Consider the following 276336-nt stretch of genomic DNA (forward strand, 5'->3'; position numbering starts at 1 on the left):
GTGGGTAGGAGAGATCTATTCTGCAAGTTGCTTCTTCTTTTTAAAGTCTTGGTTTTTGAAAGGTTCCTTTTGGGAACCAGGTGGCCCAACCAAAGGTTGATTCCAGTAGCTTTTCGACTAAAACACACACAAACAAAACCATAGATTTTTATTTACACAGCGAGAAGAAATATCTGTAGACAAGATTGGCAGGGTGGACTCAAGTTTTTGGAGTTTTAAAACAAAACGTGGACTCTTGAGAAGTCTGGGAGAAGAAAGAAGGGAGAAAGAAGAAAGAAAGGAAGAGGAGGGGGAAAGATGGAAGGGAGGGAGGGAAGGAAGGAAGGAAGAAAGAAAGAAAGAAAGAAAGGAAGGAAGGAAGGAAGGAAGGAAGGAAGGAAGAAAGAAAGAAAGAAAGAAAGAAAGAAAGAAAGAAAGAAAGAAAGAAAGAAAGAAAGAAAGAAAGAGGAGGCAGAAGAGGAAGAAGGAGGGGAGAAATCCAGGCAGGCAGGAAGGAAAGAAGGATGGAAGGTGGAGGAGAGAGAACAGGAAAGAAACAAAAAAGAAGGAAAAAGGAAGAAAAAGGAAAGAAATAAAGAAAGAAGAGAAGGAAAGAAAGAAAAAAAAGGAAAAGCAGAGAGAGAAAGAAGAGAAGGAAAAGAAAGAACTGAATGGAAGGAAGAAGGGACAGAAAGAAAAAAGAGAGGGGAAGGAAGAAAGAGAAAGAAAGAAAGAAAGAAAGAAAGAAAGAAAGAAAGAAAGAAAGAAAGAAAGAAAGAAAGAAAGAAAGAGGAGGCAGAAGAGGAAGAAGGAGGGGAGAAATACAGGCAGGCAGGAAGGAAAGAAGGATGGAAGGTGGAGGAGAGAGAACAGGAAAGAAAGAAAAAAGGGAGAAGGAAGAAGGAAGAAAAAGGAAAAAAATAAAGAAAGAAGAGAAGGAAAGAAAGAAAAGAAAGAAAAAAAGCAGAGAGAGAAAGAAGAGAAGGAAAAGAAAGAACTGAAAGAAAGGAAGAAGGGAAAGAAAGAAAAAAGAAAGGGGAAGGAAGGAAAGAAAGAAAAGAAAGCCATTATAAATACTTCTCCGTTCAGAATGGATGGAATTAGCAAGAAGGGGAGCCAGGAAGCCGCAGTCTCAACAGTTTCCGGGAAAGAGAAAAGCGTCCCAAATCTCCCTTCCATCCAAGGCTGCCTCGTTTTTTCCAGTGTTTTTCTTTCCAACCCAGACTTAAAGCTGAGCAGCGCCTGGACCGGCACCTTGCTGGCTTCTGGCTGCTGAAAGGGAAGAGGAGACACATTCAAGGGGAACTTTCTGCCGCCCCCCCCCCACAAAAGTCGGGGAGCCAACAGGACGTTGCAGGAACCAACAGTGCTTCTTTACACCGTCGTCATGACTTTGAGCGAGCCGGACCGGACGCGCATAATTTTCTTCTTGAGTGCGTGAGAAGCCTTGATCTTGACGAACACTTTGGGCTGCCCGCTGGCAGCCTTTCCCGGGCCGGATGCCGACACCAGCTGCGGGGAGAGCTGCTGCGGCCACACGAGACCCCCACTCTCGTCCGTATCACTGGATGCGCCGCTGCTGTACGGTGGGGGTGAGTCCCTGTCGCTCAGGCTGGAGTCGCTGTCTCCACCAACGAGGCTCTCCTCCAGGCGGCACACGGGGGCCCTCCTGGCTGGCTCGCCAGAATACTCGGAGTCACTGCCTGGGTAGGTGTACCCTGCAGGGCCTGGCCCCTGTTGGCCCCGTGGTGGCTCCACGGTGCTCCCGGGAGACAGCTCCTCTTGAGAGAGCTCAGCTGTTGAACTCCACTTGCGGTAGCCACTGCCCGTGTTCCTGTGCAACCGACGTTGCCGGGACGGTTTCTGTGCTGATTCCTCCCGGTCCACAGTCCCGTATTTCAGCCGGGACCTGTTCAGAAGGCTGTTCTCCGATTGAGATCTAGCCGCTTTCTTGGATTTGGGGGAACTTTTCCTCCCGCCCCCCTTTCTCGCAGCCCCGTCACTCCCCTCTTCTGTAAAGCGGCACTTCTTGGCAGGGGCCACAACCCGCGGACGTTCCCTCACCAGCAGAGGGACCTGCTCGGGCGACAGCTCCACCGAGCGGCCTTTGCTCAGGGGTGGGGGCTTCTTCCTGCCCGCCCGGTGAGCCTGCTGGGCCCAAGGGGGCTGCTGGGCAGGGATGTACTGGGCTTTGACCATCAGGCAACCTCCTTCCTCAGACTCGTAGGAGACTGGCTCCTGGACGCTTCCCCGTGAGGACCGTTCCTCCCTGTCCAACAGAGGGGATGAGGGATAGAGAGTGTCGTAGGGGTCTAGGGAGGGAGACCTCCCCTGGGCCAACGCCTGCAGCTTGGGGGGTTTCCGGAGACTGGACGGAGGTGGGTGAAAGTCCTCCGCCACCGTCTTGGCGGCCAAAGTCCTCTCGGCTGCAGCGTCCCATGAAGACCAGACACGGGTGGTGGTGACAGCAGCGCCCCCCTCGTGGCCGCAGGGCGAGGGGGTGCTGCTGCCCCTCTCCATGGCCGGAGGGTGCCTGCGCTCGGCCTGCAGGGATAGCAGCTCGGTGGGTCGCTTGCAGAGGCTGCTCTGCCGGACCACGCCGCCTTTGGCCGACGGCTCCGAGCTGAGGCTCGTCCGGGGCTTGCTGCCTCTGACCAGCTGGCTGCGGCGGCGGAGGAGACGGGAGATGTAGCCCTCCACCCGCTGGCCCTGCGAGGCAGCCTCCGTGTAGAGCTGGAAGTCGTTCCCGTAGGCCTCAATGTTGCCATCGGAGTCCTCCGGGTAGGACAAGGCCCGGGAGGCGGCTGAGGAGAAGGTGGGGTCCTCGTACAGGGGGCTCTGGAAGAAGGGGCTCTGCAGGGCCACTGCATGCAGGGGGCTGGGGTACAAGAAAGGGTCTGGGGGGAAGCAGGTGGGCAGCGGCTCAGCAGACGGATCTTGGGACGAGGCGTAGGGGGCTGAGAAAGAGCGTGGCATGGTGCTCCTTTGGGCTCTCTCCTTGCTGTTGTTGGCTACGTCCCCTGTGGAAGGAGAGAGAGAGAGAGAGAGAGAGAGAGAGAGCGCTCAGATGGGGAGTTGAACCCCCTGAAGCTCTGAATGCTGAAGCTGTTTCAGGGAATCGTCCACACTGAATCCAAGTCTACCTGTCAGGAGTCCTTAGTGCTCTCTGGGCTTGGTGGTTTTCTTGAAGACATTTCATTACTCGGACTAGGTAACGCTATCGGCACTGATGATGTTACCTAGTTGGGTCATGAAATGTCTGCACAAAGACCACTAAGCCCAGAGAGCACCAAGGACCCCTCAGTTGTCGTTCTCCTCCTCCTCCTCCTCCTCCTCCTCCTCCTCCTCCTCCTCCTGCTGTAACATCTGCAAGAACACCACAAAGCTCAGAGAGCACCAGGGACCCCACAGTCCTCCTCTTCCTCTCTCTCCCCCTCCAATCCCACTCTCTTCTAGCACTGATGATGTCTCTACTCAGGTAATGAAAGGTCTGCAAGAAAAAAACCCCAAACTCAGAGAACACCAAGGATCCCTCATTTCAACCTGAGCTCCAAATATTCCCCTTTATCAGGTTGACCTCTCTCCACCCAGGACTAGCCAGCTGCCAATCAAGCCACCTTCTTCCTCTTACCCACCTACAGAGTTGGGGCGCTCGTTGGAATATCCAAGGCGGGATTCCAGATGGCTGATTCGGGAATAGGACCCAGATGCTGATGGGATGCTGGAGGAAGAATCTTCAAATCCAGAAGCTGGTGAATCGGAGGCCACTGCCGATTGTTGACCCTCGTAGAAACCTGGTGAAGAAGGGGTATCTATGTTACCAGCCTCCTGTGACCCCCCAGATTTCCAGCCAAGCAAAGAAGGCCAGATTGCCCGTGATCCCACTTCTGACACCAGCCATAGAAGGAGGGAAAACGCAAGAGGAGACAAGATTCAAACAAATGCCATGTTTTCTTCTCCCCATACCTGAACTAGGCCAGCTGTCTGTCTCAACTGCCTCCCCGCACGTCTTCTCATTGCCGTATAGTCGTAATAAGCCCAGCTGCTGTTCCATTTCCCACATCAACTCAGGAAGGGCATCCTAAAAAAAACCCAGAAAATCATCAGTTGGTCTCATAAGAGGAGCGGATATTACTGCCTCTTTGGTATCTATAGCAGTAGGTGTAGTAGTATCTATATAGTAGTCTATATAGTAGTATCCATAGTAGTATCATAGCAGGTAATAGTAGATATCTATTGAGCAGGCATCATATATTATATACTCAATGATATGAGCAGGCATCATATATTAAGTATATACTCAATGATTCACCAAAGCACCAGAAGGAAGGACGAGAAACAATGGTTGGAAATTGATCAAAGAGAGAAGCAACCTGGAATTAAGGAGAAACTTCCTGACAAGGAGGACAATCAACCAGTGGAACAGCTGGCCACCAGAAATCGTGGGCGCTCCATCACTGGAGGTTTTTAAGAAGAGGCTAGTCACTTGTCTGAGATGGTATAGGCTCTCCTGCTTGACAACCCTCCCCCCAGATGTAGATGAGGTCAGAAGTCCCCACGTTTTATCATCGTGGTAGCCAGATGGAACAGGGAGCTGCAGAAGAGTGTGTATTTGTATTTGGTGTCTGTCTAGGGTGGATGTGTGGATGTGAAAGAGAGAAAAGAGACTGGGAAAAGAAGGAAGTGGGGGGAGAGCTATGGGGCAGCTTTTGACCTTCAGACAGATGGTGGCCCCAGGGACAAAAACGACTCGTTTGGAAGCATCAGTCAAACTCCGGACAGGAAAACAATGGGGCAAAGAGCAAAGAGCAAAGCTCTTCAGATGTCCCCATCCAGACAATCTAAGCAGAGATTGCAAAGATTGGAAGGTAACAACACAAAATCTTGGAGAATGTTTGGTGATCAGCACAGCAAAATAAAGCAAAAAAGCATTCTGGGAGTTGAAGTCCACACAACTTAAAGCAGCAAAGCTGGCTGGGGGATTCTGGGAGTTGAAGTCCTCCCATTCTTTCAAGTGGCCAAGGTTGAGACACATTACGTCAGGTCATTAAGGAAGGAAGCAGACCGGAGAAGAATTTGGAGCATTCTTAAGCCAGTCTGTGGTCACGGGTTCAGCAGATTCCTTCAAGTGAATTCCGGTCTGTTCCTCCCTATCAGCTGTTAGGCCCAGCAGGGGTTTTGCTTCCAAACTGTCTGGATGAGGTCATGGAAGAAAAACGTCTCCCGGCTTTTATCCGTAGCTGCTTGTTTTTGTCTCAACCTAACCCAGGGGTAGGCAACCTTGGCTCTTTTATGACTGGTGGACTCCAACTCCCAGAATTCCTGAGCCAGCCATGCTGAGGGGAAAGGGAGAGGTTTCTAAGCTGAACCATGCTGGGAGTTGAAGTCCCCCAGTCATGAAGGGGCCATAGTTCCCCCATGCTGGCTTAGGAATTCTGGGAGTTGAAGTCCACAAGTCATGAGGGGGCCATAGTTCCCCCATGCTGGCTCAGGAATTCTGGGAGTTGAAGTCCACAAGTCATGAGGGGGCCATAATTCCCCCATGCTGGCTCAGAAATTCTGGGAGTTGAAGTCCACCCATCTCCAAGTGGCCAAGATTGAGAAACACAGGTCAACGCCAGGGGTAGGCAACTCGTGGACTTCAACTTCCAGAATTCCTGAGCCAGCATGGCTCAGCTTGGAAACCTCTCCCTTTCCCCTCAGCGTGGCTGGCTCAGGAATTCTGGGAGTTGAAGTCCACAAGTCATAAAAGAGCCAAGGTGGCCTACCCCTGACCTAACCCATGGATTTCTACTGACGGAAAATACATTTTTTTTCCTCCTGATTATTTCTTGCACAACTCTCAGCCCTGCACACAGAATTCCCTGACACGCCACAAAAGCTTTAGCCAAGATATGCCAGTACAGGTAGTCCTCAATTTATGACCATAATTGAGCCCAACGTTTTTGGTTGCTAAGTGGGACGTGGATTAATTTTGCCCCGTTTGATCCCCTCTTCTCTTTGGCAGCCCCTCAAACATTAGAAGGCTGTGATCATGTCACCCCTGGCCCTTCTCTTCCTTAAATTAGACATACCCAATGCCTGCAGCGTGTATTTTAGCCTCCAGTCCCCTAATCATTTTGGTTGCTCTGCTAAGGCTATGGAACCTCCCAGATTTTGCATTTCCACCTTGCAAAACTGCCTGCCTTTGTCTAAGAAGGAAGAGCTCTCAAATTGTCTCCCTCACCTGTCAAAATTTCCATCTAACCTACTTTTTACCTGGCGCAGTTGAATCGATTCCAGTTACAGGATCTAGGAAGAAATCCCTTAAAGGAAGAGGAAGGCGATCTTCAAAGCTTTTTAAGAAAATAATCTACACTGGGGTGACTTTATTCCGTCTGCAAGACAGGCTCCGAAGAGGAGATATATTCTTTATCTCCGACCTTCCTGGAATCTCTTCTCTCCCTCCCTCTGGGGGATTAGGTGGATTGTCTAAGGAATCAAGAAAGCAACTCTGGAATGGATAGATTATATTCAGTTGACTCATGACGGTCTCCGTGTCTCCTTTCTGAATTTCTCCGCATTTCCTGTGAGCAACCCAGGATTCAGATGTAGCTGCAGTTTTAAACTGGCCCTACAGATCCCCTGTTGCTCACTAGCTTAGGAGCTGGATCTACCTTGAAATCACTCGAAAGAGAGGATCAAAAGCCCAAAAGGAAAGACCAAAAAACAGCTTCCTCAGCAGCAATCAACACCCCAGATGAGCAGAGATTAACACCAAGATTAACACCAAGACCGACAATCAAGAAGTACACAATGCCCCAATTCAAGGAACTACCAGCACAGACGAACAAGCTAATAGTAAACAACAGCATAATCAAGGAAAAATACTGACAACGCTGATAGGGCAGGCCACTAGTATATAAAAATAAGGACAAACCCTACTCCCTTCTAACACGGATGATGTTACCTAGTTTGGTAATGAAATGTCTAAAAGAAAACTGCCAAGCTAAGAGAGTACCAAGGACCCCACAATTGTTGTCATTGTTATTGTCGTCCTCCTCCTCCTCCTCCTCCTCCTCCTCCTCCTCCTCCTCCTCCTCCTCCTCCTCCTTTCCACAACCTCCCTCCTTTTAGCATTGATGATGTTACCTAGTTCGGTAATGAAAGGTCTGCAAGAAAATTGTCAAACTCAGAGAGCATCAATTGTTGTAATTGTCCTCCACCTCCTCCTTTCCACAACACCTCCTTCTTTCTAGCACTGATGATGTTACCTAGTTGGGTAATAAAACATCTGCAAGGAAGCCACGACACTCAGAGAGCGTTTCATATATACAGTTCTGTGGAGTCAGGAATATCTCAAACACAAGCATGGTTCCATTAGCACACTATATGCTTACTGTGCATAGTATATGCACATAGTATATGCTTGCTGTGCAAACACAAAAACACACACTTTGAAACGGCCAGAGAAATATAGCGGTGAAGTAGATCACCTGTTTGTTTATAACCCAGTTACAGCACAAACAGGTTTATAGTTCTTCACTTGTGCTTACTTGCTCTAGATATTTTATTTTCAAGCGCCATCCTTGGTGCTTCAACCACGTGCTAGTCAATTTCACAACCCCAGCTTGTCAATTTCATCATTCTGGACAGCTTTTCCTAAGGGCTCCACTTGCCTTTATTCTAATTCCCATCTTTCCTTGGGCATTTCCCACAATAAAACTCTGATGAAACCAGAGTTATAAAACATATAGTCCTTGGAATTGCAGCTAAGATATAATTACCTTGAAAAACCCTTGCATAAAACCCATAAAGTCAGAACAGCCAGATTGTTTCGCTTTTAAGTGGGGTGGGAGGGGGAGAGAAGGAATAACATCAGGAAGCTATTAGGAGAGAAACTTTGAAGAGTGATTGCAAGGTGATATGATTTCCTTGCAACAGAAAAGTCAAGGTGGAAATAGAAATGGAACTGTACAGTATTTGCAATGTTCGTTTATTTTTGCTGCATTTGTGGATGCTGCATTTGGACTGACTTTTAAAGGGGGGGGGGAATTGAAAATTCCAAGGAAAAAAGCTGCCTACTTATTTTTCAGATATGCTGAGCGGTTTAAGGCAAAATATCTCAAACTGTGTATCACGAATCCCTGGAGAAATTTGGAAAAGCACACTTTATTGAGGGGGCTTGCACAAACAAACCAGGATTGCAACCAGGACTTGCTTTGAATCCACCGTCACTGTGGCCATCTTGACTTTTTTTGACCCCTTCCCAGATCTCCCTATTATGAAAATGAAGGAAACCAGCCCTGAAGGAATTGAGCTTTTTATCTCCTTGCTTGGAACTGGCTAATATATTTAATTAGCATTCATTAAACCTACTTTGTAGTGAAAACTGAACCACAGATATAGCTTGGCTTCGAGATCTGAGCAGCTCTTGCCAAACTGAAGCCTCCTTCCTCACTTGAGGTCCTGCAGGTGTGCTGGATTCTGACCCCAATGGGGCAGCGCTGGCTGATAACCATGGACTTTGTAGTGAAACGCAGCTCAGAGGCACCAGCAGAGTTTAGCAAGGCCTGCCTGCTTGCTTCATCGGGGCTTACTTTGATATTTCTTAGTGCAATATTTCCAGTTGTGTATTTCCAGGCTCTGGTTTTGCAATCTACGGACTAGGAGAGGAATGTGCTTTGATGAAAGAAAAATTTGCAAAAGCTCAGAGCTTTTGCTCAAAAAAAACCCCAATAATGTGGCTGACTTTCAGCTCAGGCAGCCAGAACTGTTCCAGCTTCACTTTTTTTTTCTCCGGAAAACAGCTTGAGAAGACTTTGTGGCCTCCCCACAGCCCACAAATCCTTGCAAAAGGAGAAGGGTCTTCCTAGTAGCCAAGACGTGCCAATGACCTCTTTGGTTAATTAGGAAACTGCTTCGGACAGGAAGGCGGTGCAGAGGGTGGTGCGGAGAGTGGTGAGGACGGCAGAAAAGATCATTGGCAGTTCCCTCCCTTCCACCCAGGACATAGTACAGAAGTGTTGCTTGAGCAGGGTCCGCAAGATTGTCTGGGATGCTACATGTCCTCTTCACGACCTGTTCTCCTTGTTACCTTCTGTGGAGGAGGGGGCTCCGTGGTATCCGAAGCAGAACATCCAGATTCAGTCACAGTTTTGTTCCATACAGTGTTAACCATGTGAACTCTCAAGCTTCCTCCTTCCGTTATGTATTCAAGATGGACAGTGAATAATGTTTATATGGTACTTAAATGTAAGGGTGCAGTAGGTCTATACATGTGTTGTATATACTATGTTTAGTTACGTATGTGTACACTTTGAGAGCCAGCAACTAAATTTCATTTTTAATATGTGCCATTGTGCCCACAGTAAAAAATGACAATAAAGGTTATCTATCTATCTATCTATCTATCTATCTATCTATCTATCTATCTATCTATCTATCTATCTATCATCATTATCTATCTTTCTATTTATCTTTCTATCTATCTATTGTCATTTTCTATCTGACTATCTATCTATCTATATCTATCTATCTATCATTATCTATCTGTTTGTCTATCTGTCTATCTATCTATCTATCTATCTATCTATCTATCGTCATTATCTATATCTGACTATCTATCTATCTATCACCTGTTTATCTATCTATCTATCTATCTATCTATCTATCTATCTATCTATCTATCACCTGTTTATCTATCTATCTATCTATCATCATTATGTCTGTCTGTCTGTCTGTCTGTCTGTCTATCTATCTATCTATCTATCTATCTATCTATCTATCTATCTATCTATCTATCATCTGTTTATCATTATCTATCTATCATCTATCTATTTACCTTCTGAAGCACACCCGTTCCTAATGGGCTAGACTCCGAGTTCCATCATCCTTTGACTAGGCTTCTAGGGAGTTATGGGAATTGAAGTCTAGCCCATCTGCAAGAGACTCAGGTTGGGGAAGGCGAGCTTAGTCCATTCTCGTTTTACCGAATGGTAAATTCCCTTGAAAAACCCAGCAAAGCCTCTCCATTGTTACAGGATCTTTCCTGCCAACCTTATCTTATCTCCTTTGCCCTGAGTATATTTAGAAAACCTTCCCCACCCCTCTGCTTAAAGCAGCTTCTGCAAAGCTTCCCACCCCCTCCTCTTTTGCATTTTGCACTTAATTACAGAGGAAATTTGCATTTTCCCCTTTTGTTCTTCCTCTTCTGTTTTCCTGCTGGAAGCAGTCACGGATTAGATTTAGGACGATGGGTTAATATCCTGGAAATCAAATAAGGTGGTTTCTTTTTGCCAAGTGTTATTGCCTAAGAACACACTTGTCTGATGAAGGAGGTGAGCGCAGACACATCCCTTGGATAGAACAGAGAAAAATAAGAGTGGAAGGGACTCTGGAGGTCGTCTAGTCCAACCCCCTGCTCATGCGGGAGACTCCATACCAGGAGCGTCCAACCTTGGCAACTTTAAGACTTGTGGACTTCAACTCCCAGAATTCCCCAGCCAACCATGCTGAATTCTGGGAATTGAAGTCCAGTAGGTCTTCAAGGTGCCAAGGTTGCACATCCCTGCTTTATCATCTTTGTTGCTCTTCTGAGTACATATTCTAAGGTCTGTAAGTACACAACACCATGTTCCCTACCTGTGTGTCCTCCTATGGGACTACAACTCCAATGGACCAAACTAGCAATAGGCTGAGGATTATGAAAGGTATCAGGACTTTCAGAAAGACCTTTGAGGAGAAGGCTTTGATCTGAGTCCCATCATCTTGATCAGCAAGAAGCTTTTATTATTATTGGCAAAATTCTCTCCCAGCTACAGAGATCCAGCTGACGGTTTATGGAGATTCTCCATCATCCCGCTGACAAATCCAAGATCCTCCTTACCATATTCTTTCTTTCTTTCTTTCTTTCTTTCTTTCTTTCTTTCTTTCTTTCTCTTCCTCTTTCTTCCTCTTCCTTCCTCTTTCTTTTTTCTTTCTTTCTTTCCTTCCTTCCTTCCTCCCTCCCTCCCTTCCTTCCTTTTTTTCTTCTCTCTCTCTCTTCCTTTCTTTTATTGCCTTATTTTTAAGGTTTATTAGCTGCCCAACCTTCAGCCAATTCTCAGGACAACATGCGATAGGTGCCAACTAAAATCCTTGCCAAGTGTAGGAAAGTCACACAACAATTGGTAAAAAGCAGAAACTCGAAAACTTACTTAAAAAAAAAAAACTCAAGATACCGTGGAGACAGATATACACAGGAATAAAAACATAGCAAAATGAAAGGGGGAAACCATATCACTTAACAACCATGTTACTAACTTAAGCAATTCACTTAACAAGAAAGGTCATAAAAGGGGGCAAAACTCAGCCACAACAATTTGGAGCTCAATTGTGATTGTAAGTCAAGGACCATTCGTACAGCTAAAAGCTTCCAATTTTTGTCTTTAAAAGAAAAACACTAGATACTCCGAAATTTCCTAACTAAAAATGGCTTTTAGGGCAAGGCAGGAAAAAATATGAAGCCTCAAGCAAAGTCAAATGTGTCTTCCTTCTGCTCTGGGTCTCTATGAGTGAGATGAGGAATTAATGCATTGACAGTTGGGGGCTACGTAATTACTGCCAACAGTGCAATTACACACAGAGGAGATTTGCAAAGCTCGAGGGGGTGTCGCCAATTATCCTGTGTTTGCTTATCTCAGTGGTGCATCCAATTCATTGGAACTTGTTTCTGAGAAAAAATATATTATATTTGAGTGGCGGTTCTTGCAAAACTTCCTGGATGCTCTCTGAGCTGGGTTGTTTTCTTGCAGACCTTTCATGACCCAACGAGGTAACATCATCAGTGTTAAAAGGGAGTGGGGTTTGGGAGGAGGAGGAGACGGGGGGGGGAAGACTATGGGGTCCTTGATGCTCTCCACTTGGCGCTCTCTTCTCACCCTTCCTTGCAGACGGGTAACATCATCAATGCAAACTCATTTTTTTTCTAGCCCTGATGATATTACCTAGCTGGGTCATGAAATGTCTGCAAGGAAGGGCGAGAAGAGAGCGCCAAGCCCAGAGAGTCCAGAGGATCCCCCACAGTCTCCCCCTCCCTCCCTCCTCCTCCTCTGCAAATCCCACTTCTGGCACTGATGACAGTTACCTAATTTGGGTCATGAAACATCTGCAAGGAAAGGGAACCACCCAGCCCAGAGAGCACCAAGGAGCCCTCATTGCAACCCTGAGCTTGTATCGATACTTTCAAGTTTCAATCAGGAGCAGCAGTTCTCAACCTGTGGGTCGGGACCCCATTTGGGGTCGAACGACCATTTCACGGGGGTCGCCAAACAACGCAGTCCGCCATTTTTTCCCCCTTTTCCTTAGCTGTGCTCCTCCCTTTTATTCGATTGGCTTTTGAAAGCCAATAGAAGAGACTCTCTTGAATAGAGTCTAATTCTATTGGCTTTCCAAAGCCAATAGGAATTGTCCAGGCTGTCTCTGCCCTGCTGAGCCCGCCCAAAGTCCCATTCTGCAAACGGTGCTGCACCAGTTGAGTAGTCCTCGACTTACGACCGGTTGAGTAGTCCTCGACTTACGACCGGTTTGGGGTCGCGGCATTAAAAAGGTTGAGAACCACTGCCCTAGAGGCTGGTCTTTGAAGCTGTAATGTAGGAAGCTAAAATGAGCTTTTTCCCCTTCCCATCCAGTACCCTCTCTCTCTCTCTTTTTTTCTTGCTAATTTCCTGGAAATGATAAGCCATCCACAAAGAACTTTTAAGAACAGATGCCGGGATTGTGAATATTTTCTGGCTGGATTTCACGTCTGCAACGTCCAAATTCAAACAATTTATAAACACACGTTCAAAGCTGAACTTCAAAACATTTCAGCCCGCCTAAGTTTATGCTTAGGGAGAGAGAGGGGGGGGGGTCTGGACTTTTATCCTTCCTTCTTGAAAGATCTGAATCACTCACTGCACCATCTGTAAGTAGTGACTCAAAGGAGACGAGGCAGACCCCCAAGCAGAGTTGCCCTAGATGGGGGGGAACGCAGGAAAGAGCTTGCCAAAAGCTCCTTCAGCCTCTCCGGAACAGCAGCCAAAGGACCTCGTCAATCCCTGGCATGGCAGAACCAACTGGAACATTTTGTATTTTAGATCACCTTTTGGAAGGCTTCACTACATTAGAAAAAACAAACCAAGCACAAAGATAAATGTCGGCAAGGAGGAAGAGGAGGGTGGAGTTTTCCTGCCTTATTTAGTTAATGAAACAGAATCTAGAAGGATGGATGGATAGATAGATAGAGGATAGATAGATGAGATAGATGATAGATAGTAGACAGACAGACACACAGAGAGAGATACCAGTAGATAAAGAGATAAATGATTGACAGACAGACACAGAGATAGAGAGATGATAGAGAATAGAGAAAAATGATTGACAGACAGAGAGATAATAAAGAGAAAAATGAGAGAGAGAGAGAGAGAGTGAGGAAGTCTACACCTCCTAGTTCAGATGGGGTTGTTGAGATAATCAACCATTTCTCCATGAGGAAGGCATTTGGAAGTCCTGGCCCAACCCTCTTCCTCCCCAACCATCATAAATTCCAAGATAAGACTTCAGACAAGAGGGGGACATGGGGGGGGAGGGAAGGGGGGGAGGCCAACTCTCCCTCTGCAGATTATCCAAGCTGAGCAAACACAGCCTGTGGGATGGTTTGGGAAAGAGACTCAGGTCAGGAGGAGTGGATTCCCTCCCACCTCCTTTCCCCGGGAATTCTTACCTTCCCCCCTCCTCTCCCATGGGCTCCTCTATGGTTTACCCCTCCTTTCCCATGGGCTCCTCTATGGTTTACCCCTCCTCTCCCATGGGCTCCTCTATGGTTTACGACCACAAGGGGTCCCAGAATGATATGACTCACTTAACAACCGCAGGGGAAATTCTGATCCCGCTTGTGGTCATATGTCAAGAGCTACCCAACTGCAGAGGTTTGAACCCATCACAGTCACCACCTTGGAAGTTTCACACACACACACACAGACACACACACAACAGCAACCTCCTCCAGGGCAAAGTCCAGGTGTCCTTCCAGCTGCAGTTTTTTGGGGGTCCTTAAAGTGAGCACAGCTAATCCAACGTTTGTTACTAGTACTCTGACCTTCGCTCTCATTACCTGCCCTGCCCTAAATTGTCCGATGGCCCTTCACCCCCTGTCCCTTTACGGCCTGTTTGTCTATCTTGGGTCCTCCCCACCCCCCACCCAGGGCCATTTTGCCCACCCCTCAGGGCTGACCTTATCCCAACCTTCTGCAGAGTCCTCCTTATCCCATTTCTCCCTCCATCCTAGCAAAGTGCCGCCTGCTTTATGGTGTTGACATGGCTTTCCTGGTGCCTGGTTGACCTGACACACACACACACACACACACACACACACACACACACACACACACGAAGTGGGGCCATTTCCACAGTCCCCCTAAAAAATCCAGCCTGTTGGAAGAAATGAACAATAAGCTTGCTTGAGTTTACAACCGCAAGTTTCAGCTCGTGGTCCAGGACGCTCCCCTTGGATATGACGGACTTTAAAAGGTGGCCCTTTAAGAACCATCACCGGGGCTGGGGAAGATAGGAGTTGTAGTCCAATGGCTCGGAGGTTGGTTGCTGCAGAGGATGCTCTGAAGGAACTGTGCAAAATGAGGACGGTGGGGTGAATGAAGATCAGTTTTGCTTTAGAAAAACCTGACAACAGTCACTGAGTCATGGGGGGGGAACTGAGGGGGGGGGTTCAGATTCAGGAAGATAAACACAGATCTCTTACCCCTCCAGGGACGGGGGTAGGTAGGGGGGGAAGGAGGGAGGAAGGAGATTAAGGAAGGAAGAAAGGAAGGGAAGGAGGGAGGGAGGGAGGGAGGAAGGAAGGAAGGAAGGAAGGAAGGGGGGGAGGGAGGGAGGGAGGAGATGGGGAAGGAAGAAAGGAGAAAAGTCAATGTAAAGAAGGTTATTTTCATCTAAAAATGGAGAAAGGGAAGAGTACACGGTATTGGGGGGTCTGTACCACTATCAACTTCCCAAATTCTCATCTCAACCCAGCACATCTGGAGCTGGCAAAGGGGTGGTTCAAGGTAATGTTCATCAACCTTGGGCACTTAAAGATGAGTGGACTTCAATTCCCAGAATTCCCCAGCCAGCTTTGCCTCAGAAAACCAGGCCAGCCCAAGAGGCAGGAGACGACTCCTCTCTCCCCCAAACCCCTGAGTTCATTGGTTGGCCAAAGAGGTCTAGGCAACTGCATGCAACCAGACACCTCAGAGCTCCTTCTATGACTCCAGTTCACCTTTCCATTGTAAGGAACTCAAAGTGAAGTCCTTAGCCTACTGATTCCCAGGAGGAGGCCCTGTTGGACTGCAATTCCCATCACCTTCAGCTGTGGAGTAACAAAGATGGTAATGCAACACATTTCAAAGCATCATGCAGAAAACCAGCCCTGGGAATTTTGCTAAAAAATTCAGAGATCCTTCAATGCTTCAGTCCACTCAGGGCATGCTTGCCTGATCCTGCTTTGTGCTAGAACTAGGTGGGTTCCAGATATCTCCAGCATGGCTCTTAAGTCCCCAACAAAGGACTTGTCCATCTCTATCATCTCCAACCAGGACAGGAAAGAGCCAATTCAACCCAGGAGACCATAAATTCAAAGTTGCATGACTTTGAGCCTCTCTCAATGAAGGAATTATCTGTTGGAACAGTCAGTCCTGGTGCTTAACACTATTCAGCAGGCTGAGAATACAAGCTTTCATTGTGCCCAACATAGAATTGCTAGCTAAATACTGCAATATCTATTCACAAGCCACCATCTGGACGTTATGGGCTGGGTCACCTGTTAATTTTCCATCTGGCAGCGATGGCCACTGCGTGCCAACCTCACAAAGTGTGCCTGGCTGGTCCCACAATGTTGACCAGCAGCTCAGAGAATTGCAGAGTTGGAAGGGAACTAAGAGGTCATCAAGTCCAACCCGCTGCACACTGCAGGATTCATGACACCATCCCCTTTGATAACTACCCAGCCTCTGTTTGAAAATCTCCAGGAAAGAGGCGAAAAAAAAACCGCTGGATGTGATAACCTATTCCACTGATTGGTAGCTCCAAAAGTCAATATAATTCTTCCCAATATTTAATTGGCACCTTAAGTTTCATCCCATGAGTTCTAGTCTTGCCTTCTGGAGCATCTGAGAAGAAATTCGAACTCTCTACAATGCAACAGCCCTCCAAAGATATGATGGCAGCTGTCGTGCCCTCTTTGCCAGCTAAATGTTTCTAAGTCTTCTCGTCTAGGACAGTCTCTCTCTCAATCTTAGCCACTGTACGATATGTAGACTTCAACTCCCAGAATCCCTTGGCCAGCATGCTAGCGAACTTTAAGACTGAGGACTTCAACTCCCAGAATTCCCTGGCCAGCCATGTCTTGAGAAACCCTCTCCCCGATAAAAGCGCCAGCGCATCCAGTTCCAACCGGTAGGAACTCATGAACCAGAACTGGAAAAGGGAGGAACTCATGAACCAGAACCTGAAAAAGGGATGGTTCAGAGGGAAAAGGAAAGGATCTACTGGCTCCTTCTTTAAACTTCCAGGGATCGCCCCGCATTTCAGCAAACACTTTCCCTTTCTGAAGAGCCATCCCCTCCCTCCCCCCCAAAAAATGTCAAACGGGCAATCCAGCTGCCCCCGCTCCGAATGCCACAATCAAGCCTCGCTTTAATCCGGAGTCGTCTCGATTCCCCTTCGGCTCGCCTTTGCCGGGGAATCGCTTCCCTCTTCAGCAGCCGGTATTCCCGGAGCAGGAAAAAGGGAGCTGGCGGACCGTTTTTCCACCCAGCCAAGGGTGGATTCCGCCTTCCCAGTCCCGCTCGACCCCTTCACCCCAGCTAAGCTCGCCTGGGAATCATGGGAGGTGTAGTCCTGCAGACCTGGGAGGAACCTGCCTAGGGAGAGGAGGGGGGCCCGCCTGCCCAGAAAAGACCCCGCCGAGCAAAGCGGCGTTGCGCTCCCGGAGTTAGCCGCAGCGGCGGATGGATCGGCGAGCCCGGCTGCCGCGGTCCTGGCGCAAGCCGGAGACCCAGCCTGGCGTCGGGCGAGCGAAGGAGGGGAGGGGAGAGGGCTCTGCTGCTTTCTTCCAACGGAGCCCAACCAAGCGCGGAAGGGAGGCGACGGGGCGCAGCTGCCCGCTGCCCCCCAAGCCTCCCCAGGGCCGGAGGACGCGGGGTGGGAGGGGAGGAAAGGGGGCGGAAAGGGGGAGAGCGCCTCTCTTCCATCCCCATCCCGCCAGCGCGCGCATGCTCCTGCTCCATCCTTGCCGCCCCCAGACCCCTTAATCCGACTGCGGAGAAAGGAGCCCGCGCAGGGGACCCGGGATCGTCCGCCTCCACCGTCTCGGCCGGTTCAGGCCGCCGCGGACGTCGGGCAAGGAGCAGGCCACCCACCCACCCGGAGCCCGGGCTCTTCCGACGCCCCTTCCCCGCGGGACAGCCCGAGGACCCCCCTCCCCCACCGGAGCATGTCAAGGACCCCTCCCCCAGGCAGAAAAGGGGGAGGGCGGGCTGCGGCGACCCCTCCCCTCGCCTCACCTGCCGCCCCACCTCCCTCCCCCTCCGGGGGTCCCAATCCGGCGCGCCCCCTCCCCGCCTGGGTCCGCTGCCTCCTGCCCCCCCCCCGGCTCACCAGCTGCTCCTCCGGCGAAGGCTCCCCGCCTCCCCCGGGCTCGCTGCTCCCGGGCTTGGCGGCCGAGGGCTCGGCGGCGATGCGCAGCGCCTGCCGGACGCGCCGCTCCTGGCGCTCCCGCAGCAAGTGCAGCTCGCACAAGCCGGCCAGGGTGCCTTCCAGCCAGGCGCGCAGCCGGCTCCGCTCCGGGCTGGCCGGGAAGGAGAAGGCGCGGATCATGGTGCCCCCAGCCGGTTGCAGCGCTCGGCGGGCGGGCGGGCAGGGGACGGGCGGCGGCTCCGGCGCCGGGAAAGCGCAGCGGCGGCGCAAGTGCTGCGCTTCGGCGGCGGCAGCTGCAGCTCCGGCGCTGTCACCGCCTCATTTGCATGTGGGCGCCGATTGGCTCGCCCGCCCGAAACGGATTGGGAGACTCGGCTTCTGATTAGCCCGCCCGGCCCAGCGCCACGCCTCCCATTCAAACAATTGGGCCCCGGCCGCGCGTCGCTTTGGCCCAATCGAGCCGCGCCATTGGTTCCCTCGGCTCCGCTTTATTTACAAAGCCCCTTTCGCGGTGGAGATCCGGCATTGGCTCAGCTGGGAGACTCAATTTGCATGGCGTCAACCTCGAGTCCAGCCATTGGCTCTTCCGCGGGAACTTCACCCGTTGGGACCCGCCCTCGCAGCGAGCTATTGGGCGGTGGCCCAATATATCTGCATACTCCCGCCGCCGAGCCGCCTGACTCATCTGCATAAAACTCCCCCCTCCGAAAGTGCGCCCTTGATTTGCATAATCGAGTCGTTGATTCAAGCCATTGGTTCTTTCCCCTCCCTGCCTCCTAGCCACGCCCTGCGATTCGTCTATTGGTCCGCTCAGCTCAATTTACCTGGCTGGCCACGCCCTGCGGTGGGAGCCACCGAGCGCCCTGGGCATGAAATCATTTTAAACCGTTAATCAAATTATTAAATCATAACAAATAGTCATAAATTCCCCGCTCCCTGATGTTCCCGACACGCCTGGACGCCAGGAGCGTCATTTGCCAATACATTTGCATGTCTCCGCCTTCTGCTGGCCCAACCCCTCTATCGTCTCATTCATAAAAAAATCTGGCCCCGCCCACCGAAGTGAAACAGTTTCTGGCCGCCCGTCTGAATGTCTTGTTTTCTGAATGAATGAATGAAGCTTCGGGGATCCCTCCCCCGCCCTTTCAGGGCCCCCGCCTTCCCTCCCAGCATGTCCCCCTAGTTTCTTATGTCCCAAAGTGTGCCGAGGGTGACTTTTCTCAAGGGGGCGTCCGGCCAAAGGCAGCTTCGGGGGGGATCCTCTCGACTTTCCCCTAAATGCCGGGGGGGGGGGCTGGGCGGTTTGGGGCCTGGGGTCCCCGAAAGGTTTGGGGGAACGCACCCGCCGACCGTGCCCCCGCCTCCTGGTTCCAGAGGCCAGCTCAGCTGCTGCCTTGCTGGAAAGGCGGACTTGATCTCCAGGCCAGGCCGAAGAGGGGCTTCTGTTAGGCGGTCAGCAAGCCTGGAAAATGTCCCTGGGCAGTTCAGACAACCGTCATTCGTGGAGTTATGAATGGGGAGACGACCGGAGAGCCCCAAGGTTGGAGAAGGTAAGTTGGCTGACTTGGGGATTCAGAGGCGGCTTCGGACACGGAGCTTTCCCCCCCCCCCCGCGCTTGAAAAAAAGCAGGGGACCAGGTCAAAACGTTGGACGTGGGGATGCCCCCCTCCCCATTCTGCATCTTCCCATTAGTGTAAAAATGTTTTTTTAAGGGAGGGAGGGAGGGAGGGAGGAAGGAAGGAAGGAAGGAAGGAAGGAAGGAAGGAAGGAAGGAAGGAAGGAAGGAAGGAAGGAAGGAAGGAAGGACAGAGGGAGGGAAGGAAGGAGCAAAGGAAGGAAATCTCCTCCCTAACCACACACACACACACACACACACACACACACACACACACACACACAGCTGCGAATAAGTCACCCTGGCTGAAGACCAGAAACTGGGTGCTTTCTGGAACATGTGGGGGTACATCTTCGTCAGGAGCCTTTTGAGGAGTTCTGCACATCCTTTTTTGGGATGGGGGTGAGAAAGCCTCAAACTGACTAGATTCCTCCTTTCCCAAACCCCAGAAGGGCTGTGGGACTCCAACTTCCATCACCCTCAACAGCGTGGGTATTGGGTGGGGAGGTCTGCCACACCTTGGGAACCCCAGCTGGTCGTGAAGGGGCTTTGTTTTAAGAGATCCACTACAGAGGAACCCATGAGAGGAGACAGCGGGGTTCCTGGTAACCGATCCCCCCTGATTCAAAAGGGGAAAGAAACGTCGGACTGATCCAGGGATGGTTCTTACACGCGAGAAAACTGGAGGAGAGGCTGGCTCAGCTTCCAGGGAACAGCCATGCGCGATGCTTCGGCCGCCAGGAGGAAGGGGCTGGCAGCAGTGACAGTGACTAGGATGGGTAGCAACAGTGGTTTATAAATGGTGGTGATAATAATAGTGTGAGCAGGTAGCCATGGTGATGGAGAAGCAGGTAGCCATGGCAATGGCAGTGGGGGGGGGGAGGATGCTGGCAGCTTTTGCTAAGGACAGGGAGAAATAGCAATATTGGGGGGGGGCGGGAAAGGAAGGAAATGGGAAGAGCGAGTCTCTTTGAAGCTGCTGGCAAGTTGTGGTGAGGAGCATCTGTGCTTCCTCCTCACCGTCATGCTGGCTGCTCAAGTGCCAAGGAGCCTCGCACGGTGGGTTGATGCACGGGGGAGGCAGTTTGAGCCCCAAAGGCTTGGGGACCTAAGACAGGGGCCCAGACTTCCACAGCTGGAAATTCAAAATAAAACCTCACAATGCCCCCCAAAAGGGGCACCAGCATAGCAGGACGAACAGCCACTTTTAAGCAGCTGCGGTGACCTCTCTAGCTCTCAGGAGTGCCTCTGAGCCAGTGCAAAGTGCATCCCTTCCTCTCCATTGAGAATCCATGTCAATTCCACACCTGGAATGAACGTCAATTCCACACCTGGAATCCACGTCAACTCCTCACCTGGCATGCATGCTGATTCCACACCTGCCAGGCATGTCAACGCCACGCCTGGAATACATGTCGATTCCCCATCTAGGACCCTTGTCAATTCCCCACCTGGAAAACACATCTGTTCCACACCTGAGAGTGTGGCCAACCTAGAGGCTGTTAGCAGTTGGCTTTTTAGCAGATCTGAGCGCCCCTCTCCGAGAAGGAACGCGCTCCGCCTTGCTAGAGCCAGCCACCGCCGAATCTGTTGCAGGCGTTCCAGATTTTCTAAGCATAAGCAGAGCGAGAGGGGCCGCGTGCCAAGGCATGTGCGGCAGAGTCGTGTTCTGGAAAAAGTGATTGGAAAGAGGAAAAAAACGTATTGTCTGTGTTCCATTGTTGCTATAGCCACAGCCTGTGTGGAAAGTCCTTCTGCCTCCCTCTACTTCAAAGTAACCTCCTCACCAGGCATGGCTGAATTCCAGACTGTAGGAAATCTCGCCGGGGATCAGATCCTTCAAGGCACTGTTTCTCAACTGGGTCAATTTTAAGACGTGTGGACTTCAACTCCCAGAATTTCCCAGCCAGCTGTGTCTTCAGATTGCCAAGGTTGAGAAACATTGCTTTAAAGTCCAGTTAAGTTAAACCAGTGTTTCTCAACCTTGACAATTTTAAGGCATGTGGACTTCAACTCCCAGAATTCCACAGCCAGCAACGCTGTGGAATTCTGGGAGTTGAAGTCCACATGCCTTAAAATTGTCAAGGTTGAGAAACACTGAGTTAAACCTTTTGCTACCCCCCCCCCATTTCCTTTGGCCCATAGCATCCGTCAGCCTCTGTCATTGTCCCTTCACCGCTTCCTTATGATCTCCGCAAACCCATCTCAGAGTTGAGCTTCCCTTTCAAAGTTGACCACCCTCAATTCATCCCAAAATCTCCAGCTTATTATTATTTTTTTTGGCATGGTCTTCCCTCCATGCGGCACGGTTTTCAAATGCCCACCTTGCCCAAAGGCCACACAAACCAGCTTTCCAAGCGAGGGCAAATGACCAGGCCAGGCCTGGGCCAAGGCAGCTGAGCACCCCTGCAAAAATGATGGAAGGGGGGGGGGTGTCTGCCCAGCAAGTGTCCCCGACAGCAACACCATGCAAGGTGCAAACTTTAAGAAAAGAATCTTTCCAGAGACTGGAAAGTAGAATGAGAACCAAACAAGAAGCCCAGAGTCACTCGACAGGAGATGAGTGGCATATAAATTTGATAAACAGATCAATAAATAGAAGGGTAAGTAAAAAAGAAAGAAAGAAAGAAAGAAAGAAAGAAAGAAAGAAAGAAAGAAAGAAAGAAAGAAAGAAAGAAAGAAAGAAAGAAAAGAACCGGGTGGGCATTCTCCCCAGAGACCCGCTCAGTAGCAAAAGAAACAAAAGTTCTCCTGACTTCTTCAGCCAAATCTACATGCAACTCAAAGACGCTTTTTAAAATCTAGGATTTAAATGTATTTTTATATACAACACAACGTTCAGGCTATTTAAAAAAAAAAAATAGACATTTCAGGGTATAAACAATTGTCCGGGGTAAGCTGCCTCTTCAAAGCAAGCCCAGTTGCTAGGAAGTGGCCACATCAGAGACCGCCCCATATCAAAACCGACTCTTTCCCATTGACCAATCAATGGTGGTTTATTCCACAAACTCTAATGAGCAAACCAGAAATTTGGTGGTAGTTGTGAATCCAGTTAAGTGCCGGGTGGGGAGTGGGGGGGTTGGAATCAGTAAGCTTCAGCAGAAGGATGTTGGCCAAATTTAATAGCAGAAGAGGAGAGACGGACCTTTAATCTAATAAACGCCAATAGGGAGGGGCTGAAATCTTGGTGGGAAGAGGGGGGGAAATCCCATCTTGGTTTGCGTTATGCAAACAACCTCAAACCCACATATTTCTCCTTCCCAGAGAAACCCAGAGGCCTGCAAACTGCTACTGTTCTTCCAGCGAGGTGAGACTACCATTCCCATCAGCCTGGCTGGGGGCAAAAATATTTCTAGCTGACCATCATGGAAAGCTTTAGATCAGTGGTTCTCAACCTTTCTAATGCTGTGACCCCATAATACAGTTCCCCATATTGTGGTGACCCCCAAGTGGGTGTGGCCACCAATAAGAGGGAGTAGGACAGCTAGGGAAAAGGGAAAAAAATGGAGGACAGCATGGTTTGGCGACCCCCGTGAAATGGTCGTTCGACCCCAAATGGGGTCCCGACCCACAGGTTGAGAACCCCTGCTTTAGACGGAGAATTCCTGTCCCGTCAAAAAAAAATTATGGGGTTAATCCTTCACCGGATGTGCAGAGTGGGATTTGAATCTTTCAAAGAGAAATGAACCACACAGCATCTCTTCCCCCCACCTCCCCTGGGCTTTCTTCCTCTCCCTTCCGGCGCATGGATTTTGGCCAGCCCATGTGGTTTGGAGGCAAAGACGTTGGCCCACTCCACGCTGGAAGAGAAGGTAGCTTTGTCTGGTGCACAAGGAGCCAGTCTTTGGTGGCGCTGGCCTGTTTCAAACGGTCCACTTTGGAAAGCCGACGTGCCCTTGGGAGGCATAGAGGAAGGAGCAGGGATTTTGGAGGGGGGGGCTATACGAGGGGGGTCGATTTCTGTTTCTGCCTCCCTCAACGTTGAGTCCTACTTTGAAGGCTGCCTGCATGAATTTTTGCCCGCTTGACAATTCCCTCTCTGCCAGTCCGTTAAAAGCAAGATTTCTAAAGCTGGACCATTTTAAGAGGGGTGGGCTTCAACTCCCAGAATTCAGCTGGCTGGGGAATTCTGGGAGTTGAAGTCCATCCTGCTTAAAGCAGCCAAGTTTGAGGAAACACCGATTCAGCGATCAAAGAGAGCAATTCCCACTCAGATTGATTCGATCAGGGGTCTCCAAATGGGGCCACTTTAAGACTCGTGGACTTCAACTCCCAGCATTCCTCAGCCGTCGTGTTTCTGCCTGCTGCATGTTTCCGGCTGAGGAACGCTGGGAGTTGAAGTCCACGAGTCTTAAAGTGGCCCCGTTTGGAGACCCCTGGATTAGACCCCCTCTCCCCCAAAGAAACCTTCATTCAACCAGGAATCTTCATCAAAGAGAGCACCGCCATCGGTTTTGAGGCTGTTTCCACTGTGAAACAGTCCCGATTCCTCTTCCTCAACCTCCATACCTCCCCAAAGCTTCCTCTGCATCCCTGGGTGGGAGGGGACACAACCTGTAGCCCCCATCGGTCCTAGCTCAAGAAAACTGGCTACTTTTGCATGAACCTTTTTTAGCCAAACACTCAAAATGGGCTAATAAGCAACCTCGGCTCTTTTATCACTCATGGACTTCAACTCCCAGAATTCCTGAGTCAGCATAGATGACTCAGGAATTCTGGGAGTTGGAATCCATGAGTCATAAAAGAGCCAAGGTTGCCTACCCTTGGGCTAATGCAACGTGCAAAGCAAGTCCCCCATCCCAGCCCTGAAAAAGGGGAGGAGACAACGGAAGCAGGGCTCCGTCCAAGGGCCAGGTTGACTCTACCCATTGTGCACGATTACCTTGCCCCTTGTGGGTCTCCTTTAACGTGGCTCTTAGCGATGCCGACCTTCGAGCAGCCAAAACTCTCCTTGCAAAGATCTGACAGGTTCCGTTTCTTGTTTTTCCAACCTCCCGGAAAAGAGACGATGGGGGAGGTGGCGAGTGCGAATTCAGTGAGCGGCCAGGGTTGCTCCAGTCAAGGTCCTCGTCCAGTTGCGTTGCCCTTCGTCCTGCCCGCCCGGTCACAGGCCTTCAGAGGACGCTGACCCGCTCGGCTAAGCCCTGCACCTCCATCTCCTCCTCTTCTTGCTCTCTGGACTCTTCCTCCTCCCGCAGCCGGCGAACGCGCAGATGCTCCGGGTACTGCAGGCGGTGCTCCGCGGCAAACTGCTCCCAACGGGCGTCGTCGCTCTCGTGGGTTATGTAGCGCTCGAACATCCGGCTCTCCAGCTCCCGGAGGTCCAGCCAGGTCTGGTAATCCTGAACAGGAGAGGGATGGGGCGAGGGGCAGATGGAAAGAAGGCAGCAGGTTTGTGGTGGTCTTAGGGACCAGCTGGTGTCAGGCCCAGAGAACCAAGAATGACGGGTGGGTGGCCACACCGACACTCCCAGCCACATGGAGAGGGCAGAATAGGAGAGCAATCCCCACTCATTTCTAGCACTGAGGATATTGCCCAGTTGGGTAATGAAACGTCTGCAAGAAAACCAGCCAGTTCAGAGAGCACCCAGGACCCCACAGATCTCTTCCTCCTCCTCCTCCTCCTCCATCATTCCTTTCTAGCACTGATAGCTTGGTAATGAAACATCTGCAAGAAAATCACCAAGCTCAGAGAGCACCAAGGACCCTATAGTCCTCAGACCCCTCCTCCTGCCCATCTCCTCCTCTATTTTGAAAACCTTCCTCCCTTCTAGCACTGATGATGTTACCCAGTTGGGTGATAAAATGTCTGCAAGAAAACCATCAGGTTCTGAGAGCATCCAGGGCCCCACAGTTGTTGTTGTTCTTCTTCTTCTTCTTCTTCTTCTTCTTCTTCTTCTTCTTCTTCTTCTTCTTCTTCTTCTTCTTCTTCTTCTTCTTCTTCTTCTTCTTCTTCTTCTTCTTCTTCTTCTTCTTATTCTTCTTCTTCTTCTTATTCTTCTTCTTCTTATTCTTCTTCTTCTTCTTCTTCTTCTTCTTCTTCTTCTTCTTCTTCTTCTTCTTCTTCTTCTTCTTCTTCTTCTTCTTCTTCTTCTTCTTCTTCTTCTTCTTCTTCTTCTTCTCTTCTTCTTCTTCTTCTTCCTCCTCCTCCCTTCTAACACTGATGATATTGCCTACTCTGGTAATGAAACATCTGCAATAAGCCCACCCAGCACCAAAGCGCCCTCAATTCAAGACCTTTATAGTCCAAATGTACAGCGGAGATCATGGTGGGGAAAACCTGACCTAGAGTGACCCATTTGGGTCAGGAGCGATTCAACGCAGCACAGCCCCCACCTCTTCAACCGACCTGTAGCCAACTGTGGCTGAGTGATTTATCCACACTGTAACGTTTCCTCATCTTCACCTGGAGCAGGTTGTTGATCAGATCGATGGCTGAAAGGGGGCGAAAGGAGAGCCAAGCCTTAAAACCAGGATTGTTTATTAATGTCCTCAGCCATTAAATTTCTGTTGCCGCCCAACTCAACCCAGGTGAGGCTAGGTGGGGATGGGATGGATGGATGGATGGACGGAAGGAATGGAGAGAGGAAGGAAGGAAGGAAAAAAGAAAAAGAAGGAAGGAAGGAATGGAGAGGAGAGAGAAAAGGAAGGAACAGAGAGAAGGAACAGTGAAAAAAGGAATAGAGAAAGAAGGATGTAAGGAATAGTGAGGAGGAAGGAAGGAAGAGGAAAGGAAGGAATAGAGAGAGAAAGTAGGAAGGAAGGAATAGAGAGATAGAAAGGGAAGAAATAGGGAAGGAGGGAGGGAGGGAGGAAGGAAGGAAGGATCCCCAATTGGCTTTCAATCAATGCATCCTCCAATAATCCAAATCACCAGGATGAAGAAAGACATCAGACATAAATAAGACACAGCCACACAGGGCTCCATTCACGCTAGACGTTCTATTTGTGAGTCAGAATCTAACACACACACACCCCAAACTAGAAACCCAAACGTTGTGGGGGGTGTAGTTCTATTCTCTGAGCCAATATTTTTCAACCTCGGCTGCTTTAAGACGGGTGGACTTCAACGCCCAGAATTCCCCAGCCAGCTCTGCTGGCTGGGGAATTCTGGGCGTTGAAGTCCACCCGTCTTAAAGCGGCCGAGGCTGACAATCAACCCGCTGATCCTTCCACCCGCCTTTCGCCCTCTTTCCCAGGAGAGTCACCTCCAACCGAAATCTTCCGCCAGGGGTTGTGCGGATACATGAAGTCGGCGTTCTGGATCTGGTCGTTGATGTCCTCGTCCTCGTTGAACGGGAAGGTGCCGCTCAGGCTGACGTACATGATGACGCCCACCGACCACATGTCCAGAGAGCGGTTGTAGCCCTGGTTGAGCAGGACCTCGGGGGCCAGGTAGGCCGGCGTGCCCACTACCGAACGGCGGAAGGATTTCTCGCCAATGATGCGGGCGAAGCCAAAGTCACACAGCTTCACCTGCGGAGCGGAGATCAGAGGGAGGGAGGTTTAGCCGACGGGCGTGGCTGTCCAGGTGGTCCTCGACTTATGACAGCCCGTTTAGTGACCCTTACAAAGGCGCTGGAAAAAAGGGACGCAGGACCGGTTCTCACAGTTTCGACCGTGGTCACGTGATCCAAATCCAGAAAGCTTGGCAACTGGTTCACATTGAACGACGGTCGCAGCCTCCCGGGGTCACGTGATCCCCTTTTTGCAACCTTCTGACAAGCCAAGTCAATGGGGGAAGCCAGATTCACTTAACGAACAGGTGACTAATAGCAACCGCAGTGATTCACTTAACAATGGTGGCCAGAAAGGTCGTAAATTGGGGCCAAACTCACTTAAACGTCTCACTTGACGCTGTAAGTTTTGGGCTCCGTTGTCGTTAAGTCAGGCATGTCAAATTTGCGACGTATCGCGACTTTTTCCCCATTTCCGGCAATGGGGTGGGCGCGGTTTCAGCGTGACGCATCCGGCCCGGGGACCGGCAGTTTGACACGCCTGTCATAAGTCAAGGACTGCCTGTAAATCAATCAAGCTGGATTTTCACACATAAAGCTTATTTTTTACGCTTGGCACTGAAAGGCAAGGTATGATCCTGAGATTTTGGTATACAAAGGTAATAATAATAATAATAATAATAATAATACCACCTGGGGGAAAGGCTCGGCTGATGCCAGGAGGACGTTTTCAGGCTTCAGGTCGCAGTGAACGATGTTCTTGAAATGCAGATGTCGGAGGGCAACCAGGACCTTAAGGGAGAGGAAACATCCAGAAGAAACAACTTAACAAATAGAAGAAAATATTTTGTCGCTCAGGGCTGAACTGAGGGGTCCTTGGTGCTCTCTGAGCTTGGAGGTTTCCTTGCAGACGTTTCATGACCCAACTAGATTACATCTTCAGTGTTGGGTAATGAATGTTGAATTACCTAGTGCCCAGGACCCCATAGTCCTTCTCCTTCTCCTCCTCCACTCTGCAAACTCCTCTCCCTTCTAGCACTGATGATGTTACTTATGGAATGGGATAAAATGATCAGAAGCAAAGTACAGAAATTACATTTGACAGATTGGTAACTTAGAAATGGGACCAAGAAAGTGCTGTCTTTCTTTTGAGATTGCTGGAGTCGTTCTGACTCTAGAAGAGACTTGACAGGTTCCAGGTTGATCCCATTTTCCTCCCAGAGAGCCCCAAAGGGGATTTTTGCTCTTTGTTTTAAGGAACCTATAACATTCCCCTGGGAACAATCTGTAATCAAGTCATTGTTTTGAGATCAAGGCAGAAGCAATATTTTTAGTTAGGACTCTGGAGCCCTCTAGTGACAGATCCGTGCATTACATCCTTCAAGATTTGGGTGGCAGGAAGTTTAGAAAGAAAGAAAGAAAGAAAGAAAGAAAGAAAGAAAGAAAGAAAGAAAGAAAGAAAGAAAGAAAGAAAGAAAGAAAGAAAGAAAGAAAGAAAGAAAGAAAGAAAGAAAGAAAGAAAAGATCTGGAGAAGCCTTTCTACCTGGGTGATCAGGAACTTGGTCAGTCTCTCTGGGAGCCGACCCTTCTCCGAAGACAGGATCATCTCCAACATATCCCCGTGGAGCTTCTCCATCACGACAAAGACTTTCTCCGGGGTCTCAAACATGCATTCCAGGTTTACAATCCCAGGGTGCCTCAAACTCTAGGACGGGGTCAGAATGAAAAACAGGAGGCTTAACCTTAAGGCAAAGGGGCTCCCCAGCCCACCCTGCAGAGAGGATGATGGCAGGCTGGGTGCCACAAGGGAGTCAGTCGGTCGTTTCATTTTGGCGTTGACCCGCACAGCCAATATCTGTGCAGCCTGTATCAGGAGAGAACTTGGCTAGAAGAAAAACCAGCTAAAATCTCCTATCGCGATACGCCTGAAATTACAAGTTTAAGATCTTATATAGTTAAGAAACATTAATATAGTTAAGGCATCAAGGCCATCTGAATAAGGCAATCATGTCACTTAGAAGAACAGTAAAATTACCAATAGTATAGTACTATTGTAATACTAAAAAAAATAAGAGATCAACCCCGACTGCTCTTTAGAAGGCCAGATCCTGAAGTTGAAACTCAAGTCCTTTGGCCACCTAATGAGAAGGAAGGACTCACTGGAGAAGAGCCTAATGCTGGGAAAGATGGAGGGCAAGAGAAGAAGGGGACGACAGAGAATGAGATGGCTGGATGGAGTCCCTGAAGCAGGAGGTGTGAACTTAAATGGACTCCAGAATATGGTAGAGGACAGGAAGACCTGGAGGAACGTTGTCCATGGGGTCACGATGGGTCAGACACAACTTCGCAATTAACAAATACGACAAATACTAAAATCATGGGGGGGAAGTGTAATTAATAAAAATATTACGTCTAGAGAAAATGCCCTGCTTTGGTGGAGTGCTTCTCAATCTTGGTCATGTTAAGATATGTGGACTTCAACTCCCAGAATTCCTTCCTGGTTGAGGCATTCTGGGAGTTGAAGTCCACCAGTCTTAAAGAGGTCAGGTTTGGAGACCTCTGGTTTAAAACCGAAAGGTGAGAGTTCAATCACAATGTGTTTATCTATCTTGCCCACTGACTCTGGCCGCTTAATGATTAAAAACGAAATGAAATAGAAAGGAAAAGTGAGAATCCCCCAACAGGGGCGTCACCAGACTGGGTGGGACCTCTCACCTGCAGGATGGCGACCTCGTTGCGCAGTTGACTCTCCTGCTTTGTGGGGAAACGAAGCTTGTCGATGACCTTCACCGCCACATCCCGACCTGTCTTGCGGTGCTTCCCTGGCAGGGCAAGAGAGACGTTGCGGAGTCAGCTGGTTCCCACCCACCCCCTCCAGACCAGCCCCGAGTCTCCCCAGAGATGATGCTTCCTCTTGCAGGGCGTGAATCCTTGGACAAAAGGGTTGGGAGATGCCTTCAAGACTTCATCTTCCCTACGGTTGCCCTGATTGGGCTCATCCCTTGTTTTGAAGAATTGCCAAGCTTTTGATTGAGGTTAAAGGTTAGTTGTCTGGAAAGGGGGGAGGGAGAGGGAGGAGGGAGAAGGGAGGGAGAGGGCTCTCCTTCAGTTGTTGAACTTAAGTTCTCAGCACAGCAATGACAGAGACAACGAAACATGGAACGTTGCAAGATTTGAAGACCACAATTGGTCCTTTCGGAGATCTACTTCCAGGGACATTCCCACAAGCTTCGGGGTGTGCATCACAACATTGCAAGACTGGCACGGTGTAGGCTTGTGAAATGGGAACAAATCCACCCTCCATCCTCTTTTTGACCTCTGTGGCAGCTGCCATCTCGACTTTTGGACACCATTGTTCTATGACAAAACCTGGGAAAAGGAATGAGGGTTACCTCCGTAGACCACGCCAAACTGCCCGGAGCCCAGGACCTCATCGGGGAATATCTGGTAGACGGTGGCAATATCCTGCAGTTGGACAAAGAAGTCACCTATTAAGGTCACCTTCAGTGGGTGACGAGACCGAAGAACGAGACTCGGAGGAAGAAGAATGGCAGCTGGTAGGACACTCACCACGTTCTCCTGGATTTGGCTGTTGGACACAGAGATCCGCAAAGACGCTTGTCCTAGATGAGACAAGACGAAAAGATTTAACTTCCTCCATGTCTTGACTCCATCTTTGGCTCACCCGGAACTGGGCCCCCGGAAGCCACTTTGTAGGCCACGATCTATCTCCGAGGACCCCAAACCAACGAGAAGAGGCAAGGTAATACCCTTTCCCGTCAGTAGAGGGCAGTGTTGCACAAGGAGCACGCTCAGAAGGGAAACTTTGATTCACCCAGAATTGATTTCTTGGCAAGGAAACGACGAGTAGTCCTCGCTTACTGACTATTCGTTCAGCAACCGTTTGAAATGATGCTGAAAAAGGAGACTCATGACTGGTCCTCAAAGTTACGGCCACTGCAGTGTGCCCACGGTCACGTTATCGTGATCTGGGCACTTGGAAACCAATGCACCTTTATGAGGATTGCAGCATCACAAAGACACCTGGCAGAACCTCACACCCTCACAACTTCACACCCCTACAAGAAAACTCAATGGGGACGCCGGCAGGGAAGTTTGCAAGCCACAGTCCTGTGACTTTGTGCGTCATGACCTCAGGGGATCCGCTTAATGACCACACTGACATCATAAGTCAGGGCCGTTGTGAGACGTTCCACTTCACAACGGCCTCCCTTGCGGCAGTCAGTAAGTGAGGATTACCTACGCAAGCGTCACCCAGGCGCAGGTCTGTGCGTGCCGCACTTACTGTGGGGGGGCTGTCCCTGGGCCGCTGGCACCCCCTGCAGGACGACCGGCATGAAGGCTTGGCGGAGGGCCATCTCCCAGGCCTTGGCGTGTTCCAGGCTGTCTCCGCCGTGCTGCGGGTTGCTGGGGGCGCCATTCTCGCCCACGTAGTAGGTGGCGTTGGCGGTAATGATTTCGAAGCAGTGAGGATTGGCACCGGACGGCATGAGGGAAAAATCCTGAGCCGGCTCCACGGCCAGAATCTCCGACAACGGGATCTCCTGGCGGAGGTGGAAAGGCGGAAAGAAAGGAAAAAAGGAAATAATTAGCTCTTTTCCAGAGAAAGGTAGTCCTCGTTTTACGACGGGTGGCTTAGCAACCGTTCAAAGTTACGACAGAGCCCCTCCCCAAAAGCTGCTTCTGGCCTGGTTCCGAAGTTCTGACATCTGTCCAGCCCTCCCTGTGGTTGTGACCATATTTGGGGGCACTCAGCAAACGGACCTCATTTATGGCTGTTTGGGGTATCCAGTGAGATTTACAACATTTTTTTTTTTTTTGCAAAAACTGCCGTTTCTTTCCAATTCGGGGCAAAAATACCCATAGCGAACCGGGCGGGGGGGGGTTTCCGAGTGGAGGCTGTGGGAGATACTTCAGTCTGGCTCTGAGCTGGGGATGGAGTAGATGACCTCAAGCCTGCCCCTCCGCACTCTGGAATCCTCTGGTGGTTTGCTTCCTGGGCTGTGAAAGGCCAGCCCCTTCCCCTAGTCCAGGGGTAGACAGTCTCGGCTGTTTTATGACTCATGGACTTCAACTCCCAGAATTCCTGAGTCAGCATAGCATAGCATAGCATAGCATAGCATAGCATAGCATAGCATAGCATAGCATAGCATAGCATAGCATAGCATAGCATAGCTGACTCAGGAATTCTGGGAGTTGAAGTCCATGAGTTATAAAACAGCCGAGGTTGCCTACCCCTGCCCTAGTCTTCTGCTCCCTTTTTCTACCAAAAAGTTTCAGCTGAGAGAAGACACCCCCGCCTGCCCCCCAGCGAAGGGCAGAAGCTTGCTAGGACAAGGGGGTCCGGCTCCCCACTTTTGTCCCTGTCCTGGAGACCCTGAGAAGAGGAGACTCACCTTGTAATAGCGGTTGCTACTCTTGTTCTGGAAGAGGGTGAGGCACTTGCTGTCCAGCCGCCAGTAGTGGCGTTTCCGCTGCAAAGGAGGAAAAAGCAAAAAGGGTTGGGGGATCAGGAGGAGGAAGGGGCTTCTCTGGCGATGAAAGACCCCCCACTCTTGGCACAGCCTGCTATTGAAATTGAAGGTGGGTGGGCTTCAACTCCCAGAATTCCCCAGCCAGCACATGCAACAGAGTTGCCGATCACATGAGCTGGCTGGAGAATTCTGAGAGTTGAAGTCCACAAGTCTTACAAGTGGCCAAGCCTGGAGACTCCTGCTCTGAGTGGGGAATTCTGGGAGTTGAAGTCCACAAGTCTTAAAGCGGTCAAGCCTGGAGACCTCTGTTCTGAGTGGGGAATTCTGGGAGTTGAAGTCCACAAGTCTTACAAGTGGCCAAGCGTGGAGACCCCTGCTCCAGGCATTGGGGCATTCGGTCCAGCAAAGAGACCAGCCATGGTGAAGCCCTGGTGGGACACCCTCTTGCAAAGAATCCTGAACGCAGCGCTACGAAGCCTCCAAGAGATCCCTCTGCAGCGCCTCTGCTGATCCGTTCTGAGCCCCGCAGCCCCTTCCCCTCGCTCACCAGGGTGTCCTTGTTGCTGAAATGCACCATCCAGCCTTCCTTCAGGGCCGTGCTGGACTTGCGGGTGGTCTGGCGGACGGACTGGACGACTCGCATCAGGGGGATGTACCCCACGGAGCTAGGTGGACAGAGGGGGAGGGGCACAGGTCAGAGGGGTGACGGAAAAGCCCCCCCCCATGGGAAAAGGAGACCCCAATGATGGGGAGGGCTTCACTGGAAGTGCTGAAAAATCAAAATTATCAACGGCCTGGGGGGAGAGGAGGAGTCGTAATACAGGCCGTCCTGGACTTAACACTTATGCGGCAAAGTGAGGCATTCGCTAAGTGAGTTTCACCCCGTTTTATGACCTTCCTCGTCACAGTTGTTCAGTGAAGCACGGCAGTGGTTAAGTTAGTTACAGGCAATCCTCAACTTATAACAGTTTGTTTAGTGACCGTTCAAAGTTACAATGGCACTGAAAAAAAATGACACAGGGGATCCCGTGACCCTGGGGACACTGCAACCGTCGTAAATGTGAGTCGGTTGCTAAGCGCCTGAATTCCGATCCCGTGACCGCGGGGACGCTGCAACGTTCCTAAGTGTGAAAAACGGTCCTTTTTTCAGCGCCCTTGTAACTTCAAATGGTCACTAAACGAAGATTGAGTGTGTTGCAAAGCCAGACCTCCCACCTGGCCCCTGGAGCCGTGAGGAAGGAGCACCTGGGTTCCCCCCCCTCACCTCTGGGACTTCTGGAGGCTGTCCGCGTCCTCGTCCATGCGCAGCTCACTCTCCGAGTGGGATCCCGGGATGATCCCCGAATCGTCGGACTCGTCCATGAGCGAGTTCTTATCCGCCTCGCTGAGATCACTCGATTCTTCCACAGAAACATCTGGGGGAGGAAGAGGGGAGGAATCCAGGGATCCAAATCCGGCATGGGAAATCTGGTCACCCTGATTCCAACCGTGGGGATCTCCCCGCTGGATGGGATCAAAACAGTTAAAGAAGGGGCCACAGCCCTACTGGTAGTCCTCGCCTGACGACCACAAGGGGGCCGGAATTTCCTGGGCTAAGCAAGGCAGTTAAATACATCGTGCTCAACTTTATGACCTTTCTGCCACGGTCGTTAAGTGAATCGCTGCTGTTGTTAAGTAAATCACATGGTCAGAAACTGCTGGAAGGTCAGCTCTGCATTCTTTCATGCCAGTCCGGCATCCGGCGTCGCTCCTGCCCCAGCCAGCGTAAAATCACACACACATATACACACACCCTGGCCAGAGTCTCTTCCATCTTGTCCCGCCTGCAATATGAGACGTCTTTGGAACTCACCACCACCGTTAAAGGAGGTCTCTCCCAGACAGTCATTGGGCACTCGGGTCGCGCAGCGCTTGTGGCAGTTGAATTTGCAGTCTGGAGGGAGTTGGGGGGGAGGAGAGAAAGAAAAGGGGGGGCCACTTTTCAGTGACTCCAAAAAGTCCCTCACTCGCCTTCCGTCCAGGAAAAGGGCTGGCCTTTGGGGGATGTAATGCCATCAGCCGCCAGCAGAGGGAGACCAGAAATAAAACGGATTCTAGCCGGGCATTGCACCTGCAGCTGTCAGACTGCAAATATCTGGTAGCGGGGAGTTCCCCATTCGCCCTCCCATACATGTTACGGAAATGAGCCCACTCACCTTTGCACTGAAGGCCCTGGCGGAAGAGGCCTTTGAGGAGTTTCTTGCAGTACTGGCAGACGGTGGGGCGGGTGTAGGAGTGGATGAGGAAGGTGTGGGGCACCTTCACCTTGGAGAGGAAGAGCTTGTCCAGCTCAAGGGGGCGGCCGATGTAGGTGGAGGAGGTCAGGCGGCGGGGAAAGAGCTCCGTGGAACACCGACTCTGGGCCAGGAACGGGGCGGAGAAGAGGACAGGATCAGGGCAAGGACAGGACACAGAGAATGGCCAGGGAGGGAGGGAGGGAGGGAGGGAGGGAGGGAGGAAGGAAGGAAGGAAGGAAGGAAGGAAGGAAGGAAGGAAGGAAGGAAGAAGAGAAGGGAGGGAGGGAGGAAGGAAAGGAAGGGAGGGAGGAAGGAAGGGAGGGAGGGAGGGAGGGAGGGAAGGAAGGAGGGAAGGGAGGGAGGGAGGAAGGAAGGAGGGAAGGAAGAAAGGAAGAAGGGAAGGAAAAAAGGAGGGAAGGGAGGGAGGGAGGGAAGGAGGAAGGAAGGAAGAAAGATAGGAAGGAAGGAAGGAGGGAAGGGAGGGAGGGAGGGAGGGATGAGGGAGGGAGGGAGGAACAAAGGAAGGAAGGAGGAAAGGAAGGAAGGAAGGAAGGAAAAGAGGGGACTTACCCCTGGCCAAGAAAGTACATGTAGTCCTCAACTTACAACAGTTCACTTAGTGGCCATTCAAAATTACAACCGCACTGAAAAAAGTGACTTACAACTATTTTTCACACTTACGAAGGTTGCAGCATTCCCCCCCCCAGTCACGTGATCAAAATTCTAGTCCTCAAGACTCAGAAGAAACCAAGCAGAGGCCAAGCGGAGCTGCCTCAGGCCCGGTGGGGGGAGGCAGGGCTGACTCACCAGTTCGTCCGGGGCGCAGGGCAAGGATTCGGTGATTGACAGCCGCAAGGACTGTGAGTTGGCCAGCGAGGTGGACGAGAGGCGGCGTTTCCTAGCGCTGCTGCAATTGTTGGGGATGCTGAAGGCGCAGCGTTTGTGGTAGTTCAGGCCGCAACCTGTGGGGCAGGAGAGGCCACGGGGCCGGGAGGTTAGAAGAAGGCAAGGGTAATTAAAGTATTTCTTTAATAATCATTTTAAATCCTTTGCCAGTGAAATTATATTACTGTATACTGTTCACTTTGCAGGCTGAGAGGGAATTTACAACAGCTCTGCAGGGTAGGTCAATGCTCCGTTTTAGTGTTTCTTGACCTTGGCAACTTTAAGTTGTGTGGACTTAAACTCCCAGAATTCCCCAGCCAGCAATGAATTCTGGGAGTTGAAGTCCACACATTTCTTAAAATTCATTAGCTTGCCAGCTGGGGAATTCTGGGAGTTGCAGTCCACACAATTTAAAGTTGCTAAGGTTGACAAACGTTACTCCATTTCATGCATATCTTTCAAGCCTCCCTTTCTGATGTGCAGACTCTGGACATGTCCAGATGTTTCAGATCATGAAAAGACATTTCTTTTTCCCACAAGGAAAATAAAAATAAAGATTTCTACGAGGAAAGGATTGCTTGTTCTTACTACTACGGTTTCTTTCCGCCAAGGAAAATAGGAGATATAGGCGGCCATCTGATGGCCATCATGAAAAGGGGGAAAAAATCCATCTTTTAGCAACCCCAGTTCTCTACTGCGGCTTTCCCTTCACCCCTTCCCCAAATAAACCCCATTCTTCAAGCCGGTCCTGAGTGCAAATCTAGCATTCTTAGAAGTAGATAACTGCCTTTAGTTTTCTGCAGGTGTTTTTTTTTTTTCTTACCGTCACATTTGAGGCCTTGGCGGACCAAACCGAAAAGCATCTCTCCACAGTGGTCGCAGAAGGCCGGGGCCCGGTACGAGTGGACATTGAGAGCGTGCGGACGGATCTGGAAGTCCTCAAAAGTAGCCGAGGCTGCAGAAAGAAAGAGAGAGAGAGAGAGAGAGAAACAGGAGGAAAATCCAAATAACGATTGTTCTTTTCTGCACTTCACGTCAAGCACTTTGATTCCCATTTTCATGCAGGTAGCAAAACTTTTGGGTGACCCTCTTAACTGGCTGATCTCCAAACCTCAAAGTCTTTTAAATGTGTTTTTAGTTAGCAGGAGATGAGATAAGTAGCTGCCTTAACTTATCTTTTAATTTATCATTGTTTTTCCAACAATGGTTGGAAACTGAACAAAGAGAGAAGCAACCTGGAATTAAGGAGAAACTTCCTGACAGCGAGGACAATTAACCAGTGGAACAGCTGGACACCAGAAATTGTGGGCGTTCTTATCACTGAAGGTTTTTAAGAAGAGGCTGGACAGTCACTTGTCTGAAATGGTACAGGGTCTCCTGCTTAAGCAGGGGGGCTGGACTAGAAGACCTCCAAGGTCCCTTCCAGCTCTACTCTTTTATTATATCTAGCTATCTACTTGTATATATTTAACCCGTTGCTTAAATTTAGCTACTCTGGTGCAAATGATCCGATCTAAAACTAAAGGAAGGGGCTGGATTCACAAAGAAGAAGAAGGAGGAGAAGAAAGAAGAAGAGGAAGAGGAAGAGGAAGAGGAAGAAGAAGAAGAAGAAGAAGAAGAAGAAGAAGAAGAAGAAGAAGAAGAAGAAGAAGAAGAAGAAGAAGAAGAAGAAGAAGAAGAAGAAGAATTGTGGAGTCCTCTCTGAGCTGGGTGGTTTTCTTGCAGACGTTTCATGACCCAACTAGGTAACATCATCAGGAGACTGCTTTCCCTAACCGAGGCCCTTTACCTGAGAGAACCACCTCCACCAGGTCCCCCTCCTGAATGTCAGAGGCGGCTCGGACCAGTTGCAGGATGTTGGCTGTTGAGGAGTCATGTTTGAACAGCAGGATTTTATCGTAGAGGCCGTAGAATCCGCACTCGGGAAACTGCAAAAGAGAAAGATCAGCACGGATCAGATAAGTAATGGGGGGGGGGAAGGGGAAAGCCTTATAAAAACCAGGATTTTGGTACCAGGGAAAGGCAAGCCCAGGGCTTGAATGCTTCAGCGTTTGAGGGGACCCAGCCTTGCACTCTCTGACTGTACAGGTGGTCCTCATTGAACAATCACCACCGGCCATTCAGTCGTTAAGTGAACCGGTTACCAAGGCAGTTTACAAAGCAACTTCAGATTTCCTTCGCTTTGCGGACCTGTGGAGGTGTGTAAATGAGGCAGCACTTGTTGGGTAGGGAACTTTTGGCTACGAGCCTCGTTTTGGGGAACCCCGTGAAAATCCAGGATTGTATTGGTTCTGGGGGGGGGGTCCCCAAAGTATTAGCAACTAGAAGCCAATAATCAATACTTCCAGCAAATAATCCATCCTCATCAGTAAAGGCCAGTGGCCTGCCTAGATCAGGACTGGATCAGGAATCCTGGGAATTGAAGCCCACAGGGTTGTGAAATTGCCGTACAGAGAGTCCTCTGCTTACAACAGTTCACTTAGTGACCAAAGTTTATAACGACACGGAAAAAAGTAACTTATGACCAATTTGTTGCAGCATCCCCACGGTCACGTGATCAAAATTTGGACGCTTGGCCACAGTCTCATATTTATGACGGTTGCAGCCTCCCGGGGGCCACGTGATCCCCTACTGACAAGCAAAGTCAAGGGGAAAGAAGCCAGATTCGCTTAACAATGTAACAACGGCGGCAAGGAAGGTCGTAAAACGGGTCAAAATCACGTAACAACTCTCTGGCTTAGCAATGGACATTTTGGACTCAGTTGTGGTCGTAAGCCGAGGACAAGCAGTTGTTGCCCACCCCGGCTCTATAAGGCATCCTGGAAGCTCCTGGTGTGTTTTTGGGAAAACGCAAGCGGAATTTTAAAAAAAAACACCTGTCGTCCATGTAGATGGGATGTTGTTGTTGTTGTTTTTGAACCTCTCTTTTCCCACCATCACCCGGGGCTCACCCTTGGAGGCTGTGCCAGGAAGGGTGCCCGGTCAGACTCCAAACTGCACGGCTGGGGAAGGAAAGAGCTTCTTGCTTGGGGCATCCCAAAAGGCAGGGGGGCCTTCGCTGGGCTGCTTGCCAACATGGCAGGTATTTTGCACGAGGCTGTTCAAAAATGCAGGCAGGCAACCTTGGGGCTGGGGGGAGGGAGGGAGGGGAGGGGAGGCTGAGAGCTCTGCAAGGGAGGCAGGCAGGCAGGCGGAGGCCCAGGGCTGCACAGGAAGCAGGCGTGGGCCACGCAGGTAGGCGAGGCAGCCATGCGAGGCCTCTTGGCACCCGGGACGGTTATGCAAATCTCGCCTCTGATTTTGGTCCAGCTGATTTGCGACATTCCTTTGCAGGACAGATTGGCTTCCCCCAAGTCTTCCTCTTTTTTCTTCCTCTTCCTTCCTCTCTCCCTCCTTCTTTCCTGCCAGCCATCTTCTTTTCTCTTTTCTTTTCTCTCTTTCTCTCTTTTCTTTCTTTTCCTCCTTCCTTCCTTTCTTTCTGCCAGCCATCTTTTTTCTTTTCTTTCTTTTCTGCCTTTTTCCCTTCCTTCCTTCCTTCCTGCCAGCCATCTTTTCTTTTCTATTCTTTCTTTCTTTCTTTCTTTCTTTCTTTCTTTCTTTCTTTCTTTCTTTCTTTCTTTCTTTCTTTCTCTCCTTCCTTCCTGCCAGCCATCTTTTCTTTTCTATTCTTTCTTTCTTTCTTTTCCTCCTTCCTTCCTGCCAGCCATCTTTCTTTCTTTTCTTTCTTTTCTGCCTTTTTTCCTTCCCTTCCTTCCTTCCTTCCTTCCTTCCTTCCTTCCTTCCTTCCTTCCTTCCTTCCTTCCTTCCTTCCTTCTTGCCAGCCAGCCAGCCAGCTTTTCTTTTCTTTTCTTTTCTTTTAACCATCTTAGTTGTTCTTTTTTACGCTTTTTCCAACGTCTCAACATCTTTCTTGTAATGTGGTGGTGACCAAAACGGGATGCCGTATTCCAAGTGTGGCCTTATTAAGGCTTTATAATTAAGCAGTATTAATACTTTATGTGATTTTGACTGAGTTCCAGGGAAGACGACGAAAACTTTGTTTTCACCCAGAGATCAAATTTCCTCTTTCTGCACTGCACATCCAGGACCCTGCAGTGGAAGGAACGTTTTCTGCCAGGGCTGGCAGAACCACCAGCAAGGCACCCTGGGAGTTGAAGTCCCACACATCTGGGCAAGGAGATGGGCCCGCCTCGCCTCTGTCTCCAAGTGCTCCGAAATCCACCACCCCCCTCCTTAAAAATGCTACAACATCCCAGCTGGGGTGGGCAGGGGGGACGGCTTCAGGGTCTCCTATCCTATTGCACCAGCCCACTTCCCTCCACCACTGCCAGCTGCCCAGCATTCAAACATGGGTCACCCCCCCAAAAAAAAACCTATAAAAATCGAGAATAAATTTAAGGGCAGCCAAAAGCAGGCTGAGTTAAGGAAGGGGGGGGGATAAAATGCCAGTGATTCACCCAGTTGGCATCAGTTCGGCTAGACTGCATGGAGGAGGCAGACTGGAAAAACACCAAGAGGTTGCACAAATGCACAAATCATGGGATGGGGGCTGCTCCCTCGGAGCGTGGGATTGCATCAGGGTTGGGGGGGGCAGCCAGACCCCTTGCCTGCTTTTGTCCCCTTCCTAAAGGGCTATTACGGGCTTCAGAGAGGGTATATAGCAAGGGACTCCCCTCCACAGTTTGTAGTTGGAAGACACCCCATTGGAAAAACAACAACGGTGTTTCCTATCTGGTCCAGTGTTTCCAAAGGCAACAGCTGGCAGGCAGATGTGCAGCCAGGAAAACCACCAAGAACACAGGCGTTGGTCGGTTGGTTCCCTGCCTTTAGAATGGGGTGTTTCCAAGGTAGACTGCCTCTGGACGTGGAGGATCGATGGCGTTAAACAAGAGCTTCGCCCCAAGCAAAGTTGACAGCTTGACATTTGCAAGCAGCTGGCAGAGTTTGAATTTTTAGGGATGTGTTTTTCACGTTTATAAAGCAAATTTACCCGCTTCACCAATGATCATGAAAGCAGAAGCGGGGTTAGCCTTCCGAAGAAGCAATTCCCCAAAGATAAAACCTACATCTTACTCATGACACGGGGGGGGGGGCTGCTCACACTTTATCTAAACTTTTAGCGCATTGTACCACAGTGGTACCCAGTTCACCTTGCCTGCTTGAGCAGGGGGCTGGATTAGAAGACCTCCAAGGTCCCTTCCAACTCTGTTATTCGGTTGTTTTCAACCCGAGATTAGATTCCACGTCGTCCCTACGTGAAGGCACCACCTCCAAAGGAATTTGCTTGACCGCTTAAGTCCGAAAAAAAACCCCGGATTTCCTGTCTCCTGCTCAGCCACAATAAGGACTCAAGGTCATGTGGAAAATGGATGCCCAGGTGGCCGTTTCTCAGCTAAATCGGTCGTTTTGCAGGAGGCCCTTGGCTTAGGACCACAATTGGGACAGCATTTCCGTCACTAAGTAAGACGGTCATTTAGTGAGGCCCATCCGATTTTAGGACTTTTGCTGCAGTCACTAAGCAAATTGCTGCCGTTGTTAAATAAGTTGCCAAGCTTCCAAATTTTGATCACATGACCACAGGGAGGCTGCGACAGTCCTAAGTGTGAAGAACGGTCATAAGTCATTTTTTTCAGGTGGCCTTGTAACTTCGGTCACTAAACAAAAGGGTTGTAAGCCGAGGACTACCTGCAAATAACCATATTTATTGAACATCGCCCAGATTCCCACTGCGAGGGAATAACAGAGCAACAGAATTGGAAGGGATCTTGGAGGTCATTTAGTCCAACCCCCTGCTCAAGCAGGAGACCCTTACAGAATCATAGAATAATCGAGTTGGAGGGGACCTTGGAGGTCATCTAGTCCAACCCCCTGCTCAAGCAGGAGACCCTATCCCAGTTCAGACAAATGGCAGTCCAGTCTCTTCTTAAAAACCTCCGGTGATGAAGCACCCACAACTTCTGGAAGCAAGTAGTTCCACTGGTTAATTGTTCCAACTGTCAGGAAGTTCCTTTTTTAGTTCTAGCTTGATCCATTGCTGGGCGCTCTTTGAGTATGATCAACGAATAAAGCAAAATCCTTTGGGCTACTCGGAAGCAAAGCGGGCAGGGGGGGAAAAGCTGGGTGTCAGGCTGACCAAGGACATACGTGTTGCTCTTAAGAGCCGCGGCCACTCTCTCCTTGAGCCCGGAGGCATCCAAGTTTCCTCCTGACCGTTGCAGCAGCAACATCAACGGATGCAACCAGGGCGGCTTCCATCCGGGAGAAGCCCCAAAGATTATCACCCTCCAAAACGGGGGGACCATTTCCCTTTCCTGCACAGCAAGCAGCCAGGCGGGCAGGTCCCGTCTGCCGTTTCCGCTGCTTTGCTGTCACATAAAAAGCTCGCTCAGCACCGCCACCGAGGCCCCACATCACTTGTGCAGGGGAGAGGAGACAAGATGTTGCCGCCAACGACTCCAGCCACGTCTCTCTTTCTCTCACTCTCTCCCCTCCCCCCCCAGCTCTGAGTTCAGGTTCAGCATCCATCAGGGCGGTTTCTGCTCTGGCTTCTACCTGCCCTAACAATATGGATCTAACACACCTCCCCCTGGACCGGATCGAAAGCACCACCTGCAAAATGCAAGCTTCAAAGCACACAACGAACTCTGCAAGCAGCCTCTGCGACACAACGTGGCAGCCCTGGAACTTTTTTCTTTTTCTAAGTCAGCGTTGCCACTCTTTGTGTTTTTTCCCCGTTTTCATTTCGGGGTTTTCCCCAGCCCCCGATTTTATTTTCCCTTGTGGTTTCCTGAAGTCTAGGCTGTCTCCTCACTGCCATTCAGGAGGTGGCATTCGTATAGGCCCTGCCACCCTATAAACTAACACTTTAATACCACTTTACAAGGCCTTGGTAAGGCCACACTTGGAATACGGCATCCAGTTTTGGTCACCACAATGTAAAAAAGATGTTGACACTCTAGAAAGAGTGCAGAGAAGAGCAACAAAGATAATTAGGGGACTGGAGGCTAAAACATATAAGGAACAGTTGCTGGAATTGGGTATGTCTAGTTTAACGAAGGACGAGGGGGGGACATGATAGCAGTATTCCAATATCTCAGGGGCTGCCACAAAGAAGAGGGGGGGGGTCAATCTATTCTCCATAGTGCCTGAAGGCAGGACAAGAAGCAACGGGTAGAAACTAAACAAGGAAAGAAGCAGCCTAGAACTAAGGAGGAATTTCCTGACAGTTAGAACAATTAACCAGTGGAACAACCTGCCTCCAGAAGCGGTGAATGCACCAACACTGGAAGTTTTTAAGAAGAGATTGGACAGCCATTTGTCCAAAATGGTATAGGGTTTTCTGCCTGAGCAGGAGGTTGGACTATATGACCTCCAAGGTCCCTTCCAACTTTATAATTATTATTGTTGTTGTTGTTTTTGTTATTATTATTATTATTTTCAAACTTGGCGACTTGAAGTCCACCCAAGTTTGAAAAACAGCGGCATGAACTATTGTCCCCAACAGCAGCTGAATCGGGGTTCACACATTCCTTTGGGCACCTCTGCTTAAAAACTGAAGATTTTTAAGAAGAGACTGGACAGTCATTTGTCTGCAATGGCATAAGGTCTCCTGCTTGAGCAGGGGGCTGGACTAGAAGACCTCCAAAGTCCCGTCCAACTCTGTTATTCTGTGTGTGAAATCTAAACCACTGTACAGCCAGGAGGAAGACCCTTTGTCCAGCACGACAAACCTTAAGCCCCCCTCCTCTTTCTTTTGGCAAACAGACAGACCTTAAGAAGCGTTTGGAGGATTATGGGTGCTGAAGTTCCACATTTTTTGAGGCTATTTGATACTGAGAGCCAGTTTGGTCCAGTGGTTAAGGCGCCAGGCTAGAAAGTGGGGGGCCTTGAGTTCTAGTCCTGCCTTAGCCATGAAAACCAATGGAGTGACTTTGGGCCAATCACCAGGAGACGGGGAGTTCTAGTCCCGCCTTAGCCATTAAAGCTATCTGGGTGACTTTGAGCCAGTCACTCTCTCTCTTAGCCCAACCCACCTCACAGGGTTGTTGCTGTGGGGAAAACAGGAAGGTGTGTTGGATAGGTTCACCACCGTCAGTTATTTGTGAAAACAATACAGTTGAGATACAAATAAATAGGTATTTGCAGAAAGGTAGCTATGGAGGAGCCAGGAAGCAGGAACGGGTCCACCTGCCCAGCTCTCTCACCTGGTCACTCACTCAACTCTGCAGCTCTCTCTCCCAATTTCTGGTTTATTTTGCTTTTCCCTCTGCTTTTCCCTCCCCCCCCCTCCAGCCAAATCACTGACCCGGAGACCTTCGCAGCATTCCTGCCCCTTTGATCTGCCCCACACCTGCTCAGTGAGCCGAGATGGGCTTGCAAGGGAACAGAACCGGTTTTCCTGCCCAGGGCTCCACACACACACACACACACACACACACACACACACACCCGCTGCTCTTCGCCAGGCTGACCAGAGTCCCTACCAAAGAGTTGCCTGTCCAGCTCAGTGAGGGCAGGTTGTGCATGAGGCTGCCGCAACAGCCACACACCCACCTGTCTAAAAGGTGCTCCTTTTTATTATTATTATTATTTCTTGGGGTCTTTTTTTTCCTTTGCAAAGAAAAAGAGTGAGAAGTGAAACCTTTTCAAAGAAAAACAAATAGCGAGGAAGTCCATTGGCCTTTTGGAGAGAAAAAAAAGAGAGAGAGGCACCTTTGCCACAACCATCACCTGGAAACGCTCCGTAGACTCACCTGCACACCGGCCCCAAACACACCCAGGCCGGGCAAAGGGCAGCGGCTCAACCCGAGGCTCCCCGGACGGGTCTCCAGCCTCCACCGCCCGGCCCGTCTTAGGCAAAGCGCTCCGGAGCCCGGGAGCCGCCAGGAGCAGAAGCCGCCGGGCGTCCCGAGGCGAGAGGGCGGCCCGTGGGCTTCTGGGCGGCCGGCCCAGCCCGGAGGTCGCCTCCTGGAAAAAGCTACCCGCTTCCCGGGCTTCTCCGGACAGGAGCGCGGCGGTCGCGCCTGCCCGCCGCTGCCCCGCGCGGAGGGACCCCGCAGCGACCGCGGAGTCAGGGATGCTGCGCGTTCCTCTCCTGGTGGTCCCCTTTCCCCTCGGGCTGCGGGCGCTCCAGGCAGGCGCCCCTTCCCCTCCCCTCCCTCCCCTCCCGGTCCCCGCGCGGCGCCCACCTTCTGGTCCACGATGGAGCAGGCCAGCTGCTTGACGTGGGCGAGGTCGCAGGCGGCGGGCAGCAGGACGTACTCGCGGGTCAGACCGATCTGCAGCTGGAAGGAGACCCCGGCGGGGGGCGCGGCCGGCGGGATCGACTCGGGGGCGGCCGCGGAGGTGGCAGCGCCCGCGGGGGCGGCGGGCAGGGAGGCCATCCAGGCGCCCGCGGGCCCAGCTGCCTTCCCCGCCCTCTCTCCGTCTCCTTCTCTCTCTCTCTCTCTCCTTCTCTCTCTCTTTCTCTCCCTCTCTCTCTCTCCTTCTCCTTCTCTCTCTTCCTCTCCTTCTCTCTTCCTCTCCTTCTCTCTCTCTCCCTCTCCTTCTCTCTCTTCCTCTCCTTCTCTGTCTCTCTCTCTCTCTCGCTCGCTCCCTCTTTCTCTCCCTCTCCCTCCGTCCCTCTCTCCTTCTCTCTCCCTCCCTCTCTCTCCCCCTCTTTCTTTCTTTCTCTCTCCTTCCCTCTCTTTATCTCCCTGTCTCTCTCTCCCCCCCCCACCCAGGGAGAGTCTGGCTGGGGCCCTCCGGCCTCTCCAGCGACCGGGACGCGACTCCGAGGAAACGGCAGCAGCGCCCGGCCCGCCGGACAAACTTTTGTCGCTCCTCCGCTGCCGCCCCCCCCCCCGCGCGCCTTCTTTCCCCCGAGGAGGAAGTGCGTGGAGTGACAGGCGGCGCGGCCAATGGCGAGCCGCGAGGATGAAGTCACGGAGCCCGCCCCGTCTCTCCGGAGGGGAGCCGGAACGAGCCGCGCGCGCCCGCGGGGAGGAAGCGCCGCCCTGGGGCCGCGCGGGGGTCCCTTTGCACCGGCCGGGGTGGAATGGGGGACCAGGAGAGGCTGACCACCACCCCACCACCCGCTCACCAGGGTCTAGGACCTGGACTTGGAGCTGGTGGTGCCCGCGAGCATGTGCAGAGTGCAATTTCTCGCGGCCAAGCCCAATCCCGTCCCGCACCCGCGGCTGATGAAGGGATGGGTGGCGCCGTCGAGGAATTTCAATCTTCTGCTTGCTTTAGCGGGACTGGGCTCATTTTGGAAACGCACAACACAACAATAAAAGGTTATCTTATCTTATCAATTGCTCAAGTCTAACTTGCCCGCGTTAGGCACAGATCGGATGGCCGGGTTGCGAACTGAACTCGGAAACTGATTCACACGTTCCTGATTGTTTTCGTTTCCTCCCGCCCTGGCGAGAAATTCCGGTTTTGTTTTTTTTTTTTAAACTCTTGACATCTGGAGCCAAAATAACCCTGGGGGTACTCCACCTTGACTTCGGCGACCCCTCCCCAAGTCTTGGCTTCTGAGTCTCCCCTCTTTTTAAAGGGAGGGGGGCATTTGGTCCGGGTCAGACCCGGGAAGGGATCCGGTCCAGAATAGCCCCTGTCCACCGCCTGCCAGTTGGCCAAAGATTGCCTTAACACCCCACTTGGCGGGGGAGCAACGGAGAAATGCATGGGGGATGTTTGGGGGGGCAAGATTCCCTTCCCCCATCTCATCTGGACCCCCTCTCCCATAGCCCTGTTAGCAAAGGACTATAGGATTTGTAGTAAGAACCCATCTATACCCAAATACGTGAAGGAAAGTGGTACGACAGTGAGCTAGGGGAGGCGTATAAATTTAATTGGTTGATCGATCGATCGATGGATTCCTGGCTCTTGTTTAGACGCTGTAATGCCTCTACCGATGACTTGGGGCGTTTGAGACACAAAAGTCTTCCCACCAAGACTCAAAGGGAAGATGTGATCATAAGAAATCGCTCTCCAGCTCTTCTTCCCGGAATGGAAGACTTGAGTCATCCGAACGGGAACAGGTGTGGGAACTCAGGTGTGGCCTTTTAGTAGCCAGGAGACCCAGCTCCCCCTTGTCAAAAACGCCTTGGGAGACTTTGGAGACCACCCTGCTTCAGAGGGTGGAACACAGAACATAGAATCCTAGCGCTGGAAGGGGACCTCGGAGGTCTTCTAGTCCAGCCCCGGCTCAAGATAGAGGATCTTATACATTCCCTGTCAAATGGATGCCTGGTCTATTGTTACATTCTATGTTCTACACCAATTCTGTAAATGTCTTTCAAATAGATGTTTACTACATTTACAGAACACCGAAAAAAAAAGGGCTGGAAGGGACCTAGAGGTCTTCTAGTCCACCCCCCCCCCACTCATGGCAGGAGATCCTTGTGCTTGCTTTTTGGGGAAAACAAGGTGGGAGGGGTGTGTGTGTGTGTTAGAGAATGACCACACCTTCTGCTCCTGAACAAAAAGGTGGGATGAAAATGCAACCCAAGGATCAATGAAACTAATGTCATGTTTTGAACTCATGACTTCAGAGCGATGGAAAGAAGCTTCTGAGAATAGTTGGCATGTTCTCAGGCCTCCTCTGTCCTCACAGCCTGGCAGGTTTTCTAACCAGGCAGAAGAATGCTTGCTTTCCATAAGCCAAGATCTAGTTCCTTATAGCTTGCTTTACGGTTCGTCTAGGACAGTGTAGGTAGGTCAAGCTCAGCGCCTTTAAGATGGCTGGACTGCCGGAGGAATTCTGGGAGTTGGAGTCCATCCATCTTAATCTTTCATTTAAACTGGCGGCATCTTCTGTTAAAAAAAGGTTTGGTTCAAAAAATCCAGTCAGTTTGGTCTAGTCCAGGGGTAGGCAGCCTTGGCTCTTTTATGACTCGTGGACTTCAACTCCCAGAATTCCTGAGCCAGCTGGAATTCTGGGAGTTGAAGTCCACGAGTCATAAATGAGCCAAGGTTGACTACCCCCGGTCTAGTCCTTAGGGCACCAGGCAAGAAACCAGGAGACGGTGAGTTGTAATCCCACATTAGCAATGAAAGCTGGCTGGGTGACTTTAGGCCAATCACCAGGAGACGGTGAGTTCTAGTCCAGTGTTTCTCAACCTTGATAATTTTAAGGCATGTGGACTTCAACTCCCAGAATTCCACAGCCAGCATTGCTGGCTGTGGAATTCTGGAAGTTGAAGTCCACATGCTTGAAAATTGTCAAGGTTGAGAAACACTGGACTAGTCCAACCTTAGCGATAAAAACATGCTGGGTGCCAATTACCAGGAGGCTGGGAGTTCTAGTCCCGTCTTAGGCAGGAAAGCTGGCTAGGTGACACTGGGCCAATACAAAAGTCGACTGGGTAACTTTGGGCCAATCCCCAGATGGTGAGTTCTAGTCCCGCCTTAGGCACAAAAGCCAGCTGAGTGAGTGACTCTGGGCCAGCCCCTCTCTCTCAACCCAACCTACCTCACAAGGTTGTTGTGGTGGGGAAAACAGGAGAAGGAAGATGTCTTGGATTATCTTCGCTGCCTAATTTGTCAAAATAGTAAAAGCGAGATACGACCCAATCGATTCGGACCGCCTTTCTTGGCAGACCTTCGCTTGGGGCCTCTTCCGATGCAGCCAGTCCTCTTGAAGGAGGCCCGAAGGCTGCAGCTGCCAGATATCCGAGAGCTGTTCCTGGAAGCTAAGGAGGGGCGGTTTGGCTCCGTCTTCCTGTCTGCCTTGGAAGAAACATCCTGCTGGAGAGGCTACCCAGATTACGCCCCTGGGCAGCGTGGTTCCCACAGCCTGGAATGGGGCTCTCCCTGCATGCCAGCCCTGGGTGTGAAGCCTCTTGGGCTCTCCTTCCCAGTAGCTTTTTCGAAACAAAGACAAAAAGCGATCGATAAATATAAACTGCCTTGACTGCACGCGGTCCTCGACTTACGACAATTTCTGCTGCTAAGCGAGACACTCTTTAAGTGAGCCTTGCCCCGTTTTATGACATTCCTAGCCACAGTTGCTAAGTGAATCACTGCAGTTGTTCAATTAGCCACCCGCTGGTCGAGTGGTTCCGGCTTCCCTCGTTAACTTTGCTCGTCAGAAAATCGCAGAAGGGGATCAGGTGTTCCCCGGGACCCTGCAGCATCCCCCTGGTCACGTGATCAAAATTCACAGGCTTGGCAGCTGACTCGTATTTATGGCGATTGCAGGGTTCAGGATCCCCTCTTCTCACCCTGATGAGGTTACCCACTCGGGTCGTGAAATGTCTGCAAAAAAAAAAAAAAAAGAAAAAGCCCAGAGAGCACCAAGGACCCCCGAGTCTCCTTCCACAATCTGCACTCTCTTCTGGCGCAGAGGGTGCTCCTTAATTGGGTAAAACAACCCTCCAGCTCAGAGCCCACCGAAGACCCCCCCCCCAGTTCAGCCCTGAGCCACAATGACTCCCCTCCTCTCCTGCTGCTGCTGAAAAACAAGGCGGGCAGCCGAGGGAGGATGAAGCAGTCAAACCAGCCGAAGCAGCAGCTCCACCTGCCCAAAGACACCCAAAGGGCCCTGGCAGCCAAAGCAGGTCCGACAGGGTGCCACCCTGAGGGCACCGCTCGCTTGTTGGATGCCCCAGCCCAGGAAGCCTTCCTGAGCCAGGTGCAGCGCCTGGCAGGCCGTGCCACGCTTCATTTCCTAAAGCCAAAACCGATGAGCGCTCCAGAGAGCCATGCCCAGGGTGGGGTGGGGTGGCAGGGGAGCAGTTGCACGCCAAGCTGGCTCAGGGCATGCCCCCTCCTGCTTCTCAGGGCCTGAATTTCAGCAGAATGGGAGAACAGAACGGGAAATCCTTTCCCCGCGCATGGCAGGGTGTTTGTTTGTTTGAAAAAAATAGGGTTGCTATTTCAACCACAAGAGGAAACAGGCGGCAGGGTGATAACTAACCATGTGCAATTCAGAGAGTTGGGTTCCTATTTATCTTAAGGCAGGGGGGTCTGCAAACTTGGCCACTTTTAAGACTGGTGAACTTCAACTCCCAGAATTCCTCAGCCAGCCAAGCCAGAAGATAGAAAATTAGGATGGTGAATTCTAGTCCCGCCTGAGGCGTGAAAGCCATCTAGGTGACTTTGGGCCCATCACCAGGAGACGGTGAGTTCTAGTCCTACCTTGGGCATGAAAGCCGGCTGGGTGACTTTGGGCCAGTCTGTCTCTCTCTCTCTGAGCCTCACCCACCTCACAGGGTTGTTGTTGGGAAAACAGGAACGTGTGTTGGAATGCTTCCCCTCCCCCAAAACGGCACCATCCTTTTTAAAGGAAGAGAAGTGGATGGAAAAGTATTCCCAGGGTTGTGGGGGAGGGCTGCCTGCCCCTCCCCCAGAAGGAAAGAGCAGCCTGGCTCCCACCCATCTCCAAAGAAGTACCCTGTTTAGTTAAGCGAAACTGGTTTCCCCCCATTGACTTTGCTTGTCAGGTCGCAAACGGGGATCACATGACCCCCCCATGCAACCGCCATAAGTACAAGTCAGTTGCCAAGTGTCTGAGTTTTGATCACGTGACCACAGGGATGCTGCAATGGTTGTTAAGTGTGAAAAACAGTCGTCACTTTTTTCAGTGACCGATCAATTGTAACTTTGAACGGCCACCAAATTGTTGTAATTTCAATTGACTCCCTGTACAGAAAAATCCAACCCTTGAAACAGCCCTTGTGAATGGGTGTGCAACGGGCCTTGAACGTTGCAGAAAACCAGAAAAAAAAAAAGAGTTGCATATTCCGGCTCTTATTGCAAAACAATGACATGTTTTTTTTAATTACTTTTATTATTAATATTATTATTACCGAGGCAGTTTTTCCCTTTTTTTTTTTTTTTTGTGCCACATACAGTTCAGTTTTCGGATTAAAACAAGGCCCCAAATTATAAAGACAAGAAAGTTCAAATAAATATAGGAGAAAGCTAAATTGGCATTTAAAAAAAAAAAAAAAAAGCAAGCAGGCGTGCTCGGTTCATATCGATGAGCCCCACGGGGAGGAGGGGTGAATGGGAGAAAAAGGGGCGTGGGGGGAGAGGCCAGTAGTGAGTCTCGGGGGGGGGTGGATTTGGGGTGTGCATGACACGGCTGCTTCTTGCCTCTGAAGTCAGCCCCTCCCTCTCCCACCCCCGGGCCCGAGTTCAAATGGGACGTTTTTTCCTTTTAAAAAAAGACCGGGTTGGTGCGTAGAAACTATCACACAGTGATAATGAGGTTGTGGTTATTTCAGGATCAGCCCTTCGGAGTGCTGGGGGGGGGGCATTTTTTCTTTTCAAACCTTATTTTTCTCAACTGTACAGAATATATAAAAAACAAACCAGGAAGACCCAAATACCCACCCCGAACGAAAAGAGATAAAACATCTAAAAAGTGAAACCCAAACTGGCGTGGTTTTTTTCTTTTCTTTCTAAAACTTACTTCCAACTGCAGGGAGGGGGGGTGTCTTTCCAAACAGCTTGGGTGATATTTATAGGGAGGGAGGGGTGGGGCTTATAAGGGCAAGACGGAGGTCAGAGTTGGGAAATCAAAGCCCATTGATGTGCATTTAAAAAAAGGGACAGGGTTTTGATTCCTGGTGGTGCTCGCTCCCTTGACTTTTGGGACCCCTCGCTGCAGATATGACCAAAATTGCGTAGATGTATGCCAGCGCTTTGAAGAACCGCCTGGGTCTCTTTTCATAGGTTTCCCAGGCCAGGAAAAAGGGTAGAGGCTCTTAGCTGCCTACCCCAGCTTAGTGTGTGGCTGATTTGGGGCAACAGAGCAGATGTGCTACAGAAAATGGGGGGCGCCCCTTCCCCATCCTTGAATCTACAAGCTGCCTTCGTTTCTTTCCGAACCTTGGATTAAACCTGGTTGCCAAACTGACATATTTAGCGACCAGGTGAGAAAATAAACCTATCTCCAACCTGGAGTCTTTCCCGACAGCCCCAGGTTTAAAGAAAGTCATCTTATAGTGTATGGATCGGCCCCCCAAATAATGCCCCCTCTCTAATAAAGTCTCCCATGGGGGGAAACGTGCATCTTGCTTTAAACGGTCACCAGGCCTGCCAGTTTCCTTGCTTGGAGCAAAAACTTGCCCCCCCTCCGACCGAGTTAGACAGAGGACAGCAGAAGCAAGAATCTTAAGAGGGAGGGAGGGGGGCTTTATTGCTAGAAAGGACCCTCCAGGCAAGCTGGGCAACTGAAGGGGGGCCCTGGACGTCAGTGGCTTTGAAAGAAGAGGCAATGGGAACATTATTACATAGTTTCTCAAGCTTACCAACGTTAACACACGTGGACTTCGACTCCCAGAATTCCCCAGCCAGTGGGACTCCAAGTCCACGTGTGTGAAAGTGGCCAAAACTGAGAAACACCGTGGATTGCTGGCTTCCAGGCGTCAAATCTGGTGGCTGCCAGACCTTCTGCAGGCATGCAGCCCACCCACCCGCTTAGAAGCAAGCACCCCTTCCTCTTAGCCCAGGACGAGGCCATCCAGCCACTTTTACAATCCCCTCCCCTCCCTCTCAATGTTCTTTCCCCAAACTTTTCACCCTCCTCATCACCCCCTTATTCATCACATGCTCAGAGCCCCCTTCTCCTGCCCACAAAGCCCACCGCCAGCAAGGAGGGGAAGAAGCCGGGATGTTTCGTCACTAGCAGGGGAGACCAGCATGGGCTGGTTGGCTGGTCAATCCTGCTCCCCTCCTTCTGGACCCCTTCTCTTACCTGCCCCCTTCAGAACGGGGGTCTCCAAACGTGGCCCCTTTTTAAGACTTGTGGACTTCAACTCCCAGAATTCTTCGGTGGCTGGGGAATTCTGGGAGTTGAAGTCTACCAGTCTGAAAGGGGCCAGGTTTGCAGACCCCTGCTTTAGAATAACGGCAAAAGCAGAGGAGACCCCCGCCCAGATCTTCAGCCTCTTGCAGGATGCCTGCCTGGGAAATGGGGGTGCAGGGGGTTGGAAGAGAATGACACCCCGTCTCCTCTTCCCAAGATCGCTGCCGCTGAGCGAGGCGTTCCCCAGGGGTGCAAATCCGGAGGGGCTGAAGAGGTGGAGGAGAGGCAGAACGAGGGGATCCCCGTGGCTCAGAAGGAGCAAACGTTGGCACTTGATTTCCTTCCGGCTCTTGAGCCCCGAAGCCCCCGCTGTGGGGCCGGAGGACGAGTCAACGGCCTGTTCGCATTTTGTCCACCTTCGGGAAAGAGTCTGTGCGGCATCAAACCGGCTCAAAACCTTTGAAAAAAATGTCCTTGGCCAACTGAGCTGAGAAGGGGAGAGACTGAAATGCCCCTCCCTTTCCCAAGGAGGCAGAGGTTTCGTGTGTGGGGAAGTCCAGATGCCCCTCCTCAAGCTACTGGAATGGGGGGGGGGGAGGAAATGTTTTTTTTTTCCACTCCCTGAGCTGGGAAATAAAAACCACAGGGGCCATGAAATGAGTGGAAAAACAGAGATTTCAGTGCTGGTGAAGAAGGTGAGCTCTGAGTTCGAGGAAGGAGCCGTGGCTGGCCCCTCGTGCTGTCCAGCAGGCATTGGTCCCGAGCTCAGGGGAGACAGGGAGGGGTCCCGGCAGGTGAGGGACGCGCCGTCGTAGCACCGCTACCGGGCCGGAGAAAGAAGGCAGCGGAAGAGCCAGGAATCCTGGGAAGAGGAGAAAGAAAGAGGCTTGTGAAGAAGCCCGGAGGGGGCGAGGGGGGGGTGTTTCCTAACAGCCTGAGAGAATACAGGTAGACCTTGACTTACAACAGTTCATTTAGCGACCACTCAAAGTTATAACGGCATTAAAGAAAAGGGACTTATGACCGCTTTTCGCACTTACGACCGGTGCAGCTTCGCGACGGTCACGGGATCAAAATTCGGACGGGGCAAAATTCACTTAACTGGCTCACTTAGCAACAGACATTTGGTCGTTAAGTCAAGGACTACCTGTAACTGAGTCGGAAGGGACCTCAGAGGTCCTCTAGTCTGACCCTCCTGCCCAGATGCTGCCTGTCTCCTCTCCCCCCCCCCCACCGAGACAGGGCCTACCTGCCGGCCTGCCTCCCCTTCAGATGAAGACCTTGGCCAGGGCATCGGCGCCCGCGCTGGCGATCAGGGCCTTGCTGGGGTGGAAGGCCACGTCGTGAATGGCTTCCTCGTGCTTCTTGCGGTGAGCCGTGATCTCCTGCGTGCAGGTCTTGTTATCCAGGTTCCACAGCCGCAGCGAACAGTCGTGGCCTGTGGGAGGAGAGCAGCTGGAAGCACCCACAACCACACCCAGAGTTGCGCACCCACGCAATGCAAGACCCTCCTGGGCTCCCAGGGTCTTCCTCCTTTCCTGGCACGGCCACTCGGGCAAAAACCAAGAGCAGGGCTGGCCCTCTGAAGGCCAAACGGCTCCTTCTTAAGGGAGGACTCAGACGGGGCTGTCAGCATTTGAATCCAAGACTTGGGACTTGTCCAACACAGGGGGGAGGGGCAATTGATTTATCCAAGAGGCCACACGAGAAACCAGGATGGTTCCAGAGGATGGAACCAACAGGGATGTGAAGGTGTGTAGGCACACACAGACAGGTGTCCTTGACTTACAACTGTTTTATGTAGTGAGTGTTTCAACTTACAACAGCGCTGGAAAGAAAAGTGACTTATGACCGTTTTTCAGGCTTACGACCGTTGCAGCATCCCTCTGATCACTGGATCAAAATTCAGATGCTTGGCAACTGACTCCCATTTACGACGGTCGCAGTGCCCTAAGGTCACGTGGTCCCCTTTGGCCACCTTCGGACAAGCTGAGTCAACGAGGGAAGCCCGATTCACTTAACCGCCGTGTGGCTAACTTAAAAAAACTGCAGTGATTCACTTAACCGCTGTGGCAAGGCAGGCCGTAAAATGGGAGAAAACCCACCTAATGACGGTCTCGCCTAGCAACAGAAATTTTGAACTCTGTTGTGGGTGTAAGTCGAGGAGTGCCTGGATATCAACGGGAAAAAGGAGCCGTCGCCTTCAGAATAAATCCGTGTGCGCGGAGTGCCCTTGCTGACCCCTGGTTTCCAACTCCTTAGGCCAGCTGGACAAGGGCAGCCAAAGGGGCCTTCAAATGCCCCGGCCGGCTCCGACAGAAGCCGAGGACCTGCAGACCTTACAGCTTCATCCCTCCCGTTTGTTGTTCTGAACGGCACTTGCGAAGTCGGCTGCGAGGCTCGTTTCTCTGCCCAGGAGAGAAAGGAAGCGAGCAGGTACCTACTTCCTGACATGAGGAAGACTCCGTTGGGATCCACGGCGAGGCAGGTAACCGCATCCAGGTGGGCCACCATAGAGTGCACGACTTTTCCTGGGCAGAGAGGGAGGGGAAGAGTGATCAGGGCTAGACCGGATCCTGAAGGCTTTCTTTTCCAGCCCTGAATGGGGGTCGCTGCTTGTTCTTGTGAAGGAACCAGATAAAGGAGGATATCTGAATCTCAGGCTTGAAATTCAGCTCATTCCTTACTAACACTGATGATGTTGCCTAGTTGGGTCATGAAACGTCTGCAAGAAAACCACCCAGCTCAGAGAGCACCCAGGAGCCCTTGAAGGAACCGGAGGGCCCAAGCCCCCCCTTACCTGTCCGATTGTCTAGGAAACGGATCCCTCGGTCGTCGTGCGCGGTGATCGTGATGGACTGGGTGGGGTGGCTCACCACCTGGTTGATCTGACTGGCGCCTGGCCGAGGGCAAGAGAAGGGCGTGAGCTCTGCTTCCAGAACTAAAGACACTTCCTTCATTTTAGAACGCAACCCGCCCGGCTAAAATTCACACAACAGCCCACAACTCCCCCCACCACACCACCGAAAGCCCTTCCCTCGGGAAACCAGCCTCCCCCTCGTCATCCACCCGCCCCAACTCACCAGGGGCAGGTCTGCTCTCGAACGCCAGGACAGGGCAGGAAGCCTCCACGTCGTAGAGCAGCGCCCTGCCCGTCTGGAAAGCCGCCACCACCCGCGTGGCATCGGTGCTGGAGAAGGCGACGGAGGTGGGGCTCCCATTTTCTGCAGAGGAGGAGCAGCAGGACCGGGGGGAGGTCAGCCCCCGAATGTAATAATAATAAAAGTAGTATTCTGATTTTTAACTTATTGGTAGTCCTTGACTTACAACCATTTATTTATTGACCATCTGACATTACAACAGATTTGTAACTTATATTCAAGGATGTTTCAACCTTGTTAACTCTCAGGACTCTTTTTTTCCACTATGTATTCTAAACGGTCTGTGATTATTCTATCCATCCATCCATCCATCCATCCATCCATCCATCCATCCATCCATCTATCTATCTATCTATCTATCTATCTATCTATCTACATTTATATCTGTCTGTCTCCTATCTATCTATCTATCTATCTATCTATCTATCTATCTATCTATCTATCTATCTATCTATCTACATTTATATCTGTCTGTCTCCTATCTATCTATCTATCTATCTATCTATCTATCTATCTATCTATCTATCTATCTATCTATCTATCTATCTACCTAAGAGCCGAGGTGGCGCAGCAGTTAGAGTGCAGTACTGCAGGCCACTTTAGCTGACTGTGTTCAGCAGGCCAGCGGTTCAAATCTCACCGGCTCAAGGTTGACTCAGCCTTCCAGCCTTCCAGGGTAGGTAAAATGAGGACCCAGATTGTTGGGGGAAATGTATATATATATACATTGCTTACTGGTGTACACCGCTTAGAGAGTGCTTGCGGTGTATAAGTCTCATAAATAATAAATAATATCTATCTATCTATCTATCTATCTATCTATCTATCTATCTATCTATCTATCTATCTATCTATCTATCTATCTACCTACCTACCTACCTACCTACCTATCTGTATTGTGTATATGACACAGAGAAACATCACAGTCTAGTTCGAATGCATACATGTGCATGGTGAAATACACACATCTTGTCTTATCTCAAAGGATGGAGTTTGCATCACCCCCTTATGGTGCCTGCAGAGCCCCGTGCGCCCCTCTGCAGAACCCGCACCCAGACCAGCTCACCGCTCTCCGCATTGTAGGTGCTGAGACAGGAGCCGCTGCAGGGGTCCCATATCCTCACAGTGCCGTCCGCCGAGCAGGAGGCCAAGCGGTTCCTGGAGAGACTGAACGCCAGGCTCCAGACGGCATCCGTGTGGCCGTCCAGGACAGTGTGGAGCACACTCGGATCTAGGCCACAAGGAGGGAGAGAGAGAGAGAGAGAGACGGTGTCTGCCACTCTTCGCTTGTGCAGACGCCTCGCAGCAAACGAGGGGGGACCAAGGAGAACACCAGGCCCTTCGGGTGGGAACGTGAATTCAGAAGCAGGGAAAGACGGTTCTGCCTGCCAGCTGCTCAGATGTGTTCAGACCGAACTAGCATAAAAGCCCGTTTGGTCTAGTGCTGAAGGAAGGAGGCTGGAAACCAGGAAGCAGTGAGTTCTAGTCTCGCCTTAGGCATGAAAGCCGGCTGGGTGACTTTGGGCCAATCGCCAGGAGACAATAAATTCACTCTTTCTCAGCCCAACCCACCTCATAGGGTTGTGGCTGTTGTGTGGCAAATAGGAGGAAGAAGGAATATTAGTTCGCTGCCCTATTTATAAAAATAACAAAGGCGGGATAAAAATAAAGTAAATAAATCTTAGTAATCAATAAACCATATTGACGAAGACAACTGCCGAACAACTGAACACGTAAAAAGGAACATTTAACTCAGTGGTTCTCAACCTTTTTAATGCCGTGACCCCCAACCGGTCGTAAGTCGAGGACTACTCAACCGGTCATAAGTCGAGGACTACTCAACTGGTCAGCACCGTTTGCAGAATGGGGCTTTTGGCGGGCTCAGCAGGGCAGAGACAGCCTGGACCATTCCTATTGGCCTTTGAAAGCCAATAGAATTAGACTCTGTTCAAGAGAGTCTATTCTATTGGCTTTCAAAAGCCAATAGAATAAAAGGGAGGAGCACAGCTAAGGAAAAGGGGGAAAAATGGCGGACTGCGTTGTTTGGCGACCCCCGTGAAATGGTCGTTCGACCCCAAATGGGGTCCCGACCCACAGGTGGAGAACCACTGGTTTAACTAAATGACGCAACAAACGGTTCCCCGTCTCCGAACCATCAACCCGACTCTGCATCCGACGTTTCCTTTCGGGATTCGACTCTGCAAGCCAGGAGGCGGGGGGGCAGGGGGGCTGCTGAAGCCGGGGAGTTTCCTACCGTAGCCGTCGTAAGGATCCATGCCCAAATCGGGGATCTTCCAGCAGCGGATCCTCGCATCCGATCCACCGCTGTAGCAGGATTCGCTGTTGCAACCCATGGCCACAGAGAGCACCGGGCCCCTTGGGAAGGAACCAAGGGGAAGCGTCAGGGAAGGACTCGGAAGAGGCGAGGAGGAAGCGCGTGTCCGAACGGCCTTCCGAAGCCCGATTCTCAGGAATCTCCAGGTTTCTTGGGAAGATGGTTCTGTTGCCTTCTGAGGTTCTGTTCCCCGTTTCCCCCCTCCCCCCCGTTAGTCAGGGCATGGGCTTTGCTTGTCAGGTCGCCAAATGGGATCCTGTGATCCCGGGATGCTGCGACCGTCATAAATACGAGTCAGTTGCCAAGCGTCCGAATTTGGGTCACGTGACGTGGGGAGGCTGCAAAGGTCGTAAGTGGGAAAAACAGCCCTAAGTCCCTTTTTTCAGTGTCGCTGTAACTCCGAACGGTCACTAAATGAATTGTTGTAAGTCAGGGATGCCTGCATTTTCCTGCATCCTAGAAAAAGCCCCCCCCCCACCTCAGCCGAAGAGCTGAAGAGCCGAGGTGGCGCAGCAGTCAGAGTGCAGTACTGCAGGCCACTTTAGCTGACTGTGTTCAGCAGGTCAGCGGTTCAAATCTCACCGGCTCAAGGTTGACTCAGCCTTCCATCCTTCCGGGGTAGGTAAAATGAGGACCCAGATTGTTGGGGGGCAATGTAAATATATATATACATTGCTTACTGGTGTACACCGCTTAGAGAGTGCTTGTACTTAAAGTGGTATATAAGTCTCATAAATAAAATAAATAAATCTGCGCACCTGTGTCCTCTGAATGCGTAGACCGGTTCCACATCCAAAGCGGCGTTCCTGTAACCGGAAGAGGAGAGAGAGGACCAAACAATATCAGAGGGGTCATCTCGATTTGGTCTTTTTTCCCCTGGCCATCCTGTCGGTTTCCGGGGGCTCCAAGGGGTCTCCCCGCCTGGCCTGCAGCAGCCTAACGTCAGCAGAGTGGAATCAAGCGGGGCCAGTGGATCGAGGGCTCAGCTAACCCGTCCTTCCCCAACCTGGCGCCCTCCAGACCTCCTGTGGCTCCTGTCCTGTCAAAAAGCCTCGCGGGGTTTAACCGGCTGGCGCTCGGCCTGTAACACATCTCGACAGTAGAAATCCTTCGGCAGAAGTCATGGCATCCCCACAGAGGGGCCCAGGGCCCTGCTCCAGTGAAAAGGCAGGGGGAGACCCTTCTCTGCCTCCACCCTATGGAACATCTTGACCCCGCAGGTGATGTGGGGCCCCACGCGCCTGGTCTTCCAGAAGAGCATGAAAACCTGGCTCTGCCAACTGGCCTGGGGTGCGAAGGGTGCCCTCCAATCCCTGGGGGTGGTTGGTGGGCTGAAGGTGCTTCCTCTGCCTTTGGACTCTGCCGTTTTTTTAAACTTTGTTTTAATCTGGGTTCTAATTGTGATTTTAACTATAGATTTTACACAATTTTACTGATGTAAAACTGCCCAGAGACACAGAAGTGTGGTGGGTGGTACAGAAATTTGATAGATAGATAGATAGATAGATAGATAGATAGATAGATAGATAGATAGATAGATAGACGGACAGTCAGACAGACAGGATAGTGATGATAGATAGATAGATAGATAGACAGACAGATGGACGGACAGACAGACAGACAGGATAGTGATGATAGATATAGATAGATAGATAGATAGATAGATAGATAGATAGATAGATAGATAGATAGATAGATAGATAGACAGATGGACAGACAGACAGACAGACAGGATAGTGATGATAGATAGATAGATAGATAGATAGATAGATAGATAGATAGATAGATAGAGCTAGACAGACAGACAGATGGATGGAGAGACAGAGAGAAAGAGAAGAGATAGATAGTATCTTTATTTTTTATTTTATTTATTAAATTTTTATGCTGCCCATCTTCCCAATAAGGGGACTCAGACAGAGAGACAGACAGGATAGATATAGACAGACAGAACGGAGGGAAGTAAGTAAGTTAGTTTCCCTCGGGGCTCACTTTTTGGCAGCCACGGTCTTCTGAAGGTTCCACAGCTTCAGAGTGCCATCTTCCGAGGCCGTGACCAAAGCCGACTCCCGGTGGTGGAAGACCAGGGCTCGAATGCCATCGTAGTGACTCCTCAGGGTGAATTTGGGGTTCCACGTCTTCTTAAAAGCATCTTTGCTGTCCGAGAGCTGGGAAAGGGGGAGAGAAAAGACTCAACACCCGGGGCTTCCCGCAGGCAACCTTCCCCCCGCCCTGCAGACCCCTCTCTTTTGGCCCACCCAACAGCACAGGGGGGCTGAAGTGAAATGTGCAAGAGGACAAGTCAGGCAAAGGGGAGTGTCAAGAATACCAGATGCCCCTCCAAGGCTACTCACATCGCAGCTCAGCTCATTGTCGTTGGTGACGGTCAGGTCGGCAAGGTCGCCCAAGCTGACCTCCCCCCCTCCGATGGTGTCCATGATAAAGACGTCTGAGGAGAAGCCCAGCGACCCTGATTTGGGGAGAGGAAAGGACAGCGTTCGGACGGGGCTGGGTGGAGGAAGAGATGCCTTGGGCAGAACGACGGAAAAGGGAAATCGGAGGCCGTAAAGCGTGGGGTCTTCCAACTTGGCCACTTTAAGACTTGTGGACTTGAAGTCCACAAGTCTTAAAGTGGCCAAGTTGGAAGACCCCTGCCGTAAAGTGTGGGGGTCTAGCCAAGCCGTCACCTTCGTGGGATCTGGGCTGGGAAGTCATGGCTGACGGGATGGAAGGCTTAGGAGAGAGTCCATCCACGTTGCGGAGATCAGCCAGCATCCCTTGCAGCTTCACCCGGCGGGGCCCTGGAAGACAGGCAGGGAAGGGAAACTGAGTCAGCCTCTACGGTTGCCAATCAGGCACTCTTTTGAAATTCAGGGAGCACAAAGGGGTCACCAGAGACAACGCAGGCAGGCCTCGGCTTGTGACAGCTGAGCCCAAAGTTTCTGCTGCTAAGCAAGACAATGGCTGAGTTTTGCCTCGTTTTACAACCTCTCTCTCTCTCTCTCTCTCTTTTTCTTTCTTTCTCTTTCTTTCTTTCTTTCTTTCTGAATCACTGCCGTTGTTGTTGTTAAGTCAGTAACAGGGTAGTTAAGGGAAGAATCTGACTTCCCCGTTGACTTTTGCTTGTCAGGCAACTGCAAAAGGGGATCACGTGATCTCGGGACCTTCCAACCATCATAAATATGAGTCAATTGCCAAGCATCCGGATTTTGATCACGTGACTCTTTGGATGCTGCAACGGTTCTAAGTGTGAAAAACAGTCATAACTCACTTCTTCCAGGGCTGCTATAACTTTAATAACAATAAAGTTGGAAGAGACCTTGGAGGTCATCTAGTCCAACCCCCAGCTCAGGCAGGAAACCCTATACCAGTGTTTCTCAACCTTGACAATTTTAAGGCATGTGGACTTCAACTCCCAGAATCCCAAAGCCAGCATTGCTGGCTGTGGAATTCTGGGAGTTGGAGTCCACATGCCTTAAAATTGTCAAGGTTGAGAAACACTGCCCTATACCATTTCAGACAAATGGCTGTCCAGTTTCTTCTTAAAAACTTCCAGTGTTGGGAGCATTCACCGCTTCTGGAGGCAAGGAGTTGATTAATTTTCCTAACTGTCAGGAAGTTTCTCCTTAGTTCCAGGTTGCTTCTCTCCTTGATTAGTTTCCATCCGCTGCTTCCTCTCCTGCCTTTGAATGACTGAACTTTAATGACTTTGAACGGTCATTAAATGAACTGTTGTAAGTCAAGGACTACCTGCAGCCTGAAATGATATAGGGTCTCCTGCTTGAGCAGGGGGTTGGACTAGAAGACCTCCGAGGTCCCGTCCGACTCTGTTATTCTGTTAATTTGGGTCTGGCGTCTCAGGCAGCCTCTCCTGTTCCCGATCTTCGGGCTCCCAGCAGCTTCAGTGGCGACGCAACAAGGCATCTGATGCAGCCCCCCCCCAGCCCCCCATTTAACTGCCTTCTCACCTTCCTACTTCCCGATGCCCTTCACGGAAAAAGAAGCAAGGAGACCATCTGCCGACTCCACAGAGAACTTACCCAGCTCATTGCCATCTCCAGCACACCGGCTGTCACCAGACCCTTCCCCGTTTTCCCCGGAGCCCAAGAAGTGAAACTCGCTCAGGGCATCCTCCGAATCTTCATCGTCATCTTCGTCCTCCACTTCGGGCATGGGGGGCTTGCTGGCGAGCTGCCAAGAAAAGCATGGCCAGCAGAGCTGGGTTAGAGCTGCTTCCCTAATCCACGTCTAGGGGATTCCACCAATTTGGCCACAGAAAAGCAGTTTGGGGTCTGGCACACGAGGGGAGGTGACGAGGCTGTAAAATATGCCTTGTGCCCCAAATCGAACGGAAGGGGAAAATGTCCCTGATAAGGCCTCCTAATTCTCAGGATTCCCCTGTTGTGAAGCTGCAGTGCTTCTTCAGTGAACGAGGGCTACCTCGGTGGCAACAGGCTGATATTTTGCCTTTTACACTTGAAAACTAAAGGAATAAATTAAAACATCGCACAAACAGCAAAAGGCGTGACTAACTGGACCCACGCCGTGATTGATATCCCATGCTTTAAAGCGGGAGGGTCCAGCCTTGGCAATTTTTAAGACTTGTGGGCTTCCACTGCCAGAAGTCCCCAGCCAGCATGAGCTGGCTGGGGAATTCTGGGAGTTGGAAGTCCACAAGTCATCAAGTTGCCCAGGTTGGACACCCCTGTTTTAAAGGAAAAACTCTTGATTAATAAACCAAACTAGGAACAGGCAAAACTTTCACGCCCTTGAACTGCTTCCAAAATGTGTCCAAAATGGCTGCTGTGGGCTGCACACTTCTCGCTCCAGGGGCAGCTTTGCTTTAGAAATTTGATTGCAATAGCCCAAATCCGGTTTCCATCCTTAACATGACAAGGTTCTAGTCCTCACCGGAGACTGGGCACCACTCAGCAGCATAGTCTCCTGCCTGCCTGCCTCCTGGTGCCTGCTTAAGCCCAGCAACCTCACAAAGAGCGAAGGGGATACCTTTACGCGCTGCTTCTTGTGCTGGCGCTGTGTTTCCAGGGACAGGCCTTCCAAATCTTCCTCTTCGTCGCTGTCGTCGTCCTCGCAGCCCCTCAAAAAGGGGATCTTCTCCATGACGGTGTGGCTGATCCGGTCCGTCGCCTCCTTCCCAGCGTTTCTGTCGGAAGGAAGAGAATATCTGTAGCTCAGGGTTTGACTGTGGGGTCCTCAGTGCTCTCTGAGCTTGGGGGCTTTCTAGCAGACGTTTCAGGACCCAACTAGGCGACCTCATCAGTGCTAGAAGGGGGTGTGTGTGGTGGTGGTGGTGGTGGAGTAGGAAGAGGAGGACTGTGTGATCCTTGGTGCGCTCTACGCTCATTGGTTTTCTTGCAGACATTTCATGACCCAACTAGGTAACATCATCAGTGCTAGAAGGGAGGGAATTTGCTGGAAGGAGGAGGAGGACTGTGGGGTCCTGGTGCTCTCTGAGCTTGGTGGTGTTCTTGCAGACGTTTCATGATCCTACTAGGTAACATCATCAGTGCTAAAAGGGAGAGTTGTGGAGAAGGACTGTGGGGTGTGCAGATATTTCATTACCAAGCTAGGTAACATCATCAGTGCTAGAAAGGAATAGTGAGGAGGAGGAGAAGGAGGACTGTGGGATTGTTAGTGCTAGCTGAGCTTGGTGGTTTTCCAGCAGACATTTCATTACCAAACTAGGTACAATCATCACTGCTACCACGAGCTCCTTAATGTCAGCATCAAACAGGAAGTACGAAGACAGACTGCGCGTACCCCACTTCCTTGTTCCAGGAAATCTAACAAAAGCAGCAGTGATGAGCACCCACAAAACAAGCGTCCCAGCGAGGTCATTCTAACCCAGACAGACGCCCCAAGCCGCTCACCTTTTGATCTGCTCCTCAATCTGCTTGACCAGAAGCGATTCGCCTCCGTTCAGGCTGGTGGCCCCCAGGGCTGGTCCGGTCCCCAGGCCGCTGGCTTTGGGGGCTCCGTTCAGCTCCACGGAGCAGCGACCCAGCAACGAGCGAACCCGCTTGGAGCGCATGTCCAGGATGGTGTCCGTGTAGCCCACTTCTTCCAAATACCTGGAGGGACCCCGGGGGTCCGAAGGAAAGGCGGCCCTTAGTCAACGGGCAGGTTGGCAACTGGTGGCCTCGAGGTCACCGAGGTAGTCCTCATTTTGCAGCCGTTCAAAGTTATGACAGGCCTCTCTGGAGGCACTGATGACCTGGTTCTGAACTTACGACAGCCGCATGCCCCCCCAATCAAGTGACCGCACCCTGGGTGCTCGGCAACCGGCCTGCGTTTACGTCCATTTGCAGCATCTCAGGGTTACCTGACTGTGTTTTGCCAAAGTTTTGCTGAAAACCTGCATTTACTTCCTCTTTTGGGTGACGTGGCCCGTAGCAAACCACTGGTTCGTTTAATGACTGCCACGAAAAAAGAAGTCTTAAAAATCAGATTGGACACGTGACTGGCCCGTTTTACGGCCATCCCGACTTTATTTATTTAGAAAGTTTATATTTAGTTATTTACATGACTTATGACCATGACAGGGCAGGCTCCATTCCAGTCGTAAGTGGAGGATTACCTGTGTTGGGCAAACCCTTGGAAAGAGCCCAGTTTTGATTCAGAGGGGCCTCGCTGAAGCTCAGAAGACACCCAGAAAAGGACTGGGGCCCTTCCAGAAAGGATGGGATCCCCCGTGTCAAATGCACACTTCATCAGGATGAAAAAGAACCTGGCACACTCCTTGTTAACGCTGACCCAAAAACAGCTGCCAAGGAGGCTGGGAGCCCAAAAACCCCCAGTGGGGAGGGCCGGTGCACTTCCCCTGCCTTTGCAGACACCCCCCCCCTTGAAATCCCCTCTACTCACTGGCGGAGGAGTTGGCGTCCTTCTTTCCAGATGAACGGGCTGTTTTCCAGGGAAAGGAGCTCGGCTGGCCCGTTGGACACTAAGCGTGGAAGAGAGGCCCATCAGCGAGTCCCTCGGCCCTGGAACCGGAATCCCCCCGGCCGAGGTGCAGACGTGAGCCCGGCCCCATTACCTGGTTCAGAGGTAAGCTCCGGTTTCTTTTCTCCCTGGTTCAGCTCCGTGCCAAATTTCAACTTGTGGTATTTTGACCTGGAGTTAACGAGGAAAACTTAGGAAAGGAGGTGGCATGTCGGCAGTAATTTCTCGCTGTGGCCCTCAAAGGAGGGGTCACAGCGAGGCAGTTTGACAGTGAAGGTGCCGGTTTAGAAACCAGGAGACTGGGCGTTCTAGTCCTCCCTTCAGCAGGAAAGACAGCTGGGGGACTTTGGGCCAATCACCAGGGGACGGTGAGTTCTAGTCCTGCCTTGGGCACGAAAGCCAGATGGGTGACTTTGGGCCAATCACCAGGAGACTGGGAGTTCTAGTCCTGCTTTAGGCACAAAAGCCAGATGGGTGATTTTGGGCCAATCACCAGGAGACTGGGAGTTCTAATCCCGCCTTAGGCTTGAAAACTGAAGAGGTGACCTTGAGCCAGTCCCTCTCTCTCACTCTAACCCACCTCACAGGGCTGTTGTTGTGGGGAAAATAGGCGGAGGAAGTTGCGTTGGATATGTTCACCGCCTTGAGTTACAAAACTAATAAAGGCAAGATAAGTGGTGAATAAACACATCCATATTCACATACCTACAGACCGTGAGGACATTCAAAAATAGAGTATCTTTCCCCTTCCAAAATTTGGGCGCTGACTTCCAGCTTAATAAATTAAAGCAGGGGTCCCCAAACGTGGCAACTTTTAAGACTTGGGGACACCAGCTCCTAGAATTCCCCTATGCTGGCCACATTTGGGGACCCCTGAACTAAGGGGTATCTCCCATCCCGCCTCCGAATCTCCACCTGCAAGGTGGCTCACCTTTCTTGCTTCAACGCATACTCCAGCATCTTGATTCTCCGCACAAGGTCGGCCTTCAAGTTCTCCTGCCCCTTCCTTTCCCCCTGCAGGAAAGCCACTTGGGCCTAAGAGAGGCAGGAAACCCCAAGTTAAGGGCAGGCTCTTCTGGCCAGCCGCGCAAATATACCACATCATGCAAAAAGAGTGCGTGAGGAGCATAAACCCTGTATCGGTGCATCCAGTTCCAATCACAAAAATACACATACACACACACACAAAAATACGCTGAGACCCTAGAAATTCTGCAGAGATGTTCAATAAAGAGGACAAGGGATCTGGAGCAGGGGTAGGCAATCTTGGCTCTTTTATGACTCGTGGACTTTTTTTTAGTAATAGTAGTAAAGTTGGAAGGGACCTTGGAGGTCATCTAGTCCAACCCCCAGCCGTGCTGAGGGGAAAGGGAGAGGATTCCAAGCTGAGCCATGCTGGCTCAGGAATCTGGGAGTTGAAGTCCACCAGTCCTAAAAGAGCCAAGGTTGCCCACCCCTGGTCTGCAGGCTAAAGTGTATGCTGAACGGTTGAGGGAGCTAGATATGTCTAGTGGGTTGAAGAGAAGGAATCAGGGGGACACGATAGCTGTCTTCAGTACGTGAGGGGCTGCCACAGAGAAGAAGGCATGGTCTTATTCTCCAAAGGAGGACAGGACAAGAAGTTAATGGGTGAAAGCTCGTTCAAGAGAGAGGTCCCACTATGAAGAAATTTTTGGACAGTGAGTATAATTAATTAATGGAGCGGCTTGCCTCCAGGGGTTGTGGGTGCTCCTCAAAAATAGACTGGAGAACCATTTGACCGAGATGGAATAAAGTCTCCTGCCTTGACCAGGAGGTTGGACTAGAAGGCCTCTGAGGTTCCTTCCAGCCCTAGGATTCTTTGTTCAGCGTAGTGCGAGAGAAACACTTCTGATCTTGGCATCAGCCTGCTTTTGCTACTTATGTCTTCCTTCTTATTTACTTAACTGTCCAGCCGTTACATGACTCGGATTGTTCATATGGCTTGAAACCAAAAAAAAACCCCATCACTTGAACAAGGAGGAAAATCTACTGTCCAGGTCTTGAGGGATGCTGGGAAATAAGCCAAGAGGCCAAGAAAAACCTCAGTGGCGTTTAGAAGCAAAAACTTAAATTGCAGTTAGTAAGTGGCAGTAAAAATGCAGATCTTCCTCTCTTGAGCAACCATGAAGAACGCTTCCACTGTTGCTTTGCATACTTCAAATTTTTACCATGTTTTTCATTTTTCACTGTCACATTTTCTCTCTTTAAAATGAAGGCTTTTATACAGGCAGCTCTCAACATGCGACCACAACTGAGCGCCAAAATTTACGTTGCTAAGTGACACGTTTGTTAAGCAAATTTTGCCCCCTTTTATGGCCTTCCCTGCCACAGCTGTTAAGTGAATCCCTGCAGTTGTTAAGATAGCAACACAGTCATTAAGCGAATCTGGCTTCCCTCATTGACTTTGCTGGTCAGAAGGCCACAAGAGAGGATCACGTGACCCACCCCCCGGGACGCTGCGACCGTCATAAATATGAATCAGTTGCCAAGTGTCTGAATTTTGATCATCTGACCTTGAGGTCGCTGCGATGGTCATTGAGTGTACAAATGGCCACAAGTCATTTTTTTCAGTGCTATTTAACTTCAGCCACTAAGTGAACTGCTGTAAGTCGAGGACAACCTGTATTAATTGTTGTACATCACCCAGAGTTGCTTCTTGGGGGACAGGCAGTGGTATAAATGGGATCAATGAATAATAAGTAATGGGTGTCCTTGAGCCTGTTTCCTTTCTAAAGTTTGACAGGGAAATCCGTGCTTGCAAATAGGAGTTAAGGTGAAAGGCTGGCTAATATCCAGCCTGCCTGCAGCCTTTCCTTTTTGGGTTGTTGTTCAGAGGCTGTGGAGGAAGCCGATCATTTGGATGTTTTCTGCTGGCTTTCAGGCTGGAGAAAGGCACCGATCACATTTGGGGAGGACCAGGACTCAGGTGATAACGGTCCATCCTTGTCTTCCTTGAACCTCCGTTTTCTACTAACCATCCCGGTCAAACTGTGGGAGTTGGAAGGCCAGCATTGGGGAGGGTCTCCTTGTTGGAAGGAAGAGATCCTTCAAGGAAAAACCAAGAAAGTCCATTGCCTCTTTAAAAAAAAAAAACACATCCTGGGTGGCTGAGACTCTCCAGACTGCAGTGTTTCTTAACCTTGACCATTTTAAGGCATGTGGACTTCAACTCCCAGAATTCCACAGCCAGCAATACTGGCTGTGGAATTCTGGGAGTTGAAGTCCACATGCCTTAAAATGGTCAAGGTTGAGAAACACTGCTCCAGAGACTTCAGTATAGCAAGGACACCCAGTTATAGCTTTCTACTCTGGGCTGACCGAGGGAGGCAAGACTGTTTTGTGTCTGGAGCCTGGGGTGGACTGGATGGGGAGGAGCAGGTTTTGGCTGGACCCTAACAAGAGCAAGACCGCCCAAATCTGGGGGTCTTTCATCATTGGTCCTCGATGAGGTGGCACTTCTTCAGACGGAAAGGGACACACAACCTGAGGGGTCCTTTGCGAGCTGCAGATGTATTTGTAAAGTTTACTTCCTCTGAAATAGGAGTCTCCTTTTCTGGAGAACTTTTTCCAGTGAGGCAATAGGGGTGACCAGAGACTTGATTGTTGTGAGGGAACACATGGTGCTCGGAGATTTGTGTGTGTGTGTGTGTGAGAGAGAGAGAGGGGGGGGGGGAGGGAGAAGGAAAGGGAGGGATGGAGAGAGAGAAGAGGGAGAAGGAAAGAGGGAGGGAGGGAGAGGAATCTTTCCATTATTCTACAGATATCTGAAAAAATGAGCATACCATGAAAGATAAGGCACTGTTCAGGTTTGCAGACTGCATTAAACCATGGTATGAACTAGGTTTGTCCATTGCATGAACCATGAACAGTTAGCTGAGTTCACATCACATCCAAAGGAAAAATCATAGAAAGCCCATTGCTGGCTTAGCACAATATGTGAATCACACCTACGAACAAAATCACTGCGCAAAGGGAAGGGAACTCGAGAGAAGCATCACGTGGACCCCCCCAGGCCAAAGGTTTGCTTCCAAGGGTAACCCTGGCATCTCAGGGCCAACCCACACCGAGCACAACCAGCGCTATCTCATCTCCACCTCGTGGCCAATGCAAACAGGCTTAGTGAGTTAATGATTACAGGCTGCACTAAGCAGGCAGTTAAAAGCGTCAGGAGGCTTCCCAAAACTGCTCTCGCAAATAAACTCTGGGACAGGACCCAGAGCCTCAGAAAGGAAGATATAGCACATTTTCTAGAATTAGGGTGGCTTAAAGAGATGATTTTGGTTTCGTTTCAGTGGGGCTTGAATCGTGGTCGACCACGCAGGGACGCACCCCTCCCTCCAGCTCTGACAGACAGAGGGTGCAAGGCTTTTTTTAATTGTTTCAAAAAGACTTGCAAAACTTGCTGGGCAAGGAATATGGCGCCAGGAAAAGCACGCTGGAGATCCCAGCTTCATAAATCCCGACGGTTGAGTTCACACCACCAAGACATACAGGCGGTCCTCGACCTACGGCCGCAACTGCGCCCAGGATTTCTGCTCCTAAGCAAGACGATTGTTAAGCGAGTTTTGCTCCATTTTACATCCCTTCTTGCCACAGTTGCTGAGTGAATCGCTGCAGCGGTTAAGTTAGTGCCACGACTGTTAAGCGAAGCCGGCTTCCCCCGGATTGACTTTGCTTGTCAGAAAGACGCAAAAGGGGATCACGTGACCTCGGGACGCTGCGACCGTCGTAAATACACATCAGTTGCCAAGGGTCCGAATTTTGATCACGCGACCGCAGAGATATTGCAAGGGTTGTAAATGTGAAAAACGGTCCCTAAAGTCATTTTTTCCAGTGCCACTGTTAACTTCAAACAGTCACAAAGCAAACGGTTGTAAGTCAAGGACTACCTGTAGTCAAAACCCTTTGAAAGGACCTCAAAGGATGGCCAGCAACTTGCACTTCAAACAGAATAGAGCTAGAAGGGACCTTGGAGGTCTTCTAGTCTAACCCGCAGCTCAAACAGGAGACCTGCCTGTACCATCCTGGATAAATGGCTGTCCAAGCTTTTCTTGAAAACCTCCAGTAATAGAGCACCCACAACTTCTGGTGGCAAGCTGTTCCACTGATTGTTCTGTTAGGAAATTTCTTCTTAGTTCCAGGTTGCTTCTCTCTTTGGTGAGTTTCCATCCGTTGCTTCTTGTTTGAGGACCCCCGAGGCCAATTGTGGGGAACCCTTTCTCTAGAGCAGGGGTAGGCAACCTTGGCTCTTTTATGACTTGTGGACTTCAACTCCCAGAATTCCTGGCTCAGGAATTCTGGGAGTTGAAGTCCACAAGTCATAAAAGAGCCAAGGTTGCCTACCCCTGCTCTAGATAGATCCTTCCTTGCTCAAAAGTCTGCCTGTGCCAAAGTTGTCTCCAGTCTTCAGTCAATCACACCCACTCCCATATTTGTACACGCTCTGAGATATAGAAGCACCGCACACGCCTTCTATATTCTCCACCGTCACTATGGCAGCAGGGGGGTGGTTGCTTCCCAACCGGTTTGGGGTGACGAGCTTTTCTCCCTAACTCTTGCAGATGCTCCTTTCTTTTAATACTTCCCTGATCTGCCACTGAGTAGGTGCCTGCAACATTTTCCTGCTTACCCCACTCCATCACTAGCTTGGGGGGGGGGAGGGCACGCTAAAGATGGGATATTTCATTGTCTTTCCAATACCAGATTCCAAGACAAAAATGATAACTTCTTATTTACAGACTCGATACACCAAATTATCTGAGACTGTGTGAAAGCAGGACTTGGCACCCCATGCATGGGCTACATGCAGCTTCAAATCAAGTTATGCTTCACAGATATTATTAGCATGCTTCTCTCCTTTCTCTGTTTATGGCCTAAATATCAGACAACCAGGGATTGCTTTGTGACCAAGTTCTGGAGACTACACCAGCATGCCTGGATGTGTGTTTTTAGCCCCAGCACGGAAGCTATTTGCAAACCACCTTCTTGGGGGATGCTGTTCGACTCCCTAATCTGTTCTCGCCTTTCCTGTATGTCAACATTCATAGGATCCCAGGGCTGAAGGGAACTCAGAGGTCTTCTAGTCCAACCCCGTGTCCCAAGACAGGAGTCCTTCCTTATTCCTTCCTGGACAAATGGTGGTCCCATTTTTTTGTGGAAACAGCAACAGCATTTAGGCTTATAGCATTTAGGCTTATATACCATCCCATAGCGCTTTAGACAGAGCACTCTCTAGGCAATTTACAATGTCGGGATTATTTGCATATTGCCCCCAACAATCTGGGTCCTCATTTAGCGACCTCGGAAGGATGGAAGAAAACCATTCCACCCTCCAATCTTGCCTAGATCTTTTGAGATCAAGGAAGCTGAACCAGATTACAGACCTGGGTGGCATCTATCAGTTTGAGATATATGATTACTCCGATCCTAAAGAAACTTTATTGCAATCGAATCCTTAATTCTAAATTAAGGGGTGGCTTAAGTGTCTCACTTCTGCCCACCTCCTCCCACTGCATCCCAAATTCACAGACACCCCCCCCCCAGTCAAGAGGGTTAAGGGTCCATGTCCCCCAAATGTCCACCCCAGCTTTCTACAGGACAGGAGCGACCAGAAAGGAATGAGGGGGGGCAATTCAGAAATAGCCACCCCAGCACAGCTGCAAAGCCAATTGGGGGGGGGGCTTTCAGAGGTGCTGGGCTCGAGGGTCCCTGAAACCGCCCCCCCCAAGCAGACCCCCGGAGGGTTGCAGACCCCCTTTGAAACTGGGGGGGGCTCCAAGCAGGTCTACAACTACAACTGCCAGCAGCCCCCCCAAAGCGACCCATCCAGAGGGGGGCCCCTGGGAGCCCCCCGCCCAGGCTAAGAATGGGGGAGGGGTGCTTGGCAAGCCATATTATGGGATGGAGCGGCCCCCTCCCCTCCCCCGCCCGTCCCGCCGGCCACCAGCAAGAAAGATGGCGGCGGGCAGGGTCGCCCTTGCCCCCCCCCTTCCCCCGCCCCGCCGAGCGCCCCCCCACCTGCAGCTCGGCCCGCTCGGCCTCCCAGCGGCTCTTCTCGGCCTCGAAGCGCGCCCACTCGTGCTGGATGAAGTGCAGGATGCCCGGCAGGCTCAGCTCGGGCCCGCCGCTGCCCGCCGTGTTGGCGGCGGCGGCGGCCCCGCTCGGCGGCAGCGGCTGGTCTCCCCCCGCGGCCAGGGCCTGAGGCGGCGGCGGCGCCCGGGCCGGCGGGGCCCGCTCGGCCTCCATGGGCGATGACAGCAGCGGCGGGGGAGGCGGCGGCGGCGGCGGCTGCTGCCACATCGCGGGCCCGGCCGGCCGGCGCGGGAGGACGAGGACTGAGCGGAGGAGCGCGGGCGCGCGACCTAGGGGCGGGGGGAGGGGCGGGCGGGCGCGCGCCGCCGGGGCGCCCTTCCGGCCCGAACGGAGCCGCGCCGGAAGTCGACCTGAGGCGCGCGCGGAGGAGGCGGGACCAGCGGCTGCTATGGCGACCGGCGCATGCCTGCCGGCCTGTCTGCCTGCCGCGGTCGGCCCGCTAGGGGGCGCTGCCGCGAGGGAAGCCCGCGCAAAGGATCACGGGGAGCGGCCCGTGCTGACGGTTGGTGGGGTGGGGGCGGCGGGAAACACATCCCCGTCCTGACGTTACGCGGACCCGCGTGTCCCAGGAGCGAGTTTTCTCCCCCGCGAAGAGGCGTTATGGTCCTGGGCGACGCGTAAGTGCCCCGTTGAACCGGGAGGCCGCATGGCCTGCGGGGAAGGGGCGGGGCGTGGGGGGGGCGGAGCAGACGTTGCCCCGGCAACGGAGGGCCCCGCGGTGAGCCGCCGCCTCGCCCTGCGAAGGGAGGAGTAAGGGTGCCTCTGAGTATACGCAGAGGGCGGTCCCGCCATTCTCGCGGTTTCTCTGCCTTTATTTGGCCCCGAGGAGTTTTCGGAGGGACCTTCAGCCAGCAGGGGGTCAAAAAAAGACAATTTATACGTATAAATTATAAATACGTGTAATAGTATAATAATATTAGAGTTTGATCTTCACGTGGAGGGATGGATGGGGGGGGCAAATCCATCCAACAGGCGGTCCTCGACTTACGGCCGTTCGTTTAGTGACGGTGCCAAGTTGCCACCACCCTGGAAAAAGTGACTTTCGGACTATTTTCGCCCCAGGGTGGCAGATTTCATTTCACAACGGTGCCCCAAAAAGGTGGAGAAAAGCCTGGCCGTTCACTTAACAGCTGCCTCGCTTAGCGACGGGAATTCTGGTCTCCCTTGCGGTCGTAAGTCGAGGGCTTCCCCTCCTCCACCTCTGTCCCCCCACCACAACAACAGCCCGGTGAGGTGGGTTGGGCTGAGAGAGAGAGGGACGGCCCAAAGCCATCTGGCTAGCTTTCAGGGCTAAGGCAGAACTAGAAGTCCCAGCCGCCTGGCGATTGGCCCAAAGCCACCCGGCCTAAGGCGGCACTAGAATTCACTGCCCCCTGGTTTCTCCACCATGACACCAGGCTGGTTCACGTGAAAAGAGTGTAATTTGGGGCAACCCTTTAACGCAGGGGTCTTCAAACTTGGCCCTTTGATGACTTGTGGACTTCAGCTCCCAGAATTCCTCAGCCAGGCACGCGTGCCTGGCTGAGGAATTCTGGGAGCTGAAGTCCACAAGTCATCAAAGGGCCAAGTTTGAAGACCCCTTCTTTAACGTGTCCCGGCCGACTGCAGCCTGAATCCCTTCATCTTTCCTAACATTTGTCTGTCTTTTTCTTCTCTCTGCCTCCCAGAGGAACCAGCCTTGGATGGACAAGTCTGGAGTTGCAGGACCCTATGTGGGCCAGAGGCCGAGACCCCTCGGCAGCTGTCCGCACCTGGCAAGATGCGTGTCACCTTCTGCCAGGGCGTCTTGGCTGCCGCCATCGCCATTAACCTGCTGATCCTCTACTACATCTCCAGGCTGCAACAGCACGTCCTTCAGCGGCATAGGGTCCATGCCCAGCCCAGCTCCCCGCAGCACCTTGGGCCCCTCCGCCCCGGTGTGACCATCCTCATCCGAGACTTCGAAGACTTCGAGAACTACGTCCCCAGCGTGGTGCGGTCTTTCCTGAAGCAGCATCCGGAACTGCCCGTCTTGGTGGTGGCCGACAGCTGGCCCTACCCTCCCTTGCTTCTCCCCAAGGTGCCCAACGTCCAGCTGGTCATCCTCAAGCCTTCCCCGGCTCAGCCGGCCTATGTGTCCAGGCCGGAGACCTACGTGAGGACCGAGTATGTGGCCTTGGTCCCTGACGGGGTGAGAGTGGATTCCGCCTCTCAACTGGAGGAGCTGCTGGAGGAACTCAAGAGCAGCGGAGGGAAAGTAGAGATGGTGGCAGCTCCAGTCCACTCCCTGCTGCCCTTCCGGTGCCTCCACCTCAAGGTCAGCCTCAGGGAATGGACAGCGGAGTACAGCGAGACGCCCCCGGCCTCTAAGCTCTGCACCGCCTTGAAGGGGACCGCCGTGGTGGTCCTCCCCACCAAGAGCCTCTTCAACCTTTCCATGCCTTTGACCAAGCCCTTACTGACCTCCCTCTTCATCCAGAGCTCCCTGCGTGGGTGGGCCGTCCGGGTGCTGGACCGCCCCTTCTCTTTGCTCCACCAGCCCTTGCTCACCTCCTCCCACAACCAGTGGAAGGCCGACAACCTGGCCAAGGCCAATCAGCTGCAGCTCTTCCGGGATTTTGGCATCAAGCAGGTGATTCTGGAAGACGGCAAGCAGCAGTGGTTCGGCTGCAGCAAGGAGACGCCGCGGTGTTTCGGCACCATTCAGGATGACACGCCGGAATACCTCTACCAGAACCGCTGGACGCCGCCCTGCTGCCTCAAAGCCCTGAGGGAAACTGCCAAATACGTGGTCAACGTCTTGGAAGTCTCGGGGGTGCGGTACTGGCTGGAGGGGGGCTCGCTCCTGGGGGCAGCCCGCCACCAGGACATCATCCCTTGGGATTACGACGTGGACCTGGGCATCTACCTGGAGGACATTCCCAATTGCGAATTGCTCCGGGGTGCCGAATCAGGCTCCATTGTGGACGAGAAGGGCTTCGTTTGGGAAAAGGCCATCGAGGGCGACTTCTACCGGGTGCAGTACAGCGAGCACAACCATCTGCACGTGGACCTGTGGCCCTTCTACCCCAAGGACGGCCTGATGACCAAGGACGCCTGGATGGACCATCGGCAAGACGTGGAGTTCCCCGAGCACTTTTTAAAGCCCTTGGTGCCCATCGAGTTTGCCGGCTTCGTTGCTTTGGCGCCCAACAATTACCGCAGCTTCCTGGAGCTCAAGTTTGGGGAAGGGGTGATTGAAAACCCAGAATACCCAAACCCAGCCCTGAAGAGCATGAATGCGGGGAGGTGAGGGGACACCCACCCGGGGCCCAGCTGCGAAGGGAGAGATCTTGAGGTCTCCAGAAGAAACGAAAACCTTCCCTTTGATGTGAATCGGGGAGCTGAGCCATTGCTGCACATGGGGTGGGGGGTCGGGGGATGGCCCAGCCTCTGTTCAGAACTCAGGGAGATGCTTGCAAGGCTGAAAGGAGTCAGAGCAGGGGCAGGGGGCCGTTGGTCCTGCATTTTCTTCCCAGAAACTATCTAACCCAGCGTTCTTTATCTTCAGCAGCTGGCACTCAGAGGGAGACTGCCTCTGCACTCGGCTGCGATTGTTGCATTTGAAAAAAACGAACACCAGAGAGGGCAGCTGTCTCTTAAAATAGGGCCGTGGGCTGGGTCACCAGCCGAGGAAAGAAGGGGGGGAGGATGACAGCTGTTCATTTTGGCAAGGGGCGTCTGACACGGGCTGACTTTCACAAGATGACCTGAAGGATCAAAGGGGATCCTTGTGCGAGAACTGAAAAAAATACAATACACAGATATACAAGCACGCACATACACACCCCGGTTCCTGAGGGGTGTGATTCCGGAACAACTTGCCCACAGCCAGCTTGCCGTGGCCAACTCATCACGGGGCAATTTAACAATTCAATTTAATTACTTAAAATTAATTTTAAAAAATATTTTAATTTCTGTCCTTCACGCTTCCTTTCTCTCTCTCCATTCGCAAAAATGATTTTGTTCCACCATGTCTTTGATATTAGTGTAACTCTTGCCCTGCAGTCAGTTGCCCCTTGGCAAGTTGGCTGTGGCAAATGCTCATAGACAGCCCCTCCCCCCTTCAGCTCCCCGGCGGTCCTGGGAATGTCAAAGAAGGGACCTGCACCCTGTTTTCCCTGGTTGGCGGCCTTGAGGGCAGGCAGCAGCTTTGTCCCAGGGCTCAGAACACAAATGAAAGGCCTCGCCTTGCAATTGCATCCTTTGAAGCTAGGCAGGTGGACTGAGGAACGCAGCCTCCAGTGGATGGAGGTTCCCCAGACCCTTTGAGGAAGGGGGCGTATGGGCCAGGGGTGCAAAGACATCTTGAATGAATAGAGACAGAGTTGTGCCTCTGGCGAACAAGCATTTTTTTTTTAAGAGTAAAAGAACTGAGTTTCCTCTTCTGCTCTCCTCCCAACCCCCAACCCCCCAAATTGGTTGTTGTCATATTTGGGCTTATTCCACAGCCCAAAAATTCCCCCACTTTATCTTGCTAACAGATAGTAATTGACAAGCATTAGGAGTCAGGCTTGGCATGGCGATTGCTTTGGACGGTTCGTATCCTGGTTTTAAAACAGTAAAAAATAAAATTAACGTGCCCCTAGCTTGCATCTTGCGTCCAGATTCTTCTTTTATGCTACGAGGTGGTGTTTTTTTCTTCCTTTTTTTTTTTTTTGGAAAAGGGCCAGCAAGCAGCTTGTTAAAATCAAGGTCAAAAATGAGCAGGAGATGCTGGATTAGCTGCTTGCCAAAGAAAACATTGCAAATGCCAACCGGCTTTTTTAAAAAAAGAAATAACTGAAACAAGCGCTAAAAGGCAATTTGACTTCAGTCCAAATTCCTGTGGGGAAGTGTTAAAATGTTGGATGCGTTTGGGGGCTTTAAGGGGGTCGGGTGATTTCAATCCATTCGAGTTTCTCTTTCTCATTGGCGCATTTGTGGGTTCAAATCCTGGTGAAGGCCTTTGATACATCTCCGGAATGCTGCTTCCCGTTCCTCTTCCTAGGCCAATCTGCAAATAGTGTGGCGTGCCTCCACTTCCACGCAGGATCTTTTCGTTCTCAAAGTTCCTGCTGTTATAGAAGTAGTGCTTGACCAATGACTGTTCGTTTAGTGACCGTTCAAAGTTACGACGGCACTGGGGGGAAAAACTGATCAGTTTTTCGCATGACCGTTGTGGCATTCCCCACAATCACGTCATCAGAATTCAGAGGCTGGGCAACTGGTTCATACTTACGACCGTTGCCGTGTCCCAAGGTCACGTGATTTACATTTGGATGTTGGACAACTGTTTCACGTTTATGTCGGTTTTGGCGTGCCAGAGTCACTGTATCTCCTTTTGCGACCTCCTGACAAGCAAAGTCAGTGGGGAAGCCAGATTCACTTAACAACTTATCAACTGCAGTGATTCCCTTAACAACAAGGTCGTCAAACGGGGCAACACTCCCTTAACAAATGTCTTGCTAATGAACATAAATTCTGGGCCCAATTGTTGGCCGATTCCTGTACTTTTGAGATCTCCAGCTCCTTATCCTCGCCACCATGGTGGGACCCCCTAAAAATTTTGCAACCTGGGTCGGGGGTCTTTATAGAGTGGCTGAAAATCAAAACTGGGAGAAAAGTGCCATTTACTTCCTGACGCCCAGCTTTGGCTTAGCACCACAGGCAGTGCTGCTGTCCCTACGCAACCTCTCTGCGATGCCTCGTTCCTGCCAGCAGAGATCAGCAGCTGCAGAAGAAGACTGGACCAGATTTAATTCCAATTTCAAGCCCGGAAGGATCGTGTTTTTTCAATTCTTGCCCGGAAAAATCCACGGGAAATCTTGCCCTGGAACGAGTCATGCCAGGCTAGGAATGCCTCAGCCCTCTTGATCTTTCTCAGTTAAGTCGCTGGCAGGAAAAGCCCCATTTTTGCTTGGTTCCTGGATGCGATTTGGAAATGGGGACAAGGCAGGAGATGAATTTAGCTTGGGAGAAAAACCCTGCGGGCTTTAATGGGTGGCACCTTGAGAGATGCCAGGTTGGGCTGGAGCAGTGGTTCTCCACCTTTTTAATGCCGCGACCCCCAGCCGGTCGTAAATCGAGGACTACTCAACCGGTCGTAAGTCGAGGACTACTCAATTGGTGCAGCACCGTTTGCAGAATGGGACTTTTGGCGGGCTCAGCAGGGCAGAGACAGCCTGGACAATTCCTATTGGCTTTTGAAAGCCAATAGAATTAGACTCCTATTCAAGAGAGTCTATTCTATTGGCTTTCAAAAGCCAATAGAATAAAAGGGAGTAGCACAGCTAAGGAAAAGGGGGGAAAAAAATGGCGGACTGCATTGCTTGGCGACCCCCGTGAAATGGTCGTTCGACCCCAAATGGGGTCCTGACCCCCAGGTTGAGAACCACTGGGCTGGAACGACCGAGGGTTTTGCAGCGTGGCATATACCAAGAAATGCAGTTGTTCCCTTCGCTGGGTGAATGAAGCCAGCCAGCCAGCTAAAATGCCCCATGCCTTATAGCATGTTATGTTTGAGGCTCAGGGTACCAACTGAGCACATCGTGGAGAATTTGCTTCTGGACAAATTTTATTAATTTATATTATTGCATTCCTCAGACTTGTTTGCTGTCCATCTCACCGAGAAACAACTCTGGGCTGCTTATACAGGTAGTCCTCGACTTAACGACAGTTTTCAGCCCAAAATGTATGTTGCTAAATGAGACAATCAAGAGAATTCTGCCTCATTTTACGACTTTTCTTGCTGCAGTTTGTTAAGTGAAGCACTGCAGCTGTTAAGTTTAGCAACACGGTCGGTAAGCAAGCCCATTTTCCTCAGTGGGCATATTTTGCCAGAAAGTGGAAATTAATGCTAGAAACTCCCCCCCCCTCAAAAAACCCATACAAAATTGTGGTCACATGACCATGGGATTCTGCAAATGACCATCAATGCAAGTTTGTTGCCAGGCACCCCAAAGGTCCACAGCGTGTGGGCAGCCATTGGAACCTCAAAAATCTGGAATGATAGGAACTGATAGGAAAATTAATTCTGGAATGTCATGTTTGTCCATTGTTGTTTTAATTGTATTATGAATAAAAATAGTTTAAAAAAAATCTGGTCATGAATAACTCTAAGATGGTCCGTCGTAACTTTGGACAGTTGCTAGGTGATTGGTCGTTAAGCGAGGACTACCTATATTTAGTCTCCCTCGGAGCCAAGTTCCTGTTCTTTGTTTCTTTGGGTTGCTCTTTGTCTGAACCTTTAGGAACGTAGCATCTCAAACCAGCCACAGGATTTGAGATGCAACTCGGATAGCCGTAGGATCCGATTTCAAGGATCAGTTGTAAAGGAATCGAGACCGGATCTTGGGGAAGGCAGGAAACAGCCATGGAGAGACTTGGGAGATTGTACCGTTCAGTTATTGCATGAAACATGACGCAGAGAGAGACTCAAATCAACCCTGTCTTGAATTTGTTTCATGTAACAGGAAACGGGAAACAACTTGCATAGATTTTCAACTTTCTGACATTTCCACCCTGCAACGGATCAAGCAGCATTCCTCAAATCCCTGTGGGGGTGTCCTTGTGCTTGACCTGGCCTGCCTTGGAGGTCCTCCCAAGAAATAGACCCAGGTTGTTTGGAAACATAGTGCCTTATAGGCCTTTGCCAAATCAAGACACCCCCCCCCTTGGGAAAAACAAGCACTGCTGTTCTCCCACAGGGCAATATGCCAGGGGCTGTGTCCACATCACCTACCTGCTGTCAGGACTCCACGCTCCCTTCCTTGCCACCTAGGCGTGCCTCGCCTGCAAGCGTCAGGAGGGGCAAGCTAGGACAAGGATGGTTTTCCCTGCACCTCCAAGCTTTGCATTTTGTTGTTAAGAACAGGTGGGGCAACCTGCGTTTCTTAGTCTTCCTGCCCTTCAGGTGAAACCTCAGCTGCTGGGTAAAGGTGGGCAGGTGAAGAGCATTGGCTTTAAACCAGAAAGAGCAGTGGTTCTCAACCTGTGGGTCGGGACCCCATTTGGGGTCGAACGACCATTTCACGGGGGTCGCCAAACAACGCAGTCTGCCATTTTTCCCCCCCTTTTCCTTAGCTGTGCTACTCCCTTTTATTCTATTGGCTTTTGAAAGCCAATAGAATAGACTCCCTTGAATAGAGTCTAATTCGATTGGCTTTCAAAAGCCAAGAGGAATTGTCCAGGCTGTCTTTGCCCTGCTGAACCTGCCAAAAGTCCCATTCTACAAACAGTGCTGCACCAGTAGTCCTCGACTTACGACCTGTTGAGTCGTCCTCAACTTACGACCGGTTGGGGGTCGCGGCATTAAAAAGGTTGAGAACCACTGAGAAAAAGCCCTTCAGAATTGCATTCCTGGAAGGCCAAATACCACGCGTGGAAAACTCAAGAGCTGAGCAGATGTTTGGGGAAGAAATGGTGAACTGAAAGCAGAGCCAACAAACCATGATGAAATGAAGCAAGGGTGAAAAGACTGGCTCTTTGGGATTCCTCCCTGGACAAGGGAGAGGGTTCGAGATCATCCACGTGTGTTCCAGACAGTTGCTCCTCCCAAGGAGACCACAAGAAAGTCTGATGGGTTTAGTGCTCTGGGGGACGAGGGAATAAGTTATCTTACTCAAACTAGGTTTGGTACCTTTGCATACTTCCTTTTCTTATCATTTTTTGGAAATTTACTTAATTGCTTTTCAGATATTCAGAATCTTCCGAAGGCAAGTTTAATTGCACCGGGTGAGTTTCCTTCATTCCTTAGCAAAGGGGGCTTTAAGACAATTATACGGACTAAATAAACATAAAGCTGGTTTATTTGAGCCGTATCTCTGGCAACCTTTCATGGACTGTTGCTGGCATCAGGATTGTTTTTTAAGGGTTTGTTTATAGATAAAAGATGAGATTTGGGAAGAAGAGGTTTGTTTATTTTAAGAGGTGATATTAAGAGGGGGAAGTCCACCCTTTATATATTTTTCTCTTTTAAGTATATTCTTAATTTTTCTTTTCTGCCCCGTTTTTTTCTGTTTACCCTTTTGTTTTTCAACTGGCATGCGTTCTCATCTTTTCAACTGAACCAGTCAACATTACTTTTTCAAAAAAAAAAGAGGGAAATTCAACAGCGATCCAGAATTTGGGAATGAAAACCGAGGATCGGCAGGACACCCAAGCCTGAAAAGAATAGGATTCTACAAAAAACTCCATCTCCAAAAAACACAAGTGAGTGTGATCCGACAGGCAACACACAAATTGCGGCTGCCTTGTTAAAATAGCTGAGCGTTAAATGACCAGAGTCCTGTGATGGGAGACCCACGTGCTCACGGCCTCAGCCTGGCCCCTCCATTTTATTTTTATTTTTGCAAGAAGAGATAAACACTTGCTAAAATCCAAAAAACAGCTTTTATTCTGTTTAATGGGGCAGCTGACATCCCTCTGCACAGCAACTGTGCCGGTAAAAACCAGCCAACCTAACCGCCCGGCACAAAGGCATTATTAGTTAACCAGAAAAAAAAAACCTGTTTAACCAGTCCCTGTTCTTCAGTTGCATCCAAAGTGTCCATCCATCCTGGGGGAAAAAACATTGAAGAACAAGAACGCAGACATGCACGCACACACATCAGAGTAAATCACGGATCCTTGGTTCACAAAACTAGACCCATCTTTCGGTTTTTCTCCACAATTCTCGCCAAGTGGGGTACACATCGAGGGTCTGACATAGCAGCCCCCCCCGTTTTCATCTGATCTTCTTGCAGCACAGTCCAAACCAGACTGATCACCCCCAAAATTTCAGAGAACTTGTCATGCAAAAGAACCCCTTGCCAAGGCCTGGTGGAGCAGCCATTTGTCCTTGGGGTGCTCTTCCAAGGCTCAGATCACATCACCCGGAGGCTGTTGTTCTGCACACGCAAAAGATTTTCTCCAATTATTTATTTACATGGCTTTTTACATTGCCTAGCTCCGAAATTCTAGAGCAGGGGCGGGGAAACTTGGCCCTTTTATGACTTGTGGACTTCAACCCCCAGAATTCCTGAGCCAGCATGGACACCTCTCCCTTTCCCCTCAGAAGGCTGGCTCAGGAATTCTGGGAGTTGAAGTCCACAAGTCATAAAAGGGCCAAGGTTCCCCGCCCCTGCCCTAGACCATTTATACCAGGGGTCTTCAAAGTTGGCCCTTTTATGACCTGTAGACACTGGCTGAGGAATTCTGGGAGTTGAAGTCCACAAGTCATAAAAGGGCCAAGTTTGAAGATCCCTGATTTATACCCTGTACGCTCCAAGGGTCCTATTTTCCTCTGCAAATACAGCGCAGTCCTTGACTTAAAACAACAGTTCATTTAGTGACCAAAGTTAGAACGGCACCGAAAAAAGTGACCTATGACCTTTTTTTCACTTATGACCATTGCAGCATCCCCATGGTCATATGCTCAAACTTCAGACGGTGGGCAACTGGCTCCTATTTACGACGGTCGCAGTGTTCCGGCAGGAGTCCTTGGATCCCATTTTGCAACCTTCTGACAAGGGAAGTTAATGGGGAGTGGATTCACTTAACAACCCGTGTCCCAAATTTAAGAACAGCATTGATTCACTTAACAGATGAGACGAGAAAAGTTGTAAAAATGGGGCAAAACTCACTTGGCAACTGTCTCGCTTAGTGATGGGAACTGTGGGTTCAATTGTCATAAGTCGAGGACTACCTGTATAGGGGATATGCTGCCCCCCACAAGCACAACTACTGGAGGAATAGCAATCTCCATCCTTCTACTGAATTTGAAAATTTTGTATTTCCTCCCCTTCCTGTCTTGTTTCACCTACATGTATAAAAGCTGGCCACAAAGTTTGGGCACACTGGAGTGTGAGGCTGCCACCTGCCAACCCCTTACAGTAAAGTTTAAAGTCTTTCAACCTGTTTGGCACATAAAAAAAACCCCATCCTGGAATATAGATTTACAAAGAAGCACAAGAGGAGAGAACCTTAGAGCGCTCCGTGAAAATTTCGGAACATATTCTTTTCCCATATTTCTACTGTGAACCCAAATGCAAACAGCCCCCTTTCAGAAATAAATTACGTCGCAAATCAGCCATTCCAATTCTAAAACAGAAGGACAATCATTAACGGAAGTAAAAAAATATGGGCTAAGGGGAAGACAGTTAAACAAAGTTGGCCACGTCAACAGGTAGTGAAAAATTCATCCGTAGGTCCCAGTGTCAGCACATGGAGTGTGAGAGACGGAAATAAGAAATTGCAATTGAAAAAGTCTGGAGGAAAAATCCCATTCCTCTCCAGTTTCTGCGTTTACAAGGGCTGTCGGTCGCCTTGCAAACAAGTTTCAAGTTTTTGGATTTTGAAAAAAAAAAAAAAAAACCCCACGCAGTTAAGATTTAACCTGGTGCGTTTCTTGTCCTTCTGGCTTAACAGGCCAGAGAACGTCAAGTAAAGAATGGAAGGGAAACAAACAAGAAAAAAAAAATGATAAGACTAAAGACTCTTTCTGCTGGCTTGGTCCAAAATATATAAAAATAAATGCAGAGAAAATTGCACACAAAAGAGAAGAAAAAACAAAAGGATGATTGAGTGATCTCGATACGTCAATTCCTACGATGATTATTTCCCCCCCCCCCTTTTTAACTGTAGGTCGCCAAAGAGAACTTCTCGCCTTGCACACTGGACGTTTTCTTAAGCGCCACCAGAACTACGGAGAAAATTTTGGGAAAAATGGAGCGATGATCCTACGGCGTTCGTTGGCATTGAACTTTCCAAAGGTACGAAATGCGTGAAGTTCAAAGAAGAAACAATGGCGGGGGGGGGGGGGGGAGAAAGGCTGTGTTTTAAACAGATTCTTGGTAGACAAAAAAAACCTCCTGGTCATTAAATCTCCCCCTGGATGGGAAATTCTGATCTTGAAAAAAAGGAAAAATTATGTCTTTTAAAGTTCTTTTTTTGGAGAAAAGTTCTAAAGTTCGGCTTTGGAGTAGTTCAGTCACATCACGGATTCTTTTTCGCAAGGTTTGCTATCCTCCAAATGGGTTGGGCCGTTCTGCTTAATCAGCGGGGACCCCTCCTCTACCCACTTGGGCTTGCTGGCCTCCACGGCCAGCGTCTTAACCTCCACCAGGTCATCGTCCTCCGTCCTGCCCATTTTCTTCTCCGAGTACACCTGTAGGAGCCCCGCGCCGAAGGCATCGCCCTCCACGTTCAGGACAGTACACGTCCGGTCTCTGTAGGGGAACAGGAGGAACCGGGCGTCAGAATGCCTGCAAAATAACTCCATGGAGAGAAGCAGGGTGAAAAAAGGGGAGCCCCCCCTACACCCCCTCATTCAGAGCATCTTCACCTGCAAAACCAGGGTCAAAAGACTCCCCTGCCCTGGTTAGGAGAGGACGGAAAGATCTGTCGTGTGGGGTCCTTGCTGCTCTCTGAGCTGAGTGGGTTTTTTTGCAGACGTTTCATGGCCCAGCTAGGTAATGTCATCAGTGCTGTCACTGATGTCATTAGTCTCTCCGGGACGGCCTCCCTCAACTCCACCATGCACCAGACGAGCCTATTGGAGACCCTTCTCCTCTTTGTTACACAAATTCCACACAAACACAACAAGATTCCAACAGGCAGCAGAAGAAGGAAAAGTCTTAAGTCCTCCTTCCAGATTGCATCCAAAGATGGTCCCTTTCCAACCTGTGGACCAACTCCCAGAATTCCTGAGCCAGCCAGAAATTTTTGGGGGCTCAATTGTGATCATACATTAAGTCCTTGGACCAGCTGGCCCACCTGCTTTATGGTTGCCCCAATGAGCTGGTCCACCTACTCTGTGGTTCTAGCAATCTGATTAGGCAATCCTGGTTAGTTCCTGATCATGGGTGGTTCCCATCTCGCCGGCCATACTTACACCAGCCAATCCACCGCCAGGATGAGCGAGATGTTGTTGGTGGGCAAGCTGATAGCCTCCAGGATGATGGCCAGGGTGAGGACCCCTCCTGCGGGAATCCCAGCTGCTCCGACGCTGGAGGCTGTGGCCGTGATGCTGTAGTTGGAATGGAGAATAGAATAGAATAGAATAAAGATGGAATAGAATAGAATAAAGATGGAATAGAATAGAATAAAGATGGAATAGAATAGAATAGAATAGAATAGAATAGAATAGAATAGAATAGAATAGAATAGAATAGAATAGAATAATGGAATGAAGTAGAAGAACAGAACAGAACAGAACGGAATGTGATAATAAATTAAGAATAGAATAGAATAGAATAAGAGAAGAGAACAGAGAATAGAATAGAATAGAGAATAGAATAGAGAATATAATAAAATATAGAACAGAAGAGAATAGAAAGAACAGAATATCTTTACTGTCATTGTGTAACTCACAACAAAATTAAGTGCTGTCCACAGTGCACTACACACAAGTAAAAACCACAAATAAGAGCATACATTATACACACACATCCTTCACATTCTATTCATCATTGCGCAGAGAAATGGTGACTAGAAAAGGGCAGAGAAGAGGGTTTAGAAACCCCCCCCCCGATGAACCCAAGGCCTTGGGGCAGCTCTTGGCTGGCGTTTACCCTCTTTACCCCCTCCTTAACTTCACCTCTTCATTCCCCCCAAACACTTCTCAAAATTGAACACCCCCCAAAATAGAACCTCTGGACCAAAATCTGTTCTTTTTATTCCATTGCAGGGGCTTTCCTGCTCGTTTCCACGACCAAGAAACTTTTTAGCTAAGCTGGGGTGGGGAAAGGTTAGGACTGCTGAGGCATCAAGCCAGAATTGCACTTTGTATATAATCTTGGGTTAGGAAGTTGCGGGATTCCAGCCAAGCGTGCTTGGAGGACTATTTGTGATCGCAGCCAGTTGTGTGTCTTCAGCAAGTTAAGCAAACCTGGCTTAGCACGAGGCACAAAAGAGACCGGGGCAGTTTTTGCAAAAGGCTGGGGCAGCCCTCCTGCACTAGCAGAAAAAGAACCGAGATTTAATTTTAGCTGGGTGCCATTTTTAGACTTTTCCCCACCAAATCTTAGCCTTTGAGGTCCCACCAGGGATCCACCCTGAATTTCTCCAGATCCTGTGATTTCAGTATCTCTCCTTAAAGGCTGCTATTCTAAAAACTAGTTTATATTTTTTTGGGGGGGGGGGAATGCTTCTTTCCATCGCCATGTGTCCCGAAGCAACCTCTAGCTATGAATTTCTCCTTTGTTTCTGGGTGAATCTCATGACTCTAAGGTTTCCACTGACAAAATTACAGCCCATTAAAGCTTTAATGAGACCCAGATTCGTCTCACGGAGAGAAATTGAGCAATTGAGGTTTCCGTGAAAGGACAGCTCCAACCTCCTCCAATTAAATCATTTAAAGAGGTTTTATTATAATGTCTAGGTTGCCCATTTCATTGTCTGGAGCAGGGGTAGTCAACCTTGGCTCTTTTATGACTCGTGGACTTCAACTCCCTGGTCTGGAGTTTTAGTCTCCTCTTGGTAAACTTTCCAAAATATTACAAGGCTGGGAGAGGTCACAAGATATTTTATTTATTGATTGATTGATTTAGAAGATTGATATCGCTGCCTGTTCGCACAGGGCGACTCAAGGCAGGTTACACAGGATATGGACAATTTTAAATGGGAGCAGGGAAACATCAGGGCTTGTAATGTAATGATGGTTTGTTCCTAACCATGATTCACCGAATATAATCCCCACGGATTGGGTTGCAGTTAAGGCATAAGATTCCTGTGATGACTTAAAGCAATGATTCTCAAGCTTTAAGAGATGAGGAATTCTGGGAGCTGAAGTCCACATATCTTAAAGCCACCCAGATCGAGACACACGGTTCTAGACTAAAGCTGAGACCTGATCTTGGACAAAAATGGCCCAGAAAGCAATAATGTCATGCAAAAAAACCCCCCAAACTGTGATTTCATCCTATGTATCTTTAATTAAAGCTAGTGGATGCATTTCTACTTCTGCCGTGTCTTTAACACTCTTTCCTCTGTGGGAATGGAAAAGCATTTTAGGGGTCCCTTCCCAGCTTCACAGAAGGCCAAAATGTGGAGTTGTGGGGTGGACACTTACAGGATCGTGATGACTTGGACGAAGTTGAGTGAGACGTTGTTGAGCTGGGCGATGAAGACGGCCGCCACGCACTGGAAGAGAGCCGCCCCATCCATGTTGACCGTGGCCCCGATGGGGAGGATGAAACGGCTGATGTGCTTGGAGACTCCATTGTTCTCCTCCACGCACTTCATCATCAGGGGCAACGTGGCGGAGCTGTGGGGAGGAAGCCCCAGAGATGGGATCAACCATCAAGTCCTTCAGAGATGTTCCTGCGGTACTTGAAGTCCTGCCACCTTGCCCTGCCTTCAAAGCATCCCTCCCCGTGGTCTGCTCGGTTCTTGACCACCCAACCAACCTCTAGGTCCCCCCCATGTTCTTCCAGGGGAGTGACTTCTGTGGCCTACCTTGAGAGAACAGGACGTTCTCCTCAACAGGAGGTAGCTGCCTGCTAAAATCTGCTCAGAGCAATCCTTCAAGGTTACCCCAAGTAAGGAAAGCACCCTGGCAGATTGGGGCGTCCAAGGGGTGGTCAAAGAAGGCAAGATGGCGGCCGCAATATGGAAGCTACCAACTTTTTTGAGCATCCGCGTGGACACACCCGCCAAAGCGAGCTAAATCTGGGGGTACTCTTAACGTGAACTGTGGGGTCCTTGGTGTTTTCTGAGCCTAGTGAGAGCAACCCCCATCCCTTCTAGCCCTGATGACGTTGCCTAGATGGGTCGTGAAGTGCCTGCAAGCAACCAAGCTCAGAGAGCACCAAGGACCCCACAGTCTTCGTCCTCCTCCCCCTCCTCCCCCCCACCAAATCCCACTCCCTTCTAGCACTGATGTTATCTAGTTGGGTAATGGAACGGCTGCAAGAACACCAAGCTCAGAGAGGGAACCACAGCAACCCCCCACCTCACCACAACCCCCCTTTCCCTTCTAGTACCGATGGGGTTACACCTAATCGGGTCACGAAACGTTTGCAAGAAACCCCCTAGACTCAGAGAGCACCCAGCACTCCACAGTTCATCCCCGAGCTTCAAATATTCTCACCTATGTGTCTTTAACATGGAGCCTGCACCCCAAGCATCCATCTTCCGGTATGGCTCTCCATCCATCCACCCATCCCATCCACTCCTGATCCAGCGACAGATGGTCTCTGCATACCTGGAGGAGGTCCCAAAGGCTGTGGCCAAGGGGGTGAAGATCCCCCACAGGAAGCGGTAGGGGTTCCGGCGGGTGAAGACGAAGTAGATCCCCGGGAGAACCAGCAGCCCGTGGATGGCGTGACCCACCAGACAGCAGCAGATGTATTTGCCCAGGCTGGTGAAGAGCAGGACGACGTCTTCCATCTCCACAATCTTGCCGGCCACCAGAAACATGATACCCACGGGGGCGTACCTGGGGAGCGGAAGAGGCCGTCAGCTCGGCTGGAGACCCAGAGCCAGGTCAGAGTGCTGGGCTGGAGGCCGTCAGCGGAGTCATGTAGCCGACCTCGCAATTCTGCCCAGAGGCGAGAAAGCCATTTCGTTCCATTTTTTAATTAACAAATCACCTCATTTTTGTTCGTTTCGAACGTTTTGTTTTTGTAATTTTTGCTTTTAGGATGTTGAAAGATGCCCGGAGTCGCTTCACCATGAGATGGGGTGGCAGCACAGACAGGGAATAATTGATTTTTAACCCTAATTTATTTTTTAAGGGTAATGGTAATTTTTAATACGTTGTTTTATTTATTGGTTGTATTATATCAAACAATTACTATTAAATAAAGCCGCCCAGAACCCTTCTTTGAGAGAGAGGGGGGCAGTATGGAGTAATAAAAAATAAAAATAAAAGTAAAGTAAAGTAAAGTAAAATAAAAGTAAAATAATAAAGTGAAATGTATAGCAAAAGTGGAGAAATACAGGTAGTTCTCAACTTACGACCACAATGGAGCCCAATGACCACAATGGAGCCCAACATTTAAGTGAAACGTTTGTTAAGCAAATTTTGCCCCATTTTACCACCTTTCCTGCCACGGCTGTTTGAGCAGAAAAAGGTCCCAAATCCCAAATTCAGGACCTTGAAAAGGGCTTTTGGCATCAGTTTTGTGACCCGGAAGAGGGTCTACATGAGCAACATCCATACCACATAATCCAAGAAACCAGGATCATGGTGGCTTCATTGAAGGAGTTGAAGAACTTGATCAGGTTCTCCCCTTCGGGCCCAAGTTTCCGCAAGGCGACTCCGAAGACGATGGCGAAGACCACCAGGCCGAGGATGTTCATGCCCTCCACCTCTTCGCCCCTGGGCACCTGGTGTGGGAGAGAGAAAACCGTCAGCCCACCCCGAAGACCAATTAAATTTAATGGATTTTTAACCCTAATTTAATTTTTTTAAAGGGTACTGGTAATTTTCATACATGGTTTTGTTTACTGGTTATATTCTATTGAATAATTATTTAATAATAATAGTATAATAATAGTAGTAAAGTTGGAAGGGACCTTGGAGGTCATCTAGTCCAACCCCCTGCTCAGGCAGGAAACCCTACACCATTTCGGACAAATGGCTGTCCAGTCTCTTCTTAAAAACTTCCAGTGTTGGAGCATTTACTGCTTCTGGAGGCAAGCTGTTCCACTGATTAATTGTTCTCACTGTCAGGAAGTTTCTCCTTAGTTCTAGGTTGCTTCTCTCCTTGATTAGTTTCCACCCGTTGCTTCTTGTCCTGCCTTCAGGTGCTTTGGAAAATAGCTTAATTCCCTCTTCTTTATGGCAGCCCCTGAGATATTGGAACACTGCTATCATGTCCCCCCTTGTCCTTCTCTTCGTTAAACTAGACATACCCAATTCTAGCAACTGTTCCTTATATGTTTTAGCCTCCAGTCCCCTAATCATCTTTGACCTTCCTTCCACCGTTGTTAAGTGAATCCGGTTATTAAGTGAATCCAGCTTTTCGATTGACTTTGCTTGTCGGAAGGTCGCAAAAACTGATCACGTGACCCTGGGACATTGCGACCATCGTTAAGTATGAGTCAGGTGCCAAAGTCTGAATTTTGATCATGTGACTATCAGGATGCTGCAATGGTTGTCAGCATGAAAAACGGTCACTTTTTTCAGTGCCGTTGGAACTTCAGTCACTGGGCAAAGTCAAGGACTATTGGTATTTGGAAAAACCACTTATAAAGTCTATTGGGACAGACAATCAGGTAAAAGAGATAGAGTCTTCACTGCCCAGAGACCCCCCCAATCCTGAGTGGGATGGATCAATCAAGCAGAAGCCTTCCTCCAGCTGCAGACCTTTATCTCCTCCACCAGGACTAGAAACCTCAAAAAGAATACTTTACTGTACAGAGTTTTTTATTTTATTATTATTTTTTTACCAATATTGTCTCATTCATGGATTTGGTTTCATTCAGAACTGCTGTCCCAATGACGAGATCTGTGCGGTTCTTCGTTTCATAGCCGGTTGAGTACTAGGAAAGAAAATACAACAGATTTTTTTGTTTTTGCTGCGCGTTCTCTGGGAAATAGGATTTAGGGATGGGAGAGACACACCCCGGCAACTATATTATGATTGGGCAGATCTTCCCTGGTGACTTTTGCCGTGCCAACCACATGCCCTCACAAGACCCAAAATGCTCCGGGCAGGAGGCCCACAACACATAATACCTGGATAAAAAGAAGCCATTTCTTTGAGCAAAAGTTGTCTTTGTTGATTCAGGCTTGGAATTTAAACAAACGGACAGATAAAAGCTTTGCCCGTTTGCATTGATCGGTGCCAAGAAAAAAAAAAAAAACAATCTCCTCTGCCACTTTGCATTGGCTTCCGGGATAGAAGGAAGGAAGGAAGAATGAGAGATAAATAATTTATCATTTCTGCTTTTAACAAAAAGCAAAATCAACAGGCAGATTTATCGCTCGAAAAGCCGGATGATTACACCACTAAGGAGGCAGGGGCTTGGAAAATGAGAAGTTAATTTCAGGATAAAAACTATTAAAACTCAGCAAAAAATAGTCCATCCGGGGTCCAGAAACTGGCCTCTTAATTTAACGCAGCTATTAAAAATTAAGCTAAACTGGCTGGCTGACCTGTGTACTAAAAAGGATGAGATGCCAGATTTTTAAATGGTTAGGGAAGAAGGGGAGGGGGGTCTTGAGAAAGCGGTTTTGAGAGGGTGGGGAGGTACAACATATCAGCCACCCACCCACCTACCCACAAACACACAAGTTGTCTGTCAAAGCAGAAACTCTGTGCTTTTTCACCATCTTGAATTCTAGACAGGTCGACTGACACATATATCAGATAGATAGATAGATAGATAGATAGATAGATAGATAGATAGATAGATAGATAGATAGATAGATAGATAGATAGATAGATAGATAGATAGATAGACAGACAGACAGACAGACATAGATGGATAGATAGATAGACAGACAGACAGACAGATAACCTTTATTGTCAGATAGATAGATAGATAGATATAGATAGATAGAAAGAAAGAAAGAAAGAAAGAAAGAAAGAAAGAAAGAAAGAAAGAAAGTCTTCCTCCAAACAGTGGGGCAGGGAAATCCTCATCTCTGGATGCATTTTGAATTTAAACTTAATTTTTAACAATTTTATTTTTGATTGTAACTTTTTTATTGTAATACTGTACTTATGTATAACTGTCCTGGACTGCCTTTATGGCCAAAGGGAGCCTTTTCTCATCCTCCCACTCTTTCTAAAGAACTGGCTTTGGAAAAATTCTAATACACCCAGATAACTCTTTTCTTCAGAAAAGGCCACTGTCAATAAGTCACCCTGGGTCACAGAGGCAGTGTGTGCAGTCATAAGAAGTGGTCACAGCCCCCAGTTTAGTTCCTTCCCCTCCGGAGGGGAGGGGCTCAAATAGCACGAGCTTTTTTTCTCAATCACAGCCCCAGAACATCAAAGCAGCCGCTGCCAAAGGCCTCCAGCCCACACTTGGTCCTTTTCCCTCTTTCACGCAACCCTTTGCTGCCAAGTTCATTTATTATTTTTATTTTATTCATTTACTGATTACGTGTCTCACCTAAGCAACTCTCCGCAGTTTACAACATCGTAATATAAAACCACAGTAACATGTAAATAAAACCCTAGATTAAAATAGGTGGAAAGAAAGAAAGAAAGAAAGAAAGAAAGAAAGAAAGAAAGAAAGAAAGAAAGAAAGAAAGAAAGAAAGAACTCACCGATCGGAATGCAGCGGACACCAAGTTGGAAGGGAAAATGTTTCTGGATAAGAAAAGAAAAGAGAAGTGGGCATTGGCATTCTTGATTATCTGTTTAATTTACATGCTACTCAGTTTGTGATATGGATAATATATACGTTCAACACACACACACACACACACACACACACACACACACTCAATACAAGCAGCCCTTGACTTATGACTGGGGAATTCTGGGAGTTGAAGTCCATTCAGCTTAACGTTGCCGCAGTTGAGAAACACCCTTGTGTAGACATGTTCAGGATTCTCCCCAGTTGGGTGAGAGCCACAAAGAACTCAAATCCAGCCCAAGAAATTCAGGAGGTGACTGCAAACCAGCCCTGATCATGTAATCTGGTTTAACTAATGAAACCTCTGGAAGCTTTCAAAGAGCACCAAGGACCGCTCAATTCAACCCCGGGTTGCAAAGTTTCTCTCCTATTGGGGGTCCAGAAAGTGGGGTGTCCATGCCACCAACTTCTGCTTGAGGCTCAGTCCACTCTCTCTCTCTTTTAGCCATCATAGCTAACAGCTGAGGCTCCTCCATGGTTGGTGTTGTGCAATCTCAGTCTGTACTTTTCCTGCCTCCACACCTGTTGTCCCGTCTACGTCAACCCAGGAGCCAACAGACATGCTGGCCTATCAGTAACAGGAGCACATTTTCACCAAGAATAAATTGCTGGGCTATCTTAATCCTGCAGAGATCAAGTATCACGGAGTTAACTTTTGCTGGCCAAGCTCTAGATTTGGATTGCTGCCAGTCTTATCACACACAACCCACACCCCCATTGCGTCCTCTACTTTCTCCAGCTCTGGATAGGACACCACCGGAAGAGAACCTAAGAACAAATCCTAATCCCCCGAAAGCTGAAAATAACCAGCTGGCTGCCCCCTTTTCAAAAGTAGCTCGAAAGCTGTGCCCTTGGCACCAGAAGCCACCAAAGGCAGTTCTGGAGAACATCTCCTAGACCAGGGCTCTCCAAACCTGGCAACCTTTAAGACTTGTGGACTGCAAAACGTACGGATTTCAGCCCTTGGAATTCCATGGCTGGCTGAGGCATTCTGGGAGATGAAGTCCACAAGTCTTAAAGTTGCCAAGTTTGGAGATCCCTGCTCTAGGAGATGTTCTCCAGAACTTTCTTTGGTGGCTTCCGAGTTGCTGACCAAGCCCACCTGAAGGGGCTCATCCAAACCTCTCAGCCACACAATGCTTGGCAACCTACAAGCCGGCTTCCACAAGGTGGGGGGTTGAATGTGGAGTGCAAAGCCAGCTGGTTCCTCTTGGATCTGGAGGATGTGTTGACCTCCAGCCACTCTCGCCAAAATTCCCAGACAACCTGGTCGTAAAAGGGCTGCTCCTCTGCCTGAATTGCTGGCCATTTATTTTTATATTCTGTTCTTCTGGAACAGCTTGGCTTATCCTTGTCTGCAAGGATTTAAAGCTTATTTATCATTAACTCTGTTAGGGGGGGTTCTTACCACAGGGTGGGTAAGTTGGATGCTGGTAACTTGCAGATCAAGACCAAGAGTAGTTTCAGGCTTGAAAAGGTAACTTATGGTCATTTTTCACCTGGCTATTGCAGGATTCCCTCGGTTAGGCGGTCAAAATTCAGACGCTTGGGGCTGTCTCATATTTATGACGGTTAAAGGGGCCCAAGTCGTGTGATCTGCCTTTTGTGACCTTCTGACAAGCAAAGCCAATGGGGAAACCAGATTAACAACTTTATGACTGTGGCAAGAAAGGTCATAAAATGGGGGGGGGAAAGAACTCATTTAACTGCCTCACTTGGGCTCAGTTGAGGTCCTAAGTACAGGGGTAGGCAACCTTGGCTCTTTTATGACTGGTGGACTTCAACTCCCAGAATTCCTGAGCCAGCCATGCTGAGGGGAAAGGGAGAGATTTCCAAGCTGAGCCAGGTTGGCTCAGGAATTCTGGGAGTTGAAGTCCACCCATCTCCGAGTGGCCAAGGTTGAGAAATACAGGCCCAGGCCAGGGGTAGGCCACCTTGGCTCTTTTATGACTGGTGGACTTCAACTCCCAGAATTCCTGAACCAACCATGCTGAGGGGAAAGGGAGAGGTTTCCAAGCTGAGCCATGTTGGCTCAGGAATTCTGGGAGTTGAAGTCCACCAGTCATAAAAGAGCCAAGTTGGCTCTTTTATGACTGTCCTAAGTCAAAGGCTACCTGTTATTTTGTGGAGCTGCTGCTTTTATGCCCCCCAGGCAAACTAGAAAAACAGTGCAAGTGCTTTGAAGAGAGACAATCCCATTGGGGGGGCAAGGGTCTTTGCAAACTGCCCCCCAATGGAATCCAGCAGGGGGGGGAAGCTGCTTTTGGGGTGAAGCCCAATCCAAAACGTAGCATCTCCCTGAAACAAACCTAAGCTCTTCTCTCAAAAACTGCAAAAAAAAAACAAACAAACAAAAAGATTTTTTTTAACAAGCAATTCAGGCCTGCCTACTTTTTTTCCCTCCCTGAAGTTTTTGTCCCCCCCCCCCCAATAAATACTTATCTGCATTTCCCCCAAAGCTCCCCCAGCTTATTCGATGCACTGAATGCAACTCAATGCTCAAAGGCCTTTTCTGTTTACTGAAAAAATGTCTGCCGATCTGAAACTATTTGCTTTTCGGTCTTGAAATAACCCCATCATAAATGAGACTTTTTTTTAATGCAGGTTTCAGGAACAAGGTCTTGAAGAAGACCCAACTGACTTCCCTACTGGCAAAGAAACTCAACAACAGGGAATGTTGCATCAGCCTCAGAAACAAGACACCTCTTGCAACGCCCCTTTTACACACACACAAAAGTCAGAAACAAGGGGGAAAAAAAATCTGTTGCAGGTGAAGGATCTTCCCTGCCTTTAAAGCCTCTTCTCTTCCTGCAGCAGACGTCAGCCTGATTTACAAATCACATTTTCCATTACGCTAAACTTGGAAACTCTGAGTTTTGTGTAGTAAGTGTAGAATCCCATGGCAGTGAGCTGTCTAAGGGGAAGGAAGCTGTTTGAGTAGGTGGGAGTCTGCATAGTCAACCTTTCCTGGACTTCTTTTTCTTTAAAAATATATATATATATATCTGCAAGGACCAGATTTGAAAGAATAAAAAAAAAAAAAATGGAGAGAAATTCTGAGTGACGGGAAGCTGCTCAGATCAAGCCATGTATATCACTGCCCATGTGCCACAGTATGAGCATTATTATTTAAGATAGTTATTTAAACCGAAGAAAAATAAATAAATTGCAAAAGCCACATGTGCCCAAATACTTTTCGCTTTGAACTGGGCAGGTTATCAAGCAAAGAGCAAAAACTGAACACTCTAAATGATGCTCTAAAAAGGAAGCCCTTTTCCCCAAGGTTTAGCCTCACTGGCATTTTGCAAACTAAGATGTATGGACTTAACCATCTGTCTCACTCCCATTCCTCAGAAGCTCTGGAGAAAATTGCAAAGGGTCCAAGTCCCAGAATTCTCAGCCTGCTAGAGAACAGTATCTGCCTATCCTGAGGGCAGACTTGCTCCAGACAGAGCAACTAGAAGATGATTCAAATGAAAGGTGACTTACAAACTGTAGTTTGCGGGGAAAATGGGATTAAGAGCGATTTTCCAAGATGCCTAAAGGGAAAACTTGAGCCCAGGACATGCAAATGCCAAGCTGCAAGTCTTGGCATCTCTCAAAACAAGCACCAGAATTTAATATTTGCTGGAAGATGTCTAAGTCACTGGGTTTTTTTTTATGCCTCAAGGAATCACCAAGCATCTGTGTTGGCACTGGCTGCTTGGCTACCCCTGTTCACAACACGAGATGAAATCCAGAAAGATGCAGAGTCCAGAATAGCGTTTCTCAAAATTGGTCACTTGAAGATGGGTGGACTTCAAATCCCAGAATTCCCCAGCCAGCAAAGCTGTCTGGGGAATTCTGGAGCTTGAAGTCCACTCGAAATATTGGCTTAAAAATCTCAATTGTACAAAACTGGATTCCTGCAACTGAATCTGCCAGTAACACACAAAATGGTCCTGGAAAAAAGAATAAAATATTATATCATCTGCCTATTTTTATTTTACATTCCTTATTTCTTAACTGCCCATCGCCGTCAGAGACTATATAATCAATAAAAACCAGCCTTAAAATCAACATCCTGCAAGCTTAAAACGCATACAATTATAAAAATAACCAAATTTCAAAAGGTGAAAAATTCCTCCTTTATCAAAACAGGCCGCCCCTATTCCTAGGACACCCATAGGTGCTGAGCCAGGGGAACACAACCCATGTGCTGCTAAGGAACTTTGAAATAAACCAGGACTCAAGTCAGCCAAGAGGGTTTTTTGCAACCGAAATTCTCTTCCGAATTTAATCAGCCGGCTTGGCGGAACACGCCCCAGCGGGGTCTGCAAGCAACTGTTACAACAGGGCTTCCTAAACTGGGAGTGAATTTCTGCAAATTGGGTAAAAAGTGGTTGTTCTTTTTTCTTGGTCAATTGCAACAGAGATGTTCGAAATTGACATAAAAGGGTTTTTTACCATCCTTGAAGCTGGAGGAGGAGGAAACCAAGACAAGTTGGCTTATAGCCACAATTGGTTGGAAGAGACACTCCCCCCCCAGTGCCTGCTCACCTCCCCCCGCCCCCCAAAAGGATCTTTCAAAGCAACAGATAGCTCTTGGAGGGGGCCAGGCCTGACTCGAGGTTACAAGACAAGATCATAAAATGAAGTTCCGGATTTCCCTCTTACATCTACTGGCTCTTCCTCCCACCCCAAATATTTTGTCAGCTTACGGAAAAAGCATGTGGGGTGGGCTGACTGCCCTTCAGAGAACATTCTGTACCGTGACGGGTGTGTGTGTGTGTGGGGGGGGCGCAACAGGCTATGATCCATGACCTTTTAAGGAGAGCCCTGGATGAAGCTCTCCAGGAAAACCAGGAAAGCCGGTCTGTTAATTTTGCATCCTGGAAAATGGCAGCTTTTTTAAACTGCACGCAGGGCTGGAGCTGGTGGGGAGGGGGAAGAAAATGTTAGAGAAGGAGGGGAAGAATCAAGTACCAGCCCTCCAGGGACACCAGCTAGCCAACTGGACAAGGGAACTCAGTGGGCAGAGCTGCCTCTGCCCTTTGTGGTTAGTTGAACCCAGCTCTGTATCTGCCTAACAGAATCTAGTTTGATGATGCAATGCCCAGGGTTGTGTGCATGCGGCCTCTTTCTTCAGAAAAGGGACTGATAAGTAACCACCCAGCCCGGATACGGATACGATAGGGGAAGTCCCCCGGTTCTGACATGCTCATTGCGCCACTCCGAGCTATTTCTAACGTGGCTTTTCAATTCGGTCTTCGCCATATGTTGCCGGACTGGCTGGCTGAGCTCAGCCCCAACTGCAAAGGGACCTCACGTTTTATTTTTACTGGCCAAGACACAAAGGCTCATTCACACATGCAGACACATCCTCATTCGTATACACACACATCCAATTTGGGTGTTAGGTCTCCAAAGGGAGAACTTGTCCACAATCAACCACACCAGCCTACAAGAAGTGAGGATGCCCCTTAGTCTCAGGGAGCAGCCTCCCCACCCCAACACACACCCCCACGTACGTTTCGCTTCTCATCCAATTCACAGAAGTGAAGCTTCTTAGATGAGAAGCGAAACTTTTTTTTAAAAAAAAAGAGAAAGGAAGAAAGTCCGGTTGTCTTTGGGAAAAGTACCCCTGAAGATGATGCCCACCTGATCTAAAACCCTTTGGCTTGCACGGGTGAAGAAACCCCAGGTTCCTTCCCTTTCCTTGCGCGGGAAGAAGCCTTTTACGCCGAGGTTTAGCCTCGCTGGCATTTCGCTCCGAGATTCCCCCGGGCGCCGCGCTCTCACCTGACCAGGTCGAGGAAGGAGTCGACCACATCCTTGGACTGGGGCACGCCGGCCGAGTCGCCGTAGTTAGTGAGGCCGGTGGTGCCGGCGCCGGGCCGGATGGCGAAGGCCAGGGCCACGCCGATGGAGGAGGCCAGCAGCGTGGTCAGCAGGAAGAAGAGCAGCGCCCAGCCGCCCAGCCGGCCCAGGGCGGCGGGGTCGAGGCTGGCCGCGCCGGCCACCAGGCTGCAGACCACCAGCGGCAGGATGATCATCTTCAGCAGGCGCAGCAGCAGCTCCCCCGGGAAGGCGAAGAGCTGCATCTGCGCGGGGCCCAGCCCGCCCGGCCGCCGCACCGCCAGCCCCAGCGCCACGCCGGCCACCACGCCGGCCACGGTCAGCAGCACCAGCAGGTTGGCCCGCAGGCAGCCCCGCACGCGGGAGCAGCGGGCGCCTCGCCCGGGCATCACCGCCGCCTGCGCCGCCGGCCCGATGTCCCCGTTGGACGCGCTCTTGGTGGCCGTCATTGCCGCTGGAGGGTGGCGCAGGGTCTCCGTGGGGTTCCGAGGCTCCGGCTGGGCGAACGTAGCTTTCCCGCCTCCCGCCCCACTACAGCTCAACCACGCGGCGCCCCGGGCTCGCTTTTATAGCCTTGGGGGCTGTCCTGTCTCGAGCCGGGGGAGGGGGCGGAGGGAGAGGGGGTCTCGGATTGGCTGCGGCGCGCGTCAACTTTGGGGGGGGGAAGGAATGCACCACCTGGTTGAAAGAAACGGGACGGGGAGGGGCCTGGTTGGGAGGGGGCGGTGGGCGGCGCCGGGCGGGGAGCGGTTGCGTCAGCCTTCGGGAGAGGCCGCTCGGGCTGCTGCTCCGGCGGGGCTCGCGACCGTGGGGAGCGGCACCTGGGCCCGCCAGGTGTGGTCAGGAACAGTTCCCATCGGCCCCAGCCGAAGGGCACTTCGCCCTTACCAGGAATGGGCGTCGGGCTGGAGAACACCTGGAAGGCACCAACCTCTGGTTTCCCAGGTGTGGACTACAACGTCCTTCATCCCTTGCCAAGGGCACCAACCTCTAGTCTCCCAGGTGTGAACTACAACATCCCTCATCCCCTGCCAGGGCACCCATATCTGGAGGGCACCAACTTCTAGTCTCCCTGAAGGTGTGGACTGCAACATCCCTCATCCCCTGCCAGGACACCAATATCTGGAGGGCGCCAACTTCTAGTCTCCCTGAAGGTGTGGACTACAACATTCCTCATCCCCTGCCAGGGCATCAGCATTTGGAGGGCACCAACTGGGGGCTCCAGTCCTTCAGAAGGTGTGGACTGCAACATCCCTCATCCCCTGCCAGGGCACCAATATCTAGAGGGCACCAACCTCTAGTTTCCCAGAAGGTGTGACTACAACATCCCTCATCCCCCTCCAGACTTCCCCATTCCCTCCTTTCTTCCTGACTCCACTGAAAGGAGCCAGCTCAGTGAAGGGCATTCTGGCCAGAAGTTATGTTTCAGGCACACCCCAGTTATGGTCTGCAGAAGTCCAACAGGTAGAGTCCCTCGTTATTGGTGGACTTCTGCCTTATTTTCCCCAATGCTTGTAGCAATGGGATTGCAGAGACCTTTAGCCTGGCACCGTCTGCCCGTCTTAAGAGTGGTCAAGGCTGAGAAACTGGTTTAGATTTTAGGGGTTGTCACCTCCAGATTCCCAGGTTCCACAGCGATAGACCCAAAGCATCTAAAATCTCATAAATCTGGGAGATCTGTTGCAATAAATGGCTATTAAGCTGTTAGAATGCCAAGGGAATTAGAGATTTAAAACCAAAAATTATTGGATTAGTATTATCCAGCTATCCTTAACCAGGCATTAACTGCAGACTGTATTCTAATAGAAATTTAGTATATTAGAAAAAAAAACCACTTTTACACACTGCGGGTGATAAAGATTGCATTATGTGAACACCTTCAGAAAAATCGAAAGATCTACATTTAGAGTCGGATTGTTTACAGAGCCCAAAAGGCAGGTCAGCCACAGACTGTCTGCAACCTACATATAGTACAATAAAAGAACACAATAAAAGTTAGACCAATCGTGGCCCAGCTCGTAGATTGCTATTAAACCGTGTAACCGTTTAACATAAATCCGCCCTTAAAAGTTCTCTGGATCATCTGTCTATTATTCAGACATTACAATAACTCTCTTTGTCCCGGGGGAAAAAAAATAAACCCAGTGAGGAAATATTTAAATACAAACAAATACAACTTATCACAACGGAGCCCAACATTTCTGCTGCTAAGCAAGACAGCTGTTAAGTGAATTTTGCCCCATTTTACTACCTGCCTTTTCACCGTTGTTAAGTGAATCATAAGTTGTTAGGTGAGTAACAGGGTTGTTAAGTGAATCTGGCTTCCCCATTGAATTTGTTCGTCAGAAGGTCACAAAAGGGGATCACGTGACCTTGGGGAGGCTGCAACGGCCGTAAGTCAGAAAAATGGCCATGTCACTTTTTTCAGTGCTGTTGTAAACTTTGAACGGTCACTAAATGAACTGGTGTACGCTGAGGACTAGCTCTACTCCGAAAAGTCTGCTGGATTTTCTAACCGTTTTTCTTACCTCTTTGTTCTCGGGACACCAAACAAAATAAGGAAGCCACAATGGGTCATTTTCTCGTCTGCTTACAAGTATTTTGCCTATATTAAAACCATCTGCTAGCTTACGTAAGGGACTCCTTTATGTAATCGGTAATTTTAGACCCCCGGATTCTTGGGTGTCCCCGTGAGGTTTGCATAAGTGGACGGAAAAATACTGCCTGACTGCTACGGGCTCCTTTTCCATGGCCGTCCTTTCAGTTGATGCCCTCAAAAAATGCCCCATCTGCCTTTGCTGAAAACAAAGGGAGGGGTTGAGCTTTAATTCTGATCCTTCAGGACCATGATTGACACGGCAATATGCCTGCTGACCAGCAACGACGGGTGTTATTCTCCATCACAACATCCCCAGGGTCACTTAGTAAAAATTCAGGGGCTTGGAACCAGCATGTATTTACAACGGCGGCAAGGTCCCCGGATCACCTGATTGCCATTTGCAAGCTTCCTGCCCTTTGCTGTCCTCCGACACGCAAAACCAAGGGGGGAAGTTGGATTCGCTTAATGACCGTGGGATTCGCTTAAAGACTGCTTAGCGAAAAAAGGTGGTAAAATCAGGCTGCGACTCATTTAGCAACTGCCTTGCTTAGCGATCGAAATTCTGGTCCCCCCTTGTGGCCGTTAAGTCGAGGGTTGATTTAAAAGATGTTCCTGGGATCCTGCCCAGCTGGCAGATTCCATACTCAGCCCTTTGCCAGGCTGACCTCTGTGTTCCTCTGGGGGGGGGTCACGGAGGCTCTGAACTTTGTGACTCGTCCCGGGAAAGATGAGTTGGCAACTGTGTGCCTCACAAAATCAGCCATGCACAAATAAAACTGACGGGCGAGAATTCTTCACTTCCCCATTGGATCCCAAGGCTGGTCTTTGCTTAAAGGTTTAAGGGTTGCTCTCCAACTGGATCACTTCCATCCTAGTCCATCAGGAGAAGTTCATCAAGGCCGGCGGTTGGGCAAGTAATCGGAGGCCGTCTGAGCAAACTTTGGAATTTGCTACCCCAGATTTGATGCTGGCTAGTCTGGCTTCGAACCTGGGTTGGACCAATTGAGAATAACAGTGTTGGAAGGGATCTCGGAGGTCATCTGATCCAATCCCCTGCTGAAGCAGGAGACCCTATGCCGGGGATGTCCAGCTTTAAGGGCTCTGGAGTTCAACAGGTTCACTATGGCTGGCTGGGGAATTCTGGGAGTTGAAGTCCACAAGGTTGGATAGCCCTGGCCTATGCCATTCCAGATAAATGGTTGCCCAGTCTCTTCTTGAAAACCTCCAGTGATGGAACACCCACAAGGTCTGGAGGCAACTGGTTCCATTGGTTAACAGTCAGTGTTTCTCAACCTTGACCATTTTAAGGCATGTGGACTTCAACTCCCAGAATTCCACAGCCAGCAATGCTGGCTGTGGAATTCTGGGAGTTGAAGTCCACATGCCTTAAAATTGTCAAGGTTGAGAAACACTGCTTCCCATTGTTAGGAAATTTCTCCTTGATTCCAGATTGCTTCTCTCTTTGATTAATTTTTATCCATTGCTTCTTGTCCAGCCTTCAGGTGCTTTGGAGAATAGCTTGACCCCCTCCTCTTCTCTGGGCAGTCCTTCAGATATTGGAAGACTGCTAGCATGTCACCCCTAGACCTTCTTTTCGTTAAACCAGACCTACCCAACTCCAGCAACCGTTCTTCGTATAATAAGTTTATTTCTGCTCTCAACTGCAGTCGTTAAGTCGAGGATTACCTGGAGGAGCCGTTTCCCAGGTTGGTGGGAAAACTGTTAAGGCCAAAGGAGGAGAGGAAAGGAAATGGGGTAATCTTTCTGGGAGATCTTTTCTGCAGTAGATCTTCCCCAGGTGGGAAAATGCCCAGAACTCCCCGGAGGCCCCTGTGTGTCTTCCCGCCTGCATTCTGACAACAGTTACGCAAACCCTTGTAATTGCTGGCTTTGCCTTCGCTTCGGGGACAATCTTTTCTCCCTCGGCAAGCCGTGGCAAGGATCCTTTGTGTGTTTTTCATCACAGGCCCCATCGCTGCAGGAATGTGGCCGGCCTGCCAAGCCCCCCCCCAGCCCTCCGGCTTCTCTTGAGCGCCTTTGCCTTCTGGGGGGGGGGGCAAAGGGGAGGCGGAAATCCACATTTCAAGCAGGCCTTTTGATCCCAGGCGAATCCAGACCCGTTGGCTCCATCGCTGTCTGTCCGTGCCAGCCAGAGAGAGATGCTCCTGGACAAGGGGTGCCGTTGGCAAGGGCGAGGAAGGCCTGCCCACCCCTGGTGGGCAGGTTAGGCCAGGGAGGGGCTCGGGCTTGCCTGGATGTGGGCGTTCAAAGGACACAGACCGCCGGCTGCCACCCTCAAACGGGCTGGCTCTGGGCCGCTCATAGCAAGAAGCAAGCCTAAAATAAAAAATAGCAATCAATGGTAATAATCAATCATGCGGATGATCATCGGATAAAATGTGGGACGCCTTCTCGACAACGCCCCCTGTGGACGGGAGGGGGAGTTTTGCAGCATGTGGAAGTGTAACCTCTGAGCATGTGCAAAGTGGGTCCCGTTGTTGATCTTGTCTTCTCCCCTCCTCCTCTCCCCCTCCCCTCCCCTTCTCCCTCTCTGCCTCCTTTCCTTCTACTCCTCCTCCTCCCTTCTCCTCCCCTCCTCCCCTCCCCTTCTCCTGGTCTTCCTCTTCCCCTCTCCTCCTCCTCCCCTCTCCCTCCCTTCTCCACCCCTCCCTTCCTCCTCCCCCTCCTCCCCTTCTATTCCTCCCTTCCTCCCCTTCTCCTCCCTCTCCTTCTCCACCCCTCCTCCTCCTCCCCTCCCCTCCTCCCTTCTCCTCCTCCTCCCCTCCCCTCCTCCCTTCTCCTCCTCCTCCCCTCCCCCCTTCTCCTCCTCCTCCCCTCCCCTCCTCCCTTCTTCTCTTCTTCCCCTCCCCTTCTCCTGGTCCTCCTCTTCCCCTCTCCTCCCCCTCCCCTCCCCCTCCCCCCTTCTATTCCTCCCCTCCCTTCCTCCCCTTCTCTTCCTCCCTCTCCTCCTCCCCTCCTCCTCCTCCTCTCCTCTCCTCCCCTTCTCTTCTCCTCCTCCTCTCCTCCGGTTTTTACAGCCCTCAGTTGCCAAGCATCTGAATGTCAATCACATGGCCATTCAGATGCCACACTGGTCATAAGCGTGAAAAACCATCATAAGTTACTTTTTTCGGTGCTGTTGCAACTTTGAACGGTTACTAAACAAACTGTTGTAAGTCAGGGACCCCCTGTATACAATATCTATATAAAAAGAATCACCCTCGTCAGCTAAAGGTCTCCATGCAGGGAGAAGCATGCCGGCTGGCTGCCCTCTCTTGGGGGCCGGCATCTGGCAGGTTCTCTCCTGGGGGGCCTTTTGCAGCCCCAGAAGGGATCCCCGCAGCTGGCTGGGGTCACCAGAACCGGCGTCAGTAACAGCTGCCTCTGCTCTGCTCTTCCTAAACCCACTTTGGCTTCTTTCTTAGGTCAGAACTCACCTGGGCACCTTTCTCACCTGAGGGCCTCGCTAAAGGTCAGCTGCTGGCAGAGAAGGAGCCTTGCCACATCAGCCTTGCGTCACCCCCACCAGCTACCTGTGCTTGGCCTCTACCTGACCTTCCTCTCCGCTGGGAACAGGTGGATCGTTCCAGCGAGTAACCAGCTCCGGGTAAGGTGTGCAGAGTGTCCGGCAAGTAGGTCAACCGTTGTACCAGCCTCTGAGCGCTCCGGACATGCGGTTATCGCTTTGCACCAGCATTAAAGGTTCAGGGTTACCACTGTGTCAACTCACAAAGGATAAGTTCTTCTCTCTTTCCATTGCCCCAGTTGATTGGGTTGTTTCTTTTTTTTAATTAATTAACGAAAAGCAAAGAAAAAATTCTAAAGGAAGGAGAGGAAAATGAAAAACAGAGAGGAAGGAACAGAAATATTCCAAAGGAATACTTACAGACCAATAGAAGGCAATATTTGCAGCTCAGGTTGAATTGTTGCTTTCTGAGCTGCGTGGTTTTCTTGCAGACATTTCATGACCCAGCTAGGTAACATCATCAGTGCTAGAAGGCAGGAGGGGTTGTGGAGAGGAGGAGGAAGAGGAGGAAGACTGTGGGGTCCTTGGTGCTCTCTGAGCTGGGTGGTTTTCTTGCAGACATTTCATGACCCAGCTAGGTAACATCATCAGTGTTAAAAGGCAGGGGGGTTATGGAGAGGAGGAGGAGGACTGTGGGGTCCTGGCTGCTCTCTGAGCTGGTTTCCTTGCAGACATTTCATGACCCAGCTATGTAATATCATCAGGGCTAGAAGTGGACGGGGGGGGGGTTGTTGCTCTTTAGGACAAGCCACTTGCATATAAATGGACAGCAAATCTTCCTCAGCTCTCCCAGCATCTATTGTAAAGCCCGGCCCTGAAGCTGTGCAGGCGGTGCTGTTTAACCAACGCTACCCCTGCAAAGCTCAGCCTTTACTCTAGTTTGCAATGCTTTATGATGACATAGATCCTAATAAAAGTTTATTACACGTTTCATGCTTGTTTTCCTAAACACTATAGAGCAAGGGTGTTCAGCCTCGGCAACTTTAGGACTTGTGGACTTCAACTCCCAGAATTCTGGGAACAGGTCTTAAAATGGCCAAGATTGGACCGTCGCTATACAACCTCACCGCATTAACACAGTCAAAAGGGGGGAAAAGAGGCAATTCACCCAACAGGAGCTGTTCTCCCCCCCCCCCCCGCCAAGAAAAGGGTCTCCCCAGCCAACATTGTCTTTTTGGTTGCTCCTAGGAGGGGAAAAAGGGGGGGGCACATTTTAGTTTCCATATGCAGAGCGGCTGCCGATTCTCCCTCGCAGGGAATGAAAGCTTATTCAATCTCCCCCCCCCCCCATGGATGCTGGTTCTTAGGTGTGCCTCTTAGCGTGCCGGTTACGGCTGATGGTTAGGGGAGTCCAACAAATTCCTCTTTCCTTTTTTTTCAAGCTTGCACAGATGCAGATTCCGGCTTCCTCTTCTGCTGTTGCAACCGTCTGGAGCTGCTGTTAATTCCCGCCCCCCCTTGCATCAGCCAGTTGAGGAAGTGGGAGGGCTGCTTGCTTCAGGGCACGACAGAGTCCTCTCCCCTTGCATCAGCAGCCTGCACAAGCTGCAGCCCCATAGCAAACCTTAGAACATAAGAATCCTAAGGCTGTAAGGGACCTCAGAGGTCTTCTAGTCCAGCCCCCGCCTGCTAAAGGCAGGAGACCCTTATACCATTCCGAACAAATGGCTGTCTGTTGTCTTTTCTTGAAAACCTCCAGTGATGGAGCACCCACAAGTTCTGGAGGCAAGCTGTTCCACTGGTGAATTGTTCTCCATTGTCAGGAAATTCCTCTAGTTCCAGGTTGCTTCTCTCCTTCATCAGTTGCTTCTTGTCCTGCCTTCAGGGGCTTTGGAGAATAGGTTGCCCCCCTCTTCTTTATGGCAGCCCCTCAAATAGATACACTGCTATCATGTCACCCTCAGTCCTTCTTTTCATTAAACTAGACATACCCAATTCCTGCGTTCTTGGTATGTTTTATTTAGCCCATTACAATCCTTCAGGCTGGCAATCCTTTTTCTAAGGAAACCCCAGATTTAAGGTCTGGGCACCTTCCTGTGATGGTTTCTGAAACACCACATGGCCCGTCTTAACTTAGCCTAGCCTAGCGTGTTGTGTGAATGTGGAATTTCTCTTCGCCCCAATGCAGGGTCGTCCTCTTCCTCTGCTTTACAGGTGTTTCACTTCAGGATGGAAGACTTCGGATACAATCAGGGGTCTGCAAAGTCTGGGCAACGACACCTGCAAGGCTGCAGATGTATACAAAACAAAGCTTCGATTGCAGCATCACGGTCGCGAGTCCAGGACAGCTGGCGGTTTAGGTTCTGCTTAGCAAGTTGTGTAAATGGGTGCAGGGGGCTAAGCTAACATGCAACCCCAGGCAGTTGTGGGTTGACAAGCCACGGTTTTGCAGGCTGGACAGCGTCTGCACAATTTCAAAGAGTGGCTACATTTCCACCATCGGGGAGTTAGGAAAGGGTGTGTCCTGTTTCTTGGCTGCCGAACCTGACATCCTGGCCTGTTGTTCCATGTCATCGCTGGGTTGTTTTGCCAATAAAAGGCCGCCCCTGTTTTCAGGCAGAACCGGCTGATCAACAAACATTGCTACCTGGCGTTGGACCTTGCCAGGAAATCAGGATCAAGGGCAGTTGATCCACCACTTCAAGGGCAGGGCCCTACCATTCGGCCTTTCTTCCGCCCCCAGGGTCTTCACCAAGATCCTGGCGGTGCTGGCAGCCCCCTTGAGGTTGGCTCCGGTGCACGTCCAGTGTTACCTGGACGACATACTGATCCAATCACATTCAGTCACGACTGCCCAGTCGGACTTGGCCCTCACTGTCGAAACTCTCCAGAACCACGGGTTCTGGATCAATTTCAAGAAGAGCCAGACATCCCCCTCGACCCACCTGTTACACGTGGGCGTGGTAATAGACATGGACCCTTGCCACGTGTTCCTGTCAGAGGAACAGCGCAGGAGCATCAGGGATCTGGCCCTCCGAGTGCGCAGGAGCAAGGCAGTGACACTAGCTAGCCTTTCCCAACTCCTGGGGAAGTTGATATCCTGCACATCGACAGTACCGTGGGCCCGGCTAGAGGGCACCCTTGGGGGATCTTCCCTAAACATGCAGAAGCTTTTTTAAAAAAAAGATGCTTGAAAAAATACCCAGATCCCAGAAAGGCTCCATCTACCCATGTCATCTATCCATCCGTGTCTGTCTGTCTGTTTATCTATCAATCATCTATTCATATTTTAAATCTGCCCATCTCCCTCACAGAGGATCCCTGTGCAGTGAGCACAAAAAAAACTACATTATTTATAAAGAGATGCATGATTGCAGGACTGGAACTTTAAACTGCGCATTTCCGCGCCTGCTGATGGGTGGAGTGCAAGCCTGCCTTGACTTCCTAGGGGCATCCCCTTCGCCCACAATCACTTCCCCAATCAGTTGCCCTGCAGAGCATTTGGCCCGTTGCCTCTAGAGCTCAACCTCAAGGATGTGTGGACTTCAGCTCCCAGAATTCCCCAGCAGCAGGAGACGGGGAGTTCTAGTCCGGCCTTAGGCATTGAAAGCCGGCTGGGTGACTTTGGGCCAATCACCAGGAGACGGTGAGTTCTAGTCCTGCCTTAGCTGTGAAAGCCAGCTAGGCGACTTTGGCCAATCCCTCTCTCTCTCTCTCAGCGTAACCCAGTTTGCAGAGTTGTTGCTGTTGAACAGAAAAGAACGTCGTGCAAGGCTGCTGCCTTGTGTTACTCATAAAATTATTGCTCATGAAGTTAATAACGGCAGGATAAAAACCAAATCAATAAAATAGAACAAGGCACTAAATCAACAGCAAATGGCCCCGAACTTAAACCCAGACAATCTTGACTTGTTCAAATCGTGGCCATTGGGTGGGATGCGTGAACCAGGCTGCAGGAAGTCCCAGTGATGGGCAGAGGACTAAAAAAGCGCCCCCTGGTGGCCACCGATCCTCAACCTGGGCAAACTTGGCAAGGCGGTTGGTCACCAGGTCCAAGGACAGAGCTGACCAATCACCAGACAACATCTTGGGTTTGGCCACCCTCCTTACTACTGCAGAGGTAATGTGGAAGGTGAACAGGGAGGCAATTTGCTCTCCCGGAGGCATTTTACAGCCCAATGTTCCTGCTGATCCAAAATATCTTTGATAGATGCACAGCAGGGTCATTCCGACCTAGAAGAGTCTTAACAATTGCTGGGTGTGCATGCGAACATGCGACACGCCTGTCTGGACTAGGGCTCACAATCGCAGGTTCCTCCTCGCCTGGCCCACCAGCCATCTGCTATCAAGAGAGAGGTGGAGTTTACTTGGGAATTTCAAATAAATGTTATTTATTGATTGTGGGGAAAAGGCCAGTCTTGCCAGGAGAAAGTCAAAGAGCTTGAACGCTGTCTCCATGAACCACGTAACCCTGGATCACTGATCAGGGTTTGGCCCATCTATTTTCCTTTTTTTAAAAAAAAATATATGTTATTTTCATCTTTTATAATGTTGTTTTGTAAGATCGTAAGCTGCCCAGGCCGCATGAGAATGAGATGGGCGGTGAATAAATTGAATATTTTTACTGAAGCCTAAGCAAGGAAACCAGATGGACCTCTGGGATCTTAGAGCAGCGGTGCCCAGCCTTGCCAACTTTTAAGGCTTGTGTCCCAAAAGTGCTTTTTCAAAAGGCAACTTGATTTTTCTTTTTCCTTGAGGATGTTTTGCTTCTCATCCAAGAAGCATCTTCGGTCCTTCAACTCCCAGAATTCCTCAGTCAGCCTGTTTCATGCTGGCTGGGGAATTCTGGGAGTTGAAGTCCACCCATCCTAAAACATGCTGTCGGGAGAATTCTGGGAGCTGAACTAGCTTAAAAAGTTCCTGACATTTTGTTCATTTATTTCGTTATTAAATTTAATTTAGGTTGAACAATTCTGCGTTGGACTATTTAACATGGAGAGCACAAGAAAACCTGGTTTATAGGGTTCAGTAAGGGGAGACAGGCCTGCACGGAGTGGTGGACTATCAAATATTATGGAATGGGTTCATAAACTTTGCTAACGGGCAACTCAGTGCTCCCTCTTGCCTAGCAGTTCTTGGTCTGGCACATACAAAACACCGAAACAAAACACAATTAATTGGATTTGTTAGATTAATCGAAGCGAACACGGGCTGGGGAAGCAGCGCTGCATTGTTCCTCCAGAAACAGGCCAGGATTTAAATGAGCAACTTCCTCCCTTTCTAGTGTTGGATGGATGGTTTATTTCAAGACATCACTTTACTGGCAGTCGAATTGCTCAAATCCACTTATTACAGGTGCCTGTACTCACACTCACACGTACTCAAACACACACACGCACAAAAGACGTGGTCCCTCTTCTGCAGATGCAGCAGCACAAGATGTTGACGTGGATGGCCAGATGGGGAGGGGGCAGCAGACCAACAACAGGGAGAGTGGAGAGCAGTGGGAGATCAAATGGCAAGGCGGGTGGGTGGGTGGGAGAAGGAGCTCTCTCTCCTCTTCAACCCTCCCCCCTTTTGAGCAAAGAAGCGAGCCTAACCTGCCAGCTCTCCCTCTTCCACAGGGACCCCACTTTCCAGGCAGGGGGGGAGCAACAGAGGAGATACTCCAATGCAGACCCCTTCCCCAAAAACGCTTGCTCCCTGCCAGCCTTCAGCTCTGGGTTATGGGGGGAGCAAGTCTCTGATTTGGGGCGCCGGAAAGGAAGAGAGGTGGGGCTGGCAGGAAGCGGCAGGGTCTGAAGAGGAGAAGGACCCCCAACGAGGCCGTGGACAAGCCCCGCCCCCACAGATCATTCCAACGACTGCAGCATCAGAAGCTGCTTCAGCACCTTCGTCTGGCTGGTTTCCCGGATTTCTCCAGCGAGGAACATCTCATCCACCACCGTGTAGACCTGCAAGGGAGCAGAGGGGGCTGATGAAATGGGTGGGGGGGCAAAGGGTCCTACGCAGGAGAGACCACCGAGGAGGGCTGCCGGCCTTGGAGCAGCCTAGCCCAAGTCTGTCCCACTCGCTCGAAGATGAGTGGCAAATAAATAAATATATTGGATAAATCCCAGGTCTAGTTTGGATCCTGTGGGCTGAAGAATTTCAGCTGGGGAGTCCCAGAAGAGCTTTTTCTGCCACAGCCCCCCCGCCCTCTGGAATACAGGCAGTCCTCCACTTACAACAATTGAACCCATCATTTCCGTTGCTAAGTGAGACAGCAGTGGAGTGAGTTTCCCATTTTTGTGACCGTTCTCGCCACAGTTGTTAAATGAATCACTGCAGTGGTTCAGTTAGGATCACGGTCGTTAAGCGAATCTTGGCTTCCCCATTGATTTTGCTGGTCAGAAGGTCGCAAAAGGGGATCACGTGACTCCCGCGAGTGGCTGAATTTTGAACACATGACCACAGGAGATGCCCAAACAGCTGTGTGAAAAATGGTTGCAAGGCACTTTTCCCAGTGCTAGCCTAACTCTGAACGGTCTCATCACAAAGTGGAGGACTCCCTGTATTCTCCCTCCCTCGGCCCCCACCCTCCTGGCCTTCCGGGAGAGCCTTAAAAACTGGCTCTGCTGGGGACCCCAATTGGGGGGCATTCTACACTGGGGATGGCTATTGGGGTAGACTGGGGTAGGCCACCTTGGCTCTTTTATGACTGGTGGACTTCAACTCCCAGAATTCCTGAGCCAGCCTGGCTCAGCTTGGAAACTTCTCCTTTTCCCCTCAGCACGGCTGGCTCAGGAATTCTGGGAGTTGGTCCACCAGTCATAAAAGAGCCGAGGTTGCCCACCCCTGGCCTAGGCCTGTATTTCTCAACCTTGGCCACTCGGAGATGGATGGACTTCAACTCCCAGAATTCCTGAGCCAGCATGGGGGAACTATGGCCCCCTCATGACTTGCGGACTTCAACTCCCAGAATTCCTGAGCCAGCATGGGGGAACTATGGCCCCCTCATGATTCGTGGACTTCAACTCCCAGAATTCCTGAGCCAGCATGGGGGAACTATGGCCCCCTCATGATTCGTGGACTTCAACTCCCAGAATTCCTGAGCCAGCATGGCTCAGCTTGGAAACCTCTCCCTTTTCCCTCAGCATGGCTGGCTCAGGAATTCTGGGAGTTGAAGTCCACCAGTCATAAAAGAGCCAAGGTGGCCTACCCCTGGGGTAGACAGAATAGCAGAACAACAGAATTAAGAGAATAGCAGACTCGGAAGGGACCTTGGAGGTCTTCCAGTCCAACCCCCTGCTCGAGAAGGAGATCCTATGCCTTTTCAGATAAACGGCTGTCCAACCTCTTCTGAAAACAAGTAACGAACTCCCACCTTGTAGAAGTTGAAGACCAGGTCGAGCTCGCAGACGTTGTGAAAATACTCATTCAGAACCTGAGGGGAGAGGGAGAAAAAGGCCGGTTGAACGTGGGGCTTCAGCCTGCGCACGAGGTGGGCGGGAAGTAGGGTGCAACCCCGGGGGCCGAGGACACCTTGCTGCAGAGCAGGGGCTGTTCCTGCAAGAGGCTGTCAGGTACACATCAGCCCCGTTTTATCAACTAGCCCAAGGGTAGGCAACCGTGGCTCTTTTATGACTCGTGGACTTCAACTCCCAGAATTCCTGAGCCAGCATGGGGGAACTATGGCCCCTTTAAGACTGGTCAACTCCCAGAATTCCTCAGCCAGCATGGCTCAGCTTGGAACCTCTCCCTTTCCCCTCAGCGTGGCTGGCTCAGGAATTCTGGGAGTTGAAGTCCACGAGTCATCAAAGAGCCAAGGTTGCCTACCCCTGGGCTAGCCTTTTGTGCAAACGCTGAAAGGCAGCAAGAAGGCGGGGAGCAGAAACAGGCTTGGTATTGCTACACCAGACCACGCCTGTCCCCATCAGGTCGTCGTTGCAGGCGGTCCTCGACTTACGACCACAACTGAGCCCAACTTTTCCATTGCTAAGCGAGACCTGCGTTAAGTGAGTTCTGCCCCCTTGGACGGCCTTTCTCGCCACAAGTTGTTAAGCGAATCGCTGTGGATGATAAATGAGTAACCCAGTTGTGAAGGGACTCTGGCTTCCCCGTTGACTTGGATTGCCAGAAGGCCGCAAAGGGGGATCAAGTGACCCTGCAGCCGTCGTAAATGTGAGTCAATTGCCAAGCATCCGAATATAAATCAGGTGACCACAGGGATACTGCAAGGATCATTAAATAGGAAAAACAGTCGTTAAGTCACCTTTCTCGGTGTCACTGTAACTTGGAAAGGTCACTAAACATTTGCAAGTCGAGGACTAACTGTATTACTCTTGTATCCACTTATCTGGAACGGTAGAACTTCCAGAACCGCTGCGCAAAGACAGATGTTCACCGGCCTGTGAGGGAGACAGGCCTGCTTTGCAGCTGGACAGGCCCACACTCACCTCCACAAAGTTGTGAATGGCCTCGAGGTAAGCTAAGTTGTTGTCGTTCACATCCACGCAGATGCAGAAATAGAGCCCAGCATAACGCCGGTAGATGATCTTGAAGTTGCGGAACTGGGGGGAAAGAAGCCAAACCGCCATCAGGGCAAGGAACACAAACACGGGTGTCCGTTAGAAGCAGGACAATGCCGGTCAAGGGGGATGGGGAAGACTGGGCTTATCTGCTGGTTCTACCACCAGGCCACGATCCTCTTCTCAACACGAACAAACCTGCTTTATGCAAATGTTTGGTCAAATGGCTCCTAGCAAAGATGGGTTTCACCAGCCTTAAAAGATGCTTATCCTTCTGTCATTTGTGTTAGTCTTTCAACACTTCCCTTGTAGGTCACACCACAGAGAGTAGAACTGCCCTGGTTTGAGAGGGAGATGCCCTGAGGCCATCAGTTTGGTCTAATGGTTAAGGTGCTGGCCTAAAATCCAGGAGGTTGTGTGTTCTAGTCCTGCCAGCTAGGTGACTTTGGGTCAATCACCAGGAGATGGTGAGTTCTAGTTCCATCTTAAGCATGAAAGCCAGTTGGGGGACTTTGGGCCAATCAGAAGGAGATGGTGAATAGTGAATAGAGTTGGAAGGGACCTTGGAGGTCTTCTAGTCCAGCCCCCTGCTCAAGCAGGAGAACCTATACCATTTCAGAAGTGACTGTCTAATCTCTTCTTAAGTGAGTTCTAGTTCTGCCTTAGGCATGAAAGCCAGCTGGGTGACTTTGGGCCAGTCACTCCCTCACAGCCCAGCCCACCTCCCAGGGTTGTTGTTATGGGGAGAACAGGGGGAGGGATTATTATGTATATTCGCCGCCTTGAGTTATTTGTAAAAACAATAAAGGCAGGATAAAAATTTAATAAATAAATAAGGCCACAAATGTACTACCTCCACAAAATTAGTGTGCTTCGCATCTCGGACGGTGACCACTGCATGCACCTCCTCGATCAGCTTTTGCTTCTCGTCATCATCAAACTGCATGTACCACTTGGCCAGGCGGGTTTTGCCAGCCCGGTTCTGAATCAGGATAAAGCGAATCTGTAAAAGAGGAACCACAAACAGGGCTGCCTGTAATCCAGAATCCAAATAAGCATTCAGCTACAAGCAGCGAAAAGCTCCCACTTGCAGTGCAGAACTCCTGTGGGTGCTGGGATCCTCCAGCTAACATCAGGAGCTGCTACAAAACCGTTTGTTTCCTCTTTGGTCTCCATTTAGCAGACCTAATTACTGCCTGCTTCCTCTTGGCATCTTTGGCTGCACAAATTGCACACTGGAGAATGGGGCATTTTTCCAAAGGACTGCAAAAACCTTGCTAGTCTGACCCCATTTTTGCTTAGCTCCACTTTCCAACTGTGGAGCTAAGATAGGGAAGTGACCCACCCTAATCAAGAAAGCCAGCCCAGCACAAACAGCAAAGGCTTGTGATCTCTTCCAGCACCAAACAAGACACGTTTTCTTCTGATTCCAGGAATAAGACAAGCAGTTTTACATCCTGGTTAATCAGGCAATCTCCACAGCACAAGAGGGTAGAACAGCAATGGCCTGTTTGCCAAATTAAAAAAAAAAAAGTCAGATGTCACCTCAAGGGAATTTTCACAAGACAGATAATCCTCGACTTACTATTCATTTAGTGACCATTCAAAGTTACAGCGGCCCTAAAAAAGTGACTTATGAATGATTTTCACACTTACGACCACTGCAGCACCCCATGGTCACATGATCAAAACTCATTGGCACCTGACTCATACTTATGGCGGTTGCAGTGTCTCGGGATTGTGTGATTCCCTTTTGCGACCTTCTGACCAGCAAAAACAATGGGGAAGCTAGATTCACTTAACAACCGTGTTACTAATTTAATAACTGCAGAGATTTAGTTAAGAGCCATAGCAAGCAAAAGGACTGAACTACTATCTTGCTTAACAGAAATTTGGGCTGAATTGTGATCCCTGTAGTTTGGATTTTAGTGCCTCTCCTCTTTTTCATCACGCTGGCTGGGGATGATAGGAGCTGTGTGTGTGTGGGGGGGGCAATATCCCTAGCAAAATACGGTTAGCCTACCTTCCAGGGCTGTTGTAAAGATCCAGAACTGGATTTTTTTGCCCCTGGCCCACTTCTGAACCTCTTTTACCGGGGGATGCCCCTCAGAATCTCTGCCATTTCACAGATGTTGTGATAAACGGGAATAATGTTTAATATTTTGCCTGCTGGGAAGGGGGGGGGAAGGGCAGAGAAGGGGGGAGATTGGGGCAGCTAGGGTTGGGTGGCCCCTAGGAATAGGGCCTGGTCTAGGAGGGGACTTAGGCCCACGCTAAGACCCCCTACTCGTCCCCCCGACCAAAATAATGGCATTATTAGGGTTTATCACGACACCAAGCAAGCCCCCCCCGTTTCTCCCCCGCCTGGAAGCCTCGCTGCTGCAGTGACCCCTCCCGCCTCCTTAAAGAGACCCCCGCCCCTTCTTACCATGACGGCTCCCGAGTCCCCCTCCTCCTCCTCCTCCTGCTGCCCGCAGAGCCCCTGGCAAGCTGCTTCAGCCCCCCGACTCTATTCTGCCTTCCTACCGGATATTCGATAGGGCGGCTGCCAAGCACTCAGCCGGTCGGGAGTTGTAGTCTAAATGCAGGAAGGAACCGGAAGAGGAATGAAGCACTCCGGGTCAGGCCTCGCGCCAGCAAGGAGCCTATAGGATTGTTTTCCAGGCCGGGCGGGCCACGCGACGGCTGCGCTGCATGCCGGGAGCTGTAATTTCTTTGGGTTGGGAGAAAAAAAAGTGTGCCGATCGCTTCCAGTAGGGGGAGCCCGTGTTCCGTGATGTTCGCACGAAGCCGGGGACTCGTGTGGCAGAAGGAAACTGAGCGAGTGACGCCTCAGACGCTGCCTGGGCTGAACTTTAACCCCAGGCTCAGCCGGGCCTTGTAGGCCCAAGGTTTCTGCAACGTAACGCAAGAGGGTGCTGCGATCTAGAGGGAATAGGAGACATGCTTGGAAATACTGTAGTCATCCTGATAGACCTCTCGCTTGAGAACTTCAACTTTTCATGGGAACAAAATAATAATCTCAAATAATGGAGGCAGATTGTTGTAGAGCATCTCCTGCCCCAATGGGTGTTTGTCACCCTAAAAAAGGAAAATTTGGTTCCCCAGGGATTCAAGCTGCAAAAATAGGCCAGTTTTGCATCCTAAGCAAAGGACTACCTGAATTAATCATTCTGAGAAACATGCAGTGCAACTTCCTGGAACTTTGTGGTATAGGCTACAGTCCTAAGTAGCAAACTAGATAGATGAGAGCGGGCATCATAATTTCAAAAGCCACTTGGGGAATTTTCTGGGAGATTTCCAGCCCTCTTTAGGAAATGGGTTTGGAAGAGACCACATGGTAGAACACAAAGTCCACATCACCTGCCGTTAAAAAGATCAAGAAGCAGAGGATGGAAAAGACTGCTGTGAACAGTTGTGCTGTTCTTCACCGAATCTACAGCGTTTTTCTCCGACGTGCTGTTGCCCAGGTGTGTTAAAAATCCCATTTTAGAGCCGAAGTCCATCTCTTTCAGAGGGCGGCAGGAAAAAGGGAAAAAGAGAGCCCTGGGTGCCAGCCACTACATCGTGCCATCTGGAATGTCACTTGCCCACTCTAGAATGCCCACAGGGAGAACCGTATTTGTTTTGTTTGTTTATTTTAAAGATTCCTGGGCAAAGCTCAGGTTTGTGACAAGGCAGGTTTCCAATCTTGCGGTCTGTGAGTCAGAATAAGAAATCTTGATTTAAATCCCGAAAGATCACCCCCAAAACCATGGACTTTGGCTGAAAAGTAATTGATCTCAGCAAGATCTTCACTTTTTGGTTGCTTTTCTCCTGCTGTGGAAAACATGTCTATGGGTCTTCCCTTTGCTCCCCCACCCATTTTTTTCCAAGTACTGGTAGTCATCAATTCCACAATTGTGCCCAAACTTCAAGATCCAATCTGGGTTAGTCACCAGGACCAGAGGTTTATTTTTCTGAGCTTTCGGACCCGTGCTGGAGCCCATGTTCAGGGAACTTTTCTCTACTGGAATATGGGTTAATTATGGGTTTATTAACATATTCTAGTAAAAAGAAGTTCCCTGAACATGGGCTCCAGCACGAATCCCAAAACTCGGAAAAGTAAACCTCTGGTCCAGGTGACCGATCCGGATTGGATCGTGCAACATTATCCTGGGACATGTATGTTTGCCTTCATTTGTGAGCCCAAATTTTCCATTGCTAAGCAAGACAATTGCTAAGTGAGTTTTGCCCCATTTTATGGCCTTTCTTGCCACACTTGTTAAGTAACACAATTGTTAAGTGAATCTCACTTAACCACTGCCTTGCTTGGCAACAAAAAACTTGGACTCAGTTGTGGTTGTGAGTCAACATCTGCACCAAGAATTATCCTCATAACTGCTCTTTCAGCTTAATTCCCTGTGGAACCCCAAACAGGACCTCCCCAGTTTATCTTCATACCTGGGTTGAGTGGTCCTTAATTAGCTCCTAAGCAATTAGTATTTGAAATCCACAAGTCCTAAAAATTGCCAAGTTTGGACACCTCCGATCTAGCACAGATAATAAATAAGTGAAATTGGTTGTGGTTTAACGTGCTGGATGAACTCTGCTGTTATTATTTAATCAATTCTGATTTAAGCAAGCCACAGTTTAGCATAACATATAAACCAGCTGTCTGCTTTTGGTGGCACTCCCAAGTATTGCACGAAGATTTCTAGCCTAAATCGGGCACGGACAAATCATGCAGCCTATTTGTGTATGATGGGTTCCTTGTTCTATCCAACTTTTATAAATTAAGATAATAGTGGTAATGTTTCCGCAAAGGTTCTTTTAATTAACATATAAAATTAACAAATATGAAACAAGAGGCTGGTTCACAGCAGAGCAAAGCAGCAGTTTCCACCATGAGCTTAATTCAGAAAATTGCCTTTGGGCCTCATTGAAACTTAGAGAAATTTAGAGAAAATAAAAATGGTGTCGGTGTGGTGCAGCCCAGGTTTTTATCTAGGAGAGTGCCTATTTGCCCAGAAATAGAGCCAAGCTGGCACCTTGGAAAATAGGGGAGGAGGAGAACAACATCGACTGTGGGGACCTTGGTGCTCTCTGAGCTTGGTGGTTGTCTTGCAGAGGTTTCATGACCCAACTAGGTAACACCATCTGTTTCAGTACCAAGAAAAAATAACACCCCACCCATTTATAAGACAAGCTGCTAGTATACAAAGAGAGGAACCCCCCTCCTCCCTTACAGCACTGATGACGTTCCCTAGTTGGGTCATGAAACGTCTGCAAGGAAACCACCCGGCTCCGAGTCCCCCAGGGACCCCGCAGTCCTTGCCCGTTCCCAGCATCGGAGCCCCCTGCAGAGGCGGGCCTTCACTCAGGGGTCCCAAGGCAGAGACGGGGCTGCCCACCAAAGGCACCAACCGGGATGAAAGCAGCCCCGGGGGCGGGGAGGGCAAGTCAACCCTGAACGGCCGGGCGGAGGAAGGGCGCCGGGGTCGGCGAGGCGCCACCGGAACAAAACCCGGTGGCGGCGGCGAGGAGAGTCTGGGGGCGCCGCGGCCAGACCCCTTTTTCTTCCCCCCACCTCCCGGGAAGGGCCCGGAAGAACCCACCAGGTCCTCTCCGGGGGTTGGGTGGTGGGCTCGGCCGGGGGGGGGTTCCACCCCCCGCGAAACACCCCTTCCCCAGGAGAGAACGAGCCTCCGCGTGCGCGTGCGCGCCGCTGCCGCCGCGTTCCAGACTCCGGCTTCGACCCCCCCCCCGCCTCACGCGCGCCCTTCTTTCCCTCCCCCCTCCCTCCCCCTCGTTCGTGCGCGCCCCCGCCCGGCAGAGCCGACCCGCCCCCGCCCGGCGCGGGCCGAGAAAGGCGGGGCCACCCCGGCGCAGGCGCGTTCTCTCCCTCGGCGCTCCGTTCCGGGGGCGCGCCCGCATTCTCTCCTCCTCGGGCCGTAGCGTCGGCTCCGCCCCCCGCACGGCCCCGCCCCCCCGCTCGCTCTCCCTCTCAGGGTCTGCCGGCGGCGCGAGCCGCGGCTCCTGCGCCAAGGATCGGCCTGCTTGGGCGCGCGTGCGCGCTAGTGTCGGCGCGCGCGGCCCCTCTGAGACGCACGCGGCCCCGCGCCCCGTCGCTTCTCCCTCAGTCGATGGTTTCGCTGCCGCCGCCGCCGCCGCCCCTCAGCGTGAGGCGAAGGCGCCTCCTCGGCCTCTCCCGCCGCCGCCCCCCGCCCGCCGCCCGGCCTTCCTCTTCGTCCCTCGCGGCGACCGGGTGAAGGAAGGCAGGAAGGGCGAGCGAGCGAGCGAGGAGGGAGGGAGGAACATGGCGCCGCCTCCTCCACCCTCGCCGCCGCCGCTTCGGGTCCTCGTCCGCCCCGCCCCGAGAGCCCGGCCTGGCCCGGCCCCGCCGCCCCCGACCCGGTGAGTTGACTCGCCTCGCCTGCCGCCGCCGCCTCGGCCCGACGGAGGAACAATGAGGGAGAGGAGGAGGCGGGGGTCCCGGGGGAGACCCTTCCCCACGGTGCCCTCCCCCGGACCGCTGCCGGCGGGCGGGGGAGCCCTGGCGGGGAAAGGGAGGCGCCCCTCGGAGGGAGGGAGGGAGGAAGACCCTTCCCCGCCTCGGGGAGGGCCAGGTGCGTCCTCCCGCCCCCCCCACGTCGGGGATGCAGCATGGGGGGGAGGGGGATGCAAGGAGGAAATGGGTGGCCCCTCCCGGCCGCCCCCAGGCTCCAAAGGGGGCATCCCTGGCTGGGGGGGGGCTGCCTGTCTGGCTGCCCCCTCCGGGGGGGAGAAGAGCCCCCCCTCTGCCAGACTTACCCCCCTCCCTGCAAACCCAGCGCCGGCGCCTTTTCATTCGGGGCCCGGCTTGGATATGCCGGGCGGACCCAGACAATGCGGGGCCTGGAGTTCCCCGGGTGCTGTGATTGGAGGGCGGGGGGGGGCTGGAATTGAGGGGAAAGGGGAGAAAGTGTGAGGGACAAAAGGCCACTGCTGTTGCTTTGGGTGCGCATTGGGGGGGGCTGGGAAGGAGGGACCATTTGCTGGTGGGGGGGGGAGAGAAAAGGCTCAACTAACCTCTGTCAACCATCAGAAAACAGCCAGAGATCCGTTTGGAGCAGCAGCAGCAGTAGCGAGAGGCTGTGATCTGCTTGTGATCCTCTTGCTCTGGGAATGTTGGACAGGAACTGGGAACCACAATTGGGGGGGGGGGTCCTTGGGTCCTCCGGATGAACAGCTGGAATTCCATATGGTCCTACTTTGCCACTGGGAAGGAGGGCTTCCTCCAGCCCTGCTCTCTCAAGGAAATGGGAATTCCTTTCTCCTAAAGTTGAAGAAGTTGGAATACAGATAATCAGTCCTCGGTTTACAACCATTGGTTTCATGACAGTTCGAAGTTACAATGGCACTGAAAAAAGTGACTTATGACCATTTTTCACATTTAACAACCATTGCAGGATCTCCGTGGTCAAAATTCGGTCGTTTGGCAACTGGCATGTATTTATGAGAGTTGCGCTGTCCTGGGGTCATGTGATCGCCATTCGCAACCTTCCCAGCTGGCTTTCCATGAGCAAAATCAATGGGGGAAGCCAGATTTTGCTTAACGACCCACACGATTCACTTAACAACTGTAGCGATTCACTTAACAACCATAGCAAAAAGGTCACAAAATGGGGCAGGACTTGCTTAACTAATTCCTTGCTTAGCGGTGGAAAGGTTGGGCTCGATTGTAGTCACAAGTCTGTATGTTGAGATAATGTGTTTGCTGCAGAACTGAAATGAATGTTGGGATTCCAAGGTAATCCATGGGAATTATATCTATTGCCCCAGTTTTAGAACTGAGGGCTCATTTGGGGGGACAGGGTCCATACCGCTTCATTGTGAGCGTGTTGTCTCCCCCACCTTCACTTTCCTGTTGCCTAAAATGGTAGACCAAAATTGGTTTCACACTTCTCTGCACAGATTTAGTATAATGTTCAAAATAAGGCTCAGTTAGGGCCTACCTGTGTGAGAGCAGTAAATGAGGTGCTGTTTTCTGCATCTCTCAGTTTTTGCTTCCATCTGGCTCTCCTGGGAACATCATCTCCAAACTCTCTGCAGAATAGCATCCTTTGGCTATTTGTAGTCATCCTTTCTGCAAGTCAGTAATGCTTAGGAAGCAAAAAGAGGTTTTCCTTAACTTGTGGCTGCAAATTAAAATATGATATTTTGTTTGATGCGGTAGAATTTATCAGGATGATGTTACTTTAACAAAGCCTTTGGGGAAATGTCATAATATCAGTCATGCTCAACTTCTGGTGACTTCGTGGATGTATCACTCTAATTCTCTTGGCCACACTACAGAAGCAGTTAGGGATTCCTCCAAGATGGTTTTTTTTTTTCAACTTCCCAATGCTGGAAAATCTGCGATTCGGTTCTCTACCATCCAAGTCAAACTGGACCAGACTTCACCTACCTTCCAAGCCTAGACAAAATTGCCTGTTGTAAAAGCCATCCAAAGCACAGGGGGGAAAAAGAAGGCAGTCTAGCATTAAGGAACATGCCCTCTACATTTTTCTTCTAAATTCTCCTCCTCTCTCAACAGTATATGGTTGAGATACATCAAGGCTACGCTTGCCTCCTTAGGCTTATTTTTCCAGGTCACATGTGCTCTCGCCATTACGTTTTCCCCAAGGATGGATTGAGAGCAATAGCCTTTTTCCTTAGAATCTCTTGATTGTTCTGTTTGAATAATTTAATTGGGAGAATGTAGTCTTTGTGGTAGACATGACACGAATATCCAGGTTCTTTCTTTTGGAAAATTAGAATCGCTTTTACTTTAGGAAGCTTTGAACTTAACTAATTATCCTAAAAGACAGGAACACAATTTTCCAAGAGTGAATATCTGAGATTATAACACCATTTCAGCAATTTTCCTTTTTTTCTCTCCTTGTCATCAAAACATCATCCTCACATAGCCTTATATAGCAAATAAATTAGAAAGTGCAAATGACAAATAATGAGCATTCTGTTTACTCTGCAAGTGCAAAGACTATCACTCATTTAAAAATGAATCCACATTTTCATTTATAAAGTTGTGTTTTTAAGAGGTTAGTAATCATCAGTTGTCTTAAATAGCATTTATAGGAAGGGAAATATGCTTTTATTAAAGTTGGTTCAAATGTTCATTAATATTTATAAGCTTCTCTACTTTCTGAGGTTTTTGTTTTACCATGTTTTGATATCAATTCTTATTACTGATATGGACACCAAAACCATTTTTTGCTTGTTAATCTTTTATACAAAATAATATATTTTATTATTCTTTATGTGCAATCACAATCTAAACAGTGAATCTTTGGCAGAACTAATTCTGCCAATGATCATTCATAATTTCTTTCACTAAGATAGTCATGAATTTTTAATTCTAAATGGTGGTGGAGAAATCTTAGCAAATATGTTTATTATTTGCTGATTAAATAAATAATTTTGATCCTGAAAGGCCATTTTAGATTTATTTACATCTGAGCATTTAGTTGCGAAGTAGAATTCAATCAAGTTTGTTCTCTGTCTCTCTCTCTCTCTTTGGTAAGTTCTGAAAATACTGCCAACAGCAGATTTTCAGGATGTGGCAGTAAATAGTTTTGTTTTTTTTCCATTCCTTCACACAGGATGGACTGAAGCCTTAGACCCGGCTTTTAACCACCATTCTCATTCTTGCAGGCAAATGTTGGTGTGTTTTTTTGTAAGAACATGTTATATACATTAAGTAGACAGCTTTACCCATGGTTTTTTTCCCCTTCTGGTTTCCACTTGATTGTAGGAATTCCTTCTCCATGCTGAAAGTTAAGAGAGGGAGAAAATGCGAGACAAATGACATATTTTTATCTGTTTTCAGGTTTTGATGGCTATAAGGATCCTTAATGGCAAGATTGTTACATATTCTTGTTTCTAAGGTTCTTTGTGTATTCTGCAGAGGTACAGATTTTGTTCTTTTTGCGGGGGTTCTGGAGGAAAAAAATGGGGTGCTGAAGAGAGAAGGATCTAAGGGAAAGACATATATCCCACTAATTTTCAGTTAAAAGTAGCTTAGGGTTTGACCTGAAACCTGAGCAGATTTGATCAGTTCCATGTTTGTCTTGTAAAATGAACTCTGGTATTCTGATGAAATTTCGTTGCATTTTGTTCAATCAAGTTTGGATAGTGTTAATGATTTTATATTTTTATATTTATGGCTTAGTCAATCTGTGCCTAATTGCATTTTTGTAATTGGTGCCTCATTTTTTAATCATATATTTACTTGGAAGTTAAGTGCATTTGTAAAAATATTATCAATATTTTAGGATGCAGCTTAAAACAGGTTCTAAAAAGGCGTACAGTGCCAGCATTTCTTATGGAGTCATTTTGACCTTGTCCTCAAATAGCAATTGAATGAATAGTTTGAATTGTGTTTCAGGAACAAACTAACACTTTGCTGTAAGTGTTTCTAACCCTGTTCATTTACTATTTTTAACTATAGAACTGGCTACTTGCAGATTCATCATAGGAGATAAATTTTCACATGCAGCCTAATCCCAATATTAATTTCCTACTTTTGATGGAGATGGAATGCATTCCTGAGCCATTTTAATGTGGTTGAAAAATCTACTGGGATAAGCAGCGAATTTCAGACCAAAAAAGAAAAGTCCAGTTGCCATGACTCAAGTTCCAGTTATCCTAGGCAATCTTCCTACCTTTCCTTTTGGCCAAATTGAATTCCTTCCTTATAAGCTTATCAAGTAACCACTCGTCTTTTAGCTGCCCTTCTTTTTTCTGAAATAACAGTCATTGTGTGCTGACAGATAACTTTAACAAAGTTTTTGTTTGGTCTTAAGCACTTCATAGCAAACTGGCTGTCTTTGTTACTGCTTCAAGTTGGTACAATTTGCTGCTAAATATAAACATGAAGTTTAAATTGTATAATTTATGTGTTCTGCAAGGTGCTATAATTACTAAAACCTACCTCATCCTTGAAGAACACACACATTTAGTGTAAGAAAATGGAATGGTGCTAGCAAATTACATATCAAGTTGCATAACATAGATGGAACAAATAGGGATGTTGCTATAATGGATAAGTATTTTGTAGCATATTGCTTCATCAGTGAAACCGAAAACATTGGCACTGTGATTTCCATCCATATGGTTTGCAGTGTAATCCACTAAACTCAATGCATCCCAATAAAGTTTTGGATTGCTGACTAAACATTTGAAAAACAACATAAATGTGAGGCTACTTTGGTATGATGTGAACAAGCACTTTGACACTGTACAGTGTGGGTTCATGCTATTTATTATTAAATTTATTTGCTACCCATCTTGTAGTTCAAGGCGACTCTGAGTGACTTTGCACCTACCCAAAATGTGATTTGTAGGGATATACCCCAGCATTTTAACCAACCATTCAACAGACCATCAATAAAAAATATAACTTAGCTTGATGTGTGAATCTAGCTACTTTCTTGAAGAAACAGGTATTTGTAAATTGTATTTTTTTTAATCTCATTTCTGTCTTGCCTTTCAAAGAGGTATACTGTACCTTGCTGTAAAATTTACCAACTTTATATAGTAGTTCTCTGGAATTTCTGGCAAGTTTGTAGACTTAAAATGCAATAAAATTCCTTGAAGGTCCAATAATAGCCACACTGGGTTGATTTTTTTTTTATTCTGGACAAGAATAGAAATTTGTAAGACATATGCTTGAGAAGATTGCATACTTCTAAGAATCCAATTTTTCTATTTTCAAAATATGCTTCTACCATGCTGAGATTTTTTTTCAAGATAAAGTGATTTAAATCAAGCTTTCACTTTCCAAGTCAATTATTTTCTGAACAAATACGCTTGCCAATTAGTTGCTATATTAGATAAAACTTTTTCTTGTTCAGCCTGCATTCTACTGCTAATCATAATTTGAAGAATCTATTTTTTTCTACAGACTATATCTTTTGAAGGAAACAGCAATTTCATGGGAACTTTTTTTTGATTAATTTACATCTGGTAGGAAAATTCACATTTTGTCTCAGTTCATTCTTGCTACAACTAACAAAAGCGAGTAAGTCAGTGGATTTGCCTGAGATTCAGTTGAATGCAAGCATTTTGGCTTCAGTGAGACATACATTGATTGACTGATTGTGTGCCATCAAGTTAGCCTTAACTCTCAATGACCACTTAAATGTTTTTCCATAGGGATCTATTTCTAACCTAATCCTTTTGGTCAGTATTTCTCAACCCTGGCAACTTGACGAGATGTGGACTTCAACTCCCAGAATTCCCATGGTTGGCTGGAGAATTCTGGGAGTTGAAGTCCACACCTTGAGAAACGCTGCTTTAGTTCTTCCATCAGTGTATCCATCATCACTGTAATTGAGTCCATCCACCCGCTACTAGTCATAATCATTTTATCTTTTTTCCCCATCTTTGCTAGCTTTGCTAGGTTCAAAAGCATCAGTACTCTTTCAGTCTTGCTTCTTCAGAACTGAACTTTAATTTCCATCGCAGATCACAGGGGAAAACATGGTCAATTCTCAATATTTTTTCCAAGGCTTGCAGCGTTTTTCTACCAAATGCTGTGGCATATTTTTCTACTGCTGGTTCCTTAATTATTGACAGTTGATTTCCACTCTGCATAGAATACAGAATGTAATGTTAGAAATCAGTTCAAAAGCTTCTTTCTGTAGCTGCCTTGTGGCCCAAGGAAAAGACGCAGCTGTTTTAAAGAGTTGCCAAAAAGTATTACATTTGGGCTACCATATATTCCAATCCATCTTTTTGGAATTAAATTTGAAGTGCTGCATAACGTTTCAGGGCTGTAGCTTTAAATTTTAATACGTTTCTGTTGCATCCCTACAAGGATAACTGGCTAGGGAATTGTGGGAGTTGAAGTCCACAGGTCTTAAAGTTTCCAAGGTTGGACACCCCTTGCTAAAATAATTGGGTTGTGGCTGCTGAATAGGCTGTCCAGACGCTGATGCTTTTATTTCTCGGCAATGACTTTTTTACAGTAGCTCCGAGCTGCTGAAAATGCATCGGTGTTAATTGTCTTTCTAAACTGATGAGATAAGACTGATGCAAGCAGAGGCTTCTCATCAAAGATTACTTCTGGGTGTCATTATTTCAGTTACTTACTGGCCTAAAATGTATTGATTATCTTTTAAAATAAAATTGAAGATGTCTGTGGATTGATAAAAGCTGTGTTAGCAAAAGAATATACACCCAGTTGGTCATATTTAATAAATGACAAGCCACATCACCAGGCAAGCACATTAGAAGAAAGAACAGGAACCATTGTTCACCTGCCATGTATGTTTCAGAGTGTAGCGGTTTAGCAATAGGTCTGCTCGTCTGCATATTCCGGTATATTCTTTTTTCAAGAATGAACAGCTGGTTGCCTCTGAATAGCTCTCAAGTAGGGTGTGAAGGTATGTTATGGCAGGACTCAGCCTTTGCAATTCAGTGCGTTCTTTGTGTGTTAAGATTTCTCTTACGTATCCTTGTTAGTAGATGTAGATTCATATCTCTTTTGTGGACTGTCTGTTTCTTCTCTTAAAATTGTAAGAGCTGGTAATTTAGGGTGTTCACCTCCTGGAAAAAGAACCATCGTAGTTGGATTAAAAGATTGTTTGGTTATTAAATGCATTGTTCATCTTAACGATCTTAACTGAGTTTTGCAGGTTATAGGCGCCTTAGAATAATATGCATTAATGGACCAGGTGCTTATCAATAGACCTTGTAAGTCATTATGGTCATAGGTTGAGGCACCCATGTGACCAGAAGTAATTTTCTGGCCCTTTTCTGTGGCGGTCACTAGCAAAACTATTCATTTGAAGAGGTGCTTTTTGCTGAAAACTGGTGCTAAGCACTGCAAATCACAGTCACGTGATTGTGAAATGGTACAGCAAGTGTACAGCTGACAACCCCCTACACCCACCCATGTGTCTGGGAGGCTGGCATGACCATTTATGATAGCCTGGGATGCTTCATGGGCTGGAAGGTGCCCATTTCATAGCCATCATAATTCTAAGTGATGATAAAACTACTGGTCATTAAGTAAATACATTATACTAACATGATAGGCCGTCAAAATACTGTTTGGTGAAATTGCATGCCCACCCTGTTTTAATGGAGGCCACTGCTTTAAGATATTCTTTCTCTTCAATTCAATATTTGGAGCTAGAATAGTTAGTTCCCACAACTAGCTAATCTCAGGCTAAAAATCACAATTTCTATGTTCACATAATAAGCATATGATAGTTTAATGTGATGGCCTGGTATATATAACAGGCTAAAATAATGATTAGGTTTCCACAGCACTCTGAACCACCAAGGATCAAACCCCATTTTACCATAGGGTCCTGCCAACTCAGAGTTGACTCAGCCTTCCATCCTTCCGGGGTCAGTAAAATAAGGACTAGATTGTTGGGGGCAAGAGGCTGACTCTATAAACTGCTCAGAGAGGGTTGTAAAAGCACCATGAAGCGGTATATAAGGCTAAGTGCTAATCTGTCTTCCCCATTGACTTTACTTATCAGAAGGTTGCAAAAGGGGATCACATGACCCTGGGACACTGCAATCGTCATAAATACGAGTCAGTTGTCAAGCGGCTGAATTTTGATCACATGACCATGGGGATCCTGCAGCGGACGTAAGTATGAGGACTGATCATAAACCACTTTTATCAGTGCCATTCTAACTTTGAATGGTCACTAAACAAACGGTTATAAGTCAAGGGCTACTTGTAGTAGCTTGGAGAGTGCAGAAATAGAAATAATGCCAATGTATCAAATAATTGTGGTGCTATCTTCAGAGGAGGCTTTCCAAATAGTTTTATTTTGGTGGATTCCTTTGTCCTAAACTCTGTAATGCTTCTGCTGAGAGAAGGATTACAAAAGAATTTCTGTCTGCAAGAAAGCCTGTTAGCAGATCTGGTTCTGCTTCTCCTGGGACTTGCAACCAATCTTGATTGCAAGTCCCTCTGAAATGGGAGGAAAGCAAGAACGATGTCCTTAGTCAGCATTTATTAATTTCAGTGGGATTTGTGCAGGTAATATTCCCTGGTGGATCTACCCCTCTCTTTAATTCAGCTGTTGCTAAATTTAACAGCTATCGTTTGGGAAGTTAAGCCCCACTTGTTACCTCTTGGTTATAATTACAGATGTCTTAAATAATATTTTCAGCAGTATCAGTCCCTTTTGAAAACATCTTCCTCCACTACAAATGCTCCTAGAAGTGCAGAAGACAGAGATCTAGTTAGTCTGTCAAAACCTTAAACCAGTTTTAAATGGTTTATAATCCTCCCATAGATAAACTGGGTAAAACAACAGGAAAAGAACCCAATAATAACATTATGAAACTGTATACAAAGCCAAGGAACAATACAACAGTGATCAGTACACTTGTGTAGGTAATCCTCGACTTATAACCGTAATCGGAACCAGGAAATTTGTCATTGTGTGGTGCGGACATTAAGAGAGGCGTCATGTGACTGCACCTGATTTTACTACCCTTTTTGCTGCGGTCATTAAGCGAGATATCACAGGATTGTGATTTGCAACCTTCCCTGCCGAGCAGGCCCCAAATTGCAATCAGGTTACCCTGGAGCATTGCAACCATGGCAAATGCCAGCCACTTGCTAAGGGCCCAGATTACGATCATGCCATTGTGAGGATCCTGCAACAATTATAAGTACGAGGACTGGTTGCAAGTCACTTTTTTCATCACTATCATAATTTTGAGTGGTCACTAAAGAATAGTCGCAAGTCGAGGATTACCTGTATCAAAGGAAGGATGCTAATACATTTGTTTCTATCTTAAAGACCTATTGAAATAACCAGCACAGGTAGTCCTCGACTTAACAGCAGTTCCTTTAGTGACCATTCCAAGTTAACAACGGCACCCAAAAAAGAGACTTGTGTCCGTTTTTCACACTTACAACAATTGCAGCCTCCTCGGGGGTCACGTGATCAAAATTCAGATGCTTGGCAACTGGTTCATTCTTACGACCTTTGCTGTTTCCAAAGGTCACGCAATCCCCTTTTGCAACCTTCTGACAAGCAAAATCAATGGGGGAAGCCAAATTCATTTAACAACCAGGTTAGTAACTTATCAACTGCGGTGATTCGCTTAACAACTGTGGCAAGAAAGGTCTTAAAATGGGGCAAAGCTCACTGAACAAATGTCTCGCTCAACAACAGAAATGTTGGGCTCAAGAGGGTCATCAATCAAGGGCTATCTGTATGTGGGATCATCACTGTTCCAGGGAAGAGGGCCATGAGTTGGGAAGGGCCACTTCCGCGGATGGTGTCATTCTTTCAGAGACGAAGCGCCGAACGAGCCCCACTCCTTGGCTCTCCCATATGCCCAGGTTCCCAACCGTGGAGGCTTCCTTTATCTCAAGAGCTTGAATTCCTCCTCAACTCCCATCTCCACTTAGTTAGCTTTAATGACCCAGCTGGGAAGGCGTCCAGGCTGCCTGGCGAGTCTCCAGTTCCTCCACCATCCGAGCGGCTTGATTGATGCTTCAAAGTGTTGTGATACCAGGGGGATAGGAGGGCTTAACTACCGTAAGCTAATAGCTCCCATCCTTAGCAGGGATTCTCGGGCGCTTTTCCTTCTCTAAGAATGCTCAGAATGATGAGGCAGGTGAAAAAGGATGCCACAACGGTCCCTTTGCAAGTTCTCTTTCTCTTTGGTTATTGAGGGATATTGGTTTTCCTTGTTAGGGCTAAGTTTGATTCATAACCTGCTCTTTCTTAGTTTGTCCATTAACAGAAAACGGAGCAAGTTCTTGGGTGGTGGTATTTTTTTTTTTTTTTTAAGCTCATTGGACAGTCACACCAAAAGAGAAGGAGATGACAAAAATTACTCATTCTCTCACCGGGAGGTAGAAAATAAACTTCACTGACAGGCAAGCAGTGCTCAGCCTTGGCAACTTTACGCCTTGTGGATTTCAGCTCCCAGAATTCATTACAGAAATGTAATGTGCTTTACACGGAGCTGCTTTGGAGGAGAAGTTGAGGCAGAACACAGGTGCCCACCTGCTTGGCAGGTGAGAGTCTGTTCAGCCTTGTAACTGCAACCCCATGGCTACAGGACTACATGGGCTTTTAATAGGCTTCTGGGTACAGTTGAGATTGTTGGCTTTAAACACTGAAAGCCTTCCTGGACGGATTCCCAGGAATCTGCAGGGCTGCCCAGATACAATAGAGCTTGACGCTCCCGGTATAAATAAATAAAAAAAAGCTAGAAGCATAGGTGCCCCAGATGATGCTTTTGTGTGATGGTCCCCATTTTCTGAAATAAACTTCCTCTGGTATCTGACTTTTGACATCCTTCTGCAAGGCTTTTGAATCGTCATGCTGCCTTAATAGGATTGACTTGTTTGGTGTGTAGATTGTAGCTGATAGGCCATTTCTCTGTTGTTTTATGCTGTTCTTTGCTAGACAGTTTAAATTGTGCAGCAATTTGTTCACATTCCTTCAGATGAGGTGCTACAGAAGATTAATACGTATAAATGTTAACATTTATTCAATTTATAAATGGCTGTGTTACATTTCCGAACAATTCTGGACTGGTCAGAGTAGTTTTGGAATACAGATAGCCCTTGTTTTACGACCACAATTAAGCCCAAAATTTCCATTGCTCAATGAGATAGTTGTTAATTGAATTTTGCCCCATTTCACAACCTTTCTTGCCACAGTTCTCAAGTGAATCACTGCAGTTGTTGAAATAGCCATACGGTTGTTAAGTGAATTCAGCTTCCGTCTTGATTTTGCTTGTCAAAAGGTCACCAAAGGGGATCACATGACCCCGGGACTGTCCTAAATACATGCCAGGTGCCAAGTGTCTGAATTTTGATCACGTGACCAGGGGGATGCTGCAATGGTTGTAAGTGTGGGAAACGGTCATAAGTCACTTTTTACAATGCTGTTGTAACTTCAAGTGGCCACTAAACGAGCAGCTGTAAGTCCAGGACTACCTGTAGTTATATGTCCAGTAAGAACCCCTGCTTGGAACTCAAAATACTTCAGACTTGAAATGCTATGCCTTTTCCTACTCGGTGTACTTTCCCTAATTCACAATGGAAGATCCCGTCCAGTAGTAGCGAAGCCAGTGAGCCCGGCTCCTAGACTTGGTACTTCCTCCCCGCTCTTCTGTTTGTGACTTTTCAGAGAGAGGCTGGCTTTGGCCGTGGTCGGGGGCCTGGTCTGGAAGCTCCTATATGTCCTGCCTCTAAGAATAGCCCATCTGTTGCCTGAGATTAAACATTTCAGATCCAGATGGTTAAAAGCTTAAATCAGCCTTTCCAAAGATACAAATGACCCATTTCAGAGATTTTCTACACTTCAGCCGCCATAGGGCAGTGAGGAAATTTACGGCTGTGCAAGGAACTCCTTTTCCCATTGTCAGATATACAGTATATTCAGCCGACTGAAGCGTCTCCTCTGGCGCTGTTTTGTGCTTTCAGGCTCACTGGCCATTTGCTTTATTAAAAGTGATTTTTAACAGCGTGTGATTTTAAACACTCGAACCACACCAGGCTGAAAGCAAGCGTAAGTACAAATATCACAGATATAGTTTGCCAAGCAAGCGCCCTTAAATTAAGTTAATTTGTGGTGAGTTTCAAAACGGGCGCAATTGGGGCGTGTTTCCTTTTGGTTAAGAAGAGCATCCAGCAGACAAGAAAGCTGATTTAGTTGTGAGCTGCTTGTGGTGTGGAAGCGTTACTTGTTCCTTAACGATAAAACATGAAAAAATAATAGAGTCCTCTAAATCAGTGTAGGATTAATTAAGGCTGGCTGCAGTTCTGTGGTACTTCTCTAGCTAGTTAACTACTGTAACCTTCTGGGCTGAGGAATTTTCTCTTGTTTCCTGCAAATGAGTAACTGTTTCACAGATATAATAAAATATACGCATTCCTGACTGGCTAGCCCAGGGGTAGGCAACCTTGGCTCTTTTATGATCGTGGACTTCAACTCCCAGAATTCCTGAGCCAGCCATGCTATTGAAGTCAACAAGTCATAAAAGAGCCAAGGTTGCCTACCCCTCGGCTAGACACTTACATTACACTAAGACTATGATCTGCTTTGGATTTAGCATAAGGGTAGGCACTCAGTAGGCCTTGGAGTTCTCCCACCATTACGATGTCTGAAAAACTAATGGCACCTATCCCTACTTTGTTGAGGTTGAAAACGTATGGAACTCTTGTGTAAACCAAGGGTTCTCCAAACTTGGCAACTTTAAAACTTGTGGACTTCAGCTCCCAGAATTCCTCAGCCAGTATGCCTGAGTCTACAAGTCTTAAAATTGCCAAGTTTGGAAATTAAACCATAAATTAGGCATAGCACAATGAATAAAACAAACCAGCACAATTAATAAAACAAAGTCCCACAAACTTCCCAGAGGAAGTACCCTGCCCTGCTGACGTACATGATACAGAGTCGCCTATTGGGCCCTCAGCTTGTCCATCACAGCTGATGAGGTGTGCATCCTTGGCTTAGCCTGATCTATTTTGATTTGTAAAGGGTATGCTGGCTGGGGAATTCTGGCAGTTGAGGTCCAGACATCTTCAAATGGCAAGACTGGCTGGGGAATCCTGGGAGTTGAAGTCCACACATCTTAAAAGTGGCCAAGTTTGAAAAAAACTTGCTCTTAAGTACATATATGTAGATGTATTTTACTCATAGGATTCTCCAGAGTTGCTTAGTTGCTATGTTGAGAACTTAAAAGTACTGGTTATAGGCATGAAGCTCTTGATGCTGGTGAGGGCCAATCCATACTTTGGAGGGTGGGGGAGGGGGAAGAGAGGGATAAGATTCCAATGGAGATAGACAGAAATCCTCCATGTACTATCATCCCCATGAATGGCTTACAATATTACCTGTCTAATGTATTTTTTATACTTGAATCCTGCTTTTCATGCATGGATCCTCAAAAAGCAATTTGTATGTAAAACAACATGTTTTACAAAGAGGCCCTCTGTATTTGCTGTAATAGAAACTTGAATTCTTTATCTGGCATTATGTAAAATCCCTGCTAGATTGAGGAGAGCAACAAGGATGGCAAAACGTATACTGTCAGGAAAATTCTCTGTAGAGTCAAAGGAATGAGGATCTGATAAATCAGATTTTAGCTGGTTTCATGGGTATTAGATGTTGGAACACATGGATTGCAATCCCCCCCCCCCCAGTTTTAACAGTTTTCTTCGTAGGAAACGTGCTGACACAGTATAATCATGCTACTTTCTTGCTTAGAAAATACATCTGTTAAGTTTGAGGCCCAAAAATGCCACAAAATTTCATTAAGCTCCTGTAAATGTTTTAACAGAGAATTGCTCACTGGCAATTTTCCAAATTGGAGAACTTATTTGCCCCACTTTAGATAAATGATATCCCTGTTATTTTTATTATTTCATTTATTAAAATGTCTCCCACATCTTTTCTAACCCAATTCTGCCTTTTTCCTTAAGAAGAGAGGGGTCTCATTTGTAATGTGGAAACTTCTAGCACTTTCACAGCAGCTTTATAGCTTTTTAAAATTCTTTAAATGGGAAGCTGGTTGTACAGAGATAGTAAAATCATAACATGATACTCTTTTAATACTGAAACGTGTGTGTGTGTATATGTGTGTGTGTGTATGTCCATCCATCCATCCTCTCTTTTGGATATGTGAAAAACCCAGCCTTCTAAATTCCTCAGTGGGGACTGGAACCAGTTAAAATAACAGCTACCTTTGAGGTGTAATTGTACTTGGGATAAACTTTTGGTCAGATTCAGAGCAGGGTTGAACTTCTACTCTGTGCCAGCTTCCTCCTTCCAGTTTTTTAAGGAGTTCGGAATGTTTTATCTGGTGACTCAGCTGATTTTTAAACTACCGCTTAGAAAAATTGAATGTACTTGGGATCAAATGTTCCAGGCTTCTTTTTCTAACTCAGACATACAATAGCATTAAAAACTTACAGCACCCCTTTGTCTTTCGTAATCCATTCTGAATGAAGAACTAGTTAAGCAGCATTATTTAATGATCAGAGCAAAAGGTATTATATACTGACTGCAGATTCAAAATCCACCGTTGGTCATAACTCTAGAGGCCACCCTTGTTATCCTGCTGCCAATCCCCCCTTTTAAAGCATAAGTAACAGATTAAATCTATTTTAGAGTACACCCCCCAGATTAACACGCCTAATATGTTTCAGAATGGTTAGAGCTGAGACAAATTGTTTACTGCTTTTTAATTAACCTCTGTATTACTACTACCTACGCTCCGGTTAACCTAGCACAATAGAATAATCCACTTTGTTCTCTTTACACAAGGAGGACAACGTGCCATTTCTGAACCTTAAAAACAAAAACCGTGAACCATTCAGTAATTAGGGAGGAAGAAACATGATACCCGTATTCCCCAACTTGGTGCCCTCCAGATGTGTTGAGTTCACTCAGAAGAGAAGGACATTTGTAAGCCAGGCCTTCTGGAAGGGGCTGAGTTGGGGAACTTTAAATTCTACAGGTACATGTCGACTTACAGTCATTCGTTTAGTGACCTTTCAAAGTTAAAATGGCACTGGGAAAAAAGTGGTTTCTGACCAGTCCTCACATTTACGTCCGCTGCAGCATCCCCACAGTCAGTGTGATCAAAATTCAGGGGCTTGGTAAGTAGCACCTATTAACAACAGTTGCAGCATCTTGGAGTCACAATCGCCGTTTTCAGTCTTCCCAACCGGCTCCTGACAAACCAAGTTGATAGGAGAAGGCGGATTCACTTAACAACTGTGTGATTCGCTTAACATCTTCAGTGCTTCATTTAACAACCATAGCAAAAGGCATAAAATTGGGCACAGCTGTAAGCTTTCTTTTATACCCTAGCTTGCCCATGAAAAGCAGATATGTAGCTAATTCTAAGGATGTGATGTTGTTGGGTTTATTTATTTGATTTATATTCATCTTTTTTCCCAAGAGCTTACGAGAATCTTCCTTTAATTTAGGGTTTCCAAACTTTGTAACTTTAAGACTTGTGGACTTCAACTTCCACAAGTCTTAAAGTTGCTAAGTTTGAAGACCCCCTGCTTTAGTTCAGGCCCACAAAAGCCACTTTTTGAGTAGGTTGGATGGAGAGACCAAGACTGCCCTAGAGTCACCTCTGGAGCTTTTGTGATGGAGAACCTGGATCTCTCCATTTCTGGTCCACATTTCACCACTGCATTCTCATCCACTGAAATTAATATTTAACTGCAGGATAAGCCCATCTATGAAGCTGACTCACATAGTTGTCTACCTAACATTTCATTAGTGGATCAGTCTGCTTAGTGAGTGAGAAGGGTGATTCTTTTGTAAGGTAGACTAATTTAGACAGTTCCTTTTATGAATGTCTTGTTTCGGGAAAATGTGGAAGTGGAGTTCCCTCCGTGTATGTGTGTATGTGCAATTGTTCTCCTTTAAGGAAGTGTTTCTAGTGCTTTGGAAATACAGTCTGTTGAATCTGCGAGCAAAAAAACAGGCTCGAAGACCCAAGGGCTGCTAACCCCAAAATTCTCCAGCACTGGAGATGGATAATCCACGCAGTGGGTTGAGACTGTATTCCTGGCCAATCAGATCAGTCAGCCAAAGTTGCCACGCCCAGTCCTGGACCATGATTCTTCAGTCTTGACTGATCTGGCCATACAGAAAGACCGACAATCTTTGGCTCCTGGGCAGGTATAGTTCCTTTCCATTGGGGGGGATTTCTTCTAGTAGCTGAAAAGGCGTTCAGGTAAGTCAACGCCCCTTCTCAGTGGAAAAGTATTAAACTGCAAAACTCATCACATTTTTGGCAAAGAGTTTCAAAGCTTTTAAAGGAAGAAAACCCAGACTTGAAACGGGTTCGTATTTATTGCTGTGTCCAAAGGTCACGTGATCCCCTTTTGTGCGACCTTCTGACAAGCAAAGTCAATGGGGAAGCCAGATTCACTTAACAACCGAGTTACTAACTTAGCAACTGCAGGGATTCACTTATCAACTGAGGGAAGAAAAGTCGTAAAATGGGGCAAAACTCACTTCCCAAATGTCTCACTTAGCAAAAGAAATTTTGGGCTCAATTGTAGTTGAGGACTACCTATATGCCTGGCAGAGGCGACTCCATAGTTCCCCCTTAAAAGTACCATTCTCATTGGTGTCATCTTCCTCTTCCTCCCATTCCATGCTCTGCCGGCTTCCCTTTCTCTGTCTCCAGAAGAGGAGGAGAAACTACGAGGGACCCACATTAAGGCGCATTTGCATCAATCCATGCTAACAGAACCCTTTTTTAAATCTCAGCGGCTGCCTTCATAACATTGTCTCTGGGCTAAAACAGGACTTGTGGCGTTGTGGGCAGGACTTTTTTCCTTCGGCTTCCCAGAGAAAGAAAAAAGAATCAATAAACAGAAGGCCAGCTCAAAACAACTTCCTTAGTCGTTGAGCTGAGCTTTCCCTTTGGCAGGCTCTCTAGAAAAGAATGTGTGTGCACACACAAGCCACTTCTGGAATGTCGCACTGTTGGGTCTCCTAGAGAAAGCACTTCCTTTTTTTCCCTGGTGCAAAAAGTGGGGTGGGCACCACTCTGACTCCTGGGACAGGGGCTTGGAAGCAGCTTACAAGATAAAGAACTGCCTTATTAGTCAAACACTGTTCAAATGCAGGCTCTCCTGTGTGCTATCTGTAACAGCGAGCTGTTTCTTTTCTGGAAAGAAGGGGTGGAGGAACTGCCCTTGCAAGGGCCCATCTCCCCTCCTGGTGTTGCTTGGGACCCCAGGAGATCTGGGACACCCTGCGTTGGTTTTTGGCAAATGCCTGAGAGAGAGAGATGATTCCACACATACTTTTTAAGGCAGGGGTCCCCTACTTGTGGGCCATGGCCCACTATCGGCCGGGGGCCTATTTGCAGCCAGGCCACGTGAGTGGTGTGCCAGCACGTGCACAGCCCAAATTGCACAAACACCCGTGCCTGCCGCTCGCACAAATGAAGCTTTACTACTCCTCACACAAAACCATCCCCCCACCACCACACACACACCAGGCCACCAACCTGGAGAAGTTGGGGAAATGCTGTTTTAAGGCACAGCCTGCAAGTTAGCTTGAAGGAACTATTTTTTTTCAATACTTTTAAAATCTGTGCCTTTTAATGATTTACTTTTTGATTTGTACGAAGGTTTGGTCCAGTGGTTAAGGGACCAGGCTAGAAAGTGGGAGATGGTGAGTTCTAGTGCCACCTTAGGTACGAAAGCCAGCTGGGTGACCTTGGGCCTATCACCAGGAGACTGTGAGTTCTAGTCCAGCCTTAGAAAAGCCAACTGGATGACTTTGGGCCAATCCCTCTCTCTCAGCCCAGCCCACCTCACAAGGTTGTCGTTGCGGGGAAAATAGGAGGAGGAAGGTGTGTTGGATATGTTCGCTGCCTTGAGCTACTTGTAAAAATAATAAATGCGGGATACCAATAAATAATAAAATAAAACAATAAATTTTCAACCATCCTAATCCATTTCTTGTTTTTCTCTTTTTTTTCCAAGGAAAAATGCTGAGCATCCAGTTGTGAGGATCAGTGACAACTGAGCTGCTGGTGGCCACCAAGAGTGGGAACAGTTGTCTTTGCTGTGCTAATCGTCCTTAATCTGAACTGCCAGTAGTACCCCTCAGCATTTTGAGGTTGCCCAGGAGAACCCTGATAGCCTAAGAAGCAGCCCCGCGCAGAACAGGATGTTTGGACGATGATGATGGCAAGGAAGCAAGATGTCCGCATTCCCACCTACAACATCAGTGTGGTGGGTTTGTCCGGGACTGAGAAGGAGAAAGGCCAGTGCGGTATCGGGAAGTCCTGCCTCTGCAATCGGTTTGTGCGGCCGAGAGCAGACGACTTCCACTTGGACCATACCTCCGTTCTCAGCACCAGTGACTTTGGAGGACGGGTGGTTAACAATGACCACTTCCTGTATTGGGGAGAAGTGGTGCGCTCTCTGGAGGACTGTGTGGAATGTAAAATGCACGTTGTGGAACAGACAGAATTTATTGACGACCAGACTTTCCAGCCGCACCGCAGCACCGCCCTGCAGCCCTACATTAAGAGGGCCGCGGCGACCAAGCTGGCCTCCGCCGAAAAGCTCATGTACTTTTGCACCGATCAGCTCGGCCTGGAGCAGGACTTTGAGCAGAAGCAGATGCCCGACGGGAAGCTCCTGGTAGACGGCTTTCTCCTCTGCATCGACGTCAGCAGAGGCATGAACAGGAACTTTGACGAGCAGCTCAAGTTTGTCTCCAACCTCTACAATCAACTCACCAAGACGAAAAAGCCCACGGTGGTGGTCCTGACGAAGTGCGACGAAGGGGTGGAGCGGTACATTCGAGATGCACACACTTTTGTCTTCAGCAAAAAGAACCTTCAGGTGGTGGAGACCTCGGCCAGATCCAACGTGAACGTTGACTTGGCTTTCAGCACGTTGGTGCAGCTGATCGACAAAAGCAGGGGAAAGACTAAGATTATCCCATATTTCGAGGCTTTGAAACAGCAGAGCCAACAGATTGCTGCAGCAAAGGATAAGTATGAGTGGCTGGTCAGCCGTATTGTTAAAAACCACAACGAAACTTGGTCCAACGTCTCACGAAAGATGCAATCCTCTCCGGAATATCAGGATTATGTCTACCTGGAAGGGACCCAGAAAGCAAAGAAACTTTTCTTACAGCACATCTTTCGCCTCAAGCAGGAGCATATCGAGCGGAGGAAAAAGATGTACCTGGCTATGTTGCCTCTTGCCTTTGATGCTCTGATTCCAAACCTGGATGAAATCAACCACTTGAGTTGCATCAAAGTGGAGAAGCTGCTGGAGACCAAGCCAGACTTCTTAAAGTGGTTTGTCGTGCTTGAGGAGACGCCCTGGGATGCCACCAGCCACATCGACAACATGGAGAACGACCGCATTCCGTTTGATGTGATGGACACCTTGCCTGCCCAGCAGCTCTACGAGACCCACCTGGAAAACCTGAGGAATGAGAGGAAGAGGGCAGAAATGAGAAGGGCTTTCAAAGAGAATCTGGAGACGTCCCCTTTCATAACCCCGGGAAAACCTTGGGAAGAAGCTCGCAGTTTCATCATGAATGAGGATTTTTACATGTGGCTAGAAGAATCTGTGTACATGGACATTTACAGTCGGCACCAGAAACAAATTATCGAGAAGGCCAAGGAGGACTTCCAGGAACTGCTCCTCGAGTATTCAGAACTCTTTTATGAGTTGGAGCTCGATGCCAAACCCAGCAAAGAAAAAATGGGGGTCATCCAGGACGTCTTGGGGGAAGAGCAGAGATTTAAAGCGTTGCAAAAACTGCAGGCTGAACGAGACGCCCTGATCTTGAAACATATTCACTTTGTCTACCATCCCACCAAGGACACTTGTCCCAGCTGCCCAGCTTGCGTAGATGCTAAAATAGAGCACTTAATAAGTTCCAGATTTATCAGGCCTTCGGATCGCAATCAGAAAAACTTGCTTTCTGACTCCAACATCGACCGCATCAACTTAGTCATTCTTGGGAAAGATGGACTTGCTCGTGAGCTGGCCAATGAGATCCGAGCTCTTTGCACGAACGATGACAAGTACGTGATAGACGGGAAAATGTACGAGCTCTCCTTGAGACCCATCGAGGGTAACGTGCGGCTCCCGGTTAATTCTTTCCAGACGCCAACCTTCCAGCCCCACGGCTGCCTCTGCCTTTATAACTCTAAGGAATCTTTATCTTACGTTGTGGAGAGCATTGAGAAGAGTAGAGAGTCCACCCTCAGCCGAAGGGACAATCACTTAGCTCACCTTCCCCTCACCCTAATTCTGGTGAACAAGAGAGGGGACACCAGTGGAGAAACACTACACAGTTTAATACAGCAAGGGCAACAGATTGCGAGTAAATTGCAGTGCGTGTTCCTCGACCCGGCTTCCACCGGCATAGGATATGGGCGCAACATTAACGAAAAGCAGATCAGCCAAGTCCTGAAAGGCTTGCTGGATTCTAAGCGCAACTTAAACCTGATGAGCTCAACCGCAAGCCTTAAAGATCTGGCCGACATCGACCTCCGGATCGTCATGTGCTTGTTGTGCGGAGATCCTTTTAACGCTGACGATATCCTTCTCCCCATTCTTCAGTCCCAATCCTGCCGGCCTTCCCCGTCTGGAAGCAGCAATTCCGTGTTACTTGAATACCCCATCGGACCCCACAAGAGGCGCATAGAACTCTCCTTGCTGTCTTTCCACTCCGCCTTTAGCATTCGCAAAAGCTGGCTGGTCCACGGTTACATTTTGTTTTACTCCGCCAAGCGCAAGGCATCTCTGGCTATGCTGCGTGCCTTTCTTTGCGAAGTGCAGGACATTATCCCCGTTCAGATTGTGGCGCTCACGGAGGGCTCCATCGACGTTCTAGACAACGATCTGAGTCGAGAACAGCTCACGGAAGGGGAGGAAATCGCCCAGGACATCGAAGGGAAATTCACAAGCATGCCCTGCAGCCAGCCTCAACACAAGCTGGAGATTTTCCACTTGTTCTTCAAAGATGTGGTGGAGAGGAAGAACATCATCGAGGCGACCCACATGTACGACAACGCGGCGGAAGCCTGCAGCACCACGGAAGAAGTGTTCAACTCTCCCCGGGCCGGCTCCCCTCTTTGCAACTCCAACCTGCAGGATTCTGAAGAAGACATCGAGCCTCCCAGCTACAGCCCTTTCAGAGACGACGGCACCATGGCCACCTTGTCCAAAGACCTTTCCAAGCTCTCCATGGAACTGGAGGGCAACGATGGGCTTTCGGTCTTCTCTGTGATGAGCACTTTCGAAAGCAAACTGAACAACAAAGTACCTCCACCCGTGAAACCAAAGCCCGCTGTCCATTTTGATATCACCAAGGGAGATCTCGCTTACTTGGAGCAAGGACACCGAGACGGACAACGGAAACCGGTCTCCTCCAGTAGCTGGCCACCTACCGACGGCTTTGACCCTTCGGATTATGCCGAGCCCATGGACGCCGTGGTCAAGCCCAGGAACGAGGAGGAGAACATCTACTCTGTGCCTCACGACAGCACCCAAGGCAAAATCATCACCATTCGGAACATCAACAAAACCCAGTCCAACGGCAGCGGCAACGGGTCAGACAGCGAAATGGACACCAGCTCCTTAGAGCGGGGGCGCAAGGTGTCGCTAACTAGCAAGCCGGTGCTGTATCGAACCCGATGCACGAGACTTGGGCGATTTGCCAGTTTCAGGACCAGTTTCAGTATAGGGAGCGATGATGAGTTGGGGCCGATTAGGAAGAAAGAAGAGGACCAGACGTCCCAAGGCTATAAAGGAGATAACGCTGTAATTCCCTACGAGACTACTGATGAAGACCCCAGGAAAAGAAATATCTTGCGTAGCTTGAGGAGGACCACCAAGGTAACGTGTGTGTGTGTGTGTGTACGTCTGTGAGTGTCCTTAACTTCAAGTTGCGTGGTTTGACAGCCATTAGAGCAGAGGTGGGGAACGATGGCTCTTTTATGGCTTGTGGGCTTCAACTCCCAGAATTCCTGAGCCAGCCTCGTTCCCCACTCCTGCATTAGAGGGTCATACAATTGTTTGGTAATCCAGTTGTTTGTCCGTTCGTGAAAAATAATTAGGAGCGGTTTGTGGTGTGTGAACAGAGGGGTATCTGTATTTTAGGAGTCTTGGAGAATAGAGGGCTATATTTCTATGTAAGATTTGGACAATTTATTTGCTATTCAGAAGCGTCTGCATTGGAGAAACACTAGGAACAAATGTAAAGGATGCAACAAATACTTTCAGGCTTTGATTTAAAGACAGCATTTTAATGCAGAAATTAAGGTGCTGGATTAGAACCCAGGAGACATTGGGTGACCTTGGATCAGTCGCTCTTTCTCTCAGCCCAGCTCACCTCTCTGGGTTGTTGTGGAGGTATCCATCAGGAAGGAGTATTATTTACACTGCCTTGAGTTACACAGAAAGATGGGACACAAATCTGATACACAAATTCTCCTAAGACTCTGTCCCTTTGCATTCTGAGAAGGTAGCCAGCAATAATGCTCCAGTAATCTCTGATCAGAGGTGCAGTTTATGTGTCTGTTCAGTAATTAAAAGAAAAGCATTCTAATCAGATATTAGCACATTGGTTTTTTCCGTGTAAGATTCCATCTCTCTCTTTTTTTTAAGTCCAGCTTCAGAAAGCAATTTTCAAATAAGCGGCTGGCCCTTTTGAAAATAATGGATTTTGAACAGCTAATTGTCAAGTATACAGCATGGGCTTTGTGTTTCAACTTATTTTCTGGGAAATTCATTACTGTTCTGGTTTGTAATATGACATCAAAAATGCGCCCCAAAGGACAGATTGTAACATCAATATATATGTTTTCATTTCTCAGGTGATTTTTTTTCTTTTCTTAATCTGTCGTTTTATAGAAGAGTTTGAAATGACATCAGAAAAGGTTCCTTTCTTTCACGGAAGGACCGGGGTCTCTTTAAACAATGCTGTGGCTGCTTTACAAAACGGTGGTGATTTCATCCTTGCAGCAGTTGTCCTGCCGCCAGCAGGGTGGACTTCTCTGCATTGGCAGGAGAGCCGCCGTGTTATTGAAGGGGGGGGACGGGACACAAAGGCAAGCCAGATTTTTTTTTTTAAAAAAAAAATACCCTCTATTTGAAAAAGCTTAAATAATGACTCAGAGCTTGCTACTTAAAACAACAACTATATTTTACTTTAAAATTACATGATGGCTCTACGCATTGCAAGCTGAAAGCAGAAACAAAAATTTAATCCTCCCCCCCCCCCCAGTCTACAATGGCATCTTACAGCTTCTAATTGGAAAACAACCCTTGATGAGAAAGGGTATGAATATTATTAACTCTTCCATTCCTTTATGGGACAGGAAAAAGCCCTCTAGGCTTTTTTTTTTTGTACCAGGCCATCTGTTTGAACTGTTAGTAAAAAGAAGAGAGTAGAGTCTGGAATCCAGAGAAAGAGGAAATAGCCAAGAGATCTCTTTCAGTAGTTTGCAGAAATTCTAACTTGCCATCAAGAAATAAAACGAAATAAAAACTGCTCACTGGAATATATTCAGGGTGGGAGATAAAATAGTTGCTGACCTGCCTCTTAATCAGCAGAGGGAGACCAGGTAGATGACCAAGCTCAAGTCAGTGGGATTTCAGCACTGGGGCAAGGGGAAGTTTAAACCATCTGAAAGACTTTCCTACGGATTGCTCTGCCCGGAATACAGATACAGGCAGGTCCTCGACTTACAACCATAATTGAGCCCAAAATATTTTGTTGCTAAGCAAGGCAGTTGTTAAAGGAGTTTTGCCCTATTTTATGACCTTTTTTGCCACAGTTGTTAAGTGAACCACTGTAGTTAAGTGAATAATGGGCTTGTTAAGCGAATCTGCCCCCCCCCATTGGCTTTGCTTGTCAGACGCCGTCTGGGAAGGCCGTCTGGGAAGGTCACAAACGATGATCACTTGACCCCTGGATAGTGCAACTGTCCTAATTACATGCCAGTTGCCCGGCGCCCAGATTTTCATCATGGGACCCTGGGGGTGTTGCAACGGTCATGATTGTGAAAACCAATCATAAGTCACTTTTTTCAGTGCCGCTGTTGTAAGTCAAGGACTACCTAATGAACACGGCGGTTGTTAAACGCTGACACAGTCGTAAAGCAGCCACTGTGGTTCGGGGGTGCTTTTGCCAAACTCTGGGAGAAATCGCTGGTTTTCGGCAAGACCATTGTAAAATGCGATTGTGTGACTGTGGGATAAATGCAGTCATTTTGCCAAGGGCCCGAAGTGGAGGGACACGATCACCAGAATTTTAAACCGGGCTGTGTAAATAGCGTCAAGGTAGGTCCATCGGAAATTCAGACGCTCGCTAAGCAACCGGTCTACCTGTATGCAAGTGGATTTCAGAGTGGAGGATATCCATTGCCCTGCTATGCCTCTCATAACAAAATCTTCTCTAAAATGCAAGGTTAGTCTTCATTTATTCTTTAGCCGTTGTACACCTTTGAGGGATGTAAGACCCTCACCCTCTTTGTGGAGCCCAATCATGGTTTGAGATTATTTCCCCGATAGATAGAAATGTGTTATAAAAGTGGGGGGGGTGCATCCAGGCAGCTTGCCAAATTAATGGCTATCGGCCATATTGCAAAATTAATACAGCTTAGTATTTAAATCTGGACTGCCTTGCTGTTTCATTAGGCCTGTTCTCAACTGACTGTGTCATGGATTTCTAGTTGCTTCTGTCACATTGATTTTTTTCATGATAAATCAACTTGCTTTTTAATCTGCGTTCCTGCGCTGTAAGTTCACGAGCTGATTCAGCATATGGGGGAAGTCACTTCTGTACAAAAACAATGACTGAATTCGCTGTACTTTGCCCATTTAAATATAACAGGAGAACCCTAATGGAGTTGGACTCAAAAACTGAAGATTGCGTCGATTCCATCTGTATAAAAGAATTAAGAAAGTTTACAAATTTCATTATCCCCAAGTATTAATTAGTCTGGATCATTGCTGAGGCAAGTCAGTTGAACATGCCCAGTCTGTTATATTGCCAGCCGTGTTAAAAACCACACTGCAGTGATTAGGCAAGACCAATCTAGCAAAAATCGAAGTGTGTTGCTAGATGACAAGCTGTATCTAGCTAAGGATGGCTAACAAGGTATCTGTGGGAACCCCACATGCAAAATAAAACATCTACTTAAGGGAATTAACTGAAAATCCCAAATATTTTACTATTCAGATTGGTTCGCATCTGAAAGAAAATAGATCTTTTAAAAAACCCTGATTAATAGAACTAGCTTGTTTGTGGTCCTCTTTTATTTTTAGCCATAACTTACCATTGTTTTTCTAATTGGAATATGCAGAATTAAGAACTTTTCCAGCTGAAGTACTGTGTCTCCTTTTTTCATTGGAACAAGGCCGTTGGTCAGCCTTTGGCCACGGACAGGATAAGGGAGATCTGCTCTTGATGGAGGAGCAGGTTTCTCTCCTCTTTTCCATCTCATTTCACTGATTGAGACCTAATAATACTTTGCTCTTTTAGTTTATATAGCTGAACTGCTGATTGTAAATCACCAGGGCTTTTTAACAGCTGGCTCCCTTTTATTGTCGCTTTACAGTCATGATGCAATATATATGGCTGCTTCTGTTACCTTTTGGATTTATTCCTCATTAAATCTCTGTACTGCAAGCAGCGTAGGACAGCACAAGTGCAAGCATCTTTCTAAGAGGTGAATCAGTGCACCTTGTTTAATCTTGACATATAACCTGCCAGGTTGAGCAGACAAGGAAAAAAGTTACACTCAGACTTAATACGCATTTATCCCAGGACTTGGGCGTATGATTTTGTTCTGTGAAGCCAGCCACAGTTGTAAATATCCCTTGGTCTTTTTGCCTGAATGTAGGTTTCTAACCACTTTAAGTCTGATTGAGCCAACACATTTCATTCAATTATAATTTGGCTGATGAGTGGTTTGCAAGTAGCCCTCAGCTTATGACCACAGTTGAGTCCAACATCTTGCTTGCTAAGCAAGACAGTTGCTAAATGAGTTTTGCCCCGTTTTATGACCTTTCTTGCTGCAGTTGTTAAGTGAATCACTGTGGTTGATAAGTCAGTAACACGGCTGTTAACTGAATCTGACTTCCCCATTGACTTCTGGTCAGAAGGTTGCAAAAGGGGATCACAGGAGTAAAGACGCTGCAACTGTCATAATTCTGAGCCAGTTGCCAAACATCCGAATTTTGATCACGTGACCATGGGAACGCTGTAACGATCGTAAGTCTGAAATACCTTCGGAAGTCACTTTTTTCAGTGCGGTTGTAACTTCGAACGGTCACTAAATGAGTGGTTGTAAGTTGAGGACTACCTGAATTTTCCCGTGGATCGAGTTTAAGCTTTTATTACGCTGTGGTTACCTGGTTTAATTGCTTGTTAAAATATCTTTGCACAGAGACGTTCTTTCTCCACTGTAGACTGAAAATTTTTTTTGACACTCACACACACACACACCCCTTGTTGTTACAAGCTAGTATTGTTCAAAATATCCTTGTGTCTCCAGAACTCTAGAAGAGGAAGTTGTATGGAAATAGACTAAACAGGAAATAGACAATGGAGAGGGTGAGAAATTTCCTGGGCCACAAGGTTCAGGGGATGTCCTCAAGGAATGGTATTTCATCTTTTCTTTTCTTTCTTTCTTTCTTTCTTTCTTTCTTTCTTTCTTTCTTTCTTTCTTTCTCTCTCTCTCTCTCTCTCTCTCTCTCTCTCTCTCTCTCTCTCTCTTTCTCTTTCTTTCTTTCTTTCTTTCTTTCTTTCTTTCTTTCTTTCTTTCTTTCTTTCTTTCTTTTATATTTGAAAGAGAGGCTTAGATCAGGATTCCGGTTTGGGGGACTTAATCCTTCTCTCATGCAGTCCCTGATCTTTGGTTGTTTCCATTTGCTTTCTTCTCTGTACAGGTAGTCCTCGAGTTACGATTGCAATCGAGCCCAAAATTTCCATTGCTAAGTGAAATGTTTGTTAAGTGAATGTGGTCCATTTCATGACCTTTCCTGCCACGATTGTTAAGGGAATCCCTGCAGTTGTTAAGTTAGCGACATGGTTGTTAAGTGAATCTGGCTTCCCCCATTGATTTTGCTGGTCAGAAGGTCACAAAAGGGGATCGCGTGACCTCCCCCGGGACCCTGTGGCCGTCATTAATACATGCCAGTTGCCAAGGGCCAAATGTTGATCACGTGACCAAGGGGGTCCTGCAATGTGTGAAAATTGGTCATAAGTCACTTTTTGCAGTGCTGCTGTAACTTTGAATGGTCACTAAATAGACTACTGTAAGCCGAGGACTACCTGTAGTTCATAGTTCAGTGGTCAGCGGTCCTCTGCTGCTCATTTCCATCCTGTGTGAATCGTCTTCATGGTTGTTCTAAGCTCTCGTCTTGGCGTGTTGTTTCAGCCTCAGCCAACCTTATTTCAGCTACAGAATACCTTTCCCAGCATTGTTTTCGAAACAAATCGTGTTTGATCTGCATCATATTACCTTAATCTGGAGGAAGCAGAACAGAATCGTCCTCGTTGGCTTTTGCTGTCTCTGATGCTTGCCGCTGTTTTGAATTCTCTTGTCACTCAGCGTATAAATATGTTCATAATTATTTTGGTTGTGCTGAGCCTATTTTTCTTGTGGCTTGTGTTGTGACATATCCCTTGAATGGTTTTCCCCTTTTTATATAACATTTTCTAACTGGTATTATTTATTGGTTTAATTCCTGCCTTCAAGAGCTCATGGTGACATAGTGACAGCTCCTTTCCCCCTCCCCATTTCCCACCACCACCACGAGCTTGCTGGGGCAGGATGGGCTGAGAGTGGCTGACCCAAAGATACCAGAGAGATTCCTTGGCTAAGGATGGTTTGGAATCTGGGTGGCCCTGCACCTAGTCTGACATCTTCCCCACTGCTGTCCAGTGGCTCTCGTATCACGTTTATGTATCCTTTATTTATTTATTAGGTTTTTATGCCACTTTTATTACTTTATCAGTGTTTCTCAACCTTGACAATTTTAAGGCATGTGGACTTCAACTCCCACAATTCCACAGCCAGCAATGCTGGCTGTGGAATTCTGGGAATTGAAGTCCACATGCCTTAAAATTGTCAAGATTGAGAAACACTGCTTTATATTAACTCAAGGTGGTGAATATACATAATACTCTTTTCTCTTCCAAATTTCCCCATAATAACAATCTTGTAAAGTAGGTTGGGCGAAGAGAGAGAAACTGGCCCAAGGTCACCTAGTTGCTCTCGTGCCTAAAGTGGGACTAGAACGCAGAGTGTCCTGGTGATTGGCCCAAAGTCTACCAGCCAGCTTTTAAGCCTAAGGTGGGACTAGAACTCACCTCCTCCTGGTGATTGACCCAAAGTCACACAACTGACAGCCATGCCTAAGGTGGAACTAGAACTCATTGCCTCCTGATGATTGGCCTAAAGACATCCAGCCAAATTCATGGCTAAGGTGGGACTAGAACTCATCATCTCCTGATTATTAAACCAGCGCCTTAACCACTACACTGAACTGGATTTCCATATTGCAAGCATAACTTACACCAAATATGATTTAACAGCAACTTCTGCTTTCAGATATATAGATTCCATTTGTCTAATCAGATATAATGTTTTTAAGTAAAATCTGGGGCTGGCATTTTTAGGCAATAAAATAGACTTCCTTCCTCCCTTCCCTTCCTTCCTTCCTTCCTTCCTTCCTTCCTTCCTTCCTTCCTTCCTTTTTTGTGACTACATTCCTGGCCATACTAACTCAGATTAATTGTTTTCTACAGAAACCAAAGCCTAAGCCTCGACCATCTATCACAAAGACTACATGGGAGAGCAACTATTTTGGGGTGCCTTTGACCACTGTAGTGACCCCAGAGAAGCCCATCCCCATTTTTATTGAGAGATGCATTGAATACATTGAAGCAACAGGTAAGCAGGAAGGGAATGTTTTAAAGGTTAAAGCTGGTGCTTAAGGGGAGTGGCAGCCACAGTGTGGCGGAGCCACATTGCTTAGGTGGGCACAGCTGGGTCTGGCATAATTTGGGGTTTCCCCCCTTTTAAAAAAATGTGACATACCTATTTTAATGGCAGGTCCTTGATGCTCTCTGAGCTGGGTTGTTTTCTTGCACAATGTTTCATTACCCAAACTAGGTAACGCCATCAGTGCTAGGTTAACACTCCCCTTCTAGTACTGATAACGTTATTAGTTTGTATAATGAAACGTTTGCAAGAAAACAGCCAAGTTCAGAGAGCATCAAGGACCCTGCCTTTTACCCTGAGCTACAGATATTCTCCTTTCTTGGTGTCTGTTATAAGACATGCATTTCAGTTTTCATCTATTTCGTTCATTATAATGAAGGGAAACTGCTGTTGGCTTTGGTAATCCTAGACAGAGGTGCTCTGAGGGGTACAAAGGGGAATCGGGGGCCACAGCTTCTCCACTCCTGGTTAGAGATAATCTGACCCTGCTAGTGGGTGTTACGTGGGCGCTAGCACCGCCCCATTTGCATCACGTAAAATGCTTCTCTCCCCCTTTCTCTCCAGCCCGCCAACCGAGGAAGGTTGGAGACCTTTGCTCTGACAGACTCAAGGGATGGAGCAAAATAAAGGTTTTTTTTTTTTAAATCATGCTTTGTCTTGGAACCTGTCAGCAAATAACACATTATTAAACAGAAACCACTGGGCCATCCATGTCTGCCTAAGCAGAAGAAATAAAAAATGAATTCAGGACGGGAATAAATCTGAAAGTCCCAGCACGCTGGTTAGGAAACCAAAATGATTTGCTCACCTAACTCTTGAATTCAGTTTAAGCTAAAACCGCTTGGAAGGCATTATGTATTCTGGTAGGATTTGAAGGTGGGCTTCAAAGTCTTCTGCAGGTATTGGTGCCATCTGTCTTTCCCTTGGTTAATTATGTAGAGGTAACCTTTGAACCGACGGAAGAATTTTAGGTGGCTGTGTCTTGCATCACAACTATGCCTGTTTCTTTGCTGATTCTTACTGGGGTGTCATGCATTTAGAAAGCTCTTTTTATGTTTATGTACAAAACACTTTGGAGAAGAGAGGGGCATTCATCTGTATTTATTACATGAAATAAATATACTTATAATCAATAAACACATATGCAATTCAAATATTTATTATAGTTAACTTTTTCGCACTTGGCTCTCGGAACCCACGAATCAACATGGACTTGCTGCTTTTTTGTGAAGGCTTAAGCAAAATTTTAAGGCCTCTCCCATCTAAGTGACAGTCTTCCAAACTTCATTCCTTATCAGCTCTCCCCTTTACTGCATCAATAATTGACAGCAGTATCTAACTCTGGAAGTTCAAACAGAATATGAATCTTTTTATCCCTTGCAGCTACAGTGGGTGAAATTGGATAACATCTGCCAGCTGCTTAATTATTTAACTATTAGCCAGGTTGATCTGGAAGCCTTAAAAGAGATCCTTGCATATGCGTATCCCCTCAGGATAAATGCTCGGGGTAAAATCGCAACGCCGACTTTTGGCTGCGGAATATTTGTTCTTATTTCTAGTGAAAATAAGAATTTCAGGTTAGTTATTTGGACTGAGACGTTTGTTTTGCCTTTTAGCCGGGTCCTCCCTGGCTCCTGACGAGGACAGATCTTGGCTGCCTTCATCTTGGGGCAGGAATAATATTTGCTTGTGGCTCTGAGGGGCCATTTGTTGAAATCACTCATTCGATGCTGGATGAAGTTCTGGTTTGCTCATCTGCCAGCTTTAAAAGCAAGGCTGCAGATCCTTTTGTTTGCAGATCAGAGGTTCTTGGGGAAAACCCAACAACAGCAGACATTCTGGTTCTGTGCTGTTGAGGGTATAAACATATTTAACACACATAAGACTTACAACCACTTTTCACACTGATGACCATTGCAGCATCCCCAGGGTCACCTGATTTGCATTTGAATGCTTGACAGCTGACTCACATTTATGACGGTCACAGTGTCCCAGAGTCACGTGATCCTCTTTTGAAAACTTCTGACCAGCAGAATCAATGGGGGAAGCCAGGTTCACTTAACAACTGTGCTACTAATTTAACAGCTGCAGTGATTCACTTAACAAATGTGGCAAAAGTCGTAAAATGGGGGGAAATGTCTCACTTAGCAACATAAATTTTGGGCTCAATTGTGGTTGTAAGTCAAGGACTACCTATATTTCACAAGCAGGATTAAAGCCTAAATAATAGTTCACTTCTCCCAGCTGATTATTGTAGAGCAGGATTTCTCAATCTTGGCAATTTTAAGACTCGTGAATTTCAACTCGCAGAATTTCCCAGCCAGCAAAGTTGCTAAGTGTGTTTTGCCCTGTTTTATGACTGTTCTTGCCGCAGCTATTAAGTGAATCCCTGGTCGTTAAGTGAATCCAGCTTCCCCCTTGACTTTGCTTCTCAGAAAGTCGCCAACCGTGATCACATGACCCCGGGACATTGCAGCTGCCGTAAATGCATGCTGGTTGCCAAGAGCCCAAATTTTTGATCACATGACCGTGGGGATGCTGCAGCTGCCATCAGTGTGCAACACAGTCGTACGTGCCTTTTTTCAGTGCTGCTGTAACTTTGAATGGTCACTAAACAAATGGTTGTAACTTGAGGATGACCTGCAGTGCGCCCACCTCTCCATCTGCCCATTGGAATTCTGCTTTTTGATAACCCGTCTTTTGTGCAAAGGGCAAAGGCCTCTCTCCCACTTCACAAAAGTATTCAAAAACCACTTGATAGGGCCCTGGGATGGGTGGGTGGGGAAGAGGTCTGCTTCTCAAGGGGAAATAATAACATTATCAGCAGTCTCACTCTGTTCTGGGTCGGGCTCCAGCCTTCTCTTGTTGCATCTCCTTAGCTTGCATCAGGTGGATTTTATAGCAAATAGGAAATCGGCCTTGGTCTCATCACCTGTTAAACATTCACCCAAGCTCCTCCCTCGTACGAAGGTAATACTACACGATTTAAATATTAAATTCACACAGAACGGATTATAAACCAATAAAATAGTCATCCATGATGTTATTTCCTTAATGCTAATAAACCCCGAGATTACAGTACGCGTATAATTTAACACAGATAATATTTTTTTTTGAAAGAATGAAAGAGATTCAGATATGTATTTTACAAGCCAAAGATGATGCGATTGCATAGCTAACATGTTTCATTTTACCGACTGAAAATAAGCAAGAGTGTCAAAATATTTATTTTCCACTTTTTTAAAAACAAAACAAAAGAAAACACGTCTCTAACTCTATTAGAGGAGATGTAATGAAAATATATCGTTTGAACTGAGTCTGGATTATGAGATATTGAAAAATTGTCTTCAAAGTTAGACAGAATTGGAAGTAGGAAATGAAAAAGTAAAAATGTAGCATGCGTGGAATTAGTCTAGTGGGGTCCTTTTTTGTTTTCCGAAATAAAAGAGGAATTTTACTAGAGTGGTTGGCTCCATCAAGCATTACTTAGTATGATGACCATGACTCAACATGGTGAGTTTGGGCTTAGTTAAACAAAGGAAACATTGAAGTATTTTTCAAAGCAATCTTCTAGAGTTCACATGGTTACCATCTGCAAATGTCTTGGAGAACTTGGCAACGCAAGTGGAATTCAGTCTTCTGTCGTGCCATAGAAAGCTTGGGCTGCAGTGAGGAATGGCATGGAGAAAATTGAACGGGCGACTTTCAAACCCCGTAGCTGGCTGGGGAATGCTGGAAGTTGGAGTCCACAGGTCTTCAAGTTGCCAGGGCTGAGAAACCCTAGTCTAGAAACATTCATTTGGCCAGCCACGCACAGACCTGGGCCTCTGTTCTTCATTAGGACGCCAGAATAATGAAACCCACAACCGAAGCTTCACCCTTTCATCCTTGCCCTGCAACTTGGCATGCACACCTTTAAAGGACAGTGTTACACCTTGGCATGTACACCTGTAAAGGGCCGTTAGGTGTAACAGTTTGGGAGCTGGTTTCAGCTAAGAGACGGTACAGATTGAAAAGTATAATCTCTTAGCTGTCTTGGAGCTGATCCGATTCTTAGCTCATTTATTGTATTTGACAACTGCTCTGTCCCTGTGATGCTACCCACACTTTGCAAAAGAGATGCGTGTGCAGCTCTCTGAATGTGAACTTGAACCTCGAGGAATTTTTGATACTGGATAGCAGGACACAGAGGATAACAATCAGGCTGACGGGCCCAGGGTGATCTTGAGGCGTTTTTCCCAGTCCTCGACAACCTTCACATTTTATGTGGCTTCCTTGATCGGCTAGGATGAAAATAAAAGAAAAGTAGCTCTTAAGAGTAGACCGATAGCGCCACATCGGCCCAGAATCGGCAAGAGCTGTTGACATCAGAAAAGAAGCTGGCACTTCTCTGAGGGCCCCATCAGAATTTCAGCCGGCTGATGTAATTGACTCGGAATGTGGTAATGCAAGAATAGATACCATGGCACAGATTTTAAAAAGAAAGAAAGAAAATCAGGAGATTTGCAGAGTTTTAAGAATTGCTTCAATATGGTTGTTTTCGCTTAAGAAATCACACACTGGAAGGAAAACAAAATCCAGGTGGTTCTGCGCAAGGATTGCTTTAGAATTTAGCAATTTTTCTTTCAGAGGGACAACTATCAATTGGATGGTGCAGTTGTATTGTAGAGGTTATGTAAAATCTCTCTAATACCCATACAAATTTTGCCTTCTAGGACAGTGTTTCTTAACGTTGACAGCTTTAAGACCTGTGGATGCCAACTCCCAGAATTCCCCAGCCAGCATGGCTGGCTGGGGAATTCTGGGAGTTAAAGTCCACAGGTCTTAAAGTGGTCAGAGTTGAGAAACACTGTTCTAGGTGACAATGTAGGCCAAGCGTTTTAACCAAGATCAGATTTCAGGGAGTCTATGAACTTCAATGGGAAAGAAAAATAACTGCCTTTTCACTGATCACTAACTCAGTGGTTCTCCACCTGTGGGTCGGGACCCCATTTGGGGTCGAACGACCATTTCACAGGGGTCGCCAAACAACGCAGTCTGCCATTTTTTCCCCCTTTTCCTTAGCTGTGCTGCTCCCTTTTATTCTATGGGCTTTTGAAAGCCAATAGAATAGACTCTCTTGAATAGAGTCTAATTCTATTGACTTTCAAAAGCCAGTAGGAATTGTCCAGGCTGTCTCTGCCCTGCTGAGCCCACCAAAAGTCCCATTCTGCAAACGGTGCTGCACCAGTTGGGTAGTCCTCGACTTACGACCGGTTGAGTAGTCCTCGACTTACGACCGGTTGGGGGTCGCGGCATTAAAAAGGTTGAGAACCACTGCACTAACTGAAAATTAGCTTCTCTTTTATTAGTTTAATAAGTTGGGAAAGCCATATATATTGTCATATTGCATATTTTAAAATATTTCAATCATTGTACTTGAGCATAATTTGTTTCCTTTATAATACAATCTATGACATATTTAATGCATTTAAATCATCCCCCCCCCCCGAGGTGACTATAAGTTTACCAGACTTCCAAGAGGCCCCAAATATCGCTTGTGATGTAAGCTAAATGCATTTCTGCTATTCTCCACTTTCATACTAATCACATTTTTCACACAGATTTGAGCAAAAGCAAATTTTGTTTGGGCTGACATCATTGATAGCAAATGGCACCTTAACATGTTTCTAATTCAGTTATAAGCTTGGATCAATTAGACATTTTGATTTTTTTGCAGGAATATTTTTAATATTTTCTAACACTGCAAGAAGAGTGCTAAATATAGGATGGACATCGAACAGCGTGTTGAAAGGCTGATTATCTGCTTTCAAAAATGAAATGTTTACAGAAAAACACAGATTTTTGGTGCAGTTTATTGCCATATTTAGGCAAAAGTTCCTTGAAAGACATGATGTGGAAAAGAGCAGGTTATAAATATATACTTTGAGAATAAGCTAGCTTGCATCCTTGAGTTTTTGCTAGCTGAGAATTTTGTTTGTTGAGATCGAGCCTACCTAATAAGCTGTTTTACAGCCATACTTCAGCTGGTACTATTCCCATTTTATGGAATGGTAAGCGAAGAGCTGAGCAACAACTGAGATAAGATTTGAACAGAAACGTACAGATTTGTTAGATTTTTTTAAAAATAGATGATTACTATGTGTTCGCTTTTGAAAGTTTTCTGCCGTTCACATTATAATGGAATAACAGAAGGGGCCCCGGAGGTCTTCTAGTCCAACCCCCTGCTCATGCAGAAGACCCTATAGCGTTGCAGACAAATGGCTGTCCAATCTCTTTTTAAAAACCTCCAGTGATGGACTACCCACAAATTCTGGAGGCAAGTCGTTCCACTGATTAATTGTTCTCACAAATTCCTCCTTAGTTCTAGGTTGGTTCTGTCTTTGATAAGCTTCCATCCCTTACTTCTTGCTCTGCCTTCAGGTGTTCTCAACATGCCTTGAAAACTTCCTAGTCCTGCCTCTTTCCCCTAATTTAGGCTTCTTTCCCTCTGTCGATCATTAACCAGGTCAAATAACCCTGGCCGTTAATTTGCATATACAGCAAAACAATTGTCCTTCCATCACGGAGGAGCGCGGCAGCTATATTTGGAGACTGTTTGCTGCCTTCAGCAAGGATGGGGAGGCGTTGCTGCATAATTTCCAACTTCTCACAATTGTCCCATTCTGGAAACGACCGTGTGCGATGGAGTAACTCGATTGGACACTATGGGCTTCTCTGTTGCATCAAAGGGCAGTGGGAAAAAAGGAAGGCCTTAGTTCCAAGAGGCATTATTATATTTGTGTCTTCCACTAGCGGAAGCCCATTAGCTGCCCTGCTACAGCTTTGCTCTGGGCATGACTGATGAATGGAGCGTGTGGGCTGCTTACAGGAAGCCATCGGGGATCGGCCCGCATGTAAGAAGGCCTGCGTCGGTCCTCCTGGGTCACAGAGCCCCATTCGGTTTGCCTTAATGGCGTCCACAAATATGACCCAAGCAAGGCGTAAGCTTCAAAGGATGCCGCCTTAAAAATGATCCGTGACACTGTTGAGTACTCTCGAGTGGATGTGGACAAGGATGTTGGGGAAGGAAAGGGATTAGTTTCCCTCCCCTCTTGCTCCAGTGCTGTGTTGTTCCCGTACAGGGGGTCCTCAACTTACAACCATTCGTTTAGTGACCGTTCAAAGTTACAACAGCACTAAAAAAAGTGGCTTAGGACCACTTTTCACCCTGATGACCGTTGCAGCAGCATCCCTGTGGTCAGGTGATCAAAATTCAGACACTTGGCAGCTGACTCACATTTATGACGGTTGCATGATTGCTTTTTGCGACCTTCTGACAATCAAAGTCAGTGGGGAAGCCAGGTTCACGGAACAGCCAGGCTACTCACTTGAAAACTGCAGGGATTCACTTATCAGCTGAGGCAAGAAAAGTCGTAAAATGGGGCAAAACTCACTTCACAAATGTCTCACTTAGCCACAGAAACATTGGGCTCAGCTGTGGTTGTAAGTCAAGGATGACCTGTAGTGTAAAGGGAAATTTTACGATGCGTAATTTTTAAGCCCAAATTAAACCGTGGGAAGTGACATTCCAGGTTTCTTGTACAACAAGTGTTTTGGATCGCCACCGAATGGGTCACGAGCTTTAGTGGCCTCTGTTTTGCCTGCTTGTGAATGAGATGTGTATCTGTCAGCAAAGAAGCTTGGTTTTGGCACAAAAACCTGTCTATTGTAATAGTTCACCTACTGTTCTGAGTACACAACGCCTGCCTAGTTCTGTGTGTGACAAGCATTGGGTGTAAAACAGGATTTTATAACATAAACATGGAAGTGGATTGCAGGAAATATTACTAAACATTGCTTTTTCGCTGCAGCGATTTAAACCAGAGTCAAGTTGTTTGGTTTCTTTCTTTGGAAGGAAAATGCTCTCATATTGAAGTATATATTGGTAGTCTTCAACTTACGACCACAATTGACCCCAGAGTTTCTGTTGCTAAGCCAGGCCATCATTAAGTGAGTTTTGCCCGTTTCATGATTTTTTTTACCACAGTCGTTAAGCAGATTATGTGGTTATGAGAGAATCATGCAGTCATTAAGTCAATCCGGCTTCCTCTGTTGATTTTATTGTTGGAAGCCAGCTGGGAAGGTTACAGATGGTGATCACATGACCCCGGGACTCTGCAAACCGTCAAAAGTACATGCCAGTTGCCAAGCGTCTGAATTTTCATTGTGTGCTTACGGGGATGCTGCAAAGGTTGTAAATGTGAAAACCGGTCATAAGTCACTTTTTCCAGTGCCGTTGTAACTTTGAACGGTCACCAAACCAATGGTCGTAAGTTGAGGACTGTCTATAATCACAGAGTCACTATAAAGGGAGTTGGTGAACTTAGAGCATTTTTTAGCATTTGTGCAGTGGACGGTCCCAGTTTTTGATATGTGCAGTGATCAGGTGGTTCATTTATACCACCCTCTCCTCTCTCCCCCCCCCCAAATTTGCAAAAAAAAAATGCCTTAGCCATTCATTGCAGGTCATTTATAGCTCTTTGTAATTAGGAAATATAATTTCAACACATTTCTGCAGGGGCGTGAGGTTAATGCAGGGTTCTAGTAATTATACTTTTAGCTATCATTATCTCCCCACCGCATCTCGGAGCAATTAAAATCCACCACAAAGGTATAATATAAACAGTTCCAGCCACATGGATAGATGTGATACAGAAAGCAGAAAGGCAGGAGGTTATTCATCACCCATTTCTACTTCAGTTTGTTTTCTAGTTATCACCTCCGCTGCTAGTTTATTTGCTCCAGAGCTCTTTCTGTCTTTTTACCAATTTAAGAGAGCTTTAGTAGTTGGAAGGAAAGAAGAAAGGGACACTAATGGCCACTCATGTCTCTCGGTACTTTGAAAGTGGAACGGAGTGCAAATTTAATACAAAATCACATTTTCCTCAGTATTGTGACTTGGGGGTCCTCTCTGAGCTATGCTGTTTTCTTGCAGACGTTTCATTACCCAACTAGGTAATCTCATCAGTGCTAAAAGGGAGGAGGAGGAGGGTGGGGTCCTGGGTGCTGTCTGAGCTTGGTTGTATTCTTTCAGATGTTTCATGACCCAAGTATGTTCTAGAAGAGAGGGAGTATGTAGAGAGGAGGGGGGGAGGAGGAAGGGAAAGCCTGTGGGCCTTTGATGCTCTTTGAGCTTGGTTGCTTTCTTGCAGACCTTTCATTACCCAACTAGGTAACCTCATCGCTGCTAGAAGGAATGACATCACGACTGGCATCTCTGTGCCGCCGTTTTCCGGGCAGAAGGCTTCTCTGCTCAGTCTTCCATAAAATATTTCTTTCCTGGTAAGGTTGTCTTCAGATTTGCACTTTTGCGCTGCTCTAATCTTCTTCTCTCCTTCCTCTCCCCTCTCCTCCCCACCAGGGTTGAGTACCGAAGGGATCTACCGGGTGAGTGGAAACAAATCTGAAATGGAAAGTTTACAGCGGCAATTTGACCAAGGTACGCTTCTGCTTGAGACGGGGGAAGCGGTTTAGGGATGCAGTCGTGGTTTGTGGGGTGACGGCTTTTGGGGTGAGGGTGGGGACTCTTGTTTTTAACTTTTTCTGGAAGGCCACCCAAGACGGAGACCCAGTGCACCTCCGTTGGGAGGTCATTCCAGAGGGTCAGCCCCCCCTTAGGCAGGGGTAGGCAACCTTGGCTCTTTCATGACTCGTGGACTTCAACTCCCAGAATTCCTGGCTCAGGAATTCTGGGAGTTGAAGTCCACGAGTCATGAAAGAGCCAAGGTTGCCTATCCCTGCCCTTAGGGAAAAACACTGCTCCAAAGTGTGGGGGACAACCAGTTGCTTCTCCCAGCAGGATCAAAATACAGGTAGTCCTCGACAAACGGCCACAATTGAGCCCGAAACTTCTGTTGCTAAGCAAGGCAGTTGTTAAATGAATTTTGCCCCATTTTACAACCTTTCTTGCCGCAGTTGTTAAGTGAATCACTGCAGTTAAGTTAGTAACCCGGTTGTTAAGTGAATCTGGCTTCCCCACTGACTTTGCTTGTCAGAAGATCACAAAAGGGGATCACATGACAAACACACACACCCCAGGACGCTGCAACCCTCATCGGTATGAACCAGTTGCCAAATTTTGATGACATGACCGTGGAGGAGACTGCAGTGGACGTAAATGTGAAAAATAGTCACAAGTCATTTTTTTTCAGTGACGTAACTTATGAACGGTCACTAAATGAACCTTTGGAAGTCGAGAACTACCTGTACTTGGGGAGATTCTGGTGCGGAGATATCTTCCTGCAGATAAACGTCGGTCTAGTTTCCATCCACAACCATCTGGCTGATATTTCAAGAACCGCTGACCTTTTAGCTGGGGTTTTTCCCGCTTCTTTGCAGTTCTTTGAGCAGGCACGATAGAGCAGCCTAACCCCCGAATCCTCTCCTCACAGATCATAACCTGGACTTTGCTGAGAAGGATTTCACTGTGAATGCTGTAGCTGGAGCCATGAAGAGCTTCTTCTCAGAGCTGCCGGAACCCCTGGTGCCCTACAACATGCAGATCGAGCTGGTGGAGGCCCACAGTGAGTATGTGCCCGTCAGCGATCAAGGCCAGCCCTTCTCAAAACGCCGAAGGGAGAGTCCTTCGTGTTTGCGAAGCGTTTGGTTTTTGAAAGCGAACCCACAAAGGGCGGTTTTCTACCAGCACTCGCTTGTGAGATGTTGAACATCCAAATTGCATGTCCGGCAATGTCGTTGCCATAGAATGATGGGATTCGGTGGCTCCACCTAGAGTTAGAAACGAAAGCAGAATAGAAAAGAGTCTCCTTGCATGTGGGCTGCTGAAGCAGCATCTTCAATCTAGGACAGTGGTTCTCAACCTTTTTAATGCCGCGACCCCCCAACCGGTTGTAAGTCGAGGACTACTCAACTGGTGCAGCACCATTTGCAGAATGGGACTTTTGGCGGGCTCAGTAGGGCAGAGACAGCCTGGACAATTCCTATTGGCTTTTGAAAGCCAATAGAATTAGACTCTATTCAAGAGAGTCTATTCTATTGGCTTTCAAAAGCCAATAGAATAAAAGGGAGTAGCACAGCTAAGGAAAAGGGGGGGAAAATGGTGGACTGCGTTGTTTGGCGACCCCCATGAAATGGTCGTTCGACCCCAAATGGGGTCCCGACCCACAGGTGGAGAACCACTGTTGTAGGCTTTCCTTGTTTTATTTATTATCTTCGTTAATCCACTCAAATGACTTCAGCCCAGGCTTCGGCAGAGAAGGTTTGCTGGTAGGGAACGGCGGTCTATCTAATGGAGGAAGAAGGCAGAGTTTTAGGCTGTAGAGTTGGAGGCCCATGAAATCGAAGCCAGAGAAATTCTCTAGACTATTTCTTGGAAATGAAGAAGAGACTAATAAAACCCCTCAAATGAAAAGAAGAACTAGGTTGAGAATCTCTGGCCTGGGGACTGTTTTGGGAAGCCTCTGTTCTGTTTTCAAACCGTGCCAAAGTCCAAACAGATCTCTGTTTTTTTGGAGCCAGCAGTGCTGCTGTTGACAATCCTGAATTTCACTGCAGAGGCACTTAAAATTGTCGGCGCTCAGAGCGGCGCGAAGAGCTCTTTAAATATTTAACGGTGTGGTCTGTCCAAATGGAGTTTGGCGTCTCTACTTTAGAAGCTGTCTCTGAGGTACCTCTGACAAATGATGCTTTCCTTTAGTTGCTCTAAAAGATACTTTTTGCAATAAAAAATAAGTCAGAACACTGTCCTCTCCGCTGGCGGGTTCACCCCCGTGACGTTGGTGCCCTTTTTAAAAGCTGCAGAACAGAGGGAAAGGCTGCTGTTGATCAAGGAGCTGGCTTCCTCTGCAGACAGCCTCCGATAATATTAATTGTGGCTGCCACAGACGCCTTTAATGTAACCCTTTCAAGCAAAAATTTCAGAAAGTCTGGTTTAACTTTATTACCACCAGCATCTTGGGCTATTATTCTAAGGCGTTGGCAAGCATAAATTAAAAAGCGCAGATGTGATAAGTGAAAGAATTGCCCTCATGCTATCAGTGCAGATAAGAAACGGCTAAGGAACCTAACGATTAAAACTAATTAACAGGGTGAAAAAGACCTGGTAAATAAAAGCGTAAATGCTTATGTACTAATGCTTGGCTGCTAAGCAAGGCTGTGGGTGTGTATGTGTGTGTTTGTGGTTTCTTCCGTTCAGTCGTGTCTGATTCTGGAGACTGCCTGGAGCAGGCCCTGCAATTTTCTTGGCAAGGTTTTTCAGCAGTGGGTTGCCATTGCCTCCTTCTTAGGGCTGAGAGAAAGTGACTGGCCCAGGATCAACCGCTGGCTCTGTGCCTAAGGCCGGAACTGTGCCTGACTCCCAAAGCATCACACCTGGGCCTTTCTGTGAGCATTTGAGAAGGGTTGATTATTCCAAGTGCTGCTGAAGAACCATTGTCTCCTTCCTGATTTAAATGGAGCTGATTTCATAAAGTACGAGGCTTTTAACTAGGAGCGCCCAGCTTCTCGCTAGTTCAGTTCTGCCAGTAGTTTGAAGTTCTATGGTTCTCGGAATTTGGGGAAGAAAAATGCAGAGAGAATTGCCCAATGTGTGTAGGTTTGTAGTATCTGGTACTTCTTATAGTAATTTGGGGGGAGGGGAAGGAAATTAATTTTAATTGCCAAGTATTCCTTGTGTTCTTCATATAAGCAATATTTGACAGATGATTCACCTGGCTGAATAAATTCTCGGAGGTTTTGATTGCCATTTGTAAGACTTTTGTATTCCTAGCCGGCCGCCTTAGCCTGCCCTCTGCCCTAGGACAACTTTGTAAGGGCAGACTCAGCTAATGGGGGGGGGCGTGGGGGGTCAGGCCGGGGTAGGCTGGTTTATCCCTTAAGCAGGACCTGCTGATGCCTGCAGTTTCTCAGCTGGCGAGCCTCCACTGCTCCTCTGCTCCTCGAAAAGACACCTTTTCCCCTTTCTCCACTTCCGCAGAGATTAACGACCGGGAGCAGAAGCTGCACGCCCTTAAAGAGGTGCTGAAGAAATTCCCCAAGGAGAACCACGAGGTCTTCAGATATGTGATCTCTCATTTGAACAAGTAAGTGCCACCCTCTGAGAGGAGCTGGCGCAGTTGGCCGCTCCATGGCCCTGGATGTGATGCCTCAAAGCGAAACACGGGGGGGGGGGGTCATGAGTAGACTGCAGTTAGAGTGCAGTATTGCAGGCCACTTTAGCTGACTGTGTTCAGCAGGTCAGCGGTTCAAATCTCACCGGCTCAAGGTTGACTCAGCCTTCCATCCTTCCGGGGTAGGTAAAATGAGGACCCAGATTGTTGGGGGCAATGTAGAATATATATATATATACACACACATTGTATATGTATATATATATATATATACATATATATTGCTTACTGGTGTACACCGCTTAGAGAGTGCTTGCACTTAAAGCGGTATATAAGTCTCATAAATAAATAAGTCTCATAAATAAATGTCCTCCGCTGGGACAGCAGGGCCTTCCCAGGGTGAATCCGTTCCCCGACATTTCTCCCAGTTAAGCAAGGCGGCGTTCTCAGATTTATCCCCTTTTGATAGATTGTGCTCTCCCGGATATCAGAAGATGATGATCACCAGGTTAATAATTATCATGAGGTTATCAGCAGCCCAGGGGGGAAATTTTTTTTTTTTTTTGGTGAGGTCTAGAACCTCCCTGGTTTTCTCCAGTGTGGACGTCGGGCATTGGCTCCCGAGAGAGACCCAGTCTGTGCTCTTCCTTCTCCGGTTCACCAGCCCCAAAACCACCGTCAGGCCTTCAGGGCCAGCTTCACTGACACCGGTGGAGGGGGGGACATCCCGACAGCCCTTCCCTACTCTTAAGAGAGGATTGCCCTAATGTTCCCTTCCTCCCCATACTGGGGGTTCAGGTACACGTACCTGGGAAAAGGCAGCCCTTCAGATAACCCGGCCCCATGTAGGGCTTCACACCTGAGAGTCACCCCACCGCCTTGAGTTGTCCCCCCGACAGCAAATCGCCAGAGGAGAACCCCTGGAGCTGCACAAAAGCAGCTCGAACCATGTGAAGCTTCTGGACGCTTTTCAAGGGTAGCCCCCTACAGATAGTCCTTGACTTACGACCACAATTGAGCCCAACATTTCTGTTGCTAAGCGAGGCGGTTGCCAAGTGAGTTTTGCCCTGTTTCGCCACCCTTCTTGCCACAATTGTTAAGGGAATCCCTGCAGTTGTGAAGTGAGTGACACGGTCATTAAGTGAATCCGGCTTCCCCCCCGGCTTTGCTTATCAGAAGGTTGCAAAAGGGGATCATGTGACCCCCCCTCCCCCCGGGACACTGAGACTGTCATAAACACGAGTCCGTTGCCAAGGGTCTGAATTTTGATCACGTGACCACGGGGAGGCTGCAACGGTTGTGCGAGAAATGCCGTTGTAACTCTGATTGGTCACTAAATGGTTGTAGGCCGAGGACCACCTGTGTTTTGGATCCCCCATTCCCAGCTCATCATCCCCAGAGGCCGGGGAGCTGTGGGAAAGCCGCAGGTGCCTCTGGGAGGGGTGGGGGACGGCCCTTGCTTCCCATGCCTGACCCCCCCCCCTTTTGTCCTTGCAGAGTGAGCCACAACAACCGCACCAACCTGATGACCAGCGAGAACCTCTCCATCTGCTTCTGGCCCACCCTGATGCGGCCCGACTTCAGCACCATGGACGCCCTGACCGCCACCCGCATCTACCAGACAATCATCGAACTCTTCATCCAGCAGTGCGCTTTCTTCTTCTACAGCCGGCCCATCGCCGAGCTCCCCGGCGCCACCCCCAACTCCCCCTCGGCCCTCCCCGTCTGCGCCCCGTTCCTCTCCTCCACGCCCATGATGGCCCAGCCCTCCCCGCCCCAGACGCCGCCCCCCTCGCCCCAGTCGCCCCTGCAGGCCCTGCTCCCGCCGCAGCTCCAGGCCGAGCAGCACACACTGTGAACAGCGGGCCGGGTCAGGAAGAAAGGCCTCCGTTCCGATGACACACAGGACGAGAGTGGGAAGCGGATCCTCCCTGGCGTCTGTCGGCCCGCCCTCGCCTCCGCCGTTGGGCTTCAGACTTGTGTTGGGCCGAGCAGCGGCGGGCTGGCGCCTTGGACCCCCCTCTGCAGCCTTGCTCGGCCTCGGGGCTGGCACAGGAGGGCACCCCGGGGCTACAAGCAGGAGGAGAGTCTGGACCCCTTTCCCAGGCAGCGTCCATTCCATCAGGATCGACTCGGACCCAAGCAAGCGAGGCAGGTTTAAGCCCAGTCGGGGTGTTGGACCCCCCCTTCCTCGGCCTCAATCCGTGCCTGGACAGAGAGGACTGTGAAGCAAGAGGGGGGCTCCTTCCCTCCCCCCTCCCCCCAAGCACATTCCAGGAACAATGGAGGCCTATCCTGCAGTGCTGGACATCTCACCTCTGTTTGGGGACCGTCTCTTTCCTTCAGACCAATTTAGCCCATCCCCAGTAGTAGCCCAGACAAGCTGGATCCACTCAACTCAAGCAAAGGCTGGAATGTCACGTCCTCTTGACCCAAAAGTCTCGGAATAGGGAGGAAGAAGAGTCCGGACCGTTCGCGGCTGGCAGAGTTTCCCGGGCAGTGACGCCGCAGGGCCGCCCTGCTGGCTGTGCTGTCCCCCTACGACAAATCATGGCATCCCTCTCACCCCCTTCTTCCCCCCCCCCCCGCCTCCCTGCCTCCCCTCCTCCCTCGCCTGCCCTGGAAGGATATGGGTGTTAGCACTTAGCAGAGGAGAGAAAGAGAGGAGCAGAAGGAAGGCTCACATCCACTTGCAAAGCAGATTGCGGTTTTGCTGTCGGGCCTGGGGTTGGACTCCTTTGGAACACTACGTTGACAGAAACACTGTTGTTGGTTGTGTGCGTGTGTGTGCGTGCGTGTGTGTGCCTGGTTGGAAGCAAGTGGGGAGAAGAGGTGATGGGGGGGGGGGGAGAAGCATTGCTAGCAAAGAGAGAGCAGCGCTAGCCTGCAAACCTCCCTTCCTTTCACCCCCTAGAAATTGGAAAAAGGCAAGAGTGGCGTATTGGAAAGGCCGCTTCGCTTGAGTCTCTCAGAGGAGACTGGAAAAAAGATGGGCAAAAAGAGGGTTGAAGGGGGGGGGGACTAAGGGGGTTGTTTCTGGCTGCTTCGGTGCAGGAGCTCTGAGCCAGCTCCTTGGGGCAGCCCAGGCTTCACTGCCCCACCAGGAAGATGGCAGCCCTGCGGGGGGGACGCGGGGCCGATGGGAAAGGCTTCAAACCCCTGAGCAGAGCCCTGCCCCTGTGCCCCCTTCAGCGCCATCCCCTTCCTGGGCGCCAGGCCAGTGGATGGCCCAGGGGCAGCTTCTCCCTTGCCCTGGAAGCCTTCGGCGGGCCCCGTCAGCCCTTCCCCCGGGGGCCTCCCCCTCCTCCCCAAAGGGGTTCGCGCAAAGCCAGCTTCCTGGTTGGGGAGGCGCCGCAGATGAACCCCTCGGGAGAACCGGTCAGGGTTTCTGCACCGGGTACGTGAAGGGGATTGTGTATCAGCAGTGCCTGGTAAACTGCCCTGTTTGTGTCTCTGTCTGGCTGTTTGTGTGTGTGTGTGTGAGCGTGCAAGAGGGAGCGGGGTATATTCTCATCAATGGGGCAGTTTGAACTGGACTTTCCACGGTACCACTGGGAGGACAGGGGAGCGATCCCTATGCCATCCTCACCATCTTTTCGCACTTTAAAATGAAACCTGTGGTTTATTGCTGTTTTTAAGCCTTTCGAGGATATTTGTGTTACATTCGTTGGGTGGGAGTGAAATTCCGGTCCTTCTCCCACCCTCTCCATCCCCCCTCCCCCCCAAACTTCTCTTCCACTTCCATTCTGCTTCCTGGTATCCAGAGCCCCTCTTCCTTCCCCTCCCTCCCCCCCCTCTCTCTCTTCCTCCCTCTCTCTCTCTCTCTCTCTCTCTCTCTCTCTCTCTCTTATAAATAAGCTGAATTATGTACTCCTTATTTTAGAACCACATTTAAAAGTTGTATCTGTGTCAGAATCGTGTGCTTTAAAAGCCCCTCTTTGCAAGCGTTCCTCGTTTTTTATAACTCTCACCGCCTTTTGTGTAAATAATAGAAAGGGTTTGTTTTCCACTCTGACAAGGAACATGGCATCAGCCCCCCCTCCTCCATTATGCATGCGCCATGTGAACCAAACACACAGACGGGGAGGGGGGGGACCGAAAGCTTGTAGGAAGGAGGCCGAGAAGGCTGGAAAAATTCCCTTCTGACCTTTTTTTCCTGGGCGGGAAAAAATAAATGGAAATCCCACCTGAGCTGCAGTCTTTGGGCTGTTGACCCAAATGGGGGGCTGGTGTGGGACGCCGTTTCCCACCTGGGACGGGGCTTCTGTTCAGCACGCGTTGAGTGCCGCTGTGCCTTCTTTGTGAGTGTGCTAAAAAATCTCTCTTTTAACAATTGCTAGTAACTCCTGCAGTTAGGGAGGGCAGCCTCCCTTAATCTCGTGTTCAGCCTCTAGCTGGGCCGTGGGGACAGGGCTTGCCCCGAGGCCCCTGGCTTCGGCCCCCAGCCTGGGAGACCAGGGCTTGAGCTTGGAGAAAGGGCCAGCTTGTGGCCTCTGTTGCTGGCCTTAAGATCGGGAAAGGGGTCAGTTTTCCAGGCCTCTCAACCAAGATGGGAGCATTTCTGCAGAGTTGCAGTGGCTTCCCTCGCCCGTCGCCATTCCCTCTTCTGGGACCAGTTGGCATTGGGTGGCCCTTACATTGGGCCAGGTGCCTCCAAACAACCTACCTACCTTTTGGATTTCCTGGGGCTTTTTTTTTTTTTTTTTGGGCAGCACATCTCCCGAGCAGCCCCGTCCCTTTGCACATGCCGGAGGCGATGTCCATTCATCGTCCTGTGGATTTTCCCCAGTCCAGACGAAGGGGCCGTCATCGAGACAGCGGCAGCATTTATGCATCCCATCATGTGCGCTGGACAATTCCCCGTGGGCTTTTAATGGACACGCCCCGCCACTGCGGCCTTGCTCCCTTCCAGCGCACTGCTGGGCAGCCAGAGGCCCAGCAGGTTGGTGGCTCTCCTTTTCTTATGAAGACACCCCCCCCCCATTTCCCCCTTCCCAGTGAAAAACCAGAGGCATTTTGAGGCTCTCCAGCTCTGGTTCCTGGGAGCCTCCCGTTCGGTCGCCCCCGTGCAGAGTCGGGGGCTGGCGTACATTTTTAAAGCCTCGTCTCAAAGTAAAGTACTGAATTGCTCATCTGGATCGTTTTGTCGGTGACTTAGCAGTGGCGTTCAAAATCTGGCTTAGCTTTTCTTTTAAATTTCCTACAATGGGATTCACTTCTGGCTTTGGTTTCGCCCTTTGTTTGTTCTCTAACCAGCCGGTGGCTTCCCCTAACGTGGCAGGTTAGTTTGTCTTCAGCTCATCTGGTCAGTATTCTTTAGTGGTCCCATTGTGGGGGTTCATTGCCCCTCGCTGCCCCCTCTCGATAGGTCCTAGTCTAACTGTTACGTTTAATCCCCTCCCTCCCCTTTCAGTAAAATGGAAATACAATAGAAATATTGTATTCTAAATGTAGTTTAAAGCAAGGCATAAGTTATTGTTTAAAATAATCTTAATTTTTTCCTGTGTATATTAAAAAAAGAAAAAGCCACATCCATTTCTCAAATTGTATGGAAATAAAACTTTGGAAAAGTTAGGTTTAGTTCTGCCCTCCACTTTTTGTTTTGTTTGGTTTTGTTTTTTTTCCTGGTACTTGTATTTCCACATTGTAAAATTATCTCTATGTTGGATTAACATTTTAATTGAAGAAGACAATGATGAATGGTGATAAAACGTGGTAGTAGTTCCAGCTAAACCTGTGCCCAAAACACTCTTCAGAAAAAGCAAGCAAAAATTACCGAAAAGACCTGTATGTAAAAAGAAAAAGAAAAAAAAAGTATAATGGTTATTTCTCTGTATTTTTAGGAGCCTAACGACATCCTTTAGTTATTGGTGATAGACTATATTTCCTTTTTATGCTTCTATTAAGGACGTTTTTAACTCTTTGTGGTTCTTTCTCTTCCCCCACTCCCCCCTCAGCCCATCCAATTAGTGCATGAAATTGTTGAAGTCTCTGGGCAAACAACGAAAAGCCCCCTTTTTTGCTGAATTTAAACAGGAAAAAAAATCATGTTATTTGCTACAGAATATTGTATGTGTCTCAATGGGAATGGTGTAAAAACTTAAAGGCCTTATGTGATATGTATCATAGTTAATAAATCAATCTTGTTAAAAAAAAGTGTGTTTTTTCTGCTTGTCCTGCTTTTGTGGGCTTCTGTTCAGTATTTTTCAACCTGGGCTTCTGGAAGAAGGATGGACTTCACCTCCCAGACTTCCCCAGCCAGTGAATGCTAATGAACTTGAAGATGTGTGGACTTCAACTCCTGGAATCGCTTGTTCTTGTCCAAAAGGTCCAACTGGAGACAGTGATTTGATTGCCAGGTTCCCCTGAGGTGGAGTGTCAAAAGAACAAAGGCCTCGCCTACCTTGGGCCCGCTTAAGTTTGTGTCTATGGAGATTCCCAGTCATCCAGGTCATGGTTGCCCCAACGACGCTTTTTCCAAAAGGCAACTGGACTTTGTTTTTCCTTGAAGACGTTTCGCTTCTCATCCAAGAAGCTTCTTCACTTCTTAAGTTTGCAGTCAGGCAGGCGACTTGCACATTCGGATTTCGAGGGGCACATTTGTGTTGACCTGGATCTTGTGGCCCTAAAATTGGGAGAGGTCCTTGAGATCTCTGTATCCTGGTTCAGGATTCCCAATGAAAGTATCTCCTTCTGGCTTCTGCTTGGAGGTCCAGCCCTCCTGCCTTGCCTCCATTATTCCGATATAAAATCCTTTGTGCGTTATTGGGAAGTTCAGTGACCAGTTTACCAAAACAAACAAATTTGTCAGCATCCTGCAATGTAGTTTGGGAAGGATTCCATGGATGAGAATCCTCAAGGGGAAAACAACTCAAGAAGCTTGGGAAATTTTGAAAAGTGAATTAATAAAAGCCTAGTCTAGCACAATACCAACGAAGAAGAAAAATAACAGCTCTCAAAAGAAACCAGCATGGCTGCATAAAGAACTGTCTGATAAATTGAAAGACAAAAAAGACATGTATAACAAGTGGAAAGGAGCACATAACTAAGGCGGAATATCAGCAAATAGCCTGAGCCTACAAAGGTGAAGTGAGGTACCTTGCTCAATAGTAGTAACTGAGAAAGTCCTAGTGGACAATCACCTAAATATGAGCTAGCAGTGTGCTGCAGCTGCCAAAAAGGCCCACACAGTGCTAGGCTGTATTAACAGAGGGATAGAATCGAGATCACGTGAAGTGTTAACACCACTTTACAATGCCTTGGGAAGGCCACACTTGGAATACGGCATCCAGTTTTGGTCACCACGATGTAAAAAAAATGTTGAGACTCTAGAAAGAGTCCAGAGAAGAGCAACAAAGATGATCAGATGGCTGGAGGCTAAAACATACAAGGAACGGTTGCTGGAATTGGGTATGTTTAGTTTAATGAAGAGAAGGACGAGTGGGGACAGGATAGCCGTGTTCCAATATCTTAGGGGCTGCCCCAAAGAAGAGGGAGTCAAGTTATTCTCCAAAGCACCTGAAGGCAAGACAAGGAGCAATGGATGGAAACTAATCAAGGAGAGAAACAACCTAGAACTAAGGAGTAACTTCCTGACAGAACAATTAACCAGTGGAACAACCTGCCTCCAGAAGCGGTGAATGCTCCAACACTGGAAGTCTTTAAGAAGAGATTAGGCAGCCATTTGTCCGAGATGGTGTAGGGTTTCCTGCCTGAGCAGGGGGTTGGACTAGAATCAGATGACCTCTAAGGTACCTTCCAACTTTATATTATTATTATTATTATTATTATTATTATTATTATTATTATTGCTGCCCTCTAGTGTTGAGCGGATGCATTTTTAGTTGAATGCCATCTCTGCATCACTTTTACCTCCCAGAGTGGGAGTTTATTTTATTTTTATTAAGAATTGTTACGGCTGCCCAATTTAGATGCTGCAGCTCCGGCCAGCACCAAACACAGTAAAATAAACCCCAAAACAAGCAGTAAAAATCCAAAATATCACAGCCCTATCTTTCTCCTGAAAGATCAGGTTCAAAGCAAAAAGCCACATTTTTACTGCCTTTCCGAAGGTCAAAGCAGAACTTAACTTTGAAAGAGTGAAAGCCCCAATCCGCAGGAGTTTTAAACTTAGGATTTGCCTAAGGAGTTGCCTTGGTTTGCCAAAGTTAGAACTAACTGGGTTTGGTTTGGTTTATGTGAGTTTTTGCATGTCTTTGGGCTTTGCAGATGCTGGTAAATTCTTGGGATGGATATTTACAGGAGAACTTGAATGTGAATTATGATGCTGCAATCTGAGGGAAAGGAGAGGAAGTAGGGGGGGTAATCTTTGGTCAGGACCCCCTTTGTTGCAGCAGGAATACTGGAATGGGGCTGTATTTGCAAGCAGTCCCTTCTCTGCTTTTAAACTCTGCCGGGACATGGAATTAATTCAGGGGTCCTTGATGCTCTCTGAGCTTGGTTGTTTTCTTGCAGACGTTTCATTAACCAAACTAGGCAATATCATCAGTGCTAGTAAGGAGTGGCATTTGGTGAGCGAACCCCACTCTTTAAGAGCACTGATGATGCACGGATGACCATTTGCCAAACCTTTGCTGGTTGCCCCTCTCCTTACCCTACTCTCTTATGATCCCCTTCGCTGTTTATTAATCTCAGCCAGTCCCAGTGATTTGCGTGACAAGCTTTTTACTTAATTAAATATTTTGCTTTGTAGAATTGCACCCAGCAATTAGAAAGCTTATATCCCTCTCTCTTCACACACACACACACACACACACACACACACACCCCTCCCACCCCACCCCTACCCCCAGCCAGTCATGATCCTTTTGCGTCAGTGCACCAGAAAAAGGATGCGGTCACACATTAAGCAGCTGCAACCCTATTATTAATACACTGCTGTGCCCACAAAATCATTGTGAGCTAAGTGGCTTGTTTAAGGGCAGGTAGCTAATTGCTTAATTGATTACACATCCAGCCCAAAAGTCCCCCTCTCGGAAGTGAGTTAAGTCACTCGTACCCTGCAATGCGCTCTACGGAGTAATTGAAGAGTAGAGATACTCCTCAACTCTACAGCAATTTGTTTAGTGACCATTCAAAGTTACGACGGCACTGAAAAAAGTGACATGATTGTTTTTCACACTTAACGACCGTCGCAGCATCCCCGCGGTCACAAATTCAGTCACTTGGCAACTGGTTCATATTTATGACGGTCGCAGTGTCCCGGGATCACGTGATCCCCCTTCGGTGACTTTCTGACAAGCAAAGTCATTGGGGAAGCCAGGTTCACTTACTGTAACAGTGTTGTTACTAACTTAACTGCAGTGACTCACTTAACAAGAGTGGCAAGAAAAGTTGTAAAATGGGTCAAATCTCACTTAGCAACAGAAATTTTGATTTCTCAGTTATGGTCGTAAGGTGAGGACTACCTATATTCACACCTATATTCACACCTTGAGGGTGCAAGCCATACATCAGGAGTGTAAGCAGGCTGGGTTACTACTAGCTGGTCAAACGAAGAGCAAGCTCCGCTGCAAAGGTTGGTTAATTTTGGCGCTGGTCAGGATTCTCATATCTGTTAGTGAGAATCAAATGCAAACTAATTGCTCTTAGGACAAGCTCTTTTTAAGCCCCCTGCTTAATGCAAGATTTTGTTCTTTGAAACATTAAGCAAGACCAGTTTTCCTTTCCAAGTTCCTTATTTTTCTTAATTTCAGGGTGTAACTCTAAAAGAGGGGAAAGGGCATTGCTTGTGAATTGCCTGCATGCAAAAGGTGAGTATCCAAATCGGTGTTTATATGCTGCCATTAACTCAGCGAAATGAGATAACAATAGCCTTAATTCCCTTGAGTTAATTTGCTTTTAAATTACTTGGACCAGAAGCGTGCTGTGTAGTTGCTTCCACGGCCAGCAGATGGCGCTATTGCTCAATTTTGCTACCTGTTGTGTACAGGTATTTCCCCATCACCCCCTCCACCTCTTTAGTCCCAAGTCAGAGTAAGAGAACAGAACGCAGGTACTCCTTGACTTACGGCCACAGTTGAGCCCAAAATTTATGTTGCTAAGTGAAACATTTATTAAGTGAGTTTTACTACCTTTTACAATCTTTCTTCCTTTCACGTTATTTACCAAAGCACCAGAGGGAAGGAGGAGAAACTATAGTTGGAAACTGATCAAAGAGAGAAGCAACCTGGAATTAAGGAGAAATTTCCTGACAGTGAGGACAATTAACCAGCGGAACAGCTTGCCACCAGAAATTGTGGGCGCTCCATCACTGGAGGTTTTTAAGAAGAGACTGGACAGTCACTTGTCTGGGACGGTATAGGTTCTCCTGCTTGAGAGGGGGCTGGACTAGAAGACCTCCAAGGACCCTTCCGACTCTATTCTATTCTGTTCTATTCTATTCCCACAGTTGTTAAGCAAAACATGGCAGGTGATAAGTTAGTAACACAGTTGTTAAGTGAATGTAGCTTCCCCCATTGACTTTGCTTGTCAGAAGGTTGCAGAAGGGGATCACGTGACCCTGGGACACGGCAACCGCCATAAGTAAGAGTCAGTTGGCAAGCATCTGAATCCTGATCACATGAGCCTGGGAAAGCTGCAATGGTCGTAAGTGTGAAAAAGGGTCCTACGTCACTTTCTTCAGGACTGATTTAACTTTAAATGGTCACTAAATGTTGTAAGCTAAGGACTACAAATAATAGAATAAAATAATAAAATAAAATAATAAAATATAAAATAAAATAATAAAATAAATAACATAATAAAATAATAAAATAAAATAATAAAATAAGTAAAATAATACCATAAAGCAGTGTTTCTCAACCTTGACCATTTTAAGGCATATGCCTTAAAGTGGTCAAGGTTGAGAAACACTGCCATAAAGTAATAAAGTAAAATAATAAAAATAATGAAATGAAATAATAAAATAAACTAAATAAGATAATAAAATGAAATGAAATAATAAATGGAATGGAATGAAATATGAAGTGAAATGAAAGCTTGAGCACCTTTTCCAACTACTGTTAACAATCCTTTCTTAAAGGCTCATGAAAGCAGCTGCCTTTGAGAAAAAGGGCTGGCTGGAAAATGCCTTTCTAGCCTCCCTCTAACTTTTTGGCTACCGCAGACCAGCCTGGCTTCTCTTCCTCGACCATCCTGGGCTACCGAAACCCAGCTGAGGACGGAGGATGCAGCCGGCATCCTGGCAAAGCCAGATGCTGCAACCGGCCGCAGCCCCCCTCTTCTTTCCCCCCCCCCTCTGCCTGCTTGCCAGCCAGCCAGCCCGCCCAGCGGCACAAGAGTTAACCAGGGTCAAGCCTGTGTCAGCAGCTGGCAGCGTCTGGAAACCAGCGCATCAGTGAGGAGGCCCCCCAGAGACCCCCTGGCATGGAAGGGAAGCCGCTGACTGACAGCTCTGGCTCAGCCGGTGTCAAAGGCCTCCCCAGCTGGGCCACGGGTCACGCCTGGGCCTGGTCCCTTCAGGCGGGATGGGGAGGGGGCCTCCTGATACCTAGCCTGCCCCCCCTCCCAGGGGCCTCACCGGGCACTCCCCTCTCTGGTTGGGCATGCATGCCACCGCTCGGAGGAGAGCGCTGCCAGGGGGGGAGGCGGGGGGGGAGGCTGCTCCATACAAAGGCGTTCCGTTCTGTTCTGGAATTCAGGTCCTGCTAGGAGCCACACTGCGGGGGGGGGGAGGAAGGAAGGGGAGGGCCCCCCCGATCTCCACAGCAGCCAAAAGGTAGATGCAAAATGTGGGAGTGGGTACCAGGGGTCTGTGACTCCTCCTGCTGGGGGCTCAATGGGGCCAGGGCAGATCCAGCTCCCCAAATGGAAGCAACGTTGGGTGGGGGATAGTGTGGGGGGGTGTTTCTCTCCCCCCCCCCATTGGGGTCTCTGAGCTTGGAAGAAGGTGCTTTATCTCTTTTTTCCCAAACTACAGGTAGTCCTCGACTTACGACCACAGCTGGGACAGGAACGTCCGTTGCTGAGCGAGAGGGCGGCTAAGTCAGTCGCGTCCAATTTTCCAACCTCTTTGGCCGCGGTTGTTAAGTGGATCACTGCAGTTGTTAAGCAGATCACGCGATTGTTAAATGAATCTGGCTTCACCGATTGGTTTTCCTTGTCGGAAGCTGGCTGGGGGGGGGGTTGCAAATGGGGATCATATGCCCCCCCCCGGATGCTGCGACCATCGTAAAGATGTGCTGGTTGCCAAGTGCCCAAATTGGGATCATGTGGCCATGGAGATGCTGCCACGGTCGTAAGTGCGAGAAGCTGCCGTAAGTCACTTTTTCCACTATTCTAATGACTTTGAATGATCACTAAATGAATGGGAGGAAGGAAGGAAGGAAGGAAGGAAAGGAAGGAAGGAAGGAAGGAAGGAAGGAAGGAAGGAAGGAAGGAAGGAAGGAAGGAAGGAAGGAAGGAAATGAGGGAGGGAGAAACAGTGAAAACAGATAAAAAAGAAAAATAAATAGAAAGGAAGAAGGAAAAGAAAGAAAAGGAAGGAAGGAAGGAAGGAAAAGAAAGGAGGGAAAAGAAAGAAAGAAAGGAAATGAGAAAGAAAGTGAGAAAAAAGAGAAAAAGAAAAAAAGAAAAAGAAAGGAAATGAGAAAGAAAGTGAGAAAAAAGAAAGAAAAAAAGAAAGAAAAAGAAAGAAAGAAAGAAAGAAAGAAAGAGAAAGAAAGAAAGAAAAAGGTTCCTATCATCTGACAGAAGGCAGCTTTGCCAATTTGGTTTTCTTTTCGGGGGGGGGAGCTTGGAAGCAAGCAGAGAAACTTCCCCCTTTTCTGCCACCCATCAAGACAAGATTGATTCTTTAAAAAAAAAACACCTCGAAAATGACAAGCTGCCACCCCTGACGAGTTGATTTGTCGAAGAGGGGAGGAGGCAATGGAGGAAATCCAGGGACTTGCGCCAGCCCCGGGCATCAAAGGAGCGAGGTATCCAGCCCCCCCCCTCGCTCTGCACACCTCCATCTGCTGGGAAACACAACGTGGCCTGCCCAGCACCATGGGGTTGCTGGTGATCTCTGCCCTCCTGAAGCCCCGACCCGTCAATCAAGCACAGGGTGACATGGGGGGCCCTCCTCAGCTATTATGGCTGACAGATGTCCATTATCTGCTCGTCTCCCAGCATTCCTACGACGTGGGCTGCCAATCACCCCCTCCTGGAGAAGAGATGTATTGATTTGCATGCATCAGGCCCAATTGGGGGGGGGGAGATAAACGCAAGACACCCCCTTCTCCCCCTGCTTTCTCCCCATTCTTCGTGTCTCTGGTGGGGCCTGAATCCAACCGCCTCCAGCTGGCTCCAGTTGCCTCCATCTGACCGGCCTCTTTGCAGGCTGCCCTCAAGGTTGGGGTCAAAAAAGGCACGATGGGGGGCACCCCCCACCAACCCGTTCCCTCCAGAAAAGGCAAGATCAGCTCAGTGCAAGGGGATCGTTGATTGGATAGTCCTACGAGACCCTGATTGTAAACTCAGTTTGTTAGGAAGCTGTTCTTGGGGGGGGGGTGACCCTTTTGGGGTCCCCAAAAGTTGGCCACTGGGCAGGAGCACAGCTGCCCCTTCCCTCAAAGGGCTCCCACCGATTGCTCTGCCATCTCTTTCAGGCAAGGGGGGTGGCAGGCCAGCAACCTGAGTGGTTGAACAGAAGCACAGAGTCAGAAGGGACCCTGGAGGTCTTCTAGTCCAACCCCATTTGAGCAGAAGACCTATACTGTTCTAGAAAAATGGCTGTCCTTGAAAACCTCCAGTGATGGAGCACCCACAACTTCTGGTGGCAAGCTGTTCTACTGGTTAATTGTTCTAATTGTCAGGAAGTTTCTCCTTAGTTCTTGGTTGCTTCTCTCCTTGATTAGTTTCCATCCGTTGTTTCTTGTCCTGCCTTTGGATGCTTTGGAGAACAGGTGGAACCCCCCCTCTTCTTTGTGGCAGCCCCCCAATATTGGAAGACTGCTATCATGTCACCCCTCGTCCTTCTCTTCATTAGAGTAGACATACTCAATTCCTGATACCTTTCTTCATATGCTTTGTTTGTATCTGGCCTTTACTATTTTAAGAAATAACTCAAGGTGGTGAACACATCCAACCCATGTTTGTCCTCCTATTTTCCCCACACAACAACCCTGTAAGCTGGACTGGATTGAGAGAGAGGGACTGGCTCAAAGACATCCAGCTAGCTTTCATGGCTAAGGCAGGACTAGAACTCACCATCTCCTGTTGATTGGCCCAAAGTCACCCAGCCGGCTTTCATGGCTAAGGTGGGACTTAAGCACTAGATCAAACTAGCTCTTTTGTTTTTACTTGTAAGTTTTAGGGTTTTTTTTAAACTTTGGTTCTCACCTATATTTTGATTCCTGAATCCTGGGAAGACGGGGTGGGCAAGATGACCTCTAAGATCTCTTCCAAAGCAAGGCTTCTATGTTGCTTCTGATCTATTTGTGCAAATTTGGATGGAGACTGATCTTCTCCAGCATGCCATCTATTATACCGAAGTTAGCTCCCAGTGGTTTACTTGACCCTGCTGTTTAACCGCACTGGCATCCTCTTGGTTGCCCCATTTTTCCAACCATTCTAGCACAGTTTCCATTTTCTTTTTTAAAAAATTCACCCCTCCAAGGAAGAGGCAATCAGACTTTTTTTGGGGGGGGGGACTCTCCAACTTGGACAGACGGGGCTTCATGCCTCAACTTCCAGGCCAGAAGATCAATTCCGCTTACCATAAATGCAAGCAGGATATATATATTTTTTCTCGTGCCCTGTGCGTCTCTGCAGACTGACCTCTTAGCCTAGCTCAGAAAAGGAGTTTGGGCTGGAGGGAATTAAACAGAGGACGTTGCAAGAAGAGGGGAAAAACAGAAAAAAACCACGAATGTTTTATCTTTACTTTGAATGATGGCTAACACATGTGAATCTGAAGAACTGCGCACAAAACCGAAAATGAAATTCTCAGAGCCTGAAAATCCTTGAAGAAATCAAAAAATGTGACAAGATTCTAACAGAATGTTAACTTTATTCCCCAGATCATAGGGATTAAACACTGCCAGGCTCATACCCGCCTTTTTGTGGAGAAATCGGTGACTTTGTGCCTCAAAGCAGAAGGTTGGACCTGGGTTCAAGAGACGCCTCGCTGCCATCCCTTTGCGGCAGGTAAGTGCTGCCTCGCTCACTCCCGCCAAATATTGCACGAGTGTCACAGGTATTGTGGGTCTGGGGGGTTCAGTGGCAGGCGGGCTGGATTTTTGAGGGTGTGGGGAGACTCGGCAGGGGGAGGAAGAAGGGGGGGCTAACTAGGTGAAGGCAGAAGCTCTCCCCTCCGCCCCCACTTCCAAGACTCGGGTCGGCCTTGAAGCCACCACACTTTCCTGCCGTCCCGCAACTCGGGTGGGCTTCCTACGCCCCGTTCACACGTGCAGCGCTCTCGGCGAGCAGGATGCCGGTGAGCTTCGCCGCCCTGCTCGGCTTTCTCCAGCTCCGCTGCCTCGTCAGCCCGCTCGGCCGGCCGGCCCCTCCCGCCGGCCCCCCTCCCCCTCCCGCCCCTGCCGACCGGCGGCTGAAGGCGCAACGTGGCGCCCGCGTCTCCTCGCTCCGGGAAAGCGCCAGCCCGGCGGTGGGTGGGGGGGCGGGCGGGGGGCGAGGCGGCCCTGGGGGGGGGCTGCTGCCGGGTCCGACCGACCGATGACGGAGGAGCCCCGCCGGCTGCCCGGAGGCGGCGGGGGGCGGCCAGCCCCAGGCGAGGGTCGCGCCGGCTGGCGGTGAGTCTCGCCCGGAGGCGCCCCCGAGCACGTGGCTGCCAGCCGGGCAGGAAGGGCAGAGTTGGGGGCTGGGGGCGACGTCGGGAGCGGGGGGGGTCGGGGGGGCGTCCGGTGGTGGAGGAGGAGGAGGAGCCGCGGGGAGCAGAGGTGGCCCACCGAGGGGAGGGGAGGGGAGCGTCCGCCGCCCCCTCCTCCGGCAGCCTTTGTGGGGAGGGGGCTGGGCTGGGCTTGGGAGGGGGCGCTAAGGGGGGCGCCCCGGCTCGGCTGCGGGGAGGCAGGCGGAGCGGCCGGGCTGGCGGGGGAAGTTTGCCGGGGAGGGGGCGGGGGTCGCGGCGGCTGGGGGACCCCCGGAGACGCTTCCTGCCCTGATGAGGCTCCCGCTCCGGCGGGGGATGAGCCGGGCGCCGGCCGGGATCGGGGGGCTTCGGGTCGGGCGCTCTGCCCCCCGCCGATGGGGTCAGTCCGGGTGAGGAAGGAAGGAAGGAAGGGGGGGGAAAGCGGCCGAAGGGCCTCCGCCATGCCCGGGGGTCCAGCGGAGGATCCGGGAAGCCTGGCACAGCTGGCGGGCGCCCGGTTGGGGAAGCTGGTCCTTAGGAGGAAAGGTGGCGTCCCCAGCGGGGAAGAGGCGTCCCAGCGGCTTGCGCGACTCTCTCGGGCGGCTCTTCGGAGGAGGAAGGTGAGCGGACTCGGGGCTCGGCGCTGTTTTGGGGTGTCCGTGTATCTCTGCGTGTGTTTGTGTGCGTGAGCGGGTTAGTAAACTTGCAGGGCTCTTTGCTGTGATTTCCCCCCCCCCCACCTGCATTGTCTGCATGACACTCATGCTGATTATACCTGGAGAGGGGAGGGGGGTGTCTAGTCTCCTAGCCTTCCCCTCTCCCCCCCCCCATCTGGCAATTGGTTCATGGATGCATTTGGAGCACAGGGTGTGTCAGCATCCAACACAATCTGGCCATACTATAAATCTTCACTTAGCTGGGTGAAGAACGCTACAACTCTCTCTCTCTCTCTGCCGGAGCCAGGCGCGAGCCCCTCTCTCTGTGCCCTGGATCGCACCGAGGGGTCAATTGCAAGCAGTTGTTGAACTCTGTGGCCAAATTTGGGAGCTGCCAGCCCTGACTGGGTGATTTTGGAAGGGGGGGTTAGGTTAGACTGGTGGAGCGGTTAGGCAAAGGCACTCTGCATGCCCTCAGGGGCACCCTTTACCTTGCTGGAAATTTGCCTGTCCAAGCCTGGCCCAGAGGCAACAGGTGTCGGCTTGCTTTCGGCCACTGTCTTTTGCCCAACCTCTGAATGCCGAGGAGGAGGAGGAAACTGAGGCAGTGGTTGCTTCAGCCACTGCACTGGATGACAAGCAGCTTTTCCACAATCCCAGCTGGAGGTGTCAAGGCATGAATCCAGAGCCCCCCCCCCTCGACCCAAGAAAGACCCCGGGGACCTTGGGAAAGGATGGGGTCTTGGCACCTGAAGCCGAAGCAGGTCAGACAAAGGTGAATCAGCTCTGCCATCCGAGGGGCCGCATTCTGGAAGGTCCAAGGGGTGACTTGGGGTGGGATGGGGTGGGGCTGTGTGGGCTGCTTGTCTCTCCAGGAAATGTGTTTTGAGGTTAAAAAAAAGACCATTTGCAGACTCGGTTTCAAGTTTTTGAGCTGGTCCCTGCTGGACCGAAATGGGTCTGTGCTGGTCGTGCGTTATTTGGTGGCGGTTCGGTGACAACTGGAGGGGACGTGAAATAGGAAAAACTTCAGATCACCAAATCGGTGGGCGCTTTTATTGAGCCCCCCCCCAGCGATCGGTGTTCAAAGCAGGTAGGAAACTGTTTTGCTCTCCTACCTTTAATGGGTCTCCTCAGGAGCTGCTGTTTATCTCAGTGCTGTTTTTGGGAAATACCCTTGTTTCTTTTCGGGGAGACAATCCCCAATTGTGGATTGCCTCCCCCTCCTCCCAAAAACCTTCAGCCTGAAACTGAATTGCACACATTCAATTCCTTTTTTTTTTTTTTGGGCAAAACTTGGCATGCCCTCTCAGCCTCTTTTTACCTGCCTGGGCAGCCAGTGAAGTTATCCTGAAATAACTCGTGTTTGGCTGTAGAATTTGGGCAGAAGGTTGGACTTGCAGGCGGTTGAATTGAGAAAGGGTCTGTTTTGAAGCCCCCCCCCAGGAGGATTGCCAAATGGGTGTTTGAGAGGCTTTACCCCACAAGGCTGAAACAGGACCTTGGAAGGGCTGAATATGAGTTCTGTCTGCCGTTTCTTTCCGCGTCACCCAAAGGCTTAAGTAAAACGGGGTTGGCTAGCTTTTGAAACTCTGCAAAAGGAATATCCCACCCACCCCCCAGCCCCCCAATTCTACGAGGGGGTCCAATCCTGTACGCTTTCCACACAGTGAGTGAGGTTCGATTTGGTTCTGCTTTGCATCTGATTTTGAGAGGGGTGTGTGTGTGTGTCTCCATCCGGGCACTGCTAAGTGCAATTGAAAATGGGTTTGGGGGCGCTTCCTGCATCAGAATTGTTTCAGAAATTGAAAATGAGAAAGCAAGTCTGTCTGCAGCCAAACATTTTCCTTCTGTTCTCCACCCCCCCCCCAGCTTCATTTCCAAGGAGGGAAGGGCTCACTCCAAGCCACCTGACCCCTCAATCCCCGTGGGGTCAGGGGGCTTGGCCTGGAGCCCTAGAAGGGACCCCACGTTCTGCCTTGGCTGCGGCACCTAGGCCCCAATATTCATGGGGTGGTGCCGCTGAGTAAGGAATTCGGTGCAGGAGCTCCTATCCAGGAGAGAGGCGTGCGGTGGGCAGAGATTGGGAGCCGAGAAGGCCTGCAGGGTCAGACCCCAATCAGGCTGCCTAGCGCCATCCCGCAGAGGGAAGTCGGTGGGTGCATTGTGTCCCTCTTCTGTTCTTCCAATCCGCTGGAGGATGGATGGGGGGAAGGAGAAAGCACGGATGGAGGTTCCTTCCAAAGAGCAGGCTGGCTGCTGGCTGAGGGTAGCAGCAGGAGTACTTCAGAGAGCCCCCCCCCCCAACTCACTCAGCTGCTTTCACCTCATGTAAGTTTGACTTGCTGCTCTGCTCTTTTGCACAGTCATATTGGAGGCGGACGGGGTCACTTCAAAGGCCGCTCGCCTTTGGCTTTAGATGACGTGGGTTCGAGTCCCTCCTCGCCAGGCGTTGCACGATCTCCGTTGGAAGCTGGAGCGCTCCTATGAACGCAGGGCTGTAGGGCCTTAACCCATTTGGGGGGGGAGTGGGGTGGTCTCGCAGCGTGGCCGCGAGCCCCTCGCGTCAGAGAGTTGCAGACATTCAGGTGGGCTCTGCCTGCAATTGCCAGGCGCGTGTTTGCTTTCGGCACCCCCTTGCTTTCTCCCCCCTCCCCCCCCTTGAAAATCTGGAGACCACAAGATGATCCGGGAGATCAGCTCACTGGGAGAAAGTTCTAGCTAGTGGAAACGTGGATCGGTGCAGTTTGGATGGTAATCTGGCTGCTTCAAAAGAGGATCAAGTACTTTGCCCAGCCCTGTCTTTTTGCTCCTTCAGCCGAGGGTCAGGAAAAAATGGGCTGCGTCTTTCCGGCTGACCCATTTTATTAAAAGACTGAAGCTTTGGGATGAAAGCATTCGTCTTTGGATAGACTTTGGAGAGATGCAACCAGATTCTTTCAGATTTTGGGGTACCCTGGAAGAAGATGGCTCCCCTACAGCCGTGCAACTGCGGTTAAGTTTAAAGCTCTTCCTTGTTGTTGCCCTCTGAAAGTCTGTGTGTACCACCCTCACTTCTTCTCCCCCCCCCCCACCTAACTCTGGGCTGATATTCTGTTTATCATTCCTAATTTTGCCTCTGCACTCCTGCTGATCTCCTTGCCCTGCCTCTCTCTCCCCCCCCCCCAATTGTGCAAAAGTGTGTGCATTTGCAAAGTTTCAGCAGTGTGCAAAGCCCGGGAGGGCCTTCGCCCCTTGCCCCCTTTCACCCTGCCCGAGCTTGCGAAGGTGGCTAGCCGAGCTCTAGAAGGTTGCCCATTGGTATGCACCAGGCGGCGTGTCTATTGATGATCTCCATTTTATATGCGCAAGAGGCGTGGGTTTTGTATTGGTATGGGAGACGGGGTGCGAGTGCAGTTGTGCGTGCCTCCGGATCGGTATGCGTGGGCGCTCGTGCGTTTGATGTGGGGAGGTGAGAAGGGGGGGACGGAGGGAGGACGGGTGGCCTGCGGCGGCTTCCTCGGCTGGCAAAGGGTCTGCTTCCCGGCTTGTACGCGCACCGGGCTGAGACAGGTGCGTGTCAGAAGCGTGTAGCCATCCGTGGCAAACAGGCTTTCCATCTTCCTGGCTTCGCGTCAGGATGTTGAACAGTTTTCCTACGGCCTCGCTCCGTTAGGTAACGTTCGTCCTGGGAATGTCACTCTCTCTCGGAGTTCAGAAGTAAGTGACAGGCGCTTCCTGTCTTGATTTATTGGCGATTGAAGTGATGGAGCTGGAAGGGCCAGCGAGGCTGGCACACTCTGCAGCGGTCTAAAATCTGGACGACCCACCCTCCTGGTGCTAACAGGGGCAAAGAAAGCCCACCCACCCCCTTGCCACTCGCTGGGGAAGGGGATAAGCATCCGATGGCCCAACCCTCATCGTAAATAGGCAAAGGGACCCCGGTTCTGTGCCATTCTTCTTTTTCGGAAAGCAACCAGCTGCCCAATTCAGGGTTTGGCCGTCTAAAACACGTTGATTCTGGATCTGTTGATCTCACTTTTGGGGCAAGTTAAGAACTTCAGAAGAGCAACTGGGTTGGTCAGACCCAGGCTAGTTCCTTCCCATTGGGATCCCTGGTTTTCACAGGGAGAAGAACTTGCCTCCGGGTTTTTAAGGAGTGATTGGGCAACCGTTGGTCTGAAATGGGTATAGGGCTTCCTGCCTGAGCAGGGGGTTGGACTAGTAGACCTCTAAGGCCCCTTCCAACTCTTGTTATTCTGTAACTAGGAAGGGGGGAGAGAAGTGGGCCTTCCTAGCTCACTTTAGTGCATTTAAGGCTACGAACTCTGCTTGTGAATTTCACGGCAACAATTGAAGTTTGCTAGTTGAAGGGAAGCTTTCTGGATCACTCACCTGATTTGTCCAGCAAAGCCTGGCACGAACAGTGAATTGGTATTCCAGACTTCGGAAGAAAGGAAGGAAGGAAGGAAGGAAGGAAGGAAGGAAGGAAGGAAGGAAGGAAGGAAGGCAAAAAATAATAGAATAACAGAGTTGGGAGGGATCTCAGAGATCTTCTAGTCCAACCCCCTGCTCAAGCAGGAGACCCTATGCCATTTCGGACAAATGGCAAAAGGGCCAGGAGTGCGAAACACTTGAAAAGCAAGAGGCTGATCCCTCCGTGCCGTTGTTCTCGAAAGACGCAGGTGCAACAGGAACCTGTTCCTCTCCAGCTCTCTGATGGGGAGAAATTCAGGGGGTGTATTGTTATTATTATTTTTAAAGGAAGGCTGATTAGCCGTCATGGTCCTTTTAATTGATTGCTGATTTGTTTCCACCTGTTCCTAGTTCTAAAATCTTAACTCCAGGGTCTTTTTGAGATAATTGGGAGAAGCAAGGCAAGGAAACGGGTAATTAAGCAATTTAAGAATGCCCCCGACTGTTATCAGAAAATATTTTCTTTTGTGCCCCCCCCTCCACAAAGAGTAATAATGAATGCAGCAAGACAAAAACATCTTCTAAACGCCTGGCTCTCCCCCCCCCCTTCTCCATTCTCGGCTTTGAGCAAACGGTTTGTTTCATAGAACGATTCAGGCTTGGAAACGCAATTGGAGGCTGCAAGCATAGGGACTAGAAACTTGAGGGCTTTCTTCCTTTCTTCCTGCATGCTGGCTGGGGAATTCTGGGAGTTGAAGTCCACCCATCTCAGAGTTGCCAAGCTACCCTGCTCTAGAGTAGGGGGCTGTTCAAGCTGCAGAGCTGCTGTGGCCCTGGGATGCTGTAAAGATTGTAACTCTGGAAAACAGTCCTAAGTCCCTTTTTTTCAGTACCGTCGTAACTTTGAACGGTCCCTAAATGAACTGTTGTAAGTCGAGGACTGCCTGTGTGGCGAAGAGAAAGAAACCTGACAGAGATTTCTGTCCCCCTCCCCCTTGTCTTTCAGAAGGCCGTGTCCGTAAAGGGCATCGGGGACGGAGGGCCTTCTGAGTGACCGGCGGGCCTTGGGTGTCCGGTGCCGGGCGGATGGTCCCCCCTGGGCGCGATGGCCTCCCTCTACGGCAGCGAGGGGGTCAAGTGCTTCAGCGTGGAATGGGACTTCCTGCAGGGCCTGCTGGTCAAGAACCAGCCGGTGCCCTGGTAAGTTGGCATCTCGTGGGCACCGGGCTGGGTGGCAGGGCCTGCTCTGGTGACCGGGAGCCTCCCTTTCGTCGAGGTCCCCTTAGACCCCAGCAGGCTCTCTGAGCCTACCTCGAAGGGGTCTTTGGAAGGTTGGAGGGATGCCGGGACCCTCCTTGCGGGCACCGACCCCTCTGGGGAACGACGAGGGCTGGAGGGGCCAGGTTGGGGAGGGGCTGTTACAGCTCAGAAAGGAAGGGGGAGATAAATGGGGGGAGGTTGGCCCGGAACTCGAGCCCTCTCTGGGGTCTCTAGCTTGATGCAGGAGGGGGGACGCCCCCAAATCTGTATTTGGGGGGTGCATGTTAAGCCTAGGTAACATAGGCACAGATCACAAGCCGTGGCTGTCTCGAGGGATGAGGCCAGTTGTAGGCACCCGTCTTGGGTACCCCGGATGGGCCTTTCTGGTTTGTATGGACAAAAGGGGGCACCAGGGGGGGGCAGGAGAAAGAGCCCCCAACTCTCCTACCTTTCCAGTTGTTGAGGGGGTGTTTTGGGTCAAATGTTCAGTGAAAAAGTTTGACAGATTTATGATGCCCGTGTTTAAATTCCTGGGTCTCGGGACTGGCACCTGCCTAGCTAGACTTGGACTACAGCTCCCATCATCCCGGAGAGTACTGGCTGGGGTGCATGGGAGTTGGAGAACTCCCATTCTCCCTCAGCTCAACCCACTTTCCTTGATGCCTGTCTCCCTCTTTTCCTTCCTTCCTTCCTTCCTTCCTTCCTTCCTTCCTTCCTTCCTTCCTTCCTTCCTTCCTCCTTTTCCTCTCTTCTCTATTTCTCCTCTCTCCCTCTCTCCCTCCCTCCCTCCCTGTCTTTCTTCCTTCCTTCCTTCCTTCCTTCCTTCCTTCCTTTCTTCCTTCCTTCTCTATTTTTCCTTCCTTCCTCCCTTTCTGACTCACTCCCTTCCTTCCTCCCTCCCTCCCTCCTTATCTGACTCCTTCCTTCCTTCCTTCCTTCTCTATTTTTCCTTCCTTCCTCCCTTTCTGACTCACTCCCTTCCTTCCTTCCTTCCTTCCTTCCTCCCTCCCTCCCTCCTTGTCTGACTCCTTCCTTCCTTCTTCCCTTCCTTCCTTCCTTCCTTCCTTCCTTCCTTCCTTCCTCCCTTCCTTCCTTCCTTTCTTCCTTCTTTTCCTCCCTCCCTCCTTGTCTGACTCATTCCTTCCTCCCTCTCTTCCTTTCTTCCTTCCAGCCTGCAGGCTCTACGGAAGGAAAAATCCCGCAACGCAGCTCGCTCCCGCCGAGGCAAGGAGAACTTTGAGTTCTATGAACTGGCAAAACTATTGCCCCTGCCCGGTGCCATCACCAGCCAGCTGGACAAGGCCTCCATCGTCCGGCTCACCATCACCTACCTGAAGATGCGCCACTTCGCCCTCCACGGCGACCCACCCTGGACCCTGCGGGCAGAGGGCCCGGCCCCGGCAGGCAACGGTGGGTGTCGGGCACTCCTTGGGGGGGGGCAGTGCCCTGTGGTGCAGGGGGCAGGATGGGAGGGGGATGGGCACTGACCACGGGGGAGCTTGGACGGAGGGCAACCCGGGCGGGGGAGCTGAGGGGAACTGGAGGGAAAGCCCAGCCTTTATTGCAAGCAAAATGAAAACGAGAGCCAGGTTGGTGTCCTGGTGAAGGCACCAGGCAAGAATCTGAGAGGTCCTGAATTCTAGTCCTGCTCTGGACACAAAGTCAGCGGGGTAAACTTGAGTCAGCCACCCCTCCTGAGCCCTAGGAAAGAGGCAAAGGCAAACTACTTCTAAACCAAACTTGTCAAGGAAACTGCAGGGGCTCATCCAAGCAGTCTCTGAGAACTGGACACAACTGAACGGAGGAAACGGATACACACAAACACACACCAGCCGACACGTTGTCGCCTCTTCTAAAAGACCCCCTCCCTGCCTTAACCATTCACCGCTTTGCACCCCCAGTTCGGTCCATGTTATTAATATAAATATGAATCAGATGCCAAACATCTGAATTTTGATCAGGTGACCCTGGGGGTGCTGCAACGGTCGTTAAGTGAAAAAAATGGTCGTAAGTCACTTTTTTTGGTGCCGTTGTAACTTTGAACGGTCACTAAATGAACTGCTGTTAAGTCGAGGACCGGTTGTCCAGCCTCTTTCTTCACAATTTGTAAATTATTAGGGAGAGAAATCACAGAATGGGGACCCTCGGAGACCATCTAATCCAGCCCCCTGCCCAGCACCTCTCAGCCCGGCCAACTGAATGCTCCATTCCAGCACACAGGCAGCGCAGCCCACCGCCCCGACCCGCCTGCCCACAGCCCCTTACCCAGGCAAAATAGCATTGATTAGCCAGGCAATAAATCGCCATTTAAATAATACCGCTTCAAAATGTGTAATTAAATAAATTAACTGCCGGGGAAGAATACGGCTTGCGGCATTTTCTGATTACTATCATTAGCTCCGGGGTAATTACCAGCCCAATAACGAGGGTGCTGAGCAATAGGGATAACATCTGCCTATTGTTTTGGGGGAGATGGGCTGGGAGGGGGGAGCCCTCCCTTCATACCCCCCCCTTTTCAACAGCAGATTCCAGCACTAAAGGAGATGGGTCTGGGGGAGAGGGGGGAGGCATTTTGTTCCTCTCTTACTCTCTCTTTCCACCCCAGCTCAGGTGGGGGGGAGGCACCCCAAATCTGCAAGGAACTCATCTTCGTCATGGTTGCCTTTGCAAAATGGAGGCTGCAAACAACTTCTTAAAACTGGGGGTAGCTGTGCTCTCCTGAATCTGGGGATCTGGTGTCCCAGTTTAAAAACAGGTTGGGGTCCAAAATGGCTCAAGTATTTTGCCCCATAAAAGAGGGGCTTGATCGGGGGAAGGATGCCTGCCGCTTCATGTGTTTGCGTTTTTACAATGAGGACTAGAAGCTTGTATGAAAGGGGTCCCGGAGAAAAAGGCTTGGCCTCTTTGACCAGTTGAAAGGAAATATGCCAGGCAGGATGAATTGTTATCATAAGACGTGGTGGGCAGAGGTTTTTCAAGAAGAATTTTGGGAGAAGTCAGGGGCTGCTTATTCACCATTATGCCACTATTCCAAGAATGTTTGTCTATAATATTTAAGAGTAATGTCCTAGCTCAGTCAGCATCTGCTGGTGGTTTTCCTTCCTTCCTTCCTTCCTTCCTTCCTTCCTTCCTTCCTTCCTTCCTTCCTTCCTTCCTTCCTTCCTTCCTTCCTTCCTTCCTTTGCTGGAACCAAAGTATCATCATTTTATATCTTGCATGACTGCAGTCTTCCACCTACACACATAAACACACAAACACACACAGACTGCAGAGAGTTATCGGCCAGCGCTCCCCCCCTTAATTACCCTCTCTGTCTGGGGTGGGGGGGGCAAGGTCCTAATCAATTGCATTAGCAGGATTAGCAGCAGGGTTTTGTTTTGGGGTTTTTTCAATTTCCCACAGCGAGTCTCTTCCTGGGACTTTGTTAGGGGGGTGGGGGTGGAAAACCCGATTAAGGTCATGCTGATTAATCAGTCACTGCTTTATTAAACCTCTGGAGGGAGAACAATTGTTCAAATTGCCCCTAATTTGACAAGGAAAATGGAGCCTGTTTTTTTTTAATTCCGCTTTTCCCGGAGTCACTTCACTCTTGCGGGGGACTCGGCAAGAGAGAAAAGCAAAACCATACGAAATATGGGATGGGTCTGGAGCTGAAATGGACGGTCCTTTTAGGGATCTGGTGAAGGGCCGCAGGGCAGATCCAGAAGCGTTTTCCAGGGTAGTCAGAAAAGTCAAGATGAGCCACACAATAAAGCCACATCCCTTTGACTTTTTTTTTTTTTTTAAATTCCCTCACATGCAAACTCCGCTCATGATCCAAAATTTGACCAACGTGTCATAAATACCTGTCAAAATAATAAAAGCAGGATATAAATAGATAAATGCATGTACGTAAATAAATAAATAAATGTAAGTAAACGCATGGTTGCCAAATGCCCAAATCTTGATCACGTGATCCTGGGGTTGTTGCGGGGGTCGTAAATGCCAGGACCAGTCGTAAGTCATCTTTTTCAGTCCCGTTGTAACTTTGAACGGTCGCTAAACGAACGGTCGTCAGTTGAGGTCAACTTGCATTTGTTAATTGCTGAATATCTCATGAAGCAACTGATGGGAAGGGGCAGGGAAGCGAGCACGTTTGTTCCACGTGCGTATAGATCTGTTTGCGCGTCGAAGCAGTATGAGTCCCAGATGCTTCAATCTATCATCCCCACCTTGAAGAGACTGTTTCAGAGTCATTTCAATCCTGGCTTCCTCGTTTGGATCTTGAAAAAGACAAAGATTTTGGAGCCCTCTTATAAAGTTGAAAAAGAGGTCCACGTGGGCGTTTCGATCTCCAAACGATTAGGATCGCGATGGACGTGGCTGGCCCAGTTGAATTTTTAGCGGTGTGTCCTTCTTCCTCTTCTTCGTCACTGTGAGAAAAAGAGGTCAGGACTTTGGAAAAAGTGCCGAGAACAGCAACCAAGATGACTGGGGGGACTGGAGGATAAAATATATACGAAGAATATTTGAAGGAATTAGGAATGGCTAGTTGATTGAAAAGAAAGACTAGGGAGACGTGATAGCCGGGCTCCAAGATTTGAGGGGCTGCCATACAGAAAAGGGGGTCCACCTGTTCTCCAAAGCACCTGAACTCAACACAAGAAGCAACCAATGGGAACTTATCGAGGCGAGAAGCAACCTGGAACTAAGGAGAATTTTTCTCCATTTCTTCTCGCTGTGAAATGTCCTCATAATGTAGATGTCTGTGGAAAATCTCAGTCATCCAGGCCATAGTTATCCCAAAGATGTTCTTTCAGGAGGCAACTGGACTTCCTTGTTTTTCTTTGAAGACGTTTCGCTTCTCATCCAAGAAGCTTCTTCAGTTCTGACTGGATGGTGCGGATATAAATCCTTCCATTTCCCCACCACCCAGTCAGAGCTGAAGAAGCTTCTTGGATGAGAAGCGAAATGTCTTCAAAGAAAAACAAGGAAGTCCAGTTCCCTCGTGAAAAAGCATCTTTGGGACGTCCTAATGCAGCTTTCACCACAACGCTGGTCCTCTGGCAAGGTCGCCTGACCCTACGGAGCTCATGCAGAGTTGTGGGGTGCTGCTTTCCACCTTTTCTCAACTGGCAGCCCAGACCACCCCGACGAGTAAACCACTCGGGGATCCTTCCCTGCAACTCCACTCACACACACACACCCCCTGCCCCAGATTTGGGCTGTCGGAAAGGAGGGGAACGTGGGTGGAGAGGTTGACTCGCTCAACTTGGCTCCCATCCAGGCCAGCCACTTAGCCTGATTGATGCAGCTTGCTTGGTATGGGCAGGGTGTGCGATGTCTCTCGCACCCGGAGCCGGCAGCAGGACACGTCTGGGTGAAGGAAGGCAAGGTGGAACAAGCAGAGGAGGCTGAAGGACTGGCTGGGCGGCGCGAAGCGTGGAACAAAACAAACAGCCGTGTAAGGACTGTGTGAAAAGCAGGCTGTTCATCCATGCCCCATGGCATCGATGGCCTGACTGCCAAGCTAGGAGCCCACCAGTGCCAAACTGTGCCACATTTCCGTCTTTCTCCTCTCCTTCTCTTCCTTTCCCACCTAGAACTGATGATGTTACCTAGTTTGGTAATGAAACGTCTGCAAGGAAACCACCAAGCTCAGAGATCACCAAGGACCCCACAGTCAACCTCCTCCTCCTCCTCCTCCTCCTCCTCCTCCTCCTTCACAAACCCCACTCCTTCCTAGCAATATTGATGTAACTTAGTTGGGTTATGAAATGTCTGCAAGAAAACCACCCAGCTCCAAGAGCACCGTGACCCTAAAGAAACTATTTGTATAACTATAGATGTATCCTGGAAACTGCTAGGGAGGGGCCGTTGGACCCTCTTCCTCCCTACCAGCCATTCCGAGCTCTGCTGCCACTTTGCCCTCCGGTAAGCAGCCCTTCCCTCCTGGGAATCCAGACCACATTCCACTACAGTTCCCTTAAAGAGGGTTGCAAGGTTTACGGTGAATGCAACCCTCGGCTTCTGACTAGCCAGCAGAGGCCCCTATGACCTCCAGAACCATACGTAGGATCGATCCTGCTCTCCCCACCTCCATCCCTTTTCCCGTCTCCTGCTTGAGCAGGGGGTTGGACTAGAAGACCTCCACGGTCCCTTCCCCGTGATTCCCGTAAACTCTGCCAACCTTGCTCTTTTGCCTCTCAGCTGCAGCTCACTCCGCTACAGCCTGGCTGGGAAGAAAGGGCTGCAGCTGTGGGCCCATCATCCATGGTCTTGCTGGCGGCTTTATTCTCCCATATAATTACGCGCTTGGGGGAAAGAATTCGGTGATTACGCCGAGCCGGCCGCGCGCCGTGTCGCAGCTTGGATAATCTCACCGGATTTTGACGTTAACCCTCTGAATGCTTCTTCCCCTTGGGGTTGGGGGTGAGGGGCCTGGACCCTCCATTGGAGTAGGGAGCCCCAGGGGTTCAAATGCATCTTCATGGCACAGCCTTTTGTACAGGGTCCAGCATTCGGCCTCTAGACTCTTTCATCTTTTCCGGTTATTTTACTTTTTTCAGAGTGCGCGTTGCTTAATTTTTCTCGCTCGGTCCTTCCTAGAGTACTCGAAGGAAAGTTGGTCAGTTTATAGCGGTCACCCCTTTCGTTCGTTCACGGATAATCACAGGCAGTCCTCAACTTACCACCACAATCGGGATAGGGATTTCCCTCGCTAAGCAAAGCGATCCCTTGCTAAGTGAGTGGCGCCCGAATTTACAAACCCTTTTCGCCGCGGTTGTTCGGCAAATCAGTTGCAGTTGTTAAGTGAATTTGTGGCTGTTAAGTGAGTCCAGCCTCCCCTGTTGACTTTGCTCGAGGGAACCTGGATGGGAAGATTAGAAATAGTGATCAGCTGATCCCAAAGGCTGCAACTGTCATACATGTGAGCCGGTTGCCAAGTGTCCGAATTTTGATCACGTGACCACAGGGACGCTGCAGTGGTCGTGTGAAAAATGGTCATAAGTCCCTTTTTTTCAGCGCTGTTGTATCTTCAAGTAGTCATTTAATGAATGGTTGTAAGTCAAGGATGACCTGAACACGCCCACTATATTTAAATATTTATTTCCAGATGGGAGAAATACCTCTTAGGACAGGGGTAGGCAACCTTGGCTCTTTTATGACTGGTGGACTTCAACTCCCAGAATTCCTGGGCCAGCATGGCTCAGCATGGAAACCTCTCCCTTTCTCCTCAACACGGCTGGCTCAGGAATTCTGGGAATTGAAGTCCACAAGTCATAAAAGAGCCAAGGTTCCCCACCCCAGTACTTAGGAGAAAAAAACATCCTTCTTCAGTGGAAGATGTTTTCTCATTCTTTCCTTATAATTATTTAAATTTATAGTTGCCAAACGTGGCCACTTGAAGAGTTGTGGACTTCAACTCCCAGAATTCCCCAGCTAGCTCTGTGAGATGTAGTCCACACATCGTAAATTTTTGCTAGCGTACTGACTGACGAATTCTGGGAGTTGAAGTCCACAAGTCTTCAAGTGGACAAATTTGGGGACCCTTGGTTTAAAATAAAGCCCACCCACTCTCAGGAGAATCTCCTGTTGCATTTCGTGTCTGTGTTTGATCCTATAATTAAAAGCATTTAATGCAAGAATTAGAAAGCTGCTCACATAGGGATCAAAGTTGCATTTATTGACAGGCAAATTCATTTGCTCTGCGTGCCAATCATAACGGCAGGTGTTGATCCCCCCCATCACAAGTCCCACGTATCCTGATGACGTCATGCAGATCTGCAACCTTGGCCAGATGACGTCATCAGGCAGGGTTGACATTCCAGGGGTTTCATTTCCCCATTTTCCTGACATTTTGCCTTTTCAGGAATGCTGTGGGCTTCTTCGGTTGAAAAAAAAAACCAAAAACAGGAAGGGGGGAAACCCTCTTTTTTTCCAATTTATTTTTTTCCCGTCTCTCTATCTCTCTCTTCTTTCTTTCTTTCTTTCTTTCTTTCTTTCTTTCTTTCTTTCTTTCTTTCTTTCTTTCTTTCTTTCTTTCTTTCTTTTTCTTTTTTCTGTCCTTTCTTTCTTTCTTTCTTTCTTTCTTGTCTTTCTTTTTTTGTTGTTGAAAAAACTGTTTAAAAAGCTGGCAAATTGCAAACTTTAAAAGAGGGTGGGATGGGGGGGATTAACAATATGCCCCCCCCAGCTTCTGCCCCGTTCCCTTCCCCATAATGTGAGCAGCTTTCTAATTCTTGCATTAAATGCTTTTAATTATAGGAGCATTCTGTCTGACCTGTGGGGTTATTTCCAGAGAGGAAAAATGAAGGAATTAAAGAAAATGACAGAGGAAATTGCAGCAATTAGCGGGACTGGTATTGTTCCCGATTGTCTGTCAAGTAGGTCTCTGTTTGTTAGTTACAAGTAAATTCGTACAGATAACTGTTCTGAAATGGCATCTCCGAAGCTGCCACAGTGATTTAAAAAGACAGAAAGAGAGAGAGAGAGAGAGAGAGAGAGAGAGAGAAGAGGAAAAAATATGATTTTTATTTTTTGTTTTTTTTTTTTCCCCTTGGAAAACCAGTTGCCTCAAAAGACTGGGGCTGTTTCCACCCCATGTCTAAAGCTGTCTAAAGCGAACTTTGGGGTTAGCTTCTAGCTACAGGTTGTCTTTGACTTACAACCCCCGATTCAGCCCAAAACTTCCATTGCTAAGCGAGACAGTTGGGAAGTGAGTTAGGGGAAACTTTTGGGAAGTGAGCCCCATTTTTACGCCCTTTCTGTCCACCGTTGTTAAATGAACCAGTGCAATTGTTAAGAGGGAAGCCGTTCCATCGATTCATTCATTCACTCTCAGGAAATTCCTCCTTAGTTCTAGGTTGTTTTTCTCCTTGGATTAGTCTCCATCCGTTGCTTCTTGTCCGCTTTGGAGAACAGGTGGACCCCCTTTTTTCTGGGAAACCCCCTCAAATACCGCAGGATGCTATCATGTCCCCCCTAGTTCTTATCTTTATGAGACCAGACATTCCCAGTTCCCTCAATTATTCATTGTATGGTTTAGCTTCCAGCCCCTTTAATCACAGGAGTGTCCAAGCTTGGCCACTTGAAGACTTGTGGACTTCAACTCCCAGAATTCCCCAGCCAGGGGAATTCTGGGAGTTGAAGTCCACAAGTCTTAAAACGGCCAAGCTTGGGCACCCCTGCTTGATCATCTTGGTTGCTCTTCTCTACACTTTCTCCAGAGTCTTAACTTCTTTTCTGTTGCGTGGCGACGAAAGCTGGACGCAGGATTCCAACTGTGGGCTTAACCACCTAAAATTTTTTTTACTAATAAACGAACGCACAAATAAATAAGAAACAAAACAGCCCGCAAACTCTTTGGAACTTCTGAACAGGCAGTTGTGCCATAGAAACATCGGAGATGCCATCAGGAAAGAGCTCCGGACTCCACTGTGGATCAAAGCATGCGCCCTGTTTGGCATTCCGCACACGTGTGGGTCCCTTTGAGCCCACCTTCCTTCCCCTGCTTGGCCCCCAGCCAGTTGTGGGGGGGGCACGGTGAGGCTTCAGGAAAGGTTAACTTAGGGGCTGTGGAGCTTTTCAGCTTGATCGGGGGTCTCTCGTGAATGCCTGAATGCCGGGCTGGTAAGTATTCGCCTCTCGTCTGGCAGGAATGCGCAGGACACAATGGCTCATCCTGTCCTCCCCCCTTCTTTCTCCCTCCTGTTCTATCCCCCAAATGTAGTGCCTTCCTTTGCCTCTGCCCCCCCTCGTCCTAGGTAAGGGTCCTGGCCAGAGACCCTCCTTCACAGACACCAGCCAAAAGCCCTGTTTATTCGTTCCTTCTCTAGATATTCCTGGATCAAATTAACCCACATCTATCATCTCTATCTATCTATCTATCTATCTATCTATCTATCTATCTATCTATCTATCTATCTATCTATCTCTATCTAATCTTCTCTATCTTATCTAATCTATCACTATCTATCATATATAATCTATCATCTATCTATCTCTATCTCTCTATATGTATCTATCTATATCTATCTATCTATCTACAGTATTATCTATCTATATCTATATATCTATCTAATCTTCTCTGTCTTCTCTAATCTATTGCCATCTTATCTATAATATATCATCTATCTATCTGTGTCTATCTTATCTATCTATCTATCTATCTATCTATCTATCTATCTATCTATCTATCTATCTATCTGTATCTATCTTATCAATCAATCTATCTGTATATTTATATCTACTGTTTAGGATCCTCCAACTCTGAGCTGAGGTTTGGAATCTGAGGCCTAACTTGGAGAAGAGAAGCAGAGTAGGCATATAAATTGAACGAACGAATGAATGAATGAGCGAGCAGATATCACAGGAGCGTTGATTCCTCCTAGCCTGATCCAGCCCATAGCAAGGGATCTCTCAGGCTTCATGGCCCCAAGAAGCTGAGCGGGAGGGTGGCCACACTGGATCCTCCTTGCTGACGCTGAGATCTTGGTTTCTCTCCAGCTTCTGGTCGGAGAAATATGAACACGCTGCTGACGGAGCTCTTTGAAAAGCACTTAGGGGGCCACATCCTGCAGGTAAGTCCGCTTTGTGTCCTCCAGGCTGGGTTCACCAAGGCGCCAGAATAAGTTCCTCCCTCCCTCTCTCTCTGTCTGAATCCTTCCTTCCTTCCTTCCTTCCTTCCTTCCTTCCTTCCTTCCTTCCTTCCTTCCTTCCTTCCTTCCCTCCCTCCCTCCCTCCCTCCCTCCCTTTCTTCCTTCTCCATCCCTTCCCTGCCTCCCTCTGTCATAAGTTTGAACCATCTTTAAGCAACCAGTCATAACTTGAGGACTGTGCAAACCAAATCAATAAATAAATCTTCAGTTAACTCTAGACAGGAATGCGAGCCTCCACACCTCTGCCTCTGTGCGCATCAAGTGTGCAAATTGTGAAGGTAGCACAGGAACACAAAGGAGCGGCTCCGAGGCCTTATTTCCTGGTTCCTGCCACTCTCCAGCAAAGTTTCCGATGGGCAACTGAGGCTGGCCACGGATCCCTCCAGACCCCCAAGCCCCCCACCTCCTTCTCCCTCCAGACCCAGAAATTCTGCCTTCAGGAAATGGCTCTGGGCTCGGCTGGTTCAGCCAGGCTGGGTTTGGGGGTGGGGGGAACCCCTCCCTCCCTCCCTCCCTCCCTTGAGGGAACTTAATTAGCCCGCGGTCGATGCAGGTACAGAGAGCCAGGGAGGTGTGGTAGGCGAGGGGACCAATTGAGTTAGGGGCTTTGCTCCAGCCTCGGCACAGAGGGAAACCGAGGCCCTAACCTGGTTTGGCAGCTCGGCCAGGTGGGGGGTCCCTTCTGAAATAGATTTCTTCCCTGGCCCCCCAGTGTCGCCGGCCGCCTCCGCCAGCCCCTTTACAGGAGCTAATGCAGATTTATTGGGAAGCAATTCGATTTGGCCCTGGGTGTGTGGGAAGACTGGTGAACAGATGGCAGGCAGGAAACTTTTGCTTTCTCTTCCGGCCGAAGGCAGAAAACCCCTCCCCAATTATTGCAGAGGTTCTGGAAGCTGCTGGGGGCTTCTCTTTGCACCACCGTTTTCCTGTTGGATCCTGGGCTGGGTGGGGGGGGGAGTTTCCCACCCTAGGAAAGGAGAATATTTATAGCTCAGGGTTGAAATGAGGACCCCGCCTGCATTTCTGAAGGAGACATACAGGCCGTCCTCGACTGAGCTCTAAATTTCCATTGATAAGTGAGACAATGAAGTGGATTTTGTCTCATTTTACGACCGTTCTTGCCACATGTCTTGTTAAGCAGATCACCGCAGTTGTTCAGTCAGTAACAGGGTTGTTAAGCCAATCTGGCTTTCCCCCCTTTGACTTTGCTTTGCCCGAAGGTCGTAAAAGGGGATCACATGCTCCCAGGACACTACGACCGTCATAAGTACGAGTCAATTGCCCAGCGCCTGAATTTGGGTCGTGTGACCCGGGGATGTTGCGACGGTCGTGTGGAAAAACATGTCCCTTTTTTTCAGTGCCGCTGTAATTTGGAACAGTCAGTAAGCGAACGGCTGTAAGTGGAGGTCTTATCTACAGGGGAAGGCAATCTTGGTTCTTTTATGACTCGTGGACTTCAACTCCCAGAATTCCTGAGCCAGCCATATTTAGGGGAAAGGGAGAGGTTTCCAAGCTGAGCCATGCTGGCTCAGGAATTCTGGGAGTTGAAGTCCACGAGTCATGAGGGGGCCATAGTTCCCTCATGCTGGCTCAGGAATTCTGGGAGTTGAAGTCCACGAGTCATAAAGCGGCCTAGGCCTAGGCCAGAGGTAGGCAACCTTGGCTCTTTTATGACTGGTGGACTTCAACTCCCAGAATTCCTGAGCCAGCCATGCTGAGGGAAAAGGAGAGGTTTCCAAGTTGAGCCATGCTGGCTCAGGAATTCTGGGAGTTGAAGTCCACGAGTCATAAAAGAGCCAAGGTTGCCTACCCCATTTGTTTTTGTGTGGTGAGACATGGCTTTGGGGTCTGCCAATTCTCCGTCGCTTAAAAAGAAACCGGGCGCTTTCTGCGTAGGTCACGGAAAGAAATTTTATCTGCCAGACTTCGAAAGCAGGTTCTATGGAAATCTGCCTCTCCAGCAGGGCCACCAGGGGAGGTGGGGGGGTCCTTCGTTTTGTCACCCACTGCCCGGCCCCTGCGCAAGGTGAGGGTCCCGTGCAACAGGTGACACTGAGGAAATGCTTTGGCACTTTTGCAGTGGAGCCGTGGGAGAGGAACTGCGGGGAATTAAAGGCACCGACAGCCGGGTTAATGTTCAGACATGTTAATTACTGCTGACAGATAAAATTGCTTCCCCCCCCCCCCCCAGTCATCAAGTATGCTCAGAGGTCATTGGCGCAGCAATTAAACGGTTGACACCAAAGGATGGGCATGTCTCCCTGGGCTGCTGAGGAGGATAGAAAAGGGAGGGGATCCTCAGGCTTCCCCCCCCTTTTTATTAGGAGGGGATTGGGGACGGCCCCACTGAGATTGACTGGAGATGAGCAAGCAGAAGGAGGCTTGGTCTGGTTAAGGCACCAGTCTAGAATGTGGGAGATGGCGAGTTCAAGTCCCGCCACAGGCAAGAAAGGCGGAGGCGTGATCTTGAGTCAGTCCCTCTCTTACAGCCCAGCCCACCTCACAGGGTTGTTTTGGTGGGTAAAATAGGTGGAGGAAGGTGTGTTGGATATGTTTGCTGCCTTGGGTTATCTGTGAAAAGAATTAAGGAAATGATAGATAGATAGATAGATAGATAGATAGATAGATAGATAGATAGATAGATAGATAGATAGATAGATAGATAGATAGATAGTTGATAGAGATAAATAGATGATAGACAGACAGACAGAGATAGAAAGGTGATAAAGATGATAGAGAGAGATGATAGAGATAGTTACATAGATGATGGACGGACGGATGGACGGATGGACAGACAGATAGATAGGGTAGACAGACAGTGATGGACATATAGACAGATAAACAGAAATAGGATTGAGAGATGAGAGATGTATGATAGATAAATGATAGATGATAGATAGACACAAATAGGATAGACAAGATATAGATACAAATAGAGACAGTGAAATAGACAGATAGAAATAGGATGGATAGAGAGAGAGTTGATAGAGATAAATAGATGATAGACAGACAGAGATAGATATGTGATAAAGATGATAAAGAGAGAGAGATGATAGAGATAGATAGATAGATAGATAGATAGATAGATAGATAGATAGATAGATAGATAGATAGATAGATAGATGGACAGATGGACTGACAGAAATTAATTTCATTACATTAAAGGTCCCCTGCAAGATTATTTTCCCAACCAAGTGACTGGTAGGGAAAAAAAACCCTCCTTCCATCTCTCTGAAGATTTGAACCCAGATCCCAGGGCAATTCATTAGCAGCGCCCTCTAGCTCCGTGCACAGCTGTCTTGATTCACAGTCTCCGCTTGTGCAAGGACGGAGATGCCCTTATGGGTGACCCTTCAGAGCCAAGACTCTCCTTTGTGCCCGGAGGGGTTTGTCTCCAAACTTGGAAAAACTTTGGGGTCTGAGTTCAGGATGTTCATCTTTCCTGCTTTGGGGCTGATTTTGTAACTTCCCCAAAGGGAAGAGGGATGGGGGGGGCTTTGCCTTTGGAGGGTCATGGCTCTGCTTCGGAGGGTTGATTAAGAAGCCAAATTTCCTGGCGTGGGGGATGAGTTGCCATGGTTAAATTCAAAGGGCCGTTTCTGGCTTCCCCCGTGGGGCGCCCAAGAGAGCAATTTCCTGCTTTCCGGAACAATTTGGAAGGGTGTGTGTGTGTTTGTTTGATTATTCTGCACCCACCCCCATCCCTTCTCCCTTTGCAGCTTCTCTGGAGCTTCCCTCTGGAGGATCCCCAAGAAATCACTTAACATTTTTTTTAATATAGCTTTATTGAATTTTTCAAATGGATCAAATAGAGTCATGGGAAAAAGTTAGGAAAAAAGAAAAGCAACAAAAAAGAAGACTTAGAAGTGTAACAATGCTGTAACAGCCATAAATAAAGGCGGATATACATGTCCCAGGGTTAATGCTGGTTTCCTTGCAGACCCAGCTAGGGAACAATATTGTGCATCAGTTTCCAGATGTTTGCAAGGGCCCTTCCTCTCAAAGAATCCAGATGGGGCTTGTCATGGGGGGGGGGGATGACAAGGCAAAGAGACTTTCTGTGGCAAACTTACTCTGCTGTTCACAAACAAACAAACAAAAAAAGAGGTACAGGAGCTGAGTTTCTTCCTGCTACTTGGGAGAGAGGCAAAGAGCGTTTCCAAAGCATTTCAATTTAATCCCAGTCCAGTTCCTTAATCCTTCTTGCCTCCAAGCAACCAGTCGTAAACTGAGGACTGCTTGCATGGCCTTTTCTGCATTGTTGGAGATGGATTTCGGCGCTTCAGTTTGGGAAGCGTTTCCGGTCCGTAGGGCCAAATCATCTGAACTTTTCTAAATAAAAATCTTGCAGATTTTCCCTTAAATTATGTGACTTTTCTCTCTGCTGTGGAAAAGGAGGGAATTGCCTTGCCGGCAAGACCAGTTTTTTGGGGGGGGTTTTTTGCCTACACACAACCCCAGTTGAATTGTGTTCCTTTGCTCCACAGTCCCTGGATGGCTTCGTCTTTGCACTGAATCAAGAGGGAAAATTCCTTTACATCTCCGAGACGGTGTCTATTTACCTGGGCCTGTCACAGGTAGGTGTTGCCTGCAACTACAGGTCCTAAATTAGAGGCCCCCAACCTTTTGGGCACCAGGGACCACCAGTTCCATGGGGAGAGGTCTTTCTGCGGATCAGAAGGTACGTGGTTTTGTGTGCTGCCTGCATCCCACGGATGGGGCTTTGCTTGTTTGTGCGGACCGCTTGCTGGCATGCTACAACCTGGTACCGGTCCACGGCCCAAGTGTTGGGGACCCCTGTCCTAAATCACTTTCTCCAAGGCTGTCATAACTTTGAACCATTGTCAAACAAACAATTGTAAGTCGAGGACTACCCGTAGGAACGTTTGAGTTCTGCAGTATGCAGGTATTAACTTGGTAATTCGGGAAGCTTTTCCGGCAAACGCTCCGGCGTGCCCAGTCGCCCTTTTGACGCCCTCCGTGTCCTCTTTGGTCTCACCTGCTGAGTGCCCAGAACATCCGCCGTCTCGTCTGGTTTTTCGGCGCACCAGCCGCTCCGCCACATACATAATGAGCCGCAGCAATTATCTCCACTGGAAATGACGCCAGACAGGCGGCATCGTCTGATAATTGATGATCGATGATCAGCCGGTTCCTTCCGAGCAGGAATTGATTGATCGCCGTGGCAGAGAGACATTTGCTAAGGTTTATCGCCCCCCCCCCTTTTTCTTTTGGGAGAATTTGAAGAAGAAAGATGGGGGGGGAATTATGGAAGTGCTCAACACACAGGAGAAACACCCCCTCCGCAAAGAAAAAAAAAATCTGCCTTGCAAATCAGCCCCGGTACACCAGCAGTTGAAAAGGGACGGCGTGTGTAACCATTTGTGAGCCGGTCGGTCGCTCTCGCCCGTCAATAACCTTCCGGGGTGGCTTTCAGATTTTAATTCCAGATTTGCTTTAGATCCAAATTCTGGGAAGGGAGCATTGTCCCCCTCCTCAATTCCCTCCCCCATTTCTTTTTCGCTTGTGTTTGAGTTGTAAGTCCTTTTTTTCAAGGCTGTTGTAACTTCAGACGGCTGTTGAATGGATGGTTGTAACTTGGACTATTTGTGGTGCCATTCCTACTATGGGTAGTCCTCGACTTAACGGCCACAATTGAGCCTCAAATTTCTGTTGCTGTGTGAGAGATTTGTTAGGTGAGTTTTGCCTCATTTTACGACCTTTCTCGCCACGGTTGTTAAGTGAATAACTGCGGTTGTTAAGCTAGCAACACGGTGGACCCTACACAGTTCCACTGTGCTGTGGATGCTTTTTTAGGAGGAAAGCTGTGTTAGTCTGCAGGAAACACAAATCAGGAACGTTGCCACATCTTTTGCAGGTGGCCTTTTTTACTCAAAGGCAAAAGGTTTTTGTGAGCTGCCATTTCAGCCGTTGAATAACACCTGTGGGTCCCAAAAGACCCTACTGGAAACCCCCTTCTCACTTTTGGGGGGGAACAAGCCACCTAGCTGCCCTTCCAATCTACTACCGTCTTCTTTTCTTTTCCTTCTTTTGGTTGTTTTCTCTTCTTTTCACCTTGAGAAGCAGGTGAGACCGGGCGAATATCGCCCGTGGGGGGGGGGGGGCTTTCATCTCGCCCACTTGCCTTAAGCAATTAGAGGGGGATGAAACGAAGGACGGGGAGGGGGGAAAAGGACGCTTTCAGAAGCTGAGTGCCTGCCTGGGCTGCCCCCCCCGCCCTGTTATGGCGCCTGATGTGTGAGTGACAGCTGTTTCGTTCCAGGGGGCACCTGGCAGAGTATGTGGGGCATCTGCTAAGGAGGTGGGTGAGTCATGGGAAGGACGTCTGGAGGATAAGCGGTCTTCCGCCGAGGTCATCCGAATTCGTGCCGTCCTCCCAGGGCTGGCTGGGGGAGGGAGCCATTTCTGGACACGCAAGAAAACCCGGCCATAAGTACGAGTCACTTGCCAAGCATCTGAATTTTGATCACGTCACCATGGAAATGCTGCAACAGTCGTAGGTGTGTGAAAAATTGTCATAGGTCACTTTTTCTGGTACTGTTGTAACTTCGGTCACTAAACAAACCATTGTTAGGTTGAGGACTACCGATCTCTTCAAGCCTAACCCTTCTATTCAGTTCTGTTTTGTTTTCTTGATTTATTTCTTAAATTTATCTGCCGACCACCTCATCTCTCCGCGCCTGGCAATTGAGGGAGGGAGGGAGGGAGGGAGGTGCCGGCCCGGCTCAGCCTGGTAGGTGCATCTCCATTCCCGCCCGGAGCCCCAGGGCGAGCGCCTACATCGGCCCTTCCAACTGCTCGCCCGGCGTGGATTGCAGACCCGGAGCAACCCTCCGGCACGGGGATGGCAGCCTTTGACGCTGCGCCTTGCCCTGGAAGACCGGAAGCGCCTGGTGTGTGTGTGTGTGTGTGTGTGTAGGGGCAGTTGGGAGGGTGCAGGAGAAGCAGGCACAGCTGAGTGTCGGGGAGAAAAGGGGCATTCTGCAATGAATGTCTTACTGGCTGCCCAGCAACCTGACAATGCCAGGCTGGAGCCCAGCCACCTGGCAGGCGGGCGCTTCCGCTCCTCCGCGTCCACCTCGCCAGGCGCTCCGGAGACGTCCTTTGCGCCAGCTCCCCTTTCTTCGGGCTTCCTGGCCATTGGCATCTCCTCCCCCCCCGTCCTTCCCCCAAAGGGCCCTTCGAATTAGACGTTTTAATGTTTTTTTTTAATTGCTCTGATGCTTTTCATTGTTAGGTTTCTTAAAATTTTAATTGTAATACAGGGAGTCCTCGACTCGACAATCATTCGTGTAGTGCAGTGTTTCCCAAACTTGACAATTTTAAGGCATGTGGACTTCAACTCCCAGAATTCCACAGCCAGCGTTGCTGGCTGTGGAATTCTGGGAGTTAAGTCCACATGCCTTAAAATTGTCAAGTTTGGGAAACACTGGTGTAGTGAACAAAGTGACAAAAAGCGACCTAGGACCGTTTTTCACGCTTAACGACCATTGCAGCCTCCCCTCGGTCACGTGAGCAAAATTCGGATGCTTGGCAAACTGACTCGTCCTTATGACGGTTGCAGCGTCCCGGGGTCACGTGATGCCCTTGGGCGACCTTCCGGGGAACAAAGAGAGTGGGGAAGCCGTGTTTACTTCACGGCCGTGTGACTCGCTTAATAACTGCAGTGATTCATTTAACAGCTATGGCTAGAAAGGTTGTAAAACGGGGCGACACTTACTTAACGGGTGTCTCGTTTAGCAAGAAAATTTGGGGCTCTGTTGAGGTCATAAGTCAAGAACTACCTTTGTGTGTTTTGAATGGTGTACTGCAGGCCACTTTAGCTGACTGTGTTCAGCAGGTCAGCGGTTCAAATCTCACCGGCTTAAGGTTGACTCAGCCTTCCATCCTTCCGAGGTAGGTAAAATGAGGACCCAGATTGTTGGGGTCAATGTAGAATATATATATATACATTGCTTACTGGTGTACACCGCTTAGAGAGTGCTTGCACTTAAAGCGGTATATAAGTCTCATAAATAAAATAAATAAAATAAATGGTGAGCTGCCCAGGGATTTCCTGAAACGGACAGCTACAGAAACCAAGTAAACAAATGTATAAATATATTGATATTGATATCAATAAATAAATATAAACAATTTCTCTTGCCCCACTGCTGCTTTTTCCAGCGGCCTCTTTTTTTTTTCTCTATCTCTCTCTCACTCAGAGGGCTGCTCTCGCTCTCAGTTGCGCCCGCGGCTTTTCGCACTCGGATCTGTGCGAGCTGGAGGGCCGACGCAGCGCCAGGCGCTGTGCCAAGTGGCCTCCCTCCCCCAGATGTGTTTGTCCACCTCACAATGGAAGCTGGGCACGAAGCGTTGGAAACCCTGCCAGCTATTAGAAGCAGCCATGTCAGCTCTCCCCACCAAGAAAGAGACCCCCCCCTCCTCCCCCCTCTCTTTTCCCCCATCCCTCCCTCCTCCCTTTCTCCGGCTTTCTCACTTCTCCTAGGCGAGGAGTAGCTGGTGCATGTTTAATGAGGACTAGCTCCTTTGAATGCACGCGACTCTCACTGGGGGAAGCCAATAGCTCTGCATTATTATTTATCGATCTCTTGGCCCTGGCTGCATTACAATGCAGGGAATGTTAACCCGAGGCGCTGACCCTTGGTCTTGGAAGCGGGCAAGGGGTCTGCATCAGGACTCGGGCAGGGTCTCAAAGCAGGGGTTGGGTTGGGAGGTCACCCCCCTTCGGGGCTAACTTTTAATGTGACTTCTTTGCGGGGCTCTGGGGGTGTTGCCAAGGGAGTGGAGTAGCCTGGGAGCAGAAGACAGAGAAATGGGGGGGGGGCGTTCCTGCAGAGGCATCTGTGCACCCCCAGGCAAGAAAAGAGCAAAATGAGATCAGGGAGACGAGGGGGATTGTGGGACTGGGTGGACTGCAGAGCGGGTGAAGGCCGGGTGACCGTCCCCCCTTGACCTTTGAACCTGTCCTTGCTCTTCCAGGTGGAGCTGACCGGCAGCAGCATCTTCGACTACGTCCACCCGGGGGACCACCACGAAGTGGCCGAGCAGCTGGGGCTGAAGGCTCCCCTGGGCCTTGGTCACGCCCCCCACCCCAAAGCCTCCCTCCTGGGCGCTTCCTCTGAGGGTCCTCAATCAGGTACAGCCTCTCTGTTACACTCCCCCCCCCCCGGGAACTGGGAAGCCCCCAGTTGCTCAAGCAGGCTTGGAGGTCGTTTGGCCATCTGTTGAGTCAGGAAGCACTTCGCGCATGCTCAGAGATGCCCTGTTACCTCTGGTCTGGTCTGGATCTTGCCTAACAGAACTCCCACAAGCCATCATATTCTAGACCCCAGGACGTGGCTTGTTCGGTTTATCACCTGGACCTACGACCACGATGGAGCCCTACGTTTATGTGGCTAAGTGAGTCATGTATTAGGTGAACTTAGCCCCATTTTACGACTTTTCTTGTCTCCGTGGATAAGTGAATCACCGCAGTTGCTACATTAGTAACACGGTTGTAAAATGAATCCGCCCTCCCCATTGACTTTACTTGCCAGAAGGTCGCAAAAGAGGATCACGTGACCTCAGGACACAGGGACTGTCATAAATACGAGTCAGTTGCCAAGTGTCCGAATTCTGATCATGTGACCCTGGGGATGCTGCAACGGTCATAAGTATGAAAACTGGTCCAAAGTCCCTTTTTTTCAGTGCCGTTGTAACTTTGAACGGTCACTAAATTTACAGTTGTAAGATCAGGACCCCCCCCCCTGTATGTCTGAACCCAGCCAGCAGCAGCTTCGTTAAAACTCGGCTTGAATAAATCATGGCTTGATCAGCCGCATCCCCAGCCGAAGAGGGGGCTGCCTTGTTCTGATGGGCCCTACGCACCCTTCATCCAGACCAGGCCTCTTCACGGTGGTCTGATGAGGAGTTGGGGTGCTCCCAGGGGTGAGGCGCTGTGCCCCTCTCGGTGCCCGATCTGACCTTTCATTGTCCCTGGGCCTGGGGAGGGGGTCTCAGCTTCACCTCCCCTTCTTCTGCCCTCCTTCCCCCCCCCCCACAGGCAGGGGGGAAGAGGTAGTCCCTGGGGTCTCCCCCTCTCCTGCCCTGGATTGTTGCCGGCTTTGCTTTCATCCGCGGAACTTGTTAAAGATTGATGCCAAGATGGCAACTGAAAGAGAATGCCAGATCAGCTGGCTGTCAAGAGCGAGTTGTCAGAAGAAGGAGACGTCCATCCGGGGTTTGGCTGAGGGTCCCCCACGCCTCGCTCCCTTGGCCTGAATCGGGCAGACTTGCCCCCCTTGGCCTGGAAGCGTCGATGGTGCCGCACGAAAAAGACCCATTCAGATGTTCTCTGTCCATGGTAGATCCAGGGATATGAATATTATGCCCATTATGGGATTCTGCTGAAGCTTTGAGTGAACTAATTTGGTCCTTCTTTTCTCCCTGGGCACACTTGTGGCACACACAGAAACCGTGATGCTCTCACACACCCACACACACATCCCACTTGTGCTTTTATTTTCTTTGTTACCTTCTGGGGGGAGGGGGCTTCAGAGTATCCAAAGCAGAATATCCAGACTCAGTCACAGTTTTGTTCCATGCAGTATTAACCTTGTGAAGTCTCAAGCTTCCTCCTTCCGTGATGTATTCAAGATGGGCAGTGAATAATGTTTATAAGTTACTTATATGTAAGGGTGTAGATCTATGCATGTGTTGTGTATAGTATGTTTAAATGGGCGTTATGTATGTGTACACTTTGAGAGCCAGAAACTAAATTTCATTTTTAATGTGTGCTATTGTACTCACAGTAAAAAATGACAATAAAGGTTATCTATCTATCTATCTATCTATCTGTCTGTCTGTCTGTCTGTCTGTCTGTCTATCATCTGTCTATCATCTATCTATCTATCTATTATCTATCTATCTATCTATCTATCTATCTATCTATCTATCTATCTATCTATCTATCTATCTAATTATCTGTCTATCTATCTATCTATCTATCTATCTATCTATCTATCTATCTATCTATCTATCTATCTATCTATCTATCTATCTATCTCTAGATCTTTCTAGTTCCCGCACAGCCGAAGGTGATGGAGCCCTGGAGCGTTCCTTCTTCATCCGTCTGAAGTCCACTTTGACCAAGAGAGGACTTCACATCAAGACTTCGGGCTATAAGGTATAATGGGCGCTCCCACCCTGATTTGGGGGCTGGAGTGGGGGGAACGTGGGAACAGGACAAGGTGATGCCTCAAAAGGAGAAGCAGGTCATCAAAGTCAAGCACGATAGGCTTGATCTGACATTTAGAGGTGACATTTGAAAACAGAGCTCCTGTTCAAAAGGAAGCAAACTTTTGGGGTCTGCATGGGTGGCCCCCTCCCAGCAGTAGGTGCAGCAGATGAATGCGAGATTGACTCATCTTTGCTCTTGACTGGAGTCACCAAACTTGGCGACTTTAGGACTTGTGGACTACAACTCCCAGAATTCTTCAGTCAGCAGGCTAGCAAACATTTATGATGTGTGGACTACATCTCCCAGAATTCCTTGGCTAGCATGCTGTTGAACTGGAAAATGAGTGGACTCCATTTCCCAGAATTCTCCATCTTTTTAAATTTTCACGCTTGAGAAACTGCTGTGGATGGGGAATTCTGGGAGTTGAAGTCCAGAAGTCCTAAAGTGGCCACAGTTGGAGACCCCTGCTCTTGACCAGTCTCTCATTTGATGAAGGACTTGAGTAGCCCTTCTGCCAGAATTTAGAGAATGAGGAAGGGGCCATCTTTGCAGGAAGAGGGTCTCCGATCCTCCGTCCCACTTCCAGCCGGGAGAAATGGGACCTCTTCTAAAAACCGTCGTTGTTCCCGGGGGGGGGGGCTCCTCGGTTTCACTCAGGTAGTCCTTGACTTACAAACAGAAATTCAGTTGCTAAGTAATGCAGTCGCTAAATGAATCATCATGTAACCGAACCCAATTTATGACCATTTTTACCACGGTCATTAAGCGACTCACACGGTCACCAAACAAATCCGGCCTCCCGAGGTCACTCTGTCAGAAGCTGGCTGGGAAAGTCGCAAATCAGGACCATGTGATTGTAAGACATAAAAGCGAGTCAGTTGCCAAGTGCCCAAATTGCGATCATGTGACGCCAGGGTTGGTGTGACGGTGGTAACTTTGAGGACAGGTTAAAAGTTGCTTTTTCCGAGGCTGTCCTAACTTCAAACTGTTGTTAAATGACTGGTCGTAATTGGAGGACTGCTTAGGGTCCCCTTTGGGATGTGGCATCTATCCGTGGCCCCTGATCCACTCTGTGGCCCTCTTTTGCCCTCCAGGTGATCCATGTCACGGGCTGTCTCCGTTCCAGACGACCGTCACATTCCCACGGCCACTCAGTGCTGGGCCGGGTGCTGGGACTTGTAGCGCTGGCCCACACCCTGCCGCCCTCCACCCTCAGCGAGGTGCGCATTGAATGTCACATGTTCGTTTTCCGGGTCAACATGGACCTACAGATCGTGTACTGTGAGAGCAGGTGGGTGAAGGGGACAGCTGGACTCTGGCCTGTCCTGGCGGTGGGGGGGAGGCTGGACACTTGCAGGGGGGCTTAAAAACCAGACGCGAAAGGGAAGCCCAGCAGGGCACATGGTGGGTACAGAACCTGTCACATTTGGGGATGGACACTAGCTGTGAATTGCAACTTCTACCACAGGCTGACTCAGCCCAGACTGGAACTGGCCCACTAAGCCATGTTTTGTAATCCACAGTCCAGCTTTGGTGAGGACCAAGTTTGGTGATCCCTGATCATCAAATTTGGTGACCCAATGACCAGGTTGGGTGACCCCTGATGACCAGGTTGGGTGATTCCTGATGACCAAATTGGGTGACCCCCCTGATGCCAAAGTTGGGTGACGTCTGATGACCACGTTTCCTGCTCTTTTGTGGGAGTGCTCTGCCCATCATCAAGTAGACCTCACTGACTTGGAGAGGGGGGGGAAGCTTCTCATTGACCATAAAAGCTAGAAAGCAGAAGACCCGTCTGTCTCCTGGAGGTTCTCAAACAAAGATTGGACTGGTGTGAAGATTCCCAATCCAATTCTATGGTTCTAAGATCCTTCCCTGTCCACATACTCAAGATTGGGCAGAAACCTTCCTGTCCCTCCTTAGAGATGGAGTGCATTTTGATTGAGTCCATGGAGAAGGGAGTGCAGGTCAACTACCCTTCCGGACCATCTACAGGACCTTGACCAGGCTCTGTGTCTCCTTTAAATCCAAACCAAAGTCAAAAGTTTCTGGTCCACAGTGTCCCCTCTCTCTTCTCTCCTCCAGGATCTCCGATTACATGGACTTGTGTCCCTCAGAACTTGTTGGGAAAAGCTGCTATCGCTTCATTCATGGAGAAGACGTGGAGGGGATCCAGCAGAGCCACCTGGACTGTACGTGGCCCCAAGAAGGGTGCAATGGCTGGTTGGGATTTATGGACTCTGGGCCCCTTGCTAGGTTGCCCCAGAGCAGGGGTAGGCACAACTTCGGCTGTAAGGAAATCGCCTGGACGTTACACAGTCTGGGTCGAGCGTGTAGCTATGTTGAGTCTTGGCCAAGATTGACCCTCTTCTTTCTCCACCCCCTTTAGTGTTAAACAAGGGGCAGGTGGTCACCCGCTATTACCGCTGGCTGCAGAAGAGCGGGGGCTTCGTCTGGGTCCAGTCCTGCGCCACCATCTCGATCAATGTCAAGAATCCCTCCGAGAGGAACATGGTGTGGGTGAACTACATCCTCAGGTGAGTGTGAGAAGGCGGATGGTCTTCCAATCCAACCTTGCCAATTTTAAGACTTGTGGGCTTCAACTCCCAGAATTCCATAGCCAGCACAGCCAGACCGTTGCGGAATCCAAACAGTCACGTGATCAACATTCAAACCCTTGGCAACCGACTCATATTTATGACAGTTCCAGCATCCTGGGTTCACGTGATCCTCTTTTGCGACCTTCGACAAGCAAATTCGATGGGGAAGCCAGATCCACTCAACAACTTGTGTTACTAACGTAACAACTGCAGTGATTGACTTAACCGTTGTGGCTAGAAAGGTCATAAAATGGGGCAAAACTTCACTGAACAAGTGTCTTGCTTAGCCACAGAAATTTGGGGGCTCGGTTGTGCTCGTAAAGTGAGGACGCCTGTATTCACTGAGGTGGATGCAGCCGGTTCAGCCAAATTTGGCCCCAATCTCTTTCAAGTGGGCACCTTGTTCTTTTCCACCTGAAAAGGCCAATTCCCTTAAAGCAGAAAGCTAGCCCTGCAGAGGAATTTCCTCCCTGCTGTGCTAGATTTCTTCATTTGGGGGCGGGAGGTTGTTTAAAAAAAGAAAAAGAAATGCAGACCACCACAATTCTAGATTCTGGATTCCCTCCACCCGTGCACCATTGGGGCTCCCCTCTGAGTCCTACTCTGTCCTAACCCCAGTTTTGCTGCCCCCCCCCACCCTTCGGACCCTCCCCACCCAGCTGGACCCTTTAAACTACAGAATCTCCTCTGCTGAGCCTTTTTTTGCGGGCATAAAAGAGGGCTGTGTGAATGGCCGGTCCAGATGGTTATTAATGGCCCTGCTCGCCTTTTCCCTCTCCATAAAGCCAAAGGAAGCATTCTTATGCTAATCCGGCAAGCAATTGCCGATACTAATGTATGATTTGTCAGAGTGATTAGTATTTTAGTTAATTAGAGCTGTAATTAGAGCCTAATTAACTTTCTTGCAGCAGCCTCCCTGCCTGGAAGCCCGCTCGCCTCCCTCTCCCCACAGCTGCTGTAAAACTTTACACTGGGGGGGGCCTGGGTGGGATTATTGGGGGTCCCGTCGCTGGAGGGAAGCGAGGGGGGGGGCTGCAAAACAGAGGGGTTTTCTTTGGGGGGGATCCAAGGTTTGGGGGTGAAATAATAGCAAATGGAGCTCAGTGACAGTCCAAGCTGGTTGGCCACCTTGCAATTCTACAGTCACTGACCAACTTTTTTTTTTTTTTTATCAAAAAAGGCATCAAAGGGGTGGGTGGGTTCCGCCTCCACTGAATCTCTGCAGCCTCTAATAGATTTGGAGACTGTAGCTGCTAAGCGGTCATGGAGGTAGTGAGAACGGGAGTGTATAAATCTGGTTAATAAACAGATGAATAAGTCAGTTCCGTGTGTTTGTGTGTGTGTGTGTGTGTGTGTGTGTGTGTGTGTTGCAGTTGGGCATGAGCAGCCAAAGTCTTCTGTCTAGTCTTCCTTAAAGCAGAGGTCTCTGAACGTGGCCACTTTAAGACTGTGGATTTCAACTCCCAGAATTCCCCAGTCATCAGAATCAGTTCTGGATCATAAAAGTCCCAAATCTTGGTCCAGAATTGCTCTGACAAGCAGAAAATCACTTTGTTGCCTCTTATTTCCTACAATTCTGGCGGCATTTGTACAAAATCATATTTGAAACCTTTCCATACCGCTCATATAACAATGAATCTCCCTGTCCGACTTCTTTCTTTCTTTCTTTCTTTCTTTCTTTCTTTCTTTCTTTCTTTCTTTCTTTCTTTCTTTCTTTCTTTCTTTCTTTCTTTCTTTCTTTCTTCCTTCCTTCCTTCCTTCCTTCCTTCCTTCCTTCCTTCCTTCCTTCCTTCCTTCTTTCTTTCTTTCTTTCTTTCTTTCTTTCTTGGAGTTTGTGATTTTAATCTGTCTCTGTTTGTTCTTGGACAATGGGACAACTTGGCCCCTCCACTTCTGTTCCTTTGGCTGCTTCCAGCTGCAGGTGGCTGGCTGTGTCAGTCCCATTCAAGTGGACTTTTCGGCTGATCTTTTCTGATTCATCAGCCAGCAGGCAGAATGAGCGCCCTGGTGGTTATTTTAATCCTTTGCCTCTCTTGCAATCTCTTACATTTACAAATCAGGGGGAAATTTGCATTTCTTTAGCTTGGGGAGGGGCCGGCTTGAAGGGGCTTTGCTGCCTCCAAGTGGTGGATTGCCCTTTGCAACACAGTCAATAAAAATGTATTAGGTCCATGACCAGCAAAATTTAAAAGAAGAAAAACAGCATGACGCAGATAAATACAATTGTAACCCCCGGCTGTTTATATTTTTTTCATCTTTTCCAGCAAGCCGGAATGTAAGAACATTGCCCTGGATGTTTTCCAGGTTCCTGGCATCCCCGCCAGACAGACAGAAGCGCCCAGCGCGGGAACGGATTACAAAGGTAAATGTCCTGGAACGGCCTGCGAGAGGGTGCCCCCTTTTGACGGTGCCCTGCTGGTGGAAGAGACTTTGGGGAGGGGGAGAAAAGGTCATTAGTCTAGGCCAGTGTTTTCCAACCTTGACAATTTTAAGGCATGTGGACTTCAACTCCCAGAATTCCACAGCCAGCATTGCTGGCTGTGGAATTCTGGGAGTTGAAGTCCACATGCCTTAAAATTGTCAAGGTTGGAAAACACTGGTCTAGGCACACTCAGTTCCTGCAACCGTTCATCATATGGTTTAGCCTCCAGACCTTTTATCACAGACGTGTCCAATCTTGGCAACTTTAAGACTGTGGACTTCAACTCCCAGAATTCCCCAGCCAGCTGTGCTGGCTGGGGAATTCTGGGAGTTGAAGTCCACAGGTCTTAAAGTCGCCAAGATTGGACACCCCTGCTTTATTGTCTTTGTTGCCCTTCTCTGCTTTATTTCTAGAGTCTCAACATCTTTTTTGTATCAAAACTGGACCCCGACTACCAAGCGAGGGTCTTACCAAAGGCCATCGTTTTATTCCATCGTTTTATTCCAGTTAGCAAAGGGACCTGAATTTCCCTCCACTGCCAGGTCCATTGATGGTTGGGACATTCCCTGTTTGGTTGACTCCCCGTTTTCCCCCTTTCAGAGAGTGACCGGGGAAAGCCGTGCCCAGCCAGCAAGCCAGCGGGGACCCTGGCCCAGTCCTACCCCAGGAGCGTGGCCGAAATGGGTCGGCACTGCCACCTGGTGGAGAGCAAGTCCAGGGGTCCTGAAACCAAATACCTGGAAGAGGAGGAGGAGGAGGAGGAGGAGGAGGAGGAGGCATTGGAGGAAGAGGCTGGGAGTGACACAAAGACTCCCCCGAGGAAGCGGATCAAACTGGAGTTCCCGCTGGAGAGCCCCCCACCCAAGGGGAAGGGGGAGACCTTGCTGGCTAGCTCCGAGGACTCCGACAGCAGCAGCGATTCGGAGCCCGAGATGGTCCCCCAACAGGCGGGGCCCCTGGCCAGGAAGGTGAATGGCTGCAAGCCCGGCGGACGGAAGACCATGGTTCCCGGCCGTCCCTGCATGTCGGAGTTCACCTCTGTCATCCAGACCCAAAAGGGCGCCTCGCTCAGAGCCAGCCCAGCCCTTAGCATCAAATCGGAGCAAGGACCCCGGGCCAAAGGGGGTCTCTGGACCTGTCCTGGAGGGAAGGGCAGCCCTTTCCCCAAAAACAAAGCCGTTCGGCTGGAGAAGCCCCTAGTGAGACAGGCACCCTCACATTTGTTCGTCTCCATTCCCGACTCTGTGCTCACCCCTCCCGAGATGGACAGCGGTCCGGTCAAGGGGCCTTTCAGCACCTCTCCCCGGGTGGCTCCGTCCTCCTCAGGGGACACACTCTCGCCTCCGCTCTCGGGCTCCCCTTGTGAGGACCGGGGGACCGCCACCCCCTTCACCCCACTGATCTACCCAACGGAGATGGAAGTTCTCCAGAGGTTCCACACGAGCAACGTGGTTGTCCCCTTGATGCATCAACTCAGCAATCCGCACGCCAGCTCCTCAGCGGGCTCCCCGGGACTCTACGCCACGAGCACCATCCGTTACGCCCCTGCAGATATGACCCTGGCCATGCCGAGCAACATGCTGCCCCCTTCCCACCACCCCCTCAGCCTCATGGACATCGGCAGTGCCGAGGCCAAGACCTCGCGGGAGATCATGTACCACCACCTGCAGCGACTTAACATGGTGGCCCCCTTTGGGAACTCGGCTAGTTTGGCCCAGATTTCGGGAGGGGCCTTTACTGCCGCTGACTCTTTGTTTTCCACCCTGCCCTTCTCCGTGGCCAGTGGTGGGATCCACAGCGGGCCAGCTCTGGAACGCAAGGAGGATTAACACCCATCGACGGTCCGTGATCAAATTGGTGTCTTCTTTGCCCAGAGAACCACGGTTGAATCCTGCCTGGAAGAGAGCTATCAAATCTTGAGATAGCTCGGTTCCGTGCTGGGGTGCTCACCAGCCTTTGCGAAACTGGGTGAAGAAATCTTTAATCCTGGAAGAAGTGGCTAACCACGTACCTGCTTATCGCATCCCTTTCCTAGTCCTCGGGGCAAAGGAGAGCGGATGGACCGACTCCGTCTTTGGAAGATCAGTGGTTGGTTGAAATGGAGGATTTTGCTTGGAGAAGCGTGGAAAACCTGTCCAAACGTCCAGGAAAAAAGACCCACAGACGTATTAAGGGGCATCTCCCACATACCTGTGTTCCTGCTGCTACACCCTGACTGATTTTAAAGACTTAGGGGAAGGGGGTTTGTCAGTTGTCAAATATAACCTGCATTTATGTGCCAATGAAAAGTAGGCAGTCTTTGCCCGCAATGCCTCTCCTAAATGTGTTTATTCCAGGCTGTCACACCAGCAGTTAACTTTTTTTGCTCGCGCTGAATTAATTCTTAAAATATGCAATATGATCAAATCCAGGAGGATAAATCAAACGGATGTAATAAATAGGCGTGTGAACTTACCCTCCTAGGAACTTTGCCCTGTGGTCTTGCTGGGCAAATCGACAGCTTTTTCCAACATGGACTTTCCAGATATGCTGACCTTGGCCTCGGAGAGGGAATAAGGGAATTATCCCTTAAGGAAATTAGTTGGATACGTTTGGAAGGCAGCCCGTGACGGGGGTTGACTCGACTCCTTGCGTTCAGTTTTGACAGAAAGAGGCGCTCTCGTTCTTCCCACAGATTTGGAGCAAGTGATGAAAACACTTGTGAACCCATCGTAAGATCATGGGTGGGTGGCCGAGTTAAACACACAGCACATGCCATGTTCTCCGTGGTCGGGCGAAGAAGCAAGATTACAGGTCAAGTTCTAGTTAAGCAGATTTATTCCTCGTACCTATATGGAAGAATCTGTAGTCAATTCATGGTCAGCACTAAATTGGAGCTGGAAAAGAGTTAGCGGAATTCAAAAAGAGTTGAACCTGGACCATTTGTGAGAACGTATCGATTCCAGGCTGATTCCTCTCTTGACTCCACCTCCAGCTTCTGCTTGTGCTTCTACATCAGGGATGTTCAACCTGGGCAACTTTAAGACTCGTGGACTGCAACTCCCAGAATTCCCCAGCCAGCATAGCTGGCTGGGGAATTCTGGGAGTTGTAGTCCACGAGTCTTAAAGTTTTGGGAGTTGGAATCCACAGGTCTTAAGATGCCCACAGACTCCTGTCATACACACATCACCCAATGTGTTACTTGGATGTAGACCTGGTTTTCCAGTGATATCAATTCAATCCTGAGCTATTAAATTGTTCTGTTTAATTGTTTAATAACAGTTGGCTATTGAACTGAAGTTCTAGCTATCCAGCAATTGCACGGGAGCAAAATGCTGCCTCCCTGTTAAGGGATCGTTTGAGGTTCTTCACTGACACTTAATAATCTAGGTGGTCTTTTAGATCTGGCCCCTCCGCAAAGCTACCCTTGTTCCTCTTTTTATGCAAATGCAGCTTTTCCAATCCTTTCCCCAATTCCTGTGTATTAAAGGCACAGCAGGGAAGGGCTGGACCCGGATGCAAAGCGGGCTTAGAAAAGGGGCGAGTCACGGCAACGCGGGTAAAGATGGTCCTGGAGTAGTAAGAAAGCAAATGCTGTAACTTTAAGCACTTATTCAAAATAAACTGTACGGGGAGTCCTTGACTTACAATGGCACTGAAAAATGTGACTTATCGACTGTTTTTCACACATACAACTGTTGCAGCATCCCCAGGGTCACGTGATTCAAATTAAGACGCTTGGCAACGGACTCGTATTTACGATGGGTTGCCGCGGGCCGGGGTCAGGTGAACTTCTGACAAGCAAAGTCAACGGGGAAGCTGAGATTCACTTAACAACCGGCTTACTAATTTAACCGCTGCAGTGATTCGCTTTACAACAGTGGCAAAAGTTGTAAAATGAGGCAAAGCTCAGTGACTATCTTTTGCTTAGCAACCGAAATTTCAGGCTCAATTTGGTCGTTAAGTCAAGGACTACTGTACAGATCTAGTGGGAAACGGAGGGCGCCCACCGAAGATTGCAGCACTTGGATAATGTGAATTTCCCCCCCTCCCTCTGTAACTCGTTGCTAAAGAACTGTACGTGTCTTGTGTTTTGTTTTTGTTTTTTTCTTCCCTTTTATTAATCTGCTGTTCGCATCGGGTAGACGAAGGTAGCTATAATCTCTTGTTGACATTTTGCGGCTTCTTTTGGCAATCCAGGACTCGAGAGAACATTAAAAATAAACAGAATTCTTTCCTGCCTACTCAAATGATTTCAGCAGGTTGAAAAAGCTGTTTTGTCGTGTGTCTTGTCTGAATTTTGGCCTGACAGATTCCTATTCCAAAGGGGTCCTCCTGACCCCCCAGCTGTTGAAAGGTCCTGATGACTTAACCCATTATAAGCCTCATTTTAGGGAAACCCACAACTGATCTAGATCAAACGTGTCCCAAGTGAGCTTCCTGCAATTCAACACGGGTGAAATTTAAAGGGATCGCAGTAAATTGTGAGCACAGAACCAGCTAAACAAGCTCACCTGCACGAAATCTTCCCCCTCCAGCGACAATGCCAGCAAGACTGTACTATAGTTAGTCCTCGGCTTACGACCACAAATGAGTTTTGCTCTATTTTACGACCTTTCTTAAGGGATGCCGCAACGGTCCTAAGTCATTTTTTCCAGCGCCATTGTAACTTCAAACAGTCACTAAACAAGCTGTTGTAAGGCGAGGACCACCTGTATTTCACAGAGCCTCCCACCTCCCCCCCCCTCAAGACCCTCCCTTGCTTTTGCACGGAAGAATGGGGGCAATCCTTACTTCAAAAACACATCTTCAAAACAGACCCCACTGCCTTCTCCCACAAAAAAAACAAGAAAGTACACAAAAGTTTCTTTGGGTGTCTTTAATATAAATGTCCACTGTCCGGAGCAGCAGCTAGCCCGATGACAGAAGCGAGACATGTCCGACAGAGAAAAAGTCAGGAGCATAAGCGAGGGCGGACAAGCCAAAGCAAGCTATGCAGAAGACATTCCCAGAATTGGCTTTTATTCACACGTGTGTGTATATATATCTCTGAAACCAGAAAACCGGCTTGAAGCAGAAAGCGAGGGGAGGGGGTTTTGCAAAGCAGGCCCACTCATGAAAAGCATCCAAGATCCTTAAGTAGCAAGAGTTCATGCTTCCGGAGAGCTCCTTTGCCCAGAAGGTGGTTTAAAAGCCCTTCCTTCCTTGCCATCCCATCCGGAAAAATTTGAAATGAGTTGAAAGCCGGCCCTTTCGCTGGTCTCTCGCGTGCAGGAGACCCACCCAGCCTGCCTTCCTTCCTTCCTTCCTCCATGCTCCATCCGGCCCAACCGCTGTGGAGCTGTCCCTTCCGAATCGTCCGTAGAGTCTCGTGGAGTCCAGAAGAATTGCTCCAGCTTTCATTTTTCGCCCTTGTCGTCCTCCTTCCTCTTGTCGCTGACGTCCTCCTGGATGATTTCCACCTCCAGCCGGCCGATGTAGAGGGAGATGGCGCACAGCCAGAAGAGGGCCACGCTCACCACGGCGGCCGAGTTCAGGAGAGCGGCCGAGTAGGAGAGCATCATGGTGCGACGGAGGAGGAGGAGGCTGACGAAGTAGGAGGCGCTGCCGTACGAGACGCAGATTCCCCCGAGGATGAAGAAACCTGAAGGGGAAACGTGGGCAGAGAGGAAGACCCGTCGTTAACTAGGTGAAGGCCAAAAGGTGGACCTGGCTGTCCAGCCATCCTGCCCACGGGAGCCGCAGCTGCCCAGATGCTGAAGGGGGACAGTTGTGGCCAAGCTACCTCTGGGCACCCAGCCAGGCCGAAGGGCCTCCAGATCACTCACCATAGGCCGCTTCCCGCCCCATGTCGCTCTGCATGTAGGAAATCACGCCAATGCCCGTAGCCAGCAGCCCATTCCGAAACCAGGATAGGAAGGCTGACGGAAAGGGAGAAAGGGGAGAGTTTCACAATTAGCTCTGCATATCCATTCATCCATCCAGCATAGTTATCTGTCTGCCTGTCTATCATTTACCTATCTTTCATCTATCATCTATTCTATCTATCTATCTATCTATCTATCTATCTATCTATCTATCTATCTATCTATCTATCTCTATTAAACTATCATCTATCCTCCATCTATCTGTCTGTCTATGTATCATCTAGCCATCTATGCCTGTATCTATGTACCTACCTATTAAACTATTTATTATCTCTTTCATATATAATATATATATAATATAAAATCTCTCATATATACAATATAAATATAAAATCATCTAGCCATCTATGCCTATATCTATCTATCTATCTATCTATCTATCTATCATCTATATCTATCTATCTATCATCTATATCTATCTATCTATCTATCTATCTATCTATCTATCTATCTATCTATCTATCTGTCATCTAGCCATCTGTGCCTGTTATCTATCTATGTATCTCTCTCTTAAACTATTTCTCTATCATCTGTCTACCCACCCATCCATCTAATATTATCTATAAAATTTAGGTTATTCCAGGGAGGGTCTTCTGAGAGGCCGTACACAGAATCACTGTCTTATTTTTCCCCTTTTCATTACTTATTTACTTATTAAATTTTTGATGCCCATCTCACCACGAGGTGACTCTGAGTGGCTTACATTGGTCAAAAGAATAGAACAATACAATAGCATGTACACAATAAGAATAAAACCCTATAAATGTACAAGTTATCAGCTACAATTAAAAGATGAGGGAAGGATTGGGATAAGGGGGGGGAGGAAGGTGGAATCTGCATTTAATTGTTTAATTATTTTTTTAAATAAATCTTGATGCCTGGCATTGTCTCAGCACAATGATGCTTATATGACATGATTAGAGATTATTTTTTACTATCTAATTAACACAATATTGAAAATAGAGAAAAAAAGTAAAAAAAAAATCAGCAGTATTCATTGCAATTTAGGAGGCCGATATTGAAGGCATTGAATTATTTGGCTAGCTTAAATATAATGATAAATATAATATTGAGAAAAAGAACTGCTGCCGTTCATATAAAAATATTGCTTATATACTAGCTTTGATCTTAAACTATTGACCTGATATCAAATTATTTTTAATGTGTGTATATTTTTATAGGCTGACAAAAGGAAAAAGCCCAACTTTGATAGACTGCAATTCCCATCATGCCCCGCGGGGGCAGCAACTGTGGCACACTCGCTCAGCTGCCAGGTAACCGTCCAGCCCCGCCCCGTGACGTCATCCGCCAGCCCCGCCCTCCCCTCCTCACCGGTCTCGTGACTCTTGCGGAGCAGCCAGGCGTCCGCCTTGTCCAGCTCGGAAGCGGGCGGGAGGACCGCGCCGCGGCCGGAGTTGGGCCTCGTCGGCCTCCGTAGCCACGGCCAGGCCTCTCCCCTCAGCAGCTCGCCGGCTCGCCTGGCCCGCACCGCGACCCGGCCCCACCAACCGCCGCCGAACGCCATGGCGAGGAGGAGGCCCGGAGCCGCTCTGGGGATAGGATACCTCGGTCTCCAGTTACGTCAGGCGCGGTGGGTGGGACTAGCCGTGATAAGTGCGGAGACAAGCGGGCGTTGCTCGAAAGGCCACTGGCTGAGGCTGCTGTTTGTTTGGAAGGGGGCGGGACTCAGCCCATAAGTACACACCGCCTCCGGTCCTGCTCTTGCAGGTTTCGGGTGGAAATGCATGCTGGTAGATGTAGTTCCCAATTGGAATAGGAGGCAAAAGGTGGAACCGCCCTCTCTCAACCCCGACACGAGCGCTGCGAAAAGTGCCACGAATCCAATGAAAGTCATTCTCATTTTTTAGGTCTTTGCATGACAAATCGGGCGTTTTTCATTGGGGGGGACTTATTTTCCCCATTTTTTAAGACACTGTATCCTCATCCCCGGGATCTTGGATAAACTATTGGCAGATTGTGCAGGTTTATTATATGCCAGCAGTGAATCCAGGGACCAGGGAACAAAGTTTCAAGGCCGGCCTTTCACATCTTCTTCCTAATGTTTAACTATACACAGGGAGTCCTTGACTTAACAACCATTCAGTCACTGTTCAAAGTTACAACAGCATTGAAAAAGTGACTTATATGACCATTTCCCAGAGTTATGACCCTTGCAGCATTTTCACGTGATCAAAATTCAGATGCTTGACAACTGGTCTCATACTTATGACGGTCGCAGTGTCCTGGGGTCATGTGATCCTTCTGCTACTTTCTGACAAGCAAAGTCAATGGGGAAGCCTAATTCACTTAACAATTAAAATGCAGTCATTAACTTAACCACTGTGGCAAAAAAGGCCGTAAAATGAGGCAAAACTCATTTAACAACAGACTCATTTAGCAATAGAAATGTTGGAGTCAAATTATAGCTCTAAATTGAAGATTACTTGTAAAACCTTTAAACAAACATCCCAAAGTGCCTGTCTTGACTCCCATTTTCCCCACAACAACCCTGTGTGGTGGTCTTACAGGAAGCACAACACCCCAAGGTCATCCAAATGGCTTGCATGCCTAAGGCAGGACTAGAACTCACCTCCTTTGGTTTCTAAACCTTCCACACCCACAAAAAAAATCCACGCCTGGGTGGGTGGTGCATTTTTAGCATGCACTGACCTGTCTTGTATCGGTTTTGACTTGCAAAGGATGCAGCAGCCTGATACAATCTTGAGATTCGTAGCAGCAGAACACGGATAACTGCATTTCCACCTTGCATATTAGCCATTTATAGCTTACGTGGAATTTGTAGCCAGATTAAAATGCTATAAAAGTAAAAACTCCACTTAATGTTGGAAAAAAAATAATCCCAGGAACTTCCTTCAATTCATTTATTCTGCTACCCTGGAGGGACATGTTGACATCTTAATTATAAGATTTCTGAAGCCCTGGAGTGGAACCAGTTATTTATTATACCATAATGGTAACTTCCTTGTTGAAAATGCTGGAATCATCTACCATAGTTTAGAACATCCCTTTACAACAGACTGCAATCCAAAACACAACTAGAATAAATACTGCACACAAATTAGCAATAACAGTTTTGGGTTTTGTTCAAAAATTCCTTCACAGATTGAAAAAAAAAATAACAACGGAATACAATTAATAAATATAGAGAAAAATGTTAAACCAAACAAAAAACCCAGAAAACAGCCATTTAGCCACTATTGTCAAAAGATAACACTTGCTGGCCCAGGTTGCAAAGGTTTAACAATATTTCTGCTGGAGTGTTTTAAAAGAGAGAGAGAGAGAAATCCTTTTCATGCCCATTCTTCTTTTCTGTTGTCTGCAGTTCCAAGTGGAGAAAGCTTGACCCAAACCAACCAGCATGGTTTCTCCAGGACCATTGTTCACGCCCTTTCCCCCCCCCCATCCCCGTGTACCAGGTTTACACCGGCTTGGAAGGGATTCCTGCAGGGGGGGGGAACCCTCGGTAACATCGGGACAAGAATGCCAAGTGGAAGCTTGCTGTGCCTCCCGTGCAGACGTGACGGCTGTCCCCCTCCCACGGAAAGAGGGACGGGGCTGGATGGGGAGCTGCGGGATCTTCTGAGAAGTCTCAGCCGGGACTCAAGCTGCAAATTCCAATTTCAAACGCACACACGGACGCAATCCACACAACTCCGGAGAGACCAGCTGCTTCTCAACAGCCTCCGCAAGGCCCCCTGGCCCCCCCCCCCGCCTCCGGCCCTCCGGGTTGTCTGCAGCGAGCGCGCCTGGCCGCGCGCCACGAAGAGCGATCCTCCGCTCAGGATTGCGCGTCCTCCTCCTGTTGCTGCTGCGGCGGCGGCTTCCCCGGGACGAAGAAGCCCATCCTTGTGGCGTGCCCTTCCCGGAGCTGCTCCAGCTGCCTCTGCCCGCGGCGCAGCAGGTATTCGATGAGCAGCACGTCGGTGCGCGGGATGCGGGCAGCCCGGCGGAACTCGGCCTGCACTCGCGGCAGGAAGCCCGGCTTGCCTCGGCAGGCGCGCAGGAACTGCCGGTAGAGGAGGAGCACTTCGCGTTGCAGGCGGCTCTGCCTGGCCATCAGGCCGGGGCCGAGAGAGGCGATCGGGGCAAGAGCCGGGCCGGGCGTCCTTCCAGCGGCGAGGGGTCTTCGCTATCCAGACGGAGCTGCCTCCTGCGCAGTCGGGACCCCGGAGGCAGCGGCGTGCCCCGGAATGGCCATGCACCGCCCTCTTCCCACGTGCAAACCCACCCCGGAGTTTCACGTGTTTCGATGCACGTGAAAAGGGGTCACAGCTTGCTTCCTCCCCAAGCAAGGAATGTCTCGAGCATCGCTCCGAATTGCGGGTCGTGGGGACAGACCCTCCAGGACCCTCTGCCCCGGCCGGGATCTAGGTCTGTCCGCCGGAGGGAGTGCACAGGCCGCTGCAACGGAGACCCCCGCCGCCCCCTTCCCCGCTTGAGCCCACCGGCTCACCGCCTGTCCCGGGCGCGCCTCCGAAGAGGTCGCTTAGATTAGAACGTTGAGACTTCGCCGCGTTCGCCTCGCTTCCTATTGGCCGCTGCCCTGGGGGCGTTCCCAGGAAGCCTGGAGGAGGTGCCATGAAGAGGAGTGGACTTCAACTCCCAGGATTCCCCCGCTAGGAAAACTTGCCAAGAAAATCAGGTGAGACTCCTAGTTGTTTTCCTGCCTTGACTGTAGTTGGGTAGGTTTGCAAGTGGCAACTGTAGGGCTCTTACACAGTTGTGGTGGAAGTGTACTCCTTGACTTACAACAGTTCAGTTAGTGACCGAAGTTACAAACAGTATTGGAAAAAAGTGATTTACAATCGCTTTCCCCCCCATTTTTCACACTTATGATCACTGCAGCTCAATTGTGGTCGTATGTTGAGGACCACCTGCAGTCTGGATTCCCAAGAGGGAGGGGCTACATTCAAGAGGAGCAAGAGGCAACTCAGCTCAAAAGAGTCTGTGAGAGAAAGAGGGTGAAGACAACTCCTCCTTAATTCCCAGGGCTATACGGCTTATAGGGCGGGGTTAGCCTGCTTTAGTTTGGCAAGATTCTGCCTATGGGAGAGGAATAATAAAGAAATCTGGAAGAATCACAATTTGTCTCTTTTGGGTCTTGGAGGAGCGTGACATGGTGCATTAAACCCATCTTGATAGAAGGGCTTCAGAACACAGGCCATAGAATCCCACTCCTCCAGCTAGATAGACCAAAGGCCAAGAGGAAGTGATGTCATACGCACAATCTCACCACATTTCCCCCTCCCTTATATTATGACATCATATGATGTCCCCGCGGTTTGTACCACCAGCACCTTGACTTGGCTTAAGGCCACATTTCTGAAAATTTCCTTCCCTGTTTTTGCTTGCCTGGAGAGAGAGAAAAGAAATTCACACTGAAGCACGTTTGTCTGGAATGTATCTGACCCCCTCTTCCAAAACTTTTAATTTGTAATGATCACACAGCATCTTCGAGCAGCACAAAAACAAAACGGAACCACAAAGACCCACAATGGAAAAAAAAAAAAGTGTCATCAAAATGATTCGGTTTAGATTTTGTTTTGTTTCGAAACCAGAGTTGTATATACATCTGTTCAGAACCCTCAATCTCAGTTTCCACTCGCTGTCACGGGAAATTTGGGGAGACATCACCGTTATCTCTCCCTCCCCCAAATGGCTACCACAATCAAAGACATTCTGGTTCTCTGTTACTGACCTAAAGGGTGTGCATGGAAAAAATCAGGCAATGCGGCATCTTCACTGAACAGAGACAACCAGGGGAAAGGGACAAACAACGAACACGTCGAAACACACAGTTCTTCTGCTTCACTCAAGCTACCCCCGACTTGGAATCAGAGTGCAGCGGTGCTCTGCGGAAACAGCGGCAACCGGGGAGGCTCTGTCAGCAAGCAGGGGCTGTGGAGATCCTCTCCGCTTCCCTCCTCCTTCTGCTTCCCTCACATTTCATCATCCAGCCCATAGTCCTCTTCTGGGAAGTCCCCCACGGTGACATGCTGAGGCTTCACAAAGGCTCCGTACTTTGGCTGGCACTCAAAATATTGCTTGCCGTTGACGCTGTCAGGAAAGGAAAGGAAAGGAAATAGCACCAAATGAGCACATGGATCAAATGCGGTTGAAGTTACGATGGCACTGAAGCAAGTGACTTAAGACCATTTTTCACACTTATGTCCACTGCAGCATCCCCATGGTCATGTGATCAAAATTCGGTCTCTTGGCAAATTAACTCATATTTATGATGGTTGCAGTGATCATGTGATCATCTTTTGGGACCTTTTGACAAGCAAAGTCAGTGGAGAAGCCAGATTCACTTAACAACCATGTTACTGACTTAACATAAGTCTTAAAAGCTGTCAAGTTTGGAGACCCCTGCAATATACATTTTATTAAGAAATAAAATAAAATTCTCCACTGTGGACCCTCTTTTTCGCAGCCAGAAACTCAGGACCCCACAAGAGGGGGCGTGTGGACAGCTACAAGGCCAAAAACAGAGCAAAGGGGGATTTACCTGCCATCATGTTTTCCCACAGGTTCGTCATACTTGATCCCAACCCAGTAACCAGGTTTGAATTCTGTTAAGCCTATGAAAAACCAAAGAGAGAGTCATAAAAGTATTCAACCAACTCTTGTGTGTGCACTGTTTCAGACAGCCAATTGAAGCAGGCTAACTAACAATTTACTGAAATTCAAAGTAGCAAAAAAGGGATCAGAGTTGTGTTCACTGTGTTTCAAGAGCAAGCCACACAGGCAGAGATCTAGTTGTGTGTGTTTTTTTAAAGGTTTCGCTTCTCATCCAAGAAGCTTCTTCAATTTATCAGAACTGAAGAAGCTTCTTCAGAATGGAAGAAGCTTCTTGGATGAGAAGTGAAACCTTTTCAAAGAAAAAAATAAAACCAACGAAGTCCAGTTCCCTCTTAAAAAGCGATTTTGGGACCTTGGACGTAAAAGCCAAATACTCACCCACGTACATCACCATCCCCCGTTTGCTGGGCTGCCCAGATGCTCGCACTTCACACCTGGCCCCCACGGAAATGGCCTCCGCCAGGGCTTTCTCCTCTATCAGCTTCTGCTCTAACTCAGCCTCCTTCCTCGACATTTCCTCCTTATTGTACTGTCCCAGCTTGCTGCGCTTCATGAACGAGCGGGCCGTGTCTGCGGGGCAGAGCCAGTGGCTTAGCAGAGGCCTTTTGTAGGGACCCCCCAAAAAAGCCAACCTCCCTCCATTGGTAAGTCTTTAAAAATTCGGTTTTCATAAAAGCATCCACCTTGTATCACTGGGAAAGGAAGACCTCAAAGGGACCACCCTTTTCCACGCTTTTTGCTCAGAAGCTGAACCAAATATTTATATATTTAATATATATAATATAAATTACATTGAATACATATATATACATACAGATACATACAGATATTATATATGTAATATCAACATCTGTATTTTTTATGTATATATCGATTGGGGAATAGATATACAGTATACAGAGAAACAGACAGACAACAGATGGAAATTATATATATATATATATATATCCATCTGTTGTCTGTCTCTCTCTCTTTACATATAAATATATAATATCCAATTGTTATTCTTAAGAAATAAGATTTACTTCTCTCAATGAAGGGGAAATGATGTCAGCTTCAAGGCTGATGGGGTTTCCTCCCACCCCCATTTCCATTTCACCCAGCAATTCCAGGCTGGCTGAGGAATTCTGGGAGTTGAAGTCCACAAGTCTTAAAATGGCCAACTTTGGACACCCCTGCTCTAAACCCCACTTCTGGAATAAATAAGCGTCTGTTGCTCAAACATCCCACATGGAGGGCGTGACTTCTGTTCTTACCTGCTCGCTTGTCGTATTCAGTATCCGAAATCTGGAACTTCTCCACCCTCGAGACATCTTCGTATTCCCCGACTGTTGCACTGCTTCGGTCTATCACCTACGGGGCCAAAGAAGGCATCCACTTCAGGTCACTGGTAGGTTCCAGTCCAGAAGCAAAGGTGAATGTTGTTCAACTAACTCAAGGGTCCCCAAACGTGGCGACTTTAAGACTTGTGGACTTCAGCTCCCAGAATTCATAGCTGGCTAGGGAATTCTGGGAGTTGAAATCCACACGTCTTACAGGCACGTTTGGAGACCTCGGCTCAAGAACAACCCTCAGAGAATTAATAAAGTTTTTTTGCAATAGGGAAAGAAGCCTTAAGAAAAGAGCCGGAATCCATGCAGACTCACATGGATTCGGCATCCATCGTCAATCGGGTACGAGCCCAGCAAGGCCTCATCGCGGTCCAGCTTCATCACAAACTTGTCGTCCGGGGTGTAGAGTTCGAGTTCCATGCAGGAGGCTGGGCTTCCAACGACGAGTTCCAGCTTGCACTAGCAAAGAGAAAACCCATCAGGATTCCTCGCAGGTACAAGTAGTCCTCAACTTACAACCACAATGGAGCCCAAAATTTCCATTGCTGAGTGAGACATTTGTTAAGCAGGTTTTGCCCCATTTTACCACCTTCCTTGCCGCAGTGGCTAAGTGAATCCCTGCAGTTGTTAAATTAGTCACACGGTCGTTAAGCAAATCTGGCTTCCCCATGGACTTGGCTTGTTAAGTCAAAAGTGATCACAGGACCCCAGGACACTGTGACCGTCATAAATACGAGTCAGTTGCCAAGCGTCTGAAATTTGCTCACGTGACCTGGGGATGCTGCGACGGTCGTATGAAAAACGGTCATAGGTCACTTCTTTCAGTGTCGTGGTAACTTCGAACGGTCATTAAACAAATGTCTGTAAATCGAGGATTGCCTGTGACTGGCAACACAGCCATTCCCCCCCCCCTTTGCCCTTGATTGCAGCAGTGGCTCAACCTTCTGGGTCCAACATCATCCATTTCAGCCGGCCCCTCAAAACAATTCAGTATGGAAGCAGCGGAGCCAGGAGGAAAGGAAGTGGAATCTCCCAGCCATCCTTAACTGTGACTGGAGGTTCAGCTAAAGATCTCTTTGGGATAACAGAACCAGCAAGTACAGCAACATTGATGGGATAGAAAGTGGAGCTGCTGAACTTGCTCCACTAAAATTTCATTTATTTCTCCACTTTATCCGCCACCCATCTCATTATCTGACTCTGGGTGGCTCACCGCAGTATAAAACGGAGGCATAAAAAGATTAAGAGCATTACAATTAAGGTGAACCACAAATAAATAAATGAAACGTTAAAACCAAGGGGCACGGATGGGAAGGGAGCGGGGACTTTTGTCTCTCGCCCCATCAACCACCACCAACTGGACCCCTCCTTTTCAGTTCCCTGCAAATTTTCCAAAACTGAATTATTTCAGAAGGGAATTCCTCAAGTCTGTAGCTCATGTGGCCTTCCCTTCCTTTTGTGTGTGTCCATGCTTCTATATGGAGGCTGTTGCCATTACTGCTTTCCTATTTATGTTTTGATCCGTTTCAAACACGGGGTGGAAACTTTTAAACCATCAAGAGTCATCGCTTCAGCGTGGCAGGGCAGAGGTGCTACAAATTAAATAGCTAGAAAGAAAGAAAGAAAGAAAGAAAGAAAGAAAGAAAGAAAGAAAGAAAGAAAGAAAGAAAGAAAGAAAGAAAGAAAGAAAGAAGGACTCTCCTGAGCATCAAATCCCACTTTAATTCCCAATTCTCTGAATGGCAAACAAACTGCTCTTCTGATGAATTCTCGGCAACAATAACGCAGCCTGCCAAAGGGTGGTTCAGCGCTAACAAAGCGGAACGGAGAAGGCAGGCTTGGCAAGTATTATTCTTAATATTCTCTGCAAATTTTTCATCACCAACCTTATATATAATATACAGACAGACAGACACACATCCGTACAAAGGAGAGGGAAAAAAAGCCAGCCCTTGGCATAAGGCCATAAGCTGGAGCTGTGCAAAGAGGGCACAAGGCTGAGTGGCAGATTTACCCAACCGGGCACGAAATGCCAGCTGCCAGGCTGCAGATAATCTCTGCCAGGATGCACAATGCAGAGACTGTTATTCTGTTGATCAGTGGCCTGTCTGGAGGGTTGCAGCTCAAAAAAAAAAAAAAAAAAAAGGGGGGGGGGAGAGAAGGCACCTACCAAGGTAGTCTGGGAAATCCAGGGAGCCTCTCCTATTTCTGAGGCTGGTAATTAAAGGAGTCAGTTTCGGTGGGAAGTGCCCAGGTGGCCAAAACCAGCCACTTTGCCCGCCAAAACCAGGCAGAGGATCAAAGAGTGCCATCTGTGGAGAACCCGCTGTGTGTGTGTGTGTGTGTGTGTGCGCAAGCGCCCTGCGTTTATAACAACCAGGGATGATCAGGAGCACACAATCTACTGTGATGCACAAACTCCGGGGAATTGCTTCCCTCTGTGCAGGTGATTCTCCCTGGGCATAGGAATCTTTCTCTTCCTTGGGGGTCAGACAAGCCCTCCAAAAAGAGCCGAAGGGGGAGGGATTTTTGCCTTTTTAGGGTGCTTTTAATCCTCGGATCAAACCTGCACTCCCACTGCAATTTGGCTGCCATGACTGATGGACAGCAAAATGGCACAGGGTCCCCGAAATGCAGCAATGAGTCTACAGCAAAAGAAGCCCCTTCAAATTTGGGGTGGGGCTCAGCTCTATTTTAAAACCTTAAAAGATTAATGCTTTAATAAAGTGTTTCATTATTTAGCTGTCGTCACAGCAACTCACAGCCCAGTGTGGAAAGCCAAAACCGGAAAGAGAATGCAGAATCCCAGAATATATGAGTGGGAAGTGATCTTAGAGATCGTCTAGTCATATCTCTTTTCAGGGTGAGGATACCTGAAACCATCAGAGGCAAGAGGGGGAAGCTATAAATCCTGATGGGGCCACCAGTCTCATTCCTTCAGCAATGGTGGGTTCTTCCTCAGGGATGAGGTGGGGCGAGCTCCCTTAAGTGGGAGGGGTCCTTGTGAACAGTGCAGCAATCCAAACACTGTTTAAGCCCATCCTGGATCTGGGAGACCTATAGGTCCAATCATCCCCAGCTGGCAGTGGAGTTCTGGGCCAAGACTCCCGGAGGGTACCTGCAGTGTGCACACATGCCCCTCTCTCTCCCTCTCTCCATCCTTATTATCTGTATATCATCTATCATGTATCAGTCTAGTCATATATCATATCTATCTATCTATCTATCTATCTATCTATCTATCTATCTATCTATCTATCTATCTATCTATCCATCCATATCTATCTATCCATATCTATCTATCTATCTATCTATCTATCTATCTATCTATCTATCTATCTATCTATCTATCTATCTATCTATTATCTATCTATCTAGTTTTAGGTAGGTATGTGTGTGCACTGTGTACACAAACACACAAATATACAAACATGTATTTGCGTGCATTTGTATATACATGTGTGTCCCCCCCCCACACACGTTTGTTAAATTTATATGTTAATTTACTAACTTACTGATAAATCTACTGGTGAATTAAGCCTTATATGTATCCTCAGCGTGAATGCAGAGCGATGCCCCCTTGGGGCTGCCATCCTCTCCCATTTTGCCTTGCAGAACATTCACAAATATAATACAATTTTTGATGCTGATACATCAGCCTGACCCTCCCCCCCCCTTTTCCCAAGGCGGCTTTCTGTCATTCTCCCCCACAAGGGCCCTGCAAGGTAGGCTGAGCAGGGAGGGGTTATGGCCCAGACCCCTCCCCCCAACCGCCACCAGAACTTCCACGGGGCACTTGGGGCATGTGGATTCCCACATCCCTAAGCCACGCCGGCAGGGCCTCATGGGCTGGGAGAGGGGGAGGCTGGCAAGGGCCGGGCAAGGACCTGTGCCAGGAGCCGCTGAGGATGGGAGTTGTAGTCCACCAGCCTGACCACGGACTCCCTCTCCCATCGGGCTGGGGATGATGGGCGCGGGTGGCCTGCTCCCCGCCCTACCTTGAACTCGGCGATGGTGAGGCCCCGGCCATATCTCTTCAGGGCCCGGAAGGAGTTAAGGCTGCTGCTGATGGAGATCGACACCACCGCGGGGGTCCCGGCCACGCTCATCCCGGCCGCCGCCACCGTCGCTGCTCCCGGTGCCGCCGCCGCCGCCCCGCCTCAGGCCCCTTCTCGGGCCGCTCCCTCCGGCCAGCCAATCAGCGCCGCGCCGCTCGTCCCACTGGCCAATCACCTGTCCGCTCGCCGCGCCTGCCCCGCCCGCGTCCTGCGCGGCCCGGCCTTCCTTTCTCCTGCGGAGTTTCTGCCCTCGGCCCCGCCCTCCCTTCATCCGGCCTCGAAGGCCGGGCAGGGAGGCCCGCCAATAGAAAGTTGCGATACATCTCGCGGGAGCAGAAGCGGCCAATGAGGACGCGCGATGGAGAAGGGCGGGCAAGGCTGAAGCCGGGCAGCTGCTGGTGGAGAAAAGGCCAGGCTGGGTGCGGAGGAGCGAAAGCCGCAATCGCAAGTGCGCGGTGCTTTTGTGGGGGCCTTGCACGGGGGTCCTGCGGCTCCTCGCACCGGAGGAGTGAAAGAGGGGCTCAGCCTTCGTCTACAATTGGGTCCGGCGGAAGGAAAGCCCCTGCTTTGACGCTGGCGTGGATTGTCTTCTACGTGCGTGGCTGGGGAGCATGGGACTTGCAGTGCCCCAGCTTGGGGAAAGAAGCCAGGGAGCCTGACTCATTGCAGATTCTTTGCAAAAGCACAGTTTGGACCCATCACGGCATTCCCTCTCGTGTGAAAAGCAAGGTTATGCATTTTGAATAAAAGGATTGCATAAATCAGTATTTCTCAACAAAAGCAAGGTTAAGTCTTAAAAGTCGCTCAGGTTGAAACAATGTGCAGGGGCAGGGATGACTAACCTCCCCGACTTTTAAGACTTTGGAACTTCAACTCCCAGAATTCCCCAGTTAGCAAAGCTTCAAAATCCCTTCCAGCCTTAAGAGTATAAAATGTCCCTCTGATAAATACATACAGAGGTTCCACCACTGCACAAAAAGTGGGAGCTCAAACCACAAAAAGTGGGAGCTCAAACCAGCTTCTCCTTCCCCAGCCTGACTTCAATTCCCTGCAACCACTTCTTGAATTGGATACCCATTTCTCACTTCTATTGATCGTTTGGCAGTTCTAAACTGAAAAAAAGCATTCCTTCAATTATTTTTTTAAGGGATTACTGCAGGTGAATCAGGCAGAACTTTTCAGTGCTCCAGATACTTTTAATATTAAAGCCCATCACAGGTTCCAGACAAAATCCAGCCTCTGCTATCCCTGAAGATGTCTTCCGTCAGATGAGAGAGAGAGAGAGTGAGTCTGCAAGGGGTCACACAGGAAGGGTCTAGGAACAGGACCCAGGGAGGCAGAAGAAGGCTTGGCCATGGGAGACAGCAACTTCTCTTGATCCAGGAATGGGTGGCAAAGACTCCAAGAGAAATGGAGCCTTGTGAAGAGGCTGCAGATGGACCGCTGACCATCTCTACTGCACGCAAAAGCTCTGGTTGGGAAAACTTCACCTGAAAGCCTACAGAGATGTTGTGGGTCAGGGTCACCTTGGACCAAGGATGTAACTCAATGCAGAACAACATCCTTTGAAGGTTCTGGACATCATCTCATCAGCCTGGGCATCTCTCAAGGTTTTCTGTTAATTTTTCCAAAGAACTTTGTTGGGGCAGTTTCGATGAAGGCCGTCATCTGATCCTGGTTCCTGGACTTGCATCTGGGAGGAAGAAGTCCCTTGAAGAGAGAAGGGGAACCCTCAACGCCCCTCCTCTTCACCTTCTTGTAGGTTCTCTTCAAGTGGCTGAAAGGGCCCAGCCTCTCATTCAAAATGAAGTCCCAAAGAACGAGGCCCCAGGACTGGGGATAGGGACGGTTGTCATAATATTCAGCAGCAATCTTCTTCACCTGCAACAGAGACAATTTGGGCAGGACCAGGAGCGAGGAGGTCCAATACTGGTCACAGTGATGGACTCCAAGGAGCTCTGGAGACCATGTAGGAACTAGAACTGGTGCCTTCCAATAACATACAGATAGTCTTAACCCAATTCAACACATTAAGACAACATTAAGCCAAAATAGCCTACTGTGGGAATGCAATTTCTAGGTGTTTCCTTGATCTCTTTCAATTTATTTTGTGACCACACCCATCTTATAGCATGTCAGCTCTGCATGGACATCAATTGGGCTTATGAAACTCAAAGTTGGCAGAAGAATAAATGAATATTTTACTGGGACACAGAAAGGATAACAAAAAAACAAGTGGGAAGGGACCTTGGAGGTTTTCTAGTCGTCGAGCAGGAGATCTATACAGAGGTATACAACCTTGGAACTTTAAGACTGTGAACTTGTGAACTTCAATGGCCAGAATTCCCCAGCCAGCATGGGGAAACCCACAAGTCTTAAAGTTCCACAAGTCTTACAGATCCTAAGGTTGGACACCCTTAGTCCATACCATTCCAGACAAATGGCTGTCCAATCTCTTCTTAAAAACCTCCAGTGATGGAGCACCCAAAACTTCTGGAGGCAGGTGGTTCCACTGGTTAATTGTTCTAACTGTCAGAAAATTTCTCCTTAGTTCTAGCATGCTTCTCTCCTTGATTAGTTTCCACCTGTTGCTTTTTGTCCTGCCTTTGGGTTCTTTGGAGAACAGGTGGACACCCTCTTTGTGGCAGCCCATCAAATATTGGAAGACTATCATGTCACCCCTAATCCTCCTTTTCATGAAATTAGACCAGGGGTCTCAAAAACTTGGCAACTTTAAGACGTATGAACTTCAATTCCCAGAATTTCCCAGCCATCCAAGTTATCTGGGGAATTCTGAAAATTGAAGCCCACAAGTTAAAGGTTGCCAAGTTTGGAGACCCCTGAATTAGATATACCCAATTCCTGCAACCATTCTTCATATATTTTAGCCTCCAGATCCCTAATCATCTGTGTTTGCTCTTCTCTGCACTCTTTCTAGACTCTATCTAGAGGGCACAACATGGTGGAAAATGTTGAGAGGGGTCTCATTAAAATGTATTAAAATCCTTATGGGGATATAAATGTATCGGACTTCTTTTGAAAACATTTAATTGTGGGTAGGGAAGAGTTCCAATAATAGAAAAAGGAAAAAATATTTTCAAATTTGAGTCAATTTCTTTCATTGGGCAAGACACTATGTTTCAGAAACTCTGTTATAACATTTTAGCAGAATCCTAGAAAGCAAAGGAAAGCAAAATAAACCAGCTCTGGATTTTTTTTTTTCTTAAAGAAAAAAAGACTGAAAAAAATAATTCAAAATAAAACCAAGGGCTGCCTGGCAAGATTATGACAGGGAGGAGAAGATGCAAACAAAAAACAGAAAAAGAGCTTTGAATTTTAGGTGGAGGGGACGACCCACCAACCAGAATGGCAATCTGTTGTAAGAGAGGCAATCCCCATCACCCCTCCCACAAGGCCGGCTAATGGGACCTGTAGTCCAAAGTATCTCCTATACTGTATATATAACCATAGTTTTATTTTTATTATTTTTTTGTATATATTACATTTTCAGATATTTTTGAAAAAAGTGAGCATTTTAAGCAGGGGGGGGAGGAACCTTGAGGACAAGGCATTTCACACCCATACCCAGCGTCGCAGCCGCCTAATCGCCTTCACCTGTGCGGCCGAGACCCATCTGGCCGTGATGAGCCTTCCCGCGCTCCACACCCGTCTCCATGGCAACCGCCCCGCGAGCAGGGGAGACAGCAGACCGATCACACCTGTGTTTTCGCGCGCAGGAGCACGCGCCCTTCCCGCCCAGCGCCCTCGGACCGCCTAGCGGGTTTCTTTCTGCTCGCCCATCTCGCCCGTGATTGGCTTCTCCGAAAATGCTCCTCTAGGATTGGCTGAGCAGTCTGTCCCTTCTCCGAGAGGCGGGGACATTTAAAAAGTCGGCGGGCTCCTTAGGCTGAGTGCAAAAAAGCAAAGCGAGCGCGCTGCCCAGGCAGCAGACGCCGCTACCGCGTCTCTCGGTCCCCGAAAGGGACGATGCTGCGGGGCGCCGGGGGGCCAAAATGTCTCTCTCCGGTGCTCCCGCGGCCCAAGCCCTCGAGCTCGAGGCCGGGCAGGGCCTTTTGAGCTTTTGAGGTAATTCTAGCGGAGACTTTTCTAGCTGTAAGATGCCTGAGGGGAGCGTGAGGGGAGCGCGAGTTCTTGAGCGAATTAATAGCCCCTGTGGTAATTCTAAGCGCGGCGCGTATTCTTTGGAATAAAACGCCAGGGGTGGCTGAGGTAATATCTCGACGGTGTTTTATTCACACGACGCCAATACCACAGGTCCCTAAAGACACTTGTCTCAAGTCTTGGCAAATTGCTGGGTCTTGAAGTCATTTTAGTCAAAACTCAAGTTCTTAAAATTTTGGTGGAACAGAAAGGGCCGATGCTGCGGGGCGCCGGGGGGCTAAAAAGTCTCTCTCTGGCGTTCCCGCGGCCCAAGCCCTCCAGCTCGAGGCCGGGCAGGGCCTTTTGAGCTTTGAGGTAATTCTAGCGGAGACTTTTCTACGTTGTAAGATACTGAGGGGAGCGCGAGTTCTTTAGCTAATTAATAGCTTATTGGTCTCGGGGAGTCAGGATAGCACCTGTGATAATTTTAAGCGCCGCGTGTATTCTTTGGAGTAAAACGCACGGGTGGCTAAGGTAATATCTCAACGGTGTTTTATTCAAAGGACGCCAATACCACAGGTCACTAAAGATACGGGGAATAACGCAAACCGCTGTGTCTTGAAGTAATTCTAGTCAAAGCGCAGGTTTTTAAAATTTTGGTGGAACCTGAGATAATTTCAGCCATGTTGTTTTTAAAAAAGGACCAAACCACCACAGGTGAATAAGAGTTAAAATTAACTTTAAAGATAAAATTGCCTCAGGAGCGGACCTTCCTCTCGGGAATAAAGTGAATTCTTGGTGCCTGAGGGAATTTTAGCCAGGACTTCAAGTTCTTAGAATAAAATGTTGGAGTAAATCTGAGATAATTTTAGCCATGTCCATGCAGTAAGCTGAGGCAATTTTAGCCAGGTGTAGTTAAAAGGGCTAAACTACCACAGGTGAACAAGCATTAAAATTAGCTTAAAGGCAAAATGACTTCAGTCCCTGGAGTTGCCCTTTCTTGAATAAAGTCAGCTCTTGGGACCTGAGGAAGTTTTGGTCAAGGCTCAAATCCTTAAAAGAAGCAAAATATGTAGAGGACTAGCTAATTCAAGTAACTAAATAAAAAAGTTAACTAAAATTACTTCAGGTTAGGGAATTGGACTTATTTTCTTGAAATAAAGTCAATTCTGGAGGCCTGAGGCAATTTTAGCCAAGGCTCAGGTCCTTAGAGTAAAATATTGATGGAACCTGAGATAATCTCAGCATGGACAGCCATTTGTCTGAAATGGTATAGGGTTTCCTGCCTGAGCAGGGGGTTGGACTAGATGACCTCCAAGATCCCTTCCAACTTTATTATTATTATGTCCTTTTAAAAGGGACCCAAACCACCACAGGGAATGAGAGTTAAAATTAGCTTGGGGGTAAAGTGAGGTTATCTTAGCCATGTCCTTGCAGGCTAAAAAGTATTTCAAATAAGTAGAGGTGAAAGTTAACTAAAATTACTTCAGGCCCAAGACCTGGCTTAACTCTCAGGAAATTGCTTCAGTATCTGGAGTTGCCCTTATTTTCTCCCAAGTCAACTCTTGGGACCTGAGGAAATTTTAGTCAAGGCTCAAGTCCTCAAATGAAGCAAAACATGTAAAAGATGACTAGTTGCATGGTCTGAAGAATTCTCAAGGGGACAATTGTTTCAATTCATTATTGTCTTCTTTCACTCGTAGGACAAAACACAAAAATCCCCTTTTGATTGATTGCTTTTCTAGTCTCTGAACATAAGCTGGTCATTTGGTGATGTTGATTTTTTTTAATTTCAAAGGCATGAATCCATATAGACGAAGAAGAAGACATCAACAGTAAGACAGATGGTTTAATTCATTCTCCAGTATATCATGAAAGTGTGGAAGCCTGGCAGATACTGTTTGCAACATGTTTATTCCTGCAAAAATTGTTTACAAAGTATCAATGGTAAAAAAAAAAATCTGAGCTGTCACAAGTTTAACTATTAGCTGCGGTTCTTAGAATTAGACAGGGTCCTAGGAGCATCCCACATACCCACAGACATGGCGATTTTGGTGATGCCCCCCCTGGTGGAGGTCTTTCGGTCCCTGAGCTTCCACTCTGTGACACTCACACTGAATGAGCCGGGGAAGCAAACTGCTACCTGTCTCATTGAATCCCTGAGCAAACACTGTGGGGGACTCACACTGGAAGTCCTCTCTGGGGTGGGCCTGGGTGACCCTTTCAGTCCCTGAGCACGCACTGAGGGCGAATCACACTGGTAGAGTGAACAGGGTCCACTCCTCCAATGCCTGAGGACCCCCTCAGTGAGACTCAAACTGGAAGGCAATCCTTTGCAATCGTCTCACACTAGAAATAAGGCGTCCTTGGTGCTCTCTGAGCTTGGTGGTTTTCTTGTAGACGTTTCATTAGCAAACTAGGGAACATCATCAGTGCTAGTAGAAGGGAGTGTGGTTTGCTGTCAGTTTATGTTCGAGTAGCTTTTTTCAGTGTTGTTGAAAATGGTCTTGGAGGTCCTTTGTTGTGGTATTTGTGGTTAGCTTCTTTGACCGTTCCTTGATTGCGGTATTGTTTTCTTGCCATGGCGATGGTTTTTAGAACCTGAAATAAAACCTCAATGGCCATTTTTAATATTAGCTGTGGCCGTTGAGGTTAGGGTTTTCTAGCTTTGCAGACTGAGCGGAGGAAGAATCGCACACCTGCTGCCAAAAGTTCCTCGAAAGAGACAACGCTTGCTGGGCACGACTGAGGAAGAAACAAAAGAAAAAGAAGAAAGAAGAGAGCATGAAAATGTCTCCAGCTCAAGCCCTTCGGCTGTGATGTGGCGTCCTACGCTGTGAGGTAAGTTTAGCCGAGTCTTGTATTCTTCAAAGTTTTGGAATATGGAGGGAGGTGGATGGTCCTTCCTAGATAAGTAACACCTGCAACTGAGGTAATAGTAAGCACTACGTACTGTGCATTCTTAGGAGTAAAACTCCAATGGCAGCTGAAGTAATGTTAGGTCTTTTTTTATCTCAAAGGCATGTATTCTACACCACCTTAGAAGACAGAAGACTCAGCTGTCGGCCTGCGGCATTGATGGAAGTAGGAATGGAACGCAAGAATGAATATGATCTCCATCAAGAATGATACTTCACCAAGTCAATCACAACTCACCTTTAGATGATAGATTTTTTAGAGCATTCTTGCCTGCTGTAAATTTAGCCATGGCAATGGTTATTAGAACCAAAAAATCCTCCTCAATGGCCCTATTTAATCCTAGGCATGGCTGTTGATGGATTATAGATTTTATAGTTTTCTGCCTAACATAATTTTAGACCTGGCAATGGTTCTTAGAACCAGAAATGAAACCTCACTGGCCCTTTTAAATGACCAGTGTGTGGCCAGTGATTAATAATAGATTTTATAGTTTTCTGCCTGGCGTAATTTTAGCCTGGCGATGGTTATTAGAACCAAAAAAACCTCCTCAATGGCCCTATTTAATCCTAGGCATGGCTGTTGATGGATTATAGATTTTATAGTTTTCTGTCTGGCGTAATTTTAGCCTGGCGATGGTTCTTAGAACCAGAACAAAACCTCATTGGCCCCTTTAAATGACCAGTGTGTGGCCAGTGATTAATAATAGATTTTATAGTTTTCTGCCTGGCGTAATTTTAGCCTGGCGATGGTTCTTAGAACCAGAACAAAACCTCATTGGCCCTTATAAATGACCAGTATGTGGCCAGTGATTAATAATAAATTTTATAGTTTTATGCCTGGCATAATTTTAGCCATGGCGATGGTTCTCAGAACCAGAAAGAGAACCTCAATGGCCCTATTTAATGCTAAGTGTGGCCGTTGATCTATAAAAGATGTTAGAGTTTTTGAATCTCTGAGATTGAGGGGAGGAACAATTGCACAACTGCTGCCAATGTTCCTTGAAAGAGACAACTTGTTGGGCATGGCAGAAGAAGAAAAAGTAAAAGAATAAAGAAGAGAGCATGAAAATGTCTCCAGCGCAATCCCTGTGATGTGGCGTCCTACACTGTGAGGTAAGTTTAGCCGAGTCTTGTATTCTTCAAAGTTTTAGGATATGGAGGGAGGTGGTCCATTATGTTTAGATAAGTATACCACCTATGTCTGGGATAGTAGTAAGCATTGTGTATTGTGCATTCTTAGGAGTAAAACTCCAGTGGCAGCTGAAGTAACGTTGATTTTTTTAGTTCGAAGGCATGAATCCAAGCTGACCTGTAGACGAAGAAGAAGACACCAACAGTAAGACAGATGGTTTAATTCTTATAAATGAAAGTAAGCATGATGATGCTTTTTAATGTGAGGAATACCAATAAAGGAGAATATTTATGGCTCAAAGTTGAAATGAGGCATCCTTGGTGCTCTGTGAACTTGGTGGCTTTCTCGTAGATTTTTCATTACCCAACTAGGGAACATCATCAGTGCTAGTAGAAGGGAGTGTGGCTTGCTGTCAGGTTATGTTTGAGTGGCTTCTTTCAGTATTGTTGAAAATAGTCTTAGTGGTTCTTAGTTGCGCTATTTGTTGTTAGGTTCTTTGACCGTTCCTTGATTGCGGTATTGTTTTCATGCCCTGGAGATGGTTTTTAGAACCCGAAATAAAACCTCAACAGCCATTTTTAATATTAGCTGTGGCCGTTGATCTAGAAAAGAGATTAGGGTTTTCTAGCTTTGCAGACTGAGTGGAGGAACGATCGCACACCTGCTGCCAAAAGATCCTCGAAAGAGACAAGACCTGCTGGGCACGACTGAGGAAGAAACAGAAGCAGAAGAAGAAAGAAGAGAGCATGAAAATGTCTCCAGCTGAAGCCCTTCGGCTGTGATGTGGCCTCCTATGTTGTGAGGTAAGTTTAGCTGGGACCTGTATTCTTCAAAGTTTTATGATATGGAGGGAGGTGGATGGTCCTTCCTAGGTAAGTAACACCTGCAACTTAGGTAATAGTAAGCACTACGTACTGTGCATTCTTAGGAGTAAAACTCCAATGGCAGCTGAAGTAATGTTAGGTCTTTTTTTATCTCAAAGGCATGTACTCTACACCACCTTAGAAGACAGAAGACTCAGCTGTCAGCCTGCGGCGTTGATGGAAGAAGGAGGAATGGCACGCAAGAATGAATATGATCTCCATCAAGAATGCTACTTCACCAGTCAATCACAACTCACCTTTAAATGATAGATTTTAGAGCATTCTTGCCTGCTGTAAATTTAGCCATGGCAATGGTTGTTAGAACCAAAAAAACCTCCTCAATGGCCCTATTTAATCCTAGGCATGGCTGTTGATGGATAACAGATTTTATAGTTTTCTGCCTGGCGTAATTTTAGCCCTGGCAATGGTTCTTAGAACCAGAAATGAAACCTCAGAGGCCCCTTTAAATGACCAGTGTGTGGCCAGTGATTAATAATAGATTTTATAGTTTTCTGCATGGTGTAAATTTAGCCATGGCGATGGTTCTTAGAACTAGAAAGGAAATCCCTCAATGGCCCTTTTTAATGCTAGGTGTGGCCATTGATCTATAAAAGATGTTAGAGTTTTTGAATCTCTGAGATTGAGGCGAGGAACAATTGCACGCCTGCTGCCAATGTTCCTTGAAAGGGAGGTGGGCAGAGGAAGAAGGAAAAGAACGAAGAAGAAAGAAGAGAGCATGAAAATGTCTCCAGCTCAAGCCCTTCGGCTGTGATGTGGCCTCCTATGTTGTGAGGTAAGTTTAGCTGGGACTTGTATTCTTCAAAGTTTTATGATATGGAGGGAGGTGGATGGTCCTTCCTAGGTAAGTAATACCTGCAACTGAGGTAATAGTAAGCACTACGTACTGTGCATTCTTAGGAGTAAAACTCCAATGGCAGCTGAAGTAATGTTAGGTCTTTTTTATCTCAAAGGCATGTACTCTACACCACCTTAGAAGACAGAAGACTCAGCTGTCAGCCTGCGGCATTGATGGAAGAAGGAGGAATGGAACGCAAGAATGAATATGATCTCCATCAAGAATGCCCCTTCACCACGTCAATCACAACTCACCTTTAGATGACAGATTAGATACCATTCTTGCCTGCTGTAAATTTAGCCATGGCGATGGTTATTAGAACCAAAAAAACCTCCTCAATGGCCCTATTTAATTCTGGGCATGGCTGTGGATTATAGATTTTATAGTTTTCTGCCTGGTGTAATTTAGCCATGGCGATGGTTCTTAGAACCAGAAAAAAAACCTCATTGGCCCCTTTAAATGTCCAGTGTGTGGCCGGTGATTAATAATAGATTTTATAGTTTTCTGCCTGGTGTAATTTTAGTCCTGGCGATGGTTCTTACAACCAGAAAAAAAACCTCAGCAGCCCCTTTAAATGACCAATATGGGGCTTGGGATTAATAATAGATTTTATAGTTTTCTGCCTGGCATAATTCTAGCCATGGCGATGGTTCTTAGAACTAGAAATAAAACCTCATTGGCCCCTTTAAATGACCAATATGGGGCTGGGGATTAATAATAGATTTTATAGTTTTCTGCCTGGTGTAATTTTAGCCATGGCGATGGTTCTTAGAACCAGAAAGGAAATCCCTCAATGGCCCTTTTTAATGCTAGGTGTGGCCATTGATCTATGAAAGATTTTTGAATCTCTGAGATTGAGGGGAGGAACAATTGCACGCCTGCTGCCAATGTTCCTCGAAAGGGACGTGGGCAGAGGAAGAAGGAAAAGAAGGAAGAAAGAAGAGCATGAAAATGTCTCCATCTCAAGCCCTTCGGCTGTGATGTGGCATCCTACGTTGTGAGGTAAGTTTAGCTGGGACTTGTATTCTTCAAAGTTTTATGATATGGAGGGAGATGGATGATCTTTCACTACTGAATGGTCCTTCCTAGGTAAGTAACACCTGCAACTGAGGTAATAGTAAACACTACGTACTGTGCATTCTTAGAAGTAAAACTCCAATAGCAGCTGAAGTAATGTTAGGTATTTTTTTTATCTTAAAGGCATGTATTCTACACCACCTTAGAAGACAGAAGACTCAGCTTTCAGCCTGCGGCATTGATGGAAGAAGGAGGAATGGAACGCAAGAATGAATATGATCTCCATCAAGAATGCCCCTTCACCAAGTCAATCACAACTCACCTTTAGATGATAGATTTTTTAGAGCATTCTTGCCTGCTGTAAATTTAGCCATGGCAATGGTTATTAGAACCAAAAAAACCCTCCTCAATGGCCCTATTTAATCCTAGGCATGGATGGTGATGAATTATAGATTTTATAGTTTTCTGCCTGGCATAATTTTAGCCCTGGCAATGGTTCTTAGAACCAGAAATGAAACCTCACTGCCCCTTTTAAATGAGCAGTGTGTGGCTAGTGATTAATAATAGATTCTATAGTTTTCTGCCTGGCATAAATTTAGCCATGGCGATGGTTCTTAGAACTAGAAAGGAAATCCCTCAATGGCCCTTTTTAATGCTAGGTGTGGCCATTGATGTATGAAAGATTTTTGAATCTCTGAGATTGAGGGGAGGAACATTTGCACGCCTGTTGCCAATGTTCCTCGAAAGAGACAAGACTTGCTGGGCATGGCAGAGGAAGAAGGAAAAGCGAAAGAAGAAGAAAAGAAGAGAGCAAGAAAATGTCTCCAGCCTAACCGTTTTAGCCTTCGGCTGTGATGTGACCTACACTATGAGGTAAGTTTAGCTGAGCCTTGTATTCTTCAAAGTTTTGGGATATGGAGGGAGGTGTATGGTCTCCCACTAATTAATGGTCCCTTATGCCTAGGTAAGTAAGGGTAATACCTGCATCTGAGGTAATAGTAACTGTGGTGTATTATGCATTCTTAATAGCAAAACTCCAGTGGCAGCTGATATAACTTTGATTTTTTTTAATCTCAAAAGCGTGTACGCTACATCACCTTAGAAGACAGAACACTCAGCTGTCAGCCTGCGGCGTTGATGGAAGAAGAAGGAATGGAACACAAGAATGAATATGATCTCCATCAAGAATGAATATGATCTCCATCAAGAATGTTCCTTCACCAAGTCAATCACAACTCACTTTTAAATGATAGATTTTATACTATTCCGTAGTTCTTACCACTTGGGAGGGGCCACAGAAGCATTCCACATGCCAACCCATCGTGTAAATAATAGTGATGACTTATTTGTAGAGGTCTTTCAGTCCCTGAGCTTCCTCTATGTGACACTCACACTGAATAGGTGTGTCTCTCTGCAGGTCTCCTTAAGACAATGGAGGGAGGGGCATCTCAAGGGCATCTTCACAAAGACAGCTTGACTCATAACTCAAACAAAAGAGGAGTAGCAAGGCCGGAGCAGTTTATACCCTTACAGCGGGTTGGGGGGGGGGGCATACAGACAAACGTCAAGGGCAGTGTGGCTGCTGGGAATGCTTGCGCCTTGGGAGGGAAGAGCGGGCAACTGGCAAGGGCTGGGGGGCTGATGCGACTGCTTGCGCCTTGGGAGGGAAGGGCGGGCAACTGGCAAGGGCTGGGGGGCTGATGCGACTGCTTGCGCCTTGGGAGGGAAGGGAGGGCAAAGGGCAAGGGCTGGGGGGCTGATGCGACTGCTTGCGCCTTGGGAGGGAAGGGCGGGCAACTGGCAAGGGCTGGGGGGCTGATGCGACTGCTTGCGCCTTGGGAGGGAAGGGCGGGCAACTGGCAAGGGCTGGGGGGCTGATGCGACTGCTTGCGCCTTGGGAGGGAGAGGGCACGGGCAACTGGCAAGGGACGGGGGGTGATGCGGATTCTTGCGCCTTGGGAGGGGAGGAGGCAACTGGCAAGGGCTGGGGGGGGCGGATGCGACTGCTTGCGCCTTGGGAGGGGAGGGCAGGTAAATGGCAAGGGCTGGGGGGCTGATGCGACTGCTTGCACCTTGGGAGGGGAGGGAGGGCAACTGGCAAGGGCTGGGGGGTTGATGCGACTTCTTGCGCCTTGGGAGGGGAGGGCGGGTAAATGGCAAGGGCTGGGGGGGCTGATGCGACTGCTTGCGCCTTGGGAGGGAGGGGCAGGCAACTGGCAAGGGCTCGGGGGCTGATGCGACTGCTTGCGCCTTGGGAGGGGAGGGCGGGCAACTGGCAAGGGCTGGGGGGTTGATGCGACTTCTTGCGCCTTGGGAGGGGAGGGAGGGCAACTGGCAAGGGCTGGGGGGCTGATGCGACTGCTTGCGCCTTGGGAGGGGAGGGCAGGTAAATGGCAAGGGCTGGGGGGCTGATGCGACTGCTTGCACCTTGGGAGGGGAGGGAGGGCAACTGGCAAGGGCTGGGGGGCTGATGCGACTGCTTGCGCCTTGGGAGGGGAAGGCGGGCAAATGGCAAGGGCTGGGGGGCTGATGCGACTGCCCCTTGGGAGGGAAGGGAGGGCAACTGGCAAGGGCTGGGGGGCTGATGCGACTTTTTGCGCCTTGGGAGGGGAGGGCGGGCAAATGGCAAGGGCTGGGGGGCTGATGCGACTGCTGCGTCCTTGTAGGGGAGGGCTGGCAACTGTCAAGGGCTGTGGGGCCTGCTCACTGCTTGCGCGCCTTGGGAGGGGAGGGCGTGCAAAGGGGCAAGAGCTGTGGGGGGCTGATGCGACTGCTTGCGCCTTGGGAGGGGAAGGCGGGCAAATGGCAAGGGCTGGGGGGCTGATGCGACTGCCCCTTGGGAGGGAAGGGAGGGCAACTGGCAAGGGCTGGGGGGCTGATGCGACTTTTTGCGCCTTGGGAGGGGAGGGCGGGCAAATGGCAAGGGCTGGGGGGCTGATGCGACTGCTTGCGCCTTGGGAGGGGAGGGCGGGCAAAGGGCAAGAGCTGGGGGGCTGATGCGACTGCTTGCGCCTTGGGAGGGGAGGGCGGGCAAATGGCAAGAGCTGGGGGGCTGATGCGACTTCTTGCGCCTTGGGAGGGGAGGGCAGGCAACTGGCAAGGGCTAGGGGCTGATGCGACTGCTTGCGCCTTGGGAGGGGAGGACGGGCAACTGGCAAGAGCTGGGGGGCTGATGCGACTGCTTGCGCCTTGTGAGGGAAGGGCGGGCAAATGGCAAGGGTTGGGGGGCTGATGCGACTCCTTGCGCCTTGGGAGGGGAGGGGTGGGCAAATGGCAAGGGCTGGGGGGCTGATGCGACTACTTGCGCCTTGGGAGGGGAGGGCGGGCAAATGGCAAAGGTTGGGGGGCTGATGTGACTCCTTGCGCCTTGGGAGGGGAGGGGTGGGCAAATGGCAAGGGCTGGGGGGCTGATGCGACTCCTTGCGCCTTGGGAGGGAAGGGCGGGCAAATGGCAAGGGCTGGGGGGCTGATGCGACTCCTTGCGCCTTGGGAGGGAAGGGTGGGCAAATGGCAAGGGCTGGGGGGCTGATGCGACTCCTTGCGCCTTGGGAGGGAAGGGTGGGCAAATGGCAAGGGCTGGGGGGCTGATGCGACTCCTTTCGCCTTGGGAGGGAAGGGCGGGCAAATGGCATGGCTGGGGGGCTGATGCGACTCCTTGCGCCTTGGGGGGAAGGGGGGCAAATGGCAATGCGACTCCTTGCGCCTGGGAGGGAAGGGCGGGCAAATGGCAAGGGCTGGGGGGCTGATGCGACTCCTTGCGCCTTGGGAGGGAAGGGTGGGCAAATGGCAAGGGCCTTGGGGGGCTGAGGGCTGGGGGGCTGATGCGACTCCTTGCGCCTTGGGAGGGAAGGGTGGGCAAATGGCAAGGGCTGGGGGGCTGATGCGACTGCTTATGCCTTGGGAGGGAAGGGTGGGCAAATGGCAAGGGCTGGGGGGCTGATGCGACTGCTTGCGCCTTGGGAGGGAAGGGCAGGCAAATGGCAAGGGCTGGGGGGCTGATGCGACTCCTTGCGCCTTGGGAGGGAAGGGTGGGCAAATGGCAAGGGCTGGGGGGGCTGATGCGACTGCTTGCGCCTTGGGAGGGAAACGGGGGCAAATGGCAAGGGATGTGGGGGCTGATGGAACTGCAACCCGTCTGGGAGGGAAGCGTGGGGAAAAGCCACAGTGGCCTTGCTTGTTCGCCTGTGTGCCTCCCCCAGCCCGCCTCCCCCTTGCACCGGCCTTGCTCTTCCTCCCCTTGTTCGTTTGAAATGCGAGCCAAGCTGTCTTCATGAAGCCCCCTTGATGCACCCGCCCTTTCCTGGTACCCCCAACACACTCTCGCCTGGCTGCCCCCCCCCCCAGTGGCCCCAGCGGCTGTGATTCCTGCCATCACTTCCCCTCTCTCCATCCTGGTGACAAAGCTGCAATGCCCCAAAACCTATTGAGCAGCCACAGCCCAGAGGCCCTGCAATCACCCATCGCCAAGGGTCCATGCCTAAACACCCATTCCCCTCATGATGAGGGTCTTTCAGTCCCTCAGTTACCACTCTGTGACACTCACACTGAATGAGAAGCAGCCAGTCGGCTCCCAGGCTCATTCAGTCTCTGAGCAGACACTCTGAGCCTCACACTGAAGGGAGACCCTTTCGGTCGCTGAGTGAGCAGCCAGGGAGAATCACACGGGAAGAGTCAATAGCCCTCAACTACAAGCTTCCTCCAGTGCCTGAGGATCCCCAGCTGAGTCTCAAACTGGAAGGGAATCCTTTTGGATCGCTTCCCTCCCACCTTCATACCCTGAGAAATAATGTCAGTAGCAGCCAGATCTCTTAGAACCAAAAGTAAACCTGGTGTCGAACTTTGTTATGAAGTATTGCCATCTCAATAAATTAATAACTAGATTTTTTGCTAGGGTGAGACATTAGATCTTCAAACTAGAAAATAAATCTGTGTGACCCCTTTTAATTCTAGATGTGGCCATTGAAACCCTGAGTAGATTTCCTGCCTGGTTTAATTTAGGCATGATGTTGCTTCTTAGAAGCAGAAAACATCTCAATGGCCTATTTAAATGACTAGTGTGGCTGGTGATTAATAATAGATTTTATAATTTCTTGCCTAGCGTAAATTTAGCCATGGCGATGGTTCTTAGAACCAGAAAGAAAACCTTAGCAGCCCTTTTAAATGACCAGTGTGTGGCCAGTGATTGATAAAAGATTTCTATTTTTCCATCTGGGAATAATGTTATCCTTGGCTGTTGTTTAAAATGTGTAAGTTATGTTTTGACTAATAAATAGTCATGACACACAGCATGTGGCTGTCACCTCAATAATTTTGATTTCTTCTGTCACACACATTTATCTTCTTGTTTCTGAAATATCTCTAAATGGGATTCAGATTTGGTAACATTCTGTTTGATGTGTATTTTTTGTAATAAAGCTGTGTTTTACTCCTGATTTACTGTTAAGTAGTTGTGATGCTTATGGTAAACAAGATATTTTATCTTTTGCCTGTTTTTATGTATCCTTTATATATCCATTCTTATCACCATCTCTTCACCAAGAAATACTGTTGTGATATTCATGTATTTGAATACTGAAATTGCATTTTCTTTCTTCTGAGAGAAATCTTTTGATGACAACTGTTGTTTCTTTTACACCTCAGCTTTTTATCAAAAATGCCATTTTAAATTGGTGAACTATTTAACCCATTATGGTATTTTATCATTGCTTTTGTAATTTTTACAATGATAAAAATATGACTTTTTATCCTTAAAATATTGGATATTTTTATGTATTTTATCTTTAGGACTGTATTATGTTTTGAATTGTACAAACTGTTGCAGCTGGGTTACACTTGGAAGATGTGATGCTTATGTTAAACAATAAAATATTTGAATTATTCTTTCTACCCACCCACCCACCCACCTACCTACCTACCTACCTACCTATCTATCTATCTATCTAAGCTCAGTTTTATGGGTGTTTGCTTATTATGTATATTCCTTTATCAAAGGTGTACTTTGAGTGGCCCTAGGAAAAAAGCACTGAGTTGTAGGAATCACAGTAAGTCACTGGAATTCTTGATCAGGGGTTGATGAAAGGTGTCCATAAGAGGGCAGACTTTCCTGCTTTTACCAACTGGGCTTGGGGTGAAGAGAATCAAAAGTCCTGCCACAAGACCTCCCACTTGCTATCAGTACAGCCTCCACAAAACAACGCAACTCCATATTTTGAGCTGGAGCACAGCCTTGAACCAGAGGAGGCGGCCAAAGAGACATTTCCCCTGAATCCCGAATTAACCACAAAACAACAGCTAAAAGGAGAATAGTTTCTCTTTTCTGTATGTTTTTCCTTAACAGGGAGAGAAAATACAGTGAACAATTGCTTTGGGATAATTGTTATTACTGTTGTTATTATTAAATAGAGTTGGAAGGGACTTTGGAGGTCTTCTAGTCCAACCCCTTCCCTGCTAAGGGCAGGAAACCGTATACCATTTCAGATAAATTCAGACCCAGAGTTTGTGAGAATATTTTGATGTTGTGGTCTCTGCAATCACTAGCAAAATATTCTTCTACCCATCCAAATAAAATGGCTTAACAAGAAGGCATTCGTCTCTTAACGGTGACTTCTTGAACACTGCTGGAATATTTTTCTGAATAAAGAAAAACAAAGCCTACAGGTTTGTTGCTCTACCGGGAGTCTCAGCTTCCAACAGCACCTCATTAAGCACCCGAGGAGGTCTTGGACACTTACACTCGTCCGCCCTTGAAAGCCGGGTGAGGAGGCCCGCCAATAGAAAGTCGCGATCCATCTCGCGAGAGCGGAAGCGACCAATGAGGAGGCGCGATGGATAGGGGTGGGCAAGGCTGAAGCCGGGCGGCTGCTGATGGAGGAAAGGGCAAGGTTTCGCTGGCGGCTGGGCGCGCAGGAGCGAAAGCTCCATGTCTTCCCCACCCCAATCGATAGAAAACGCAGCCTCTGCGCCAGCGTCTCTGCTCTGCTCTGCTCGGGCTCTCAGGCCAGCGCTGCCTCGCTCTATGACGGATGACTTGCTTGTTTTTATGTACACTGTGAGCTTCTGCACCGGAGACAGATTCTTGTGTGTCCAATCACACTTGATCAATAAAGAGTTCTATTTTATTCTATTCTATATGGCCCTCTTCCTTGGTGCCTCTTGGGGGGTCTTTTCCAGGTGGAAAAGACCCCCAAGAGGCACCAAGGAAGACCTTCCGCCTTGCCCAGCATTATGGGCTTTTCAAGGGAGATGGGTCCTTCAGCCGCCTCCTCCTTCCGTTTGCCCAGCTTTATGGGCTTTTCAAGGGAGATGGGTCCTTCAGCCTCCTCTTCTCCTTCCGCCTTGCCCAGCATTATGGGTCTTTTAAGGGAGATAGGTTTTTCCATTGCCAATGAGGCCCTCCACCTTGGGCACTCCGTGAATGACGTCACGCGGCCGGGACGTCCAGAGATGATGTCAACGAGCGGGGAACATAACTTCCTGGTGACGTCACCCCTCCGGAGCCTGCTTCTCGCCTCCTTCTGAGACGTTCGGCTTCAGAGAATCACGACCCTCGCGGTCTCCCGTAGTCGAAGCGGTGCCGAACTTCGAGAGTCTAGACTGCGCAGACGTGATCGCCGTAGGCGCGTGCGCATAGGCGCCGGAGACCGCTCGGCGCGGTTGCCATGGAGTCGGAAGGGGCCTACGAGCCGGGCTTCGTGGGAATCCGCTTCTGCCAGGAATGGTGAGCGGGCGGAGGGTCGGGAAGGGCCCGACTCGTCAGCATGGGAGCGATAGTCCGCCCCAGTTTCTCCGTGAGACGTTGAACCGTATGTCCCATCCTCCCCTCCCCGTCGCGCTATCCGGGCCTGTTTTTAGAAAGGCCTCACCGCCCTTTCTTGCTCCCTCTCGCCCAGCAACAACATGCTGTACCCGAAGGAGGACAAGGAGAACCGGATCCTGCTTTACGCGGTAAGTAAGGGAGGCCTGCAGGGGAGGATTTCATTTCCCAGCATGCTCCGGTCCGTGGGGGCATGTGCTGGCTCGCTGGGGGATTCTGGGAGTTGAAGTCCAGAATTTTCTTAAAATGGCCAAGGTTGAGAGGCCCTCACAAACGGAAGGGGCTGGATGGGTTAGAAGCCATTGGAAGGGCAAGGCGAGGTGGAAACCCAGCTTCCCTGAAAACCTGGGATGGGCCTGAAAGTTGGGGGTCTCGGCCCCTCTAACCCCACTCAGTCACTTTGCTTGGACCCGCTTTTCAAACCTGGCCACTTTTAGGTTCCCAGAATTCCCCAGCAAGGATTCCAGTGAACCTGAAGATCAGTGGATTCCAGAATTCAGAATTCAGGCTGGCTAGGGAATTCTGGGAGTCAATGTCCAGACATCTTAAATGGCCCGTATTGAGAAATGCTATTCTGGACTTTAAAACAGGCCAGTCCATGGGCTCCTGCCCTCCTGCTGCAGAGCATGGGAGTCTGACTTACTCATTTCTCCATTGCTGGGGCTCCCCACCCCATGGAAGTGTTTGGACCCCAAGGCCTCCAAAGTGCCATCAACCATCCGAGCCTGCCTGGCCCTCCACTGCAGACACTTTGTGGGGAGGGGGACATCCAGGTCTTACCCGCTTCTTTTTTCCCTCACCCTTTCTCTTCCTCCTTCTCCAGTGCCGGAACTGCGACTACCAGCAGGAAGCTGACAACAGCTGCATCTACGTCAACAAGATCACCCACGAAGTGGAGTAAGTCCTTGAGGACCACGGAAAAAGATGGCTCACTTGGGGGGCAAGTTTGGGGAGGAGCCCCTCCCTGCCCCCTCAAATTGAGGAGGACGGTGGAGGGTTACCCCCACAGGCTTTGGTCTAGTCTTGCAAGTCGTGAGACTGGGCCTTACCCAGCTTGCTGGGCGTTATTCTTGAAACTTTTGTGGCTTAACAACGGGACTGTTTCTGCCCAGTTGTTGGTACCTCTGCTATCTGATCGGGCACAGAGGGCATGTGGTGGGTACCCTAAGGAGTGTGGGTTGGCAAGGCCCAGAAGGAGAGCCTTATCTGTGGTGGCACCCGCCCTTTGGAGCATCTTCCCTCAAGATTAGATTGACCCCATCCTACTTGGTCTTTCGGAAGGCCTCGGAAAGCTGGCTTTGTGGTTGAGCCTGGGGCCTTGTGGGTGGGCAAGAGCCATTTCTGATTTTATGGGCGATGGATTAAATTGTGCCTGGCTGCTATGTGTTTTTATATTACTTTTATAGTACAGGTAGTCTTAACTTAGAATTGAATTTGCTATTCTTGGATTGATTTTATTTGTTGTGAACCAAACCTCCCAGGTTAAATAAAAAAATCTAAATAAATTTTGCTTTTAGCGAATTAACACAGATCATTGCTGATGTCTCTCAGGATCCCACTCTGCCCCGGACAGAGGATCACCCCTGTCAGAAGTGAGTAGTTGCTTTAGCTTAAATAACCAGGCTGGGGAATTCTAGGAAATGAAATCCACACTTCTTTAAGTTGCCGGGGTCAAGAAACGCTGTTCTAAAACTTGAAAGTGAGCAGAATTTGGACGTTTTCTGGGATATTTTATCCTACTTTTGTATTCTAAAGCAGGGGTCAGCAATCTTTTGGGCACCAGGAACCGGTTATGTGGAGAGATGTTTTTCCATGGACCGGAGGGTGTGTGGTTTTATGTGCTGCCTGCATCCTATGGATGGGGCTTTCCTTGTTTGTGCAGACCGGTTTCTGGCATTGCTGTGGACTGGTACTGGTCCACGGACTGGGACTTGGGGATCCCTGTTCTAAAGAAATGGTGGGAAGGAGCCAGGCTGGCAAAAGAAAAATCAGATTTGGAAATAGGCTGGACTCTGGAGAGGAGAGGCCAGCAGAAATAGGTGGGGGTGGAGAGTAAGTTAGAATGCAATTCAATCCTCAGCCCTCCTGGCCAGGGGACCCACTGCAGTGGGTTGCAGCCTGCCTGAGTTGTCTGTGCATCCGTACATGTACACACGTAGGTCCGGTTGGTAAAGTGGCTGGAAAGAATTCCGCCAGCCACGTTCTGCACACTTTCCCTACCTTGTTTGATGCCTGGCTTTGCCTTCCAGGTGTGGCCACAAAGAAGCCGTCTTTTTCCAGTCTCACAGCGCGAGGGCTGAGGTGAGGAAATGGCTTTTCAATGTGGGGTAGGTGAGTGGTTAGTTATTTCACCTTAGGATTATATCACTCTGAAATGCCCTGAGGGATGATGGGCCTTTGCTGCTTGTAGTCATAAACCTGGATATCTTTGGAGCCCAGCACGGCCTGCCCAGGAGTCTGGCAAAAGGACTGTACCCCAACTCATCTAGAGAACACCAGGTCAGAAAGTTGATTTAGGAGCCCGCTGGAGATCTGGAGAGGCCCTTTGCTTCTCTGCTTTCTCAAGGGACCATCTCTGCAAGAAGTGACGTCTGGAATCACAAAATCATGGTTGCCTTTCTCACCCCCCCCCCCGTTTCTTTCCCAGGATGCCATGCGCCTCTACTATGTCTGCACAGCCCCCCACTGCGGTCACCGTTGGACAGAGTGAAACCCTGCCAGACCTCTTCCTGTCTCCCGGCCACCGATGACTTCCCCACTGCGATTCTCCGCTATTTATCTGTTCAGCCTGTCTGAATTGTCCTTTGCTCTAATAAATGGTTTATTTTTTACAGAAGACTCCAGCCTCGTGCGTGGGCGACCTCAGCAGAATGATATTGTTTGTGATTTAGGCTTCTAACTCAGCAGAAGGTGCAACTGAGCCCGAAAACCAGCTGCCCCTGGTTTGGGGAAGTCGTCCCAAGGTAGGCAGGGGCGGAGGGCTCCTGGCAGGTGTGCCTGTGGTACTCGTCGCTGGTGCTGCAGGTGAAGCCACACCCCTCGCAGACAAAGAGTTTGGCCCGGCGCTCCCGGTAGCCATAGATCTGGGGGAGGCGGTGGATCTTCCTCAGGTGTGACTCCAGGGAGCAGCGCTGCGTGAAGCCCTTGTCGCCGCAGAGGCAGCAGCGGTACGGGCGGATGCCTGCAGGCAGCGACACACGGCATTGGCAAAGGTCCTTGACTTAACGACCGTGCGTTTAGCGACCGTTCAAAATGATAAAAGCACTGAAGAAAGGGAGTTATGACTCGCATTTACGACCGTCAACGGCCTTCCCCAAAGTCGCAGGGTCCAAATTTGGGCCTTTGGGCAACTGGTGTGGATTTCTGAGGATTGAAGTGTCCTGAGGTCACGTGATCGCCATTCATGACCTTCCCCACTGGCTTCCAACAAGCAAAGTGGGTGGGGAAAGCTGGATTCACTTAATGACCACTTAACTGCAGTGATTCGCTTAACAACGATAGCAAAAAAAAAAGATTGTTGTCAGGCATAGATCAAATAACAACGGCCTTGCTTAGCAATGGAAATTCTGCTCCTGGTTGTGGATCGGCCACAATCCTAAGGGGGAGCCCCAGTGACGAACCACTTTTTTTAGTGCCCCTGTAACTTGGGACGATGGCTAAATGAATGGTTGTAAGTCGAGGACTTGCTGTAGCAGAGGTGAATCCCTTTCCCTCCCTATTTCCCCTTGCCTGCCGGCCCTCACCTGTGTGCGTCCTCAGGTGCCTCTTGAGGTCAAAGGTGTCGTTGAAGCCTTTGCTGCAGTAGCTGCACCGGTGCTTCTTGACAGGGCTGTGGCTCTTGCGGTGGCGGTTCAGCATGCGCTGCAGCGGGAAGCGTTTGCTGCAGACGGAGCACTGGAAGTCTGCCTGAGTGGGGAGACCCATGCCCTGAGGGAGAGAGGGAGGGAGGAATAGTGGATGGAAGGAAGAAAAAGAAGGGAGGGAGGGAGGGAGGGAGGGAGGGAGGGAGGAAGGAAGGAAGGAAGGAAGGAAGGAAGGAAGGAAGGAAGGAAGGAAGGAAGGAAGGAAGGAAGGAAGGAAGGAAGGAAGATGTGTCCCCATCTACCAAAAGAATTATGGGCAACAAACCAGGATAAAAAGATAATACAACTACCAAAATCAATTTGGGGAAGGGGAAAAAAGGCAAGACCAACAGCAGGCAGACAACGCAGGCAGTCTCAAGACTCTCATCCTTGGCTTATGAAGATTGCTGAAGTCCCAAATCCAGTTTTCCTGGTGTGTGTATGTCTGTGTGTGTTTCATTTTGAACTGCCCCTTACCTGGTTGCACAGAGGCGGCTTCTCCGCAGCAGGGGGCTGCGAATAAAGCAGGCTTTGGGGAAAGCGGTGGGGGTCTCCTCCGTCCCACTTGCTCTGGCTGCTGATGCTGAGCACTGCGGGGTTGACGAGGGCCTGGGCCACACAGGTCTCTTCGGAGATCAAGACAGCCAACAAGGATGTTATTTTTAGTGACTTTTGCAAGTACAGGGACACAACACACTGAACAAATGTCTCAGTGGCAGAACCTTTGGGCTCCATTGTGGTCGTAAGTCGAGGACTATCTGTAGGGGACTCGGCCATCTCCAGGAATATGCTAGGAAGAGAGCTGGAGACCTGACAGCCAGAGAGTGGGATAACTTGGTCTCTTGCGCCTCTTCCTCTCTCCCATGGCAGTTCTTCCCCAACTGGGTGCCCTCCAGATGTGGGAGTCCCTCATTCCCATGATCCCCAGCCAACATGACCATAAGAGTCCCTGCCCGGAAAGATGCCATTCAAGAGCTTCACCTACCTGGGACATACAAGTCTCCCCGGAGCTGGTCAGAGAGCTCCCCCCAGTTCCGTCTTCTTAGCTGTGCCGAGTTACGACGTTTTATCAGAAAGGACTTCGGCATGGCTGGTCGGATGCCAGGTTTGGGTTTCAGATGGACCAACACGTTGAACACGGTGATGATGACCAACCATGGAAGGTCCTTAAAGTAGACACTTCATGGCCAAGAAGAAGAAAATATCCTTTATGGTGTTTGCCCCCCTTCCTAAACCTTGAGTTTCTTCTGTATCGACTTATTTCTTCTTGTAAAAGAATGAGTATCAGAGTTGAAAGGGACCTTGGAGGTCTTCCAGTCCAACCCCCACAATTAGCAAATCTCCAGTTCGAATTTACTTCCCAATAAAAGTCTGACCTATAATTTCAAACAAGTTGAAGAGCCAGGATTATCAATATACCCTAAAAAAAAATAAAAATGCAAACCGTTGCTTCTTTCTTTCCAAACCATGGACCCCAATTCCTGCTTCTAACCCCCACCCCAGCTCCCAGCAAGAATAGGAAGGTCACTCCCGAAGTGACCACATCAATTGTCTTATCATCCAGCAAAGTCCAAAATCTCAACACCATTCCGATGAACTGGAATGAGTCTGTGGGTGGGCTATTTAAGAGCAACTCTAGATGTGCTGGCAATTTGCATCTAAATTGGGGGTGGGGGATTATCCCATTGCATCTCTTTTGCATATTGGGTGCTTCTAATGTACAGATCTACATCTGCTTGCATTCAATCTATGCAAATCTTGCAATTTAACTCTGGAGGGCAGAGTTAAGGTCAGTTATCCATCTCTCTGGTTCCCACCAGGACAAGAAAGTCATCTTCAAAAGCAGCAACAGAATCTGAATATGAGAAGACCAGCTAAGCCTTCCACCACTTGCAGCACAACAATCCTGTGAGGTAGGGCAGGCTGGACAGGGAAAATCCTCAAACACAGAACATTTGATCATATAACAGAAAAAATGTGACTTAATTCAGTGTGCAATGGAGACCCAAATCTTTGCATTAGCAGTGTTTGTCAATGGACTTCAACTCCCAGAATTCCTCAGCCAAAGATGCAAGAAGGATCTCTTCTTCAATGGTCATCTAGCTGACCCTAGCCATACACACGCTCTTCTACTGGGCTGGGAATAAAAGTTGGCTTGGGCCAAACATTGGGAAAAAACAAAGCCAAATTTTGCTTGCAATCAAATTGGGCCTCCCTGGATATGATCTCACAGTCAGTATGAACCCAGTGGATCTCTGGGTTGTTATTTGGGGAGCCCGTGTCCCCGAGATTTTTCTTCCACCCAGCCTTTGTGCTGCTTTGCACTTAAAAGCAAACAGGTCTCTTCAAACAGCACCAGATTTCCATGTTTGCTGAGTGCTCTGATTTGAATAAACCTGTTTCCGTGGTCAGGTTTCTGAGCGGTGTAATTTTAATGCGCACATCCTTTTTTTTGATTAACAAACCACCCTGGAAAAGGCTCACCTGCAGCTTGTGCAACCGTTCCCTGGATGGAGCTTTAGGCAAGCCCAATCGGAAGAAGCCCTCTGCTTCCCATGGAGCCCTCCCTCCATTCCTCGAACCAAGTGGCTGCAGGAATACAATCCTGCCTCATCCTAAGCTTTACTCAGTGTTTCTCAAACCTTGCAAGCTGGAAATGTGTGGACTTCAACTCCCAGAATTCCCTCGTCAGAAATCCAAAGAACTTCAGCAGGCATGGAGCTGAAATCCTTCGGCAGGCAGCTTTCAGTCGAATCCAAGCAGGGTTTTCAGCCCGGATCAGAGATCCACTTATGTGTGGCCTGTGTTGGGCTTCTCAGTGTCTCCTCCAACCCCTCCCCCCTCCACTCCTTTATTATAGCCTCTTGGATCTTCGCTCCTCTCTCTGAGGTTCATGCATGACCAATTCAGTCTGCCCCTCTCTTTCAAATCCAAAAATATTTTATTATATTTAAAACCTTAAAAATAAAAAATAGTAAACTGTTACAAAGCTGTGCTGCAACCCGAGTTTAAAACAACACCATAGGAGACTTTCAGGATGCCCTTCTGAATATTATCTGTCTTTCTTTAAGTCTTATAAAAACATTGTTGTTTTTTTTCATAAAAGGATGAGTTAAAACCTGGCCAAACTGTCAGCGTGTCTGGGCAAACCGTCGAACTTTTCCTATGGATGTGAACAAAGTGCTAAAGGCAAAACGTGAATTGGTGCTCTTGTCGAATGGCCAGCTCCTCAGGAGTCACACCAAAACGAACTTCCATGCACGACAAATGTGTGGAAGGGCAGGAATGGAGCCCTTCAAGGCAGGCTGGTTTTCTGGGCCTCCTCCAGCTTCTTCTGAACCAGGTTCAGCAGCGAGTCAGAGTAATGCTTCAGGAGCGCGTGGGCCTCGCCCTCCTGGAGGCAGCTCGGCCAGAAGGACGAGGGGTCTGTGGCAGTGGCTACATCGGCGTTATCCCTGCTGTCTCTCTTCGCCAGTTCACTCTTCATCCAGCAGAATGTGCTAGAAAGCCTGTGCTTGGCGTGGGTGAGCTCCTCCGGGGTCCCATCGGTGCAAGAAGACACCTGAAAGATTGGAACGCATTCTGGCACTGCCACCTGCCTATCCCCAGGAAAAGCCTCTCTCTCCTTCCGCGGTGTCATTACAAAAATAAAACCCCAAAGTAACTGCAGTGGAAATAGGAGCAGGGTGTGGTCAAGATGGCTGTGAGATTAAAAGCTCTACTTTTTTTTCAACATGTGCTGCCATCTTTCATTTTTTGATCACACCGGGATAGGAGCGAGGATAAGAGTAGTATGTTAGAATTTAACACAGAGGGGTCCAACCTTGGTCACTTTTAAAACTTATGGACTTCAACGCTCAGAATTCTGTGCTGGCTGGGGAATTCTGGGAGTTGAAGTCCATAAGTCTTCAAGAGGCCAAGGTTGGACATCCCTGATGTCATTTTAGCACATTTTAGGAACCTGGCACACCCATCCGAGTAAAGCTCCATCTTTCTTTTTTCGTAAAATGCCGGAGTCTCCCCCCTTACCTTATCATACAGTTGCAAAGTCTCTTGAAATTTGAGGTGTAGAGCCTGCAAGCTCAACTCAAAATTTTTGACGAGACCCTGAATTTCTGAGAACAGAAGGGAAAAATAATTATAACAACAATAACAAAAAAGAAAATTCCCTGTTTGGAGATTTACCAAGGCGGGGGAAAAGACCAAAATCCAGCTGACTGGAATGCCCCCGACTGCATTCTTTTCAAGGGACAGGTAAATTGCTCCAGATGATTCCTCTGCAGGGCATCTACGAGGGACAGGATCAACCCATTTTATCCCAAGAAAAGAAAAGAAAAGAAAAGAAAAAAGAAAAGACAAGAAGGGTGGCTCCAACTACTTACCTGTTCGGTCGACATTCTTACCTGAAACGCAGGATGTTTTGGCATCGGGGCTTCCTTTCAGCTCCAGCTGGATTTCTGCCGGAGGTTTCTAAAAACCAGGCGTTTCACAGAGGTTAGAGAGCAACTGAGCAGGTTTGAGGCCAGCACCTTCGTTTCTCTATCAAGTCAGGAGTGCTGGATGGGGTGCCTTGTTCCACTGCTGAAGATGTTCACACTGTCCCACATTAGAAGACAACGAGCTCTCATTCAGCTACGGTCAAGGATGCCTTCTCTATCCACCAGGACAATGCCCAGTTTTAATTTGGAATTTCAGGATTTCGTCTGGGGAATGCCGGCAACATCGTGCTCCATGGTTCCAGGGGTGCTTTTTCAAGAGGCAATTGGACTTTCTTTGTTTTTTCTTCTCATCTTCTTGGATGAGAAGCGAAACGTCTTCAAGGAAAAACCGGTTGCCTCTTGAGAAAAGCCCCTTTGGGACAACGTCATGTTCCATTAATACATGCCACCCATCTAATCGCTGCACAATGGTTTTGTAGGTGGCTATTAAAAGATTCGCAGCCACCAACTTGCCTTGAATTTCGCGAAATCGCTGAGTGGTAAGCTCTCCTCGGTGACGTGTTCGGCGGAGGCTGCCTGCGTAAGCGGACGGACTCGTGGGAAAAATGCAGCCGCAAATCTGTGTTGGAGAGAACAATCTCAGGGCAGGTTTCTAGGTGAAGCATCCCCACAAGCGGAGAGGCGACGTGAAGGGAAGCAGCCCACCTGCAGTTCTTCTGAGCACGCGAGAGAAACTGGGCGGAGATGCTCAGGCGAGGATTCAGAAGCGGGCTCCCCTCATCCTCCCTGTCTTCAAATGGCTGCAGATCTCGGAGACAACCATCAAATTTCTCTGTACACAAAAAAGCAAGGCAGAGAATTTGTCTGAGTGCCAATCAAGAACAGCCTTTATAGCGCAGGGCTGAAAGGAAGGCTCCCTGGTACTCTCTGAGCTTAGTTGTTTTCTTGCGGACGTTTCATGACCCAAGTAGGTAACATCATCAGTGCCAGAAAGGAGTGGGGTTTGCTGATGGTGTTACCTAGTTGGGTCATGTAATGTCTGCAAGAGAGCAACTAAGCTCTGAGAGCACCAAGGACCGCGCCCCCCCAGTCTTCCTCCTCCTTTTTTTCCTCCCCTTCTCCTCCTCCTCCTCTCCCACTCCATAACCCCCCTCCCTCCTAACACTGATCATGCTCCCTAGTTGGGTCATGAAAGGTCTGCAAGAAAGCCAGCTCAAAGAGCACCAAGCATGCCACAATTAGTATGAATCTCCTGTACTCTGGGTATGGGCAGAAACCAAGAGAAAGGACCAATTCTGGACTTGGGAGGCAGGACCTGGAGCATCTTGTTACCTGCAGGACTGTCTCCCTCACAGGGAGTCTGGCTGCTTAGCATAGGTGAACCGAAAAGATATGCTGAAGATGCCCCCATCCTGGCATGAGATTAAGGAGGAGGGCTGCCCCAGCCTGCCTCCTGAGGCTGGGGGTCGGCTCCCCTGACTCTGGAAGGGGCCAAGGGGGTGGCAAGCAGGAGCTGTCAATTCACAGGTCCAGTGCAAGGGGGGTGAGGGGGGTGGGGTTGCTTTCTGTGCTGGCTGGCCTTGGAATTATAGGCCATTACGGGACTCTGACAGGGACGGCACCTGCCGCTGATCTACATGTAAAATCCTGGCAAATGTTCCTGAAGTGGCCCCAGACTCCATGGGCCAGTGGGCCGGTTTGATTCTTCGCCCCTCGGAGGCCCAATTCCATGCTTAAAATCCCTCCCTCTGAGGCTGTAAGAGATGGCCAAGCTGAGCCCAGGCCCTCCCCAGGACCCCTAAGAGACCTAAGTCCACGCCCCTAGTCAACAGTCTGCCGACTCCCCGCTGCTGCCAATTTTCCTTAACCTTTAGTACAGTGGTTCTCCACCTGTGGGTCGGGACCCCATTTGAGGTCGAACGACCATTTCACGGGGGTCGCCAAACAACGCAGTCCGCCATTTCCCCCCCCTTTTCCTTAGCTGTGCTACTCCCTTTTATTCTGTTGGCTTTTGAAAGTCAATAGAATAGACTCTCTGGAATAGAGTCTAACTCTATTGGCTTTCAAAAGCCAATAGGAATGGTCCAGGCTGTCTCTGCCCTGCTGAGCCCGCCAAAAGTCCCGTTCTACAAACGGTGCTGCACCAGTTGAGTAGTCCTCGACTTACGACCGGTTGAGTAGTCCTCAACTTACGACCGGTTGGGGGTCGCGGCATTAAAAAGGTTGAGAACCACTGCTTTAGTAGATCAGATTCTTCTGCACAGGTAACAATAAAAAGAAACCTGGAGGGCTTTGGAACCCTAGCCTGGTTCCCGCTTTCTTGCGCCAGGCCGAGATCGGCCGGGTGTTACCTTCCAGGGGGTCCCCAGCCAGAGTTTCGAAGTGGTGCTTGAGGTATCGTTCCTGCTCCGGCGTCTGGGGCAGCGACCCGTTCTGGGAGAAGTTCTCATCCAGGTGGGCCGTCTCTGCTTCGGCCTCTGCAGGGCGCAAAACCAAGGGTAGGCCCAGGTGCTGAGGGGGGGGGAGGGTTTCTAGCCCGCGTCTCAAGCACCCTTCCTTCATACAGGTAGTCCTCGACTTATGCCCACAATTGAGCCCAACATTTCTGCTGTTCAGTGAAACATTTGCTGAGTTTTGCCCCATTTTACGACATTTCTTGCCACCGTTGTTAAGTGAACCACTGCAGTTGTTAAGTTAGGAACACGGTGGTTAAGTGAATCTTCCCCCATTGACTTGGCTTGCCAGAAGGCGGCAAAAGGGGATCACCTGATACTGCGACCGTCATAAATATGAGCCACTTGCCAAGCATCCAAATTTTGATCACACGCTCCTGGGGATGCCGCAACGGTTGTAAGCATGAAAAGCAGTCGTAAGTCACTTTTTTCAGTGTCGTCATTTCGAATGGTCACTAAATGAAATGATGTAAGCCGAGGACTACCTGTATCTCTCCTGCCGGCCGCCTTCTTCCTCCATCGAGGTGGACTGCGAAGTGTCCCCCTTCTCCCTCACCCTTTTGGGGTGGATGGCAGCTGAGCCCATAATCCCCCTCCTTCTCCCCCACATTTTCCTGAGCGGCTGGACCAGACCGAGAGCGGCTTGGTGTTAATCCATCACTGGTGCAGAAAAAAACCGATTCCTCTTCTATGGCCGCTTCAGATCGCTTTCCTCAACCTGGCATCCTCCAGAAAGAGGGGCCAGCTCCCAGAATTCCCAGCAATGGCTAAGGGAATTGTGGGAGTTGAAGTTCACACCTGGAAGGCACCGGGTGCCTCTTGGGAACTGGGTTGAACGCTACAGGACCTCTAGGACCAGCGGTCGGCCGGCCAGCTCACGAAAAGGACCCACTTGATCCGGTACAAGCTGGGGAGGAATCCACCGTGAGGCCTGTGCAGGGATCTTACCTTCGTGCTGATGCCCAGAAACAGGCAGGTCAGCCTCCAAGGGCGACCCGGAGCAGATGTTCTCTGGCGCCTTGTCTTTGGGGCTCGAAGCTTCCTCCTCGAACACAGGCTGAGGGACTGACCTTTAAAGAGGAAAAAGGGGCTTCTTAACAGTGGATCCCCCCCCCCCGAGAGGGGAATTGAACAGGTGAGGACAATGCAGACTCTCTGCCCCAGAGCTTCTGCCAGGCTCCAGCATGCAACAGGCCTCTTGACCAGCCTTGTGCTTGAGTCCAGGATGGCCTGCACTCAAGAGGGCCGCGCTGGGACTTCTTTCCGAGAACCTCTGCTTGGGGTCTGTGGGAAACGAACCTCTCCCCGAAGGAAGGGCTGCTCTCTGCCTGGGAGACGTAGAGTGTGGTCCCGCTGCCCTCCAGCCCCTGGGCCGTGTCCTCATCGGAAGACAGATTCAGTTGTTTGAAGCCTTCCGTTATGTTGCTGGGAGAATCCTCCGTCTGCTTGGCAAAGCAGAAACATCCCTGTTGTTAAGTCCTTCTCAGGACTAGCCCTTCGCTATGAGGAGGATAAATGCGGGCACTCCTCAACTTACAACAGTTTGTTTAGGGACCGTTCAAAGCTACATCACTGCGTGGAAAACAAATGCGCCCTCTGGGTTCTGAACCACGTTAAGAAAAACCCTCACCAGATCCAAAAGTCCTGCTTTCTCAGACAAGGGGGGGGGGAGAAATCACTCAGCCAAGCAGACCAAACCCCATCCACCCACTCTGTCCACCTCTAAAATCAGCCCGTCCAGACTCCGCTGCTCCAGGTCCGCCTCAGCCAGGCTACGGTTCTGAATCGGGGTGAAGAAACTCAAGTCGGCGTCCAGGATGGTTTTAAGGGGTTCTTTCTCGGCCCGCTCAGCCCAACGGCCCTGGGGCTGGTAGCTGACTCTGGCGTGAAAGGCGTTGCTGTCTGAATGGTCTGCTTCTCCGAGCTGGGAAGGAAGGAAGGAAAGAAGGAGGAGGACAGCCCCGGAGAAGGGGATTCAGAAGACCTGGCTGGTCCTGCCCCACCCAGCTGGAAAAACCCAGCAAAGAGCTGCGTTGAGGGAAGGGCAGAGTCCTAGCACAGGGGTTCTCAATCTTGGCAACTTTAAGACTTGTGGACTTCAACTCCCAGAATTCCTCAGCCAGCAAAGCTGGCTGAGGAATTCTGGGAGTTGAAGTCCACAAGTCTTAAAGTTGCCAAGATTGAGAACCCCTGTACCTAGCAGCTGCCTTCTAGATCAGAGGCCCCCAACCTTTTGAGCACCGGGGGCCACTTCCGTGGAGGAAGGTTTTTCCGCAGACCGGAGGGTGTGTGGTTTTGTGTGCTGCCTGCATCCCACGGATGGGGCTTTGCTTGTTTGTGTGAACCGGTTGCTGGCATGCTGTGCACGGTACTGGTCCACGGACCGGGGGTTGGGGAACCCTGCTCTAGATGGGGGAGACGTCAATGGCTGCCACCCCCCCAAGCCCTGAAGGGCCGGGTTGGGGAAGGCCAGCTAAAGCAGTGGAAGAATCGCAGGCATGGGATTGGGTGCGACCTACCAGTCTCTTTGCCCACATGGGCAGTCTGCCATTAGAGAGGACACAGACAGGAGCTGGAAAGCAGCATGGGAAAAAAAGAGAAAAGCCACGTTAGGATGGATGGGCGGAGAGTGAAGGTATTCAGTGTATGCAAGGAACCCCCTTTGGGCGTTTAATAATCAAAAAATAAGTGTGAAAGTTTACACTACCTGTCTTAAGAAGCTGTGCTCCATAATAACAAAGACAAGGGAGTTGAATTTTTTTCCCCCCAAAAAGAGAAAGTTAAAAGAAATAACAAAACTACAGAGGGATCTTGGAGGTCTTGTAGTCCAACTCCCTGCTCATGCAGGAAATCCTTGACCATTCCGGACAAATGGCTGTCCAATTTATACTAAAAAGGATAGACTGTCAGTATTCCTGAGATGACCAAGAATGTTTCCTTTGTTTAATCAGGAAAAAGGAAGAGGAGGAGCAAAAAGGAAAAATGGCATTTCTGAATTCTTCAGGGATTTAGCAGATGCTGCAGCGGTTTTGCCCAATTTATGAATTCCAAAGCAGTTGGGGTCACAGCTCCCCAAACTGCAGTCCTAATATATTTGAGGGGCTCCAGGGAAGGAAGGCCACATGATAAAGAATCCATGTCTTTTTAGTAGCTCTCGCCCCAGCCCATCTTAGCAGCCCTCCATGATTATTTGTATGTAAGATTTAATCTTTGATTCAATTCACAGTCTGGGACTGGTAAAAACGTAACAGTTCGAGTCCTAACCAAGGACCTTAGAGCTGCTAAGTATATAGGCAGTTCCAAGTAAGGTGGTTTATTATTGTTGTTGTTGTTGCTATATTCACCACACAGATGTTCAGACTGGGTTTGGCATTTTTGTCTACCTATCGAGTCCTTTCCAAGGGCCTGGGAGAGGCAGGTGTGGATGTTGGATGGTGTTAGATTATTATTATTATTAAATTTATTTGCTGCCTATCTCCTGTCAAACGGCTCCGGACAGCTTAAAGGATAAAACATTAACCAAGCATTAAAATCATCAGATGTAAAATGACAAAGCAGATAAAATAAAATTATTGCTAACTCAGATAACGTGGCTTGCCCCAAGACATACCTGAGTCAAGGTCATCTTTAACCGGGGTCTGCAGAGCTAATTCTTCCTCTTCCCCCTCCTCTTCGTCTTCCTCTTCCTCCTCCTCCTCCTCCTCCAGGTCAGAATCAACCGCATCCCGGCGGGGGACTCTTTCAAACATTTCCACCCTGGAAAGGAAGGTTCAAAGCAGTTGTTTCTTTGCACAGCTGGGCCAGAGTTTCTGGACTCAAGAGCACAGGCTGGTCTGGTACCTGACCAAGGGAGGCCATGCAGAGTCTCCGACCTCCTGCTGCACCTGGATCTGTTCCAGGTCCCTCAAGTGCTGCTTCGTGCAAGCGGTAATTTCAGGGCTCAGGCGCCACACAAAGATGCAACTGAAGAATAGAAGGATAAATGCTGTTAAAAATGGGGAGCCCTGCAGGGGTGGGGCCCCCACGCTGCTCCTGCCAGCCAAGATCTGAATTGTGCCCCACAACACAGATAGCCTCATCCCTCAAAACCGGCCACCCCCACCCCCCCATGTGCATTAAATTCTCCCATTGTCCTTCCTGGATCAGCCTGGAATCTCACAAGTCTTGAAAGTTGTACATGCAGAGAGACCAGACCGCCCACCTGTCTCCCGAGACGGTGATCAGATGTTTGCAGTCGAAGGTAAATTTCATCCCCGTGATGACTTCTGCAATGTAGAAGGTGTGAATTAGTGCGCGGTTCTCCTCGATTAGTTTAGATTAATTTGGGTATCACTTGGGTCATTCTTATTCACAGGATAGACCTCTGAGCATGTGCAAAGCATTGGATCAGCCAGCACATGTCTCTGTTGGCTTCATACCGGAGTACCAGAGAAAATCAGAGAAATTCAAAATAGCAAGACCGGGAAACAAACCTGAGTGCCCAAACATTTTGGCCACACATTCTCCAGAGCGGAAGTCGATAATGGAAATGCTTTTATCCGAGCAACTAGTGGCCAAGAATGTTCCAGAAGGATCAAACTGGACCTGCAGAGGGATCAGAAACCAGACTATATCAAATAGTCTCTTTTCTGCAAATTGTCCTATCAGCCAGCCATCCATCCATCCATCCATCCATCCATCCATCCATCCATCCATCCATCCATCCATCCATCCATCCATCCATCATCATCATCTATCTATCTATCTATCTATCTATCTATCTATCTATCTATCTATCTATCTATCTAATTAAGAAACTACCCATCTACCTCACAGGGGAATCTGGACAGTGAACAAATACAATTACTGGCCAAGGGACAGTTAGCCAAATTTTTGATCTTCCCAAGACTCTGGAGACATTAAATTCTAATCTGGAAAAAAAAAATCTCATTGCAAGCAACGACCAATCCCCGATTCTGCCCTGGGGAGACCACATTTTTCTATGCATCTCCTTTACCTTGAGCAGGGATCCATCGTCGCTGTGGGCTCCTTTATAGCAGCCCTTCTGCTTCCCGCTGACCGTGTTGTATATCCTGGAAGGTGAGAATTCAGCTGGGCTCAGTGTGCGACTGGCTCAAGGCAGAAGTCTTATGGGGGGACAGGCCCATTCAGAAGATGCCTCAGTCCCCACTGCACCCCTAGTTTCTTCCTCCCCTAAGACTGGACTCCAGTCCCTGGCCTCCCTTATTTTCTCCACTCAGGTGTAGTTTCGGGAATTCAAGAGAGCGAGGAGAGCGGTGGACAGCATCTCACCTGACATTTCTGTCCTGGCACGCCACAGCGACGTACTTCTGAGTTATATCCACGTCCATGTCATACAAAGTGGTCTTTTCTGCAACGTGGTGAGACCGGGTGAAATTAATTCCACCTCCGACCTGAAGCGAGGAAGCAGAGTCTCTGAAGCAGGGTAGGCATTTTGATCCAGCCGTCTTAAAACTATGGGTAACAAGCTCCCCGCAACTGGACTCCCCAAATGGGCTGGGTGTCAACTGGAAAGCAGCTGACCTATAGAATAAGTCCACGAAGGATATAGGCAGAGTGAAATCTATACACTGCGACTCCCGGAAAGGGAATTGCTATTTTAATACAAAAAGGAGAAAATTAGCAATATTCTGCTAATTATGATCAGAAATTCCAAACAAGCAGAAGCTGTAGGAATAACAAATGCAACCTAGACCATTTCCGTAATGCCCATCCAGATTCCTGGGAGAAGAGCACAGAGAACCCCCAGCAATCTGGGGTCACTGGAGACCCTACCCTGTTGAAGTCCTGCCTGACCAACAGCTGTTTGGATAAATTTGTGCAGGAAAAGTTTTGTTCAACTCCTTAAATCAGACGAAAGTGAACGGCCAACACAACCCCATAGGCCACCAAACTGTGAATCAACAGCTGAATATATTCAATATATTCAATTTTAACTGAATATATTCAATATATTCAATTCAGGCTCAGCCCACTCCAGTCGACTCTATTTTACTCTTTGTCTATTTATCTTTATATCTATTTATATGCTGCTCAAACAGCCCTCCAGCTAAGAATTGTAATTGTTTTTATAATATAATGATAAATAATTCTAAGAACCTTTTGCGCGCTGCGAAAATAAATGCTTTTGTCAGCTCCACAGCTAATCATCTGAATACGGTTATTTCCTATTGGGGGAAAAAAAAGTTTGACGAAGAAAAGAAGGTCAGACAGATTAGCCTTCTCGTGTTCAGGTAATTTATCTGTTATAATAATCTTTTCAGATTTATGCTTCAGCCTCATCCCAGTTTACCCATCCTGGTGTCCTGAAGGAGGACGGAGCTCCAGTTCCTGCGATCCCTAGCCAACATAGTTAGAGAAAGGCTGAAAGATGGTCAGAAGGATTTGCAAACAGACTTTTCACAGGACTCCATACCGAGGGGTCTTAAGCAGCGCTTTCTGGCCAAGTTATTTCCACCAGCTTACCAGTGAACTTGACTGCCGTTATAGCCGAGGAATGGTCGTCCAAGGTCTGCTCCAATTTGTAATTGCTTCCCACGTTCAGGACGTGAATCAGCCGATCTCGACTTGCGGAGGCCAAGAGCGCCAGGCCTGCAAGCAGAGGGGAAAAAACACTTCAGCTGCTGCTGAAAATCCCAAGAATTGCAATGACAGAATTGTTAAGAGGATACCTTAGGCAGCAAGGTGAGTGTTTGTGTTTGTGAGTGTGGGGATGTGGGTGTATGTATGTTATGGGTGGGTCTGCACACACAACACAAACCATGGGGGTCCAACCTTTTGGCCCGGTGGGGCCACATGGAGTGAGGAGGAATTGTCTTGGGCCGCATACAAAATACAGGCAGTCCCTGACTTGCAACAGTGCATTTATTGACCACTCAAGGGTACAAAGGCACTGAAAAAAAAGAGACTTAGGACCATTTTTCACCCTTACAACCGTTGCTGGCCCCTCCGGTCATGTGATCAGGAGTCAGGTGATTGGCAACTGACTCATATTTATGACCGTTGCTGGGTCCCAAGGTGTGACCTTCTGGCAAGCAAAGTCAAGGGGTAAAGCCAGATTCACTTACTAACTTATGACCTGCAGGTATCAGCTGTGGCCAGGAAGGTCATAAAATGGAGCAAACCTCATTTAACAATTGTCTCAATTAACACAAACAGAAATTCTGGGCTCAGTTGGGGCCAAGTCAAGGACTACCTGTACATAATCCAGTAGTCAATGTACGTAGATGACATAACAAGGTTAAAATGTTTACGGTCTGTTGGGGCCGCATCACCAGCCGTGCAGGGTCTCGGGTTAAACCCGCCTGGCTTAAAAAGTACAAAGGTTCAACTGCACAAATTCCCAGATTTAAAAAGCCACCTGTTTCCGGCTTGGAATACTCCAAGCAGAGGACTTCCAAATCGTGGGCCTCAAATTTCATCACTTCCGCCATGAATTTTAGCTCGTGTATCCTGCAAGACAAAAATTTCAAAAACAAATTTTAACGGTCTGAAAGTTAGCTGATTGGAATTCATGCCTGGCATTTCCCAGGACAGGGGTAGGCAACCTTGGCTCTTTTATGACTCGTGGACTTCAACTCCCAGAATTCCTGAGCCAGCATGGGGGAACTATGGCCCCCTTCATGACTTGTGGACTTCAACTCCCAGAATTCCTGAGCCAGCCTGGCTCAGCTTGGAAACTCTCCCTTTCCCCTCAGCATAGTTGTCTCAGGAATTCTGGGAGTTGAAGTCCACCAGTCATCAAAGAGCCAAGGCTGCCTACCCCTGTCCCAGGGAGCAGAATGGGGTGCAGAATCAGCACCTGTCAGAAATTACAAAAAAAAAAAAATCGACCAGCCACACCCGATGGTCAAACTCTGGCAAGGGAGCAAAATCAGTTAAGGGTGCCAGTCAGATTTAATGGCCATCGATTCCCAGGTAACGATCTACAGGCAGTCCTTGACTTACGACAGCTGAGCCCAAAATTCCTGTGGCTAAGCAAGACGGTGGTTAACGGAGTTTTGCCCCATTTTACGACCTTTCTTGCTGCAATTGTTAAATGAATCAGTGCAGTTGTTAAAGTTAGTGACACAGTTGTGAAGCGAATTTGGCTTCCTCATTGATTTTGCTTGTCAGAAGGTTGCAAAAGGAGATCGCCTGACCGCGGGATGCTGCAACCGTCGTAAATACGAGTCAGTTGCCAAGCAGCTGAATTTTGATCACATGACCTTGGGGATGCTGCGATGGTCGTAAGTGTGAAAACTGGTCATATGTCCCTTTTTTCAGCACCATTGTAACTTTGGTCACTACATGAACTATTGCAAGTTGAGGACTGCCTGTACTTGTTGGATGGATTAGTCCATGCCTTGTGAGTGTCGGACTAAAGTTTTATTATCCCAGCATGGATAAAGGGACAGAGAAGGGCTAAGTGGGTACTGCAACAGACAGGCGTCCAGCACGGAAGGAACCAAGCCGATCCAAGACCCACCTCAGATTGCCGGCTCTGTCTCCAGAGGCCAAGTGTTGACCATCAGGGCTGATCTGCATCACTCGGACACCGGATTTGACATCAAGGTAGCCGACGTTGTCATTTCGCTCCAGCAAATTCGTCGAATCTTGCAAATACTGAGTGCTCTTCTCTACATACACAACCTTCAGCAAGTTCTTTAGGGAGGAAACCAGGTATTACGGCACATCAAAAGGAAATTAACAGGAAATTAATTCTCTTCGGCCCTTGAAATACACTCTGCCTTGCCAGTGGAGGGGAAGCCAGCCTACCACCGCCTTGTAAGGAAGACGAGGGACTTACGTCGCTGTAGACGTTCTTCTTGAAAGGTCCACGCGTGTTGTTTTCCAAGTTCCAAAACCGTATAGTGCTGTCTGAGGAACACGTTAGAAAGGATCCTGGGGGCAAACAGCCTTGGTGCTCTTCAAACTCAGGATAAACCTAAGATGGAGCCCACAGCATAAGAGGCAAGCGGGAACATCCACACTGGTGGTCTTTCCATCCCTGCTGACACCGCCCTCCTGGTCACGGAATCAATGGAGGCTGAGCCCTGCAGGCGAGGGAGACCTGCTCAGAGAGCAGATGACCTCCCGTCCAACTCAGAGATTCGCTGGGGAGGCCACCCAGGATCTTAGCGAGTGACTTCCAGGAAGTACTCTGTTCACTGTGTTCCCCCCACTTCCCCACAGAAGTAACCATTCACCTCAATGTTCCAGACAAAGGAGCTGTGGAAAAGATCAGACCACACTTTCCCAACGTGGCCGATGTCCTTCACATCCCAAATGTACACGCTATGATCCTTGTACACACAGGAGAGCCAGTGATGGCGAGGGTCGAAGACAACAGCAATAGCATCTGGATAGGGGGCATCTGGCCTTCTGGAAAACACCAGAAGGTGTTGCTAAGGGGAGGAGGGAGGGGAGGTGCAAAAGAATCCAATGTGCTGGATTGTAACTTCCACAAAAACCTATTAACTCCTCTGGGGGAAAAAGGCCACTGTTTGCAGAAAAATGGGTCTTGCCAAAGTATCAATAACTCTATCTGGTGATTTGTAGCTAGAAAAAAAGCACTGTTTTGGGCAGCCAATATGCTCTAGTGATTAAGGCTCCAGGCTAGAAACTGGGAGACGGTGAGTTCTAATCCCGTCTTAGGCATGGAAGCCAGTTGGGTGACTTTGGGCCAATCGCCAGGAACTGGGAGTTCTAGTCCTGCCTTAGCCATGAAAGCTCGCCAGGTGATTTTGGGCAGGGAAGAAAGCCCAAAGGGGTGGTGCGGGATCTATTGGGTGCCCCTGTATTTTCCAGCTCAGCCTGAGCAGTGCCATACCTCAGGATCGGCTCTGCAGCCACATCGGTGCCCAGGTAGTGCGGCTTGGGCAAATCGGAGAGGTAGTGCAAGTTGTGTGCTTGGAAGAGGCGCACGGTCCCGTTAGCACAGCCGCAGAAAATAAATTCTTCGCTGACACAAATGCAGTTGGCCAGCGTCACCTCGAGGGAAGGGGGGAAATGCACATTAAGGGGGATGCTAAAGGAGCAAGGGTGGAGGAGCAAAAAAAACCAGTCCGCTTACTTTCAAATCGATCCATTTTTCCAGGATGCGCTTCTCGTTAAAGAGGCAAAGCAGCCCGGAGTGGGAAATGCAGAAGGTGCTGCCGGCCATTTTGCCCTGGCCACAGGCCACATCGCAGAAGGTGTTGTTGTGAAGCTCTCCGAGGAGTCCAGAGCGACCCACCAGGGGAACCGTCTCCTTAATCTGCGAGAGGCAGTGATCATCACAGGCTATACAGGTAATCCTCGGCTTACAACCGTTCATTTACTGACCATTCAAGCTTACAACAGCACTGAAAAAAGGAAGCTACGACCGTTTTTCGCACTTACGACCACTGCAGCATTCCCAGACGCTTGGCAACTGGTTCATACTTATGACAGCTGCAGCGTCCCAGAGAGTCATGTGATCTCCTTTGGCGACTTTCTGACAAGCAAGGTCAATGGGGAAGCCAGATTCACTTAACCACCTGTGTCACCCACTTAAGAACTGCAGGGTTTCCCTTAACGATGGTTTCAAGAAAGGTCGTAAAATGGGATAAAACTCACTTAACAAATGTCTTGCTTAGCAACAGACATGTTGGGCTCAGTTGTGGTCGTAAGGCAAGGACTACCTGTAGAGCAGGGCTGGGCCCCTATGGGTCCTTTATGACCTGTGGACTTCAAGTCCAAAAATTCCTGGGAGTTAGACTTCAATTCCCAGAATGCCATGGGGGCTGGCTCAGGAATTCTGGGAGCTGAAGTCCACAGGTGGTAAAAGGGCCAGAGCCGCCCACCTTGAGCTCCACAGTTTTGTCTCTTTAATGGATTTTTAAGGCCACCTGTTCATGCAGGTCTCTGAGCAGGTTAGAGGAGGTAAAAGTCATAATTTTTGAAAACAACTGAAATAAAGCATGTTGGAAGGGAAATATCAGACTAGGACACCACAGCAGCTGCTTAGTGTGGCCATGAATAAATACTTTAAGACAGGTTTTTAAGTTTCTTCCTGAAGGCCATCAAAGTCATCAAGCCGGCCGGGGAATTCTGGGAATTGAAGTCCACAGGTCTTAAAGTTGCCAAGGCTGGACACCATACCTGGTATAAGGTACAGGCTTACCTTAATTTCTCTGGAGCCATCCCAAAACCAGAACTTGACGTGGCGATGCCCAACTGTCACAAAATAGCTGTCCTCTGAGAAGGAGATGGCCATAACTTTGGAAGAGACTTTGTTGGAGGCGATGAGGGTATCGCTCTGTGGGGAATAAACACCACCCAGCAATCGCTGTAAGGTGTGCTCAGGACAGAAATACTCCCTTGACTTACAGCAGTTCATTTAATGACCTTTCAAAGTTACAACGGCACTGGGAAAAGGGACTTATGACCGGTTTTCACACTTAACGACCAATGCAGCATCCCCACGGTCAGATGCCTGGCAACCAGCTCATATTTATGACAGTTACAATGTCCTGAGGTGTCACGCGATCAATCTGGGTGGTGGCCACGTCATCTTCCTTTAACCATGACTGAGTGACCAAGCCATATCGGGGTTCTCGTAACATGCTAAAGCAAAACCCAACCTGTCCTATTGGGATCTTCAGGATGTGAGAACCGTATCCAAGTTCTCCTATCTGTTACATCCGGATTCTTCTGCTGCAGAATCTGTACACAATATCTCAGGGAAGACCCTAGTGAATGGGACCTCCCCATGGACCCTGCAAGAGGGTGTCTTACCTTCCAATCCCACACATTCACTTTCATGTCATGAGGATACCCGACTGACACGAGGTATTTCATATTGGGAGAGAAGGCCACGCAGGCCACGCCGTGCTTGTGGCCATGAAGTTCAGACACTTGGGACTTCTCCTCTACGTCCCAGACTCGGACGGCTGGCTGATGCCCGTTCTGTAGGCAGAAAACCCAGAAGAGAGCCAGTTTACTCTAGTGGTTAAGGCACCAGGCTAGAAAGTGGGAGACGGTGAGTTCTAGTCTTGCCTGGGGCATGAAAGCCAGCTGGGTGACTTTAGGCCAGTCACCAGGGGATGGTGAGTTCTAGTCACAATGAAAGGCGTGATGAAAGGTGACTTTGGGCTAATGGCCAGGAAATGGTGAGTTCCCACCTTAGCCGTGAAACGCAGCTGGGTGACTTTGGGCCAATGGCCAGGAAATAGGGGTTCTAGTCCTGCCTTAGCCATGAAAGCCCCTCTCTCTCAGCCCCACTCACCTCACAGGATTGTTGTTTTGTGGGAAAATAGGAGGAGGAAAACATATTAAGTATATTCACTGCCTTTCATTAGTTATAAAAAATAATAAAAGCAGGATAGCAATAGATTAAGAGAATTAGGAGAGGCCTTTATCTGAGCACCGGTCAACTCAGCCAATGAGCTGCCTTAAAGACTATGCAAAGCCCTTTTTGCTATGACACACACACACATATCAAACTGTTCAGAAAGGAAGAAACAATAAGCCCAAAAAATTAAACCTTGAGAGAAGAAAAGCAAAGGAAATGTAGTTAACTGCAGCTTACATCAGTTCTTTGGTTCTACCACTTCCGTAAAAGGCTTCTTGTGTAGCCTTTTGCTCTTGTTTCTCAGAGTGGCCCATTCGCTCTTTCCTCGTGTAATTGTTTTCATGAATTGATTCTCACTCATTCTCTTTACCGGCCTACCTCAATGTACTTCTTTCCAACTGGCCATTCACTTTTGTATCCAGGCTACATTCATGCTTAAGCAAGCTCTTCCTGTTTTATCACAAAAGCTTCAAAAATACACACTCCCACTGGGGGCAGTCCTGCATGGTTTATAATAAGGGCCTTATGGTACAGGACATGGGGGGGGGGACAGCAAACTCAGCTGACGAGCCCAACAGAATGAAGAGTTGATAAATAGACCGGTTCTTTGCAACACCCTGTTTTTGGACTTTCTATTTTTCTTTTTATCATTTTTACTTTGTGTTGTTTTTTTATCTTTTTAATTGTACTATCTAAGAAAAGAGTTACTCACCTCTCCAGTGGCAACGTATTTCCCATCAGGAGAGAAACACAAAGCACTCACAGTTTTCCTTAAAAAGAGAGAAAACATTAATTTCTTTCTTTCTTTAAAAGAATGAATACTAGTAGAATACATCTACTAAGGTAGTCCTCAACTTACAACAACAATTGAGCCTAAAATTTCCATTGCTAAGCAAGACAGCTTCGGGAAGGATGAAATAAAAATTGGCTTACCTGGCTGTATTAACGATGTGCCTTTGCTTGTTCTTCTGAGGATTGAAAATCACAACCACACATCTGAGGGAAAGATGAAAATGTTGACATGGGAGAAAGTTTTCCAGGATTCAAAAGGGGAGGGAAAATTTGAGGACCCCTCGCAGGTGAAAGCTCATCAGTGTCGCAGTTCTTTTGCTTTCAAAATACACTAAATCACAGTCTAAGAGTGAACCAGGATAAGCCTCTGGCCTTGAGCAAGAACCTGGAAAACTCTTTTAAATAGTATAGGATAACAGTTAAATTATGCTTTGTCTGAACAAACTATCAATAAAGGCAATAAAGTGTGGTTTGTGATATGGGCCCGTTTAAATGAAACCACAATGAACATTAAACACACGCATTCTATTAAAAATGGAAAGAACTGCTTCCAAATAGCTTTCAGAGCTGCAGGAGAAAATGACAGACAATACACAAGCCTGCCGTTTACCAGGTGTGTTCTCGGGATAAACTATGGAAAAATATTAAGGTTAATAGTGGATAACTTCCTTGCAAATAGCACTAAAGATGCTATCTAGTTTAGATAGTGAAAAGGATTTTGTAACCCTCCAGAGTCTTCTGGAGTGGGCAGCTATAACCAAATCTAATAAACTGGGTTAAATGAAAAGCTGCATCTCTCCCTTGCCATTCCAGCAATAGACCACTATGTCAGCCCGACTCTCAGAAAAAATTCACTGTCCCCACAGCATTTGGCATAAACTTTGGTTTAAGGGGCCATGATATCAAGGCATTTCCTACCCCTGAAGCTTTGGAAACAGGTTTGCCCTCCACCTCGTCTGCCTTTAAGCTTGCTGGATTTGTGTAGTACTTTCTATGGTGCACCTGAGTGTTTCAACCTGTGGCAGCAAAGGACTTACCCTGTTGGATAGGCGATGTGTCCCGAGTTTGGGTCACAACTTAAGCCATTGCTGGTCTGAGCAGTTATTCCCAACACGCGCTCGAGGGTCACCTGCCGGAAAGCAGACAAGACATTGGAGCACCTACCAATCCAATTTACAATCCTTGTAAACACATGCCAGGCACTTCCATTTTTTTAAAATAATATTTTATCCCAAGCACTTCCATTTTGATACAATCCTGGGGATACTGCAACGGTCGTAAGGGCGAGGGCTGCTCATAAGTCATTTTTTTCAGGGCTAACTTTGTGTTTCTATATTTTTTATTAATTTTTTTGCACAAACATAAGTCACAATAGTTGGTAAACAGTGTGATGTCTGGGTTACATTTGTAAAAACAATCCTTAACAATTAATTTCTATAGTCTGTATTTCATATATTAATTTTGTTTACTTTCCTCTTTCCCTGAAACATCCTTTTTTTGCAAACATTACGTTAATATAATTCTTATTGTTTTAATAGGTGACAATTTGGTATATATTTTTTTCCAATATTCCTAAAAAATAATCATCATATTAATGCATTCTTTTCTTTCCATTCATTTAAATTGATTTCACGGCTAACTTTGAATGGTTGATAAACCAAGATTGGTAAGTTAGGCCGGGCGTCCCCAAACTTAGCAACTTTTAAGACTTTTAAGACTTGTGGACTTCAACTCCCAGAATTCCCCAGCCAGAGCAAGGGATTGGACTAGAAGACCTCCAAGGTCCCTTCCAGCTCTATTCTGATTGACAGACCCCCCCCCCCCAAAAAACGAGACACAACCTAGAAGAGTGCCACAGGATGCTTTCCTGGGTTACGCCCACTCTCTAACTCCGCCCACTACGTCACCCCGCCCTAGGCTTCTCCCTTTCACCCCTCCCCGGCATTCTGAATCCGCCCATCTCTGCGGCCCCACCCCTCCTTGGCTTGGCCCCGCCCCTCACCGCCTCCTCCGGCCCTTGCTGTTTCGACCTTCGCCTCAGGCTGAGGAGAGGCGGCGACTCGAGGTTCGGGTTCGTTGTTCGCGGGTAGAAGCAGCCGCCTCCTGCTCCCGCTCCTCCTCCGCCGGCCATCATCCTTACCGAGCCCGATTGCTTGCCAACCGGCGGTTTTCACCCACCCCCCCCCACACCGCGGCTCGGCGCCCCGTAACCGTCCCAAACAGCGCGCGGAAACGATGCTGCTCCGTGGTTGGCCGGGGCCGCGTCAATCAATCCCGGACGCGGCCAATGGGAGGCAGGCTTTGCGACCAACGACCTGCCTCCAAATCAGAAGCCGGGCGCGCGCCACCGCTTTACTTTGGACCAATCAGATGGCGCCGTCGCAGCCGCCGCCCTTCTAGCGTAATTTCGCGGGTTCGAATCTGGTCGGACCGGCCCAAATCTCGAATATTTCGTTCCTTTGTCTTTTTTCAAGGTTTTCACATGCCAGCCAACTCCATTAAATCCCACTTGTTCCATCTATCTATCTAATCTGAGAGATAGATATATATGCGCCTCTTTCCTTTTCCTATCTCTATGGCCAGCGGCGTCGGCCTCCGCCCGGCGAGCAAAGGCGTCACGGGCTCGCTCTGCGCAGGAGCAAGCGTGCGGGGGGCGTGGCGGCGCGGGGGGCGTGGCGCGTGACGTCAGCCGTCAACAAACGAACTCGGGGTTCCGGAGGCGCCGCCACGATGACCAAGTATTGCCGGGCGCCGCGATGCTCCAACTCGGCCGGGCAGCCGCGGCGGGACCAGCGTCGGCTCAGCTTCTACAAGTCAGCGCGCTTCCCGGAAGGAGAGGGCGGGGCGGGGTGGGGGGTCTGCTTGGGACGCCCCCTGGGTCCACCCGCCTCGGGCCAGGCGGCGGGGCCAGACTGGGGCTGGGGTGGGCATAGGGGGGAGAGGAAGCCCCCTCCCCATCTTGGCCTGACACACAAACACACCGGGCAGGGCTTCCCTCCCCGCCCAGAGTCCCTGGACTACAACTCCCACGTGGCGTGGAGGAATGGACTTTGTAGTCCGGCCCAGCTGGGGTGGGGGCTTTCGGGGGAGGTTGCCTGAAGGGGGCCAGGAAACCCTCTCCTGGGGGGGGGCAAGAGACAGCCTCTCTAGGAGAAATAGAGACCCCTCCCCAGGAGGGATAGAGAGAGACCCCCCCTCCCAGGAGTGGGACAGGAGACCCCTGTGGTTGGCCTTTTTGGGGTCCAGAGCCGCTCTTAATGGGGAGGGGGTGAACAGATCTTTGTTGCTGTTGCTTCTTATGGGAAAGGGTTTTTTTAAGCAAGAGCCCCCTCCTCATTTTACTCCACCTGGAAGGGGAGAGGGGGTCTCTAGGGCTGAATGGGGGCTTGAATCTGGGGCTCCCCAGCAGCCCCATTAATAGGTGTAGTGTTTAAGATACCAGCCTAGAAAACGGGAGACTGTGAATTCTAGTTCCGCCTTTGGCACGAAAGCCGGCTGGGTGGCTTTGGACCAGTCTGTCCTACCTCACAGCGCTGTTGTAGTGGGGAAAATAGGAGGAAGAAGGTGTGATGGATACCTTCAACAACTTGAGTTATTTTTAAAAATAAGAAAGGCAGGATACAAAGAAATGAAGTCTACGTTGCCTGGATCGGCATTGGGGTTTTCAGAAATGGTGGAAATTATCTGGCAGATTCTCAAAAAGTAACGTTGACTTGTGCTGACTTCATGGATGTGTCGCCATGGACCTCTGGGCAAAAAGGAGAATTGGTTGGTGTTTGCTTTCTTTCTCAAGACTGTGGTTTTTGGTCTGGCAGATGCAACAGGGGGTCTTCAAACTTGGCCCTTTTATGACTTGTGGACTTCAACTCCCAGAATTCCTCAGCCGGGCACCCCTGAGTTAGACTGTAACACAAACCCAAATACCTAACTTCATGTACAAGCTGTGAGTTTGGAATTTCTCTGATAACACCAGACTGGCTAGCAGAAACAGGCTAGCCTGTTTTAATATTAAAGTGTCATCATTTTTGACAATAAATTTAATAAATAATACCATCTCCTCTGACGTAAGCCACGATATGTTTTTATGGGGCCAAATTATACAGCGTTCCAAAATGGACAGAGCTTTTAACTGCACGTCCTCCTTCCGACCTGTCTTTTATCTGAAGCTTTACAAAGAATGGAAGGAGGTTCCCGGTAAACGAGATAAGGGTGTTGGCAGAGAAGCAAGGAATGCAAACGGCAGAATGCACCCTTGTTTCAAGGGCCTCTGTTTATATTTAATTATGTATCATTAATCCTGATCGTTGTTTTCCGTTCCCCTACAGGTTTCCCTTACACAGTCCTGAGCGTCTCCGGCAATGGCTCTCTCAAATGAACCAAGAAAAGTGGGTCCCAACCAAACACCAACACTTGTGCAGCGATCATTTTGCCCCTTCCTGCTTTGAGTACCGGTGGGGAGTTCGCTACCTGAAGCCCGATGCTGTTCCCACCATCTTCCAGACGTCGGACAGCCCACTGGTGAGGATCCCGTTGCTTTTGCTCCGTGGGATGAGAAGGGCCTGTCAGAGAACAGCAGGGTGGACAGGAAATGAGACTATTTAAGTCTCTCTTTGTAAAGTTAGAGCTCTGCTAAGCCGGCTGGGGAATTCTGGGAGTTGAAGTCCACAAGTCTTAAAGTTGATTAGATTGAGAAATCTAATCTAGGTGATCTTTCTGGTCCCTTCCCTTCGTGACTGGCTGGGGAATTCTAAGAGTTCAAGTTTTAAAGTCACCAAGTTTGGACACCCCTGTGTTAAAAGAAGAACCAGCAAACCGGTGCTGGTGTCTTCCCATAATATATATATATATACTAAGTGCAAGGGATGTATGTTTCTATAATGTATTATTTGTTTATATGCTGCCCATCTCACTGTTACAGTAACTGTGGGTGATCTATAGAAGAAAAGTAAAAACATGATAAAAAACATTTACAAGTAGACGAAATACGAGGCCAAAGAGGAAGAACATTTTATTTCTTTATTCCCCTGTGCCTCATTCTGAAACCTCGGAGTTCTTATTCACACAATCCGATTCCAGTGACTGTGTGCCAGAGACTACGTGTCAGAGAATAATATTGTTTCATGCTACTATTTGGCCCCAGACCGAGTTGGCTGTACATATGTTCAGGTTTATCTCTGCTTGGGAAAGATAAATATCAGGGTTTTGTAGGTGTAGGGGTGTGTGTGTGTGTTTGCTGATAGGGCTTTGATTTCTGAAAAGGCCCCTGGTGGCCACAGCTGAATGTTCCGGCCCTGTAGCAGGTTGGACTTAGATCCAGGAGTAAACAACTATTGTCAGGTGACTTTAAGTGCAGTTTAATTAGCTCTGGAGAGAATCAGGTTGAGAAACAGGTATGTGCCACGTGAGGCCGGGAACTTGTTTGGGATAAAAGGCCTGGAATTTGCGTCAGGCTCCCAAACCTGAGATATTAAGAGATCAAAGAGTTCTCCTGCCCTCAGATGCTTTGAATAGGTCAACTCCCTCTTCTCTGCAACAGCCCTTCAAGTAACGGACCATGGTGATCCTGTCGTCCCTAATCTTCCTCCTCCTCCTCAGTAGGCTGGTCATGCAGGCAGTCCTCAACTTACAGGGATTTGTTTAGTGACCGAGGTGACAATGGCACTGAAAAAAGGGACTTTTTCACACTTACAACCGTCGCAGCATCCCCAGGGTCATGTGGTCAGAATTCAGACGCTTGGCAACTGATTCATATTTACGACCGTTGCATAGTGTCCCAGGGCCGTGTGGTCTCCTTTTGCGACCTTCTGACAAGCAAAGTC

The 276336-nt window shown here is 48.9% G+C and overlaps 14 protein-coding genes and 4 long non-coding RNA genes across 35 annotated transcripts in view; 8 read left to right on the top strand and 10 right to left on the bottom strand.

Moving 5' to 3' along the window:
* Positions 1-930: 930 nt before the first annotated feature.
* DACT3 (dishevelled binding antagonist of beta catenin 3) lies at positions 931-21193 on the bottom strand. Of its 2 annotated transcripts, none has more exons than XM_039325087.1 (4): positions 19957-21193; positions 3946-4060; positions 3615-3773; positions 931-2999 (listed from the first exon to the last, which is right to left on the bottom strand). In XM_039325087.1, the coding sequence occupies exons 2-4, from the start codon at positions 4040-4042 to the stop codon at positions 1354-1356; spliced, it is 1902 nt and encodes a 633-aa protein (XP_039181021.1). In that variant the 5' UTR covers positions 4043-4060; positions 19957-21193; the 3' UTR covers positions 931-1353. The 2 variants fall into 2 exon arrangements, with proteins under 2 accessions (XP_039181021.1, XP_039181020.1); XM_039325086.1 differs by lacking the exon at positions 19957-21193 and adding an exon at positions 17632-17850.
* An 895-nt stretch (positions 21194-22088) lies between these two features.
* PRKD2 (protein kinase D2) lies at positions 22089-44934 on the bottom strand. The gene is made up of 18 exons (XM_039325084.1): positions 44589-44934; positions 37190-37328; positions 36224-36355; positions 35323-35477; positions 34435-34636; positions 34092-34172; positions 33504-33654; positions 32787-32904; positions 32162-32239; positions 31051-31309; positions 30315-30367; positions 30137-30209; positions 29460-29566; positions 28288-28449; positions 27437-27535; positions 26495-26762; positions 25636-25721; positions 22089-24628 (listed from the first exon to the last, which is right to left on the bottom strand). Exons 1-18 carry the CDS (start codon positions 44781-44783, stop codon positions 24401-24403), a joined length of 2586 nt encoding a protein of 861 aa, XP_039181018.1. The 5' UTR covers positions 44784-44934; the 3' UTR covers positions 22089-24400.
* Positions 44935-46900: 1966 nt separating this feature from the next.
* LOC120299875 lies at positions 46901-48212 on the bottom strand. Its single transcript, XR_005554493.1, has 2 exons — positions 47861-48212; positions 46901-47202 (listed from the first exon to the last, which is right to left on the bottom strand). It is a non-coding gene; the product is annotated as an uncharacterized LOC120299875 (long non-coding RNA).
* Positions 48213-50212: 2000 nt separating this feature from the next.
* Positions 50213-71982, bottom strand: STRN4 (striatin 4). Its single transcript, XM_039325069.1, has 18 exons — positions 71639-71982; positions 65532-65635; positions 64695-64771; positions 64523-64601; positions 63529-63729; positions 62645-62801; positions 61678-61828; positions 60325-60438; positions 59992-60107; positions 59630-59805; positions 58399-58446; positions 57560-57681; positions 56372-56536; positions 55228-55368; positions 54945-55043; positions 54589-54675; positions 53394-53582; positions 50213-53006 (listed from the first exon to the last, which is right to left on the bottom strand). The coding sequence occupies exons 1-17, from the start codon at positions 71918-71920 to the stop codon at positions 53413-53415; spliced, it is 2289 nt and encodes a 762-aa protein (XP_039181003.1). The 5' UTR covers positions 71921-71982; the 3' UTR covers positions 50213-53006; positions 53394-53412.
* Positions 71983-72071: 89 nt separating this feature from the next.
* LOC120299832 (fukutin related protein) lies at positions 72072-76326 on the top strand. The gene is made up of 2 exons (XM_039325070.1): positions 72072-72330; positions 73381-76326. The coding sequence occupies exon 2, from the start codon at positions 73473-73475 to the stop codon at positions 74982-74984; it is 1512 nt and encodes a 503-aa protein (XP_039181004.1). The 5' UTR covers positions 72072-72330; positions 73381-73472; the 3' UTR covers positions 74985-76326.
* A 6722-nt stretch (positions 76327-83048) lies between these two features.
* SLC1A5 (solute carrier family 1 member 5) lies at positions 83049-98397 on the bottom strand. Its single transcript, XM_039325091.1, has 8 exons — positions 97793-98397; positions 91920-91962; positions 90089-90181; positions 88857-89023; positions 87897-88130; positions 86763-86957; positions 84585-84719; positions 83049-83919 (listed from the first exon to the last, which is right to left on the bottom strand). The coding sequence occupies exons 1-8, from the start codon at positions 98296-98298 to the stop codon at positions 83682-83684; spliced, it is 1611 nt and encodes a 536-aa protein (XP_039181025.1). The 5' UTR covers positions 98299-98397; the 3' UTR covers positions 83049-83681.
* A 10685-nt stretch (positions 98398-109082) lies between these two features.
* On the bottom strand, positions 109083-115061 carry AP2S1 (adaptor related protein complex 2 subunit sigma 1). 2 transcript variants are annotated; one of them, XM_039325020.1, is made up of 5 exons: positions 114951-115061; positions 113278-113427; positions 112353-112466; positions 111281-111340; positions 109083-109868 (listed from the first exon to the last, which is right to left on the bottom strand). In XM_039325020.1, exons 2-5 carry the CDS (start codon positions 113368-113370, stop codon positions 109767-109769), a joined length of 369 nt encoding a protein of 122 aa, XP_039180954.1. In that variant the 5' UTR covers positions 113371-113427; positions 114951-115061; the 3' UTR covers positions 109083-109766. The 2 variants fall into 2 exon arrangements, with proteins under 2 accessions (XP_039180954.1, XP_039180953.1); XM_039325019.1 differs by having other exon boundaries at positions 114853-115011.
* A 3345-nt stretch (positions 115062-118406) lies between these two features.
* On the top strand, positions 118407-167203 carry ARHGAP35 (Rho GTPase activating protein 35). 2 transcript variants are annotated; one of them, XM_039325017.1, is made up of 7 exons: positions 118408-118820; positions 136927-140817; positions 147743-147887; positions 157342-157419; positions 158372-158503; positions 160915-161020; positions 162545-167203. In XM_039325017.1, exons 2-7 carry the CDS (start codon positions 137125-137127, stop codon positions 162903-162905), a joined length of 4515 nt encoding a protein of 1504 aa, XP_039180951.1. In that variant the 5' UTR covers positions 118408-118820; positions 136927-137124; the 3' UTR covers positions 162906-167203. The 2 variants fall into 2 exon arrangements, with proteins under 2 accessions (XP_039180952.1, XP_039180951.1); XM_039325018.1 differs by lacking the exons at positions 157342-157419; positions 158372-158503; positions 160915-161020; positions 162545-167203 and adding an exon at positions 148503-149905 and having other exon boundaries at positions 118407-118820.
* Positions 167204-172768: 5565 nt separating this feature from the next.
* NPAS1 (neuronal PAS domain protein 1) lies at positions 172769-213085 on the top strand. Of its 6 annotated transcripts, XM_039325073.1 has the most exons (13): positions 172769-173325; positions 176074-176200; positions 182919-183112; positions 184344-184582; positions 193661-193734; positions 198300-198389; positions 202816-202972; positions 204885-205000; positions 206149-206345; positions 207140-207246; positions 207444-207591; positions 209919-210016; positions 210677-213085. In XM_039325073.1, the coding sequence occupies exons 3-13, from the start codon at positions 183018-183020 to the stop codon at positions 211903-211905; spliced, it is 2550 nt and encodes an 849-aa protein (XP_039181007.1). In that variant the 5' UTR covers positions 172769-173325; positions 176074-176200; positions 182919-183017; the 3' UTR covers positions 211906-213085. The 6 variants fall into 6 exon arrangements, with proteins under 6 accessions (XP_039181007.1, XP_039181008.1, XP_039181009.1 ...); XM_039325074.1 differs by lacking the exon at positions 172769-173325 and having other exon boundaries at positions 175416-176200; XM_039325075.1 differs by lacking the exons at positions 172769-173325; positions 176074-176200 and adding an exon at positions 176716-176805.
* Positions 213086-214919: 1834 nt separating this feature from the next.
* On the bottom strand, positions 214920-217573 carry TMEM160 (transmembrane protein 160). The gene is made up of 3 exons (XM_039325081.1): positions 217316-217573; positions 215885-215977; positions 214920-215700 (listed from the first exon to the last, which is right to left on the bottom strand). The coding sequence occupies exons 1-3, from the start codon at positions 217506-217508 to the stop codon at positions 215456-215458; spliced, it is 531 nt and encodes a 176-aa protein (XP_039181015.1). The 5' UTR covers positions 217509-217573; the 3' UTR covers positions 214920-215455.
* Positions 217574-218928: 1355 nt separating this feature from the next.
* SDHAF1 (succinate dehydrogenase complex assembly factor 1) lies at positions 218929-221255 on the bottom strand. Its single transcript, XM_039325082.1, has one exon. The coding sequence runs from the start codon at positions 220059-220061 to the stop codon at positions 219783-219785; it is 279 nt and encodes a 92-aa protein (XP_039181016.1). The 5' UTR covers positions 220062-221255; the 3' UTR covers positions 218929-219782.
* A 137-nt stretch (positions 221256-221392) lies between these two features.
* TBCB (tubulin folding cofactor B) lies at positions 221393-228103 on the bottom strand. The gene is made up of 6 exons (XM_039325080.1): positions 227916-228103; positions 224233-224376; positions 223843-223939; positions 222965-223156; positions 222513-222585; positions 221393-222061 (listed from the first exon to the last, which is right to left on the bottom strand). The coding sequence occupies exons 1-6, from the start codon at positions 228024-228026 to the stop codon at positions 221944-221946; spliced, it is 735 nt and encodes a 244-aa protein (XP_039181014.1). The 5' UTR covers positions 228027-228103; the 3' UTR covers positions 221393-221943.
* A 3824-nt stretch (positions 228104-231927) lies between these two features.
* On the top strand, positions 231928-235370 carry LOC120299838. Its single transcript, XR_005554488.1, has 3 exons — positions 231928-232061; positions 233875-234917; positions 235097-235370. It is a non-coding gene; the product is annotated as an uncharacterized LOC120299838 (long non-coding RNA).
* Positions 235371-235519: 149 nt separating this feature from the next.
* On the top strand, positions 235520-240374 carry LOC120299856. 2 transcript variants are annotated; one of them, XR_005554491.1, is made up of 5 exons: positions 235520-236107; positions 236279-236929; positions 237961-238847; positions 239046-239735; positions 239943-240374. It is a non-coding gene; the product is annotated as an uncharacterized LOC120299856 (long non-coding RNA). The 2 variants fall into 2 exon arrangements; XR_005554492.1 differs by lacking the exons at positions 235520-236107; positions 236279-236929 and adding an exon at positions 237493-237782.
* Positions 240375-246352: 5978 nt separating this feature from the next.
* POLR2I (RNA polymerase II subunit I) lies at positions 246353-249506 on the top strand. Of its 4 annotated transcripts, none has more exons than XM_039325064.1 (6): positions 246353-246579; positions 246752-246806; positions 247499-247572; positions 248227-248267; positions 248925-248976; positions 249323-249506. In XM_039325064.1, exons 1-6 carry the CDS (start codon positions 246521-246523, stop codon positions 249423-249425), a joined length of 384 nt encoding a protein of 127 aa, XP_039180998.1. In that variant the 5' UTR covers positions 246353-246520; the 3' UTR covers positions 249426-249506. The 4 variants fall into 4 exon arrangements, with proteins under 4 accessions (XP_039180998.1, XP_039180999.1, XP_039181000.1 ...); XM_039325065.1 differs by having other exon boundaries at positions 246410-246579; positions 248193-248267; XM_039325066.1 differs by having other exon boundaries at positions 246526-246664.
* Positions 249507-253439: 3933 nt separating this feature from the next.
* Positions 253440-273127, bottom strand: WDR62 (WD repeat domain 62). 4 transcript variants are annotated; one of them, XM_039325058.1, is made up of 30 exons: positions 272520-273127; positions 271555-271646; positions 270659-270721; positions 270438-270495; positions 269170-269340; positions 268556-268690; positions 267485-267667; positions 267242-267402; positions 266619-266790; positions 266219-266356; positions 265898-266073; positions 264791-264882; positions 263896-264021; positions 263530-263597; positions 262702-262823; positions 262406-262481; positions 261882-261993; positions 261611-261674; positions 261250-261372; positions 261020-261165; positions 259929-259981; positions 259130-259333; positions 258709-258854; positions 258358-258479; positions 257308-257433; positions 255662-255788; positions 255470-255575; positions 254921-254987; positions 254547-254632; positions 253440-254079 (listed from the first exon to the last, which is right to left on the bottom strand). In XM_039325058.1, the coding sequence occupies exons 1-30, from the start codon at positions 272649-272651 to the stop codon at positions 253813-253815; spliced, it is 3714 nt and encodes a 1237-aa protein (XP_039180992.1). In that variant the 5' UTR covers positions 272652-273127; the 3' UTR covers positions 253440-253812. The 4 variants fall into 4 exon arrangements, with proteins under 4 accessions (XP_039180992.1, XP_039180990.1, XP_039180991.1 ...); XM_039325056.1 differs by having other exon boundaries at positions 266619-266793; XM_039325057.1 differs by having other exon boundaries at positions 258709-258851; positions 266619-266793; positions 272520-273100.
* LOC120299830 lies at positions 261557-263843 on the top strand. The gene is made up of 3 exons (XR_005554487.1): positions 261557-261649; positions 262650-262855; positions 263694-263843. It is a non-coding gene; the product is annotated as an uncharacterized LOC120299830 (long non-coding RNA).
* Positions 267569-276336, top strand: part of THAP8 (THAP domain containing 8) — a 13172-nt gene continuing 4404 nt past the window's right edge. Inside the window, exons 1-2 of one of the 3 annotated variants that reach the window (XM_039325063.1) lie at positions 267569-267701; positions 274843-275035. In XM_039325063.1, the coding sequence (XP_039180997.1) occupies positions 274889-275035 (147 nt within the window). In that variant the 5' untranslated portion in view covers positions 267569-267701; positions 274843-274888. Of the gene's footprint in view, positions 267702-273178; positions 273331-273637; positions 274286-274842; positions 275036-276336 lie in introns of those variants that run through there. The other 2 variants (XM_039325061.1, XM_039325062.1) reach the window with 2 other exon arrangements.

Source organism: Crotalus tigris, unplaced genomic scaffold, assembly GCF_016545835.1.
Source record: "Crotalus tigris isolate CLP2741 ecotype Arizona unplaced genomic scaffold, ASM1654583v1 scf7180000024316.1084291, whole genome shotgun sequence".
NCBI lineage: Eukaryota > Metazoa > Chordata > Lepidosauria > Squamata > Viperidae > Crotalus > Crotalus tigris.

What these genes read in the sequence shown, in the direction of transcription:
- DACT3 (XM_039325086.1), bottom strand. Translation starts at nt 17,850, where the DNA reads ATGATCCGCGCCTTCTCCTTCCCGGCCAGCCCGGAGCGGAGCCGGCTG. An exon ending in CTTCGCCGGAGGAGCAGCTG is followed by an intron (nt 4,061 to 17,631) that starts GTGAGCCGGGGG and finishes GGTTTTTTTTAG; the next exon opens with GATGCCCTTCCTGAGTTGAT. An exon ending in CGAGCGCCCCAACTCTGTAG is followed by an intron (nt 3,000 to 3,614) that starts GTGGGTAAGAGG and finishes CTCCTTCCACAG; the next exon opens with GGGACGTAGCCAACAACAGC.
- NPAS1 (XM_039325073.1), top strand. Translation starts at nt 183,018, where the DNA reads ATGGCCTCCCTCTACGGCAGCGAGGGGGTCAAGTGCTTCAGCGTGGAA. An exon ending in TCAAGACTTCGGGCTATAAG is followed by an intron (nt 205,001 to 206,148) that starts GTATAATGGGCG and finishes TTTGCCCTCCAG; the next exon opens with GTGATCCATGTCACGGGCTG. An exon ending in TGGGTGAACTACATCCTCAG is followed by an intron (nt 207,592 to 209,918) that starts GTGAGTGTGAGA and finishes CATCTTTTCCAG; the next exon opens with CAAGCCGGAATGTAAGAACA.
- ARHGAP35 (XM_039325017.1), top strand. Translation starts at nt 137,125, where the DNA reads ATGATGATGGCAAGGAAGCAAGATGTCCGCATTCCCACCTACAACATC. An exon ending in CGAGCTGGTGGAGGCCCACA is followed by an intron (nt 158,504 to 160,914) that starts GTGAGTATGTGC and finishes CCACTTCCGCAG; the next exon opens with AGATTAACGACCGGGAGCAG. An exon ending in GTGATCTCTCATTTGAACAA is followed by an intron (nt 161,021 to 162,544) that starts GTAAGTGCCACC and finishes TTGTCCTTGCAG; the next exon opens with AGTGAGCCACAACAACCGCA.
- POLR2I (XM_039325064.1), top strand. Translation starts at nt 246,521, where the DNA reads ATGGAGTCGGAAGGGGCCTACGAGCCGGGCTTCGTGGGAATCCGCTTC. An exon ending in ACCGGATCCTGCTTTACGCG is followed by an intron (nt 246,807 to 247,498) that starts GTAAGTAAGGGA and finishes CTCCTTCTCCAG; the next exon opens with TGCCGGAACTGCGACTACCA. An exon ending in GAGGATCACCCCTGTCAGAA is followed by an intron (nt 248,268 to 248,924) that starts GTGAGTAGTTGC and finishes TTTGCCTTCCAG; the next exon opens with GTGTGGCCACAAAGAAGCCG.
- AP2S1 (XM_039325019.1), bottom strand. An exon ending in AGCACACTAATTTTGTGGAG is followed by an intron (nt 112,467 to 113,277) that starts GTAGTACATTTG and finishes CTTTCCCCCCAG; the next exon opens with TTCCGCAACTTCAAGATCAT. An exon ending in CCATTCACAACTTTGTGGAG is followed by an intron (nt 111,341 to 112,352) that starts GTGAGTGTGGGC and finishes CTCTCCCCTCAG; the next exon opens with GTTCTGAATGAGTATTTTCA.
- TMEM160 (XM_039325081.1), bottom strand. Translation starts at nt 217,508, where the DNA reads ATGGCGTTCGGCGGCGGTTGGTGGGGCCGGGTCGCGGTGCGGGCCAGG. An exon ending in CCGCAAGAGTCACGAGACCG is followed by an intron (nt 215,978 to 217,315) that starts GTGAGGAGGGGA and finishes CCTTTCCGTCAG; the next exon opens with CCTTCCTATCCTGGTTTCGG. An exon ending in GGGGCGGGAAGCGGCCTATG is followed by an intron (nt 215,701 to 215,884) that starts GTGAGTGATCTG and finishes TTTCCCCTTCAG; the next exon opens with GTTTCTTCATCCTCGGGGGA.
- SLC1A5 (XM_039325091.1), bottom strand. Translation starts at nt 98,298, where the DNA reads ATGACGGCCACCAAGAGCGCGTCCAACGGGGACATCGGGCCGGCGGCG. An exon ending in TCCTTCCTCGACCTGGTCAG is followed by an intron (nt 91,963 to 97,792) that starts GTGAGAGCGCGG and finishes TTTCTTATCCAG; the next exon opens with AAACATTTTCCCTTCCAACT. An exon ending in TGTCCGCTGCATTCCGATCG is followed by an intron (nt 90,182 to 91,919) that starts GTGAGTTCTTTC and finishes TTTCTTTCCTAG; the next exon opens with TACTCAACCGGCTATGAAAC.
- STRN4 (XM_039325069.1), bottom strand. Translation starts at nt 71,920, where the DNA reads ATGTGGCAGCAGCCGCCGCCGCCGCCGCCTCCCCCGCCGCTGCTGTCA. An exon ending in TATGCGTTGAAGCAAGAAAG is followed by an intron (nt 64,772 to 65,531) that starts GTGAGCCACCTT and finishes CGTTAACTCCAG; the next exon opens with GTCAAAATACCACAAGTTGA. An exon ending in GGATCCTTACGACGGCTACG is followed by an intron (nt 56,537 to 57,559) that starts GTAGGAAACTCC and finishes CTTGTGGCCTAG; the next exon opens with ATCCGAGTGTGCTCCACACT.
- WDR62 (XM_039325056.1), bottom strand. Translation starts at nt 272,651, where the DNA reads ATGATGGCCGGCGGAGGAGGAGCGGGAGCAGGAGGCGGCTGCTTCTAC. An exon ending in GCTGCAGAGCCGATCCTGAG is followed by an intron (nt 266,794 to 267,241) that starts GTATGGCACTGC and finishes GGTGTTTTCCAG; the next exon opens with AAGGCCAGATGCCCCCTATC. An exon ending in CAAAATGTTTGGGCACTCAG is followed by an intron (nt 261,675 to 261,881) that starts GTTTGTTTCCCG and finishes TCTACATTGCAG; the next exon opens with AAGTCATCACGGGGATGAAA.
- SDHAF1 (XM_039325082.1), bottom strand. Translation starts at nt 220,061, where the DNA reads ATGGCCAGGCAGAGCCGCCTGCAACGCGAAGTGCTCCTCCTCTACCGG.
- TBCB (XM_039325080.1), bottom strand. Translation starts at nt 228,026, where the DNA reads ATGAGCGTGGCCGGGACCCCCGCGGTGGTGTCGATCTCCATCAGCAGC. An exon ending in TGAATACGACAAGCGAGCAG is followed by an intron (nt 223,157 to 223,842) that starts GTAAGAACAGAA and finishes TCTGCCCCGCAG; the next exon opens with ACACGGCCCGCTCGTTCATG. An exon ending in GGGGATGGTGATGTACGTGG is followed by an intron (nt 222,586 to 222,964) that starts GTGAGTATTTGG and finishes GGTTTTTCATAG; the next exon opens with GCTTAACAGAATTCAAACCT.
- LOC120299832 (XM_039325070.1), top strand. Translation starts at nt 73,473, where the DNA reads ATGCGTGTCACCTTCTGCCAGGGCGTCTTGGCTGCCGCCATCGCCATT.
- PRKD2 (XM_039325084.1), bottom strand. Translation starts at nt 44,783, where the DNA reads ATGGCCTCCCTGCCCGCCGCCCCCGCGGGCGCTGCCACCTCCGCGGCC. An exon ending in GCTCCATCGTGGACCAGAAG is followed by an intron (nt 37,329 to 44,588) that starts GTGGGCGCCGCG and finishes TCTCTTTTGCAG; the next exon opens with TTTCCCGAGTGCGGATTCTA. An exon ending in CCTGCGCCCCGGACGAACTG is followed by an intron (nt 34,637 to 35,322) that starts GTGAGTCAGCCC and finishes TTCCTGGCCCAG; the next exon opens with AGTCGGTGTTCCACGGAGCT.